General features: G+C 46.0%; 4 protein-coding genes across 5 annotated transcripts; 3 read left to right on the top strand and 1 right to left on the bottom strand.

Annotated features, from left to right (window-relative positions):
- The first annotated feature begins 21,511 nt into the window (after nucleotides 1-21,511).
- Nucleotides 21,512-30,876, top strand: LOC118580114 (gastrokine-3-like). The gene is made up of 6 exons (XM_036181912.1): nucleotides 21,512-21,730; nucleotides 27,054-27,107; nucleotides 27,284-27,418; nucleotides 28,668-28,775; nucleotides 29,828-29,969; nucleotides 30,782-30,876. Exons 1-6 carry the CDS (start codon nucleotides 21,512-21,514, stop codon nucleotides 30,874-30,876), a joined length of 753 nt encoding a protein of 250 aa, XP_036037805.1.
- A 3,631-nt stretch (nucleotides 30,877-34,507) lies between these two features.
- Nucleotides 34,508-45,373, bottom strand: Gkn2 (gastrokine 2). Of its 2 annotated transcripts, none has more exons than XM_036180447.1 (6): nucleotides 40,489-40,525; nucleotides 38,635-38,688; nucleotides 38,077-38,214; nucleotides 36,377-36,487; nucleotides 35,577-35,733; nucleotides 34,508-34,720 (listed from the first exon to the last, which is right to left on the bottom strand). In XM_036180447.1, the coding sequence occupies exons 1-6, from the start codon at nucleotides 40,498-40,500 to the stop codon at nucleotides 34,638-34,640; spliced, it is 555 nt and encodes a 184-aa protein (XP_036036340.1). In that variant the 5' UTR covers nucleotides 40,501-40,525; the 3' UTR covers nucleotides 34,508-34,637. The 2 variants fall into 2 exon arrangements, with proteins under 2 accessions (XP_036036340.1, XP_036036339.1); XM_036180446.1 differs by lacking the exon at nucleotides 40,489-40,525 and adding an exon at nucleotides 45,362-45,373 and having other exon boundaries at nucleotides 34,638-34,720.
- A 16,612-nt stretch (nucleotides 45,374-61,985) lies between these two features.
- Nucleotides 61,986-66,354, top strand: Gkn1 (gastrokine 1). The gene is made up of 6 exons (XM_036181911.1): nucleotides 61,986-61,997; nucleotides 63,406-63,456; nucleotides 63,545-63,682; nucleotides 64,391-64,507; nucleotides 65,408-65,549; nucleotides 66,257-66,354. The coding sequence occupies exons 1-6, from the start codon at nucleotides 61,986-61,988 to the stop codon at nucleotides 66,352-66,354; spliced, it is 558 nt and encodes a 185-aa protein (XP_036037804.1).
- Nucleotides 66,355-78,373: 12,019 nt separating this feature from the next.
- Nucleotides 78,374-272,409, top strand: Antxr1 (ANTXR cell adhesion molecule 1). Its single transcript, XM_036182094.1, has 18 exons — nucleotides 78,374-78,703; nucleotides 106,258-106,329; nucleotides 110,643-110,714; nucleotides 130,278-130,359; nucleotides 131,068-131,101; nucleotides 132,389-132,468; nucleotides 135,313-135,381; nucleotides 136,938-137,018; nucleotides 148,494-148,554; nucleotides 156,739-156,837; nucleotides 170,155-170,224; nucleotides 171,671-171,749; nucleotides 194,025-194,120; nucleotides 205,748-205,789; nucleotides 215,539-215,634; nucleotides 216,079-216,246; nucleotides 224,288-224,368; nucleotides 268,860-272,409. The coding sequence occupies exons 1-18, from the start codon at nucleotides 78,558-78,560 to the stop codon at nucleotides 269,118-269,120; spliced, it is 1,689 nt and encodes a 562-aa protein (XP_036037987.1). The 5' UTR covers nucleotides 78,374-78,557; the 3' UTR covers nucleotides 269,121-272,409.
- The last annotated feature ends 15,949 nt before the right edge of the window (nucleotides 272,410-288,358 follow it).

The following is a 288,358-nucleotide window of genomic DNA, read 5'->3' as shown; positions in this document are numbered from 1 at the left end:
TGAGTGTTGCAGCTAGTGTGGGCAGGGGCAGCTCTCCCACCTGCCTCAGGCATTGATGGGGGGGAATACCCCCATGCCACCACGAGACAGATGAGTAGTGGGGGCAGCAAGGGTCACCCACACCTCCAACAACAGCACCAGCTCTGCTGTGCTGCCTAGGCAAGGAGCAGGGCCCATTTTCCGAGTAGCACGTACCTTTGAAACTCAGAGACGCTGGCTCAGGAACTAGGATTTGACCCTCCCACATCAGAACTAGGCATATTTATCCCCAAGTGTTTTCAAAACCCCTCCGTCCTGGGTCAGGGAGGCCCCTGACTCTCTAACAGGAAAAAGAGAACAACAAAGTAGCACAAAGTAAAAGCACTGTCCCTTCGAGAGCCACCAAAAGGTAAAACATCTCCAGCAGAGGTCACTTTTGATTGGCCTGTGGTCTAAAGTCGGGCGCTAGCAGGAAGCCTCTGCTTCGGTCATAACCCTAGCATCACCGTGTTTAGGGCTTCTGTAGTCAGTTCTGCTGGATGTTGTAAACATCAGTTTGATGTTTTGCTGCTTGTCAGCGGCTTTCTCTCCATCTGCTACGTGTACGCGTTCAAAACCCATCTGATTTACAGATGTGGTAAATTGTTCTATGGATCATACAGAACACAAAGTTTTTTCGGTATGTTATGTTTTCGGTGGGGTTTTTCTGAGAACCTACAAAGACCCATGGTTTAACAGTTTACGGGTAATATTAATTGATCGCATTATGCTCTGTTTGGATTCAGTACTCTTTTAATTAGATGATACATTTCTTTCCTGCTGTTACTATGTCTCACGGTATCGAGCAAGGAAACCAAATGAAAAGGAACCAGTACTAGGAGAAAGTGCTGAAGGTGTGTAAGCATGAAGATATTTCTAGGAAAGGACCTCTGTGTGATGGGACTTTACTCTAAAATGGCTGTGTGCCTTTCCAGGGTGGGAAAGAAACCTGCAAAGCCCTAACTAAGCAAGCAACAGGGGCTTTCTTAAGGTCAAAGTTCAACTCAGCCTCTATTTAAATTAATTGAGATATCGTAAGCTCTTGATCTGCTTTTAGTGGCACTTGCAAGAACAGAATCACAGTTCTCACCAGGGTTTATTCACAAGTGTTTTGTTTCTGTCAAGCTTTATCTAGATAGTACACAGGACTTCAAATTACCAGACTGGTGTAGCTGATGCCGTGGGCCTGTACTGATGTGGAGAGAGGGGTTAAATGTTTTGCCCTGCCCTCCGTGGGCCTGTGAGGCATGGCCTGTTAAGCCACTTGTCCTCTTGTTCAAGGAGGCCATGAAGACCCCCCTGGGTGCACACTAGTCAGTGTCCATTCTACAGACATGAAGGTCAACACAGCGGAAACATCCTTCCATTCTTTCCAGCGAAGCCAAACAAGGCTTTTGCCTTGTCCTCGCTTAGAACTACTGGGAAAAAAGGAGGAAGAGGAGGAGGAAGAAGACAAGGAGGAGGAAGAGGAAGAGGAAGAGAAACCGCAGCAGCTAAAGGATCCAGGGGGTCCTTCCCTGAGGACCAGACCCTTACCTGGCCTTAATTGGTTTTTTTGAGATATGATTAATTTTGGCTACCTACATGGTCTTAAATACCCAGCAAGAATGTATAATCAAAGTTAAACTAATTTATAATAATATAAAGCAGACAGTTGACCAGGCTTTACAAGCCTATGACCAGGCTACTGACATGATAGATGAAGTAATCATGGCCATTCCAGCTTTAATCAAATCAAGGAATTTCCAGTGTCCATGCCTTTCATAACTACAAACATACTGTTATTTGGATATTTCTGCTAATTCTGCTGGTGTCTTATTTGCTTTACAAACTCTCCAAAATCAGACTAAACAGCATCATACCATTGGTGGACAGCTTTAAATGGGGATCTCTGGACCTTCATGGTGAAATGGGTCAGGTCTAGTATAATCTTAGTAGTGACACGCCATTCCTCTCTGGACCTTGTATACTCAACAGCTACCTTGATAGGTAACTTGATTGTTTCCACAGTCTCCTCTTTTTACAGGCAATCACACTTGGATGGTTCTGTAGCAATCTAACTCTGCCCATCTGGGTCACTTTGCCCTCCAATGCCTGGATGTCACAAGAGTACATCCCTCTACATCCCTAACACCAGCCAGAAGCAGTCAGACTCATTCAATGTCCATCTCCTAAACAGATTTTAGGGTCTCAGCTCTTGAGTGGAGAATGTTAGACAGATAATAGCAGGCTGAGGGGCCAAAGAGGAAGGGCCCCTGCAAAGCATCCCCCTCCTCCAACATTTCAAATGCCAGAGATTGTCCCAAGACCAACCCACCGCTCCCCCACAGGGGATGCCTCTCTTGTTCTGCAGAAAAGAACTGTTCTAGTTTGTCTCTGTACTGCTATAACAAACACAGCAAACAAATGCAACTTGGGGGAGGGAAGAGTTTGTTCTGAGATGTGCTGCTTGCCATCCGTCCACTGCTGAGGAAAGTCAGGACAGAGGCTCCAGCAAGAACTGAAAGAGAAACCGCAGAGGAGCTCCGCTGACTGGCTTGCTCCCCTGCATCAAGTTAGCAATCAAGAAAACGTCTCCCAGGCCTGCCTCAGACAAATCTGATTTGGGAAATGCAGCTGAGCTTCCCTCTCTCCCCTCTGGGCTGTGTCCAGTTGACAGTAAGTCCTGGCAGGCTCAAAAGGTAACAAGCCTACTCCCCTTTCCTCGTGTAAAAGCCAGGAATGTTAGCCATCTTACTTTGAAAAGCGCCATGTTGAAATGTTCCAGCAGTTTCCCCAACATCACAGTAATTACCATTCTGTGATTATTACCAGGAATTAGCCTAGATTCCTGCCACACACCTGCCCTAGTCCCCTGATAATGGCTGTAGATAATGCTGTAGATAATGCTGTAGATAATGGCTGGCCTAGAATCCTCCCACACCCACCCCTGCAGGTTCCTGGGAACAGCTGGCCAGAAGATATGTTTTGAATCACCTGACATTCTTCTCCTCCTCACTCACCATTCTTTGTTCATCCCCAGCAAAGGACAATCTCTGGCGGGGGAAAAAAAAACTCAATCTTTTCAACCTCCTTCTCCACCTGCCACTTCTCTCCTGTAACTGCCCCGGGCAGCCTCTGGTTCTTACACCCAACCCTGCAGATGTTACCCCACGTAAAAGAGTCCACTGACTTAAGACACTTGCTCTTTCTATCCTTCCCACTGACCTTTCAGTTCATGGTGAGGTCCCTGAGGAAGAAACTGACCTCGCCCAGCGGGAAAGGGCTGACAAGAAATGCACCCTCTTCTCTCCTAGCTCACAAAACCCAAGTCAGAAATGTTATTATATTATTCATGGCCAGGCCATTCTGAAAAGGGCTGGCAGTTTCCCCCGAGCCACAGTAATTAGTATTCCAGAACTAAAGCCACATTCCCAACACACCACCCCTGAAGACCCCTGGTAATGGCTGGCCACAGATGTGTTTATGAATCATCTAGCATTCCTCTACTCACTATAATTTTTGTTCACTCCCAGCAAAGGACAATCTCAGAAAGAAAAAAAAACAAACTCTTCAATCTCCTGCCCCCTCCCTCTGCCCTGTAACTGACTACCCCAGCATGTAATTCTTACAGAGATGCCCCACCACAGACTCCCCCCATTAAAATCCAACACTATCTAAAAACAAACAGCAAAAATAAGTATGAATTCAAAACATAAATCAGGAGGGGCTTTAAAAACCTCAAGAGACAGAAAGCAGGTCAGCAGGGGGTGGGCAGAGGTGTGGGCAGAGGCCTGCTGAAGGCCTGTGAGATTTCTTCCCCAGGCGATGGGGTAAGTTCTGTAAGTAACTGTGATGACATACATGCTGTGTGGTGAGGGGTTTTTGTTTTTTGGTTTTTTTCATTTATTTTACATACTGACCACACTTTTCCCTCCCTCGTCTCCTCCATTTCCTCCCCCTACCTTCCATCTACTGCCCCCTGCCACCACCCTCCATTCCACATCCATTCAGAAAGGGATAGGCCTCCCCTGGGAGTCAACAAAGCATGGCACATCAAGTTGAGGCAGGACCAAGCTCCTCCCCCTGCATCAAGGCTGAATGAGAGAACACAGCACAGGGAATGATTCCCAAAAGCCAGGTCAAGTGCCAGGAACAGGTCCTGTTCCACTACTGGGCGCCCCATAAACAGGTCAAGCTACACAACTGTCACACACATGCAGAGGGCCTAGGTCAGTCCCGTGCAGGCTCCCTAGCTGTCGGTTCAGAGTCTGTGAGCTCCTATGAGCTCAGGTCAGCTGTCTCTGTGGGTTCCCCCATCATGACCTTGAACCCCTGGCTCTTACAATCCCTCCCCCCTTTCTTCAGCAGTACGCCAGGAGCTCAGCCCAGCGCTTGGCTGTGGATCTCTGAATCAGCTTCCATCAGTGACTGGATGAAGGCTCTATGATGACAATTAGGGTAGTGATCAATCTGATCACAGGGGAAGGCCAGCTCAGGCACCCTCTCCACTGTTGCCAGGAGTCTTAGCTGGGGTCGTCCTTGTGGTAAATGGTGAGTTTTATTTGTCAACTTGCACATCCGTCCATCTTCTAAGAACAAAAGGAAAAAGAAATTTATTTCCCAACCTTTAATCCTGAAGTGACAGCACACAGCCTCTGTCAGATGTTAGTGACTTTTCTATGCTGTGGAGGGTGATCAGTAAACCACTTCATCACATGACCTGAATATACTTTACATCAATATACATTTGTACAGTTTTAAGTGATTGAAGAATCCTCCATATATATACACACACACACACACACACTCATGCACTCACATCTATACTCACTTAGCCAGACTCTTATTTGGGGGTGGGGCAACTGTTTGAGACCAGTAGCCCTGGCTGTCTTGGAGCTCACTATGTAGACCAGGCTGGCCTGAAACTCACAGAGATCCATCTGCCTTTCTTTGCTCCCAAATGCTGGGATCAAAGGCATAAGCCCCTACACCTGGCCACTTAGCCAGATTCTTATTATTAAACAGCTAAGTTGTTTCTTAAAAGACCTAAAGAAGAAAAACTAGCAGAGAAACTCTCTGGTAAACAAAATGACTAACAACACACTACCGGTGGTTCCAGGAAGAGTCAACATCAAAGACGTAGCCAGGTGGTACGTAGCCAGGTGGTGGGGGCGGCACACTTTTAATCCCAGCGCTCAGTGGCAGAGGCAGTCGGCTCTCTGAATTCGAGGCCAGCCTGGTCTACAGAGTGAGTTCCAGGACAGCCAGGGATACACAGAGAAACCCTGTCTTGAAAACAAAACAATAGTCAATTCTGTCACCTCTGCAGGTGACACGGTCTCCAATGAAGGTTGAACCCAGCTCTGTGAGGCTGGAGCGTCTCTGCCCTGATGCTCACAGCTGCCTTCCTGACAGCTAACCAGTGTGAGTGAACCTGTCTTCCTCCAACTTGTGTTTGAGGGTGTCCTAAAACCAAGTTCTGATTTCTCCCCTAATTGTTCAAAATAGGAGGAAGCTAGTGCAGTTAACACTAGGGAGTGAATATTATTTTATTTTATTATGTGTTTGGGTGTTTTGCTTGCATGTGTATCTGAGCACCATATGCATGCCTGCTGCCCCAGAGGCCAGAAGAGGGTGTTGGATCCCCTAGAACTGAAGCTACAGGTGATTATGAGACATCATGTAGGTGCTGGGAATTGAACCCGGGTCCTCTGGAAGAAGAGCCAGTGATCTTAACCACTGAGCCATCTCTCCAGCCCTAAGCCTCGGCTTTAAGGAAGTGGCTGCTAATAACACTTCTTGCTTGCCACTTCCTCTTTTGCAGTCTCTGACTCCTGCACAGACAGTGGCCTCCTGCTGGATATTTGTTGAGTGATAGAGACACCGAACCTCAGGGGAGAGGTCTCTTTCTCTAGACAGGAGCAGTAAGTGGTAACATTTAGGCCATGCCCCCTGACCTTGAGCTATGTGGTCTAGTGCTCTTTTACTAACACGTGATCCAAAGGGATGGACTGCATGCCGGTCAGGGTATTTTCACTTATTATTATAAACTTTCCCTTCTTCTCCAAGGGTAGGAGACAACCCCAGCTCTTTACTTCTGGGAATTTGCTCTTCCAGCCCGTCTCTGCTAAGCTGAAGCCTGTAGGTTCCTGGCCTGGCATCTCAAAGGTTTTCCGCGTCTCCAAAGGAATGACACTCTGTTAAAGCTTTACCTCTGTTTGTTTTGTTTTCATGGGGGGAGCTGTGGAAGTTTATGGGGAATCAGACAGGAAAAGTGAAGAGGGGAAAAACGGGTTTTATAATTCCTTTGAGAACCGAGAACCAGTAAAGTGCGTCCCCCCCCCCCACCCCTCGGGCCCTCTCCACATTCTTGCCCTGGGCCACCCCTTGTAGTCCACGGAGACGCAGACCCTTTCATCACTGAGAATCAGCTGCCCTGACACTTCCTGGGGTCTGCTTCTCTTTCCAGCCTTTCAGCACCAGGTGCTGGACATGCATTCCTTACAGCCCGCCGCAGCCTCCCTCGCACATCGCCAGCACACACACCCGGGTCCTTCCAGAGCAGTTAGGATTCCGGGGGCAAGCCACTTCCTCGGCTTATCGCTGCGGCTTTTTTTTTAATGAGGGCTGGGACGGAAGCCCTTCCAGGGCCCCGGCTACACGAATATACACGGCTCTGGGACATAGCACTCTGGGGGTTCTCCAAAGAGGGGGGCCCTATGAGGGTCGGGCCATTCGGAACTGCATTTATTCATCCACAAAGACCCCTGGGCAGTACCCAGCCTGTGTGTCCAGACTGAATGTACTCTAAAAAGACACTTGTCTTCCCCTCTCTGGTGTCAGACTGTTTGAAAGAGGGGACTCCAAGAAACAAAATTTCCTCTACAGTCTCCTGCTGCTGGGAGAGGAAATGGAGTCTGCAGACCCGAGGTGAAGCTTGTCTCCTGGGGAGAGATTTATAAAATCAGGCTGGGGGTGAGCTGCTGGGTCTCTTGGTTCCTCTTCCCGGAGTGGATACATTAAATATCCTTTCCCTGCTTTGTCACTATTAATTTGGCTCCTTTAGTTGGCTTATGGAGGGTGGGTGACCAAACCCGGTTTGATGTGGCACAAGCTATGAACTCCAAGTCCTGAAACAGACCTGTGTAGGGGAAACACAGAGAAGGCCAGCCCTTGCCATCAAGAAGGGGTAGCGTGGACAGTGTTACGGGGGTTCTAAAGCTGTCAGATTGTAAGAGGACCAGTGATAATCAGGTCACACTCTGGATGAAGAATTTGTCTCAAGGCTAGGGAGACAGCTGTTGTCGAAGAGCCTTCCAAACAAACATGAGGACCTGAGTTCTCATCCCTGGCACTTATCCAAGGACCAGACAATCATAGAGCTGGTGGACCCGGGGTGGAATCGAGGATCCCTGCAGCTCACTGGCCTGCCAGCCTGGTCAAATTGGTGGATTTCGGGTTCAGTGACATGTCCTGTCTCTAAAATGAATGTGGAAAGTGATGGAGGAAGATGCCTGACACCCACAGCTGGCCTCCACATGCATGCATACCTGCAAGTGCATGTTCAGACACCTGCACACACATACACTGCACACCCCACCTACACACACACACACACACACACACACACACACACACACACACGGCCATGTAACAAACAAACAAAATGTCCTCATGCCCCTGCAGATATGAGTTAAGCAGTCAAGATTAGAATCCAGAGCGACCAGGAGCCTGGCTGTCCCCAGAGTCCTCTATGTGTGCTCGAAAGGTGGGGACAGCCTCAGAGGTTTTCCCAGAGTCCACTGAGCCTCAGCACTGAAGCTTGTTGAAACTGTTCTTGAACAAGGAATGCCTTCTTGGGAAGGGGGGCTTAATTTTTAAACCAAGTTTCTTCAACTCCTAGCTGCTTGAAAAAGTTGTCATAGAGAACATTCCCGCAATACAATGCTGTGATGTGAGAGCTCACCTCCCAACTAGGGCTGGTGGGTTTTCAAGTCTCTTCCTGAGAAACTTGGTAACAATTTCCCCAGACCTATTATATGAAACACAGTAAATTCTCATGGCGGGGGAGGGGGTGTAACACAGTAAATTCTCATGGTGGGGGCGGCATATGAGAGTAGCTGCCCTGGTGATCCAGGCGGACATCAGACAGTGGGGAGGGGACAATGGCCTGGAATGTCTTGTTAGGACAGTGAGGTATGATGCAGGGATGTTGAATACTAGAGTTCATTTCCCAGCACCTGCGTTAAGCAACTCACACTCACCTGTAACTCCAGCTCCAGGAGATCTAACAACCCTCTGGTCTCCATGGCACATGCTCAGGCACACACACTTACACACAGATAGATAATAAATCTTTATTTTATTTTTTTATTAACAAGGATACTTTGTTCTGGAATGGTGCCCAGCTGTGTAAGAAATGACTTCCGAGGCATGCATCATAAGGCCAGGTCCTCTGAATCCCTGTGAGCTGTGAAGTGTGTCCAACACAACTCACTGGGTACTGTTCCCTGGAGGATGGGAGTAAACACCTCCCCGGCTCCCCACCACTATCATACTAACAGAGAACCCACACTCTATATGGCCTATTTGACAGTGCCAGGGATCGAACCCAGGCCCTCAAGCATACCAGACAAGTGCTCTGTCACTGTGCTTCTTCCTATCCCCTGTTCTGTGGTTGAAAGACAAAAAGTGTTACATGAATCTTAACAGATCTTATTAATAAAAACAAACCTGGAGCTAGGTATTGGAGTGAATGCTGGAGGATCAGAGAAGCAGAACAAGCCACATCCACCTCACCTCACCAGTTCCTCAGCTGATCCTGTTTCCTCAGACTGGAAGCCTCTGAGTCCTCATCCAAATGGATCTCAGCTGAACTGCTGCTCAAAAGCCTAAAAGCTTAACCAGGCTCTAGTTTCTGGTCCTCACGCCTTTCTGCCTCCTGGCATCACTTCCTGGGATTAAAGGCTCTTGTTACCACGCCTGGCTCTTTTCAGTGTGGCCTTGAACTCACAGAGATCCAGACAGAACTCTGCCTCTGGAATGCTAGGATTAAACATGTGTGTGCCACCATTTTCTGGCCTCTATATCTAGTGGCTGTTCTGTTCTCTGACCCCAGAGAAGTTTATTAGGGTGCACAATATTTTGGGGAACACAATATCACCACAAAAAAGACTGCTGAAGGTATGTGTGAGAGATGGTTGAAGGAACCCTGTCCCTGATCCTGAACACACATGTGTATGCACAGTCAGTTGTGTGTAAGCTTCTGGTCTATATCCTGGCACGTCTCCCTCCCCTCTGTAGACCTCCTGAGACAGTGCTTCCTTCCCAAAGTCTTGCCTTGATTGGCCTTATTAGGCATCACTGGAGCCACTAACACCAGGATGCTAAGCCACATGCCCAAGGGTCTAATTTCCTCAGCCACTTAGCAAGATTCCTCAAGGCTCATTCTTTAACAGCCTTCCGGTGCTGGTAGGGGAGAGACAGTGGCTGTCCTGAGCTGCTGCAGACACTTGGAGCTCATTCCAATACTTGTTTGCTGGTGGGGGAGAGACAGTGGCTGTCCTGAGCTGCTGTAGACACTTGGAGCTCATTCCAATACTTGTTTCTAACACAAGCCTTCTGTCCCCCGGGATCAACAGATGCTAATGCTCTGGTCCTTTGATGCCCTTCAGGGGCTCCTTATGAGTAACCCAGAAGGAACCAAGATAAGTGCTATGTCATGTCCTTGATGTCATCAACTTCCTGCCTAGCTTTTGATGTCCCAGATTCTCTCTCAGCCCCAGTGACCCCATCTCGAAACACTAAGTTACTTTGTGCTCATTTCCCTCCTGAACTATAGAAAAGCACACCCTGGTTAAGGAATGAGTTGGACAGGAAGCTGAGGCTCATGGTTAGCACCCAGAAGGCGGATGAGGATGGCAGCATGGGAAGACAGGCACAGGTGTGCGGTACACCCTGAAGGACACATGCTCAGTGACCCCTGCCTGGTGAGTGGAGAAGAGAGCAGCGTGGAGAAGGGGGCACTAACAATGATTTTCCTCCTGTTGGCTTTGAATTTCAGTTTCCAGTTAGCTTTTGCTCCTTTTGGATACTAAAGCTGACACAGGCTCTGCATCTTCTCCAGATCCTCAGAAAGCACCTGCCTGGGTTTGCCTGTTAATGTATAAAATGAAGGAAAATTCTGGGTTTGCCTGTTCATCTATAAAATGAAGGAAAATCACCTTTTTCTTCTACCCCAGGAGAGACCTATGCACCAAATGTTGTGAGCTACTAAGGAAAGGGTAAGATGGAATCTGTTGGTACACCTTCCCTCTTTACATCCCTTGCTGGGTTTCTCAAGGGGGCCTAAGGAGCGGCTCGCTCCTTCCGCGCCCCCTGGTGGTCACTTGGAGAATGGCGTACTACTGTTACGGGCTGGAGAGCAGAACCAGGAAAGGACTTCAAATTTCCAAGTAGAAAATGATTTATTAATTCTCCCCCAAGTTAATTAATAAGTTCAATGTATTGTCAACCAAAGGTCCTGGATAAGATTATTTAAAATTCATGTAAGAAAAAAAGTGAGCAAGAAGAGAGATGAGACAAATTTAAAAATAGGAAAAATCAAGGAGAAAAAAGAGTATTTGAAAACTATGGTTACAAAAACACTGCTATTCTGAGAGCAGGAAAAACTCAGAAATAACACAGTGAGAAGTGTGCATCAGTGTGTATGTAGGAATTACACACGCAATGGAGGTATTTAAATGAGCTGAAAAATAATTATATTAATAAATAGCATTGAAATAAGGCTGCCCATTAAAATCTAAGCCATACATTTACAAAAGTAAATCATAAATAAATTATATTTAAACCCTAAAATGCAGCTATATAGTATTAAAAAAATATTTCATAAATATAAAAGGCTTTTACAGGGCTGGAGCGATGGCTTAGTGGTTTAGATCACCTGTTGCTTTTGCAGAGGACCTGAGTTCAGTTCCCAGCACCTACAGTGGGTAGCTCACAATTGCCTTTCATGCTGTAATAAGGGGCATTTTCTGTGCAATTAGAAATCTGTTTAAAGACAAACATTTGCTGCCATGAGTGGCATTTTTCAAAGACAGACACGATAGCTCTAACATCATCTGCTCTTGACAATATGACCTCACCATCTCCTATCAACTTTCAAATTCCAGAGCCATCCTCCAAAGCCCACGTTACAGCACCCAAGATAGGCCTGTGCTTGTGAGCCAATCAATTTCCAGACAATCCCACTCAGGTGGTCCTGCAGAACCCCACTGTCCACAGGACTCGGCAGCAAATGTACAAGATAAGCAAAAAGAGAGGAAGGAATGGGAGTGGGATGGAGGAAGGGATAAAAGTAGGAGGAAAGTGGGAGGGAGGCAGAGAAGATTTATAGACATATCTGGTCTCATCAGTAACTTCGTTAGTTTCTCCCCAGTTGGAGAATGACTTGAGGCAAAGCAGTGTTAATGGAGGTTAGTCCACACACGGCTTCAGCAGTTATTGCTGGGCCTTGGAGAGAGGAGAGAGAGAGAGAGAGAGAGAGAGAGAGAGAGAGAGAGAGAGAGAAATGGACAGAAGGGGAAGCTCGAGTGAGAAGAATCTGACCCAGGACAGGACACAGCTCCAAAGGAATGACAGGCTTCCCGGGGACCTGCTGCCTCCAGGTGGGCCTCCACCTCCTGAGGCTTCCAGCTGCTTCCACCCGCTACAGACGAAGCCCCCAACTCTTGAGCCTTTTGAGGGGACATTTCATATCAAAGCATAACAATAATCAAAGAAGTAAACCTGGAACAAAGATATGATGTCCCACCTTCTAAATAAAAAAGAATGAGAAATAAAGTGGATTTTAGATAAAGGTTTTGCACCAATCAGCCATGAGTGAAATCAAAGATCACTACCTTCAAAATCAGTTGTTGGTATGTGGTACACACATGCCGCCCTGTATGTGTTCTGACTTGGATACTTCCGGAAGTTCATCTTAACAGGGACTGTGCCCCATAGCTCTGTTTTCACACAGAGATGTTCATTGTAATGTCACACTCATAGCTCTACTATCAGATGAAACAAGTCAAGGAAACACAAAGGAAGATTACGTAAGAATAATCGCAGCATTGTTGTAGCCTCAGGATACTTAGCAATGTCATCATTTTGACAAACTTGATGTGTTTTTACTTATCTGTGTGTGTGCATGCACGTGTGTACATGTATGTACACAACATTTGTGGAGATTAGGAGATATGGGGGTCAGTGCTCTCTCCACCATGTCGGTTCTAGGTATTGAACTCAGATCTTCAGGCTTGGTGGCAAGTACCCTTCACCCCTCAGCCTTCCCCCCAGCCTCAAACTTTTATTTTTACTTTATTTATCACTGTTTTTTTGTTTGTTTGTTTGTTTGCTTGCTTTTTGAGGCTGGATTTTCTATGGAGCCCTGGCTGACCTGGAATTCACAATGTAGACCAGGCTGGCTTCAAACTCACAGAGTTTTGTTTTGTTTTGTTTTTTGTTTTGCTTTGCTTTGCTTTTTAAGGGAAAAATGTGCTTAGGATGCTTATTGGCCTGCTCATCTTTGCTTAGGTCACAGGATTGTTCTGGTTTTTGCTTGCTTATTTGTTTTTTGCCTGAAACAGTCAAAGTCAGGAACAACGCTGATTTCTTGCCACTCTTACAGGGTGTGATGGCTGCGGAGCTGGGCATGAAATACTCAGAGCCTCATGGTCCCTCCTGCTCTTGCCGGGGGAGGAGCCAGTCCTGGACTTCCGGTCCCTCCTCCACGATTCTGCCTTTCCTCAGCAGCAGGGCATGCCTGACCGTGGTGACTGCAGTGGAGCTCAGTGCCAAGCACTGTTATCTAGATAGAGGTTTAACACCTCTATTAGTTTGATGGAGAAAATGGCTCAGAAATCCCCTCAGGCAAGCCCCTGCTTTATCAAAACCCACTTCAATCTCACCCACTCTGCCGTCCACAGCACTGCCTGTCTTCACAGAATCATTTCCACACAGCCTGGGCAGTATTACCTCAACCTCCATACCCATTTCCAAGGCCCAGCCTGGGTTGGATAGAATCAGAACCCAGACCCAGATCATCACACTCATCCACTGAAGACAGACCGTGCTGTCCACTATTCTCACTGTGGGAGCATGCTCCAGGAAGGAACTGCTGTGCACTTCACTTGGGCTCAAGGTTTGGGGTGCTGACCTATCACAACAGGGAAGACAGAGCGGAGGTAGCTGCTCTGTGGTGTGGGTGGCAGTGTGGCTCACATGGTTCTGGATGGGGCTGGGTGTGGGTGGCACTGTGGATGGGGCTGTGGTGTGGGTGGCACTGTGGCTCATGTGGTTCTGGATGGGGCTGGGTGTGGGTGGCAGTGTGGCTCTATGGCTCTCATGGTTCTGCATGGGGCTTGCTCAGATCTCATCAGACCATAAAACAGAAAAAGAGGAATGCCCTCTAAGGCTGCTCCCTCCCTCACTCCTCCCCTTTTATTCAGTCCTGGTTAAGCAAGCAGCAGTTCTATTGGCTGAGGTTTTATCTTTGGACATACTGGGTAAGTTTCAAGGGAGTTGCAGAAACCATCCTTGAGACATTGGGGGGCTGATGCAGTTGAAATGGACTAACGAAGTTGACAGATGTCATTTACCTGCTCCAACACAGAATTTAAAAAACATCTTTAGCTGACTTGTGCACCCTGCACATTCCATACTTGTGTTAGTACAGATACAGACATTATTTTTAAAAGTTTTTGTGTTTTTTTTTTTTAAAAAAAGGACCAGACATCAATGAAAACAAGTAGCTCTGGTGATCCAGTCTCTCAGAATGTTTCTGTTGTAGTTTCCTCAAAATTCTCACCCAAGAACAGTTTCAAAGTTGCTAGCTGAGATGGTCCAGCCTCACAGACTACTCCAGCCAAGACTTAAGATAAGCCCTGCTCTTTCCCATTACACAGAGACTAAACAAAAAAATAATAGAGCTAGCTCTTCCAGGATTTGACTATTATCTCAATTTTCTCAGGGTCTTTTAAAGATGCCATGGCTCCAGACAATAGAAAGCGGTCTAGAAAACATGATGCCCAGGAAGTGGGGTGGGTGGTTTTTGGTCATTAAGTGAATTATGGATGTTTACTGTAGTTTAGGGGGATTGGTTGCAAGTTGTTACTAGTCACAGTCAGGGAGGAAATCAAGCAAGGAGGTCAGATTCAGGGATCTCATTCTGGAAAGAAAAGGGGGATATAGAAATGATAAGGTGGGAGAGTAGATTTTTGAGTTTACTGTTAAACTAAAAAGCAGCCACTAGTCTCAAATATTCTACATTGGTATAGATTTTTGTATATTGATACAAATTTAAGGCTATTTTTTAAGAACATACTCTATATATGTTTCTACTCTTAAGATATTTTTGTGTATTGATACAAATATAAGGTAATTTTGTTATACTCTATATATGTTTCTATTCTTATTTAAGGTATTGTACCTATGCAGCTCATTTAATAATGTAATGGATAATTAAGAATACAGGTTAGTAGTTAGTCATCTATAATAACCAAACTTGTAGTCATGTTAGGTATATTTTCAAGGTTAAAAAGAGATATATTTTAAATATATAAGTGGTCTTCAAACACTTCAGAGAGCTACAGAATATGGAATTTAAGATGTTTTAATAACATAAAGCTTCTCATGATAGTGAGACATGTCTGCTCCTGGCAACACCAATTTGCTTCAAAAATGGATGATGGGCATCAAAGAACCTCCATATGAAGTTTGCTTTTATTGTGGCAAAGTTAGCCACTGGACAAGAAACTGCTCTTGCCTCGACTGCTGATAATATGCTGTTCAAATTGGACAAGCAGGACACAAAAGAAGGAGAATGCCAAACTTTGTCAAGACAAGGTAGGACAGTCCTTCAAAATTCTGGCTTCACAAAAAAGTCTGTCAGATATTCCAGGCCTGTAAGCTGAAAATGGATGCCCCAAAGTTACAGAGTTACCTTGGGTGACTGTCCAGGAAGCCAGCTCACTCTGTCATTTCTATATTTTTGGAATTTGTTTTCTCTGCACTTCCTATTTAATCAGGTAGTATTATATCCTTCTCAAGTCTTTGATGGGTTTGAAGGCTAGATAGTTATAGTTACAGTTTTCCTTGTTACCAAATTCAGAAAAGAACCTCACAAAAGAGATGTAAAGTATGTAAGGTTGAGAGACATCAAAGCTTAAGTTGTTTATCTAAGAAAATGTTTTAGGCATAAAAAGATACTTTTAAATTGGTAGTACAAGTTATGACAGAAAGTGGTTTAGGTATAAAACTCTGGACTCACCATAATAGGATAGATAATGGAGTAATTTCTCTGAATTTGCCACATACAATGGACTGGACATTGTAAATGTAATTCCTACCTGATAATTGTTCTTATTGCATATAGTTTTACTATGTTAGAGTTAAAACCTTTCCTTTTTATTTAGACAAAAGGGAGAAATATTGTGGAATATTTGTTTATACTGTGATGTGTTTTTGCCAAGGTGCCTGCTTATTGGTTTAATAAAGATATGAATGGCCAATAGCTAGGCAGGAAGAGGTTAGGCAGGACTTCTCAGGAGAGAGAGAACTCTGGGAAGAAGAGAGGCAGGGAAATGCCCGTGAGATGGGAAATAAGTCAGACATACGGGATAGGGGAGAGGTAACCGAGCTACATGATAGACTGTAGATTAATAGAAACTGATTAATTTGCCTCTCAACACGATGTTGAACTGTGCAAAAATGCCTTAAATATAAGGCTGGTCTACAGAGCGAGTTCCAGGACAGGCTCCAAAGCTACACAGAGAAACCGTCTTGAAACACCAGAATAAAAAGAGAGAGAAACAGATTAATTTAAGTTGTAAGAGCTAGTTAGAAAAAAAGCCTAAGCTAAAGCCAAGCTTTCATAATTAATAATAAGTCTCCATGTAATTATTTGTGGGCCCCAGTCCCAAGAAGCAAGGACTGCTACAGTACACTGTCAGGAGAGGTTTTCTTTTGTTTTATTTCTATCATGACTACCATTTTTCTTTCTTTGACTGTAGGGAATGTAGCAGTGTAGTCTTGCGCACAGGAACAATGCAGAAAAGATGTGAAAATAGAGTGGAGACAGAGCTGTGTGTGAGAGGAAGGAGAGGAATGGGGATGAGAACCAAGCAGGTCCTCAGCTCACCATCAGATGTGGGAGAGCCTCACACTCAGAGGCTGGCTGTGTGTGAACACAGAGGGAAATTTATCAGATAATTGCCCCATTCTCAATGGAGTAGGAGCAAGATCTACCAATGTTTGGGTAACAGGCAACATTTTCAAGCAGAGAAGAGATGAATGGAAGGAGCCACTTGCAAAGAAGTCAGTAGAAAGTGCCGCGTTACCTGTAAGGGGATCACAGAATTGCTGATGGTGCCCTGTGAACACTGGGCAGTAACTACCACTCTGTGAATGACAGAGATATTGTTGGGGTTGGAGCCTGTGACTATCCAAAGGTAGCTGCCATCACTAGCACCACAGTCAGAGTGACATCTCCTCCTCCTGCTTCCTGGCCTGTACCTGGTCCTGCTCCTGACCTGAAAACATTCTAGATGTAAGGATGGTTGTTTGAATAATGAAGTGTTATTCTGAAGCTTTATCTGCTCAAGGCTCTGTCCCCAATATAGGCCCTGGATAGAAGAAACAGTCATGGTGGGGTGTGCCTTGAATGGGTATCATATATCTATCATCTATCCCTGCTTCCTGGTTACTATGACATGAACATTTCTACCCACCATATCCTCTGTCACAATGTTCTGCCTCACACAGGCCCAGAAACAATGGAGCCATCTGCCGATGAAAGAACCAAAATAAATCTTTTCCTCCTTTTAAGTTATTAATGTCATCTATTTCATCGTATCAGTGAATATCTAGCAGCCAGTGGTTTTGAAACTCCACGTCCACGGAAATACAGCAAGCTCTTAGAAGGTCAGGAATAGGCAGACAGCAAAAGCCAGGTGAGATAAGCTTATGTTTGGACACTTGCTTCCTGGAAGGTGGTGCTATTTTAGGCAACTGTGGAACTTTTAGGAAGTAGGGTTTAGCTGACAGAAATATGCCGTCTGAGCCAGAACTTTGAAGGCTATCCCCCTGCCTCATTCTAGTTACCTTCTGCCCTGGTTCTGGCCCCCCACGACACAAACAATTTCTACCATGTTCACTGCCATGGACTGAGCTGCTCCACCTGCCTTCTCTTCCATACTGGGTTGAACTCTGAAACCTTAAGTCAGAATAAATCTACCCTTCCTTAAGCTGCTTCTGCCAGGTCTGGGGTGGGGGGGCATCATGGGGAACTAATGCAGGAAACCGGTTCCAAGAGTGGGGTTATTGGGACAGCTAAACCTGATCATGTGGTCTTGGCCCTTTAGCACTGGCTTGTGGGAGAAATTGAGAACAGTTTGGAAATACAGAATATAGACGCTCTAGAGTGTTGTAACCAGAGCTTACTGTGTGATTCTGGTGGTGAAGGGTTTGAATTTTCCCACTTTTACAACTGAATTTAGGTTTCAGTTCTCTGAGAGAGGCCAAGGGGTGTCTCTCCCAACGAAGGGCCAATGACATTCAGGGACTGGGGAGAGAGCATGAACAAGGTCTGTGTCGGCTCCACAATGTCTCAAGGACAGTTTCTGCAACTCCCTTGAGACTCACCCAGTATGTCCAAAGATAAAAACCTCAGCCAATTGAAAGTGCACTAATGGAACTGTTGCTTGCTTAACCAATTATGTTTAAGATGACCTAACCATCACTGAAACTCCCCTAGCTGTGCTTAAAAGGGGCCTGCATGCTCCTCTCGGGGTTGACTCCATTTTGTACAGGTGAACAACCCCGCATATGCTGGTAAATAAACTCTCATTGCTCTTGCATACTGTTTGAGTCTGGGGTCTTCCTTCAGCATTCTCTTGTTCCCCTACAGTGGGAGTTTAGAAGATGCTAAGACCAAGAGAAATGTGGACAGTGAAGGCCAAGCTCATGAGGTTTCAGATAGGAACAGGACTCTATTAAGAACTGAGCCAGAAACCATGAGAGTTATTTTATGACAAAGCTTTTGACTATATTTCTCCTGGGTCCTGAGCTGTGAACGAAGTTGAATTCAAACATGAGTTGATAAACCTGGCTGAGGAGATTTTGAGGCAGCATAGAACGCAGGTGTGTTATTGTCAGTTGCTTTAAACAGGGCTACAATGAGAAGTGGGGCAAAAAAACAGAGCAGAGAGTTGTGGAAAATGTATAATTTTTTTTCAGAAAAAAAAATGTATGCATATTTAAAGTGGCAAAGGGGCTGTCATTGCTAAGAAGAGATTCTCATTGCTAAGGAAAAGCTAAGCAGTTGTGACTGGGAAGGTAGAAAATATACCTCAAAGGCATTTCAGGTAATGATGAGATCTGGTGGTATAAAACTAAAAACTTATTGAAAGACTTCCCTTTAAAAAGAGGGTCCCAGGGTGTTTTATCAACATGGAGCCGTATAAGGTGTTCTGAGTTCAGCCACCACCTGGGCACTCAGAGGCTGCAGCTGTAGTCCATGGGGACCAGACAACTGCTTGAGCAGATGCCAGAACTTAGCAGCACACACGCAGTACTGGTTACGTAGGTATGTGGAATGCAAGAGCTATGAAGTCATGTAAGTTTGTGTCTAGACTTGTAAAGAAAGCTTGGGAACCAGGCAAAAATCAGCTTGCCAGATCCCTGCAGGGGGCCCCTGCAGAGGCATTCCTGAAGTCTTCAGGGTCAAGTCTAAACTGCAGCGGGAGCCTCAGGATGTTGGAGATGCCAGGGACGTGGCGTATCCACGGAGGAAAACTGCAGAGAGAGGTCAATGTATACTTCAAACACAGGTGTGGCTGCTCTAACCTGGACGTGGAGGGTCGGGGTTTAATGTTTGCTCTGCTGGGTTCGGGTCTTGCTTGGGTCCTGTCCTTCCTTTCTGTGCCTTCTTTTCTCCTTTACAGAATGGGAATGTTTACTCTGTGCCCTGGTGCACTGAAGTATGTAACTTTCTTTTTTTATTTTACAGGGGCTCCCAGTTAGGGGTTGGCCTTGAGTCTCAGAAAAGATTTGGATGTTTGCGTTCTTGAAAAGTGCTGAGACTGCTCCAACTTTGGGGACTCTTGAAGTTGGACTGTATAGATTTGTGTTATGAAATGGCCGTGAGTCTTTGGAGGCAATATGGAATGTTGTGGGTAGAATCAGAAGCCTCTACAGTTCACACTTTGAATGCTTATTTCCTGGTTGGCAGAGCTATTTTAGACTGTGGAAACTTTGGAAAGTCAGGCTTATGTGAGTAGGTCACTAAGAACATGAAACCTAGCCCTTGGTTGGTGTCACTCTCTCTGCTTCCTGGTCCACTGTGACATGGACAGCCCCTAACACATGTCTCCTAGCACCACGAACCGAGACATCCCACCAAGTCTTCCCTGCTGTGAGGGAATGAACCCCAGAAAAGAGCCTTTCTCCATTAGGTTGTCTCTGTCAGTCACTGTGGTCTCAGCAAAGCAAGAACAATGTAGCCATCATCTGAAAATAAGCATGAGGGAGAGACAGAGGTCACACAGGAGCCACACAGTTGCACATTTGCCCAGGACATCTAAGGTCACGCCGGAAGTAAGTGGATGTGAATTTAATGTTGGATCACTGAGCTTAGCTGTATGATCTCTCTCCAGATGATGGGCAGGCAATGATATAGCTCAAGAAAGTTCTCTAAAAGAAGGATAGTGATTGAGTTAGGGGTGTACTCAAGAATGTGATGATAAGAACTGGCCACAGACCCTATGGGGGGCTCAGAGAATGGAGAACACTAGGGTGCTATAATCCCAGCAGGTTCTGGAGGGAGTGACCTGAGGGAGGAGTAGATGTCATGTTTATATGCTAAGTTCCTGTCTGCCCCACCAGCTCCAAAGCAGATCTGGCCATCTCATCACCAACATCTGGACTCCTGTCTAGCAGCCAGTAGCAGCCCAATAAATGTTTGTTGCATAAATGACCAGCTGAATGAGTGAAAGAATGTTTTCTATGCTGGATCTCACACTAGGCCGCCAGCCCCCATCAGGTCAGTTACCATGTGAGGTTGCTCATTTGTGTCTCTTTAGGGCTAACATCTTGCCAAACACGTTGCAGATCCTCCAATATATCTGTTAGGGTGCCAGGAGTTGAACTGATTGGAAGAACAAGAAATGCAAACCCAACAAACAAAAGCAGGTTATCATTAAAACTTCCGAGTCAGCCATGTATAATTCCATGAGAAAGGAGAGGGAAGAAATTAAGGTCTGTGGGTAATTAATTAAGAAGTTCAGTTAGAGCATCTGTTTATTATCCCCAATCCTACATCAAGGAATAAACAGAACTGGTCATCATAGGCAGGTGGGGGCCCTTGATGCAGGTAAGAAGTGTGCCGGGCCAGTGAGGAAAGCCCCACTGGGTACAACCCGAGAGTTGATGGGGAAGAGCTCCCCCAACTCCAAACCTACACCAAGGACCAAATAGGTGTGCCGTCATCTAGACTGCCCTCCGAGACGTGGAAAGCAGGTCAGCCCTCAGAGGAGCGTGTGCTCTTTGGTTGAACCTATCGTGGACAAAATCATAAAGTTGAAAGCATCATTTCAGGAACTCTCAGAACCTTGGCTCCTGGATTCTACCCAATCTTATATCCTCCTTAGTGTGAACCTAAGCCCTCTAACACATCATGCCTCGTGCCCCTGCTTATGATAGAATAGACCTCGAATTCGTGCTGAGTGAAACGTCTCGTTGCCCTAAGCTGGCAAGATGCTTTTAGTGAATAGCTTCATCTCACATCCTGTGTGGGACCCAGGGCCTATGCCGGAGAAGATGCTCAGAGAACGTTTGTTCAATGAATGAGCAAATCCATGCCTGGACACATCAGTGTATCAGTGCTTGTAAAGAACAAGTTCACACTTCAACAGGCAATGTTTAAAATATATTCCTTCATCAATAAAATGCAAATCAAAGATACCATCTCATCATGTGTGTTAGAAAGGCTATAAACTAAACATAACAAATGTTGGTGAGGATGTGGGGACTCTAAAGCCCTTATGTGTTACTGGTGGTAACATAAAGGTGTTCAACATCATGGAAACAGTTTGTCAGATGAATAACCTGTGACGTATGCATATAGAGGAATATTAACTGCAGAATGAATGAAGTACTGGCAGATGTTAGCATGGATGAATTGAAAACATACTAAGGAGAAATACTCTAGACACAAAAGTTACAGAGTGCAGGGTCCCAGTTGTATGGAATCTCCCGAAGAAGTAAGCCCTTAGAGACAGAAAGCATACTAGCTACCAGAGGCATCTGGATGGAGAGAGGAGGAGCTTCATGGTGACTATTTCTTTCTTAGAGCGTAGAAATGGGCATACAAAATAAGCGGCATGTGCATGAAGACAAGACACACGGTGTACCACTCTCAGTGGGGAAAAGAACCATTCAAACAGAAACAGCTAAGCAGTGTGCAGGTGGCCACATGACAGGGCAGCTTGGAGATTTACAGCCCATCCTTGATGAGGAACTGGGGAACTGGGAACACATGAATAGCATGGGAAAGCCTCACTGGGGAGGACCAGTTTGCATCGGCACTGCTGCAGAGGCCAGTGTCGAAGTCAGCATCCAGGCTGAGTCTGGAAAGGACCGAGGAAGGTTCTGGGTTGCAGCAGGCAGTGTGGGCATCAGGGAGAAGACCAAAGTGTGCTGGGCAAACACCAAGCAGGACCAGGGATCCGGCAAAGGAGTCTGGCTCCTGCCAAGGCTCCAGGATGCAAGATAAAAGGCAAACAGCTTTGCAGATCCCTGGCGTTCCTGTCCTTCCCTTTCACCTCCTGCCCACAAGGCCACGGACAAAAATCCTAATGATGTCGCTCAGATAGCCTTAACTGAACTGTAGCTGGAGGTTACAAAGAGGGCTGTTATATTCAGATTTTAATTGCCTTCTTTGTTCACACTGCCATTAAATAATTAATTCCATTATTTGCTGTTGACTTAAACAAATATTTGCTCCGTTCTATTTATCAGACACTGCTAAGAACTCCAGGAGACACAAAGATGGCGCCTTAGAGTTTCTATTGCTGCGATAAAGCACTGTGACCAAAAGCAACTTGGGAGAGGAGTTCATTTCGCTTACTCTTCCACATCACAATCCACCACTGAAAGAAGTCAGGGCAGGAACTCAAACAGGGCCAGAACCTGGAGGCAGGAGCTGATGCCGAGGCCGTGGAGAAGGATGGAGGAGTTCCGCCTACTGACTTGCTGTCCAGCACGCTTTCTTATTCCATCCAGCCTACCCCAGAGTGGCACTGCCCACAAAGGGCTGGACCCTGCCACAGTCTCTAAGGAAGTGCTGCATGACTTTGCCCCCAGGCCAGTCTCATGGGGCATTTTCTCAGTTGAGGTTCCTCTTCCCAAATAGTTCTAGTGTATGCCACATTAAAAAAAAAAAAAAAAAAAGCATCTTACACAAAATCTATTTATTCAACCATTAGCATATGGATTTCCAAATATCTCCTCTGGGGTAGATATTGCTCTAAATATTTGATGCTGCATTTATACCAGAAAATAAAACAAAATTCTTAAATTTATAGAGTTGGCAGTTGAGTGACATAGGTGTGCAGTTTAATGACCTGGTTACACAAACTATACAAACAAATAAAACTCAAGAGTTGTAGGCAGAGAACTATGTTTACAAAGAAGATATTTGCTGGGAATGAGGGAAGGCTAGGAAAAGGATACTATTCAAATTTGGCTTGAAGAAGGCAGAGGAGGAAGAAATCTGTCTCCGTCACAAACAAGGGTTAGCCATGAAAGCCAGGGGTGAACAAGGGGAAGGCAGAGGGCCAGGTGTGCTTAGAGTATGCAATCGACTAGAAGGAGGTTGGAGACAACATGTAAATGTAGTGGCTTTCTTTTGAACTACCAACCAGCTCCCAAATCACGACACACAGACTTATTATTAGTTATGAATGCTCGGCCTTATGCTTGTCTCGTTAACTCTTTTAAAACTTAATTTAACTTGTTTCTATTAGTCTAAGTTTGCCTTGGGGCTTTTCACCTTTCTTTCATTCTGTGTGTTCTACTATCCTGGCTGGCTGGCGGCCCTGGGGTGTCTCCCTCTCATTCTCCCCCATTCTCTCCATTTTCTTTCATTCTCTTGAGCCTAGATTCCTCCCACTACTTATTCCCTCTGTTTGCCAGCCCCACCTGTCCCTCTACTTCCTAGCTACTGGCCATTCAGCTTTTTATTAGACCAATCAGGTGCCTTAGGCAGGCAAAGCAACACATCTTTACATCGTTAAGTAAATGCAGCATGAACAAATGTAACACGTTTTGCATAATTAAACAGATGCAGCATGAACAAATCTTTGAGTAGTTAAACAAATATTCCACAGCAGGAAAAGGCTAGCAGCAACCAGATCATTCTGAGGACTAGAGGAGCTTGAGGCAAGTCGGAGATGGTTTGCAAGTTCAAAAAGAGATGCTTTCTCAACTTTATCTTGGCGAACATCATTTGCTCAGTAAGAGCCCATGGTTGAAAGGATTGGCCACTCCTCCTGACATGCGGCTACTGGCTTTTGTAGGACTGAATGCAGCTGGAGCACTATTTAGTCACCAGCTGAAATGCCAATATTGAACTAGCGGTCAAACACTCCAATGTTAACTCTGTTTGCGTGAAGTATTTTATTGTGAAGACATCTTGTTCCATCAGTCAACAGTGACTCCAATCAGTTAAGGAGTGAAACCCCAGAAGGTGGTCTCACTGGACATTTGAAGAGAAAAATGAATGACTACCAGACCCCTGCCTCCCCATAACTAGAGCCCCTCTCCTGATGAATGCTGGAGGAGGTCAGGAGTTGCCGCCTCTGCATGGTGTTCTGATGCCCCGAGGCCCTTTCTCCACATCTCTTTATGGACTAGGGTCTCTTTTCGTCTGCAGCCCTGTCTAGGTGTGCTCTAATGGATCTTTCCGGAATGGAACCTCATTTGGGACCATCTGCTGGGCCTCCCTTTAGGACACAGCTGCCTGTAGTTTGGTTTTTTTGCTCCTTGTAGACTTAGCATAATGGCAGGGGAGGTAACTAGCTACCTGTTGAGTGGCTTCTGGTCCCCATTTTCAGGAAGAGAGACTCCAACAAAATTTGTTGTTCACATAGTAATCCTAAAAGCAGGAAACCTTGGGTAGCAACACAGAAGTGGAACCGTTGCCCACCCCCACTTCTTTGGTTATTCCAGACATGGTTTCTCTGTGTAGCCTCTGGCTATTCTGGAACTCACTCTGTAGACCAGTCTGGCCTCAAACTCACAGAGATCCGCCTCCTTCTGCTGCCTGTCTCCATTGCCCTTTTTCAATCTGCAGCTTGATATTAATGAACTCCAAAGGGCAATGCAGTTGGAAAGAAATGCATGTAGTATGAGCCTTTGAAGTCCAGAGACTTGAGCTCACGTTTTAGCTATGCATTCAGAGATCTGGCTAGTGCAGAGGCAGGAGTTGAACTTGGTTGGTACAGTTTATCTGTCTTCATTTGCAAACAGGAAACTGAAATCATGACTGGGACAGTGATTTCTAAGTTCTATGGCACTTATAAACACATGGGATTGCATTCCCTTTTACTCTCCTTTAATCTATTTTAGTGACTCGGTGGTGGCTGAGTGTGCGGCCTATGTTGTGTTTTAAAGTACTGAGAACACTAGAGTTAGGATTATGGCGTTATCTCAGCACTGAGCCCAGCCCGGACTGCACTGCCTGCCCCTCTGATCATTATGGTGCCAAGGGTCATCTGTGTAATTCTTCTCTCAGAAGAAATAAATGTCTGACTCGCTCTGGCCTTATGGAATTTGAATTTCATCCAGATGTCTGGGCCACCACCTGTCAGAGCTTGAGAGAACATGATGCATGAAAACCCCTGATTGGTGTGATTGTGGGAAAGTCAGAGTGCCTCATGTCTCACTAGTTCTGGGGCTGGTCAACGGGGTTTTGCTTTTTGTTTTTATGGAGAAAAGAACCCTGAAATGAAGGCAAAAGACGTAAAAGCCACGCAGAGGAACTGAACATCAGAGAGTTCTTTGGGGCCTGAGCTAAATCTGCCAGAGGGGCTGTTGAAGCAATGAACAGAGGTCAGCTTGGTGGAGAGAGAGCAGTGCAGAACAAACAGTGTAGTCTAGGTTTGGATGAAGGGATCAGACTGCTTGTCAATCAACCCAACCCTGTAGTTCAGTTTGTCTTTGGGGGTTTTATGAGGTTTCTTCTAAACTGCCCTCACCGTTAAGAAAAATTACTTTTCAGAAATCAAGAAGTAAAAGTGGTGAGTGTCTTGGTTTGGTATCAGGAGCATTTTGTGGGGCCTGTGGCTGACAACGTCTTGCATAGTGGCTTAAGGTCACCAGTACGGCAGCCACAAAGACTTGTTCTTATCTGGTGTTTGCCTTGGAACCTGCAGGGCTATTGGGAGAAAGAAAAACATTCAGCTGCAGTAAAGGAAAATGATAACTCTAATCACATAACTTGCTTTCCCCCTAATGGTTTCTGGGTCATGGATAACTACTCCCAAAGTCCCTTATCATAGTGAGACCTGGGAGATCAAGAGCTATATAAACCAGACTTAGGAAGTCAACGGGGCATAGGAAAGCGTATTATGCATGCCGTTGCATAAAGCCCAAAAGAGACAACATGATATGCCTCGTGAGTACATTTTTAATTTTGCATGTGTCAAAACAGCCAACGAGGACTTCTCCCCTCTCCAGGAACTCTTCAAATTCAACCCAAAGACGATCTTCAAACTCTGATTTGGCATGCAATCTTCTGCTGGAAATTGTCTATGCTGCAGAATCTGAGTGAATGGTGTTTTCTACCAGAATCAACAGCTAATTTCTTAAAAAGTCAGGACTCTTTCAGGGCTAGAGTCGTGTTTCTTTTTTACAAATTGCTGGTGGAGAGAAAATGACAGAGAAACGTGATACCAACTGGAATGGTGTGTTTTTGTTCCTTTAGGTTTTTTTGAGACAAGGTCTCATTCTGTAGTCCAGGCTACCTTGCAGTCCTTGTGACTAGCCTCACACTTTTGAGTGCTGGCATTAAAGGCAGGCATGATGCTCTAGTTTTCAATTGTCCAGTGAGGCAGTCTTGCCCTCTGCAGCTCCCATGTCTGTGGCAGACCTCATTGCTCTGCGGTGATAACGATATTGTAGAAGAGCCATTTCCTTGGTCTCTGAGGTGTTGCCTGCCTTTTATTTTTGAACTTGAATGCAGACTTTACACAGGTGCACAGAGAAGGGAAGAACTGTCGGTTCTACTCAACACGGTGGGTGCACTTGAGCTGGGTGAGCTCAAGTACATGATAAACTATGGCCAGCTTATCCTAGCCCCCAATTCTTTCATTCATGTCTGATACAGAGAGTTCCCTCAATGGGCAGGCCAGGGCACACAGAGGAAATGAGCTACTCACATATTTTAAGGCCTAGACACATTCTAACATTATTTTTCCCCAAAATAGCATGGGAAAGGTGTTCTCTTTTCTTCTTATACAAGGTAAGAGAATCCAGAGGAATGGAAATGTGGAAGGAGTCAGTCTCCAGAGAGGTGGAGGGTAGGCAGCGGGTGGAGCAGGGCCAACTGTGAGCTTTGGGGTTTGGGTGAAGAGCCAGAGCAGAGGGTGTGCCCAGCCACAGAAGTAGAGAGGACGGTGCTGGAAGAAAGAGTGGGCACCCGAGCTATTGTGGCCCAGGCTGGTCGTGCCCTGTGTGCCGGCCAGAGTCTGTAAGGTTGGCTAAATCTATCCTAGTGGAAGCCACACAGGAGGAATCCTTGAGTGACTGACAAAGCTTTGCCTCCTGAGCAGTGGGCACACCCTGTTCGAGCATGGTCCACTGTGGTCTCCTGACACACTCAGGGCCCTGTAGGGATCAGCAAAGGTGAGAGCTGTGGACCCTCATTAGAAAGGTCTGTCCTGCAAGGCAGATTCTGGAGTCTGAAGTCAGTTTGAGGCTAAGGACAAAGCACATTGACCTTTGTTCCATTTCAGATTGCACCTTCCATTCTTGTGAGCATCTTTCTAGTTCCCTCTCTGGCCCTGAGGGTGAGTATGGTGGAGAGGGTCCAGTCTGCAGGACTCTCTTTTAGTACAAGTATCTCAAAGCTAACAGCCAAGGTTGTTCCCATAATCTCTCATGGATTCCCCTTAACCCTACAGGGGATAGACAGGTAGACACTTGGGGCTGCTGACTTTTTCCACTGTTGATTGGTCTTTTCTAGAACACCAATGACAGTATTCCTCTCGATGGCTCTGTGGGGACCCAGACCATCCATGTTGATGCCCTCCGATGTATGGTCAGCATCCAAGACACCAATGTTTTGAGTGAATGGAATGGAATCATGAACTACAAGAATGTAAGCTGTGAAAAACACTTATTACAATGCCAAAGGACCTCTTGTGTGGTCCAAATGGACCAGAGTGCTATTCCATCTTCAGTGTCCTCCTCTGAGACTGGGTTTCTATAGAAGTTTCTTGGTCTGAACTCCGTATTTAATGTGACTTCTAAAGGAATATTGCTGTGAACTACCCTCTCCTTCAGGAGTAAGACCAATTAGGATGATGCATGATCAGGAAGAGAACCTCAGTGCCTTGGCGGAACTCTAATAATGTTCTGTGACCACAGAGATATTTTTCTGCCTGGCAAACCTCAGTTACCATATCTGAAAACAGCTCCAACAGTGCCTCTTCTACCTTGTGGGACCCTGAGTCAACAGCCACACTTTCACTCTGCCCTTTGCGACCCAGGCCCTCCTCACCCGGATGTAACATCCTTGCCACATTCTCTTCCTCAAACACCTCTCTCCTCACCTCCCCACTCTTACTTCCCCAGGGAGATTCCCATAATCCTCCCAGTCTACAGATGGATTACCTCTAAACCCTCCTAAAATTTTCCTCAAAGCAATATTCCACTGTAGGCCACTAGATGGCGCAAGGGAGGCAGAACTATTGTTAGAGGCTTAGCTTCTCGCAGCTGTGCCTGGGGCTCAGCCAGACCCAGCAGCATCTAGCTGCAGCTCCGATCTAAACCAGGAAAGAACAAACAATAGGCCGCAAGGAAGGGGCATCCAGGACAGACCTGGCTCTAGAATCCAAGTGTCGTGACACAGGCCTCCTGACTGCCCTGGGTTTTCAGAGAGCCTTTTTCAACTTACACAACATTCTCCCAGGCAGTGGGGATCTCAGCTCTCCCCTCATCTCTATAACAACTCCATGGAAGAAAGGCCATCCCTCCTTCCTGCCTTACAGATAAAGAAACTGAGTCTCGGGGAGGCCACTGAGGATCCCGAGAGCCGTTGAATAGCAGGCCAGGCCCTTAAGATCAACTGTATTGTATTACCATCTGCCCAGTCAGCACACACACCTTTATGTTAGCGCTGCAGAACATCCTAGGAGAGAAAGCCTTCACCATCAGGAGCAGATGGTAGCAGAGGGTCTAGTACCACACCACTCCTGATGCTGCCCTGTGCTCCGGCATCCAGGGTGCAGCACTGCTGATATGTTCTGCATTGCAGTCAGACTAGCAGGGTGTGAACAACTGAGGGGAGCAGGTATGTGAGTTCTGAGACTGACTGAAATGCCATGTTTCTGCCCTGTTGCTTTAAGGCCCTCCTGGCAGTTAAACTGTTTAGTAAGATGGCCTGTGTCCTGGCCAAGATGGACCTAGCAGTCTTCCCAAGTTTGGATGATATTACCCAGGCCCTGGGCAAACAGGTGAGTGAGTCCAGTTCTCTCTGATAGGCATCTGCTACAGGTTTTCCAACTTATAGCCAGTCTCCTGGACAATACATCACTCACAGGAACTTCATTCATATCTATTCTTCATGCCATGAAATCACACCCACTAAAGTGTGGCCCACTAAAGACAAGTCACAATTGAAACAATGACCTCATTTAGATGCATTGCATTCCCAATGGGTTCAAGCTTTGCTAGAGAAGACAAGTGTTGGATACAAACATTCCAGTGTTTTCATATCCCCTGCTTCCTATCTTTCCTGATCCACCACACACACACACACACACACACACACACACACACACACACACACACATGCCCATACACACCATTATCTTTAATTGCAATTAATCCCAAGGCTGCTGAAACTCTTGCCTGCCCTCTCAAGTGAGGTGGGAACTGTGAACAGGATAAGTTAAAAACTGTGAAGAAATCCTTGGCAACTCATGGAATCTGTTCAAACTTTGCTTAAATATCAACACATTTGGACAGCACTCAGGACTGAGGGTAGCCAGACTAACTCCTGGAAAGAAATAAAAGTGTGCTAGAGCAATGCTATTTTTAAAAGAAGTTGGGGTGAAGAAATGGCTCAGAGGTTACCAGCATTTGCTACTCTCACAGAGAAACCCAGTTTGGTTCCCAGTCCCCACAAGGTGGCTCACATCATTCTATAACTTTAATTAAACACTCATACACATAAAATTAAAATATATAAATCTTTAAAAGAGAAGTTGAAAGTTTCCCGTTCATCTAATTTGACAAAATACAAATGCAACAAATGTTTTAAACTACTCTGTGTTGTTCTGGTTCAGAAAGCACCTAAGGCTGATAGGAAATGCCACTGGGATACATAGATTTTGCCAGAGTCGCTTCCGCCCTCTTGTGGCTTGATAAAATATTGCATCTAGAGACACCTGGAAAGCAAGTCTGGGTTTGCAGAGGGCACTGTTAACTGAATCCCACACACCGTCACAACTTGCCAGTGGACCCCTTCTTGGATATGTTATATCTGAGACATCCCCTCTTCCAGGCTTCCGGTCACTACCCACCCACCCGCGGACTGACCTACACAGTTTTACCCAGTCGAGTCAAAAACTTGGCCCAATATGGAGTGCCTGTCAAGGACCTGTGCAGAGCAGTCCCCACCTACTTTGCCCAACAGCAAAAAGAAGGTGTGTTCAAAAGGCAAAAAGAAGGAGGTGCATACATCGAGAGATGCAGGAGGACTTTCAGGACCTATCAGCAAGCTGTAATGACAGCTGATCCCATTACTTCTCCAGTGAAAGAAAGTCGGTTTGGTCTGGGATGCATTTCCCCTGGGGCAACAGGGAATTCCTTATGGGGCTGGTGGGGAAGGGAAACAGTCGTAGCTTCATCAGAAGGCCAAAGCCAGTCACCTCCTCAGGGACTTGGTGGCTGATGGGCATCCTGCCCTGACCCACGCCCACCGTAGGGGAAGACCTATGACTTTGGAGTCTTTGGCCCTACTCTTTTTCAAGGTGTCTGTAACCTAATGGTTAGAGATGACACTGAATAGGATGGGATGGGATAGGATGGGATAGGGTAGGGTAGGGTAGGGGGTAGGGTAGGATAGAAGAAGCTGATGGCTGGCAGTCCTGCTGGGGGTGTGAAGGGGATCAGTGACCTGAAGAGCCTAGCTAGCAGGGCTAAAACTCCAAGATCTGCCCATGAGTCCCTATGAAGTCAGAAACATGGCTGTTGCCACTCTCTTAGACTTTGGTCTAAGCTTCCCACAAGCCATAGTTCTCTAAAACACGAGGATCCAGGAGAGAAATGGAAATGCCGGCCTAGAGGGTTAAAACTAATAATAAAGGAAGAGTAAAAAAGAAAGAGGTGATTATTGCAGGGCCTGGAGAGAGGCCCGGGGCGGGCTTGCACTGACCTGAGCGTCCATCCAGTGCAGGTGCCTGGTGTACCTGTTGACTCTGACCGTATCTCTAAGTGCAGTTCCTTCCTCTTGAAGGTACTGCCCTGGCGATGGACCCAGACTCCTGTTCTGAGCTCCAGTTTATGTCCTTCATGGGGCTGTCCATCTGTGGTGAGATCCCTGGCCTCTGAACCTCTACATCAGCCCGTGAAGACTGAATATGCCTGTTCCAGCCTCTGCCTGTGGAAAGCAGCTCTTTCCAGTCCTCTGCCTTCTGGCTTGCCATTCAACACTAGCCCTGTAGTCTGGGGTGGGGGTGGGGTGGGTACATTTCCTACCTTCTAGGGAGAAATAATAAAGTTTCCATGTCACTGGTCTAGCAGACAGATTCCCTCATCCTCTGCAGGCTCCCTCATCCTCTGAGGGTTCCCTCACACTCTGCAGACTTCCTCATCCTCTGCAGACTTCCTCATCCTCTTCAGGCTCCCTCATCCCCTCTGCGGGCTCCCTCATCCCCTCTGCGGGCTCCCTCATCCTCTGCGGGCTCCCTCATCCCCTCTGCAGGCTCCCTCATCCCCTCTGCGGGCTCCCTCATCCTCTGCGGGCTCCCTCATCCCCTCTGCAGGCTCCCTCATCCTCTGCGGGCTCCTCTGCGGGCTCCCTCATCCTCTGCGGGCTCCTCTGCGGGCTCCCTCATCCTCTGCGGGCTCCTCTGCGGGCTCCCTCATCCTCTGCGGGCTCCCTCATCCTCTGCGGGCTCCCTCATCCTCTGCGGGCTCCCTCATCCCCTCTGCGGGCTCCCTCATCCCCTCTGCGGGCTCCCTCATCCCCTCTGCGGGCTCCCTCATCCTCTGTGCACTGCCAGCCATGTCCTACAGCATGGAGGTGACTCCACCAGAACCTTTCATTTTTGAGTCTTTTTAGACTATCTCTTGAGAAGTTTTGGTAATAGATAAACAAACCACCAATGACACCCAGTCTGGATGGTCAGACCTGAGGCTGCACTTGTCTCCTGAAAACTGGGACTGGGGCTCCTGAGATGCCTCTTTCTTGTACTGGCCCCACTACACAGTGACAACCCAGAGTGGTCCTGAGCCTCCTTCTAAAACTCTAAGCCAGGAGCAATGCCCCTTAGATAAGTGTGCCCATCTCTATTGCAAATCGATAAAGACGCAGATATCCAGTCCTCATTCTGTAACTGTCCCCTTGCAAGGACAGCCCTATCCCTGTCACTAAAACCTCCCCCCATGTGGTGTCACCTTGCTCTCCCCATCCCTCCTGTTCCTTGGAACCTTGGGCACAAGGTTTTCAAGTTCTTTCTAAAGCAGACCTCTGTTGTCCCCAGCAAGGGACCCCCCCCCCACTTGTCCATGGCCACTGCCTCCTCAGCTTCATGGAAGGACCAGAGCCTGAGGCCTCAGGTCCTGACTCCAATCCAGGAGCCAGAGCACAAGTTGCTCAGGGCCGTCGGGGTAACATCCATGGCAGCTCGTTTCCTGAGACTGCTGCAGGCCAGATGGCTTCCTTTTCATTTAGCCCAATGATAAATGTTGAAAGTAGATCACGATTTGTACTGAGGCCTAAGGTGAGGGACAGTCCTTCCTTTCCTGACCTGGCCTCCCTGAGAATGTTACCTCATGACCCCAACATGGCAGACACAGCTCTGAGCATCAGTATCACATCCCCATTACAGGAAGGGGAATGAGAAAGAGCAAAGAACCGAATTCGCAGCCATATGAATCTATCTTTCTTTCTCTGGAAAGAATATGGATCCTGGAAGCATCATTTAGCAGACTTCTGCCTACGTGTTATTGGTCAGAGCCTTGGTCACCTGACCATCTTAGGCCAATCAGCCCCTTGCTTTCTTAAGAGAAAATATGATCTTGTTTTCTTAGGAGAAACAGGACTGATTTAGCTGGGGCTTTCTCCAAATTTAACTATTAACACATTGAACCAGAAAATCTTCACTGTGGGGTCATACTGTTCATTGAAGAGTGTTGAACACCATCTGTCTTTATATTGCTGGAGGCCAGAAGAACCTTCTCTGGCTGTGACAGTGACAATGGCCCATCTCCTGGGGACAGGAGAGAAGTCATATATAGTTGAAAAGTATCTTGACATATCATGGTTAGTCCCCTACAACTGAAGGACATGCAAAAGAAATGCTTAGCCTCTGCTTTCACAGCCTGGAGTTGTGCTGGCTGGAAAGAAAGGGCTGGAGAAAAGACTGGGCTGTCAGTGAGCTTGAAGAAGAATATAAGACAGCTGTAATCAGCAGCAGATAAGTGACCCTTTCTCTAGATTTCCTCTGCACGGGTCCCCCCATGCCTTTAGGAGTCATTTTTCACATTTTGTTCAGACATAACGGTAGTGGTAGGAAAGCTGGACTGATCTAAGCTATTTCACCGTTATCAGAAACCAAAAGGCTCAATATTGATTTTTAGCTCAACATACATTCATTAAGTTTGCCCAAATAAGGCATTATTAAACCCCCACCTCCAGGATGCCCCCCCTCCTCTGTGACTAGCTACATAAGACTCTCAGCTTACTCTCAACTGCAACAAGTCTGGTTTGGGTTCTATTGCTCTCAGACTCCTAAAACACTCTGTCCTCTACTTGGCAGTCTAGAATACACTTGATACTACTGTCATCAACTTTTTATAGAAATGTGCACGCCTTTGATGCCAGCATTCGGGAGACCGAGGTAGGCGGATCTTTGTGAGCTTGAGGCTAACCTGGTCTACAGAGTGAATTCCAAGACAGGCTCCAAGGCTACACAGAGAAACCCTGTCTTGAAGAGAAAAAAAGAAAGAAAAGAAAAGAAAGAGAGAGAGAAAAAAGGGAGGGAGGGAGGGAAGGAGGGAGGGAGGCAGAGAAAGAGAAAGAGAAAGAAAGAAAGAAAGAAAGAAAGAAAGAAAGAAAGAAAGAAAGAAAGGCAGGAAGGAAGGAAAGAAGAGAGAGAAAGGAAGGAAGGAAGGAAGGAAGGAAGGAAGAAAGGAAGGAAGGAAGGAAGAAAGAAAGGAAGAAAGAAAGAAAAGAAAAGTCCCATTTCCCCACCAAGAAAATAGCATCCTTGACTATGGTAGCTTGAGCATCTTATCCTGTCATCCCCAGCGCCGAGTACACAGAAGGCACTTCTGATGTGTCTGTCCATGGACCAGTGTGAGAACTAGGAAGACACAGTGATAGAGAGGGATTCCTGAAGTCTCTCTTGGTTCTGAACTTGCATCTAGTTGCCCAGACTACATGAGACCTGGCTAACTGGTCTGGGAATTGGTCCACACAGTGTCATTCATTTTATGCCTTGGACACCTTTCCTGCAGAGCTTAGATTCCCAGCTTCACTGTTTCTGTTCCTGGTGTTACTGCCTCTGTCTCCCTGCTCACTCTGGATTGGCACATAAGAGAATATTATTCTCTGTGACCAAGACTGGGGCTTCAGCAAATTAAAAGGTCCCCAAATGGCCCTCAAAGCTGAGTCATTGGTCAGAAGAGGAAACTTCCTTCATTAGAGCAGTGAGGTTGTTGGAGTAGAGTATGCTGCATCCCACCCTCTTCCCATTCAAAGCCATGGGCACCGAGTCCCTGCTCAATCCTGCTGTCTGAGCCTTGAGGCCACAGGTGGGCAGCTGGTCTGCAGGCAGCTGCAGAGGGAGAGGGAGAGGGAGGTGTATACCCCACTAGTTAGACTGCATATGCCTTGGCCCCATCATCTGGACATTTCCTACATTATATACCTCATTTGGAGTCCTTCTATATATTAAGGTCAACATCTCTTGGCTCCCCACTGTGTCCGTGAAAGGAACAAGCACACACATATCTGTAAATATATCATTTCTGTGTTATTATTGAATCTCATAAGTAGATGGAATGTTGGAACGAATCTAGTTTGGCTGCTGAATGGAAACAACGGTGGACTTCTTCAGAAAGATGAAGGCAGCTGATGGACCATCTCAGATGTGAATTCCTGCGCAGATAGAGACTCCCAGGATACCCAGGAGGCCAACCTTTGCACAGGCTCCAGTGGACACCTCTTCTGGAAATGGGAAAAATGTAACAAAGTGGTATTAAAAATGTGTTTCAATGCAGCAAGCCATTAGTTTCAAAGGGGACAGAAGGGGAGGGCCTTGTCATTTCATAGCACCAAGATTTTAGCCATAGCCATATTACTGCTGCTGCTGCTGCTGCTACTACTAAATTAACTTACTTAAGAATAGCAGCTCTGGAGTTTGCTCTGCTGCATCTTGGTGGATGCTGTGAGGCTCTGCACTGACAGCATGCTCTCCTGCCTCTCTAAGCACTTGTGAATGCTGTCTTTCTGGGCAAATGCGCAGCACATGCTGACACCTTCTTCTTCACCTCCCACTACTCTGACAAATGTCTCTTGTGAAGTTCATTGTCCACTGGTTCTGGTCACTTTGCCACAGTCAGTGCAAAATTCAGCGATGATCACAGTGCCCTGTAACACCCAGCTGCCATCCCCTGCCTGTGTGCTCACTCCATCCTCTCTTCCCGGACCACTATGCCAGATCCCAGCAGCATTCCTAAACATCTCCAGGGAATACTGTCTGGAAGGTGCTCTGGGAACGCTTTTCTACATGGAGCACTTACATGTGAAAAATGGGGATCTCAGGGTGGAACCCTTCCCGACCCCATTCACCGCTTTCACTCATTCCTTTCCCCACTGCACTGAACCCTCAGAGGCAGAGTTTTTGCCTGTTTCCGTGCTCCTGACTCCTCTAAAAGTTCATTTACATCATAGGAATTCAATTCCTAAAGAAACTGAGCTGAGTCATGTTTTCACTTGTGCATATTTCACACAGCCCGTCCCCACCCCCAATTGTGTGGCTCACCACAGCTTCTAGAACTTGATTGGCTTCTTTGGTACTCACTTGGCTTTGTAACCACCTCCGCCTCATACAGGGGGACGTGCTTGCACAGCTGCTCAATTGGCGACCCAAACAGGAACCAATCCACCTTCATGATCAGAGACTTCAAAGGGTTATACTTGACCCAAGTGTACTCTTTGGAGTCCATGGTGCTCATTGCCTAGGTGACAGAACAAAGAACAGTGGTGGAGAAGCTGGTGAGCCTGGTGGACCTGACTTTAAATCGTGAGTGGCTTTCTCTTTGCAGTGATTAATTAAAGGGCATTCAGACATTTCAAGTCATGGTTTCCGCTGACTACTCTGCATGGAAGAAAAGCCCGTTTTTACCCACAGTACTTTACTGCAATAAACCCACAGAAGGTAAATCTCCTGAAAAGGGAGAGGCAGATGGAGCGGTGTAGACAGGGCCAAAACTAGGTGTCTAGCCTCAGCGCACTGTGTGGAGAGTCTCGCACTTCGGTATTATCTGTCTGTGTGTTTGTATTCTTGAATATCACGAATGTACTCATTTTCAACCAAACATTGTATCTTAGATCTCACCTCCAAGAAGAAAGGTTTACCAGCCCCATCTCCAAAGATAGTTCATTTAAGTTCTTATAAATTCATGTTTTCAGGCTTCTATGATGAAAACTGAGCTGAGATGAATTTCTGCTCCTCCCTCCCCCAAATGTGAAAACACATTAATAAGTTGAGCATCACATGCATGGAAACATAAATTATGGTCTACTGTCTCATCTACATCTCTCTGTGGGCAGCCACATGGGCTGGCTCAGGAGCAGAAGTTTCAAGGAATCCCAAGCTACCTGCTTCTCGTAGATGTACCGTTGGAGTTTGTCCAGAGCAGGGATGGCTTTGTGGTCCATCTTGAGGATGTAGCAGGCTCTTCGGGAGAGCACCCGGGATGCGATGTAACCCTGAGGGAGAGACAGCAGTTACTGACTCTGAAGTTTCCGGGATTCTGATTTGGTGAGGTTGACCTTGAGTCTCAGAAGAAAAGATTGAGTACCACTGTGAGTTAACGTCACCTGTCAGTCTGAGATTCTGTCCACTCATCTTTGATATGGAGATTTTGTTTCTCCACTTGTCTCCTGTACACCTGTGAAACTGGCACTTCCTCTTTGTGTTCTGGAATTGAAGCCTACAACATAGGGTTTAAAGACTGAGGAGCATGGCTCTCTGCCTCTCTCCTTTGGGTTTTATCCAGCCTGTTCTCAGTTATGACTATCTATAATATCCTTTAGAACTGTATCATTCAATACCACAATGGCTGCACATGTGGCTATTTAAATTCAAATCCAATGAAATTTACAACTTATTTCACAGTGCACTCTTAGTAGCCACAATAACTAGAAGCTCCCCTTCTGGAAAATTCAAACATAGAACATCTCAACCTGGCTTGACGTTCTCCCAGGCCATTCTGTTCTAGAAGTCTCCTGAGCATGCTTACATCTACCCTCATCTCAATGCTTTACCTGTTCTCCCTCCTTTTCCCTTTTCTCTACCTCAGACTCTACCCACCACATGGAGGGAGTAAACTGAGGAAGCCACATTAGAAGAACACAGGTGAGTGGGGGTCTAACATGAGGAAGGATCACAGGCCATCACATTTTGACCTTGAGTGGAAATTTTCCATGATGCTTCAAATACATAAAAAACATTCTACTTCCTGTTTTTCAATCCTCAAAAGTTCTTAGTACCGAAATTTAACAAGAGACCAAGGCACTAAGGCTGATGAGAGAGGAAGAGCTTAAACAAATCTCCACAATTCGATTTTTTTAAAGCCACTTTTGGGATTTCCATGAAATCTATTTAAAGATAATTTTAGTTGCACTTCTGTTGAAGACTTCAAAGACTCCATACTCAAAAAGTGGCATGGAATTCCCAGCAGCACCGAGAGGATGCAAGGGAGTAGTTTTGAGAAGAAAAAGGGAAAAAACAAAACAAAACAAAAAACCAACAACTTCAGACATCCATTGTTGGTGTTCATGCCGGGTATCTGGCGTAAGGCAGCCCATAAAAAGTGTTGGAGAAAGAAATCAGTGAATTAATCCAAATCAGTAAATGGATGGAGGACAATAAGCTTTTGGAACAAGTTTCTAAGACTTGTTGCCCTGGTAACCACCACTGGGAAGGCCTTGTAGCAAGTACCATGTTGTCTGGTCTACAGAAATAGTTAAGTGTGTGCATTGCTCTGGGTTTCTGCCTGTCCTCTGGTTGTTTTGTATCAGAAGTTCTCATTTATTCATCCAACAGGCAGTTTCCTGTTTATGTTCTGGCATTGCTTTGATTATTCTTCAGTCCGTTTCTGGACCAGCAGGGGGACAACATCACCACTGTTGAGTAATAGTTTTATTTACTTGCTTGATTATTTAAAGGGAAAGGAAGAAGTGAGGAAACTTTTAAGGACATGTAAAGATAGATAGTATAATTTAAATATACACACAATGGCTGACCCACCCCGCCATTTAAAAGCCAATCTTCTATGGACCCCCTTGCTGCTTACATGCTTATAGTCAAAAATGGTGGTTGAAGAGCACGTCCCTGCGTGGATGTTGACGGTGGCAGTGTTCTTCTCATTGTCAATGGTCACTGTCTCCTGGACATTGCCACCATTGGCGCTTGGAGTGAAGATGTTAAAAACCTAGACAGACAACAAAGACAAAGTATGTTCACTATAAACAGCGTGCATTGAAAAGGTAGTGCATTCACCAGAATAAAGGCTCCACTGGACAGCTGGAAAGCCATTGGAAGCTCGTGCTGAGTCAGAGGGAAAAGCTTTGCCCACTGGTTTATTATGTAATGTGTGAGAGAACAAAAGTGATGTCATCGCAAGGAAAACAGGACTCACCACGTTTTTGTGTGGTGGGTTACACCGTGTGGTGGGTTACACTGTGTGGTGGGTTACACTGGGAAGGCATTGAAGGCAGAAATAGAGAACCACTTCATCTTTCCCATTACTGGGATTCCATCCCAGCGAAGACATGTGGACTACCCAGTCCTTGGGATTGCCTAGTCTCTCATAGCTCTTACCTTCTCCCACAGCTCCAAAAAGCCAACTCACCTCATCTGCCTGAGATTGTATTCCAAAGATGGACAGCACCACCAGAAATGCCACCTGAAAAACACACCAACTCTCTGTAGGGTCGTCACTCAGTGAGGGGTCAGGAGGAGACAGTGGGCACCTAGGGACAGCAGCCAGCCCTGATAGTGGCCAGCAGTCTGGTTTTTCTACTTTAAAAAGTAGAAAACACACATTTTCCCACTCAGCAGGGCACTTGTGGAGTCATGTTATTTGTTAGACACATGGTGGGCAGGTGAGCAGAGAAGGACTGAATTACCAAGGGGAAGCCTGGCCTGAGTCACAACCGCTTTGGGATTAGAGGGTAAGTTAAGTCCTCTAATCTAAGGGGGAAATGTCAGTTTCTTGAGACTGAGGTAAGGAACCATTTGAAAGGAATCCGTGAGTGACATGGCCACAGTGGGTTGTTGAGAACAGCTATGGAAGGAGAATACTGGAAACACAGTTCACCTTTGACCTCAAAGAAAGCAGTCATCTGCTGCCACAGCCCACATCTCAGGGGTGCTGCGGGCTCAGCAGGGCCAGGGAGCCTTTGGGCCTACCCAGAAGCAGCACTGATGCTGTGCTGGGCTCGTTCCCAGGTCTGTGCTGACATTGTCAGCAGGGGTCTTCTCTCTTCTGAGAGTGAACTCTACTGCCAGTTAAGTTACTGGTGAGTAGGAGGGAAACCGTGGGAAGAACAGGCGCTTCCAAGACCTGCCTGTGGGGCTGCTGCCCTCCTGTGCAACCCTTTCCTCGTATCTATCTTCTGGGGCCCAGGTTGGAAGCTCAACCAACAACATCCTTGCAGACACTCTGCAGTCTACTTACACGGGGCTCCCCTGCCCCACCTCAGGTAGTTCTAGAGCCTCAGACACTCCTGTATGTTCTATTTAGTGGGTCTAGACTAGAAGTTTGGACAAATGAATCAACTAACCATCTCAGTGGATGCCGAGAGAGAGCACAGGGAGTGTCCTCGGCCCCCAGATCCTTCCTATCTACACCAAGGTTGGTACAGCTTGGCTGTAAATTTGTACTTCAGGCTTAGATCTACTTCTGGGAAATCAAGAGACATTGGGAGAGGACACAGTTCATCTGACAGTATTGTCATGCTAGGGCTGACATTTAATGTACAGCTTTCTCTGTTAGTAGCTGAGTGAAAACAGGAGGCAGAGGCTGGGGGAGGGCTTCCATTCTGTATCTGAGCACACAGGGTGGAGCCATGGAATCTGGTATCAGACAGGAAAAGGGAGTCATTTTCCCTAATAAAGAGTTTAGACATGAGAGCACTCTGGTGGCTGTAATTCACCTAGTGACTACAGTGCACAGGGCCCAAGACACGGAAACCACGTCCTGAATCCTGTGTTTACAGATTTGGAGAATTCAGTCTCCTCTGCCTCTGTCTCCTCAACTTCACAATAAGGGCAACAGTAGTACTGGTGTGCACTGTGGGCACAACAAGAAGAGGTGATTGTCTGTGGGAAAAGTTGGGGTTCCACACAGTTTAGGGGGTAGCTGCTAACATTCTTACTATAGACATTGCTTCTAAAGTATCGCTTCTCTTTCAGATGATAAACACATTGCTCTCAAATGCCTACACCCCTCAATGTGAAGAGAAGGGAGTATTAGTAAACATCCTCCAAACAAAATCTCTACATGTTTCTATTTTTTTCTTTGTACATTTAAATAAACCCAATAGGCAATGGACACACAAAAATTCAACATTATTCCACCCTCAAACACTGTTAATTCAATCCCAGAAGCATAGACCTGCACAGTGTTTGTCTAAGATCCTTGAAACCCACAGCACATTGGCTACAAGCGGTAAGGGTTCAGAGAACATGCATGCATACTCACAGGGGTTTTCATTTTGCCAGAAGAAAGGAGCCGGAGTGAGTGTGGACACCTGTGCAGCATCCAGCCTTTATACCGGTTTCAAGAACTGGAAATCTCTTTTCTGAGTGGTCATGTCAGGAAAGATCAAGTCTATATCTCTGACACACCCCAGCAAACTCTCTTATCAGGACGGAGACCTAACCACATCCCAGGTATCAGTGAAGTTTGTTAGTCAGCACTGACAACTCCCCATTGGTCACTCTGCAAACACTTCTAGCTTATCTGTCCAGGCTCCCGCCCTGTAACAATACTGCAGACACTTGCTCTTCACACATAGACACTGGAGGAGCATGCTAGCTCCCTTCCCGAATGTAGAGTCCTTAAGACTTATGCTCCCCACTCAGGGTCTCTTCAACACTGCCCAACTTGCTGAATTTGTCTGCTGCAGCATCATACATGAAAACAGAGGTGAGGACAGCTTAGAATATGAACAGCTCCATGGCTGTCTTTCCTTCCTTTAGAGCCGGTGGCAGTCTGTAGAGATTCATGAGGACCAAGATTTGGGAGTCTAGCAGCACTAACCAAATGTTTCAGATGGCCCTTGTCCAGGGCACCATGAACAGTGGGTGACACATCTCCATTTACCTTAAGAAATTTTCAGATTTTAAAAAAATTGAGAGAGCAAAGCAGAGCTTAGTTTGAGAAATTTTTACTGCCACAGTTAGAAATTACTAGTTAGATTGGGGGGGGGGGGATGATGAACTTATAAGGGAAGGGAGGTTTTGTTTTTAACACAATTTAACTTATGAAAGATTGAGCAAGGAGCTAAAATGCACAGTCAATGTTTTGTTTTGTTTTGTTTTGGTTTGGTTTGGTTTTTGGTTTTCGGGTTTTGGTTTTTGGTTCTTTTTTGGTCTTTTGAGACAGAGTTTCTCTGTAGCTTTGGAGCCTGTCCTGGACTAGCTCTGTAGACCAGGCTGGCCTCGAAATCACAGAGATCCACCTGCCTCTGCCTCCCGAGTGCTGGGATTATAGGCGTGCGCCAGCACAGTCCATGTTTTAAAGAAGAGAGTTTTTAGTAGTGGACATTTAGGGGTTCCCTGGTCCTGTAGAACTCTGCTGCCTTGGCTGCCCAGCTGGGATGAGGCAAAGGGTGTGTCTCTTTTTTTGAGCTCACTGTGGTGGGAATGATACAATTTTCTAGTACATCTGCCAATGCTCTCCCATCCCTGACTCAGTGACACAGAGAAGGAAGAAGGCCAGGGCTCTAGACAGGATTGCTTTCAAATGTGTGGGTACCCTCTGCCTCGTTTTCCCCGTCCCCAGGAGCTCCAAGTTCATAGGTCTAATGATGACACTGTTAGCACTTATGGGTCATGTCCCAGTGCTTTCTAAACACTTTGAATGTATTAATTCAGTAGTCCTTCTGGTTCCGGTACCATTTCCCGGGAGGAATGCCAAGGTTCAGGGAAGCTAAGGACTAACTAACTTCTTGGGACCACACAACCTCCCAAAGGCAGGAGCTAAGGCTTCAATGTGGTCTGATGCCAGAGTCCACCCTCTTAACCACAAGCCCTCTCAGACTGTGTGAGACAAGCACAAGTCCTCACCTTGCTGGGGTAGGGCATGAGCAGGCTTCAGAGTCTAGCTTGCTCCTGGCTCAAAGACAGCCTTGGAAATTGTGAGGCTTGGCCACAACTCAAGCGAAAACTTCACTGGGGTAGTGTGAAGCTACTGCATTGATAAACATTGCTAAGAACGACACCCCTGCCCATGCCTCCCAGGTTCAGAGGGAGTAAAGTCACAGACACAGAGGGACCTATGCCGAGCACATCCACACCTCAAATCTGCTGCAGCAGAACAGGCCTGTGAGGCCGCGTTGGTGTAGACCTCCAAAGCACTCACTTATAGAGCTATTTAAATTCCCACAGGTATTGTTCTTTATAATTTTTGCTTTTAGTCTTGCTTTCAAAATGTTTCCAATGTCCTTAGTGCATTTTCCCACATTTTCTTAAAGTCCTGCTTTTCACATTTAAATTTACTATTACTTCTGAGTGTAGCGTGAGGTTTTAATACATTCTTTTTCCACTTGGACATCCAGTAGTTCCTACATCTGTTAGTAAATAGTGGAGCTCTTTGCCACTAACTTCTAAAGCCATGCAGTTTTCATGGAAACAGCCTCCTGCTTGCTGCCTCCATGCCTCATTAGTTCATTTATTATCCAACAATGATGACTCCCAGATCCACAGACGGGTGCTGAAACCCAGCACGGCAAATCCCCCAGTGCTGCTCTTTCTGTCTGTGAGTTTCCTCAAACGCCCACTTGCTTTCCTTTCTGATGATTTCTACCTTAGTTCTTACAGAATTACTGTGTTCTTTGTCTCACGTCTTGAGTTGAACATTGTTTTGCTACATTGAGTCTCTCTTGCTATTTAAAATGGAAGCATTGAGAAATATTATACTTACCACCAAGTATATTTTATTTTCATCATATAACTATTTTACCTTTTAAAAAATTTCTTAATTCCTACTGTGGGTTTTTTCTTTAACTCAGTTATTAAGGTGTTTTTCAATTTCTAATATAAGGTTGTGTTCTCTCTCTCTCTCTCTCTCTCTCTCTCTCTCTCTCTCTCTCTCTCTCTCTCTCTCCCAAAGCAAGGAGCCCAGTAGCCATGACTGGAAACCCATGAAACAGTGAGCTAAAATGACCCTTTCTTCCTTTGAAGTTATTATCTCAGGCAATATGTCATAGTGACAAGAAACTGAATAACACAGAAGGAAATATTCTAAATAAAGGAAAGAAAGGAGCCTGTAGGAGCAGAAAGAGGTTCATGCACCAAGCAGAGTTGCTGTAAAAGCCACTCACCCTGCACACTCTCGCGCCCTCTCCCAGCGTGCCATAGACTCCTAAAACCCTTTTATTGTTCTCCTGTTTCTATGCCCCATTTATCCCTGTCTTTCCTCTTCGTCTCTCCCTCCTGAACCTATTTCTTCTCTTTCTCCTACTCCTGACCACTGTCTGCCTAGTGATAATCACTGGAGAAATAGTCTTAACCAAGGATCTCTGAGAATTTGCTGCCTACCAGAAAACATAAATAACTATTAAAAACAGCAAATGTGAATGTATGGAATTAGAATTACACAAGAATCCACTGCGTAAAGTGTACTGGCCAGATATATCAACTAGAAACAAGAAAGATCACATTTATAGTGTCCATTGTTTTCCATGAAAATAATAACTGACGTCTTGAGCTGAACGTTGTTTGCTACATTGGTATCCTATGATGACCATAAAGTTTCTCTCAGGACTATCAGGTGGAGAGAAAGAGCAGAGAGCTGATCACCTCACCTTCAGACACTGACAGGGTGGCCAACAAAATGCACTAAGAGCAGCAGCCAACACAGTAAGCTCAGAATGGGGCCTCCCTAAAATCATTGTTATTACTATAGATACAGTAACCTCAGAAATCATTAGAAAATTGGGGCCTGGGCAGAATTATTAACTTAAAATAAAAGCAATATATCTGGAAAAATCTCCAAGCATATTAAGTTTAGAAGTCACTTTTAAATAAGCCATAGGTTAAAGAGGAAGCTATATAGAAATTAAAGAATGTTTTATTTAAATGGACTTAAAATATGATGTCAAATGATTATGTTAGGATATTTGCCTTAAGAAATTTGAAAAAAAAAAAAAAAGGAGCCAGAAAGAGTGCTCAGTGGTTAAGAGCACTGTCTGCTTTTCCAGAGGACCCAGGTTTGATTCCCAGCACCCACATGGTGGCTCACAACTGTCTAAAACTCCAGTTCCAGGGGATCCAGTGCTGTCTTCTGGGTAAATAGGGTGCAAAGTCAAGGTCAGGCACAGCTAGATGCTTCTTTCTCTGGGAGGTTTTGCTGGTTTCCTAGGAGACTCACAACTGTGAATCCTGGTGTCTTCTCCCAGTTTTCAGACTCTCACGAACAGAGTGCTAAACAGGGTACTGGTTCTCTGATACCTAGCTCTCTTTACTTCTGGGATAGCATTTTTCTCAGGAGACTTAAAGCTGGCTACAGTCATGTAATGTGTTGGGTTAATAGATTCCAGGAATGAAAAATGAAAAAAAAAAAAAACACAGAAGAACCTCAAGCAGAAAAGTAAGGGGGAAATAATAAAGAGGAGAGTGGAAGCCAGTATGGCTAAAACGGAAGGAAGAGGATGGAACTCTGGTGTCTTGTTGAAATTGTCAGTGAGGCTGAGGCCCTGGAGCCAACAGTCCAAGAGAACAGAAGGGGAAGGTATTGACTCTTCCTACCAGAATGAAAGTGGTAAGGGGTCGTTGTTACACACCTTACACCCACTGACACACAGTCACGAAACTGTGTCAGCATCTCTGCATCCACAAACCCAACCACCCAGAGGAAATGGCCTAAGTTCCCACTAAACAACTACCAAACTGAGCCAAGAAGAAACAAATCGCCTCAGTGGTTCTAAATATCCTTTTCTTTTTACATTGAATTCTTAGCTAGAAACCTTGCAAGAGAAGCTCTGAGTTCAGATGGCACGCCCACACGGGTTCCATCAGACATACACAGAGGAAATAGTACTGATTCTATGTAAACTCTTCCGCAAAATAAGAAAGGAGAGAACAAGTCCCAAGTCATTGTTGAGCCCAATGTTATGCTTGTAGGAAAATAGACAAAGATGCTAGAAAACAACAAAACCATTGGACCTAGAGCCTACCTGAGGACAGACAGACAGAATCTTCAAGAATGCTGGCCTTACTGAAAGGAGAAGTATTGGAAAACAATACACTGTGGCCAAGTGAAGCTATTTTCTTGGATGGAAGATCTGTTCAACGTTTGAAAATCAGTCAGCAGTACACTCAAACACACGAAATACACAAAAATGGTAAACAATGATTCTCATGAATACAGAAAGCAATCTGTAAATTTACCATCCATTGACAACTCTCACAAAACTAGGAACAAGAAGGGTTTCCTCATCCTGACAAAGGCCACCTATAGAGAGGCCCTGGGTAATAGCCTGCATTAAAATTCACAAATTATAATTAACTCAATAATTAATTATAATTAATTTAAAATTTTCAATAAATTTAAAAGGTTTTGCTTTTCTAAAGATGATGATGAGACTATGAAAATAAAAGAGAGATTGAAAGAAAATTTTGTAAACATATATCTGATAAGGAGCAGATTTCCAGAATATGTAAAGTAATCTCAAACAAACAAGAGATTTGAAAATTACTTACAAAAAATGTACACAGATGTGAGGCACACATTTAAGGAAGATTCGTTGGAGGTTTGTGAAATATAAATTAAAACTATGATGTGTGTCAGAGTAATCTTAGTTGTCAATTTAAAATCACTGTGGAAACAAATCTCAGATCAAGTCTGAGGGGTTTGACTATCCAGATTAGGAGAATTAAGGTGTGAAGACTCACTAAATGTGGGTGGGGCCATTTCACCTACTGAGATCCCAGACTGAATAAAGAGAAAGTGAAGTAGGTAAGGGCCTTTATCACTCTCTGCTTCTGCTCTGTGGATGTGATGCAACCAGCTACCTCATACTGCTGTCCTCCCCTCCCTGCTGATGGCCCATATAACCTGGAACCACAGGTCCAAATGAACCCTGCCTCCCTTAGGCTTTTCCTGTCAGGTGTCTTGTCTCAGTGAAGAGACAAGTAACTAACACAATATGGCACCATTACACAGCCCCTGGTGTGACAGAAAACAAGCAAGCAAATGTTTTAAGAATCAAAAAGTCTTTCTGAGTCTGGGTTACCTCACTCAGGATGATTTTTTTCTAGTTCCATCCATTTGCCTGCAAATCTCATGATGTCATTGTTTTTCTCAAATGAGAAGTACTCCATTGTGTATATGTACCACATTTTCTTTATCCATTCTTCAGTTGAAGGACATCTAAGTTGTTTCCAGGTTGTTTCTGGCTATTACAAATAATGCTGCTATTAACATAGTTGAGCATGTGTCCTTGTAGTATGATTGAGCATTCCTTGGGAATATGCCCAAGAGTGGTATAGCTAGGTCTTGAGGAAGACTTATTCCCAATTTTCTAAGAAAATGCCATATTGATTTCCAAAGTGTCTGTACACATTTACATTCCCACCAGCAGTGGAAGAGTATTCCCCTTGCTCCATATCCTCTCCAACATAAGCTGTCTTCAGTGTTTTTGATCTTAGCTATTCTGATGGGTATAAGATGGTATCTCAGAGCCATTTTGATTTTCATTTCCCTGATGATTAAGATGTTGAACAAATCCTTAAATGTCTTTCAGCCATTTGAGCTTCCTCTGTTGAGAATTCTCTATTTAGCTTTATAGCCCATTTTTTAATTGGACTATTGGGTATTTTGATGTCTAATTTCTTGAGTTCTTTATATATTCTGGATATCAGCCCTCTGTCAGATGTGGGGGTTGGTGAAGATCTTTTCCCATTCTGTAGGCTGAACACCCTGGCTGTCATGATAGAACTCTCATCCAGTGTCTGATGGAAGCAGATGCAGAGATCCATGGCTGAGCCCCAGGTAGAGCTCTGGGAGCTCAATCAGCAAGAGAGGAGGGATTGTATGAGCGAGAGTTATTGGATTCCATGATTGAAAAAAGCACAGGACAAATAGCCAAACTAGTGGAAATGCATGAACTGTGAACCAAGGGCTAAGGTGCCCCCATGGACTGGGCCCTCTGGATAAGTGGGACAGTTGATTAGCTTGAACTGTTTGGGAGGCCCCCAGGCAGTGGAGCTGGGATCTGTTCTTGGTATGTGAGCTGGCTTTTGGAGCCTGGGGCCTATGCTGAGACTCTTTGCTCAGCCTTGGTGTAGGGAGAAGGGGACTGGACCTGCCTCTGCTGAGTCTACCAGGCTGGGCTGACTCCCCAGGAGAGACATTGCCTTAGAGGAGGTGGGAATGGGGGTGGATTGGGAGGGAGGGCAGAGGGTGGGAGGAGGGAGGATGGGGGAATCCGTGGCTGATATGTGAAATTAAGTTAATATATATTTTAAAAAGAATTGAAAAGTCCGTTAATTTGCCTGCAAAGTTCATGATTTTGTTTTTATTTACAGCTGAATTATATTCTGTTGTGCATGTGTACATTTTCATTACCCATTTGCCAACTGAAGAGCATTTAGGTTGTTTCCATTTTCCAGCTATATGAACATTGCTGAGCAAGTGTCTGTGGCGTGAGAAGATGAGTTCTTTGAGCATATGTTGAGGACTGAACTAGCAAAGCTCACACTGAAAGAGGGGACCTAGACCCAGAACGACAAACATCACATACTCTCTCTCACACATCTGTGGTTTCTGACTCCAAGTCTTCAGTAGTTTGCCTGGAGTAGCTGCAGAAACCAGCAAAGTAAAAAGGGACCATGAGTGGTGTGGGGTTGGTCAGTAGAAAGGGGAGTAGCAGGGTCGAGGGATTTGGAGGGGAAAATGAGAAAGTAGGGGAGGGAGCTTTAATCATGGAAAGGGGAGGTAAGTACAGAAGATAAAACAACAATAAGGATGCAAAAGAGTTATAAGCAAGCATATTATTATCTACCTTAAAATTACATTTGTCTGTATATACATATACAGTTTAAATGAAAAATTTCTATCTGAATTATCAGTGTTTTCCCCAAGAGCCATAGACAATCTAATAAAAACCCCAACACCAGGCACGAGAAACTCCCTGTTGAGTGTTGGTCAGAGTTGCCCAAGAGACTCTCAAACACTATAGGCTTTTCTGTTGTCCTTGGTTTCCTGCCTTCCAGAAGTTGCTGAAAACGCCATGTACTTGAGACACAAGACTCAGAGCATCCAAGCTGGATCTGACCTGAAAGCCTCCTCTCTGAGGACTAGTTTTCATGGCACCAGAACACACCATGCAAGCTTCCAAAGGAGGGAAGCCACCAATAGTTCTGCCCAGCTGTGATGTCTATGAACAACAACAAGAACCAATAGCAGCACACATACTTTGGCAGTGGTAACCAACAACACGCTAACTGGATTTAATGCCTTAACAAGCAGGAAGTCATGTTCAGTACTGGAAATGTAGCAAGTTACCTGGAGCTACTGAAGTCCTGGATCCCAGAGAAGAACCTACAACCACCACTTTGCTAAACCAGGGCAATTTCTTACTACGTTCTAAGTATTTATCCTTAGATCCATAGATAAGCATAGATCTCACCCCTCATCAAAGAAATGTCTGCTTGCAACAGGCAGAGACCATTATAGAAAACCACAACCATTAAAATGCAGAAAAAAGTGACTATGTGGTGCCTGGCCCCAAATAATATGTCTACAACACAACAACCTAATGTTCAGGTGTCATAGTGGAAAGGGAGGCAGAAAGATTATAAAAGTTAGGGGAACAGGAAGTTTTCTATGACATTTCATCTCCTAGAAATGTCAGAGAAGCTACATCCATGAAGTCCAGTCAACATAGTTGCCTAAATGAGACCAGAACAAGCATCAACAGACAAGTTGACATGGAAGGAGGAAATCTCATGGGGCTTCAACGCTAGATAAAGAACTACAGGTAACTAAAAACAAAGTTGAGACTGGGAGAAATAGTCTTTCCCAGGGAAGAGTCCCTACGTTGGCTATCCAATAGCAAGTTCTCAACTCTGAAGATATATATATATATATATATATATATATATATATATATATATATAGAGAGAGAGAGAGAGAGAGAGAGAGAGAGAGAGAGAGAGACTAAGCAGGTTATATTTATACATTTAGGAATATATAATATATGTTTATTATGTACATGTTTGTGGTGGTTTGAATAAGAATGGCCCCCATAGGCTCATATATTTGCTTAGCCACTAGGGAGTGGAACTCTGAAAGGATTAGAAGGATTAGGAGGCGTGGCCTTGTTGAAGGAAGTGTACCACTGGGGATGGGCTTTAAGGTTTCAAAAGTCCATGCCAGAACCTCTCTCTCTCTCTCTCTCTCTCTCTCTCTCTCTCTCTCTCTCTCCCTCCCTCCCTCAGTGTGTTTGGCCTCAGCCACTGTTCCAGCACCACACATGCCACCATGCTTCTTACCAGGATGATAATGGACTAAGCCTCTGGAACTGTAAACAAGCTCCCAATTAAATGCTTTCTTTCAAAGTGGTTGTCTTGGTCATGATGTCTTTTCACAGCAATAAAACAGTGACTAAGACAATGTTTATGTAACAACAATTAAAGAAGTAGAGGCCAAGTATTTAAAAGTGGATGATGGGAGAGAACATAGGAAAGGTTAGAGGAAGGAAACATGAGGGAAATTATGTAATTATATTATAATTTCAAAAATTAAAAAAAATATTTGAGAAGTTCAAGTGTCATCCAAGAGTGGAAGAACTGAAACAATCATGAATTGATGGTGGAGACCAGAGGACAACCTCAGATGTTGTTCCCCAAGAACCATTCATCCACCATTTTTTGAGGCAGAATCCTTTACCAGCCTGAAGTTTCCCAAATAGGCTAAGCTGTCTGACTACTGAGCTCCAGGAAATCCACCTGTCTTTGCCTCCCCAGGATTATGAGCATATACCACCATGCCTAGACTAATGTGCGTTCTGGGGATTGACTTGGGTTGTCCTGCTTGCAAGATAAACGCTCTACCAACTAAACCATCTCTCAGTCCTTTCAGTTGCTGAATGAGTAGATGAACTAAGGACCATTATATAACATAAAAGGAAAAGGAACAACATTGTAAGAAAGAATTCACCGTGGCACATAAGTGTCCCAAATTAGGGGAGGGGACCTGGAGAGGCAGCTCAGCAGTTAAGAGCAATGGCTGCTCTTACAGAGGACCAGGTTTGGGTTCTCAGCACCCACACATTGGCTCACAATCATCTGTAATTCCAGTTCCAAGATATCTGTTACCCTCTCTGATCTCCAAGCATACTGCACGTATATAATGCACTTATATGCAGGCGAAACACTCGTATACATAAAATATAAATAAATAATAAAAAGACATTTTTTAAAAAAAGAATCCCAACTAGAATCATGCCAAGTAAAACATCTGGTGACTGCAAAAACAGTAAACACAATCCTACTCCTGATAGGATTGACAAAATATATATATATATATGGAAGATCTATCTTAATTCCTGTAAATATATTAGTCTAGCTATATCATGTATAGCTTTAATGAAAGACCAGGAGACATGCTGCCTAGAGATTGTTCTTGTGATATTTTGGTAAAGAACATGGCTACCCTTTGTCCTTGTCTGAAAAGTCTGCCTATGGCTAAATTAAAGAGTTTTAGGTTAATTCTATCGGCAGAGGAAATCTCAAAACAGCCTAGTATAGACTCTGTCATGTGGTTGTTAATAATAATTCTAATGAAGATTTATAATGAAAAGGAGCAAGCTGAATAAGTAAAAATACAAAATGTACAATTTGAGGAGAAAAGGAGCATAAGGAAGTGGAATGGAGCTAAGTCCTGTGTTCAAAGAGATAAATAGATTAAGAAATGGAATAAAGGGAATGGTGACCCTAGGACAAGGTCCCACCTAGCTGTTTCCAACTTATGAAAAGGAATTAAAGAAAATCTTAGAGCCAGGTATGGTGGTACATGCCTTTAATCTTAGCACTTGGAAGGCAGAGGCTAGTGCCTCTGAGTTTGAGGCCAGCCTGATCTACAGAGCAAGTTCCAAAACAGCAAAGTTTAAGCAGTGAAGGAAACCATGGAAAGCAGAAAGCTGGTGAAGATGTAATTGAACAAGGAGGCCATGTTCCAGCCCTAGCAAGCAGCAGAACTTGACAGCTTTAGCCATGTGGTTCTAGCTTTAGAGTCAAGGAGTAACTAAGAAAAAACCACTGAGGCCAGTCATGTGTCAGAGGTGTCCCTGAACAGAAGCCTAGAGAGGCCATTGTGTGAAGCTGTAAAGGTGTAGCCTGGATTGCCTTGGAGACCCCAAGATGTTGGAGATGCCAGAGCTGTAGGATACAGCTGAGAAGAGCTACTAACAGGGAGTGGGACCAGAGAGAGAAGTATGTTACAGTTAACAAAGCTGAAAGAAGTTGGAGATCTGAAGAGTATTTTCACATCAGACATAAAGATGCAGAGTATGAAGTTTGCCCAACTGGTTTTTGATCTTGCTTTGGTTCAGTATTTCCTCACTATGTTCCCTTTCCTATGTTTTGGAACAGTAATATATATCCTGTGTCATTATATTGAGGAACCCAGGCCTCTGCCTGGACCCCTAACTTGACTATTCTGCAGCCATGACAGGCTGTGAAAAGACTCAACAGGATGCAGACCCATGGCACAGCATGATGTGTCCTTGAGCCCCCAACCTTGAGCCTAGCTCTGTGTACAGGAAAACCCTACCAGATGGCCCCATACTGTAAAAGAAGTCAATTAAAAGTTATAGCTAACAGGTTCATGATAAAGAAAACATGTAGTAGCCACAACAACCACTGAAAGAGATAATAGCTTTCTTGCAGCTGCAAACTAACCAAGGATAGTACCTCTAGATGGGAGATACATCAATCCTGAGTCTACTCCTATGTAGTCTGTAGATCCCAAACCCCCTTGCTTCACCTCCCTTGCTTTACTCCCTATAAACACCCTGCCCCTTTGCTACTTGGGGTCTCTCCTGCTCTGCTGCTATATCAGACAGATGGAGAGGCCCAGGTTAATTCACAATAGTAAAAAGACTCTGCTTTTGCATTGGATTTGGTCTCTTGGTGGTCTTTGGGGGACTCTGGGTACAACAATATATTGGAAATATGTGATCTTCTTTTTATTTTGATTTTACAGGAGATTACAGTTAAGGTATTACATGAATATCAGAAGAGTCTTTGAACTTTAGATTTTAAATAAGTTTGAGACTGTTATAGATTATGAGGACTTTTGAAGTTGAATTGAATGCATTTCTTTTGTATTATGATATTACTACAAGCCTATTGGGGCCAGGGAATAGAATTTTGTGGTTTGAAAGAAAAAGCCCCCATAGAGAGTGGCACTATTAAGAGGTGTGGCTTTGTGTGTGGGGGCATATGCCTTTAATTCCAGCACTCAGGAGGCAGAGCCAGGCAGATCTCTGTGAGTTCAAGGATAGCCTGGGCTATAGAGCGAGATCTAGGACAGGCACCAAAACTACACAGAGAAACCCTGTCTCGAGAAAAAAAAAGAGGTGTGGCTTTGTTGGAAGAAGTGTGTCACTATGGGGGTAGCCTTTGAGGTCTTCTATGCTCAAGCTAAACCCAGTGACACAGTTTACTTGAGCCTATGGATCAAGATAGAAAACTCTTAGCTTCTTCTCCAGCACCATGTCTGCCTCCATGCCACCATGTCCCACCATGATGATAATGGACTAAGCCTCTGAAACTGTAAGCCACCCAATTAAATGTTTTCCTTCATAAGAGTTGCTGTGGTCATGGTGTCTCTTCACAGCAACAGAAACCCCCTAACAAAGCACTTGGGGAACTTCCAAATATCCTTCTACATAACACATAGATTAAAGAAGCCTTAAGAGAAATTATAAAGAAATAAACTCAGGAGTTACTATAAATATTTCTGTGTAGTAGAATACTACATATCAAATTTTCTCATGTTTTCTACAACTTTCTATGATTTCATTTTTTGGCCAGAAAACAAGCATTATTATATTGCTCTTTACAAGAGATATTTAAAAGGTAGAACTGAAAGCTATGGAGAGGAACTATGCTTGAGTTGGATGTGAAGACTTAGAGTTTGGGGTTGCCTGAAGTATCTTTTGTGATTGATTCATAGTTTAAAATCAATAAAAACTGCAGAAAATTCAGCATGTTTGAGAGTTAATGAGGATGTTTTGGTCTGAAGCCTGAAGAGTGGTGGTGGAATCTGTTTCTTTATTGTGTTGGGACGGCTTGAGTGTGTTGGGACTGCTTGAGTGTGTTGGGACTGCTTGAGTGTGTTGGGACTGCTTGAGTGTGTTGGGATGGCTTGGGTGTGTTGGGATGGCTTGGGTGTGTTGGGATGGCTTGGGTGTGTTGGGACGGCTTGAGTGTGTTGGGACGGCTTTAGTGTGGCTCACCCAGGGAGAAGGCAACACGTGAAAAGAAAGACCAATGACAGAACCCAGTGGTAGCACTGAAGAGACCAACAGAAGAAAAGAGGTAAGTGGTTGATGGGGAGTAGAAGCAGCAGCTGAAGGGAAGAGACCTCAAAAGTCAAAGGAGTTACAAGGTAAGAAGATAGTGAGGAGGGGACAGAGACATCATCACCCTATCAGAGATTCAAGGGCTGAGTCCCCACCACAGCTTCTCCACTCACCCTGATGCCACACTTCAATAGATGAAGCGATGAAGAGGGGGAATCAAAGAGCATGATTCTTTCTAAAGTTGTAGAGTGTATGTGCGTGTGTGCTGGGTGTGGGGAGGTTATCCATTTATGAGGAAGGCAGAGTTAAGGGATGGTTTCTCTGTTCATTTCATTTTCTTAGAGTTAGAGTACTTTGACCACATACCCACAGGATGAGATGGATGTTTGACATCAAGGGAAGTTATTGGATGGAGAAAGTCAAGCCAAAGATGGAGATACTGGTCCAGCAATAATGTAAGAATACATCTCCTGGAGGAGTTGTCATGGAGACCAGCTGAATGGGGAAGTTGGAGAGGTGGCAGCTCAAGCTTGATGTCTTCTATTACCTGAGACAGTGGTGACTGGGCTGGGGTGGGGAACAGACGGACTGAGAAGCCCCACCAGTCGTGAAAGGAAGAGAGGAGACCCGGCTACCGGTGGGGAAGGATGCATTCTGGTACAGCCGCCAGTCTTACGTTTCCTTTTTCTTCGTATTTTAACTCCCATCCAAGAAAAGGAAAGGGATTTCTGGGAAATTATTTGGCCTACTGTAGATGTGGGTAGAGAGACTAATGCTATGGGCATTATTTCTGAATTTTTGGTGAGGTAATCCTTTATTGAGCTCTAATCATGCAGCAACAGGTGTAGGCTACAAGTCAAGCAACAGGGACCCTCAGCCCACAGGTACTGCAGACAGCATCTACATGTGCGTTCCTCACTAAGGTAGAGGTGAGGAACAGACTTCCCTTTATTCGATCCTGACAGCCCCTTCTGACATTTAAGGGTGTGTCAGTTGTGAAAAGGTTAAGCAAGATTGCTTCTTTTAGAGGGAACTCCCATGGCCATGAACTAAATAAAATATTAATTTAGTGGGAGGAGCTGCAGCCTGTCGGAACATGGGTGTGGAGAAGAGGAAGGACAGAGGGACACATGGGGTGGTGCTGGTCTGACAGAAAGGGCAGGATGCTGGCAAAACTTAAATTCTATAATGTCTCTGGTTTACTGTGTAGGGAACTGTAGGTTCTTGGTAAGTTGTATAGTTCTGACTCCGTCTCTCTCTCTCTCTCTCTCTCTCTCTCTCTCTCTCTCTCTCTCTCACTCACACACACACACACACACACACACACACACACACACACAATTGAGTGAAATGGTTAAAGGTTATTAAGTGGAGTCTGAGACTGTCAGATGTGATGTTACGGGGTCTCTGTGGGGCCATTGAGCCCAGTTCACACCACTGGCTCTGCTGTTACTCCATGGAGCTGTTCCACGGGCCTCAACCACAGGTTTGTCTGCTGGCTGGAGCTCTCTAACCACACAGCACAGGGAGGCTACAACCCTGTCAGCATTTGCTGTACAGCTCATGTGAAGGAGCTCAGAAGCATGAAGGGAAAGCATGGGCTCCAGGGTTTTGTGAAAGGTTCATTCCGCTACCACCTGACGTGTGTCTTGTGTAAGGCAGAAGTGCTCTTGGGACCTCTCCTTGTTCTTACTCTTCAGTATCCACCCTATGCAAAGCCTGGCCTCTCATCAGGGCCAATCCGTGGAGCCCAGGACTTGATGGGAGTACAGGATGCTTTGTTCAAGGGGGTAGCTTTTTCTTCTATCCCCCTTTTTTCTTGTGAGTGTGCATGTGTGTGCAAGCCCATGTGTGTGTGCATATCTGTGCCTGGAGGCCAGAGGTCAATGTCAAGTGTCTTCCTCAATTGCTCTCCATTTTGTTTTTGTGAGACAGGGTTTCTTATTGAGCCTGAGCTCACTGATTGGTTAGAGCGTTTCCTGTTTGTGCTTCTCTGGTGTTGGAGTTGTAGGTATGTATTGCCACTTCCTGCACTAGAACATGGGCCCTGGAGGAGCACCCTGGTCCTATAACACTACCACAGCAGACTTCCAGGCACATCTCAGTGCCTTGTGATGTGAGCTTGGGTTGCTTTACAACTTGAAATCTCTTACAGTATTTGGGCTTACACAGGTCTTTACCCCACTAGAGCACAGTGAATCACTATTTAGTGACTTCCAACACAGCATGAAGTTACCAAGCCAGCAGCTCACTGTGGGGGCGATAAGTGGGATTGTTTCCTTGAACTAGATGAAGGGAGTAGCTTTTTATCCAAATCCAGTGGAAACTGTGAGGGAGAAACACCCCGGAATATGAACCTGTTTCACTAAGCACTTTCAGGAACTGGAGACTATGGGGTGGGGGTAGAGGTAGGAGGAGAACATTGGTGAATAACTGTAAATGTCAAGATTCCCTGAGGCTCTGAGCATAGGATTGAGTCCTCCAGAAGTGAAGAAGGTACATATAGCTATGCATGATCTAGTGGAGATGAAAAGAAGGGAAGCAATGCCAACCAGCTATCATGCAGAAAACTGACCTACAGAGTCATGCCTCACTGTTCATGAAGGGCTGTCCTTGACTTACAGACATGCCTCACTGTTCATGAAGGGCTGTCCTTGACTTACAGTCATGCCTCACTGTTCATGAAGGGCTGTCCTTGACTTACAGTCATGTCTCACTGTTCATGAAGGGCTGTCCTTGACTTACAGACATGCCTCACTGTTCATGAAGGGCTGCCCTTGACTTACAGACATGCCTCACTGTTCATGAAAGGCTGTCCTTGACTTACAGTCAGGTATCACTGTTCATGAAGGGCTGTCCTTGACTTACAGACATGCCTCACTGTTCATGAAGGGTTGTCCTTGACTTACAGTCATGACTCACCATTCATGAAGGGCTGTCCTTGACTTACAGACATACCTCACTGTTCATGAAGGGCTGTCCTTGACTTACAGTCATGACTCACTGTTCATGAAGGGTTGTCCTTGACTTACAGTCATGCCTCACTGTTCATGAAGGGCTGTCCTTGACTTACAGTCATGCCTCACTGTTCATGAAGGGCTATCCTTGACTTACAGTCATGCCTCACTGTTCATGAAGGGCTGTCCTTGACTTACAGTCAGGTATCACTGTTCATGAAGGGCTGTCCTTGACTTACAGTCATGCCTCACTGTTCATGAAAGGCTGTCCTTGACTTACAGTCATGACTCACCATTCATGAAGGGCTGTCCTTGACTTACAGACATACCTCACTGTTCATGAAGGGCTGTCCTTGACTTACAGTCATGACTCACTGTTCATGAAGGGTTGTCCTTGACTTACAGTCATGCCTCACTGTTCATGAAGGGCTGTCCTTGACTTACAGTCATGCCTCACTGTTCATGAAGGGCTGTCCTTGACTTACAGTCATGCCTCACTGTTCATGAAGGGCTGTCCTTGACTTACAGACATGCCTCACTGTTCATGAAGGGCTGACCTTGACTTACAGACATGCCTCACTGTTCATGAAGGGCTGACCTTGACTTACACAGTCAGGTCTCACTGTTCATGAAAGGCTATGGTTCTTTACTTTGTGCTCTCCACTAGAGAACAGTAGAAGGTGAATTGCTGGGGGCACCTGGCTCTGGATGTGTCTCTGCTAGCTCTGGTTCTCTAGACCTAATGGACACTCACCTTTCAATGAGAAGCTCATTCCTCTAGGCCTGATGGCTAAGACTGAATGAACACACTTTATTCATGAGTTCTTTCACATGTCATCATTAAACTGTTTCAATATGAATGATTAGGGAGCCATATGATATTGTTTCTAAATGTCCAAGAGGTAGTTACAAACAACACCCTCATCACTGCAGTATCTGTTCTTCACATGGGCATCTCGTGTTTTCTAGAAACTTCTTTTCAGAATCATTAAGTCCATGGCCAGCTTTGGATGTTTTTCACAATGGTGAAAAACAAGGCTATTGACCAACATTCTCTTTATTTTTATACAGATGATGAAATTACTCAGAAGATCTTTCTTTAGCATTCCCTCCCCCCAAATCCTGTGTACAGCATCATTCCAACACTCCAGGTAACAACTAATTTGAGGCATGCTTCAAGGTTTCCAGGGAAGCAGACAGTTTGGCAAATGCATCTGGATAGACTTAAACATGTGGCAGTTGAGAGGCAGAACTGTGTGTATTTGGAAGGTGACAGTCCCAAGAGAAACAGCTCTAGATGCCTCAAGAAAGACTGCCCCAATGCTGCTGTAATTTGGAAAGAATTTCCCTCCTGTACAAAAACAACTATGTCATAAGTTTGGATCTTCTGGAATTAGAAGCTTTCTAGCAATAATTATTCAAACGTTATTTTATACTTCCCTGTTGCTGTTTTCTGGGTGTATTATTCTTGGTCAGAAGTACAAATGGGGTGAGCAATGAGTGTAGACCATCCTACAACACAAAGGCAGTTGGCACTGGAACTTGTGTTACAGTCTTAGCAACAAGAGGGTAAACAAAGGCACAGTATAGCTCTTTTTGCAGGAAAGAAATGTGCTCAGATTTCACATAACAGTTAACTTGGGACTATAACAGGATCCATCAGACTGATAGCCAGCTTCACAGAGAAACAATCAGGACAAGGAGACAGAGATAGAATTTCTACATGAGGGCCGTTCCTCACCCAGTTAATACATTACAGGATTGTCATTTTGGCCAACAAGTCCTAAGTACCAGAAAATAAGAACATGACAGCTACAGGCTTCAGAGCTTCTAGTAACACTAGCTGGTTCACACAGCAAGGGGAGACTTGAATATTCCACTCGAAGAGAAGGAAAAAGTACATGCAATAAGTCTGATTCTGTGTGAAACTCCAACTCTTCCTCCATGTGTGAGCATGCTGGACACAGAATGCATCTGGATTGTTCCAGACAAAGAGAGTTTTCACTCAGTCTCACATGGCAGGGTGTGGGCTGAAATGAAGCCATGGGTGTGTGCACTGGATGATAAGTGAGGACAGCGCCTTGCTGGGGGAAAGCCCAGCATTAACCTCCATAGGCAGGGCAGACTCTATTTACCCATGACCTGACTTGCTCCACATTAACCTCAGGGTACTGGGGTCACACTATCACCCAAGACTCCCTCGCTGTGTCCATGGCCAGCACATGGCAGCCATTCTCCAGATTACTTCCCAAACCAGAAATGGATGGATGTGATGTACACTGTAGTCTCTAGCTTGGCCATCTCCGGCTACTCAAAGAATTTAAAGGCACTTAGTAAGTCAGTCTAAGTCCCATGGAGGTGACAAAAAGCATTGCCATGCCTTTCTCCCTTGAGGACATGTAAGCCACAGAAAGCGTAGCTTTCAGGCTGAGAAGAAACAAGAGCCTTGCTCCTGCAGGTTTAGGTCTTAAAGGAGACCAGAAATGAGGGAAGCACATGCACACATGTACTCATGTTCACACACACACACACACACACACACACACACACACACACACACGTGCACACACAAAAAGAAAAAAAATTAGTGAGACCAGTTCTCCAAATCCTAGCCAAAGGAATGCCATCATGCAGCAAACTACCATTTACGTGTTCTACATGCTGGACTGCAACAAGACAAACTATCTTTACCACAGTGGGACAGTGTTTTCTGAGACCACGAGAATCCCCAGTGAGGGCTATACTAGAGAACCCTTAAACACACAACTTTCCCAGAGTCTGGCTTTGTCCACGGCTTGTGTTGTCTGAGTCTGCTGTCACCTCTAGTGTCCCAACATAGGGTAGCACTCCAAGACCAGACTTACGCTGATTCTGACACAGACATAAAGTAGGAACATGGTTGCAGAGGTGACTTATGGAGATTGTGCTTGGGCATTGCCGTCCACTGCCCATAAGTAACTCCCAATAAATCCATGTTGCTCATTGGGATGAACTTGTATGAGTTGCTAAGTTGCTGGTGCCATTCTGGTTGGGAGGTAGATATCAATTTTACATCTCCCTGGGTAGCCTTACACTCACACCACAGGAAGAACATTTCCTGGCTTTAAAGCTAGTTGAGTAACAAGACTGTATGTGAGAGGAATTCCTTCTCTTCTACCCATGGGGAGGTGAAAGCCGGGGTGGGGGGGTGGGGGAGTGGAGCAGATCTGAGTCTCCTGGCTTTTGGCTCTAACCAGTAGCTCTCCACACAGATTTTCAAATCCAAGGTACAACCTAGCGGCAGCATTTCCCTCAAGAAATGAATCCTTGCAGAGGCTAAAGTATGTCTGGAAAATAAGGAATAATAATGAATGCAATGAGATTCCATTCCCATTTGTATCTAGGATGTCATGATGTAGTGCAAAATGTATGCACAGAGGTCTTTTAGCTCACTTGTCATGTGACTATAAATTGTTCTTACCCAAAAGAGAGACCCTGAACATCTTCGTCTGTTTGTCTGTCTGTCTGTCTATCTATCAACTATCAATTTATTACCTATAATGAGCATCTACCACACCAGCACTTCACTGATCCACATTTCACCTTGAGGTTTTAGTAAATCATGACACACAAAATGTGTGCTGGGAATTGAACAAGTACCCCCAAATCACTATCAGAGGCCAAATCTACAAGCAGGGCCAACACTGCCTTCACACACCTCCACAGAGCTGTGGTGGTCTCTGAAGCAGAGGAAGACCTCTCCACAGCTCCCCACATCCATTCCCAGGCTTCTTGACCTTGTACAGTTAAAGAATGAACTTGAAATCTTTTGAGGATGAATTAAAACAGCAGGCTCTCTTTCGCTCCGATTGTCCTAATCTAGCCATTCCAGCATTCTGGAAGACATATTGACAGTAAGCCAAGATTTGGAACCACACAGCCCATGTAGGAGAGGAAGGCTGTGGGCACAAGGTTTTCAGAGTAGAAATCTGTGGATCTGTACTAATGAAACACACTCTTCCCCTTTATCAAGTTTGAACCACCAGCTTCAGTTGTAGAAGAGAACAGGGGGAAATAATCAAGTGTTAATTCCCCTTCAAATCTACTTTAGCATTTCTTCAATTTCCCAGCTGACAGTCTCTGACCCCTCTCCTAAGAAATCTTCCCTTATTTTAATATAATGTTTGAAAATGTCATTGTCTAGCAGCAAATAAGGAGGCAGAGTTCTCTGACAGCACCCAGAGACAATGAAAGAAGTTTCCAGGCAGAAAATGAGGAAGGTCTGGTAGAAGCAGCAGTGTGGAGCTTGAAAAAACAAAAGTGTTTGCAAAATGACAATCCAGGAGAGGAAGCAGGGTGTGAAAAGGCTGAGTGCCCATGGGATGCCTTGAATGGTATGAGAGTGTGGGAACCGTGGTGTGTGCCAGGCACCCAGGACACAGGCAGCTGAAGGAACCGGGAACCCTTTAGGAATCGCCATGGATGCCATTCCAACAAACTTGAACTTTTTCTTAAGATCTGCCAGTGAAAGTTTCTAAGCTCTGGAGATTAATGTCTATTTACTTCCCATGCTCTGGGAAAATAACCCTGGGAAAAATGAAGGGCATACATTGTAATATCAGAGGCCAGCTGGTCCTACAGCTCTGATAAAAGTCCGTTAAGGAGTGCCCTGGCCAAGGCCGGAGTGGAGAGGCCTTGGAGAGAGGTCACAGCAAGGGTTAGCTACTGCATGTGAAGATGGAAAGAAAGTGCTGCCAGCAACCCCCAGAGCTCTAACCCAGTGGCTGGCGTAACCATTGAGAACCCCTGTGAGTGATGCCAGATGGCTTTGGTGCAAGCCACTCATGACATGGGTGGAAAGCTGCACTGGTCAGACAATTTCTCAAAGAAATACCAGGGCACAAGGACTGGTTTTCTTACTTGGAGGTCCAGCCAAGAACACCATCTCTCACCCATGGGTTTTGATAATAAGCTTCCAATGTAACTTGAGAATGCTCAGGGGTCCTTAGAAAGGGGAGGTGGGGAAGGAAAGATCTGGGGAAAGCTCACAATAGGATCGGGTCAAGGGAAGGAAGAGGAACTATTCACACATACCCATAGGAGCCAGTGTCTGAAAGGGCACATATGCAGAAAGATCTCATCTGTGGTGGTGTTTGGTTTTAGGGATTACTCTTTTCTTGAATCCGAACAGTGGCAATTCATAGAATACCCACACCCATGGCTTTGATTGCAGCAGAATTTATCATGGATCACATTGAGTTTACTGAGGTATCTCCAGTGGGTGATGAGTCAGATTGCCTCCGGTCCAAGCATCGTGCTGACTGGGCAGCTAAAGGCTTCCGGGGACTGGGCTGCTGTGCAGATACAGGAAGGGGCAGGAGATAAGCTGTGGGCTCCACCTGAGCACACCTAGCTTGAGCAAAGCTGGTCAGGTACAAATACCAGAAGGCTGCATGTCTGCAGGTATGCCTGCCTGTTCTCCACTCCACCACACGGCTGACAACATGAAGTTCACAGTAAGTCAGATCTTCCTCTAAAACTCAGTACAACTGGAAACAATTAATAGGGGCGAGAGAAGGGTCTGATTCTTATGGCGCTGTTACCCTAGTGGAAATCATTCTTTCCTTCTTGTGGAATCACGGCTTTTAACAAGTATGTCCCTAGAGAAGAATAATTGCACTGGTTGGGTCCAGCACAAGCTAATTGCAATAGAATTGCCTTCCACAGTACCTGTTCTGGTGTTCTACTCAGAACAAGCAGTCTCTGGGCTCTAGAAGGTCTCTGATCTTTGATCCTGCTTTATCAAGAGTCCTGGGCCTGTTCTGGTCAGACCGGAAGGTCCCTGTTGTCCAAACCAGTCTTCAACAGTTGGCTGTCAACTGGCCCTACAAGAAATAAGCATCCTCAGACCCTGTCCAGGCATTTCTTTTTTTGAGAAAAGTGTCTGAGGATGGCAAGCTCAGTTTTTCCTCTGAAGTCCTAGGATGCAGAGGGGCTGAAATCAAATGGACACTTCCTTTTGCAGCACACTCCATAGGCTCCGCCTTATGATGGGATCATAAATGTAAACTACAAAATGTCCTCCCCAGAACAGGTTGGATAGAAGCAGGGAGAGCGCCAGACACAGGCTAGAGGGTTGGACCTCTCTTCTAGCTCTGCCCTGCCTAGGGGTGTGCCTTTGACTAGGGTAGCATTTCTCAACTTTCCTGATGCTTTGGCCCTTAAATACAGTTCCTCATGGTGTGCTGAACCCCGACCATAAATTCCTTTCATTGCTACTTTGTAACTGCAATTTTGCTACTGTTATGAACCGTAATGTAAATATCTGTGTTTTCTGTTGGTCTCAGGTGACCCCTATGGAAGGGTTGTTCGACCCCCAAAGGGGTCACACCCCACAGGATGAGAACCACTGATCTAGGGCCCTGTACTCTTCAGTAGCTGCCTGGCTTACAAGAGATAACTTTGTGCTCAGACACTTCTTCTACATCTACTTTTTTAAGAGACAAATTTTAACTCTTTCTTAAGCTGAAAACAAAAATAATAGAAATGCTTAACCTACTAAGAAAATGGTAAGAGATTTTCTTCTGTTAGGGTGAAAGCATCCCAGATCAAACAATAGTTGAAAACCATCTGAAAGATGTGGTATTCAGAGCTTTCATTACACTGTGTATGCATCAATTTTATGCTCTATTCATCAGTTTTCAGTGTCTAGTTCAAAATTCTAAAACTATATATTAATATAATTATAATAAATCAACAATTGTATATTATTAAATTTTTCTGTAGTTAAAAATACAAGGTGGAAGAAGAAAACATGGATGGTTTGGCACATTGGTAAAATGAGTAAATATTTCTGATGAGCTTGAGGGAGGGAGCAGATGCTGTAAACAGTGCGACCACCGGCCCTGTTCTCTGTGTTTTCAGATGGTTTTCGTCGGCCTGCTGGGTCTCCTCATGGCACCTGGATTTGCTTATGTAAGTCTCATTTTCTGAAATCAGTCACCAAAGTGCATTTACAAAGAAATGTGATCTTAAATCAGTTTCCATTTCTTATCCACTTTAGAATATCAATGTCAACGATAATGGCAACGTAGATGGAAGTGGTCAGCAGTCAGTGAGCATCAACAACCAGCACAATGTGGCCAATGTCGACAACAATAATGGCTGGGACTCCTGGAATTCCATCTGGGATTATGACAGTGTAGGTATTAGACACACAGGACGTACTCACCAGCCATTAAAACCTTTAATGTAAATTCTAGCTGTCCATGAGCATTATAAGCACCAGTAACAACACCCATGTTGCTCAGCCAGTTTTACTTCTTATACCTAACTATTGGTGATAAGTGTTACACAATAGGTTAAAACTCAAACTAATGAGCAATAAGGACACAACTATGTTCAAAGACAAATACGAGGATCCATTGACCTTCCCTGCAGAGAGCCTCCATGATGGGAAAGGCCCCCTATTTCACCCTTAACTCAGAGACCGAGTGAAATCTGAATGACAATGTTAGTTGTGAAAGAAGGGAAAACACCACTTGACCCCACCCAGTAACTGCTACTTTTGTGTTTCAATTTGTACCTTTGGAAAACAAACTCTATCTTCCTTGCCTCCTAAAAAACATCAAGGATGGAAGTAAACTAAGACACACACACACACACACACACACACACACACACACACACACACACACACACACGCTGCCTCCTACCATGCTAGAACTGAAGCCAAGGTGGTGAGTTAGATCCCTATTTCCGCCCTCTAAGAGCTTGCGGGCCATCTCTGTATGTTAACCACAGGCACAAGTGCAGGACAGCCAGGTCCAGAGCACTCATCCCAGCTCCTTAGGATCTTCGAGTTCCATTTCCCTGCACCTCACTCACTGCCTTCTTTCTTCTTTAACAGAGTTTTGCTGCAACCAGACTCTTTGCCAAAAAATCATGCATTGTGCACAAAATGAACAAGGACGTCATGCCCTCCCTTCAAGACCTCGACGCACTGGTCAAGGAACAAAAGGTAAAGGTGAGCTTTTTCATTTGGAGTGAGAGGTCTTACAGTCTCCAGTAAATAGTGAAGTCATACCCATTCCTTCTTTGCACAGCAAGCCAGAATGTTTGTCGTGGTAACTGGCACAGTGTAAAGAATGCTAGGTGACTGACTGCCTGAGTCGGGGTAGCTTCCACGCTGTCAGATTCTGTGGCTCACAACTGCCTCTGTGGAGATGAGCAAAATACTGCCCACCCTGAGTGTCAGAGATCCAAAGGTCTGCACACCTCTGTGCAAGCCCTCAGGACCTCAAAGGCACACTCTTTTGATAGTTAAGGTTATCAAAACTAGCAAACATAGAGACTGCCTAGTTAAGCTGGATTTTCAGATAATAAGAAATCATTTTTAAAGTCTATGTATGTCCTAGACAAGGTTTGAGATACTTTTAACATTAAAAGGATTTGTTGCTTGCTTGAAAATCAAATGTAATCAATTGTCCTATATCCTGTCAACCATAGCTGTAGTAGATGTAAAGAGGGAATCCATGGTTTTCACAGTCAGATGCCTGAGTTAGTCTTCTAAGTGATAAATTGGTATCTATAACCAACAAGATAGAGAATGCAAATAAGCTCCATTCTCAGAGGATATCACTAGCCCTACTCTAGAATCTAAGAGAGCAATTGTGCTTCAGATTTCAGGATAAATTTTGCCTCAGACTTCTGTTTCTATAAGCAACTGAGATTTCAAACCATCTAAGTCCCTTGGGACACTTAGAAATACCAAGACATTCAAAGCTAGAATTGTCTCTTCACTTTGATTAGAAAAAAAATTGCAGCCAAGAAATGCCCCTACTGCCCTTCTGCTCCTTTAGATCAGCAAGCCCCTGGACTTAGGACTCATTCATTTTCTTCCTTCCCTTTTCACACTCGACTTTAGGGTAAAGGCCCTGAAGGAGCATCTCCCAAGGAATTGATGTTCTCTATCAACCCTACCAGAGTGGAGGACCTGAGTACATTTGGGACAAAGATTGCTGGCATGTGCCAGGGCATCCCGACCTATGTAGCTGAGGAGATTCCAGGTGTGTACCCCTTGATGCGGTTTATCCCCAGTCAGTGCTGAGGAGTCTGCCAGGCTCTCTAAAGTGTGACCACAGATGGTACCAGTCATGGCGGGTTGATCATCACAGCGGACACTTGATAGGAGTCCTTCAGATGCATTAGCTCATAAATTCCTGGAAACAATCTTAGTAGAATCTCCGGGCTCTATTATGAGTCCTATTTTATGGAAACTGAGACACAGACAAAGGTCCCAAAGCCTTTGTCAAGGTTAATCCAAGCATTTGGCTCAGGTTCTATGTTTAAATATAGAATCCTGTCTTTCTTGGGTGGCTTGGGTGTAGAATAAACTCCACATGTTCAAAAGAAAACACAAAACGCATGGACGGGTAAGTGAAAGGAGACTGCCAATAACACCTATTGATTCCCTGTCACTCCAGTACTTACTTATTAGCATTCAAAGAACAGTATCCACAAGGTAAGAACCTAATGTAACCATAAGTTTCCAGATCTCTGAAGTAAAGAGAGAGAGAGAGAGAGACAGAGAGAGACAGAGAGAGAGAGAGACAGAGACAGAGACAGACAGGCACAGACAAAGAAACAGTAAGAGGAGGGAGGAGAAAAAGAGAGATTGTGAAGTTCGTATATACCTTAGAAATTATGTGACACTCCCCCATAGTCCCCAAAGAGTCCCAGGATAGCCACTGATCCAGACTTCTGTTTTCACCAGGACCAAACCAGCCTTTCTACTCCCAGAAGTGCTACACAGCTAACATACTCTGGATTCTGCGGATGTCCTTCTGTGGAACATCAGTGGAATCATATTAAAAGTCACTGTGGATTTGATCATCAGATAAATAAAATGTGGGCTCTAACAATTGCTATACCTGTTCTCTGAGAGTTAATTAGCTTCCTGAAGGCTCAATAAACCCATACAACACCCCATATAATTTGTACTGACATTCCTCATGATTTCTATGGGAGTACAACATGGTATATGTTAGACCCACCTGTCATCCTGAATGTAAGGCCTCTCCCCTAGAAAGGACCCCTTCAAAGGCTTTAAATACTACAAACCACAGCCTGGGAATGGGCCCAGACTATGCCACTGCTTTCTTGCTGATGTATGAAATGGCATTTTAGACCAGCAAGGACAAAAACCTACTCAACGTGACCATAATCAGAAAAGGGAGTCTCCTTCAAGGACCCGAGAGTATCTGTAATAACCCAAGGAGACACTGGGAATGGCAGACCAGAGCATATTCCTGCCAATACTGAGAACCTCAGATCGCCTCTCTCCCCAGAATGGCACCTCTGTAAACTCTGCCCCCTTCTTTCATCTGAAAATGGCCCTTGATTTTCTCATAGACCAGGATAGCTAGACCAGAAAGTCAGCCTCATTCTTCATTTGCCTTCCCAGTTCAAGAAACACTACCTAATGTTGAATCCCACTTCCATATTCCCTTGACCATATCTGGTTCAATGGTCTGCAACCTCCATTACTTGACAGGCCAGAAGTGAGATCACATGGTACCTAAGCACTAGGGTCTCCATCAAATAAGAAAGATCTGGAAGAAAATAACCTCCCAGCATTGTGTATCATAATAGGAACCTGCACTTCATTTTAAAAGTTTCTCCCATATATTTTGTTTAGTTCCTGGAAGTCATTAGAGAATTCTTACTCTATTCCTTTATCTTTGCATGAGCTATCCCTATGTAAACCTAACAAAACTAAGCAAGACATTAGAAACTATCTATGTTGGTCAGTGCTTACCAGGAGAAAGTTATAGTAATTATCTTCATTAGGCTACAATTTCATCACTTTTTGCAAATCACTGTTACTTCTAAAATACGCTGAAGCCCATGAAGGCACACACACACACACACACACACACACACACACACACACACAAAATGGTCAAAGACCATCAACTATCACAACTGTAGCGAGCAGGCTGGAGGGATGGCTCAGTGGTTAAGAACACTTGCTGCTCTTGCAGAGAACCCAGGCTCAATTCTCAGCACCCACATGGCAGCTCACAATCAGCTGTAACTCAGGCTCCTGGGGATCCAATGCCCTCTTACGACTTCTGTGTGCACCAGGCACATATATGGTATGCAAACATACATGCAGGCAAAAATACATGAACATAAAGTAAATAAAATAAATCTGATATTTTTGAAAGACCACAGTTGTAAATGTTGCCTTGATGAAGCCAACAAAGAGAGAAAATGAAGTCCCAGAAAGTGTGTTCAGTGTCATATACCTGACTTTGGGAAGTGGTGAAGTCAATGTTATATAGGAGAATTACTAGTATCTATTTTAGGATTAAAAACATCACACCACCTTTACCTGATGCTGCATGTTGAGTTACATCCAATGCACAGTGGGTTTTTCCCATTATATTTATTCATAAAAATCATCAAAGAGCTTCCTTTGCTAAGTCTAATGAAGACCTTACAGTGTTCTGCCTCTGTGCTCCAGCTGGCACACATGACTGTTTTCTCCTAGGTATTCCTTCTCTTCCTGTGCCAAGCTCTTTAAAAACATTGGTGTTCTCCTGGGTCCCTCCCCCAGCCCCTCATTTCCTACCCCTCTTCATCACCCAGGGTAGTATTTAAGCACACACATGGCTCCAGCTCCCATAAGTCATAAATTCCAAAGCTTTTCCACACTCCTGAACGTAAAATGCACAGAGCTACTTCCTGGGTTATAATTTTGTAACTAAATATAAAGCTGTGGTACTAATTAAGAAGGATAGAGAACGTGTTGGAATCTTTGGAAAGAAGATATATGGAGGGACAGCTCAGAGCAAGGCCAAGTCAATCCATCAAGGGAGGCATAGCTATACAGCAGATCATGTAACTAAATTCAAGAGCAATGAAGAATAGAAAATGTAATTGTAACAGTTCTACAATAGGAAACATGATTTATAGGGAACTATCAACATGTGGGTGGGAAAAGCACTCAAAAAACATCTACTGCGTGTGCCTAAAGCGCTGCTCCCTCACTGAATTCGATGGTATTCCTTCCCTCCTCTTTCCCACAGTTCCTCAGCTGAATGCATGATCAAGAATTGTGTTTTAAACTGACCCCATTACTTAGGAAGTATGTAATGAATTCCCGTGATGTTTCTGCTTTGTAAGTTTCTGTTCCAACATTAAATCATGACTCCTCCTTATCTACCACCCAAGGTTTTCCTTCTGCCTCTGGGCAGACCTGACTGCTAAGGGACAGTTTTCTGACTATGGGTCTTTATTTCTTCCTTCTTGGCTCTCAGATTTGTAATAATTCCATTGAGTGTTTTGTCTATTTCAACCCAAAGATAATAACTCCCCTTGGCCTTCTTTATATGTTTATTCATTGACTCTAATGTTTTCTTTGGGTTTAAGGCACAAGTTAACAGGCCTAAATTTATAAAACGATCAAGATTGCACAGCAATCACCCATGATGAGAAATAAAACAGAGAAGAATACAGAGGCTGGAATCACAGCATCCTCCATACCTTGAGTTCTCAATTTTGACATGTGCTCTGGCTTCAAAATTGGTCCCTACTCTGGAAACTTGCTGCCCCTCATGCATAATAGGTGACATGTGATTTCTTGGTTTTTACTTTGGCCACGGGAAAGAGCAGATGCTTTCAAATATGAGGATCCAGGATGAGCCAACCTCTTAGATACCCACCTTGTTTGGACACACATTTACTTACCTCTGAAAATCTGCCCCAGTTCTTACAGCTCTCAAGAAATTTGCAAGGGGCTCAACACTCAGAGCAAACACATCAGATAAATGTATGGTCCATTAGCTACATCTCTGTTTGCACACCCCTGTGCCCTGGTGAGTTCTGATGGGTTAGGAGTGAACATGAGCATCCTGGATCTCTCACATAAGCTGAAGGCAGTTTTGTAGCCCAGAGTTAAGTCTTAATGCCATGGGCTCCTCCATGATCATTCTTAAGTCTGTTTGTTAAAGGGAGCTCATTAGAATAGAGACATTTGTGTTCTCTTAGTTCATTCACCTCTAGAACAAGTCATCCTCCTGAATATATCACCGGGGATGCTATTATTCTCTTGGGCTTGTCATGGTGGGGTGGAAGGGACATGTTGAGTTTCCTCTCAAAGAGAGAGTAAAAATCATTTGTGCCAATACATTTCTACCAATCCGATAATCTCTGTGAAAGTCCAAGCTATCGTAATGTATTCCCCATTCAAAGCACAGGGACTCACACATAAATATATTACTTTTTCTCATTTCTCATAACAAAAAATACTGAGAACGCAACCTGAGAAAGGAAAGTATCTCTTGTGGCTCACAGTTTGAGGATACAAGTCATCATGGTAGAGAAAGGATGAAGGCACAAATGTGAGGCTGCTGGTTACAACGCACCCAATCATGAATGCTTAATGGGAGAAGCCCATGGAGTCCATTTAATGAGCAAAGGAACTTATTTGGGGGTTAACTCACTACCATGGGAGATTTATTGTAGGGTCCAGGAAAGCTGAGCTATGTCCCATGCTGATTTGCCTGGTCCAAGATCTCAGTATTCAATACCACAAGAAAGAGAAAAGAGAGATGCACGTATGTACATCACAGGTCTTAAGGGTCCCAAGCAGCCACCCCCTAGGGGCGTGCACTTCAAGGTCATAGGCAGTTATAACAGTTACCTGCTACCTCACTAGGGGCAGTGCTTCAAGGTCATAGCTAGAACAGCTACCCACTGCAAACGCTGGTACTTATCAGGCTTTCCAGCTCCTTTCTCCCTGTTTTATTCAGTCTTGGCACCCAGCCCATGTTTAGGGTTGGTCTTCTCAGTTAACTCTCTAGAAACCCTCATAGTCACCTCCAAATGTACCTCCCGGGGGGTTTCAAATCTAGTCAAGCTGGCCATGAAGATGAGCCATCACAGTAGATATCTGCAAAGTATTTGAATCAACAAGCAAGTTAATAAGAATGAGTAGTAAGTGTACTTATTAGTAGTATGTTTTATTTAGTATTTGGGAATTTCATATATCCATACAATATATTGTGATCATAGTCACCTTCCACTCCTCCCCCAACTCCACCCAGATCCACCCCCAATATGTGCTTTTTAAATGGATCTGTACATGTCAAAAACCAGAACAAGGGCCAGGATGACTCAGTGGATAAAGGCACTCGCCAAGCAGGCCTAAAGACCTGAACAGGATCCCAGAACTCTCAAAAAGGTGAAAGGAGAGAACAGACTCTACAAGACTGTCCTCTGACCTTCAATGTACATGTTATAGCATGCATGTCCCCCACCCCTGCATACACACACCACACCACACACCACACACCACACACACACACACACCACACCACACCACACATACACACATCACACTACACACCACACACCACACACACACACACACACACACACACACACCCTACACCATACACACACACACATCACACCACACACACACCACACACACCACACCACACATACATGCCACACATACACACCATACATACATACCACACACCCCACACCACACATACACACCTCACACCATACACACACACATCACACCACACACACACCACACCACACACACCACACATACATACCACACTACACACACCACACCACACACACACATCACACACCATACCACATATACACCACACCACACACACACCACACACATACCATATATACACACATGTGCACACACCACACAATACACTATTCACACACACACACACCCACAATCCCCACTACCATATACACACAACACATATATCACACACAAACACACCACACATACACACCATACATACTCACTTCACACATACACACACATACACATACACATACCACACCACACACACACACACACACACACACACACCACAAACACCCCGCACCCTCACTTCCACATACACCCCACACACACCACACATACCACACACATTTCACACATACACACACATACACATACACATACCACACCACACACACACACACACACACACACACACACACACACCACAAACACCCCGCACCCTCACTTCCACATACACCCCACACACACCACACATACCACACACATTTCACACATACACACATCACACCACACACACATACACACACACACACACACACACACACACACACACACACACTCGCATGCACCCCACACACAGTAATAATAAAAAAGTGGCAGAAAGGAACATCACTGGTTGTTGATTGCACTCAGACATCTCACTGGAGCTTAGCTATTGAACATTCTTGGCTGGTGGAAATGGGACTTTAGCCAATTGATAGCCTAAGTCTGTTTTCCATTTGTTTCTTACATGTATCCTAGGAAACCACTAATTCCCAGTTGTTGCTAGATGAGCTAAAGTCTTCAGCTTTGCATTCTCACAAGTTGATAATATGAATAGCCTACGTACAAAGTGAGCTTTGATTCATTGTTAGAAAAATCACATGATCTGTAAGTGGTTCCAGGAGAAGGTCAAGTGCAATATTTCAGAGTCTCCCAATAGCAATAAAACTCAAAATCTGTTGAGTTCTTCCTGAAGCTATGGATGATATATTGTCTTGTTGAACTGCTGAACAACCCAGCGAGGTAGGCAATATTATTCTTTAGTATGCAGTTGGGAATTGAGCAGAGGGTAGGCCAAGGAACTTGCACAGCCAGCATGCGCAGAATTGCTTCTCCTGAACAGCTTAGTTTGAGACTCTGCTATTCACTTGCAGGTCATCCCGACTAGTTCTGGAGAATGGATATTAATTCGGCATGTTTTGATTGCTTTCATCAGGGGAGAAGGGGATATCAGACAAGGAAGGAAACAAAACGGGCCACCACTATTTGTATTCCTCAAACCACTAAACCCATTTCTACGGATATTTGTACCTTGACGGGCTGCATGGGATTGTTCCACAATGAGCAAGCCTCCATCACAGCACCCATCCACACATGCCATCCACACATGGACCATGTGACCATGCACTCTGAGGGCCACATGCATGCAATTTAGAAGGTAGTATAACAAGCCCTGTAGACCTTAGCACAACTGATGCCGTGATGGAAGTACCATTCAGGCCTTAAAACCCAGCACATAGGCAGCAACACCTGCCAAAGCAAGAGCAAAGACCTAATCGATCCAAGTCCACAGTTCTGGAAATGTCTCTAAAGGTACCACCCTTGTTCTCTGGTTTCTGTAATTCTAATTCTGGCTAACTGTTCTTGCTAACTGAGGTGTGTCAACTCAGAATGTGGCTTCTGTGCTTAAAAGCTCACCCCGAGAAAGGCTCCGTGTAGCAGGAATCTTAAAGGTACTTATTAATAAAATCAAACTTGAAGCCAGGTATTGGGGTGAATGCTGGAAGATCAGAGAAGCAGAACAAGCCACAGCTACCTCACCTCACCAGTTCCTCAGCTGATCCTGTTTCCTCAGACTGGAAGCCTCTGTGTCCTCATCCAAATGGGTCTCAGCTGAACTGCTGCTCAAAAGCCTAAAAGCTTAACCAGCTCTAGTTCCTCATCCTCACACCTTATATACTTTTCTGCTTCCTACCATCACTCCCTGGGATTAAAGGCATGAGTCACCATGCCTGGCTGTTTCCAATATGGCCCCAAACTCACAGAGATCCAGAGGGATTTCTGCCTCTGGAATGCTAGGATTAAAGGCATGAATGCTGCCATTTTCTAGCCTCTGTATCTAGTGGCTGTTCTGTTCTCTGACCCCAGATAAGTTTATTGGGGTGCACAATATATCAACCACAGCTCTAGGCTACACTGGGGTCCTGAGCACCCAGTGTAGTCACTGGCTGGCTAATAAAGACTTTCTATTGACTTGAACACATGTCCAAGTTGTCTTCTCTGGTGGAGACCTCACAACAATGGCCGTTAGAAGGATCAAAATGATTATGGGCTTGACAGGCCTTGAGAGATTTTTTTCCCTGCTCTCTCATCAGTGTGAATTGGTCTGGAATCTGCCAGTAAGACCCTTAAAAATGACCGAGTTGAGCAGAATTGGCACTGAACTGACCTTGTTTGTGATTAGCTTTGTGTTGGCTTCAGCTTATCTAAGATAGCTTTCCATCATTCCAGGCTTATCAGGACCCTGGACTGTACTGACCCACTTCAGCTTTTGAGTTTTGAGTTTAGCTGGCCTAGTCTCTGCTCTACATGAAATGAACTGTTTGTTCAGCAAGGGTAGGAGAATGAGTTCTTCAGAAGGCTGGGTTAGTAATGACTGTCAGAATTACAGAATTACCTGGTAGCTAAACCTTCCAGCACATCTGTAAGGGAGTTTTTGTATTAGGTCATTTGAAGTAGGAAGACACACCCGGACTGTGGGTAGGTCCGTTCCACAGGCCGGGCCCCCAGCTGAGCCTTGGCATTCACTGTCTTCTGCTTCCAGACCTTAGATGCAATGTGACCAGCCGCCTCAAGTTCTTGCCCCTATCAGAAACTGTATCCCTTCCTATTTAAAGTCTCCCTTGTTGCTTTTTGTCCCAATGGTGAGAAACGTGCCTCATATAGATGGTGTGTGGCCCTAGAAGAGCTGGCTTGTGAACAAGATTAAATAGGATCTGTCTAGGCTGATAATTGACTCATCTGCAATAGGTGCGAATATTTTGGAGGGCTCTGGATCAGTCATTGTTGGGTTACATTCCATCTTGAGTGGGTTTCATCTCTTCATGGCAAGGGCTATTAGTGGAGCTTTGGGCTGGTGCTTTGGAACAAGTCAAGGCTTTTGTGCTGAGCCTACTTGAAGCTAGACGCAGTTTGGCTTTGGTGGGAGTGTTGATGTTGCTGAGTTGAACAGCTCTGGCCACTTCTGGTCTGAAGTTGTGGATGGCCTGGCCTCTGGGATACCCTCATGGCATCTTCCTGCAGACTGGGCTTTGCTTGATTACTGGCACTTTTGTTTATCCCATCACCAAAGTCAATATGGCTCAGATTCTTCAGAAATTCTATTGTTCAAGATAAACTGCTTCTGGTAAATACTCCCCTGAACTTTTTACACATGGTGTGTGGTCCCAGCAACCAGTGAGACATCCAAGAGCCTACAAATAGTGTGTTTACCCGATTGACACAAAATGTACTAGAATGCACCAGATGTGTCCATATCGGTGGCAACTATTTATTAGGGAAACCACTTAAATGTTATTCATTCTGCATTGTCTGGAGCCTTTTCCTAAGCCTTTGTCAATAGCCCAAGGAGCACTTTGGTGCCCAATGAGATTCTGGAAGATTAGGTGGTGGTGTGACAGATAGTGTGATACAGCACCTATCAAGTGTCTGAAGCTTGACTGAAGGACCTGGATCATGGGAGGGAGGTGTCAACAAGTGAGTGAGTCAGTAAGAAGCTGACAGGTACGCATGTCATATTTAATAACTACTGTCTCAATGGAGGAAACTCAGCCCCCTCCAGTATGGCAAGTGCTGTGCCAGACTGAAGCCATGGCACCCCAGTCTGGCAGCAAATTCTCTATTCTCATCAAAGACAAAGGGTTTGAGGTTTATGGAATCCTTAAATATCTTGGTGCTTTTCCTATTGCCAATAAAACATCTGAATTGTCACAAACTGACTCCTTATTCTTTTGTCTCCTGGAAAGGAAGATGTTCCCTTCCTAGTGACAGAGCCCAGGATCACATCCCTCTGCTCTTCTCCACTGGAACTCCTTAGTGAAACTGACACATGTCCAGTTGGTGGGGGTTTCCCAGGGCTTATTCTCCTGACTTCCGTAGCATGTGGTGCTGGCTAGACTCCTTCACACCCTGGCTTCTACCTGCATAGCTGGGGGAGGAGGAGGAAGAAGGGGAGGAGGAAGGGGAGCAGTTGCAGTGGCTGAGGTGGCAGCAAGCTAGAGCTGGTCTGCTTGAATCAAAGGGCCTTGTTGCAAATCCTGGAAGAAAGGCAGGGGCAGCTGGTACACTCCAATGCCTGGGTTCTTCCAGCTACTACCCTGCGCTCTTGAGGGCCAAATTTATCCTGGGGATGGGATAAATCTACTTTCTACCCTCTGTGCCCCTCTCTAAGTATATTTTGAATAGTCTCTCCTCCTGCCCTGGTTCTATGCCTCTGCCTGCCCTCTGTAATGGTGTTGTTGGCTTTAGGGGGCTCCATCAGTGACCTAGTGCTCTCTCCCAGGCTGACTTTCTGAACCACTCTCCCTATAATATTCTCAAGGCTTTCCTCTGCCACCCGAATGCTTAAATAGCTCAGAGGATCCTGAGTGCATGCAGATGAGAGATGTTCCTAAAACCTCCCTGGCTCTTCATGTCCCCCAGTTCCCTGCAGGGACATTCAAGCTCTTTCCCTGACAATCTCACAAACATGTTCTTTATTACTCTGTCCTTAAAGTCCTTCTCTTCCTGGACCAGTGCTCCCTGATTTCCAGCCTGCAATGGTCCAGCTGGTTTCTGTAGACTTCTCATCTCTTATCACAGAGCTTGATGGGGCCAAGATGGGTTTTCCTCTTTTGAGGCAGGAGAAAGTATAGAAAAAAGCAAACTTGGACCAATTGGAGTATTTTTACTTTCCCTAATTTTTTTTTTCTTGCAAACAGTAATTCCCAAAATGTGGGTGCCGGTAGGTGTTACCTGAAAATAGCTTCATAGATAAGCAAGGCTGGGAAACTGTCAAATCACTTTGGTCCTACAGAAATTCTCCAAGGGTTAAAGTGATGACAGGCATGTGTTAGTTACCTGTTATTGTATAACAAGCTGCCCCCAAAGTTAGCAGCTGAGAATGCAGCCCACACTGTCTCCTGCTCCCATGGGTCAGGGGTCAGGGGAGGGCCGGTTTAGGGGCTTGCTTGGGTCTCAGAGGCTGCAGTCACCCGCAAGCTTGGCAGGCCCTGGAGAATCAGCTCCCAAGTCACCAGCTCGGTGACTGATATTGGTTGTCAGTGGGGATGGCAGTGTCCAACCATGTTGGGTAGAGGTACTAGGGGCTGGGGTTTCTCATAAAACACCACTGAATTAGTCAGGGTTCTCTAGAGTCACAGAGAACTTGTGGAATATAATTATGGGGAAAGAGAGAGATTTATTCACTCATCTATATGTATATACATATGTGTATATATGGGACTTATTGGAATGACTTACAGGCTGCATGCAGTCTGACTAATCCAACAATGGCTAGCTGTAAATGGAAAGTCCAAGAATCTAGTAGCTGCTCAGTCCCATGAGGCTGGGTGTCTCAGCTGGTCTTCTGTATGTGCTGGATCCCGAAGAAGTAGGTTCCAATGCCAGTGAAGGAATGGATATGCTGACAAGGTGCAGGCAAGGACAAACATTTCCTCCTTCCATTGTCCTTATCTAGGCTTCCAGCAGAAGAGGTGGCCCAGATTGAAGGCATCACACAGCCTCAAGGTCTAGAATTAAGGCTTGTTGTTTCCTGCCTCAAGATCTGGATCACAGGTGTGTCCTCCATTTCTGCATTGTAATGTGCTCCAGCCAAGAGTAGCCATCACAGCCACTGAGCCTCCTGGGGTAAGTGGACCAAGAAGAGGGGAGGCCACAATATCTCATACATGTGCCTTAAAAATCAGACACCATCAAATCTGCACTATCAAATAAGTCACACACATTCCTCTATGTGTGAACTGAGGCTGGGCCACTCTGGAGATCACCTCAGAGGGGAGCTAGTGTGATTCGCTAATAATGTGCTTATTTGAAAAAACAATCAGTGACTACTAAAGCATTCCAAGATGCTGGAATATGCTTTGGAGGAAAACTACCAGGATGGCCGTGGTGGGAGTAAAAGTCTCAGAGGCTCTGGAGTGGAGGGCAAGAAGTGTGCTTACGAAACTGGGACAAGAGTGTGCATTGACTGGTGACTTCCAGAGTGGTGGGGAAGCTAGACCATGTGTCCTGTGGGAACTGGGACTCAAACTAAGGAAGACCCACCAGTCTAGAGAGACAAGCACAAGCCTTGCTGAACAGTGTGCCTAATGGCTTGCACTGTTGACAGCCTTGAAAGCTGTGTATTTCCCCTGTGGGTTGTCAACGATGGGGAGGGATAACAGAGCTCACAGGCAGAAAGGAAGACCTGTTACCACAGACTCCCTGAAACGTGGAGGCAGAGATGATCCAGAAACCTTGCCCATCCCAAGCCCACAACAGCCTCGAGGCAAGCCTCACATTTGGTGGCTTTGTGTGCGCCAAGTTCACCCAGAGCCCTTCATGATCTGAAATAAAACTATGTGAGGTCGCTCAATGGCTCAGATCACAAAGGCCTTGTTCTTCCCTGCTTCATTTGCACAAAGGCTCGTGTTTGAAAAATCCTGGCCTGGGGTTGGAGCCACCCTGCTGGAAGGAAATGAGTTTTCATCAAATGTTTACAATGACTGTCTCCGCAGATGCAGGAGAGGAAAAAAATAAAGCAAGCTTGGAAAGGCTAGAGAGAACGGAGAGGTGGCTGTGGAAAAGGCAAGAAGCAAGACAAAAAGGAAGGATTAATTAAAGGCTTACAGATCACCTGAAAACTCTGAGGTTTATCATCCCCTGCCACCAAAAGGCCCAATCCATTCCTGCCCAGAGAGGGTCAGCGGGCCCCAACAACACTTTTGCCGCCCTTGGCCACAAGGTGGCACTCTTTGGACTTTCTTTCCCCACCAAAAAGGAAAAAAAAAAAAAAAGAAAGAAAGAAAACCACTAAGAAGGAGGGGAGAAGGGAGGGAGCAAAGACACCGCACTGCCCCAACCAAGAACAATTTGAAAACCCACCCCATCATACTTAAAATCTAGGACAAAGAGCCGTCGGGACGGAACTGCTTCGACTGCAAAGCTTCAAGCTTAGCCTGGGAGCGGCCTGAACGCCCGAACCCAGCAGCTCCACTGAGCAGAGCACCCCGGGGTCCCTGAAACCCGAAACCCCGGCGCAGAACCGGCGGAAACCGGAGCGAAACCCTTGAACTTTTCTGGACAATTGCTTCCGGGCGTTTCCAAGGAGCCAAGGGACCCGACGGGAGCCCGGGCCCTGTATGGCGAGCCCCTGAGGTCCCGCGGACGCAAAAGAAGCCAGCGCTCCAGCTGTAGCATGGACCGCGCGGGGCGCCTGGGCGCGGGCCTGAGGGGACTCTGCGTGGCTGCGCTCGTGCTCGTGTGCGCCGGACACGGGGGACGCCGCGAGGACGGGGGACCAGCTTGCTATGGGGGATTCGACCTCTACTTCATCCTGGACAAGTAAGTGCCTGGAGGATGCTGCTCTCAGGCGGGTGGTCCCCAGGGCTCTGGTCCCCAACTGCGGGCTGTCCAGGCTGCTTTGCCTACTTTCCTTGCTGTCCCTGGCCCCAAGAAGAATGCAGTTGGCTCTGTTGTCTGGCGTCTCACCTTGGTGATAAGTGATTGCAACCAGAAGTAGAACTTGCAGATACTCCCAAAGTAAGAGGCAAGGGTGCTTTTCAAAGCAAGCCATCTCTTTTTATAAATGTCCGGCCACAAAATACAGTTTTTGTCCTAGTGGCCTGATGACCACTAGGTACTCAGTGGAAGTCCCAGTCACGTATTCTCTACCTCTGGGATTCCAACTGGTCCTTTGTGGGGACCTCAGCCTTGTAGGGGGCTGAGTACCATCCCTGCCCTCTACCCTATAGACAGATGCCAGGCACTCTGCCACCCTTCCGCCTGAGTGGTGTCAACCTAAAATGCTTTCAGATCCAGGCAAATGTCCTCAGCGCCCTTTGCCTTCCCAGCTGAGATGTAGGTAAATTTGGGCTGTTGACTTTTTGACTGATGGGCTGCCAGGGAAGCCAGCATGATTGGCCTCCTGACTAAAATGGACTTTGCTTAAGGGAGAACTGAGTTACGACCAGTTCAACACTTTCCAGATCCCCAGGGTTGCCAAGCCGCAGTCACTCAAGTCTGCCTCTTGCGCACTGCTGAAAAGCAGCTACAACAATAAAAGGTCCCTCAAGATCCGGGCTCCTCAGATCTGCGCCGGTGCCAGGAGAGGCGCTTGCAGTACAGTGGTGGGAGATGAGTTTCACAGACTGGAAAGTATTTAGGAGTTGGAACAAGAGTTCTGAAAAATAAGCTGGCCGCTGGACACCAAATGTGCTTCGCAGTTGCTGGGGTTTGGTTTTTCTGTAGAGGCTGTTTTCAACTCCAGATTCCTTGGATAAAAAGTGAGATCTCTTCCTTACAGATTTACAAGAAGGTGGATACTTAAAATTCAGGCCCAGGCTAAGAAATGAAAAATCTTTTGTTGCTTTTAGCAGGTGGGAGCCGGAGCTCCTGGGTCAGAGAAACTTTGGGACTCTGTCTGAAACCAAAAATGCTCGCATTTGTGCTCCTTTAAGAGGATTTCGGGGCTGGGGATGCATTTCAGTAGGATGCTTGCCTAGAATGCCCAAGCCCTGGGTTTGGTCCCCAACACCACAGAAACCAATCAACTCAAGGTGGTGGTGGTGGTGGTGGCGTTGGTGGTGGCGGTGGCGTTGGTGGTGGCGGTGGCGGCGGCGGCGGCGGCGGCAGTTGCGCATGCCTGTAATACTTGTAGTAGGGAGGCGGAGACAAGAGGGACCAGGCGTTCACAGTGATCCTGGACTCCTGAGCTACACAGTGAGTTTGAGGCCAGTCCAGGTTAACTAAGACTCTGTCTCAAAAGACAAACAAGCAAACAGTAACACTAAACACCATAGCATCACAGGTTCCAAGGAACTCATGGGGAAACTTGAAACTTGAATAACAACATCCACAACAAAATCACTATTTCCACAGAGAACTGCCTGGATGCTGTGAACATAACCAGGTGTTCCTAAGTCTATAATTTGAACTGAGCTTTTGATCCAATTTATAAATTATTTTATTGAGATAATGAAAAAAAATTAGCAGAATCATTTTAAAATTATTTCTAAGAGGGGACAAACAAGTCAAAAGGTATAAAACATTTTTAGAAAACAATAATGAAGACATAATTTCTCAGCAAACACTGGAAATGTATTAGCAGGAAAATTAATGAAAACAGTTTGGTAAAGTTCAAAGCATATGTGGACAAAAATAGAAAAATACATAAGTACCTATGAATTCTTAGTGGAATTTCAAATAAGTGGGGAATGAGTTCATTATTTTTAAAAAGTATTCTTTGGCAAATGGTGACGAATATCTGTGTAACCTCAGGTTTACATCTTCTGGAGAATGACAGGAACATAGAAGCCATGAAGAAGACTAGGAGATTGGAATGTATAAGCGCTGTGCTCTTGGGGGTGAAAATAACATGAGTGAAGCATAGCGAGCGGAAAAGGGTCTGCAATCTAATTTACTCTCTGAAGTCTTATCGTAGTGTGGAAAAGCTAATTAGGAAACAGCCTTATGTCATAATTTCTCAAGAAAGATGTGGAAGTTAATACATGAACAAAAACATTCTGTGTCCCTAGTAACTAAAGAAATGAAAAGGATCAGACAAGATTCCGTGCTTATTAGGTTGGCAGAGGTTTCTAAAGCATTATAGTGTCCAGTATTGGCCACCTGTGTCTTGTCTTGCTAGGGACAGTGTAAACTGATGGTCTTTGTGGACTTGAACTGAGTGATAGAATTTTCTAGAAGGACAGGAGTGTTCTGTGTTCCTGCTGTCCAAAGCAGTAGCTACTTGCCATATGTGGCCCCCATGCAAATGAGGACGTGAACTTTTAATTTTGTTTAAATTAGATAGTCACATGTGGCTGCCATGTGAGTGGTGCGGGTGAGATGATACTTTGGCAGGAAGTAGTGCATGCTGTTAACACAGCTAAAGGTCTTCTTTTCCATCCAAGTCCTTATCTTTAAAAAAAAAAAAAAAAGAAAGAAAGAAAGAAAGAAAAGAAAAGAAACATTGCCAAAAAGGAGCCCTTGCTGTGTGTCTATGGTAATGTGGTTTCTAGTAAAAAGCTGAGAATTACCTAAATGTCTAACAATGAGATTTAAGTAAGATATGAAATATGCAGAGTACTGTATATCCATTGCAGATTGTGCGTGTTTGCAAGATATTTTAGGAGAAATATGTAATACTTATCCTATTATGTTTCCCAACATTCTGTGCATTCCACCTTTGTAAGAAGTGAGCCCAGGCTTGATGCCAACACTTGGGAGACAAAGGCCAACCTAGACTAAGTAACTAGATTCCCACCTCAGAACAGAGCAAAATAAAGTTACCCCTGCATGTGCATGTCTGGACTTACCGTTACGATAGAGTTCCTCTCTAGAAGATAAGAGTTTTAACTTCTGAATTTTCAAATTTCTCTATAATAAATATACCATTTTTATATTAAACAAAATATGATTTTGAATCCTTTTTCTGTTTGTTTCTTTTTGTTTTTCAAGATAGGGTTTTTCTGTGTAGCCTTGGTTGTCCTGGAACTTTCTTTGTAGACCAGGCTGGCCTGGAACTCACAGAGATCTGCCTGCCTTTGCTTCCTGAGTGCTGGGATTAAAGGTGTGTGCCACCACACCTGGCAACTGTGAATTCTTAAGGAATGTATGGAGAGAGGCTCTGGCCAGTGAACTGAGTTCCCAGCCCCTCACTATTAAGAAGGAAGCCATCCCTTTCACATTTAATTCTAGGCCTCTGACTTCCCATCATTATCTTTCTGGGGTAATTTTGTGCTGAATGAAAAGCTTGCTAGAACTTCTACATTGTATATACACCTCCAGCTTGTCACCTACAACCAGAAAAATCGAGGCGATTTTTAAGTCCAGAGCTGGAAGATGGGCCATCAGGCAGGCATGGCAGACAGGCCACAGCGTAGTTCCTGCAGACCAAGTCCTATGTCCTGGAAAGGAACTCCCCAGACACTTCTGTGCATCACCAGACCGCAGCAGAGTGGGAAGGGAAAGAATGCTGACTGGGTTTGTGCTCGGGCTCCTGAGCCCCTTGGCTGCTGGGGTGCTAGCTACAGGCAGAACCGTGGGTCCTAGGGGATGGAGTCTGCGGCCACTCTCCCCACCCCTGCAATTCCCTTGGCTCCTGCAGCCAGTTCACTGTTCTGGGGCGTTACAGCTCCGCTCATTTCAGCTTTTAGCAGGATGCATCTCTGGCCTGGAGGGAGCCCAGATTATATAGTTAATGGAACGTCATGTTTTCGCAACCAGGAGCAAAGACGGTATAATGATAACCCAGAACACCACAGTAACACAATAGGGCGTTATTAGGGGCTCTGGCAACGGGGCTGCACAGGGTTTTACACTGGTGGAATTTCATGTTTATATAAACAAGCTTTTCTGGTTAGAGTTGGGAAGAGTAATTTGCTGGGAATTCAATCAGGGATTTGAAAAGTCAGATTTGGAAGGCCACTGCTCAGAGACCAACAGAGCTTCTTTGAAGTCTTTGGGACCCACCGTGGACATGGATGGACTTTTCCTTCTGGCAGGGGGCCTTTGTCACTGCGATGTGCATTTCTATGCCACGTAGTCATCTTCTTCATGTAGAGGGAGAAGGCAGATTTTTCCATCTCCAGTCTCAGGGAAGTGCTGGCTATGATATGTGTGCCATAAAGACTTCAAAAATAGAACACTCGAGAAGAGAGCAGGGGTGAGGGGTGGGCCTACAGGGGGAGACTTACTTTTTGCTCCACCAATGTTTCTATCTCCTTTCCCCAAACAAAGAAAGCCCATCTTGTCACTTTCTCAGACTTCCATTGGGTGTTCTGAGGTGTGCTGATCTGCAGGGCTGTGAGGGAGCGTGGCACCTCAGGGACATGGACATGCAAGTAATGGATATGGACAGATATTTGTCATCCTAGACTGGAACCTCCCTAGGTAGAGTATTGTTTTTCTGGGAAACGACCTGGGTTCCCAATTATTAACTTATAAAGGAAATTTTGAAAGTCCAAAATCAGGTGAGCCTCCCAGCCTTCTCATGTGCTCTCACCGGGGTCCGAGGCATCCTTGTCTGGGAGGTAGATGGGAGGATCTTTATATGGTAGATGGAAGAGACTTCAGTTCACCACCTCCCAGGACTAGATCTTGACAGAGCAGCAGAGCAGGATCTTGTCTGCTCTGGCCTCCCAGCCTGGCCCTTTCTGCTCGTCTCTACTCTGTGCCCTTGGGATGAGAAGAACATGGCAGTACAACCAGCAAGATCCAGTAGGCTCCAGAAACTGAAAATCCCTGCACCATGATTCAGTAAATCATGGAGCCCAAGCAGTCAAGACTGCTTAATTACGGAGCCGCTGCTGGACCACTGAGCATCAGCTGCCACTAGTGGGGAATTTACATGCTCCTGCCTCCACTCCCTCCCACCTCCCAGAGATCTGGGGCTAGTGATTCACACTCTGGGGTGTGATCAGTGCCTCGGAGTGTTCTGCACTTAAAGGTCCACTAAGTCAGTGGTTTGTTCAGATTGAATCTGATGGAAAGGGAGAATTCAGGCGCGAAGATGTGTCAAGGCGCAGGGATGTAGCCTGTTTTCTACAATGCCTTGGAAAGTCATTTAGGGTAAGGAGGATGCAAAGCTGGCTCCGAGCGAGGGAAGCAGAGACTGTTAGAGCATGCCTCCAACAAGCTGCAATAGTAACCTTAAAAGACACCAGGACAAACACTTCTCCGAGGCCAGGACTTTGTTTTGTTCAAGTGTTCCAGCAGTTTGCTTCCAGGTGTGAAGAGGGCCTGTCGGGCCAGGCAGTAGTTGGTGGGGCTGCCCACAAACAGAAGGACTTGTGTGTAGTAGGACAGGAGCTAAGAAAGATGCAAGCGTTTGTTGTGTGTTTCTCTCTGGGCGAGTAATCTGCCTCTACCTTTACCAAGTAAATGACCTCTGCTTTTCTTAACTCATGAGACCTGGGAAAACTCAATGTTTCCCTGAGAATAGAGTCGGCAGGGGTTTGCTGGAAGAAGGCATCTGTCCTATAATTATAACCTGTAATTATCTCTCAGTGTCTGGGGACAAACTCCGGCAGCCCTTGGACAGACAGACAGAGCTGACACCTAAATGCAAATTAGACCCACTTTATGCTAATTTAAATGGGTGTCTGTTTTGGGTGTCAGACCAAGAGACCAGACCTAGCACTTGTGCTAATTTAACTATTCCCTAATTCAAGACAAAGGATTTTGGACATTTTGACCTGTTTTTCAGACGTGCCAAGTTCTCATTGAAGAAGTCATTCAGTTTCCCCCCATTACACTTGGCTTATTCTTTCCATGTACTTGGCGTAGATATGTTCTCAGTAGCGATTGAAGTGGTGGAGGCACTTGGGCCCACAATGAAAACCCGGACAGCACAGGGCCTACAGCAAGCCATGTCCTGTCCCCAGAGGTGCAAAGAAGGCTGAAGCCGGAAGCAGTCTGGACTGGTGGCCTTTTAGGCAGAGGACATTAGAAGGCCTATGGAAAGCCAAAGCGGAAGGCTCCAGTAAGGATTCGGGGCAGGGCAGGCAAAGTCAAGTTTAGATCAGCAGGAAAAATAACAAGTGACTGTCACAGCCCTGGCTCCCTGCCAGGCACGATGGTATAAATGGTGCCTGTCCAAGCCTGTTTAGCCTTTGCAGTCCCCGTAACATCTGTACAGTCACCATCACCGCTTCACGAGTAGGGAAACTGAGGTGGAGAGAGGCTGGCCGAGACCACTTTAAGCAGTAAAGCCAACCTCAAACCCACAATTTACTTGAAAGGTGCAAGACTGAGCAGTCATTGTGCTGTGATAATAACAACCTTCAAGTCTCAGTACCAGGCTCCACTCACAGCTGTCCGGTGAGCTAGGGCTTTTGGAGAATCCCTTCTCTGTCACAGCTACCGAGGAAGCAAATGCTGGAGAAGGGAACTGACACAGATCCTTCCACTCACAGCCCACTGGCCCATACTGGTCATGTGCCCTCACCTTGTGGAAAGGGACTGAAGAAATGTATGCCAGAGGAAAGAAATACCAGATATGAGTGGGTTCTTGCTACCTCTACTGCAGACATAATTCTACGCTCCACTGGCCTGCGTAAGCAAAAATAGCAGCTAAGTAGGATAAGAAGCCAACACGTCTGGAAGGGGTCAGTTTGGAGCTGATCTGGGGCATGTTAATCAATCAGAAATTACTACGAGGCATAGCATTTCAGATCAACCTGGGAGGTGGGGTTACATCTCCTTTCTTTCCTTCCCCATTCCCTCCATACTTCAGGGGAAACCTTCAATGCCATGGGTAGGAATAAATTTGATAGTGTGGGAAGAGGAGCAAGACATCAGACATGGTTCTCTGCCACCAAAGTGTTACATGAATATATTTGAAAGACAAGAATTGTCTTTGTGTAGTTGGTGTGATCAAAGGGAATCAAAGGGATCAAAGGCAGGACAGCAAATACAGCCCTAGTACACTGAGGCAGCTGAGTTAGGAGTTCCCACACAGAGGTGGATTCAGAGTGTGACTTTGGGGTTTGATGGAGATGAGACTGTCATATCCAGTGAGACAGTTTTTAATTATGAAGGAGTAAGGGGTACTTAGCATTCCTAACTCTTGATATCTAAATACCATGATTCTTCCTGATCATTGTGATAACCAAAAATTAATAGGCGCCCTTGCATCTATTTTTAAGAGTCACCTAGGGTTGGTTCCACTTTGTTGAGAATCCCTGATAAAGGTGGTGGGGTAGAGCAGCACATGCTAAGCTTGTTCCTTCCGGGGCTGGAGAGATAGCCCAGTGGTTAAGAGCATTTGCTGCTCTTCCAGGGGAGCTGGGCTTCACTCTCAGCACCCACATGGTGGCTCACAGTCATCTCCAACTCAAATCCCAGAGCTTCTGATGCCCTCTTCTGGCTTCTGCAGGCACTACACATGAGGCACAGACATCCAAGCAGAAGCACACTCCCAACAAAACAAATTCATTAAACATTTTTAAAAGGTTTGCTTATTCCTAGCACCCAAGGGTTCATCCTAGCAGAAGTGGTCATGGGTGGGTAGGGTGGGGGAGTGATAGAGAGCCAGTGAAAAGTGCTGACCTTGGAAGTGACCATGTCTGCCCAGGCTGGGCCCAGGCTTCACTGGGACAGGCACTTACGTTTTACAAACGCTCCTCAGATTATTGTGGTGTAGGTCCCCCACTCTCACAGTAAGTTCTGAGGCCGAGCAGAAAGACAAGGACAGCTGCCACTCCAAAGCAATGGCCTTCCCCCTCCCTGGAGAACAAACAGTAGCTGAGGCAGCATGCTCCTGAAAAATGGAACTCCAGGGAGAGCCCCTGTTTGGTGATGAGGAAGCCAACATGCTGTGGAGGATGGAGAGCTGGCAGAGCAGGCAGGCCACTGCTTGTCTATTGAGAGCTGCTGGTAGCAAAAGGCCATGGGAGTATACAGCAGGTGACAACTAGTGTCCAAAAGGTCAACCCACCAGAGTCAAAGATTCTGATGGAGGTTTAAACCAAAATGTAGGGCATTTTGGAATTATTGCCTTTTGAATGAATTGGCTGTTTCTTGTAGATTTCTTGTGCAATTACAGCTATGATATCTCCCCATGACCATGCACTTTCATAAAATGTGTATATGTAATCTCATGATTACATCTCAATCTTATGGGCACATATATCTATGCGTGGTCAGGAAGATGGCTTTTCATTTGGCTGTATCATTCTGATATATAGAAAATGTACTAGGATATGCTTCATAGCCAGATCCGTTGTCCCACAAGAATGCAGACACTTAAAGCTTTCTTTGTTCCTTTTGCTCAGACTGACACAGAAAATAATAATCTCTTCTCAGTCTAACACAAACTGCACACATTCAGCTCATATTTACTTCAGAGCAAGTTCAAACTAGACTAAAGGCCTTTGTAAATAGATCATAAGTTTAAAACTTTTCAGTTATGCACCAGTTCAGAGTCGCAGGTGTCTACCAAGGCTACTAACACAAAACATCCTAAGAAAAGCCCGCCAACTCTTTGCTCACCAAGTCTGCTGATAAAAAGCTGTGTCTCAGAGTTTGTCTCACTGGGCACTGTGCCCCTTCCCTCTGGTCCCAAGACCTTGGAACCTTTCGTTACTATGGTAATGGCTCTCTGCTCCTTATCGTTTATTCTAGGAATGTGCTATGACCTTGAGGGTTTTGAAACTTTTCTCAGGATTGCAGTGAGTCTCCTGTTAGAAATGTATGGATAATCAGGCATGAGAGGTGCTAAGAATGCGAGCTGAAAAGAAGCGATAGATTTAGAGAAGCTAACTTAGAACAGTAAAGAGACATGGGCTGAAAGAGCACTAAGCATAGACACATTCCTTATCCCTCAGATTAGATCCATAGCTGGTTGTAGAGTCTTCTTCAAATTCTTGGAGAAAGCTTTTGAGGCTGGCTCCTTAAGGCTTCCGTTACTTGTCCACCAGTGTTGACAAATCCTATTTTGTACACACACATATACAAGCCATGATGCTCACTAACTATAACAGACCTTGGCTCCATTTCCATCAAGACTCCAGAATGAACTGCACTTCAGAGGCTTGGATGAACCAAGCCTCAATCACAGGAGCTATGAATGCCAACTTTGGGCTTACGCAGCTCCAGTTTGAAACCTCAGCTCAATCTTTGACCAAGCACTATGAACTTGGGGAAATGATTTTCAAATCGGTTAACCTCTCTCTGGTGCTTGGTTCCTTCTTGTTAACAAAATAGGCAATAAAATTTATGCTCACAGAAATGTTCTAAAGATTAAAATCTTTAACCAACATTTGGCAGATGCATACCAGACAATGAGTGGTGGTAGTGTTAAAGATGGTGGTGCTGATACTGATGACGATAATAAGGATGATGGTGGTGATATAGTGAGAGTGACAGGGATGATGGTGATAGAGATGATTATGGTAATGATAATGACAAGGATGATGGGGATAGTGGTCGTGATAGAGAGAGTTCATGACAGAGGGATGGTTATAGAGATGGTGATAATGATAACAGGGATAATTGTCATGGTGCTTGGTGGCAGGGATGATCATAATAGTGGTGATGGTGAAAGAGATGATGATGGTCCTGATGCTGACAGTGATGGGTGATGATAATAGTGATGATGGTAACAAAGATGATGGTCATGGTAGACATAGCAGTGATGATAACATCAGTGGTCATGGTGCTGCTGGTGATAACCACCCCTGGAAAAATGCTGTGGCCCTTTAACAAATGATGCCTTCCTGTCTTCAAAGCAATGATCTGGCCAGGGTAAGGTTCATATCATATCTGTTTATTTCTTCTCCTCCCCCTCATCTCCCCCCCCCCCCGTGTGTGTGTGTGTGTGTGTGTGTGTGTGTGTGTGTGTGTGTTGACAGGATCTCGTGTAACCCAAGCTGGCCTTCAACTCCTCCTTGCATGCCTACTTCTGTTCCTCAAGTACTGGGATTGCAGGCTTGTGCCATCATGCCTGGCTCAGCTCAATATTTATGAAGCTGGTCTAAGATTTAAGAATTATAAAGATCATGTTCACTTCCCAATGAACTCAAGATTCAGTGGATGAGACAAAACAAGAGAAATGCTAGTGAAATAGTTTGGGTTAATAGGAGAGGGATTTTTGCAGGCTTTGAAGAGGAGGTGACTTTGGACCAGGAACTTGGAAATTGAGCCAGATTTTGTCAAATGATAAAGAAGCAATGTACAGGAAAGCCGAGTGACATTATCTGCCATGTGACAAGGAAAGACCTTAGGAAGAATTTGAATTTTATCCCTCCAATAGGTTTGTAGATCAGTAATTTCTTATGTTTTTAGGATTAGGAATTTCTGAGAGCAGTGGTAGTGAGCTTATGTCTAGTGGCTGGATATTGATCACCTGTTCTTGCGGTGGAGATGGAGACGAAAGTGTAATTGAGCACAAGAATTGTGCAGTAGGCTGAGTGTGTGGGAGGGAAGCTGCCTCAGGAGGAAGCAGGTTTCTGAACGCTAGAGAACCTTGTCAGGGATGGGGAGAGACTGAGTGAGCATGCTGGGCATTTGGGTGGAAACACTGAGTAGGCGGCTTCATTGGAGCCTTGGAACTGAAAATAAAGCCTTGAATATTGTTAGCCCCAGGGCAGCAGTTGAGAATGAAGGTTTGGCTAATAGTGAATATAAAGATAATGATATAAGGATTTTAAAATGTCAAGAAGAGGTGGGGTTTGAAGAGGAAGATGGCCAAGGTCCAACCCAGAGGAATTGCCGATAGGAGTTGTTGGCAAAAGAAGAAGCTGCGCTCAGCGGAGCCAAGCAGGGCGGTGGGGAGAGGGGCAGTGCAGGACTGTAGCACTGGGGAAGGAGGGGGATCGAGCCAGGGGAAGGATGATTATCTGGAAATTTACCTCTAAAGTCATCTCCTCCTGTGGTTCTGATCTCAAAGGTGATGCTTCTGTAAGCTGGGCACTTCAGCTAAAGACCCGGTAGCAACCCTTCCTCACACTGCAACGCCTGTGTATATGCACCCACATCTGTGATGGATCTGCCCCTTTCTCCTGGCCATCACTTTAGCTCGGGTCTCCACCATGTTTACCAGTTCAGTGAACTCACCAAACTGATCTCTTTTTATACCTCATCCATCTTGTCTTCTGGAACTCTAGTACCAAATCAATGAAAAACACAACAACAACAACAAAACCCACAAATCTAATCTTGCCACCAACTTCCACCTTTCATACATACTCTAACCACAGGTAAAGCTATTTCAGGACCAAGTGTGAACGCCTTGGTAAAATACTCAGGATTTTTATTGCTGTGCTCACCATGTAGTTCCCAAGTTTCATCTTTTACCACATCCCACATGGCTTAAACTTACAGTGAAGCTACTGTGTGGATGCTGTAACTAAGCCACACCTTTAGCTGCAGCGCAATCCTCCACACCCCATCTCCACCTAAGTCATGCCCACTTGTCTTTAAGACGCATGAACTGTGGGCTTCTTATGGCCCCCAAATAATTAAGAACAATCACCCCTCTGCACTGCATCTTCACTTAAAATCCTTCTCTTGTCCAGAATATCCCAACCCCGAACAACCCATACCCTCTGATAGCAGTGAGGTGGTCCAATACTGAGGAGAGGAAAAATGCTTAATGTTTGTCATGCAACAACTTATCCAGACCTTATCTTTCCCATTGTCTTCGGTCCGTTGATGTAGAACCCCATTAGTGTACAGAGGACTTCTGGGGATGGCAAAAATGTATAAGCAGCATCCTGATCAGCTTGCTGTCACCCTGCCCATAAAAAACAAGTGCAAGGCTGCAGAAGCTGTAAAGTACGTGAGAAAAGAGTAAGGCATCCCACTTAGAGCTCTAACACTCCAACAGCCCAATAACCAGCAGGGCAGAGTGAGATACGAGGACATCATTGAGTACATCTGAGATGTGAAGAATCCATGTTACCTAGGTGACCAAACATCCTGACTTGCCCAGGAGAGGTCTGGTGTGTTTTTGTTGACCTGGTGTAATTAATAGCTTCCACTTTGTCTCTCAAAACTGGCTCCATTTGGGTTTTCAATTATAAGGTGATTGGTCATCAAAGAGGGAGCAGATTGAAGGCAAACCTGTAATTAGTCTTCCAGCTTTGTTCTGTTAATGTGGGCAACAGTCAGCAATTTAAAGGCCCCAGTTTTAAGCCTTTCCCCCACAGTTTTAAACCCCACGCCCACAGTACCATATCAATGTATGGAAATTCTCTATCTTCACAGTGAACTGCAATTGCACATTTCCTAACCCCACCATGGGGAGGCAGTATTGCATAGTGGTCATGAGCACGGGGTTAAATGCTGAAGACTTAGGGTTTGAAGCAAAATTATGGACTGTTAGACTAATTTGATCAAATCCCAAGTCTACCACTTACTGGCTGTGCATCCTTGAAGAAGTTACTTGGCTTCTCTGTGAACCCAGATGCCTGACCTGTAATCGGGAAAATGTATGGATCATGGAGTAGGGCAGAGAGCAGAGTTGGCCACACTCAAAGTGCCATTACTAAATGACAATGAATGCCAAGCGCTTAGGACAGTGCCTACTGTTTGTAAGTACTCAGAACACAAGGACTCTTGTTATTTACCTCTGTTGATTCCAAAGAGCATATTAGGCATGTGTGGCTCGCTGAATGAATGAATGTATTCTGTAAAGAGCCTCAAGAAGATGAAGACAGAGAAGATGTCTTAGCAGGAATCAAGGCATTGGGACCAGGAGAAGATTCAGTGGTGCTCACTGTCAGGCCTGACAACCTGAGTCTGAGTTCATTCCTTGGGACTCACAACAGGATAGAACTGACTCCAGCAAGTTGTCCACTGACCTCCACTCCTGCACTATGGCATGCATGTCCTCCCACAAATAAGTAAATGTAACAAACTTTTAAAAATGAAGACATTAACGGCTCTTAGAAGTGTTATTTGGGAACATCATAAGTGCAAATGAAACGTGCTGATCTGAGGCATTTGATGAAAGGGAGAAAGGGAAGAACGTTTGTGATTTCAGGACAGGAAGCTACACATAGACAGCTTCACCCCTCTCTTGCCATCACCTAGACATGGCCCATTCCCTCGACAAAGGTCTTGGGAGGTGACTAGGGGAGCCTACATCACATCCGGGGCATGGTGGCACACAAGGCTTGTAGGATTAATGTGAGAAACAAAGAAGATGAGCTGAGTTTGAAAGAGGTCAGCCAAGATCTCCTTCCAACCCTATGGCCAAGTTTTAAAGAAATAGAAATACTTCCAAGGAGTTTCTTGAACAGTACCAAAGCTGGAAATAAATGTGGAGTAAGAATAGTACAGAATGGACCTGACAGCATGGATGTTTGTATGATGAGTTTTGTCCTAGAATATAAACATTATAAATAACAAATAATACAGGTTTAATAAATAGAATATATTTGGTAAGTATGGTCTATAAATTCCTAAATTCTACTCAGGTTAGCTTAACTGACTTAAGGATATATCTCTAGACTGTCTTTGCTAACTTTGTTATGCTGTAGCTATGTGGATAAACTGAGCCATACAAAATAAAACTGCAATATGCTAAGAAGTTGCTCTATAAAAGAATTGAGAAAATAATGTTCCCAGTCTTTCTTTGGCTATATTTATTGTTTTGCAAGGTTCCTAGTCCACCTATGGACTGCATTTATGGTCTAAAGTTTTATTTTTATACTAGAGGACTTTGAATTAAATTTTCAACTCAAATTTAAAAAAAAAAATGGGACCTTGAGTGGGGCAAGCTATGCCCAGAGTCCAGATGCCACCGTGTGCTGTCACTGCACAGAGCAGCGGGGGAGCCGAGGGGCCCTCCTGCACACAGGAAACAGCCTGAGTATCTTTGAGACAGTGATTCTATCCAGCGTGGGTTCCAGGGAAACGGGAGACTTCTGTCTTTGATTATGAGCCTGCAATAGGATCCAGAATGAGGCCAGGTCCAGAGTGAGAGAACCTCTGGTAGAGAGCAAGAAGACAAGAGAAAAGGTCTCCCACGGCTGTAAATGTGTCCAGAACCAACCAACAGACCCCACAAGGACCATGTCTCCTTGTGTCAGTGGCCAAGGTCAAGGGTCAAGTCCATCCCCACTCTCCCTCTCCTGATGAAGGCTGCTCACTTCAGCCCTTCCAGCTGCATCACCTAGGTGAAGTGCTCAGAGGAGCTGCCCATTGTAGAAGGACACAAACAGCAGAACTCATGTACGGTCATTGGTTGTATTTTGGAGTTCATTATGCAAAGGATAAAGATGCATCCTTCACATGCAAGGATGAAGATGGAGCTTAAAGATTTTAACACCTTAAAATAAGTGATTAAATGCACTCGTTGAGGTGAAAGTAGTTCTGAGAAAGCCGGTTAGCACCATTTGGCTTTGGTGAAGTCAATAAAACAAGAATTTGTGAAGCAGAAGATAAACTATGAAGTGGGAAGCAAGGGACCTAGGACAATTAATAAAGTATGGAACAATGAAGACATAGTTGAAGGCACCCAAGAAGTAATGTGGAGCTGAAGCATGAATCTTAAAAGTTCTTATTAATAAAATCAAACCTGAGGCCAATTATTGGGGTGAATGCTGGAAGATCAGAGCAGAACAAGCCACAGCTACCTCACCTTGCCAGTTCCTCAGCTGATCCTGTTTCCTCAGACTGGAAGCCTCTGAGTCCTTATCCAAATGGATCTCAGCTGAACTGTTGTTTGAAAGCCTGAATGCTTAACCAGCCAAAAGCTTCTAGTTTCTGGTCTTCACACTTTATATATCTTTCTCTTTCTGATGTCACTCCCTGGGATTAAATGCTTGCTTCCTGGGATTAAAGGCATTAGTCACCAAACTTGGTTGTATCCTTGAACAGATGGATTTCTGCCTCTGGAATGCTAGGATTAAAGGCATGTGCTACCACTGCCTATCCTCATGTTTAATATTGTGGCTGTTCTGTCTCTGACCCCAGATAAGTTTATTAGGGTGCACAGTATTTCAGGGAACACAATACCACCACATGGAGCAGAACTGGCCATGCAGAAAGTGAAGTTGCAAAGGCATGCTTGAGGAGGCATGACTGAGGAGGAAATAAATGTCATCAGATGAAAGCAATGAGGGGAGATGATAACAAGTGACAGGCATCGACATCCAGAGCCAGATATTTCTCATTGCTGAAGTACATTCTGGAAAAACAGTTTGAAGACTTAGAGGAAGACGATGTTCTGACTTAAGGAAAGCCTGAAAATACAGGTCGGATAGGTCCCTCAACTAAGAATCAAATTTAGTCACTTATTGGAAGAGACTAATATGTAGACATTTTCTGGTTAGAAATTAATTTTCAAGACAAAAGAAGAAAGAAAAGAAGACACAGGCTACCCACAGGGGCTCTTGACACTAAACGCAAAGAATTGTGATTGCTAAACTTCATCTCTTATAATGGATACAATTATTTTTTGGTGTCATTTGAAAGTGAACAAAACATGAAAATATTTTTCAGATATATGTAGATTGTTCTAGAAAGGGGGGTTGTTTTTGTTCTGTTTTGTTTTATTTTCAAGAAACATTTAAACTGTAATGTTGTTACATTTTAAAAAAAGATGCTATATGTGGGGGTGTGTGCCTGTGATTGCAGCTCTCAGAAGGCTGTGCCAGGAGGATTGAGAATTCAAGGCTGGTCTGGGCTGGACAGCTAGACCTAACTATTGAGCTAAATAATAAATGAATAGCCATGACCGTGAAAGCTTTTAAAGGAAACGAGTCTCACAGATATGTTCAATGCTGAGTTGATAACCGCATCAACTAACAAGAGAAGTCTATCATGAGAAAGAAAATGTGAGTTTTTTGGGGAAAAGCTGACACCACATCTAACGATTAAAAATACTTGGAAATAATGACCACCTTGCTGAAAAGTGCCCAAAGTAGGGTCAGTTCATCTAAAAAGACAGTTTGAGAAACTTTCCCAAGAACGTAAGTAGAAAGCATTCCCAGACTAAAATTGTGAGAAAGGAGTTTAGAATACTAATGGTGGTGAAGTATTGTGTGTGTGTGTGTGTGTGTGTGTGTGTGTGTGTGTGTGAGAGAGAGAGAGAGAGAGAGAGAGAGAGAGAGAGAGAGAGAGAGAGAGAGAGAACATGTATATCTGACATTAATTCCTAGGAAGAGTACATATTTATGAATAGTACAACAAATAACTAAATAAACATAATAGAGAACAATTTTCCTGAGAGAGAGATTGGTTTCTTCTGTCTATTACTCACCAAGCACTCTGCCAAATTAATTTTTAAATGGTCCTCAGATCACTTGAACTTAGACAAATTCTTAAGGCATATAAATAAATAGAAAAAGTCTACAACTTATGAAAAGAGAAGACAACAGATTTCCCTACTCCTCCAAAAAAGTAACACTTTTTTGACATGTTTTTTGTACTCTACAACATCAGTTGCTCTAAAAATCTCAGTAATTATAGCTCTCGAGTGAATGTAGTTTTTAAATTCCTCAGCTAGCCTTCTCAGACATGTAGTTTTCAAAATATATGCTATGCATGGGTCCCTATAGAAAAGATTACTTGAAGAAATTGGTATCAAAATGAAAATATATTTTTTCATATTTAAAATAAGATGTAAAAAAGACATAATCCAAGTAACAGAAGTATATAACAGCCCTAACAATGTTACCACTGAGATTATGAAGCAAAATGCAAGACTTGGTTGATTTTCAAAGGAGAAAATACACATTTTTATATAAAATTACCAAAATTCCTCTTACCGCATTTACATAAGCTAAGAAGTGTTGTTGGCTTCTTGTTCCCATCCTCCGCCATCTGCTTGGATCAGAGAGAGCTAGAACACCCTACATTTTGATGATAATTACCCCATGCTATAGGTTGTTTTCCCCCCAAGACCCTTTCAAGTGAGATGCTCTACCTTTCATACATGCATTTCCTCAAGGGAGACCAGGCGAGTGGGGTCCTTTGGTTTTGGACACATTGGCTCATATGAAGTTTGTCATGTCCTCAAGGACTAAGAGATTTCTGTGCTGAACTCTCACAGATGACACAGGTGAGGATGGGTATCTTTTCAGTTTGTTTAGGAAGCTGGCATCTACTGAAGATAGTGTGATCAGGGACAACACTTCCTACCAATTTTGAATAAAAACCTTGAATCCTAAATTTAAAATATCAATGAGATAACAGTGTAGTCTAACAATAGGATCCTGAACCCTGATGAAATCACAGGTTGCACAGTGCATTGACTTTTACAGAATGTGCCAAGATGGCTCCCGCTTGTGTGAAGATGGAAACCATGGCATCTTCTTATCTGAATCTGAAAGACGTCTCTGAATACTTACACATTCTGAAGACAGGATATGAATAATAATTAATGAGGTTGACTTAATAAATGTATTCTAAACCCTATACCCCACAGAGAATACACTTTCCTTTCAAATGCCCATGAAATATTTATTAGGTCACAGAAATTGCCTCATGGATCCCAAGGCACAAGTTTTCCCATCCACATTCTCAGCAACAAAGAACAGGAAATGAGCAGCAAAGCACCTCAGAACTACTTCAGCTACTCCTCCTGATATTTATGTTTTTTATATTTTTATATCATAATGTCGTGAGGAAGACAAGACAATAAGTAAAAAAAAAAAAAAAAAAAAAAACAGCAAAGAAGAGAAAGATCCAGAATGGAAGAAAATGACTATCTAGAATAGAGGTTGGCAAATTATGGCCCAGTCCCTGTTTTTCTAAATAAAATTTTGTTGTAGCACAATCACATTTGTTAGGACTCAATGGTTACTTTTATGCTAAAAAAATAAAAAGATAAAAAAATAAGTTGTTGACATGGAGACCATATGTCACCCCCTAGAGGGCCTAAAATAGTTACTGTCTGGCTCTTCACAGAAGAGGTTAACTGACCCCTTGAACTAAGAAACATTTGAAACCCAGTAGGAATGCACAAAGAATATCATAACTGAGGTGGCTTTCTGGGTGTTTGCCTGTGTCGTTGGGACCCATGCCCTCGGGGAGAGGGGCTGGCATTTGACCACATGCTCTGTCTGCTATTACCATCTTGAAATTCTTAATAACTTTCCCACAAGGGCCCTGAGTTTTCGTTCTGCACTAGTCCTAACTGCTAACAAAGGAAATCAAAGGAACAATAAGTATTTCTGAGTTCTGGGGTTTATTGCTAAATATATAAAACTGCAATGAAATCTTTGGTACTCCCATGTCCCACTGTCTGCCTGACATAGTTCTGTGAGGTGGGTGCCCGGTAAGGGGTGGGGCACTTGCCCCCTTTAGGCCCGATATGACCCCTCCTTCTTAGCATCTGCTCTCCTTTATTTGGAGGTTCTCAAGGAGCAAGGGGGAGGCTCCATCAAACTGCCTCTCTCAGGTGCCCATTTCTTAAGCAAGTGGTGCAGAGAGGACCACTTTCTGTACAATTGCCAGGAAGAACTGCACTGCGGAAATTCACAACTTCTTCTCTGTTATGTGTAAAAGACACTGTACAAAAGTGCTCGACTTATCAGTGATATAAAAATAAAAAGGAATGGAACCAGCTGGTGTGCAAATCGAAGACAACCTACTACTGTCTGATGCTTCTGGGGCATAGAGAAGAAGCAGATGTGACAGATGGTGTGGGCAATGTTATTTAAGGAAATGAAAATGTGGTCATAAGAGAAGAGAGCAGGATCCTTGGCCTTAGTATTCATGCCTGGAAGCAGTTTGCTGCGGGGTGGGCAGTGCCCATGTCTGACTGTGAGGGAGATGTATGGTAGCATTACCTATGTCTGACTATAGGAATAAGATGTACGGTGGGCAGTGCCCATGTTTGACTGTGGGGGGAGATGTATGGTGGGCAGTGCCCGTGTCTGGCTGTTGGGGGAGGTGAGCCTCATGACGATCTACCTTTTGCTTATCTTCCACACTGCGTTTCTGGCAGTGAACAAGTTGCTTTTATGATGCTGTATTTTAAAATACTGTCTTGTGGACCCTCTGTGTATGCCACTTCCCCCCAAGTGACAAGGGTCCATCCCTTTTTAGCCTTCTAGGGAATGCATTGCAGCTCTCATGGAATCATCTCTGAACCTGGAGAGCATGAGAAATGGATCCAAGGCTGTGAAGTTCAGCCAATGAAGCACCTTTTAACACAATTTAATACTTTCTGTCTTAACAAGAATGCGACTTTTGTGTTGAATTTGTGCCCAAACTACCAGTAGTTCATATAAAAAACAGTGTGTAAGCTTTTTTTGGTTGTGTGCATGTGTGTGTACATTCATGTGTTGGTGCGTGTGATGTGGTATGCTCATGTGTGTCAGAGTGTGTGTGCATACATGTGTGAGTGTGTGTACATGCACTTAGTGTAGCTAGTTTTCCTATGTCCTACCTGGCCTGTGGTCAGGAAACATCTCTCTCACCCGTCAGCCCCACAGCTGCTCAGACGCAAGTAAATACATAGAGGCTTATATTATTTTTAAACTATGGCCATGGCAGGCTTCTTGTTATCTAGTTTTTATATCTTAAATTAACCCATTTTTATAAATCTATACTTTGCCACATGGCTTACTGGTACCTTTACATCTTGCTTCTTTTGGTGGTTGCTGACAGTCCCTCCTCTCCTGTCTCTCCAGTTAGAATGCCCTGCCTAACCTTATTCTGCCTCACCATTGGCCAAACAGCTTTATTTATCAACCAATCAGAGCAACTCATTTTTCACAGCATACAGAATGATATCACCCATCATTTCCCCTTTTCTTTCTATTTAAAAGGAAGGTTTTAACTTTAATATAGCAAAATTATGTACACCAAAACAGTTATCAAGCAAAAATTATGGTTATAATATCTAGTCTATTTGTATTTGGCAAAATTAAAGAAGATATCACATCTATCCTATATTTGTGAGTCTAAGGTTTCATATCTACCTTATCTCTTATCATAACCAAGGTAAAACCATAATTATATCTAGTCTTCAACTACATCAAAGACCCCAAAAGGGTATATTATCTAAGTAAACAGGAAGAGCATTGTAAGCAAATTCCCAAAACAAAAAAAAAAATCTAGAATGACAGAGACAGCTGTCTGCCTGAACAGTTATCCAAAGTTCCTCTGCAACGTTGGAACATCCATATTCAGCCCATAGGCCTAAAGTATCTTAGTCACTTTTCTCTGTGTCTTGTAGAATGTCTGGCAGTTTTTTTCTGTGAAGCAGGAACCTGAAAGACCATTTTGCCTTGTAAAGTTCAGTGGTCACCTTCCTATGGATCTTGTATGTCCAGTTTATACAACATTTTATCAAACAGTCCAAGCAAGAACAGTTTCTTGCCCAAATGGCTAACTTTTGTCATGAAGAAGATAAACTCCATATGGAGTGTCTTTGATGCCCATCTTCCTCTCTGAAGTAAATTGGTGCTGCCAGGAGCAGACATATTTCAATGTCCAGGAAAGTCTAAGTTTTTAAAACATTTTAAGTGTCATATTTTGCTGATCTTTGAAGTGTTTGAAGATTATCTACCTAATTGAATTATATCTATGTATACCTAGAAAACTTAACATGACTATAAGTTTGACTATCATAGAAGACTAATTATTAATCTGTATTTTAAAATTATCCATTATAATTTAAATGCATTACATAAACATAATACCTTAAACAAGAGTAGAAATATATGTACAACATAACAAAATTAACTTTAAATTTGTATCAATAAACTAAAATCTATACCAATGTAAAACATTTTAAGCAAGTTGCTCTTTAAAAGTAGGTTCAACAATCCACCCTTTTATCCTATCCTATCTATATCTTATATTTCCATATCTTATCCCCCTTTCTTCTTTTAGAAAGATATTCACTATGGAAAATAACAATTTGTAACCAACAACCTAAACAAAGACAAACATCCATAATCCATTTTTTTTTGGTGGGGGGGAATGTGGGTATAGTTTTCTAGGCTACTTCCTGCTGAGTTGAGGCACTGTTAATCTTATAGGGACACAAAGAAAATTTTAGGATTATGGTCAAGTCCTGACTGGAGTAGTCTGTAAGGCTGTATTTTTTGAGTCAGTTTCCTTGAAGTTGATTTTGGATGTTGGATGATCTGAGCCATGGTGTCACTGGAGACCTTTCAGGGGGTCTTGGCTGGTCAAACCATATTCGCCTGGAAGCAATCCATAGGTTCTCATCTTCTGTAGAAACAAAAGCAGAACCTCTTTTCCAAAGCAACATATCCTTAGACATAGATTTTGAAATCAAGATATCTTTAAAATATTACATATTTGATTTAACTCAGCAGTTTTTAAAATCAAATGTCTCTCTGCAGTTAAAAATCCCAAAGACAACATAATCCAGATTCTCTGTGTAATGTCCATCTTTATGTGGTTTACTTTGTTTGTTTCCAAGACAGGGTTTCTCTGAGTAGTTTTGGAGCCTGTCCTGGATCTTGCTCTGTAGACCAGGCTGGCCTCAAACTCACAGAGATCTACCTGGCTCTGCCTCCCTTTATTGTCTTTTTAAAGACTTTATTTTTTTAAACTATTTCTTTATATAACTGTTTATGTTTCTTTTCCTCTCTCTTCCAAGCCTACATACATTTTTGCATACACCGTAAACCATTTAGAGGTTTATTTAGTCTGAATCTGACTTATTGTGACTCTATTGCTTTAAACTGTAGAATGACTAGGACTGAAATGGCAGCTTTGGCTGCTGGCTCCGCCCACCTCAGCTTCCCAACATGGAGGAACTATGTTTACAGCCAGGTCTGGGAACCATGATCATTTGGGACTCTGGGAAGCAGTGGGCCTATGCTTCCATCCAGCAGCATATAGTCCAGAAACCTTTTTTTTTTTTTTTTAAGTAGCAAAAGCTATGTCCATCATGTACCATGTTGCATGGCTTGCAGAAACCTCTGTGTAACTCATTGGGAATCCACCATGCTGTAGCTCTAACCTACATGCCATGAACCCACCACAGCCAAGGGACACATCATTGTACCAAGGCCCACTATGAGCAACATGAGCTAAGAAGGTGCTCTTAGCTACATTTATAATCTCTTCTTAAGCTCTCTCAGGTTTTAGGTGGAAACTCCTGTGCCACGTTGGGTGCCATTTGTAGTCAGAAGTCTTCCTGTGTCCTGCCTGGCCTGTGGTCAGGACAAATATCCCTCACCCACTGGTCCTGCAGATGCTCGGACCTAAATAAACACACACAGGCTAATATTATTTTAAACTATGGCCATGACCATAGTTCTTATATCTTAAATTAAGCCATTTCTATAACTCTGTACTCTGCCACATGGTTCGTGGCTTACCAATATCCTTACATCTTGCTTCTTCTGGCGGTGGCTAGCAGCGTCTCCCCTGCTCTGTCTTCTTCCTTCCTCTCTCCTCTTTAGAATGTTCTGACTAACCTTATTCTGCCTCACCATTGGCCAAACAGCTTTATTTATCAACCAATCAGAGCAACACATTTTCACAGCATACAGAATGACATCACCCATCACTTTAGTGTGTGTGTTGTGTGTGTATGTATTTGTATGTTGTGTGTACATGTATTTGTGAGGAGTGTGTGAGTGTGTGTCATGTGTGTATGTGGTCTGTGTGAGTGTGTGGTTTATGTGTGTGGTCTGTGTGAGTGTGTGGTGTGTCTCTGTGTGGTGTCTGTTAGTGTGTGGTGTGTGTATGCATGCATGTGTAAGTGTTATGTATGTGAGTGTGCTTATGTGTGCATGCATATGTGAGTATGTGTGTGATGTGAGTGTTCACGTGTGATGTGTGTATATGTGTGTGTGCCTATGAATGTGCATGTGTGTGTATGTTGGAAAAGCAGAGTGGAGGAAAAGGAAGTACCTCTCTAGTTAAGATGTCTTCTCAATCATGATCCGCAGAAAAATCCTCATATCCTGACACAGTGCCTGTATGGTACTTATTGTTGACCATGAGTTCCCTACAGCACTGCTTTCGGTTGCTTTCAACAGCACACTCTGGTTTTTTAATCTATTTTGTTTCATTTCTTTGAGGGAAAAAAAAAACGGTAGGCAGTATCCCAATAGCTGATTTCCCAACACCCTAACTGCATTCAGCAGTGTTAGCGTCACTGTTTTCAAAGCCAGCTGGACTGAGGGGAAGTCACGTGGCAGTAGGGAGAAGTTGAGCATCATGGCTGGTAGAGGCTTCACACCACCAGATGGAGCAGGTTGGGCGTCCCGAGGACAAAGGACAAAGGCAGGTGCTCAGTGGCGTGGTTTGGATCTGAACTGGTGTCTGCAGACTTTGGAGTAGAAGTGAGATTCAGCAAGGTCCAGGAGGGAGACTTGGCTGTGGCCTCAGAAAACAGCTGATAAAGCCTGGGCCACAATGGGCTCCAGTGTCCTAGGGTTTAAAAAGAGGAGAAAGAAGAGGGTGGAGAGATGTTGGGAGAGAGTACACAGTGGCAAGTGGGCTTTGGCACTAATTTTGGGTCCACCCAATATCCCTGAAGCTACTGAACATATCCATACCCACCCAGGACTGTCTGGGGACCCAAGAGGGTCACTGGCATCAATGACTCAAGCCAGATGGGGCTAAGAATGGATGAAGCCTGACCATCTTGTAATCTCTATCTCAGCTACTTTGCCCTTCCAGAGTAGGAGGTCACTGGTGATGGATCCAGCCACATGCTTGCCTGCTTTTTTCATTATACTCTGGTTGCTTGTATAGCAAATGTGTTTTCTAAGACATTTAACTGCAAGGGGGTTAGACACACTCTGAAACAGAAAAGAATGCAGTTGTTCAGAAAACAAGTGGATAAAATTTGGGACTCTGCTTTTGCCCCTACCCTCTGCATATTAAGCCTTGGAAGTGACTGGACTGTCACCGAGGGCAGTGCCAGGTTGTTCTATACAGAATCCCTCAAGGAGTGATATCAAATATTTCTTGACTTCTGATCATATTTCAAATGCTGGAGACAAACTAGAAACAAAAATAAGTAAGGAGCCTTGGAACTGCCCTCAGCAGTGATCACTCAGAGACTTAGAGAGGACACCAGGGGCTCTCCCTCCCTGAGAAACCCACCCCAGTAGATACCAGAAGAGGGCACTGATCTTAGCTCTGATTGGATCCCAAGTGTACCAAGTCAATCTTCAAACAGAGAATGCTGTAATTCTGACTCTAAGCAAAATTCCTGGGCTGTTATTTTAATTCCAAATTTTGATGAAATTTGTACTTGTAGAATAAAAAGACATAAAATACCCAGAAGAGACCCTTCACTAGTCCCAATACCACTCAAGCCCACCAAGTCTGGAGGAAAAGCATCTTTGGTACTGTTTACATTTGGATTTAGGAGGAAGTTTTTGTTTCTACCTTGTAGCATGGGTAGCAATAACTAGGTTAGTCCAGCTCAGTTGGGGTTTAGGTATTAACTCCTATACAGACAAATGTGACCTAAGAGATCATATAAGATTAACAACACCCAGTTGGGTGGAGAAAAGCCAAACTTGAATACATGCTGCCATTTTCCCAGCAAACACCTGCCTTCTCCTTGTTGGGATCAGGAATCTGCTTCTGAGCTCAGAGTGAGAGTGGCCATGTCTGACCTACTAGGGGTCAGTTATGTTGGGAGTAGCCAGCCTCTGTCACAGTTTCAAACTGGAAAGTCGGTCAAAAGGCTAAGGGCAGATGTACAGCAGGCAGCCTGTAAGGTCAAAGAATCTGCATTTTCCACTACTGGAGAGGCAGGAGTCCATGTGGTCATCACCCCACCCCCATCCCACCTCCCTCCCACTCCTGGGTCCTCTTGGGTATTTTCCAGAAGAATGCTAAGCTCTGAGCACTTGGGTGGGTGGTGAGGTAGGGAGGCTGTGGCACCAGGCAGGCCAACCTCCTGAATGGGAGTTTGGGTTGTTAGATGTGAAACCCGGTTGTTACACAATGCGTTGAAGGGCTTCTCTCTCTGAAGCCTGAATCTCTGCTCTCACCTTTGCCAAGTTCCTCACAGAGGTTTATTGTTAAGGTGACACACTGAAAAGACTTCTTGGGGTTCATGGTTTAGTGGTCATTCCTGTCAGGAGGCTTGAGAACTAGTGGAGAAACTGTTTTGTCTAGTAGACCAGTTCAGTGGGAGGGGGATAGAAGAGGGTAGTTGGTGTAAAAAATGAACAAAAATACATTATGTGTGTGTGTGTGTGTGTGTGTGTGTGTGTGTATGAAATTTTCAAATAATTAAGGAACTAAATTTAAAAAAAAAAAAGGCCTAGGACAGTACCCACCAAAACCAAGAAAAAGAAAGGGAAAGAAAACCCTCCACTTCATAGCATAGGGTTGGTACACAGCTCAAGGACGAGACCAGCATCCCAAGGTCCCTTTTAAAGTCCTGTCCTCAGTGATGAAGCCTGTTGACAGGATCCATTCCTCCCACAGTGCCTAGCTGAGCACAGCTTTTAACACCTAACTGTGGGGACATCCCAGTCCCTAAGAATAGTGGTACCCCTTTTTTCTGCTTTTGTGTCTTGTGTACAGTATTCACCTATGTCCTTTGGGAGACCTTGTTACCGGTATGAGGTCTTTAAGTTCAGATCTGTGGTGTACTGTATCACTTACATTTAAGTGGGACAAACTGATCGTTTCTGAGTGCAAGGAAATGAAACAGAAAAACAAATTCTCTTTAAAGAGATGGAACACACCAACTGAAATGAGAATTCTTAGTTAAGGGAACTGGCTGCTCTTGTAGAGGACCAGGGCTCAGTTCCCAGCACCCACATGATGGCTCACAATTCCAGCTCCAGGGGATCTGCTGCCCTCTTCTGGCTTCCATAGGTATAGCATACATATGGTGAACTTACATACATGCAGGCAAACACTTACACACATAAAATAAAAACAAATAATTCCTTTTTAAAAAGAATATTCTGTAATGAGTGGGCTGGAGAGATGGCTCAGCTCAGGGGTTAAAGGTGCTCAACATTCTTCTAGAGGACAATGGGTCAGCTCCCAGCACCCACTTCAGTGAACTCACCACCTCCTGTAAGTTCAGCTCAGCTCCAGGGGATCTGATGCTCTCTCTTGGTCTGAGATTGCCTTGCATGCACATGTATACAACACACACACACACACACACACACACACACACACACACACACGTGTATGTGGACAAATATGTACACACATGTCTGCACACACATGTACCCACATGATACACAGGAATGAATAAATATGTGTAATCAGACACCGATGGAAAATGTTTGCAATACAAAGTGTCAGAACAGAAAGCAAACTGCAGCCTCATCTATCAGAAGGGCGGGCAGGCCTGGGCTCTGCTGGGCAGATCCGTGTGTGAAAGGGAAAGGCATAACAGATTTGAGTAGACAAGGACTAAGATAGTCCCACTGTGAGAAGCCTACGCACAAGCACTGTGGGGGAAACAGGCCGAATCCAGAATGTGATGGGAATAAGATCATAAAACAATATCAGATTCAGGAGATTAAAAAAATTTTTTTCCAAGTCTAAAATCCCACAATTGCATATTTTCAGAGAACTGATTTCTCTCTCTTCTGTAAGCTCGTTCCCTTTTGATAGAGTGAGAGGTAGGGCCACTTTCTTCTCTTGTTCGTTAATCTGAATAACCACACTAGATTCAAGAGGTTTTCCTGCATGTCTAACTCTCAGTGCTTTCTTAAATTAAATTCCACCAACTGATCAATTATCATTTAGGAAACCTGCTGAATTCATTTCTCTAATAATTTACTTGAAAATTCTGCAGATATCTGTATTTATAAATCTAAAGCTTAGTGTATCATTTGTCTAGCCAATGTCGTAGTTAGGGTTTCTATTGTTGTGAAGAGACACCGTGACCACGGCCACTCTTGTAGAAGAAAACATCTAATGGGGCTGGCTTACAGTTCAGAGGGTCAGTCATTATTGTCTTGGCAGGAAGCATGGCAGCACACAGGCAGACATGGTGCTGGAGAAGGAGCTGAGAGTTCTACATCTGGATCCAAAGGCATCAGGAAGAGAGAGCGACACTGGGTCTGGCTTGAGCATCTGAAACCTCAAAGCCCGCCCCCAGTGACACACTTCCTCCAACAAGGCCACAGCTCCTAATGGGGCCACTTTCATTTAAACTACCACAGTCAGTTTGCTGATTTTATTAGACAGAGTTGGAATAGAGTCTCTTACAGGAGCGCATAAATAGCAGTGCCATCGAGATCTGGAGCCAGCTTGTGATCTGACCCCTGGGTTTTTTGTTTGTCTGCTTACTTCCTTGTAAGAATTTGGAGTGGGGGGTGGGGTGGCAAGGGGAAATGGAATTGGAGGAATTCTTCAAAAATCTGAAAACAACCTTATAGATAATTTCCAAATTTACACCAATTTCAGGTAATGAATGAACCCAGTTAAAGGGCTGGATCTGCATAGAATAGTAGACTGAGAAAACGGCACAAAGCGCTAACAGCATGTCGCTCTGTCCGCAGGTCAGGAAGCGTGCTGCACCACTGGAATGAAATCTACTACTTCGTGGAGCAGCTGGCTCATAGATTCATCAGGTGAGTGTCACTCCATATTTACATCTTTCGTGGCTGATGGCAAGTGCAGCCCACTTACTGTTCCAGTAGCTCCCAGACATTGTGGGAGTGCACACTGAGTGGACTTGTGGGTAAGGAGTCACAAAGTGCTAGGTGACCAGCTCATGTCAGTTTACTTACAACCCTTCTGGTTTTAATAGGAACACACCACAGCCCCAAGCAAGTCATGACTGGTCCCATGACCCCTGCATCCTCTCTCTGTGGGCTTGACCTCGTCTTCCCAGACAGGTTTGAGCACAGTCACTATGAACTGTGGAGATGCTACTTAAGGACACCCACTACTAAAGGAGGGGACATCACCCTCTGTAGGCTCACACAGCTTTCAAGGATGTGACTGCATCACATTGTCAAGGTCTTTGGTGCAGCTGATGTGACCATCGTGAACGATGATGTGATGATGGTGGTAGATGGTCTCCATGGAGACCGAAGTGAGTGAGCACAAAACTCTTCAGTCCATTTCTACAGCACAGGATCCTCTGAGGTCAGGGTGATGGCGCACTCTCCTCCCATACCTGGTTACCAAGCAACATGCTCTTACCTCCCTAACAGGAAAGGAAGGGGGGCAGGTGGCCTTGACTCTGCAGCAGGAATCACCTAAACCCAGGTGACCTAGGAAAGTAGGTGCTGAGAGGACAGCATGGAGAAGAAGTACAGACCGGGAGAGGGACGGGGTGTGTGTGTGTGTGATGTTAAAACGCATTTAGACAATCATTGGACTTCAGATTGATAGAAGAGACTTCCCAGTCTAGCCTGAGAGCCGTTGGGGAGCCTCATGTTGAAAAGCTTTGGTGAGAAACTTCTGCCTCTTGGGTCACTTCCGTTTAAAGTGATTTTTGTTATGGAGCCAAGCATCCTCTCCTGCACTCTCACCCAGTGACCCTTTCAAGTGACGTAAAGCACATCTACGTCCAAGTCCTTGACAGCTTCTGCTCTGTCTCCACTTGCTGTCCTCGTCTCTCCCTCTGAGCACAGGAGCCCAGCGGAAAAGGATCCAGCTGGGCTCAATGAGTTTTGAATCCAAGCTCCCCGCGCAACACTAGCAATTAGCTTAACCTTGGCTGAACCTGAGGTCCATAAAAGGAACATACAAAGAGAATGTGTGTGTGTGTGTGTGTGTGTGTGTGTGTGTGTGTGTGTGTGTGCTGATCACCCACCCAGCATCTGTGTAGAAGTGGGCCTCCAGCACTGTCTGCCAGGCACGTCAGCACTTCTATACTCTTCACGATATTTCGACTCAAAGACACAGGTGGGGCTGCTGAGCAAACACTTATCCCAGTCTCCTGCCTCCCAGACAAAGAAAGAAAACAACCACAGAGCCATCTCCTTGGCTTACCCTTAGACCTCAAGGTGCTTTCCTATGGCCTTCTTCCTCTGGATTTTTTCCTTTGGACTCTGTCACACTTCTTGTCTCTGTGACAAACCCCTTGGAGAACAACCTAGGAAGGAAGTTACTCGGGCTCACAGCTGCAGAGGTCTCGTGCTGTGCTACCCCCACTGTCCCCAGACTACGGTGACATGGTGATACATTGTGTATCACATAAAGCTTGCCTGAGGGAACACCACCTTTAATCCCAGCACTTGAGATCTCATGCCTTTGCTGCCAGTATTTGGGAAGCACACAGGCCCTTAAATTTAGCACTAGGAAGGAAGTGAAATGATTGAGTGGAGAAAGGCATATAAGGCGTGAGAAGACAGGAGCAAGAGCCTTTCACCTGAAGACTCAGAAGTTTTCATGGAGATAAGATCTCACCTTCCACTCAGCTTGAGGATTCGGTAGTGGTGAGTTTTTCTAGTGGCTTGTTCCTTTGTCTCTCCGATCTTTCAGCATTTACCCCAATATCTGGCTCCAGATTTTTATTGTAAGGCCAATTAGGATTCATACAACATGGTGAGGTAGAGCTTCCTGGCCCAAGCATGTGGTGTAGCAACAGTGCTTGCCTTATCATGGACAGGAAGCAGAGACAGCATCAGGCAAGGACCTAATATAACTTCAAGGAAACACCCCCAGTTACCCTCTTCCTCTACCTAGGTTCCACCTTCCACAGTTTCCTTATCTCTCAACAGACTGTCCAAATATTGAATCTATCACTGGATTAAGCCATGAATGAAGGTAGGGTCTCATGATCCAATCTAATCACTTCTCTGAAGCCCCACCTCAGAACTTTGCTTGCATCAGCTTCAAAACATAAGCTTTTCAGGAAGATGCTTCATATCCAGACCATAGCAGACCCCTCGTGTGCAGGGGCCAAAGCTGTCACTGAGTTTTGTTCCTGCAACAGCCCAAGGGCTGTTGGCAGTGCCAGGTACACTCTTGAATAAGTGGAGGAAAAAATAGTCAACAAATGGTGCTGGGAAAACTGGATAGCTACGCCTTGAAGAATGAAACTAGATCCATATCTCTCACCCTGAATTAAAAATAAACTCCAAATGGATCAGGGACCTCAAGTGAAGACTTGAAACTCTGAAACCACTACAAGATACGGGCATGGGCAAGGACTTTCTGCACAAGATTCTAATTACTCGGGAGATAAGACAGATAATTAACCAACGGGGCCTTATGAAATTTAAAAGCTTTTGAACAGCAAAGGAAGCTCTCAATCAAGAGTAATCATAGAATCAGGTAAAGCCTTTGCCAGCTACAGGTCTGAAGGAGGAGTAACATCCAAAGCCTAGAAATAACTCAAAAATTAATCATCAAGAAAAAGAGTTCTCAAAAAAAAAAAAATGACTTCAGGGAAATACAAATCAAAACTACTTTGAAACTCCATCTCCTTCTAGTTGGAGTGGCCATTACCAAGAAAACAAATGCTGGTGAGGATGTGTGGAAGGGAGAATCCTTATATGCCATTGTGGGGTGTAAACTGATGCAGCTAGTGTGGATATCAGTGGAGGTTTCTCAAAAAGCTGAACCGATGATTTTATTTTTTCCTTAAATAGAATACTGTGGGATAGAGGGAACCCATGCAACAATGGTGGTTGATACTAGCATAAATAAGTCACTGCTGACTGGAGAGGATCCTTCTGAGTTGAAACCCTTTCATCTCCCTTTATTCTGATTCCCACAGTTCGTACTCTTCATCGGTTTTTTGAACTCCAGACCTACATTTCTTATCTATCACTCTCAGAAAATAGCCCCATTTCCCGGTCACTGACAGCCTTGAGGGAAGCAGGCAGATGTTCCTTCAGCTCCTAAGAGTTGCATGCATGTCCTTCTGCCATCCACAAGGGCCAGCTGCCCCCTTTAAGGCCACTCTCCCACTTTGCCCATCCCATGCCGTTGACTCTGGTCTCTTGGGTGTCTTTGTTCTTCCTCTAACTTCTGCTTTCTTGCTGACTTGTTCATCCCTGTCCAATCTCCACCCTGCTAAAATAGTCACAGCCAAAACCCCAATCAAAGATATGTCAGGCACATAGAAATAATGGGAGGTTCATCCTAGGAGTAGCCAAAGCTTTTGTAGCAGGTAAATGACAAGGCCTGATTTCTATTTCATGATAAATAGTCTGGGGAGCAACATGGAGAATGCAGCAGAGTCAGGGATGCTAGGAGATAGCAGTGATGCTCAGGCGATTGTGGCTCAGGCCCAAAGCTGAGCAATGAAAAGAGGTCTGTGTATGCAGGGATCAGAGCCAGCTCAGCTCTATGAAGTCAGTGCCTTGTGAAGACACGGGTTGGTGCTCCACTGGTTGACCAGTTGGCCTTCCCATGAGGGCACTGCAGGACAGCAGCTAGTTGCCAAGCCCTGTGTAGATTGCCAGTGCTTCTTGCCATTCCTCATGTGAGACTGCCGTTACCCAAAGAGTGAATTTTACACTGAAAACTTTTGACTACTGAATAAGTCATGTAGCCACTGAGCAGAAGAGACTCTCTGTGGCCCAACAGGCCCTCCTCCCTCAGCGGCAGCCAAGAAAGAAGTAAGTGAACAGTGATCTTTCTGAGATGTTGTCAGACTTGTCACAGGAGTCCCCATTTCATGGACACCCTGTAGACAAGCCCTCTTTTGGGTAGTCCTGGATTGGGATGGAGTTCATTTTTCTTACTGTAATATATCCACCTGTGACAGTGTCCTGTCAGAAGGGAGACACAGCTGGCACCTTCAGATCAGAGCTTCAAGTTGGCCATTGGCTAAACTCTTGCTGCATCCTCTGGAACCCCCATTTAGGTGATTCCTCAGCTCTAGGAACTATGAGACAAAGATAAAAACAGGAAGGAAGCTGAGAAGGGACCAGCATGCACTGGGGGTTCTGTCTGACCTAACAGAGTTTCTCCTTTCCAGCCCGCAGCTAAGGATGTCCTTCATCGTCTTCTCCACTCGAGGGACAACCTTAATGAAGCTAACTGAGGACAGGTACGGAGACTTCACTTACGTCGTTTCAAAGTCTATTTTCCCCGAATAGCCCTGAGACTTGTGCCACCTGTATCTCAACAGTCCATCATTCTAACAGTGCTCTCTTAATTCGACCCTTGACCTTTGCATCTGGGCGTTCTGTGGGCTCACTCTGCAGTGACTTCTGATGACATTTCCTGACACTGGTGAAATGTTTTAAATGACTACACCATGTTGAGATGAACCTTGCATTTGAATGATAACCATCTGCTGAGTTGGAATAGAATGTTGGCAAATGAGTTTCTATGGAGATTGTGTTTTTCCCCATTTGAATTGGATTTATTTTGTAAAACTAGAGTTTCAGAAATGCAGTAAATACTCCACCTGGGAGGTAAGAGCCTGAAATATCCCTTTGTGATTATCATTGATGGGAATAGTAAAGGAAATTTGTGGCACCAAATAAATAGAAGGGAATGTTAATCAAGTATGGGAAAGTGTCAGTTTTTACAAATATTCTCTGGAATTTAACGATATTCCACTCCACACATGAAGACCATTGGTGACTGACACATGCCATTTATTCATAGTTATCATGAGGCATGGGGAGGGCAAAGGATAGTCTTCTTGCATTCGCATTACTGAGTACTTTTTCCAAAAACTGTGGCGTGGTCCACAGGAGGGAAGTGTAGATATATCCGGCTTGTTAAATAAGAAACACAGAACCGATTGCAGAGTCAAAAACCACGAGGTCAGAGCAAAAGAGGAAAACCTTACCCTTCACTGCTTCTGCGGTTCTTCCTCTCCACAGGAGACCTACTTCTCTGCGTCCTGTCTATTTAAAAACTTTCTGTTCTCCTCTTTCATTGGTTGTAAACCCAGCCACATGACCTCCTCGTCACTGCCTGTTTGTACAGACCTCCAGGTCTTCTATGGTTGGTATTGAGATTAAAGGCGTGTGTCTGCCATGCTGGCTGTGTCCTTGAACACACAGAGATCCGCCTAGCTCTGCCTCCCAAGTGCTGGGATTAAAGGCGTGCCCCACTACTGCTCGGCTTCTGCTCTGGCTTGCTCTGACCTCAAGGCGACTTTATTGACATACAAATAAAATCACATTTCAATACAAATAAAATATCACTATAGGGAAGCACTGTAGGGACATTCCTGATGACTTAATATAGGTATATTGGGTAAAAAAATGGAGGAAGGACAAGGGTTGAGCCATCTTTGTGTTGCTCTAACAAAATACCACAGACTTGGTACTTTATAAAGAGAAGAGGTTATTTGGCTCACATTTCTGGAGAGTCAGGAGTATATGCCAGCATCTGGACATCAGATGTGACACATAGCATCACAGGAGCAGAGACCACATGGTGAGATGGGACCCAGAGAGTTAATGGCTAGGCCCTCTCTTCATACAGTTCAGTTAATAAAGTCTGGGCCCTGCAACAGCTACTTTAATCTCAAGGGCCATCCTGCAGTAACACAGCTAATTCCCCCAGGCCCTACCTCCTAGCAGCTGGCTCTCAGTGGCATCACACTGAGGACCATGTGTCCAGTTCACAGCCCTCAAGCCAGACCATAGCAAGTGCAGGAAGGGCTAGAAGATTTCAGCTGGTAACACACTTTTATAGAGATTAGAATTAACAAGCTTTCTAGCTCAAACCAGCAAGTCTAAGCCAGTGCCCATGACTCTCCATACCCGTGTGACCCATCTATAAATCCACTTTCAAGTCTTCCTCTCTCAGCATGCATGCTGCTGAGATGCCCAGAAGCCCCATTTTAAAAGTGGGTGTCGGGGCTGGAGAGAGGGCTCAGAGGTTAAGAGCACTGACTGCTCTTCAAAAGGCCCTGAGTTCAATTCCCAGCAACCACATGGTGGCTCACAACCATCTGTAATGAGATCTGGCGCCCTCTTCTGTATACATAATAAACAAATAAATAAACAAACAAATAAATAAAAGTGGGTGTCATTCCTTCTTCACAGAAGAAGGAAGACCACGCCTCCTTCCCGTGGACACCAAACATAACCCAGACTAGGCCCAGGCACCGTTGTTCCCCTTCTCCTTGCACATTCTCTATAAAGAGAGAACCCCAAGTCCAAGAAGCCTCCTTCAGGGTTGACCAGGCACTTTGAGAAGCTTGTGTGAGAGTCGTGACCCTGCTTCGTCTTTACATGCCATCCTTCAGCAGGTCTAGCTTCTGCTGGGAGAAGGGGCAATGAACAAAAAGTCTAGCTGATCCTGCCACACCCTTGTCTCCAATACTAGGCCAGGTGCATGGAGGCACACGGCTAGGACAATGCTGTGCCTCACAGAGTCAACCATGGTTTCTTTGGTCACTGTCTTGGCTCTTACATGGATAAGAAGAAAGTCTTGAGCTAATCCAAGACTGTGGGTGCTAAGCATCCTTGTAGGGGGTGCCTGTATCATCAGTCCCAAATGAGAACCTGGTCTCACCTGTCCTTCACATCCTGTGGGAACTATGGCATCCTGGTGTCGATTCACTCCAATTATCCTTTGGATGTGTCAGTGTGACCACAAGGTCAAGTGCATGCAGCTCCTATGCTGTAAGCTATTGCCATGGCCGCTGGGCAGCTGGCCAGGGCAGGTGAGAGACGGATAAACACCATCAGAGTGCTGAGCTGACAGTGTTCCTCCCAGTCTATTTGGATTCTAATTGCGCCTTAACTCTTCATTACCACTGGTTTCTTTAACACCCCTACTTTGCTCCAATCAGCCTTTGAGTCTCCTGTGGTGACTGCATTGCCTGGCTAAGCATGGGTCCAGTGCTCACCCAATCTTATCGTGTGCAGAGGAGACAAGGGTGTGGCAGGATAGACTAGACTTTTTGTTCACTGCCCCTTCTCTGAGCAGAAGCCAGACCTGCTGAAGGATGGCATGTAAAGACCAAAGCATTGCATCCTTTACTGTCTCAGAGGGATGCTGTAAAGAGCAAATGCTCTTCTTAGAAGGGAAAGATGGAGATTCTCGTACCCAAAAAATCCCATTTACAGTCAGCCTCCCTAGGGTATCTGAGAATGATCACTGTCTTCTCTGTGCATGGTAAGACTGGATGATTTCTGCTGTTCCTGGGCCAGTATCCCTCCCTCCATCATCCTCCTTCGGCCATTGCGCTTTCCTGCTTAATTCTTAATTACAGATGCTTACTTTCTCTGTCCTAAAATGTCCATTGGTTCCCCTTGAAACTTGCATGTCTCTGTCAAGTATTGTTTCACCTTCATCCCAGTGTCTGGGCGACCTCACAGGGTGGTCACTGTGACTGCTGTCTGGTCTGTCACGGTTCTAGACTCTCAGGATTGGCATCACACCAATCACAGCTCCCCATGAGAGCTGAGCACACATTTTTTGGTGCATTTACTTGTTAAGGAAGTTTTTAGAGTGTAGCTTTACTTTTATGTTGCTTGAGCCTTGGGGTTTGGGGATTTTTTCTTTTTTTCTTTGCTTCAGTTCGCTGTAACCCAGGTTCAGACCACTCTTGTATCTCCAGTGTGAACAGTGGTTTCGGTGTCCTCTCAGTGAATGAACACTTACCCAGGCTGTTTGGGATCTACCCCTGTGTAGCACAGGAGTGACCTGAGACCTCCAGCTTTGGGCACACAATTGGGAGCCTCCTTCTGCAGCCTCTCCAGAATTACCCCAAGAATCTAGCCAAAAAGGGGGTATCTGTTGGCATTTGGGTCAGATAGACTGCCAAGAGGCAGCCCTCTTCTGAGGCAAAGCCAGAGTAGGAGGGGACCCTCTCCCCAGGATTCCCAGACACTTCAGGCACCACCACACCATGAAACTTGTCCTCAGGTTAAGAGAAAAGAGGAAGTGAAAATATGGAATTCACTTGTGTGGGTCACCTTTGGGGTTTTGACGCCCCACAGCTTTGTTCGCTTTCTAGGCCTTCCCATGTGCTGTTCTGTGGCGGGCCGTGGCAGGCCATGGCAGGGTGTGACGGCCTGCAGAAGGCCTGGGCTTTCCTCCCCTTTCACAAATGAGGACACTGAGGTCCTGGAAGCTCCCTGAGGTCCAGTAACAGGCCAATGGCAGAACTCATTTCTGACCTCTGGCTTCTGAACCTGGTTGAGTCAGAGCCTGTGTCAGATCATGTCCCCTTCCATGGTTTCTTGGCTTCCTCAGTTTAAACAAGCCAGCTCTGCAGGCTGCTTCATTAGCATAGCAGAGTGTGTAATGCCGGCCGAAGTGTTGTTATAATACAGCAGTGCAGTGTGAACGGCTGCAGATGAGTCCCTGGAAACTCCCAATCTAAATCATGACATGACTTGAAACACTTCAAATTTTTCATTGTCTATCTACGAGCTCCTGTCCGAGGGACTCTAACTAGCACTTTAACAGAAATCCAGAGAGCTGATGGGTTTAACCAGGTCTGTTAACATGGTCATATATCTTTTCTTTGTCTTTACATACCATGGAGTAGAAGCCATTAAAAAGATTTTAAAATGCTGGCTGATGTTCATATTTCTGGTTGTATTTGGTTATGGTGTGTTCTTTTCATATAAAAGGGAATTCTGTTTTCTGTATATTATTCAGAAAGTTAGCATTCTTATTCATAATTGTTCTGTTATTACTACTTTTGCTTATGGCAATTTGCTTTTTTTTACTGTAAGTTTTCCATAAGTTATTACTGTGTAAGGTATGGGGCCAACATCTGACATTTCCCCTGTGCTGGGAACCGCTTTTCCAGCGCTGCTGTGGAACAACCTTTTAACCAGCCACATAAAAGTGGCCGAGGTGGACTTGGGCACTGCTTTCTGCTCTGCTATGGTTCCATTTTGTTTTCCTGCAGTTCTACACTCAAACCACATTGTTTTAATTAGTTTCAACATCTGGAGGACCGGTCTTTCCTCATTTCTAATATTGAGCAAAAATCTCCTTAGTCTTTGGTGGATTTTTCCAACCATGTGCTTTTAGATTTTTTTTTCCTAGTGTTCCAAATATCCTTGGGGTTTTCATCTGAGTCGTCTGAAAGGCCTGGCCCTGGCACCGATGATACTGCATTCTTTTTTTTTTTTTTTCAATGGTTTTTTGAGACAGGGTTTCTCTGTGTAGCTTTGCGCCTGTCCTGGAACTCACTGCATTCTTACTCAGCAGCACTCGGTGTTATTTATGGGTGCTTATCACTTCTGTGTTGTGTCCTCTAGGAAGGTTTTGTTCTTTTCCTAAGTTGCATTCAGTGTCTCTTCCCACTCTGAGCAGAACATCTCCTTTTACATCACTTACGTTGTTAGTGTTCACATAAAATGCTTGTAGCGGCATCCATGGGACTTCAACATGGATAATCAGTAGTTCAGCTCATGACTTCAGAAGTAGCTTAAGATATAACGTTTGGGGGAATTACTAGTTTTTATAGAATTTTTCTTCTGTCTTCTTCTCCGTCTCTGTCGTCTCTGCCTCTGCCTCTCTCTGCCCCCTCCCCACTCCCACTCTGTCTTTCTCCTTCCCTTGGATATTGGGGATGGAACCCAGGGTTTGGACATGCTAGTTAACTGTTCTATCACTGAGCCACATGCTCAGCCCTGTACAGTTGTTCACACACACACACACACACACACACACACACACACACACACACACATCATTTTAATAAATATTTTATCAGTTCTAACTTTCCCAGTTACCTAATGGTTTATTTCTTAAATTTATAAACACTCTGTTTTATACGTTTTAAAGAGTTTATGATTCATTATTTTATATTACCATTATGAATTCTCATTCCCTCTCTTTCACCCTTTTCTGTCATCTTGAGATGAAGGGGATTTTTTTTTTTTGTATCTTACCTTTTCTTAATAATGAAAGCTGTTGTTGATGTAACTCGAACTTCAGATCTGTTGAAGCTGATGCTCCTTCTCACTGATGTGTCTCATTCTGAATGCTAACTTCTGCCTCGTTTGTAGGTAGACTTTACTCTTGCTAGGTAATGACTCAGGAAGGTGTTTCCCACATGGTTGTTGTTTACCCTTCCCTCAGTTTTCAGAATCAATTTTTTTCAAAGAAAACAATCAGGATAATTTACTTTGGGGTGTTTGTTAGTATGTAAGAGTTGCTAGGAACACGTCCCGAACACAACAAGACCACGGAAGAGTTTTATTAAAGAGGATAGAGGTGACAGGCCTGCGTGAAACACACGTGGGTGAGGAGATAAGGGGGCTCATGCAAGATGGCACTGGCTTTTTAAAGGTTGGGCCGCGCATGCGTACAGGGACTCCTGTGGGTACTCCACACATGCGTGTAGATTACATGGCTGCGCGCGCACTTTACGCAACCAACCACGTAAGGCCACAGAGTCCCGGTCCCGAGAGACGTCTGACCCTGAGAGGCTATTCTGAACCAGAAATAGTTAGGTGGTCCGCAACTGTGTGGACATGTAATCTCTATCAGTGTTAATTTCTGATTTTATTAGTCTTGCTAATGGACTGCACTGCAATCTGTGTACTAGACCCTCCTCCCGCAAACCCTGGGATGTTCTTCCCCAGAAGTTTTTGGAACATTTTTCTTTATCCCAAATATTTTTAAAAAATTATTAACATGATATATCTGAGTATGAGTCATCTCATTGATTCTGTAAGTGACTTTGTATAGTATCTAAGCCATTCTATCTGAAACTTAAACTTCTCCAACTTAACACCTTTTTCTCCTATTATTTATCATTACACTCCTTTGATTTGCTAATTAGCATTCTGACCTGCTCAAGCTTTCTTTTATGATCTAAGTATGTGTTTAATCTGTCTTTTTTTTTCATTGTGTGTATGTGTGCGTTTGTGTGTGAGCACATGAATGTAAAGATCACAGAGGGACAGTGGGTGTCTTTGTCCATTTTGCTCCAGCACTTTTTATTTAATTTGTTGAGATTCTTTTTGTTTTTATGTGTATGGGTTTGAGACAGGCCCTTTCATGAAACCTGGAGCTAGTCTGACTAGCCGAAGAGCCCCAAGCAACCCTGTCTGTCTCTGCTTTCACAGCACTGGGATTACAGGTACATGGCAACATAGCTTTGTGCTTGCAGGGCTTTGAACTTGGGCTCTGATGCTTATGTGGCGCGAGCACTTCCCCACCTGAGTCACTCCAGTCCCAGTCTCTGTTTTTATTGACGCTCTCTGAGCACAGTTCAGCCCGGTCCTGCAGTCACTGTGTCACTGTTTGATTTTTTTATGGCCGCCTACAGCACTCAGCTTTGTGTGCACTTTTTCCTTTGCATTTTTCATCTCTGTGAATGCTTTTCTATCCCTAAACCTTCCATTTTAGAGACATGGTAACTTCTTCATCAATAGGGACTGGGATATTTCACATATGTACCTCCATTTGTTTCCTGGGAATTTATTTCACGGATCCCTAAAATTGGTTCTTATCTTCCTGGCTGCTGAGATTTCCTCTGAGCCCAGAGAGGGAGAGAAGGGATTGGAATCAACTGAGTTTTCATCACTGAAAATGTTAAGATCACAAGATAAAGAAAATTGTGAAATAGAGAAGTAATGTTTTTAAATCCACACACCCTCCCTGCTGAGTAGAGACTCTGCAGTCATCCCGAAGAAAGGAAGAAGCAGATGCCAGAAGCAGAGGGCCTGGTGCAAGTGGCAGGTCACTGACTTAGGTCCCCTGCCACACACTGCAAGGTGGCTGGGGTAGGGTCCCCTATCCCCACCCACCACTGGGTGACTGAGTTGAATCTATCCTGTGGCCCACCACTGGGTAGTTGGGTTAGGATCCCTCCAGTTGAAGCTCAGGCCATTCTCCTTGTGACCTGGAATGAGAGGGTGTGCCTTCCTCTGTCTCAGCAGCTCTGTTTCCTGCAGGGATTCCAAGATTGGGGCTTGACACCCTGCTCACTTACCTTCAGGCAATGAAGACCATTTGCTCGATCTTGGTAGTTTAGCTGCATCTGTGATGGTTTGGGAAGGGCAGTGAAGGTTAGATGTTCTCCCAAAGGACTGGTTTGTACTGGAAATTTCACCTTTCTTCCAGACTTTGCAAGATTCAAACACAGAGCCACCAAAATAGCCGAGGGTCAAAGGATTATCATATCTTATTCAACCCACTGGCCTTGTTTTACTAATAAGGAAAAGGAATCCCAGAAGGACTTGGTTGTTTGTGCTGATCCGTCCATTTACTTGGCATCAGACTTTATTCACAAATTTAAGATTTGAACTCAGTTATTTTTTTCCCTACTGAACATAGCCTTCTCAGTCTACCTGTATCTACTGTGTGCTGCCTTCTGGTCTGTTGTCTGTGAGACGCTCACATGGAACCACATACGTGTAGGGGGTATCTACATATATTCTCTAATAAGGGCTTGCCATGTACCAGTAAATAGACTTTCTTCAGCTGTTACAGGGAAAATAATGACTACCTGTGGGACTCTCTTTAGAACTGTGTTCTTCATTATGTCACATTATAGATGGGGATACCCAGGCAGAGAGGACTCAAGGCCACTCTGCTGTGTAACTGTGGAAACCTGGATTGGAGCCCAGGAACCATGGCCCTTGTGTCCTGTGTTTGATAGCCATACTTGAGAATGCCCCACAATTTTACTGTTATGTACAGTTTTAAATTCAAGGAAAGAGGCTTGCACAGTTCACCACCCTGACCCCCACCTTCCTCAGGGAAACAGTTCCCTGAAGCCTGTGCACACATTTCCTCGTGGTCCTGAGAGGGAAGAGTCAGTGGAGGTGGGAGGAGGGTAGGCTGAAGGTCTTGATCTTGCTTCAGCAAACAGAGGGATGCCGAGAACATGCAGCGTGCGGTGTGAGTGGAAATCTAGTCCTTTCCTGTGTCCCTCTCTGTTACATCAGCTTGCTGTAGCACCTAACTTGGCTGTGTTCTGGAAACATCTCTTGGTTCTGGAGCAGAATGATTCCATGTTACTATTCCTCAGAGACGGGTCTCTAAATCCCTTTTAAAATTTTAAAAATAAGAGGGGAGGGGAGTCTTGGGAATTTAGTGTTTGGAAGAACTTGAATATGCCCCCTTTTCTCTGTAAAATGCTGGGAGGATTCATGATACAGACATGCCATTGATGCTTACTGAACAGTGGTTACTATCATGAGTGCTCGGTGAACAGTGGTTACTATAAAGAGTGCTCAGTGAACAGTGGTTACTATCATGAGTGCTTGGTGAACAGTGGTTACTATCATGAGTACTCAGTGAACAGTGGTTACTATCATGAGTACTCAGTGAACAGTGGTTACTATCATGAGTTCTCAGTGAACAGTGATTACTATAATGAGTGCTCAGTGAACAGTGGTTACTATAATGAGTGCTCAGTGAACAGTGATTACTATCATGAGTACTCAGTGAACAGTGGTTACTATCATGAGTACTCAGTGAACAGTGGTTACTATAATGAGTGCTCAGTGAACAGTGGTTACTATCATGAGTACTCGGTGAACAGTGGTTACTATAAAGAGTGCTCAGTGAACAGTGGTTACTATCATGAGTGCTTGGTGAACAGTGGTTACTATCATGAGTACTCAGTGAACAGTGGTTACCATCATGAGTACTTGGTGAACAGTGGTTACTATCATGAGTACTCGGTGAACAGTGGTTACTATAATGAATGCTCAGTGAACAGTGATTACTATCATGAGTGCTCAGTGAACAGTGGTTACTATCATGAGTACTTGGTGAACAGTGGTTACTATAATGAATGCTCAGTGAACAGTGATTACTATCATGAGTGCTTGGTGAACAGTGGTTACTATTGTGGTTGTTGCTAGGAGTTTTGATCAACAGCTAAGGGTCATCTCAAATCCTCCCCAGCAAACCCCATCTCATATCATCACAGTGTGTCCGACAGCAAGTTCACAGTGAGTCCCGGATCTCTCTGGCTCATCCTTTTCTGACACAATGTACATTGGCAGGTCTATCCCTGCATAGAGACATATAGGTAGAAAATATATTTTCAGTGTAAGGCAAGATAAACGCCATTGTTTCCTTGCCTAATGGTTTTAGTGAGAGTTCTTCCTGAGAAGTATGCACAGGCCTTGTCTTCACAACACATTTGTCTACAATCTGCCAGCCCGAGTCACAGTAATGCTGAGTGGACAGAGTCTGCCTTGGAGCCAGAGACAGATCCTCAGACATGCCTTTGTGAGTGCTGTGGGCCAGTGTTTCCCGCTCTCCTTCTGGAATCGTGTCAATAGGAGAAAGTAAAACCGCCCTCTTGAACCCCAAGTTGTCACTGATATAGCAAGACAACGCCAAAAGCATTTCGTCCAAGTTTTTCACCTAAAAAATATAATATGCCAGTGTTTGCATTTATATAAAAGTTATAGTGGATGGTTTTTCAAAATTTGGCAAACCATACTTTGGGGCAGGGGGCTGTAGTATGGCCCCCGTGTCTTGGCTGCAATGCTCTGGTGTGTGCCAAGTTTGGGTACTGCAAATGAAATCGGAGAATGACTCTGCCTAGAGCCTCCTCTCTAGGCTCTAGTGTGGACTTGCGGTGTCTGCTTTCTCCTGTGCCCGCCATAGGATGCAGCTATGAAGCTATAAATTGATACGTGAAAAATGCCCATCAGAGATTCTAACACATGGCAGGTACTCAGGAAATGTCATTTGTCTCTCATGCTATAAATGCATAAAGGACAAAAGTGGACAGGAACATTTCTGATGTCTGGCTGAAGTCAGGAAGACAGCGTCCCCATAGTCAGAGGAACCCGCAAATGACTGCATCCCAATCTCCCGTCGTCAGATGCATTAGCCATGTGCTGCTGGCCCCAGCTGTGGCTGTATTCTCATGTCTGGGGACAGGGGCTGAATCAGGGAATTTCTCTGCCCCACCCCAACCCCCCCCCCCACAAAATCCTGGTTACACCAGGCGGTGACACTGTCATCTGAGCTGTCACTCTTGCTGTGGTGGGGACCTCTGACAGGCCCTGAACACAACCCCAGGTTCCTCTTCTGCTGCTCATTCCAGCAAGCGTTTAAATGCGTCAACATTTGGAGTATGAAAATGTACAGAGAAAAGGGTCATAAACACCCATGTCATACCTCTAGGCTTGTAAAATAGAATGTCACAGGGGACAGTTCCTGGGGACACAGTCTCTGTCTCCTTCCACAGAAAGAATTGCTGCCTTGAATTTAGAGTTATCATCTCCATGAATGTGTGTACTTTTATATCCCCACAAATTACACTTTCATATTGAACTACTTATTTAATAGTAAATAAATGTGTATTTGTGTGTGTGTTGCATGCTGTGGGGGTGGCAAGCAGGATACACATGTGTATGTGGGTCCACACCAGAGGTCAACCTTGGGCGGGGGGTGTTCTCACTGCTGTCTGGAACTCTAGCCAGTGCGCCCCAAGGATCCATCTGTTCCCACATCCCCAACATTTGGATTGCACACACATGCTGCCGTGCCTGGCTTTTCCCTTGTGTTCTGGGGATCAAACTCAGGGTCCTTACCAGTGTGGCAAGCACTTAATTAGTTGGCATGCTTTTCTCCTGTGAGGGCTGGACAGAAGCAGGGACTTTTTACTCTCTGTGATGGGGGAGGGAGTGAATGAGTGGGTTGCTCAGCCAGGGCATATCTTTGGCCTTACTAGCTGATCTTCAGAGGCAGTGTGGTGTGAGAGTTTAACGCCCACTGTGATTTGAGTTCTCAATGCCCCACATCCTTCTAATTCTGTCTTCGCAAATCCTTCCTGTCCATACGTGCCTTGTGTGTTGGATTATCCAGTATAGATCTAGCATACTTCTCCCCACACTCCCTCCAGCTCCGTATTGCTACAGAATGTGGACAGAAAGGTACTACGTGTGGTCAAGAACTATAGCCTTCACTGTCGAGGTGAAAATTCTAGAAACAATGTGTAGGTTTTAAGTTGTGCTCATTTCTCAGTACTGTGATGAAGTCTGACAGCCACCCTCTCTCTTGTCCCCGTGAGTCACTGTTTACCCAGTGTGTTTGTGCTGTGTACATTACCCCTCCTTGGCCACCTAGCTAGCAGCTGTCTCTGTCATGAGACGGCTGGAGTGGGACCCTCTCGCTTTTGTTAAGCTACTTCTTGTTTTATTTACTATGGCCCCAATGGACTGGAATGGTGGTACTGGCTATCTCAATATTCCAAAGAGAAGATCAAAGACAAGAACAAATTCATTTGTGAAGACAAAAAGAAAACGTTGCTAGTTTTCTTATGACACCCCAGACTTCAAAAGTTACAGTCCTGCTCACCGTGCACTGACATGGGAGGGCAGTGACTTTGAGGGTGGCCAACTGGAACTGAGAAGATGTTCCAAGCAATAAGGATGTGCTGTGCCAGAAAGCACCAAGCCTCTATGATGACTTCAGCAAGAGATCTCCTGGGGCCAGAGCCACCACACCTCACTGAAAGTAAGGATGACGTCAGAGACAGGACTGCAACTGTAAGCATCACTGGATGGGCTGGGCCTGCACACACAGGAAGCGGCGTGTACAGAGGGCTCGGAGCTGTCTGAGGTTTCAGGCATCTCCTGGGGGTTGTGACATATCTCAACAGAAGTAAGGCATCTGCTGTATTTTGGAGTTTCATAAATATATATGAAATATATTACAATAGTAGCAAAAGGTGAGCGTGAATGATACTGATGTAAAGTATTTCATTATATGGGAAAAGGCATAAGATTAATAAAATAAGGATGTGTATTGAAATCCAATGATCATCAGCTGGGGGGGGGGGGGGATGATGGAGAAAGAGACACAGACAACAGATAGCTGTGTTTTTAAAGGTGAATGGTGTTTGGTGAAGTATCAGGAGGTGCTTGAGCAAACAAAAGAACTGGCCATTGCAGAAAAATAACAAGACAACAGACTTCATCCCAACTGTGCGGTTATTTACTTTAAACAGGAAGTGACCAGCGTATTTCAGCCACAAGCCCGAGAATGCCAGGCTAGAAAAAGCAGCAAGAGCCAGCCTAACAATAACCATGCTGGGTTTCCCTGACTATTCATGCAGCTGCGTTTCTCTAGAGGATGAACTGAGGAATGGCCTCAGTTGCACAGGGTAGTAATCTGTGTTTTAGTTAGGGTTTCCAATGTGGTGGTTAGACACCATGACACAAAAGCACGTTGAGGAGGAAAGGGTTAATTTCCTCTGAGCACTCTCAGGTCTTACAGGATCACTGTGAGGAATCACAGCAGGAACTCAAGGAGGAAGCAGAGGCTATGGAAGAAAGTTTCTGATGACTTGCTCAGCCTCAGGACCACCTGCTCAGGGGTAGCACTGGCCCCAGTGGACTGGGCCTTCTGACATTAATCAAGAAAATGCCCTACATACTTGCCTCCAGGGTGGAGGCATTTTTCTCAATTGAGGCATTGAGGCTACGCTTCCCAAATAACTCTAGGTATAAAAATAAAAAATAAAAAACCAACCAGCATCTGGGACATTCTCTGAAGGCTGAGAGACTCCATGCTGTCCTCCGAGGCTGCAGCATTTGAAGATGGCAAACCCAGAGAGCAGAGTCCTGGGTATTGTTTGCTGATGTCTCCTAGGTAAAGCGAGTCTCAGAGCTAAGTGCTAAGCAGTGTGGTGAGGGACACGAAAGCAGGGGTACCTGGAGGTTGAGGACATTGTTAGAGCAGCCTTCTACACACAAGTCCATATGACTCACAAGAGAGAGATGCATGGAATAAATAATAGCAACACGCTAAGGGAAAGAATAGAAAACGTGCGTGTATAAACATTAATCATAAAACTTGGGATAACAATATTAATATTACACAAAGTAGACTCCCAGATAAAAACTGTTTACTAGGCAAAGTCTGAAGACCATGATGTCAAAGGCAAGCTACCAACAAAGAAGAAAGCAGAGAGGAAGTTAGACAGTGTTGCCAGCTGAACCACAGTGACACCCAGGAATCAGCAGTTGGGAGAGGCAGGTAAGGTCCGTATGTGGGAGGAGATGGGAAAAGCAAAGGTGTCTGTTAGAAGAGAAGTGTAAAGGGATGAACAGCAGTGACTACCCTTTCTGTTATGAAGCTAAAAAGCAAATACTTGCCAAACTCAAAGTAAATAGGAAAAAAAAAAGTAAAAATTCTGAGTTGAGAATTTTGAAAGAATGAACTGATAAATATTTGATGAGACTGGTTTTTGAGAGTGTGGAGAAAATATAACATACAGTTATTATCACTAATGAAAAGAGGATCTTGCTTTGGAAATAAGAGAAAACAGGGGAATACCGTCCTTTCTAGAAACCAGCTCAGTAACAGACTGGAAAAGCCTTTCTCAAGCAAGTTCTTCATCCCTCATCATCTTGACCAACCCTCCATAGATGCCTGAAGAAGCCGTGATCTTGTGCAGTATAAGCCAAGTATTACCATTCACTTTAGAACTCGATGGTGCAGAGTAACTGCAAAGTGTCCTGACCTGTGTGGGTCTGCTTGTCATGCTGCAGCCACAGGCCACCGGAAATGTTGAGAGCATTCCTGGGTAAGTGAGGTCCCAGAGCCAACAGCTATGAAGCATTTGGGAAAAGTCCAATTCTACAGACGCTCCTTCACAGGGAGCCACGACAGTGACAGTGCAGACCTCGTGTTGGGTTGTCTCTGTGTGGTGGAGGTCATTTTCACAGAACAAAACATATGATAGACATCGCATGACTGTTTCCCAGGGGAGACATGGGAAGTGCGTCCTGATGTGCTTGTGCGTGCTGTTCCTTTGATGCTTTCGTCAGCAAACATTATCAAAACGCCGCAGCACGACTATGACCCCAGAAAGTCATGCTCAAGTCCGTGGGGCCCTGTGACTGATTCTTGCCAGCACCACCCTGCAGACCACCATTCTGCTGCATACCTGGATTTGCTAGGCACCAACACATCGATGCATGGATGGGTGATGCACAGAAGTTGGACTCACTCATCTCACAGCTGTCTGTGCTACTCCCATCAGTAAGTGTTGTGTGTTGCAAAAGGAACATGAGACATGTGGTTTGAAAATCCCCGGCTTCTAAGTGGGAACACTGGCCGACAGAGAAACCACCAAGGGAAACAGGACATTTTAATAACAGCCTCTTATGCAGGAGTCCCAGCCTCTCGCTTCCCAGGAAGTTAATGTTGCACTGATAATTGAACTTCCAGAGAGCTCATCATCCTATAAAGGCCTGGCTCCCTACTCCTTAGGTTTCCCAGAAGACATAAGGACTCGGCCCCTCAGTGCCAGCTTTCCCACTGTCGGAACAGGCCCTCCATTCCCAGGCCACTGTCTCTTTTCAGATTTCTAGATGTTGTGGGTACTTAGAGACGGGTACCAGCAGTGAGGTAGGTGACAAAACAGGTGACCAGTTAAAAAGCTGCTAGAGACAAAGGGAAGGGGCGGGGAGAGACAGAGAGAGAGAGACAGAGAGAGAGAGAGGATGAGGATGAGGATGAGGAGATCTTTAGCTCAGGAAAATCGTTGTAAAGGAAATGAAATGGGCTTAGAAGAACAATTCTCCCGTTCCCATACTTTATTTGGCAGAAGAGAAACATGGCAAAGCCAAGGAACCTTCTCCACAGCCCCAACATGCTATTTTTTAAGCTTTCTTTTTAAAGCTCGCTGTTAACATAATATTCCAGTTTTAGTGCTACCAAGAATATTCCAGGCTTTACTAGTCCATGACCAAAGAACAAGATCACGTTTAATTTTAAGTTTAAAGTAACGAGTTTCGTCAGGACATTTTCTTACTTGCATGTAACACACCTTAGCCCTACGTCCCTTCTATTGTGCTCTCTGATCTTCCTACCCCCTTTACCCCTTCCACAGCCCTAACACCCCCACCCCCATGTACTGTGTCCAACTTTTTTCTCCTCCGGCTTCCACATAGTAGTGAACACATGCAATATTCATCTTTCTGAACCTAGCTTATTTCACTTACCATTATAATCTCTGTTTCTGTCCATTTTCTTGGTCATGATAGCTGTTCTTAGCGTATTTGCATACATGTACTGCATCTTCTATGCACATCCATCTCTTGGTGGACATCTGGACTGGTTCTCTTTCCTGGATATCATGAATGGGGTAGCCATATACGTGGCTGTGCATGTGTCCCTGTTGCAGGCTGACTGGATTCCTTCAGGTGTTACCCAGGAGTGGGATAGCTCTGTCATTGGCAGTTCTTTTCAGGTTTGGGGGGAACTTGTACTGATTTCCATGGTGGCTTCAGTAGTTAAAGTCCCACTGCGGTGGAGAATGGCTCCTCTTTCCCCACATCCTCACTGGCATTGGTGATTTTCTTGGGAAATAACCATTCTAGCTGTGGTGAGATGGAATCTCAATATAATGTCATTTGTATTTTCCCAGTGGCTGGGGGTGTTGGACATTTTTTTTTTTTTTTGTATGTCTTGGTCTTCTGTATTTCTTCATTTGTAAAGATCATTTGCCTGTTTGTTGATTGAATTATTTGTTCTTTGGTGTTTTGCTATTGTTGTTCTTTACAGATTCTAGATATTAATCTCTTCTCCACTCAGGCTTTCTCTTTGTTCGGTTGTCTCCTTTGCTGTGAAGATTTTTAGTTTGATACAGCCTCATTAACCAGTTCTCATTATTAGTTCCTGAGATGCTGAAGCCCATTTCAGAAGGTCTCTGTCTTGCTTATGCTGAAGTGTTTCTGCCTCTTCCTTTAGTAATTTCAGAGTTTGGGGTATTACAATTAAGTCAGTGAGTCAATTAAGTCATTTGTGGTTGATTTATGTACCAGGCAAGAGGTAGGAATCAAATGACATCCTTCTGTATGTGAATAACCCATTTTCCAAACATCATTTGTAGAGAGGCTATCTCCTATCTCCAATGTATATTTAAGATTTGTTTTCTTTTTAATTATATATGTGGGAGGTGTGTGCACATGAATGCAGATGTCCTAGAATGGGACATTAGATTCCTGTGAGCTGAAGTTATAGGTTATTGTGAGCTACCTGATGTTAGTGCTAAGAAACCAAACTCTGAACTCTTAACCAGTGAGGCATTTCTCTGCCTTCCATTCTATGGGTTTTGTTGTTGTTGTTATTGTTACTTGTTTATTTATTTTAACACAGTCAAGAATCAGATGGCTGTAGCTGTGAGGGTTTGTTTATGAATCTTCTATTGTTTTCTACTGGTCTCTGTGTCTGTAAGTGTCCCTATGGCTCTATAGTATAGTTAGAGGTCAAGTATTGCTTTTTTTTTTTTTTTTTTTTGGCTCAACTTTGCTTTAGACTCCCAGGATATTTTCTGTTTGTGTATTTTAGGATTGTATATTTAGATTTTATTTAGATTTCAACACCCAATCTAATTTTCAGAGAATAGTCTTCGTCCCCAGGCTGCCCCTCCTCCTAGCTATTTTGAAGGCCCCTGGGGCTGCTATCTCTCAATGCTCAGGAGCAAACTCCGATTCCCATCCCCACCTCTGCTGCTGGGAACTCATGAGCTGCCGATTCACAGGACAGAGTTCTGCCAGGAGTGACTGGTACATGCCCCATCCCTGCACCTCCTTGTGGGGCATACCATTCTTGTCTTTATCTCTTTTACTGAAGTATGTATTATTGACATATTGGAGGTGATGGAAGAACTATAGCACACAGAATGGCTTCCATCCACAAGGGCCCAGACCCGTCCTGGGGCCAGTCACTACTTCAGCCTGGCCTTCCTCCACAAGGCCAAGTGAGGCTCCTGTCTTCCTGGGATGACAGACAGTGGTGGTGCCTGTTCCTCACCCACTTCACAAGAATCTCTTGGAAGTCTGTTCAGTTCCAGTCACAAGACCTAGAAGACATAGCAGACTCAAACAGGCCTGGCCCACGAAAGGGTCGGGCTATTAGGGTTGCTGATGCAGAGGGTCTCTCAAAGCCAGGAGCCCAAGAAGACCAGTGCAGCTAAGGCTGGGGCAGTGGGAGCAGGCAGTGAGAGGTGAGGTTAGACAGGGAGGCAGTGGCCACCCTGAAGCTATCTCAAAGCCACAGGGAGGTCCCTCATGTGCAGTGACTTGTTATGGGAGGGTCTTGAGCAGAGGCAAGAATGGCATGATTTGATCTTCATTTAAGACTCTGGCAGCCTCACTCAGAGTGAGTGGAAGTGGAGGTTGAGGGGCAGGTGCTATCCCAGAGGCCTTTGCAAGGTCAGATGGCAGTGCAGCCCCTGCTGCTGTCTGGGTTGAGTGTGGATCTGTTTCCAGATATTTTGGGAGGTAAACCAGCACAGTTGGCTGAAGAGTCAGGCAGTGACCCAGGTAGGCCTCCAGTTCTTGAGGCCACCATGGACCGTTGGGTTCTGAAGAGACAGCCAGATAAGAGTCTTCGCCTTTCCCAGTGTTTAAGAGACATGGTGCTGAGTAGTCCACTTGAAAGCAGCAACAGCGGGGACCTTTGCCAGGCTCTTTCAGGGTGTCATTATAATGTTCCAACAGCCTGGCAATCCACTGCCCCCAACCCCAACCAGACCTTCTGTCACACCAATTTTCATGCAGGATTAATGTTTGTCATTAGCATTTCGACCCAAACAGCTGCTGGGATAAACAGGTGGTGTTTCATTCATTGGCTCAGCCCTTCAAGAAACTTGTCAGCACAGCTGACAGTAGGACCTCTAGGATCCAGTCTCACCCCTGCCACTGGCTTGTTATGAGACCTTGGACAGGTTCCTGGGGCGTTTGTAGATTCAGTGTCCTTAGCTGTGGAATTGAAGAGCCATCACAAGGCTTGAGTGCCTGGGGACATCATGTCATCGGTACTCAGCAGAGCCTGTCTGTGGAGAGCTCCGAGTTCCAAGTTTTATCTCTTTGATACAGGGACAATAGCACCCACATTGAGAGGTTATCAGGAGGCAAAAATCAGCATCTTTGAAATGGGTTTGGTGTATCACATTCCCCAGGAATGTTAGTCTCTTCCCACTTGGAGGCTCTTTCTCCGGCATAGCACAGTGCTACTGCAGAGCTAGGAACATCAATGTGGGCATCTTACCCTCCAGAGAGAGTAGTCTGCAAGAGTCCACATGGCTCCAGATGACACTCCAGCTCTCCCCCATCCTCTGTCCCACTTCCTCTTCCTGCCCCACACTGTCACCTTGCCCAAACAGAGGAACAGCACAAAGGAACAGCACACAGGCGTCAGCCACCAATCGATCCTGCTTATATGCAAAGTATGGATTCCATGTGCTTTTTCACTTTCGAAGCTGACTGTGCTGTTTCCTTTGGCATCGTTTGCTTGGATTCCTCCCAGCTTCTTCCCTAAGGTGGCCTTTCCCTGCTTTCTCCTGGTTTCTTGGTGCTCATCACTCTCTGGCTCACGTAAGCCATTTGTGTCTTTACCCGTGTGGCTATGTGTCCCATTAGGAGCAGGAACATTTTAAGGTTCATTTCCAGTGTAGAAAGAAAGCTTTGTCCACTTTACCAAAGAGGGAAATTTTAAAAGCAAGTGGAGACCCTTGTGATAGGTTCCTCACATTGTGGAAATCTTAACTCATCCTGCTCTAGCTGTGGCTGACTCCGAGTGGATAATGTAACGCAAAGAGTTGCCCACTGGTGGGTTTGGAGAGCTGGTGGAGCAATACAGCATGCACATGGAAAGCAAACTGGTGCATATGACTGTCACCAGCAGGGCGAAAATACTCTCATGAGGCTAACAAGATACTTTTGTGTTTCAGGGAACAGATCCGACAAGGCCTAGAAGAGCTCCAGAAAGTTCTGCCAGGGGGAGACACGTACATGCATGAAGGATTTGAAAGGGTAATTTCTAGACAGCTTTAAACTCTCCAGTATAAAGCATCACGTTGGCATATCAGCGTAGAGATGGCTGGTGAGATGAAGCGCGTGTGTTAAGGGGACTAATAATGCCCAGTGATAAGAGAACACAGATTCCCCCCATAAGCCCACTGACAACTATCTTCAAATGCACTAAGGGAACGCATTGTCCTCCTTAACTGATACTCACAAAGGGTTTGTTAGCCAGTACTTAGATGTCACTCAGGAACTGTGCCACACACAAGTTCCCTCAGTTCCCAAAATGTCCTTCATGGCTGGCAGCCGCAATGGCGGAGATGGAATTTCAGTACCTTTGGCTTTAAGGGAAATCTCTCCAAGACTCTGAGAAGGTCTCCACCCACGTCAACAGTTAGCTGACTCAAGCGTGAGAATCACTTTACCTGAATCTCAGCACTGGCATTTTGAGTGAGACTCGGGCAAGTGACATGTAGAACAGAGACAGCCCTGGCTGTAGGCGAGCAGCAGGCTCCTCAGACCTTCCTTCTGTGGTTGAATCTGATGTTTAGATCAAGTGTGACTTAAATGTCCCTTCACTTAACTATAAATGCATGAAGAATTCTTAATAGAATCCTCAGAAAGAGAAATTAATAACCATCATATCCTGGTTACTATTTGACTGGCAAGCGGTGCTGTGTGGCTAATGGTCTAATGACTTCTCCGTGTGTTTTTCAGGCCAGTGAGCAGATTTACTATGAAAACAGTCAAGGTAAGATTGTCACGTAAAGCCACGTTATGAAGTGTCTCATCTCTCCGTGTTTGCTTCTGAAAGAAACTTTTTTCACTTCAAAGTGCATGTGTGATATGGTCCATAAACCCTGGACATTCATTCTATCACAAAGAAGGAATATGAAGGAGAGCCTAGAAAGGTCGCTTTATACCAAGTCAAATTCTATCATGCTGTGCCAGGACACATTATATAAAAACAATTAAGATCCCATTATGGCTACAGTCTGTAATTTACATGAATAGTTTTGCATGATGATGTCATTAAATTAATAAATCCTTGGATGGACTAGTAAGGTCTTGGATTTTTGTGTCAGATTTAATTATCTTGTCTCTCTCTGAGCTTCTGTGGTTGAATCTGATATTTAGATCAAGTGTGACTTAAATGTCCCTTCACTTAACTATAAATGCATGAAGTGTGCTTAATAAAGTCCTCAGAAAGAGAAATATAATAACCATCATACTCTGGTTACTATTCATCTCTCTCATGGAGAGCATTCCAGTATGTCACACTTGTCTCTTTGATGAGATTCCCTATAACTGTGGGGACTTTCCTCCTAATAACCACTTCCTGTTTGATTGTAATTAAGCCGCTACAAATATGGTAGGCCCCAACTTGCCGAGCAAAATCAATTATAAGAGCTATTACTGGAAATCTAAATAACACTGGAGGAATTCCAGACCATTTTGCCAGCAGCTGTAACACTTCTGGGCAGCTAGTAAATTCTGATAAACATTATGTTTTGGCAAACTGTCTTCCAAGTGTGGTGTATGTGGTCAGCTATGGCATTCAAGACGGACCAATGCAGTCCAAGTGCGGAATTCGCCCCAGGCTTGATGACCATTGGCCATTGGAGCTGTTTGCCAGGACTGTCTGGTTCAGCAGCCATGGCACTAGGTCGGTCTATACGTTGAGAGGAAGCTGAGAAATCCAGAACTCTGACCCCACAAAACTCATGCTGGAGTCACTTCCACACCCCAAAACAAGATTGGCGGGTCTCACCGAGTTCATTTTCAGTGATTGAACTTAGAAAAAAAATCTCAGGCATGAGTGGGGGTGTCTGGGGTACAGGACATGTGAGGCGGTCTCTGTGGGGGCTTCCTGAGGTACAGGACAAGTGAGGGGATCTCTGTGGGGGTGTCCTGGGGTACAGAACAAGTGAGGGAGTCTCTGTGGGGGTGTCCTGGGGTACAGAACAAGTGAGGGGGTCTCTGTGGGGGTGTCCTGGGGTACAGGACAAGTGAGGGGGTCTCTGCTGTTTTTGAGCAGGATACAGGACAGCGAGCGTCATCATCGCACTGACGGATGGAGAACTGCATGAAGATCTCTTCTTCTACTCAGAGAGGGAGGTGAGTGGCAGCCACTGTGTCTCAGTGTGGAAAGGGAACCGGGCATGCAGCTCAGAGCTAGAGTATGTAGTGTGTACCTGACACGTGCAAGGAGACCAGGGCCTTTCTCTGACCTGACCCCGCTCTGTATTCAGGCAAAACAATTGTTGTTCTTGGTAAAAACCTGAATGGGAGTGGTTCATATGTAAAAATAATCATAATAATTCATTTTAAAGTGAATTTTCATGTCTCACACATGGTAAATGTTTTCCTCCTTTCAAAAAAAATCTACTATGCCTTTGTTAAAGGCACTGTATTACTTTAGCAGCTTAAAGAGTGTCTCACATATCAGTTTTAAACAGAAAGTGTTGGTAGCAGTTTTCTTCCCTTTTCCCTCATATTTCCTACTAAAACAACAGAGAAGAAAGGGCTTCTTGAGGTACATAAGATTCTCAGTCCAACCAGGCGGCGGTGGCGCACGCCTTTAATCCCAGCACTCGGGAAGCAGAGCCAGGCGGTTCTCTGTGAGTTCGAGGCCAGCCTGGTCTACAGAGCGAGATCCTGGACAGCCAGGGCTACGCAAAGAAACCCTGTCTTGAAAAACAAACAAAACGAACAAGCAACAACAACAACAACAAAACCAAAAACCTCTGTGCAGAGGCGGTGGAACGCTCTTTCTGGTCTCCTGCATTTCTCCTTCTCTTCCCTTTTCTAAGGTTTGTCTTTACTGTATCTTTAAAAGGCTTTTAAAGAACATTTATTTTCTGTGTATGAGTATTTTGTCTGCTTGTATGTATATGCACTATGTTTGTGCCTGGTGCCTGTGGAAATCCAAATAGGGTGCCAGATCCCCTGGAACAAGGATGATTGTGAACCACCATGAGTGTGGGTGCCCTCAGAAGCCAAAGACATTGAATGCTCTTGGAGCTGGAGTCCCAGCTGGTTGTGAGCTGTCTGATGTGGGTGTTGGGAATCAGATCGGGGTCCTCTGGAAGAGCATTGCACACTCTCAACTGGTGAGCCATCTTTCCAAACCTCCTTTTCATTCCTTTATGCTTTCAAAAATTATTCCCCAAGAGGAGGGACTCCCAAGGCCTCACCCCCTAGCTGAGGAGCCACTGGCAGTTGATGGCTGTTTGGAGAGGAAGTTACTTTTCTTCAGAGGTACGGTCACTGGAAGGTGGCTTAGGTCCTGGAGGATGAGCCCACAGATATACTGAAGTCTTATTACAGACACAGGCTCGCTCAAGCCGAGACAGAAATTCACGAGGAAGGAAAAAGACACAAAGGGGGTGGGGCAGAAGCTGGAAGACAAAAATGGCAGCATTGCAATTCTCTGGGTCTTTAGACCACTGTTGAGTTTAAATTGAACTCCATCCACAAGTATGAATTAGTGTGTTTGCTCATCCCGAGCTTGGACTTGGCTATGCTCTAGAGACACACAGGAGACGAGGCACAGTTGCTGGGCTCTTGCATGAAATGCTTTCCTTTCTTGCTTCTCCCATGAGCACATGCCTGGCATGGGAAATGCAAGCTAACATGACAAAGGCCCTGAGAATCTGGGGAGTAATACGTTTCTGTATCTAAACTTAACACTATGTGATGGAATGTGAAGCGGCTTATTTAGGCACCAAATAACCGTCAAATAAAGTAAAAAGCCCTAATAAGGAAAGAATTGAAATAAAATGAATGCTGAGTGTGAGGGGCTTAAAGTAGACGTTAGCTGGAAGCAATTTTAGGTATGGCACATGCAGACTTGGAAAGCACTCAGCGCCCTCATGCCAACAGAAGAAAGCGTTCCCAGAGAAGATACAAAGACCGTGAACCCTCCCTTCTCCATGACTCCCCAGAAAGCCCATGTAGAGGAGAGGAGTCCTGGAGTTGATGGAGATGAGGTGATGGCTGTGTCTCTAGGTTCATTGCATTCTGAACGCAGCAGGAAAGAAGAAAAGACCTGTTCTGTCCCTTCTAGAAGTCAGTGTGGGAAACAAGTGGGTTTGACTTCTCATAAAGGGAGAAATTACAGCTCAAATCAATATGCGTATATTGGGCACTTTGTACTTATTGTTCGTTATTTATTGAGCACCTGCTCCATGTGCCAAGGAGTTCCTGTGTTCTATCCTGAAACACAGGAAATGTGGAAAACAAATACCAAAGCAAATCAAAACACCTTTAATAAGTCAAATGTAACATTAAGTTATAACCTGAATATAATAAGTCAAAACCTGGATATTTTTCAATGTGTTGCCTTCTCGGTGTAGAAAAGGTCCTGGCTACCCATTCAAATATGGACTTACCTACCATCAAGCCACTTTGCCCTGTGGCAGTAGAAAGATCTGGTTCATAAAGATGCTGAGTATAGGAGCGTCACAGTACCAGTGAGCTCTGCACAGATGACCACAGTTAATTAATTCCCCAGACACTTTACAGAGTGAAGCCAAGCATCCACCCAGGGATATCTGGTGCCAAAGGCCACATTCTTTTGTCATACTGTGTTGTCATTTCACCCCAAAAGAAAGTATGCCAATAAATCCTACTTAGAGCAAAGGTGGACATTTTTTTCTGGGTGTGTCACTTGGTTTATCTGCCCCTGTCATTCTCCTTCCTCCCACACCCTTCCAGAGATGAAGTCACTGAAGTCTGCTTTGGGGGGGTGCCCCTAAGCTAACCACTGCCCTCTGGTCCACACACTTTACATGAGCCTCTGATGGTCACTAGAGCTTGGGATCTAGACTGCTCCTTCACTGTGTCACCTGCCACAGAGCAGGTGCTCAGGAAACACTCCATGGTTGACAGCAGTCTTGAATCAAGAGGCAGATACTTGCTTCTCCATCTCTGTTTAATCTTCTTTGTCTCCTCACACAGGCTAATAGATCCCGAGACCTTGGTGCAATCGTTTACTGTGTTGGTGTGAAGGATTTCAATGAAACTCAGGTATGCACCTGGATCTCCTCCTGTTTGGAAATGTGCTGAGCTCAGGAGTGGTGGACAAGTTCATTCAGCATGGAGGGGCATCTGTGGAATACATACCCCTCAAAAGAATGTTTCTCTGGGAAGCTAAGCAAGAAGAAACTGAGCTGTATGGAGAATTTGACATTATCTTCTGAGGTTTCAGGGGTCTTAGCACAGACCACCCAAGACACATTTCTTTTGTTTAACTTTCTAGGTAACATTAAGTCACCAAGGTGTCAACACAGGTCTCAATTAATTTAGAAAACTTTCAAAAAATTTTAATTTGACAAGTACAATCTTCTTTTTTAAGTGACAGATGTTTTTTTTTTTTTACTTATTAAAAATGCAATGCATTTTTCAGTACAAAAATGTAGGAATGGTTGGAGAAGTGTGCCCAGAAGTAGAAACCTGCTAACACCCTAAATAAGACCTCATCCATGTGGCTCATTATTGTTTTTGTTACAGTGGCACAGTATTCTCAGTAAGTTACTGAATGAATAAAATAGGATTGCAAAGCAGTGACAACAGTACCTGCCCACTTTTAGAACAAATGCACACGTGTTTGCATTGAAAAAGTACAACAGTCTATACACACCCAACAGTCTATACACACCCAACAGCCTATACACACCCAACAGTCTATACACACCCAACAGCCTATACACACCCAACAGTCTATACACACCCAACAGCCTATACACACCCAACAGTCTATACACACCCAACAGTCTATACACACCCAACAGTCTATACACACCCAACAGTCTATACACACCCAACAGTCTATACATACCCAATGACCACTAAGAACAAACTACAGATACATAGGTGGAGATCTGTTATGAACAGACCTTGTTTTTCTTTCACTTTAACTTTTATATTTTTCCTAAGTTTTTTTTTTTTAACGAGTATGTTACTTTTGCAGTCAGTAAAAACAATGAAAAACTATTTTAATGCTGGCATGGCCTCTGTGGCAGTCCCAGAACTGTGAATGTTGAGGGTTCCTGGTCAGCTGCTCCCTGTCTTCCATCTCCAGCTTCATGAAGCAGAGAGAGCAACAGGCCTGTCCCTCGTGGCATTTGGGGTGAAAGGCCCCTTTCACCAGCCTGCTGCTACAAGAATGCCTGAATTTGGTTCTGAAGTTGCTTTGAGAGGATTCAAGTCTGTTTGATTTAGATAAAATTACCAGTAGATATTTGGATGGGAAACAAGCCAGGGGCCCCCAAATCTACAAATACATCACCCCCCCAAGTCGTGTGTTCATCCATCTGAGCAGTCTTAAATCTGTTCCCAAGAATGAAAATATTCAAACAAAATGCTGGAGCTGCTGCCACCCTCAGCCTGCTGCAGGGGGTCCCTGGTCAGCCAGTTACTGCCGAGGGCCGTCAGTGAGGCCCTGAGCCTGGTAAAGGCTCCGGATTCCTCTGGTTCTGACATAGGTACCCCAACCCCATGCAGTACAATAGTAACTTTCCTGAGTCTCCCACATCCACGCCTGACACGTCTCTGTACATGTTTGTGTGTCTGTCTGTCCTCAGCTGGCTCGGATTGCAGACAGTAAGGACCATGTGTTTCCTGTGAATGATGGGTTCCAGGCTCTTCAAGGCATCATCCACTCAGTGAGTACAGGCTTCTTCTGAAAGGCCAATCTGCAGTTAAGAATGATCTCTCTCTCTCCCCCTGAACCCCCTGCCCTCCCTCCCCTGCCATGCACGCTCTGTTGTTTCTCTCCTTGAGGGAACATTCCTTCACATATCTTTTTGTCTACTATGTCCTAGACCTGCCTGCAGCCTCTCAAATACATTTCTTTTCTTTCTCTTGTGCCAACTCCATCCTACGAGGTGAAGAAGACCCTGCCCTGGTCACAAGCCAAACCACAGGCAGCCTCTGCTCTCAGAGTCTGCACTGGGCTGATTCCCAGCCTACCCAGCCACGACTGAACATAACTGCTCACAGAGACATAACACCTTTAAAAAAAAAAATCTAACTCATAAATTACAGATTAAATACTTACAAAGCAAAAATCAGGTAAGAGTTCTGCTTGAGGTTCCAGTCAGCTCTGAGATCATTCTCAAAATACTCCACTACAGTCAGCCAAGGTGAATCCCAAAACCTGTGCACCAGGAATGCTTTTAGAACATTGATGTCCATAAGCAGAAGTTTGGGGAATTATAAAAAATTATTTAAAAAAAAAAAACAGGCTGGAAATGCCTGTCTTAAATATGTGCAGATTTACTCTACTGAAAAAGTAGAAAAAAAATTAGGAAAATGGAGGGTGTTCGACCCAGTTATTAATCCATAAAGGAGGGCTTTCCTGCATGTCTGGATGGACCAGCAGGATGCCTCAGTAGGTAAAGGTGGTCGCTGCCAAACCTGACTACCTGAGTTCAATCCCCAGAGAACCCACATGGTAGAAGCAGAACCAGTTCTTTCTAACTGTCCTGTCAACTCTGTACACGCGTGTAAACACTTCTGGGGTCACTGTGGCACAGTTGGTATTATAAGACGAGAATTAAAGCACCACATCAAAGAGCAGCCTAATATTATGAGACATTAGCAGCAGGATTCGGGCTGAGCTGGATGCTGTGGGAGCTGTGTGGGAGGGGGTGATTCATGAGAAGGTGGGCTGACCTGCATTGCTGAAAAAACCCTTAAGGAGGTGGGTGACACAGAAGAGAAGCAGCTTGATTTCAACCTCCTTCCCACTGGCTGGAGAAGAGAGGAGATATCCAGGGGGTGTTAATAACAGAGCTGACTGTGGTTGACTTCCAGGGTGATGGACGATACGCCAGCACATTGGCCTGAACCAAATCTGCAAAACCTTCAAAGGGTTTTAACTGCACTTGTAGGCAGTGGGTGGGGTCACTGAAACACTTGTTTTTATTTTAGTTTAAATTAGCATGAAATAATTGTACATTTCTGGGGTCTAAGGTAAGATGGCCCAATCTATTTTCTGAGTTCTAATCAAGTCCTGCTTTGTTTCTGAGATCACAGGAGACCAGGCACACTCAATGTGGGATGGCCACAGACATGTGATGTCACAATACAGACACAACTGTAGACATGTGATGTCTCAGTACAGACACACAACTGTAGGCATGTGATGTCTCAGTACAGACACACAATGTGCACTGATCAAACCCAGTAATTAGCATCTCCATTGCCACATCAGTTCTTCGTGTTGGGGTCTTTGAGCTCTTCTCTGCCCATGCATGTACATAGGAGCACAGATACACCAGAGACAGTGGCCCAGTCAGAGACCCACACAAGGACAGCTTCTGGACAGGGCAGAATTCTTTTCCCTGTTAAAGCTCTCAGGAAGTCCTTGAGAAAGACCCATGCCCAGGGTCCTTCAAGAGTCAATTCTTACACAAATAATTGGTACTTCTGTGTGAATCAGTCATGTCCTTGAATATTTCAGCATTAACAGCTCACCTGAACTCAATGTGAGCCAGGGTGTTTGTAAAACTGCCCCTAGTTCCAGGGTGTGATACAAGTTCTAGCAAGACAGTGACCCCATTGCAGACCTCAGTCTCCAAACTTGAACTGCATGGCGGCATTCTTAGGAGCTTTTATCTGGGGGTTACGTTGGTTTTGATCTTCCCAGGACTGGAAACCCATGTTTATAGCTGTTGTTAACTGGTTTACTTAGACAGAGAAAGAGACAAGTATGGCAGGGCTCATCCTTCTCAAGTCAGACGGAAATAATCATGGCCTAAGAGCTGGCTGGCTGCTTTTAAGAGGTGGGTTCTGGTCCTTTGCCAGTATCAGAAACAAAAGCCATCATTTCCCCACCCAAGGCATCCACTCCTGCTCATTCCCATTGCCAGCCTGCGGCTGGATATCTTCTTATAATAAAATAGGACTGGACTTAATTATCTAAAATAAGATTGCAGAGCAGCTTCTGAAGGCTCAAACAGGTCACAAAGGTTTCCGCATTTTTGAACCCCAAATAAAGGTACAAGGGCTAATACTGATTCATCAATCAAATGCTCACTGAGAGGTCAGAGAGGTGGCTCACAATAGCTAGCCTGGCATTGTGAAGCCCTGGAGCATTGTCCCCTCCCAAAAAAGAAAAGAAAATGCTGATTGGAAACCTGTTATTGTAGATATTGACCATTTAGTTATACATGAAGCAGAAAGTGTCCCTGTCCCAACAAGGCAGGAAACTGATGGGAAAGACCCATAAAAAACTAATAATATATGAAGCTAAATTGTAACAAATGGTATGAAGAATTGCCTCAGGTGAATAGTGAGGTGGGTGGCAGTGATCCAGGCCCCTTTAAGAAGGTAACCGGAAAGGTGAAATGCAGCTGTCCTTGAAGTGCAGGCTTGGAACTGCCAAGCCCCAGCACATGGTCCTGAGATGGTGCCTGGTAGAATGACCGGCGACGTGTAAGGTAAAGGTTTGCAGATGAGATGAAGCAGCAGGCAGCCTTGAAGGCTGTGATGCTTGCTCTAAGATAGCCACGTGCAGAGGCCGAGAGTAGAGCAGCCATTTCCCAAGGCTGGGGAATGGAAGTCATGGTGGCATCTTACCCCAATCCCCTGGGAAACGACTACTCAGATGACAAGGTCTGTGCCTGGATGAGGAAGAAGAGATGTCACTGGCTGTTGAGCTTCCCAGGGGCCCTTTATAACTGCTCTCTGGAGAATCATCTATTATCCTGAGTTACAGTCCAGGCCAGGGACCCACAGGCAGATTGGATAAACTGCCATACCTGATGCTCATATAGTGGGCCAGGGAACTTGAACCCAGCAGTGTCTCCAGAAGCCCCACCTTCCCCATCTAGGGAAGTAGAGTAGACACTGGATGCCCAGGAGCTCTTTGCCCAGGGGACAGTTATCCCCAGGTCCTCTGATGCCTGATTTGGTCATTTCAACACCCTTCAAGCTTCCAAGAAGTACTTACCTGCTAGATTTACAGAATCTGTTTTGTCATCTGTGGGAGAGAGGGGACAGAAGGATGTTAGCAGTTGGAGTAAACATACTTTAACAAATGCCTCTTTTCCCCATTTAATATCACTCCATTTTAAAACCCTATCATTGTCATACAGAACATACTTGGTTGCCATTTGCAGATGAGGAAGCTGATGCCCAGGTAATATTCCCATGGTTACAAAGCTCATGGGCAAGGGGAACACACAGTTCTTCCTCTCTCTGTGACTTTAAGAAAGTAAAAGTAAAAACCACTCTGTGCAGTCACCAAGCTAATCAGGTCATTCAGCCCTCACTGGAACCATTCAATAAATTGGATGTTGTGTGATTGGAAAGGTTTGGTAAATTTACCAAGACCATACATATCAGCAAGTGAGCGGCAGTTCAGGAGATGCTGCTGGTGTCTACTCAGGAGAATGATCCCACAGCTCTGCTGAGCAGTATGAGCCAGAAATAGCGCCATTTCAGAAAGGGAGACTTTGAAGACCAAATACAGGAAATGTCTCAACACAACTCACATGGTTACACAAAGATAACAGAATTCGTGTGTCCCAATCTTAGAGCACACTGCTTGGGTGGAGAGTCCTTTGCCTTCTACCACTGGGCTAGAAGTACCTCCATAATGTCAACTGGTGTTCAGTGGCTCATGAGAAGGGCACAGTTTGACAATTAGACTTTGTGGTCCTTCGGGCAGGCATTCCTCTGAAACTATTATTTCTTCCGTTGAGTTTTAGACAGACACAGCTCTGCGTCAGCTTCTGAGGTCAGGCACATTTGGATGGTACGGCTGAAGACATGAGTTATTATTTCTATTCAATGTGTTTAAAAGTCCCAAAGTAATAACATTCCCATGTCCTGAAGACTGCAGAACGGGGCCATTCAGGTGGAAGGGAAGCCTCACACCTAGGCAAGACTCACCCTCGCAGGACCCTTGCAGTATTCCCACTGACTATTTCAGAATATGACAGTAAGTCATTTTAAAGGAAGAGCCCACTCCTTTGTCTTCTCTCATTGTGGTTCATTGAGGAATTTCCACTGAGCACCACTTGAATTTATCCCTGACTTCCAGTGAAACGGTAATACAATGATCTGACCGTGCTCCTGGGCCTTAGTTTGCCTTTTCAGAAATTCTGTGGGCAGTGACACCAGAAGGTGCGTGGGGGCTGGATTCAGGTAACACTGGAATGGGCTGGCAGCTTTGATTCCTGACACTTGGCCCAATTACCTTGCTGTCTTGTCCCCACTTACTGCAGTCATTGAGGGCAGTGTCTGGTTATGGGAATTGGAGCCCAGCCACTGGTTCCTTGCCATCTGCACCCCAGAGGTTCCCCTCCAATAGATGTTTAAGAGTGTGCCTGATTTCCTATTGCTAGGCACTTGAGTCAGCGTGTACGGCCTGTGTGTGTTTGATTAACAATAAACCAGTGTTGAGTAAAGGTTGGCAGGGGCCTCCTCTTGGGGAATCTGTAGGATCAGCGAACTGGGGACATCTGCCCCGTAAGTATATTTAAATTTATTTTTATTTATGGCAACCAGATCCTGTGCTGATTTCTCCCTTCTGTTCATAGGAAGGCAGAAGAGATGTAGCACCCCCCCCCCAAATCTGGCCTGGAGCCTAGCAAACCATGACAAAAGGCCTTCCAAACCCCCACTGGGAACTGAGGGTTTCTCTCAGTCAGAGTCCACGGTGCAGCCCAGCAGTCCCCATGTCCTGCTTCACGGAGCTAAAACCTCTTTCCAGAGCAAGCATCTCCACAGCAGTAGCCCTTTCCTTAAGCCAGCTCATTTCTCATCTTCAGAACCACCTCCCTTTTGGGGCCCCATCCAGCTCCTGTCTCAACCCCAAGGCACTGTGGAGTCTCTTGCTAGAGACTCCCCGGGTGTCTCCTGCAGCCTGAGCTCTCCCCTCCCGGAACCCCAGTAGCAGCCATTCTGGGAGCCTCTCTTGGATCTCTTCCCTACCATAAGGCAGCCCCTCCCTCCACAGATGCTGAACTGTGGGGCCCCAGAGGCTGCCCATCTGTCCTGTTTCTGGCCTTACATATTTACCCATTACAAAGCTGCCCAGAGGACTGCACGGCATTCGTGACCCATGGAAGACCCACACTGAACCACAGATGGGCATTTTGCAGCTGAGCGGAATACCCTCAGCCCTTCGCCTGCTCTCACTTCCAATACTGCAGCTAGAAGAGACAAGAGACGACATCTTGGCTCTTTTCATACTGGCAGGCTGGAATATGAAGTAAAAATAGAGTCAAACTGTAGTTGCTGGAGTAGAGCAGAAAGTCTTTTAAAAAAAAAAAAAAATCACTTGCCTCAGCAGTCACTAATTACACTGAGGCTCTGCGGACTTTGGGGCCAGGCATTTCTCCTGCTATTGTTCTTATTCTGCTTATTAAAAAGCCCCAACTCACACAGATTCCCACAGCTGCAGAGGCTACCGGAGACTTCTCAGAAAGTTGCAGCTCCCCCCCCCCTGCAACTGCAGTTCCCTCTCTCTAGGCAACAGCAGCTGTGATTTCATAGAAAAGGTGGCCTCTGAGAAGCAAGCTTGTTATACTAGTGTGGTGCTCTAATGGGCGAGGGTGGCAGGCAAAAATGTTCTCCTGCTGAGCAAACCAGAATCCAGTGGTCACAGCTATCTGAGCTTTCCTCCTGAAAACATGGTGGGAACATGGTTTAGTGGGAAAACAAACAGTGTCCTCAGTTTCCCAAGCTTGCCCTGTCTGCCTTCAGACCAGATCCCCATCAGGCCTGCAAATTATAAAGAATGACATACTTATGCAGGCTGGAGCTATGTCCCAAAACTTTCACATGTCTTAAGTTTATGCTTTCTTTATTTGGAATATTGTATCAGAGCACATAAAATCACTGTGTCCCAGAAAAATACATGTGAAATACTCAGCATTTATTTTATTTTATTATTTTATTTATTTATTTTGAGCTGAGGATTGAACCCAGGGCCTTGTGCTTGCTAGGCAAGCACTCTACCACTGAGCTAACTCCCCAGCCCTTCAGCATTTATTTTAAAGACTGATATGGACCTTGGCCAATTTCCGGTTTGGGGGGGTTTTGTTTGTTTGTTTGTTTTTGGTTGTTGTTTTTTTCCTTTTTTGAGACAGGGTTTCTCTGTGTAGCTTTGCGCCTTTCCTGGAACTCACTCTGTAGCCCAGGCTGGCTCGAACTCACAGAGATCCACTTACCTCTGCCTCCTGAGTGCTGGGATTAAAGGCGTGAACCACCACCACCTGCCCCATTTCTATTGTTAACAGATATGTGACCATTGGTTTAAAGTGTGGGGCAGAATTTGACAAAGAAGAGTGTCTGACTTCGTTACTACTTAACTGTAAATTTCAGATTGAATCGTCTGAGCTCACAGGATGATCTAGAAAACAAGAATGAACCAGTTGCATAGCCCAGGCTGTCGGGATCTTTCTAAAAGCAAAGGGTCCCAGGCTTATCCAACATGTCTTCTGCCATCAGCTGTGAAAATTGTATGGCCCTACTGGGGAAGCCCAAGTCCCACCTTCTAAACATAGACCTCTGTGGGTTTTCCCGAGCAAAAACGGCAAGGTCTTTTAAAAGCAAGCTCCCCTAGATCACCTACAACATTATGATTTGAAGATTATCCATTAAAGAGATGGAGATGGCAAAGCAGTCCTCCTGGGCAGGCAGTCCCAGACTGGGAGATGCTCAGTAAGCAGTGGTGTAGACAATGTATTCAGAAGGCCCAGGAATTATACAGACAAAGAAAGGAGAGCACAGGAGTAGGGTGCTGTATTAAGGGCACACAGAAAATGTTCCTTGAATTCACTTTTTCACTCTAATAAATATTTAGTCCCTACTGTGTGCCAGGTTAGTCTTTGTGAATACAAGGGTGGGTAAGAACAGATCCAGTCTTAACCCATGTTGTACGTACAATCTGAAGGGCAGCGGCCTATTAGAAACAAGCATACTTATAAAGTGTGATAGGTCCTTGAAGGAGGGCAGCTGATCTGAATTGTGGGTAGACACAGATTTCTTCATGCTGGGGTCACTTGGACTTGCTGGCAGGGCTTCTACTGTTTCTGGAGAGTAGCCAGGCAAACAGCTTGAGGAAAATTGCTAAGTTTTTGTGTTAGAGAACTGGACAGATTCAGCTAGCCAATGAGAAGTTATCCTGTGGCAGATCCACCAAACTGGACGGCTCCATGGGAGAAAAGAAAGGTTTATTGTAAATATGATAGCTGCATGACTGTCTCTCTGGTGGTAGAGAGAGGGGAGCCAGAAGCTTCTAGAGGAGCCTATAGCTGTCATGGCTGTCTCCCAGGAACAGAGAGAAAAACTAATCAGGGGAAAGCCTTGCAGGTTATAAAGGAAAGCATTTGGGAAGCCCATAAACTGCAACAGCCTGGGAGTGAGCATGGTGGAGGAGTCGGGGAGGAAAGAAGAGCCAGGAGATAGCCCAGATGCCCCATTTGTCCAGGTCAGAAGGGATAAAGGAAGTGGGTCTTCTTGGCACAAACCATTGGACTGGTTTCTGAAGAATGCTGCATATGAGCTTTTATCTATCATCCAACAATCCCCCTGTGTCCAGCCTGAGCTGAGCCCAGACTGTCATAGTTAGCAACACTGCCGTTCTGGGGAATTTCGACCTAACAGTACATCCATACATCCTTCATAGCTAATACTGCCTTGCAGGAGAAGGGCCCTCTAGCCCCTCACCTTCAGAGTCTCCAGTCTCTGAACTGAGCTGCAGTCGGCTTCAGTTCAGGCAGAGTGATGACAATATAGTCTGGGCTACTTGTAATCAAGGGGTCACCCCAGCCCTAAGACCCACCGATACCATTAAGATTTCCCTACCGTTTGAAGCCAGAGATTCCAAGCTAGCAGGAGCTATGATCCTGAACAAACTCTGCCCATCCCCACTGATGAATTTTACTCTGCTGGCTGTTATGCTCCCTTCCAGATGTTTTAAATTAAGGTTGGGAAAGCTGTGTTTTTACTTGATTGAATCACAGCACTTGGCTGACATTTTTTGGCCTTTTATACATACACTCCTCAGTGTTATCAGCTAATTGCAGACACTTTGAGAAAATAATACAGCATGTGTTTATTATGACAGACCCTGTTAGTGTGTCTATCATCAAAGATTCATGGAAATTTCTTTTACCAAATCCTGGTCGTATGTTAGGATGGATTCAGAAATATCAATGGAAATTCAGGAACTTATATGAGCAGACGTGTCATGGTGCTTGTTTTGGGAAATGGAAAAAAGACAGACCTAATAGCTCAGCTTTATTCTTACACTGTTTTGAAATCTTCAGTTGTGAATGATTAAATGATTGATTCCACTTTCTAGAGGAAATCTGAGGAATTTTTGCAAAACATCAAAACACAGCTCTGCTGTTCTGATGCCACTGTTTACCTATGACTTTGTTCCATTTCCTTCAATGTGGTCTGTTTGGAGATCTGTCCCTGAGGACCTGTAAAGTGACCCAGGAGGCAGGAGAGCCAACAAGCAGTCTACAGTGGGGTAGTCAACACATTCAGGTAGGGTGCCACCTGAGGAAGACAGTATTTCGTTCTAGGATACTACTAAAGGCCTAAGACAGAGGGACCATAGGATGGGGAAGCATGGAAAAGCCACATGCCTGTCCCCCAGATGTATCGTTGGGGTTGTCCCTGATGTCAAGTCAGACCGAGGACAAAGGGAAATTAAGAACTCAGCATTGAGACAGAGTGTCCAGAGCCAGTTTTGTAGGGACTTTGAACTCCAACAGAGATGCTCAAGAGAGAGATGTGACATTCAGAACATTCCATGGTCATTGCAATGGGGTCAGGTTAGCAGGAGGGAGGCATGAGGCCACACCAGTGTGGGGTGGGAAAAGTATCTGATTAAGCTAGAGCTGAGGGAACCACCACCCAGGTACAGAATCAAGAGGAAGCTGAAGACAAACAGGGTCCTGGGAAGGCAAATGACAAAAATTCCATGCAGCCGCACTGTAAGAAGAGCCCAGAAATGTGCATTTTAAACCAGGGGCTGGGAGTTGGCTCACTCGGTAAAGGGCTCGCTCGCTCCGCATCCTGAAGACCTACCTGTGTTCCAGCCTGAGAACCCAAGTTTAAAAAAGGAAGTAAATAATCTCAGCCCTAGCGGGGCAGAGACAAGCAGGTCACTGGCTAGCCAGCCTAAGGAGAGACTTTCAAAAGGAAGGGGACAAAGCCCGAGGAACAATCCCCAGTGTTGTCCCATGGCCTTCACAACTCCCGTGTGCACACATGAACACACACACAAGAGAATGAATGAATAATTGAAAATAAAATTGGCAAGAAAGAATGCTGCTTTTCATAACTTTTAGGGCTTCCTAAAAGTCACACTGGTTACTACTAACGGATCAAAGAAACTTTTGCTATTAAAAGTCACACTGGTAACTACTAACGGATCTAAGTAACTTTTACTGTTAAAAGTCACACTGGTAACCACTAACACATCTAAGTAACTTTTGCTGTTAAAAGTCACACTGGTAACTACTAATGGATCAAAGAATCTTTTGCTGTTAAAAGTCACACTGGTGACTGCTAACGGATCTAAGTAACTTATGCTGTTTCATCATCTGCTCTCCAGATACAGATTTTTTCTTAAGCTTATCTGTTCATTTCCTTTCACCCTGCTGCTCTCTGAGGACGCCCAGATTTCTTCCTGGATTGGGTAAATATTGTCTTTCTTGAGAAACTGGTGTTTTCATTCCGTGGATTGAGATGTTCTTCAGTACTTCTGCACTTAACTACTGGAAGGCTTGGAGCTAACTCCAAGGAGATAAGCCCCTCCCTGCCCATCTTTCCTGACTGACTCCTCACGCCATCTTTCTCCCATTTGCCCTTGAATCCATCCTCTGAACTGTAATTTGTTGCCCTTTCCAATTGATCATCTATCAGGGTGGGTGGATTGTCTAAGTGTAAGCTGGAACAAGAAGTTTACCTAAGTAAACATCCATGCAGATGAATGGACATTTCCCAGCTCTAGAATTCTATTCTTTTTCCTATTTCCCAGCTCTAGAAGACACTTCCATCCTTTACAAACTGAATTCTATTCATTACATCATTAGCTGGTTTAACAAATACCCTTTGACAAGTTCAGAAACGATACATTTCGACTCTCCGAACCATCTCAAATTTCATAGTAAGTAAGCCCCAACCACATGTGGTTAGCAGATTAGTGCAGTGCCCCCTACTTGTTTAAAATGCTTGGTTGAAATGTTAGTCAGTACTTGACGAGGGGTAGAATGCATAGGAGGTGGAGAGAAGCATACCTCAGCTAGAGGACACGTTCCTTCCATCTGAACAAGGGCGGGGAGTCCACCTGAAGAGTAAGGCAAGCGTGCAACCTGCGAAGCAGGCCAGGGCAACTTTCCAGACTTTGCCTATGAAAGAACTCTGAGCAGTGTGACCGCCAAGCCTGTGGCGAGCCATACCTGTGCTCGAACCTCCTCTCTGCTGTTCACTCTTCCTGTGCCCTGCAGGTCCACTGTGCCCCCTGCTTTCCCAGCTGTACCCCGGCTGACCCAACTGCTGGTACAGTCCCACTCGAAGCTGCCTCTTCTGGGGAACCCCTAGCATAGCTCCCCACAACTGTCTCCCATAAACCCTCGGGCTTAACCCCCACCATCTGCTCCTTTAGCTCTCCTCCAACCTAGGACTGGCCATGTCACATAAAAGTCACATTTTGTCCTGAGGCACTGTCCTCCAAGCCAAACTGCCTCCATCTTCCCAAGGCCAGCTAGGCTTCCTTTGAGATTTCCTCTTGGGGGGGGGGGGCTACCCACTGCTGACATGTTCACATCTCCCCCAGGGAAGGAATTTTAGAGAGAACATTTGTAATGCCACGTTCAATCTCTTGATTCAAAACAGGACTCCTGTCTAATAGGTTCAATAAAAAACCTAAAATAAATCCTGAAGGGTCAAGTGAATGACGGGGTCTTATGTCTGTCTGGACACTCAGCAGCCCCTGGCACAGCTGGGCTCACCAATGTGTGGCAGTGACAATGGTGTGTCACCCACAGTTTCTCCTGCACTCCAGTGCCCTTGAACTTCTCTTTCTCGTACCTGAGAGCACTGTCTTAATTCTTTTAGTAAAACAAGCCTGTCATTGATTGTTTTATTTCCTCTCCACCTAGATTTTAAAGAAATCCTGCATCGAAATTCTAGCAGCCGAACCGTCTACCATATGCGCAGGAGGTAAATTGAAATTAACTGCTAATCGCTTTCATTGAGTTGGTGGTATTTTGAGCTCCAATCTATATTGGCTTCATGGGTAATGGAGTGGAAGTGCGACAAGCGCAGATGTGTTTAAAACAATCAGAAATTGCCAATTAAATCTGCTGTGTGGGAAGGAAAAGAAAGGAGAAATATGTCAGTTGCTGGAAAGCCTGAGATCAGCTCTCAGAATCCCCTTGTCCTGGCACATGAGCACAAGGAAAGTATAGAAATGCCGGATTCTCACCTTGATGCAAGGCTGATCCCAATGTAGATCATGCCAGAGGGCCGCAGTGAACCCTGGGCCTCCCCTGACATGTTGCTCTTAAGTATTCTGTGGACTTGATGTATTTATTTGTCTTAATTGTTCTATCTACCAGGACTTATAAAATGGTGGTCTAGAACTCCAGGCATCACTGTAAGGTCTGTTACAGTTTATCATCAATGCAGGAAATCTCTAGAGAGCAGCCTTTTCTTTGAGTCACAGTAACTTCTCCCAGTGGACCAGGCACATTGCTGGGTGCTACAGATCCGAGGACAGACTCTTTGGGTCCCTGCCCCCTGAATCTTTTGTCATTCACTACTGTGAGACCCTGTTGATGTTCCATCTCTAGCCTCTCTGAACACCAAATGCTAGTCATTAATTATCAACAGAAAATACATCACCCAACCCAGATGAGACAGTAGATCCTGCAGGAAGGGCTTGCTTGTGGCATATTTTACTGGCATAATTGAGGTGCTTGCTTAAGGATTTCCTTCTCAATTCTTGATTGCATTTTAGAGCAATTGAAAATGGCCAAGGAGGTAGACACTAAATCTGTGTCAACCTTACATTAAATACATACAAACATACATGTTAGGGAGACTCAATGCTTATGTGAATGCATATGTACACACATATGTATGAGCTCCATACATATATGAATGCATATGCACATACATTAATATATACATACACATGTGTTGTTATGTATGTTAGCAAAATACTTGGTGATCTTCAGAGATATGTGTTAATTTTCTGAAGAAAAGCAATTTGAAAAGATTTCCTTCCTATGTTCAAATAAATTGTTGTTTGGCAGCACAAATGGCAGAGGAATGTGTTCACCACAGGGACCACTCCAGGAGAATGTTTCCTAAGAAAGCCTGTTGTGGTGATTTACACATACAATCCCATCACTTGGGAGGCTGAGGCAGGAAGATGACCAGTTCAATGCCAGCCTGAGCTCCACCTTATAAGAAAAAAGTGTGTGGCCTGGAGAGACAACTCAGGACTTAGGAGCACTCGCTGCTCTTGCAGAGGACCCAGACTCGATTCCCAACACCCACATGGTGGTTCACAACCATCTGTAACTCCAGTCTCAGGGGATCTGGTGCCCTCTTCTGATGAAACTCCAAGGATATCAAACACACAGATAGTGCTCATACATGAAGGCAAAACACACACACATAAAATGAATAAATCAAAAACACAGGGGAGAGAAATTTGTCAAAAGATATGACCACATGAACTCAGGCCAGGGCCTTGTAAAGGGCCTGTGAAGGGCAGAGTCTAAACTGGATCAGACTGCATTGACTTCAAGGCCAGTCACTGCTGAGCTTCGAGAGCTTCCCATAAAGGAGTGGGCTATTCAGAGTACTTGAACTCCATGTGAAAACAGTATGTTTTTTATAATTCTGAACTTAAGGTGATTAGGAGACAAGGAAGTCCCTTGATTGCACAAGTATCTCATACATGAGGAAAACTCAGGCTTTGGCTTTGCAATCTTGGATGTGTAACAACCTTGTGATACATCAGATGGCAGTTTCTAATTCTCAAGAATTATTAGCTCCTTCCCCCAAGCACCTTATTTCTCTCCATGTTTCCCTGCCTAGCAAAGTACCTGGCACTAAATAGGCCATCAATAAAATTTGATGAATATCTTCACTTATGTGTTCCTTCAAAACACAATACCATTGACTTTTCTCTATTTGATCCTTTTTAACTCCTTCCATACAGCCATAAGAGGTTCTTTTTAACTGTTTGGTTAGAATGAAATTAAAAGGCAATAGCTATTTATACAATAGAAAAAAGCCCTCCTCAATAATCCTAGACTCCACAAATTACTCCAAGTCTCCCTCACATACTGTCAAAGTGTTTGAGACAATTTTAGAAATTGTATACATAAACTTAATGCATATGACACAGAAGTAGGGCCCACGAGATCTGCCAGGTTCTCCAGGTGGGTTGTCCAGTGTCAGGTACTGTGTGAGGCAGCAGGGGACAGAGAGGAATAAGGTCTTTACAGGATAAGTATTAATGGTAGAATGTGGGCTCAAATAGCCAGCTTCATATACAAGCAAGGTTAGGGAAAACCTGATTTCACTGATGCAGGGGAATAAAAGTACATGTCACTAAAGGATGTGTCACTAGTCAAAGTACCTGGAAGCAGAATGCTTCCAGGCTCAGAGGATGAAAGCTGCCAGTCTGCAGGCTTTGAGTGACAGTCACATGCATTCTTTTTTATCCACACTGCAGTTTTTTAAAATACAGTTATTGTTAATATGCTAAATCACTTAAAGATTCCAATTTTCATATTATCTGAAAAATCACATCTAGTGATGTGGAGCTGTATTTGCTCAGGATAACCGTGGTTGGGAATGAGTGACTTCCATAAGACATGCACACACTCCTTCCCATTCAAAAGTCCTTTTTCATTCTCTGTTATCACCCCCACTCAGACCCATATACGGTGGCCATTCAGCATGCTGCCTTGTCCTGACTCAGACCCTGTTCCAAGGCACACAGTAGTCACCTGCTGGGTGGCAGCTTTGATGCCACCTTCACTTAAATAGCTTTGCTCCCTTCCAACACAGATGTCTTTAAACGTTCTTATTAAACATTCTTGCATGTCAGGTTCTGTGTCATTAGGAAAGTTAGCCTATCCATAGGCTGGCTCCACCTAACTGAACTCCTGTTTAGGAAACACACACTGTGAGCTCAGTGGGCCTCAGGCTCAGAGTTCACTGTATACTCCAGGCAAGAACTTACTGGGATCAAATCTGGTCTGCATTTAAAGTCTTCACAAGCACTTACAAGACTCAGTCCCTCACCCGACATTTCAGAGGCAGTTGGAGTAGCCCACTGTTTACCACTGTTTCTAATGAGTCAGGGAAGGTTCGTACAAAAGCAAATCATTTTCACCTTCACATTCGCTGTTGAAATTCAGGTGCTTGAAATAGACTAGTTCAGGCAAAGTCAGTCGGTGTTTTCATCTTTTGATCTTCTCAGTTGTTTTGCAAAGCACTCATGCCTGATGCTAGACCCTCTTCTGAATGAAATGAATGGTTCATGGTCTTTTAGACACACACACACACACACACACACACACACACACACACACACACACACCTTAATTTAAGATATTTCTGATTGGAAGAAGAATTCTCATATACTGTCGAAGAAAATGCAAAGCAGGAAGCCACAGTGGAAAACAGTTTCTTAAAAAATTAAATGAACACCGACTGAATGACCCAGCTTTGCCATCCCTAGACATTTGCCCAAAACAAAAGGGAAAATGAAATCTATGACCAGACAAAATTAATAGACTGTTGCTCCTACTATCTCTATTTAATAGACCCAGCGCTGTAAACCACTACATATTCATGAGCAAGTGAATGGACAAAAAAATTAATTTTTCTTTATGTTGGAATATTACTCATCCCTGAAACAAACCTTGTGTAAACCTCAAAGCAATCACAGGGGACTCTTAATCACACTGATGGAAGAATCAAGCAAAACAGCCTGTTGTGTGACTCCATTCACATGAATTTCTAGAAAATTCGAACTGCTGCTTTCTTAGAAAGCAGAGCAGTGGTTTCTGAGACAGAAGGAGGAACAGGAAGAAAGTTATGGGCGACAGAGCAGAACGTTGATGGTGGTAAAGAGGTCGACATCCTGTCTGCTCTCAAGTGTGAATCTCACATTCAATCCCACCTTCCCCGTGCATGCTAGTGTACGCCAGTTACATCTGTCTCACAGACCCTGTTACAAAATCAGAACGGTCTGAAGTCTCTTAGATGGACAACAGCATTTATTAGGAAGGAACCCAAACTGATAGCAGAGCAAAGGAAAAACATGGAAATGGCTCTATTTCCAGTCCAATGAAGATAGGAAACCATCCCAAAACTGTGTGTTTTAATTGAGAGAAAGGGAGACAGGGAGGGAGGGAGAGAAGAAGGGAGGGAGGGAGGGAGGGAGGGAGAGTGGGAGGGAGGGAGGGAGGGAGAAGAGGAGGAGGGACGGAGGGAGGGAGGAGGGAGGAAGGAAGGAAGGAAGGAAACTGAAGAAAAGGAGAAAGTAGAGAATAGAGTAGGTTTGCCAAACCCCTTATTTTTTGCTCTTTTTAACTCACAAACTGCAGAATTCGCCCTTGTAAAGCATTCAATGCATTTATTTATATCAGTGTTGTGTGATCACAGCAGCCACCTAATTCCATAGTGCTTCATCATCCAGAAAGAAACACTACCTAGTGAGCAGCCACTCCCATCCCCCACCACAGCAGCCGCTAATCTGCTTCCTGTCTCTGGCTTTGCTAATTGGGCGTTTCACAAGAATGGAATCCTGCCATGTGCATGTGCACCCTTTTGCATCTGACTTCTTTCACTTAGCATAGTGTTTCTAAGGCTCCTGTGGCACAGCATGCATCAGAACTGGGTCTGTTTATGGTTAGGTAATATTCCCTTACGTAGGGAAATCTTATTCATCAGTTAATGGGCTTCAGTTGCTCCTATTGTAGGCTCTTAGAACAGTGCTATTGTGAGTTCTTGTGCAAGTTTTTGTGTGGATAGACAGTATTCATTTCTCTTGGACATATATCTAGGAGCAGAAGGTTTGGCTCATGGATTAATTATATTTAAAATTTCAGGAAGTGCCAGACTATTGCCAAAGAGGTTGTCCCACTAACAATGCACATGGATTTTCATTACTTCACCAGTTCCTTACTGCCTGTCTCTTTCCGTCAGCTGTCATATCAGCTATGAAACGGTATTGCAGTTTTTATTTGCATTTCCATAATGACTAATGATACTGAACCTATTTTCATTCGTTGACCTCAGAAGGTTCCCAGATTAGACTGGCTGGGACCTGAACACATGAGCACCTTGCCTTTCCCCATTTTGTTCTTTCATTTATCCAGTGAGCTTACATGGAGGTAAGCCTACCCTGGTTAGCATAGGCAAGTATCTAGCAGAAATAGAAATGCTAACTCCTGCCATCAAGATTCTCATTAGGGACAAGAATTGCACAAGGATCCTAATGAACTTACTACGTCTTGAGGATACATACCTTTAAAGATAAATATCACAAAAGATTACATCAAAGACCACTGCACATAGACAGTTTTCCCTGAAGGCTCACAGTCCATCCCAAACCTTCCCAAAGGAGCTAGGATCCTACAGAGGATTCTGTGTTCACATTTTCTGTAAGCACTGAACTGTGCAGACTGTGAAGGGTAGATTGCTTGGCTCTGAGGATAAAGAACATTAGAGTGGGGGCCCTGAATGGGGTGTCGCCTGGTTCCTCCTTGCTACAGATTCATTACACAGAACTGTTACATAACTTCTTTGCACAAGGCTCTGGCATTCCAGTGAGGCTGCTGGGTCAGATGTTTGAGCTGTTCTGGAAACCAAATGTGTGTGCTGACATGGAAATTGTGCCAGGCAGGGTGGGAGCCTGCCTCTCACTCCGGCATCTTCTCCCCAGGCCTAAGTGGTTGTATGGTTTGCTTCCCATCATGGGTCCCTGCTGTCTTCCTTCCTCAACTCCCTGAGCCTGGGCCAACCAGACATGTGGGGTGCTGCTTTTATAGAGGGTTCAACAGCTGAACTGCCAGTGCTGAACATGGTGTTAGTGAAGAGAGCTTGGAGTGCAGCCTATTTCCAGCATCTCCTCTCCTTCTGCTGATCCATGAGGAAACAAGAGGGAGGCCAAAGGCAAGGCAGAAAACATGTGGAATCGGCAGCAGCATCAACCAGATGTCTTTATGTCTGGCATTCAAACTAGAAACACAAGATAGGTTTCCCCAAGCTTCATTGAGGAAAGACGGTGCAGTTAGAGTCTCCCATCCTTTGAACCAGCCGGTAATCGGAGATGTGCCAGGGTGGGAAACATCTAAAGTTTTAAATCCACTTTTCTAAACTTAGCAATTGTGTGCAAGTATCAGCATGCATATATAAATCCTCACTGCTCGTGACTGCAGCCCTGAAAAACCACATTGATTAATAAAGTTCCCAACCAAGGTTCTGACTCTGAGGATATGAGTCCAGCTTTGTTGGTTCTGGGCAAATCATCAGAAGGTCAGAATCTTGATTCCCTTTCTCTTCTGGTCCCAGTTCATCTGGAAGCCTGCCTTCTTGTTTGTACTCTCAACCCACAGGGCCGCTGTGGTTTCACAGCTAGTTTTTTGTTTCTTGTGTAGTTCAGCCCAACACGACTGACAAGTGAGCACACCTGCCCAAAATTAGGATACGAAGAGCTTTAAAGAAATCATAGCCCAACTCCTAAATTACTCCAAGGTCCCAACACAGTGAGCGTCCAATTTCTCCTTCAGCCCGATGGTGGTAAGAGGATAGTGGGTGGCAGATTAGCTAGTGGCCCTTGTGCCTGACTTCCCTGGGTTCCAGATCGTGTCTGACGGTTTTTATCAGTGTGATCTTGAGCAATTTCATAACCTCTCTGAGATCACTTTCTCAGCCATACTCCCTGGCCTTCAGAGAGATGGAAATTACATCAGATCCTCACAATGCTCACCACTGGGCTGGCACAGTGAGGGGCCATTAACTATCAGTTATTGCTTTGGCAAGCAAGATCTCTGAATTCCATGGGAATGAAAGTGACCTCAACTCATGACATTTATTTCACTTTGAAAGAGTCCCATATGCTAGCTCCTTAATTCCATTCTTCCTCAAACAAAGTCTCTATTTGGGTAGCAACTTACTCTAGATCAGCTTCCACAAGCTGCCATTTTTCTTCTGGATTGGAGTTCAGTGCCCAGGACACAGGTTAAAGAAAAGAACCTTTCAAGCCGGTATGGTGGCAGATGCTTTTAATTTTAGCCTTAGGAAGGCAAAGGCAGGTGGGGCTCGCTGGCCATCCAGCCTAGCCTACGCAGCAAACCTAAAGTCAGAGGAGATCCTGCTTCGAAAATCAAGGTAGATAGCTCCTGAGGGCCACCAGCTAAGGTTGTCCTCTGGCCTCTACCTGCAGGTGCACAGGCTCGCAGAAATAAGTAAATGAAGAAACAGAATGGATGGCTTGATAGCATCAGACGCATGCAGGTGTTCTTACACACTTCACTAACTGGCTTTTTTCCTTGGTAGGACAATGTTATAAAGAGTTTCCAAGCCTATAACACTGTCAGTCATGCATACTATAACTGGACATACATTCTGCCAGTGTGCAATTGATAGGCAAGCCCATGAGGTCTCTTCTAGTCATAGAGAAATGGCCCTTCACTGGAGGCCCAGGGTCAGTTCAAGCAGGTCATGCTTGACATCTGACCTCCAGAGTTCGTAGCTGAGTACAGTGATGCGTGCGCCACGTTACAGCCGTGCACCCAGGAGAGAGGAAGCTGCGGAAGTGTCACACTGCCACTGAACTGCAGGAATACTTTCCTGGGGGGGGGGGGGGACCAAAAGGACACTTCCACACTCTACACAGCCGCATGCTCAGCAGCGCTTCACCATAGGCTTGGAGTGCCATGGACCAGGGTTCCTAAAGCTTAGGGAGGCATCTTGGCTCTGAAGAAATCTTTCAGGAGATTCCAAAATGTAAATCAAACTCAAGGAGGGATGCAGGGAGGAAATGGAGGACCCTTCCCTAGGTCCCCTCTGGCTGTTTTGGAGACTTGAAAAGTGCATGGGCTTTGAATAGAGGGGGCAGGAAGGCCTTGCAGGCAGGAGCTGAAGTAGGGACTGGCACTTCTGAGCAGGAAGCCGTCTTCCTTGAGAACATGGGAGAGAAGGGGTCAGTGAGTGGAAAGGAGCTCTCCTGTCGCTCTCGTTCCCCTACTTGACCTGGTCCCTGGGGTTCTGAAGCCTGTGGAAATGGCAGCCAGAGGCTCTGTGGTGGACAGAAAGCAAGCTCACGGGAGATGGTCAGGTAATGTGTGGTGTTGTTCCTCATTTCAGAGTCCTTTCAAGTGGTTGTAAGAGGAAATGGCTTCCGACACGCACGCAATGTGGACAGGGTCCTCTGCAGCTTCAAGATCAATGACTCGGTCACACTCAGTAAGTCCTGGTGATGGTGGGGGTGGGGGGGACATTGCCAGCACAGCCACTCTAAGTGGCCTTCAGAGAATTGTTCAGTGCTAATGAGGCCCCCAGTGAGGAACAGTTGGTCCATTTGGTGTGCTCTTGGTTCTGACCAGAGACTAGACCCCACTAGGTAGGAACAGCCCAGGGGTACCCAGCTTGGGAATCAGGACAAAACTTGACAAGAGCTTTCAGTGTCCCCTACAGAAGAGAACCAGCCCTAAGGAGGCAGGGAGGAGTGCCTGTTTCCTTCCTATGGTCTACCAAGTCCCTCACTCCCCTTTGGCCATGCAGGCCTGCTTAGTTAGGGCCTGTGCAACTTAAGGCTTTGCAGCAAAGCACTGGAGATTCTAGAGTAAGAATGAAAACAAGATGGTCCAAATTGATTAATCCTGAATAAAGCAAAAACCAGAATACTGGGCTTGTATGTGAGGATTCAGGGACTTTTTTTGTTCTGGAAGGTTCTTGATCCAAGCAGCCAAGAAACTCTCATTGTGGTGAATACTTTACACGAAATCAGGGCAATGGAAGTAAATCCTCAGTGCCTTTCATGAGGGAAAATGAACTGTCGTAACAGTGGAACCTCCAGGAGACATTTACAGCAGGCAAGATCTGAATTTAAAGACGTGTGACTCAGTGGCTGTCCAGGAGAGATGGGAGGTCTGGTTCTAGAAAGGCAGATGCCGGGAGCCTGGTTATTATTTGCATCTGGCCTCCATCACACAGACAATTACTGGCTCCTTGTCTGCAGTGATAAACAACAGCCACACTGTGCTCCATTTTCCATCATGCTGTGCGATTCCATGCTTCATCCTTTGCTCTGCAGCCCAGAGGGTTAGGAGGAAAGGAAGGCAGACCTCCACCCGCTCACTACTCACTCTGGGTTTTCTCCTTATAGCCCCAGAAGAGAGGAGGTCTGAACCTGTTTTTAAATTAGGAAAACTGAAGAACACACCTCTTTTTCTCTCCTTGACACCTTAAAGCCCTCTTGATAGTTTAAACACAAGTGGTGGCTTCCGTACAGACATCTGGAATTTCTGGCTTGGGATAATATCAAACATTGAAAACATTCAGTTAGTTTTATTAAAAACTTTGGAATGCTCTCGTGGGTCTAAAATGTGTGTGCTGTTAGAAACCATTTTTCAGTGTCCCTGAGCAGGCCCAATGTGGAAGCTGCTTCCCAAGCTGCCATAAATCCCCACTTTTCCTCCGGAGCCCCAATCCCCAAAAGAGTCAAAAGCCCTGAAGATTTGACTTTCAGAGCTTTTGAACTGGACTCTATGGGGGCAAACGGGGGTGGGGGGTTGGCGCACAACACATGGGTCAGACCCAGCCTGTAGCCAACACTTGCCAGTCGATCCCTGAACTCTGGTTTCTCATCCCTTTATTCTCTTCTCTCCCGGTAAGCACTCACCACCTATGTCCTGCCGTCCACTCACGCACAGACAAATACAGGCCACTGGAGTAGGGAAGCAGCTTGAACTGCAGACTCCATCCCACTCCAGCACAGCCTTGGGGAGGTGGGGGCTGCAGAAGACAGAGAATTGATCCCGGAGAGACTTTGCCTGTTACATAGCAACACTGGATGCAGAAGGTGTTGAGTTCACTCTCCGTTCAAATTTTTAAATTTACTTAGAAAGCAAAAAGCTAGATAGGATTTCTTTGACACAATGACACACATCTCCATGACACAGTGACATCATTGTAATACTAAGTCACTATGAAGAGGTATTCATGTTAAAGTTGGAAAGGAAATAGCAAGCCATCCCATCTCGCTCCTCGTAATGGGAATGTTCTAGAGACCTAGCCCATGCAGTTTCCATATGCTATTGGTACTTGAATCCTGGCTAGTAGGGTTGAGAAATTTTAATTTCGATTTTAATTTCACTTGGTTTTGTTTAAGTGTTCATAGCTACACATGGCCAGTCTCTGCCACATTAGACAATGTCATGACATCGTTAAAGACGCAAGAGAACTAATTACAACATCATACTTTGGAATGATCTTGCATTCCTAAGAAACTAGAGTTGTTAGTTCATTGCTAGACAGTATTGCTTGCTAGGCAATAAGGGGGTTATCAAACTGAATGTTTCAGAATAGCACCTCCCTTATTTTTCTAATTTTCAATTCATTTTTGTGAGTTAACATACAAAACAATGAGTTTCTGTGACATGTCATACCTGTTTATCATTGTTCACCGCTTGTGTTCACCCTACCACTGTCCCCAGCTAAAAACACCTCAGCTTTTGCTGATACCTCTGGACAGAGTTCAAGGGCAACCATTAGAAACTATTCCAGGGAGCTGGGGGATGGCTCAGCAGTTAAGAGCACTCACTGTCTGCTCTTCCAGAGGACCTTTGTGTAGTCCCCAGCACCCATACCAGGTGGTTCACAACCATCTGTAACTCCAGCTCCAGGACACCAACCCCCACCCCATTCCACATACACAGGCGCATATACATGTAAAAATAAGTAAATAAAATCTTTTTTGAAATAGAAATATTCAGGGAAAAGTAAAAGACAGAATCTATTGAGAACAATTTGACATCTGAGAGACATGTAAGAAAAAACTTTGTGAGGAATATAAAGGAGAATAGAGATGTGATCTAGACTCCAAGCACAGTGCAGTATCTGGGGACAGACAGACAGACAGACACCAGGGAAGAGTCCTGGCTCAGTCACCTCCAGCTGTTACTGTAACCAGGCGTTCAACATTCTGTGTCTTGGTTTTCTCTGTGAAACACTTGTGACAGTAGCACCTTTGTCACAGGTTGTTAAGAGGCTTGGTGTGGCAGGTGGGACTCATAACAGGCATGGCCGTGGACAGCTGCCCAGCCTCGGCTACTGGCGTTCCTTCATTATTACCAGCGGCCATGTCACAGCTACTAAACAGAGACGCCAATGAGCATTGTAAAGATAGCACTCGGCTTAAATTTAACGTTGACTTTTAGTACAATCCCAGTGAAAATTCCCAAGGAGCTTTTTAAGTTCGCAAGATAATTTTAAACTCTATATGGAAGAATAAACTATAAGACCAGCCAAGTACAATGCAGACACTGCCTGAGCTGACTCTAAGACGAACAGAAACGCCATGGTCACTCACGGTGTGTGACTGGTGTAACCAGCAAACAGCAATGAAATGGAGCCGCACACAGAGCCAGACTCCGGTATGAACTTAGTGTTAAATTAAATGACCACGCAGATCGTGGTGCCGGGACACCTGGCTAACTGCGTAGAGACACGGTTGAGTTTGATTTCTAGCTTGCACTTTACAGTTAAACAAATTCCAGATGACCTGAAAACCTTAATGTGAACATGAAAATATAAAATTTCTGGAAAAGTAAATGTTTGCATAATTACCCAGGGTATAAAGATGTTGAGCAAAAAGGGTCTGAGCTCGAAGGGAAAATTTGATAGTGTAAGCACATGATTTAAATTCTCCTGTTACCAGTGCCAACAAAAATCAAAAGGAAAGGGAAATAAAGAAAAATTATTTATAATACATATAATACAGGGTCAAAAAGCTTAGTATAAAGATATCTACTGAAGTCAGGCATGTAAAAAAAAAATGTAGGAAAATGGGGCCGATGTGATGGCTCAGCAGGTCAAATTGCAAGCCTGATACCCAAGTTCAATCCCTGGATCCCACATGGAGGGACAGAAAACTGTTCCTCAGAGATCTCCTCTGACTTCCACACATGTGCACACAAATAATAAAATTGTTTACAAAAACCAAAGAAAAAAAACAAAAACAGGTGACATCTATGAAAAGCAATGGTCCATAGTCACATGGAGAGTGCTCAGCAGGAGCATGGGTGTGCAAGAGGAGGTTATCTTTGACTTTTCCTTTGGTTTTGTTCTTGACACATGTTCCCATGAAGCTGGCCTTCAGCATACCATGTAGCCAAGGAGTGCCTTGAACTCCTAATCCTTCAGCCTCCCAAGAACTGGGATTACAGGCATGTGCCACCACATCCAGCTTCATTCGCAAACCAGGAAGAGTAACAAAAGCTCAGTGCCCAGAATTGGCCAGCATGCAAATCATGTTCACCCATGGTCAGTGAAACACCAACAGAAATCATAGAAGGCAGTTCTTAAAATGAGAATTTTGACACACTTATTTTTATGAAGCAGAGTTGAGATTTAATAAAAACATCTTCATACACATATAAGCAGGAGGGTTAAGAGAAAGAAAGGTACTAAGAAGCTGCACCCGCAGTGTGGAGGTGGGCTTCTCAAAGGAGAGTCTCAGAAAGTGAGACCCACCCGAGTGTGGGTGTGGATGGGATCCTCCTTATGAGAGAGTTGCCTTCTATACATTCTTGACGCACATGTTCATCTCCAGGTCCTTCAAAGGAAATGGTTGGGGATGTGTGTTGCAGCAGTCCCCAACCGATGAGTCACAACTCTTTTAGGGTCCAACGACCCTTCCACAGGGGTCGCCTAAGACCATTGGAAATCACAGATATTTACATTACTATTCACAACAGTAGCAAAATTACAGTTATGGAGTAGCAATGACAATGAAGCAGCAAAAAAATAACGTTGTTTGTGTGGGGTCACCACACGGTGAGGAACTGTATCAAAGGGTCGAAGCATTAGGAAGGTTGAGAAGCACTGCTCTACAGAGACGTGGGTAACATGGCTATTTGTCATGCTCCTGTTCATGACAGCAAAAGAAGAAAGGAGAGGGAAAAGGGAGCACCTAAATAACAGCCTAAATGTTTCATGGTAGATGAGCCGCAGGTAAGTTACAAATCACCCTTCCTAATTAGCTAATACTGTAGGAGAGTGACTAATGCTGCGGGAATGTTACATCCCGAGTTAAAACAAAGTTACAAGTGATACATAGACGCTAGCTTTGGATCTGTTTTTCTTCACACACATTCACGTGCAAACTTGAAAGATACACCTTGAAATGTTAGCAGCAGCCACTCCTGAATTGGACTACAGTAAATTTATATTTTCTTCTGCCTGTCTGTTTTCTAAATTTACTACACAACCCCACTTCTGCAATTTGAAAAGAACTCATTAGGTTATTTCTGAGCTTAATTTAATTTTTTAATAATTATTTAGGCATAGCATACATATTAAACTTAGCATTTTGTTGGCTTTCCAATCACCTGGCTGAAGTCCCTCCTGGCCAAGAACCTACCTTGGAAATACCACAAATGTTATCAGTTTACCCTGGCTGCACATTCTACTACTTCAGTATTCATATTCAGTGTGCTGTGCCCAGAGAAGTTCTGCTTCCAATTGGAAACCCACTTGCATAGAAATTAAAATGCTGAAATGGAGACACTGGGGAATGAGCTGAGAAATGACCCATTTTATGCATGGTAAATAAAAAATGGACAGATTACTAATGCAATAATAAAATGCCTGCTAGTCTTTCCTTGTGCTGTGTGACAGCTAGAAACAAAGACACTGGCATTTTACAGACTCGCTGCAGTTTACAAGGCTCACTGTATGGTTTCACAGCCATGCTTTATTTTTATATAAAATGTTACTTCTCAGCTTGATATTTTATTTAACGGGCCTAGCCGTGGCTTACTTTTTGTACACTCCCCAAGAACGGGGCTCTGTCCCTTTGAAGATACTTTCTCAAACAGGCAATTTGTAAGTTCCTCTAAAGTCTCAGCTCCCCAAAAGAAAAAGACCCTTATTTGAATGTAGATGCTTTTTAAACTTTGTCTCACTATCCAGAAACTATATTTTATCTCAGAAGACATCTGGGAGCCAGGGCTGTTGCAGACACTCAGAGGCAATCATCAGTGTTTCTGTGACAGCAGATAGAGGGAAAGGCAGAGGAAGAAGAAAACTTAAACTTCCCAACAAAAGCCTTCGCTGTGTGTTAGAGCATTGCATGTGCCCGTCAAGGGCCCTGCATGCAATTTCGGTGAGTTCCTGATGAGCTGATGTCCCATGAGAACGTCCCTCTGTCAGAGACATAAGGACCCTCTGGGGTCTTGATTCTTCCTCCAAGAAGCTTCATCTAAAAAGTAGCAGCTACTGACTGCTGAGTGCTTAGCAGGTCTCTGTGCTGTCCAAGTGCCCTTCCGTGACATCTCTTCCCCATGTCATCTCATTTTCATCACAGCCATGCTGGGAGGAAAGAGTTATCTGGCGCCTCATGTTTGCTGCTGAGGAAACAACCTCAAATAAATGAAGTGCCAGAGGCCATTAGATGGCCAGGCTAATAACTTCAACATAGGCCATCTCACTCCAAGGCTCTGGACCACTTCTCTGCTTTGCCATGAAAGACGGATTCCCCCAAATCCCAAAGCCCCAACTCCAGTGCTCAGGTGCCTCAGAGGGATTAAATTACTTATCTGATATCACACATAGGAGAGCTGAGATTTGAACCTCAGTCCAGGGAAGGCAGATCCCGGGGTGTAGAGCATCATTTTCAGCAGATAACAGTGTGACCACAGCAAGGTCACACTGCTTCCCTGTTGCGTGAGCCTCTCCTTTATGGCTTGTTCATCTCCATCACCCCTGCTTTCAGATGGAGCTTGGCTTTTGTCCTAGGTTTGAACTGGCCCCTGAGAGAATATGTCACTACATGTTCACGTCGTTCAAACCCAGACACACAGCAGACAGGTTGGAATCTACTGTGGGAATGCAGATTTGTGAGGTGTGCCACCACAGAGACTTTCACAGAGGCAGGATGACAGAGATGCCTGCAAAGTGCCTTCCTGCAGTCCGACTAGATGTGGGGCTACCCAGGGCTCAGTGGCCGCAGCAGAAAATGGTAAGCCTCGTGTGGACTCAGGCACAAGACACTCTTTGTAGACATTGTTGAGGCAAACTTTGTTGATGAGTTCCCTTGAAACGCACCTTCGCCCTTACCCTCCTGCTCTATGTGAGAAGTTGGCGTCCTCCTCTACTTCTGCATCAGGTGGCTGAACCTTCATGGACACTGCCCATATGTCACAGTGATGGATGGGGACTTGGTGCAGCCCTGCTCCTGTGTCATGTCTGTGGGATGACCCATGAGAAGATCCCAAGCACAGAAACAGCTAGATCCTGGGAGCCCCAGGCAGGCTGTTAGCCTCTGTTGTTTGTTTATTCAGCATTCATTTGGAGAGGTTGGGTTGGCTCTGCTGAGGAGATGGTGTCAAGTATGCTCGTGGCTCACAGTCCCTGTGCATTTCAGTTTTGGCCACAACTTGCACACCCCGGCAGCACATGCCATGCATATGCCACACCAATCAGGTGTGGACTAGGGCCCTCCTTCTCTCCTCTGCCCTGGGCTTCGGTGAAGATTTCATCCTTTACGATCTTGCTGTGACCAGTGGCCATGGCTTCAGGCTTTTGAGGTGGGCTTACCTCTTAATCTCATCTCCAACGGTAAACATTTTCCAAATCTAATTGTGCACAGCCAGAAGAGTTTGTGTGTCACAGGCACATGCCTTGTGTGTGAATCCTCAGTTGTCCTTTATGGGGGAAAAACAAGGTTTTTAAAGTATATTTATTCTTAGCAAATTATAGCTGTTTGGAGTGTAGCAATGATCCTGACCTCGGGATTACAACATTTTAAAAGGCTGATTCTTTGCTTAGAAGATAATTTGTATGTTTTACAAATGTCAACAGTCAAGAATTTTTTGGTGTGGATTTATAGAGAGGAGAAAATGCTTTGTGAGAACACTGGGTCCATTCCTTCATTTAGTTTTCTTGCAATACCCAAAGCAGCTCTAATAACTTCAGATAGAGGTGTGTGCCAAATCCCAAAAGTTATGTGTAGTATGATCTTAATTCTATAAAAAATACTACACAGAGAATGAAATATGATGCCCAAAGGCCTCCAGGATGTTTATCAGCTGGGTGTGGTGGTCCACAACCTTAATAATCCTACACTCAGGAGGCTTGGGAAGGCCAGCCTAGGCTACATCATGCATTTAAGGGCGGTACTGAGATTTGAAGCTGATAATTCTCGTGGAGATATCCATGCTGTTCCTCATCTTGTCTCAGATGTTGCCAACTGTTCCCTCATGGGGCAATACACACACACACACACACACACACACACACACACACACACACACACATACGAATCACCCTCACCCTGTGCTTCACAGATGGTGGACCTGGCAGCAGTCCACCTTATTACTGCAGATAATATGTTGAGTGTTTATCAAATGCTAAGCTTTAAATAATGATTCTCATTCAGATTTATAAAACAAGAGCTGAGTATTGCTGCCATCTTCTAGATGAGAACTCTAAGTTGTGAGTAGAGTAAAAGACACTGCCCAGGGTTATATCCCCGTGAGTGGCAGAGCTGTGATAGACCTCTGCAACTCAGCTCTTTATGTGCTTATGACTCTATCCTGCTCCAGCCTGGCCCACAGAACAGGATGGGGAGAAAGAGAGCACAGCCATACCCTGGAGACCCGTGGGCCGAAACTACTGGCTTGCTAGTGCACTGAGCCAGGACACTTGCCTCAAACCTGTGGCCAAATTCATCCTCTGGTCTTACAGCTTCTGGCCTTTGACAGCTCCATGAAACCCTCCAGCTCCAGGCCAGGAGGAGTAGATAGCTCTGGGTCATGTGTAAGCACCAGGTTGGCCCCCAGTTTTACCATTTGGAAGGCGTCTTCCCGTTCCTGCTGAGCACAGGACATTGAGACACACATAGCAGGTTCTAAAGTCTTCACCCACATGCGGTTACTGTCTCCTCACATTAGGTTTTGACTCCTCTTCCTCTTCCCCTTGACTTCACCACTACTGCTCAGCCTTTCTTAGTACGAGTCATGGTCTGCTTTCACAGTCTCTGCTTTGTCCCATAGAGCAGGACTGGTGTCTTCTGTTGGAATCCTGAGCTGTTATCCCCCATCTATGAAAACCTTGCAGCATAAGGCCCCCACACTCAGCACTGCCCAGTAGTGGACCTCTCTCTCTTCTCAGTAGTGGGTCCCATTGAGTTCATAAATGAGAACTGAGGTAGCAAGACACTTGGCCACCTCCTTTGAGCCTGTGGCTCCATAAAGCTCCACCCAGATGCTTTGAATTTCACCAACTTAGGGTGCCCTTGACTGTACTTTTCCTCAAAGCTATTAGCTCGTGAAGGTGGAGAGCAAGTGGGGTGTTCAGCCAGATTCTAGCTTCTGCTCTCCCTTCACATGGACAAACCAGCTGATAATTTGGTACTGAACCTTTACATTGGCTCTGAGAAACTGTGAAAATGCACCCTAGACCCAGGGGTCCCTGACAGCCACAGCTGGCAGCCCAGGCCAGCCCTTCAACCCTCCCACCTCATGCAAATAGCACAGCAGGAATGTAAACTCCTTTCAGGGGCTTACATCAATTCTCAGAGAGTTAGATAAGACTGGGGACTATTTTTCTGTTTATTTTTGCCAGAATACATATTTATAGCAAGAAAAGGTTGCCAGGACTTGGAAAATATTTGAATTATTTTATCAACCTTAAAAAGGAACCTACTGATTGGTGTTTGGATTGGCTAATGAATTTTAATCTTGGTTTTATCCCAAATCCAAAGATAGTCACCAAATAGTAGGGAAGAATAGTGAGACCTTCTCCCCCAACCTGAAGAATGTTATATCATTAAATGAGACCCTGGGACTAGGCTCATTTCAGTGTGGATCCAGATGCTTAGTTCACTGCTGTCAAAGAGGGACCTCCAGGGAGGCTCCCCAGGCTCTCTGTGGCCCTGAGACTCCTCATCCTGTGCCCTGAAAGGTGTGCTCACTGCTGGGGGTAGGTTCTGCTTGTTCAAGGTCTTGATCATTCCAACAAAACAGAGATCTGAATTCCAGCTCTGACCCCTCTAGTATTGTAGCACTAACTCAATTAACTAGTCTTTGGGATAGTTAGCATTTGTGAGCCCCAAACTGTAGTACTAGTATCTGCCTTCTGGATGTGTGGAAACTCTATAAGACTTCAGCTGTTCAGTGTTGAGCAAAATCATCATAAATTGGTTCATGTGTATACAAAGGATGGGTGAACCCTTGTGCATATTTATTTAGCTACACACACACACACACACACACACACACACACACACACACACACACAATTTCTCCAAAACTCTAGCATCTAAATGATGTTAGTAAGGTTGGACAATGTGAATGAGCAATTGGGCATTTTGAAAGTTGTGGTCTTCACACTTGCAGTGGATTTTCAAGGCTTGGGTGCCATGTAATAAAGTGGAGGGAAGCTTATTGAATCTCAAGTACTATGCTTTGTGCTTTAATTCATTCTTATTTATTTGCACACAACAGCACAATGATGTCATGGTCACCATCTGTAGATGAACCTGACCCTAGTTACACACCAGCCAATGGAAAACCTGGGCTTTGAACCTGAATCTGTCAGGCCAGCATCTCCTCTGTTCTCACACCTATACCCAGCTTCCAGGATGCACGCCTCCCAGATTGCATTCAGCAGTTCAATCTAATGACACTCATTGATTCTTAAATCCTGATTTAAGTTAAACTTCTGCCTGATTATCAGACTCCTGCAACAAAAGATTTAGGCTCATATGTCTTGGGTGTGTTTAGAATTCTGAAATACCTGTATTTCAATTTCATCAAATAAAACTTCTGGTCTCCAGCTCCCACCCCTCTCTAATTTTCTCCCTGGTTGCAAACAAAACCATGCAGAGTGCCCCAAGCTCCTGGTCTCCATTACCATTTTTTACACAGTGCCAGTGAGCGGTGAAGTGAAATGGCCACCCAGTGTGCAGAGAAGCAGGGCCGGCATTGTCCTCAGAATGGATTATGGCCCCATAAACAGCACAACACACTGGCATTGGCAGAGGCTACAGTGGGGCTGGCATTGCCCCCAAACCAGGCACGGGCCCCTCTGTGGCAGAGGAGGAAGTCTATGCCCTGCTTCCTAAGTGGCCATTCCAGGAAGGAGTCAGATGACTTGAGTTATGGAAACCAAATGGCCCTCCTTTGTTTAGAGAGAGAGGGAAAAAAGCCACTCATTTTTGTGGTAAAGTGAAAACAGCCTCCAAACCAAACAGTTCCTCTCCCAGCAGAAAACGCCAGCTCTACGGAGCTAGCCCACAGCCTCCCAGCCTGGGTTCAACCTCAGGGACATCAGAGCTGTACCTCAAGCAGCCACAGCCCTCAGTCCTCCCGTCTGCTTAGCCCCAGAAATATTTGGTCTCCCAAACAGGAAAGGAAAATGAAAAGAGGAGGGCAGAAACCTGCTGCCAAGGCTACTATCGGCCTCTGGCCCCTCACTAGCTAGGATAGGAGCTCACAGGACCTGTGCATGTAGCCCTTGCAGGGCCTGACTGCCTCACTGCTAGGCACTTCAGACGCCCTCCAGCTCTAACGTGCAGCCTAGAGTCACAAGGCCTTCTGGGGCTACCCTGTGGCTGCCTGTGGCTCTGTGGGTGGGGCTGCACCACAGGTACTGTGTGCAAAAGCTGTAGATAAACCACAGCCACAGGGAAGTAAGGACAAGTTCTAGTCAGCCACGTCTGGCAGTTTGGCTTAGTCCTTCATACAGACTTCCCTGGAGCCAGAAGTCTCTCCGTGAGGACAGGATGCTGCAGAGCTTGGGTCTGAGCTTGACTTTGCTTCTTATCACTGTACAGCCAAGATGTACCCTGTCTTTCTGAATCTCCATTTTTGCATCTGAAAAATAATCCTGGGATGGGGAGGTGTCTCAGTTGGTATGGTGCTCCACAGAATCATGAGGACCTGAGTTTGAATCTCTGAACACCTACATATGAAAAAGAAATAATTAGCCGGGCACAGCAACGTGTGCCTATCATCAATCCCAATCTACTGGGGAGGTAGAGCCAAGAGGATAACCAGGGCTTGCTGACCAGATGGCCTTACTGAATCAGGAAAGACCCAGGTTTGCTGAGAAAACCCATCTCAAAAACTAAGACAGAGAACCATAGAGGAAGAACACACACACACACACACACACACACACACACACACACACACACACTTGAGGTGGGAGAGAAAACCTAAGACCCCCTTCCTGCCTTAGCTCCCAAGGCTGGCACTAGCAGAGTGCTATCAAGGTGGCAAGCTGCTTATTGGCTAGGCATCCAGACCCTGCAGCCATCTGCCCACATGCCATCCAAGAAGGAAGCAGTGATTCAGCTAACCAGGTGAGTCAGCTGGCTCCAGGGATCTGCCTGTCTCTGCCTCCTCAGTGCTGAGATTTCAAGTGCCTGCCACCCTGCCTGGCTTTTATATGGATGCTCAGGATCTGAACTTGGGACCTCATGCACAAAAGTACTTTATCGGCTAACTGTTTCCACAAAGGCTATACTTTGTACCAAAGATGAGTGTATTGAATGACTTTCCCCTACAGGCTCTGCAGTTCACACTGACCTTCTATCTCAGGACAGACTACCCCAGGGCTGAGCCCTAGCTCATGCCAGGCCCCATCTCTTCCCAGTTCCTCAATTAAACACAACTCCTATTTGGGTTTTCCTGAAACCTGACCATAGGGTCATGGAAGCCGCCTGCCTTCTAAAACTCAGGGATACTTTGGTGTACCTGCTTGTGTTTACCAGCACATTTTCTCCATGAAGATGGCCTCCCTCAAATTGGTCAGAGATGTGACTCTCCTTAGAACCCCTCAGCTATCCCTAAGAGAAAAGGAAACTCAAACTATGTTGTAAGAGGGCTATCTCAGCTGGACATGGAGCCAGGAGACCAGCATCAGGAAGGAGGCCTTGAGTTCTCATCTAGTGGATGCTACCACACATGTTGGAGTGCTACTGTGGGGGGTGTCTAGCACATATGTCAGCGTTCTGCTGCTCTGACAAATACCCAAGGAAAACAAGAAGAGAAATCAATTCTTAGACATTTGAGTTCATCGAGTTGGAAGGAGGTGAAGGAAGAAAGTTCCTTACCTCAAGGCATCTATATTCAAGGACTTGAGTAACTTGCTCACGGTTCCACACAGATATATAGAGACAGACAGACAGACAGAGACAGAGATAGAGACAGAGTACACTACCAGAAAGAGGGGAGAGAGAGAGAGAGAGAGAGAGAGAGAGAGAGAGAGAGAGAGAGAGAACGAGAACTACCTGAAGGGCTAGGGCAATATCAAGCCTTAGAGAGAGCTCCTCAGTGATTACTTCCCCCAGCTAGGCCCCACCCCCACCAGCATGGTACTTGGTTTCAACAGTAAGCCCTCTGGGGACATTTTATATTCCAACCATAACTCAGTGCAAGAGCAGTTTTTATTTCACATGGTTCTCTGTTTTCATTGGGTCCCTCTGGGCTTGGTTGGTGACCTCCAAAGATATGAATTGGAAAACATGACCTTGCAATTTCCTTTTTGCAGATGAGAAGCCCTTTGCTGTGGAAGACACTTACCTGCTGTGCCCAGCACCCATCTTAAAAGAAGTTGGCATGTAAGTTTTCATCGACCACAGAGTTCTGCAGCCAGGGAAGAGGAGGCAGAGGGGATAGAGGGACAGCGATCTCTTTTGTCACTGTTATCGTGCAATCTTTCTCTAGATTCTTCCAATGATTATGGTGCCAACACTATGGCAAACCAGCCACCGGGAAGGTGACTGAGTATCTCTTTCATCCTCTGTAGTTCACAACAATGAGACACTCCCATTCAGGCTAGCTAGAAGGGTTTGAATAACTTGCTCAGGGTCCCACAGCAACCCATGAAGAGTCTGGGCTCAAGCCTGGGTCTGCTGACTCAATCCCAACCACATTTCTAGAAAGTTCTCACATGCATTGCCTCACCCTGTCATCATGTGTGTCCTGAAAAGTGGCTGTTCTCTGTCCCCTTGAGACAAGGAAGCTCAGAAAGGCGAAGAAGTGCCCTGGCTGGTTCATGATCACTGCTCTCCATCCGCCACAGAGCCTCTGGTGTTCACCTACACTCCCTGACCTCACATGCACTGAACATCTCATGGTGCCATTAAAACAAGTGCTGGTGAGGTGTCTATAAAAGAGACTCAACACCCTGAGCTAGAACAGGACTGTGGGGTCCAGCAGAGAGCCCAGACGATTTCAGAGACCAGAAAAGAGCCTATCCAGAACCATGCCTACCAGTTTGGAGATGGCTTCCAAGGAAAACATTAAATTCTCCTTTCATCATTTGCTCCAACTGAGACCTCCAACTGAGTGTCTGTAGTCAGCGTATGACACTGGGGCCTGCTACCCAGCTCGCAATCATATAGTGTGACCTGAGTGAGTTCTCATCTCAGTGAGACTTTATGGAGTCTTCTTCTCTGGAGAAGACAAACCAATCTGTCCACAGATGTATTTCCGTGAGTCTTACAGGGACCCACAAAACTGCCCCATGAGACCACTGAATCCACATTAACAAGAGCTGAGCATGCAGCCTACAGTTTTTCCAACTATCCCTATTGATATCCCTTTATCTAACAGGATGTGGTAGCATACAACTTTAATACCAGCACTCAGGAAACAGAGACAAGTGGATCCCTAAGTTCAAGGTTAGCCTGGTCTCCAGTGCTGCGTTCCAGGACAACCAGCGCTTCGTGGAGGAGGAAACTTGTCTCAAAGAAAGAAAGAAAAGAAGGAGGGAAGGAAGGAAGGAAGGAAGGGAGGGAGGAAGGAAGGAAGGAAGGAAAGAAGGAAGGAATGAAGGAAGGGTTGGTTTATCCTGTCATGAACTATAGCAAATAGATTGAATAGACAGGCTTTCCCTGTCCGTTGCAGTCCACTGCAATGCAGTTACCATCCTGTGTTGACACATCAGCTGAGCCCATGCAGCATCTCTTGGATGTCACTGGTGTGTGGCCCTGAGAGACTGTCTGCTGCATGCTACAAGGAAGACACCGTCCTAAGTGCATCTGGTTCTCTTGTCCTTGCAGGAAAGCGGCACTGCAGGTCAGCATGAATGATGGCCTGTCCTTCATCTCCAGTTCCGTCATCATCACCACCACACACTGCGTAAGTCAGAACCTCCCACCTCATGGCCATTATCTTTTTCAAATGCTCTTCCCAAAGCCCAGCCTTCCCCAACAGCAAACATGAAATGGTTTCTGATTCTTGTTCTGTCCACCGAGCCCTGATGCCAGCTGGGTCATGGTACGGTTTACTGTGGACCAGTGATGCAAGTGTCTGGCCCTCGGGTTCTCTGTCTCTGAGACTGAGGAGGAGCCCTGGTTGTACCAGCCTGCACAGGTGATATGATTGGCTGTAGTGAGGGTGGGCCCCTGGCTCAGACACACTTGTGACAAGGGGAGATAGGGAGTTTTGGGCAACACAGAAAATGTATCTTAAAGAGTTTTGGTGTTTTGTTTTGTTTCATTTTAAGAAGCAGGAAATGGGTACCAGCTAAAGAAAGGTATAGAATTTATAGAGGACCTATTATTCAAGGATGGGAAAAATGGAAACTTGTTTATGTGGTTGTGGGAAATAATCTAGGGGGGAATGGAAAAGTGACAAAGCCAGGGAGAGAGACTGAAGGGGCCTTGCATTAGAGACACAAAGTATTCGCCACTGGCTCTACAACACGGATCCCTCCTGTCTGCAGCTTTCATTCTGGCTACCCCTAAAATCACCTGAGGAGCTGTTGTTGTTTTTATAATGTGATACCCAACAAATCAAAAATATAGAGAGGGATTGTTTGTGTGACACCTTCACCTCATGCTACACTGACTGAGCATGCACCCTGGTGTTGGTTGGTGATCCCAAGGCCCTCTGAGGAGGTGATGTGGGGGACGTGGGTGGAGGGAGGGGCACTTGACAGAGAACACTTGGACCTATGAAGTCCCTTCTGACCAGGGTCACTGTCTCCAAGCTCAGCCTGCATGGGCAGTTGGGGCTCAGTTCACTCGTCCTAAGAAGCCATCTCCTAACGGGAGGGTCTCTAGCACCACTTTGATTTCAATATTCGTTCTTGAACTAAGTGCATGCTCGCCATTTGACCTTTCTGGCAATGAAGGAAGTCAGTGAGTATATTTACAAAGGTCAAGCCTGGTTAACCATTGGAAAATATGTTGATAGAACTCTTTAGTAGTTGGTGTTGTGTCCTTAGTAGTGACAATTGAGCCATGAGGCCAAATGAGGCAAAAATGATTTACCTTGTAAATGCACAGGAAGCCGAGTTTCAGGATGGACATGACTGTCCTTCCTAATTCCTGCTTAGACGCATTCTCCACCCTGTGGAGCTAATAATTATTTATTATGTCTGACCACACCACAGACAAATAGTTATTGCCCTTGAGACCACAAGGACAAGGGAAATTGGAAAGCAAACAGTCTTAGGCCTGACCTAGCTTGTGGTATGAAAATACAAGACTGTTAATTTAAATTTGAGCCTCTGAAGAAGAAAGGGTGGCTTTACCAGTGTGTTGCCAAGTTTAAATAACTCCCAGGAAGGCCCACCGCATCTTCTCAATTCACTCCATCTACACCTCAAGTTGCCTTTCTCCATTACATCACCAAGTTTCCTGTTCAATGGACTCTTGATTAAAAAATCACCCTCCAATATGTTCTGCATCATTTCCTTCTCCTTGAGATTGTTCTGTTAGCCTATAAAAAATTATCACCACCCTAATATTTGAGATACAAGTCCATTCGTTGACCTACTCAACAAACAGTCATTGGTCATAAGATGCTCTCTCCTAGGTACTTAGAATAGATTAGTAGACCGAGAGTGGGAAAAACACAATGAACAGTAAAGAGAAAAATGATCCCATGATATTAAAACGTAATATATGTGACAGAGAAAAACTAAATAAACTCAGTCCCCTTCCCTACATTTCCAGCACACCTCAGTTGGGTTGTCTAGCCAGACATCCTTTCCTCCCCAAACTGTAACCTCATTGAGTGGGCTCCAGTGCAAACACTAACGGGGACACACTGAGAAGGTGGCATTTGAGTAGAGCCCCGATAGTGAGAAAGGTAACTGTGAGGTCACAGGAGGGTTGAGGAGGGTGCAAAGCTCCAAACCAAGAGGCCTAATGTTAAGTCCCTGAGGCCGAGACCTCTGGCATCTGCGGCAAAGTGCAAGGGATTAGATGAAGACAGCAACAGTCAGTGAGGTGACCGGGACAGAGGATGGGGGGCCTTGTGAGAACTCGGGCTTTGGAGGAGAGGAGCTGCCAGAAATGACTTGTATTTGAAAGCTCAGAGCGAGCCAGCAGGCAGTCTGGGAATGGTAGGAGCAGTATGGCTGTTGAGAATGGTTCTGTATTGAGTTAGTGGCATGGGAAGGAAGATGATGGGTTTCCTGAAATATTAAATATGGAACTTTAGAAAAGAAGGACCAGGATGTCCCCTTGTATCTAAAAGGATGGCCTGACCACTGGCAGGCACGCAGAAAGCAGAGCAGGAGACCTGTGGGTGAGGGGAATCGGGACATCCATTTTTGCTGGTGTACTTCTGTTTCCTAACCAAGAGAAAGAAGATGGTAAGAGGTTACACATTGACACTGTTGCTAGTGTTATATAAAAGGTCTCTGTAACATGCAGAGGGCTGCCAGCTACTCAGCACTCAATGTTTTGTCATGGAAGCTTAGACAAAACTGAGCTAGCTGGGTGGGGTGGTGCATGCCTGTAACCCCAGCTCTCCAGAGATTTAGGCAGAAGGATCTTGGGTTCAGAGTCAACTGAAGCCACACATACAGTTTGAACTAACTGATTGTCTCTAGAGAAATGGGTCCCCTATCCTGGGTCCCATGGTAACACGGGGACTCTTTGAAGAAAAGACATGTCCGTGGTGGTGTACACACTCGTCACTCAACCACACTAAAGTGATGTAAAGGAGGCAGACAAGATGGCAAAAATCTCCCAGTTCAAACATGGAGCTCCAGTCCCCACCAGGCCCAAGCAGAAGCTCAGAATAGATAGTAAAACTGCCCAAGGTGGAAGACGTGGTCATTCAGGGATGACAAAGTCTCAGGCTAGTGTTTGTCTAGAGGACGTGGTTTTTAGATCAGAATGATCCCTGGGGCCTGAGCAAAGGGTTAGCCCTGCCCATGCCTGTCACAACCTGCCCAGCCCATCACCTGGAAGCAAAACTCATTTTAAAATATGAAGCTAAGATTTGTCTCGCTTTATTTGGTGCCCATTTGGACAAGTGTGTCCCAGCATTTCAAGAGCCACCATGAATAACTAGCGCCCTGGCTAGAAGCAGAAATTCCATGCAGTTTTACAGGCTAGAGATTTTTTTCCACTTAAGCACTAAAAGATTCTCCACTCGGGTAAACTTGGCAGAGTTGCCCAACTATAGAAAGCATCAGCATTCAGTCCTCTTCCCCACATTTCCAGCACACCTCAGTTGGGTTGTCTAGCCAGACACTCTTTCATCCCCAAACTGTAGCCCGAGGCTGAGAAAAAAATCACTGATTTGGTACAGTACAAAGCAAGTTTTAGGACTTCGAGGAGCTTTCCTTGAACATTATCTCCTTTTAAATAAATATTTTACAAGTCCATCATGTCTTACCCAAAGAGGACAGAATGCAGGATGTTATTCAGCCAGCATTTCTTAAATGGCTACTGAGTATCCGGCATCTCGTGAACAGTCCACAAAGTTGCTGTTGGAGGAAGGAGTCTGTGAGGGTTTCTTTGCATTTCTTGCCAGGAGTGTAAAAGTCACAATCCCCAAGGAAAGGTGGGAAACATAAAACTATACCTAAGGCTCTAAGTCTGATTAACCACTAAATAAATGGAGAATACTCTTCATTCTCTCCCTAGTTTATATGAAAAAGAGCCCTAAAAACAGTAATTAATAATTCAGGAAACCACATGTGGTGTCACTGGTCAGATAAATTCTTTTTTTTTTTTTTTTAATGAAGATAAAAATACAATGATCTCCAGCTTCAGACACCAAAGCAAGAAACCCTGGGTGATGTGGATACGGCATGATGTACTGTGGTTATAGAATAAGGAAGGGATTCATTCACACTATTGATCAGAAGCCCCCCCACATCTCCAAAGTCGGGTGTGGTGATACACACCTGTCAGCCCAGCCCTGATAAGACCAAGGTAGGAGGATCAGGAGTTCAAGATCATCCTCAGCTACATAGTACATTCAAGACCATTCTGAGCTATATGAGAACATGTTTAAAGTAAAACAAAACAAACAAAAAACCCAGCCCCACCACTCTGGAGCGTGATCAGGGCAGGCAATCTAACTGTTCTCAGACCCCATGTTGCGTGGCTGTAATTGGGATAATGGTAACATGTTTAAGGGACTGGAAAGAATGATGGCTTCATTAGTTCATTGACACATCTCTCTACCCCCTTGCAAGATCTGCTGCACGTGCTCCACAGCAGCTTTTTCTCTCCCTGATAAAGAGGCACGCTCCCTCTCTTGGGGTATAATGAGCCTGGATTTTAGGATCAGGAGGAAAAACCTTTGAAGATATTATTTACAAAATAACCAGGGTCAGGACACCAATAAATCCAGTTTACTGATAAGTCAAACAAGGCAGGGCTGCAGTCTTCCTTTGCTACTTCGGTCTAAAAATGTTTCCTCGGTGTAGGAATAACGTCAACAGTAGCCTTAGGGCAGCAGTCAAGCCTTTGCTGGAAGCAGGAGAAGCCGTGTTCACTAGGGCAGCCCTGCTTCTGTTACCTCTGAAATTCCTGGCACTCATTCCTTCCTGTGGATTCGCTCCAGCTTCCAGCTTGATCCCTAAGAGAATTATTCATTAATTTTTATTACAGTCACTTATTAATGTGAGGGGCATATGATGATGGCTTTTAAGAGACACTTATCTCCTTCCACCATGTCGGTCCCAAGATCAAACTCATGCATCCAGGTTTGGTGACAAGGGCCTTAACCAGAAGAGGCATTCTGCTGGCACCCCCACCCTCACCCCAATTTTAATCATTTTATCCTGAATCCAGACTGTGAAGATCTTCACAACCAACTCCAGGCCCAGTGAGTAACCCAGTCTCAAAAAAAAAAAAAAAAAAAAAAAAAAAAAAAATTTAAAAATAACATGGCTGGAGCTGGAGAGATGGCTCAGTGGTTAAGAGTACTGATTGCACTGGGCGGTGGTGGCACACGCCTTTAATCCCAGCACTCAGGAGGCAGAAGCAGGCAGATCTCTGTGAGTTCGAGGCCAGCCTGGTCTCCAAAGCGAGTTCCAGAAAAGGCGCAAAGCTACACAGAGAAACCCTGTCTCAAAAATCAAAAAAAAAAAAAGTACTGATTGCTCTTCCAGAGGTCCTGAGTTCAATTCCCAGCACCCACATGGTGGCTTACAACCACCTATAACAGGATCTGATTCTTCACAATGAGTGGTATTTTTTTATAAATATATATCTGAGTGTGTATGTGTACAACAGAGACTGAGAAAGAGATCTTCAGTGCCTCCTCCACTGTAAAGAATCGTCTGGCTCAAAGTGTCCATAGTACAATGGTTGGAAAACTCTAAGAAACAGAACTAGCCCAGGAGTCTACATTTTTAACAAGCCATTCAACTAAACAGACAAGACTCTACCTTCATATCCACCTAATTCTTAATTTGTCATCCAAAGTTTAAAAAAAGAAAAGCCACTAAAATCCACTTAAGAAATAGGAGTTCTTCTCTTGACTCAAGCCTAGTCCATTCATATATGAGTCCCACGGCCTTCCATTCATGTAAGAGTCCCACGGCCTTCCATTCAAAGCCTATTCTGTATGTTCCTTTTAGAGTCCTCTATCTGATATAAACATAGGTATTTGCCCAAGTGGACAATCTGCCTTGCTGAGGCTGATCAGAAAGGGATGTGCCAGACAGAAGCCACCATGGCTGCGGGTGTGACTACAGCAAAGACAGGGACCACCACCCAGCACTGTCTGAAGAGTTCCATCCAACGCAACCAGGCAGGCCCATTTTCTATGTCAATTCAGATCTGTGACCAATAGCTTTAAAAAGACTTGGGCACACACAGATTCAGCTTGGTTTTATGGTCAGCTCTCTAGGTAAACAGATGCCTGGCATGGCCACCATTCCAAAGCTTCTGCAGTTTCACCAGCCGGGTAGGGATCGAGTCCAGTAGCCTGGACTGAGTGGCAAGCTCATCTTCCAACATAATAAAAGAAGACTGTGCACTCTTCAGAGAATAAATGAGAGCAGACATTTTCCCTTCTGTTTTCCAAGGTCAAGTAAACAGTCCATCCATCAAAACATCTGTCAAAGTCTGCCTTTGTGATGGATCATCCACACTGCAGCTAGTAGCACAGGGGCCTCCCAGTGAAGGAACCGAGTCCAGGGAAGAGGCCACCGTGGCAAACAAAAACAGAGATAGCCTATTAGGACCAGTGTGTATAACCAGTACTGTGGACAGAGGGTCGGAGAGTCTGGGAACATCAGCCAGCCCCTGACCTCTAGAAGTTATGACACAAATGCCCTGGTGGGAAGACACCCTAGAGGTAAACATTGTACAGTTTGGGGTGCAGTAAGACATAGGGCCTGAGAAATTCCCCCATTAGTCCTAAAGACTAGACACTTCCACGTCTGTGCATCTTTAGATGAATAATGAATTAGCACAGACACACCACATCTGGGGTTACTTTCCAGCCAGCCACTCAGTGGCCTTCCTGCAAAGCCAAGCCAACAGCTGCTTCCAGAAACACTGGGAGAATGTGTCAGAACACGTATGCAGCTTGCCTTTCACCTCAATAAGAGGCTCCCCCAAATCAATACCTCTGGAGGATGGAGGTCCTTCTAAATGCCAAAGAAAGGTAGAGCCAGGGCTCAAGCTCTGACTTCCCCTATAGGTTTTTTTTAAAGATTTATTTATTTATTATGTATACAGTGTTCTGCCAACATGCATGCTTGCAGGCCAGAAGAGGGCACCAGATCTCATCATGAGCCACCATGTGGTTGCTGGGAATTGAACTCAGGACCTCTGGAAGAACAGCCAGTGCTCTTAACCGCTGAGCCATCTCTCCAGCCTGCCCCCCATTGGTTTTTACAGACCAACAGCATCCCACCTTGTGCCCAGCTCTCTCCTACACCCACCCCTCTCCTTAAACTTCACATCACCTGGGAGAGTAAGGGAATTCTGTCCGGGAGGAAAGGTAGAAAGGGGCCTTGAGAGGGACTCTGTGACAGATGTGGAGTTCAAGAAAAGTGAAGTCACAGAAAGGGAGCCCAAGGGACAGCTGTGGAAGCTTGCCCCAACCCCGCATGCTGCAGATGTACAGACTGTAACCAGGGAGGTGTTAATGTGGAGACCATGGCTTTGTGCATTTGGTCAGCCAAAGAAAGGATAAGCCCTCCTTTACTTTCTGTTATTTAGCCGAAGGAGCTTAGTGCCAAGGGTGACCAGTCTGCAGCCCCGAGGCATGAATGGGTAGAGCTTTATCCTCAGCCTTGACAAAGGATGGCCAGTTACACACTTTGGATCACTGTATTTATTATAGGTGGTGTGAGTTGAGAAAACAGGGGAAAAACTTGCTTGGAGAGGACCACAAAAGCAAGAGCAGCCTTGGACCACATGAATCTGTTGCCATCCTGACACTGGCTGTGCGGTGTTAGACTTGGGGTAATGTGCGCTTGCACGTGGGCCGTGGTCTCTGCGCGACTGGCCTAGTGATGTGGTTTCTGAAGACATTCTGAATTCTGGACACAGTAACCAAGTATGATTCCTAAAGTGAAGGAGGTGATGGGCCTCTGGAACCTAACAAAAGCAAACTCTCCATTTGAGTTTAGTGTTCAGTGTCAAGAGTGCTCTTCAGAATGAGCCCAGAGAAGCTGGATGGGAGAGAAACATCACAGAATCTATTGTATTGTGCAGAATATGGATTGAAGCTCGTTGGCCTGGAAACACATCTGCCACAGAGAGAAAGGGCCATTCTAAAGCAGGTGTGCAGATGTCTGTCTCAGGTGTGAGTGAGTCCTCTGTCATGGTTCTATTCAAGCACAGGTAACTGGCAGCTTGGCAGAGTTCTGTAAAGGCCATTTGGCATCAGATCAGTGACTGGGCTGTCGAAACCGACAGATGCCTGCCACACGGCTGCAAGTCTGCAACTGTGGATCTAAGCGCATGTGAGCCGAGAAGGGTAAACACAGCCCTCCAGAGTGTAACTGATGAGCCTGGCTTTTACATTTAGGAAATAAATTTGAGAGACCTTTGCTGTTGCTGTTGGAGAGGGTTCCCCTGTGAGGTGCAGGTCAGCCAGCCTGCACCCCATACCAGTGAGGTCATGTTTCAGCCACAGTGCTCCAAGCACACCTTCTTGTTTTCAAGGTATTGCCACCCGCAAGGCAGCGCTCCTGTTTTCTCAGCGGTCCCCTGAGAGCCACCCAAAACTCAAAGCTTTGTTTGGTTAAGCGATGTCCTGTTTTCTTAAGCTACTTTAATAATATACCTGTGGTCCGCTGCATCATCATCAAGAGAGGGCAGAGGACCACAGGAATACAAGAGTGCAGCACTCGGGTCTCAAATACTGCTTACAAACTGAAATAGAAGGAGTTTGCCAGCTCCTCTGTTTTGATAACCCTCAGATGCATAAAAATATATTTTAAAATGTTTGGGAGGACTCAAGCTGATTTATTTTTCTTGGACACTTGAGTGATTGACTCTTCAATATTTTATCTCTAAGTATTTTAAAGAATGTTTGCCTTGAATTTGAAATGTCCTTGTTTTGAGAGTTGATGAGAGAGAAAAAAATGTTTTTCTGAAACTGTGCTTTGGAAAACTGAGATACCCACATAGTGAATGGTAGAAATACAAGTTAAATCCAATAGTCTATAAACAAAATGGATGTGGTGGGATAGACTCAGCCATTAGTAAACACAGAATGATGGTTTGTATGGTCAAACCACCCAGCTCTCTGCTGTTTACAATAAGACCACATTCCATAAAACATAAAGATAAACAAAGGTTGAAATGAAAATGTGAGAAAAGTTTTATTAAGCAAAAAGAAAAAGAAAACTAGTGTGGCTATCTAATGATTAAACTGTATAGCAAAAAGAAGAAGGAGAAGACAGTGATGACCTATTACTGTTATGATGACCAAGCATGATGTAATGGTTCAGAAGTTCCCATGATTCTGGTGTTCAGGTAATGACACACCTATACCACAAAGAAAGCAAATCTGAGAAAATGACAAAGAGAAGTTTATGGACCCACCACCTTCTATTCAGAGGAGATTTATATGCATCTGTCTGTAATTAATGGGTCAGCCATCAAAAAATTAATAAAATACAAATGATTTAAATAATGCAGTAAAAAAAAATAGCTGCCGGACAGATTATGGATGCAGAACAAGTCCTAAATAGTAATTAGAATTTTAGGGCTGTATAAAATGAGAAATTAAATTGTTAGAAATGTCTTGCTTGGTTAGAAGATACACACACACTGTTTTCCCTATATTTTAACATCTCTGAAATTAAAATGATGCTGTTAATCAATAAAGCATCATTAATTAATGGATAAATGTTTTCTTTAGTAGCCCATAAAATAATGAGGCATCCTAGAGTGAGTGACTGGAATCAGGTAGAATATTTTTCATTCATCTGTATTGTAAAAGCAAAAGTTAAAAAAATGAAATATACTTTAAAAAATTCTGCTCAGTCACTTCCTCTCTACCACCCACCTGAGAAGTGACATCATACAGAATACATTCATGCTCTGGAATCAAAAAAATTAAATATCAATAGCTAGTGAAGTTACCAACAAATTTTTTAAATCTTGTGTGCTTCAAAATTCAAAACCCACATCTGAGTAATTTATGAGCCAATGTGAGTTAAGAAACTTGGAACCGATCCATTGCAGAGACACCACATACCAAAACTTAGAGTGTAGCCGAAGTGGCTCTCAGAGGGAAAGTCGTAGTCTTAAGAGTTTGTATAAGAAACAAAAAGTAGTTATAGTCATCTCCACATAGAACTTGAGAGATCAAAGAGCAAAATAGTAAAAACCTGGAAATAGTATTTTTTGAAGGGCAGGAGCTGGGGAGATGGCTCAGCTGTTGAGAGCAGGTGCTGCTCTTTCCGAGGCCAGAGTTACTTCCCATCACCCATGTCAGGCAGCTCACAACCTCTTATAACTCCAGCACCAGGAAATCTGCTACCCTCTCTGCCCTCCAAAGACACCCAAAAGTATGTGAGCGCCCGTGTGTGTGTGTGTGTGTGTGTGTGTGTGTGTGTGTGCACGCGCACACGCGCGCGCACACACACACACACACACACACACACACACACATAAATAAGTCTTTAAAACAAGCAAGACAAAAACAAGAAGACAAGAATGGTGGAGAGAACAAGGTCGCTGTTAGCTGAGCATAGCAGATAGGAAAAGAGAAACAGGCATATATCCTCCGAGCTGTGTTCTCACTGCAGAGGTTCGATGAGAAGATGAGCCAAACCTAGCGCTGTCACAGGCTGGGCTAGGATGAGGTCACTAACACAGCGGACTGAGAGAGCAAGGCACACTGGGATCACCCCTGCCCTCTCAGTTTCCTCCTTTCTCACGGAGTATATTATGAAATGTTGTAGTTTACATTTCATCTCCTGTTTTTATTCCCAGCTAAAATTTGTCAAATTGCTCTGAGTCCCTGGAGTGGTGAGGCCGTAGAACCCTAAAGCCATTTCTGGCCACTGTGTTTTGTTAGGATTTGCTTGCCTTAGCGTTGGAGGGTCCCAAGGCAGGGCCTTCTGCATGCTAGGCCTGGGCTCTCGGGCTAAGCCTCAGCCTCTGCGCTATTTTAGCTTCACTTTTCCTAGTGTTTTGTTTCTTGGACTCTTCCCCTTTCTACTTTGACATATAAGCTTTTAGGTGCCCAGATGACCAAGCTTGTTTAAATTGTGTGTTTAATAAGCCCAATCTCTGAGTAAGAGCCTGGGGGGAAATGTGCATGCCGAAAGTATACAGGCCTTAGTGAGTGACCAGTGTGTCCATTCACATCTGCTCCTGGGTGGCCCAGGCTAAGCCAGAGGATTGAGTCTTAGGTTGAGCATGCTGGATTAGTGGCCAGCTGTGAAAGAGAATTGATTACATGGGATGTACAATTTACAGAGGGTTCAAAAGCTGGCTCAGTGGGAAGAAACATTAAAAGAAATCAGGAGGGGAGAGAGGAGAGATTAGCAGTGTGGGAAATGGGATCAAAAGTGGAGGGAGCCTGAGAGCTCCTCCCCAACACTAAGCTAACTGACTAGCATTTGAACCCACAATTGGCAGGCTAGGCCATGACAGAATGGGAGGAGCCAAGCCCAACCCAGACCATACTGACAATTTACAATCACACTGCAGCAAACCGCACATTGTCCTGGGCTCTGAGGTGATTTCTTCACAATGATCTTATTCAGAGGCTGGTGAGGTGACTCAGTGGGTAAAGGTGCTTGCTCCCAAGCCTGATGGCCAGAGTTCCATCCCAAGAGCCATCACGGTAGAAGGAAAGATCCAGCTCCTCAAAGTTGCCCTTGACCTCTATACACATAAACACATGCATGTGTATATGCACACATGCACACCACACTGCACACACACACCACACTACACACATCATACTACACACACACACATCCCACTACACGCATCCCACTACACACACACCACACTACATGCACACCACACACACACACACACACACACACACACACACACACACACACACACGAGTGTAATTTTTTTTAATTGTAAAGAAGATCTTATTTGGGACTGACACTAATCATATCGCCCTATTCCTCCAAAGCAAGCAAATCCCTTCTCCCTACAGAATAGTCAGGTCTCACGAGGGTAAATAAACACCGCTCAAGGAACAATTGTCTCACCATATTTACTATAGCACCAAGGAAACTCAGAAGCTGAGAGTTTATTTCTCCCTAAACCCAGTGCCACAGCGGCAGGACCCCAGCCAGCATTCCTTTGCCTACCCTGTAGCTGCTAAAGCAGATGCTCATTTACTTGGTGCCCAGAGAAGTGAGCTTAATGCTGTGTTCAGTTTCTGCCAAGATTAAAAAGCAGTTGAGTGAGTGACAACCAAAATATTTCCTAGGATTCTTTTAAACACAACCCAACACCGGGAAAGCATTAAAGCAGTGTCGTTTTACTTGTATCGCCCAAACTCATGGACTTAGAAAAGGTCATCACAGAGGTCCAAGCCCAACCTAAGCACACATCAGTGTGTCCTCAGTAGAAGAGCCGGTAGTCCTTAAAACTTCACAGTGAGTGCGATTTCTCACGGATACTGTGTGCAGTCAACTCCTGCATCCCCACTTCCCCACTGCCCTGCCTGGACCTTTGATTATGGTTCATCTTCCTTCTGCAATGCCCTCCTCTCTGTCCACCCACCCAGTTTCACTGTGCCTAGCCAAGGGCTGTCTGGATGTGCCACAGACTGCCCTGGCCTCGGCTAGTGTCTTACCCACACTGTGCTGTGAGCTCCGACTCTGTTGTGTTACCTCATCCTCTAGAACTGAACTGCCTGCAACCTGTGTTTCTCTCTGAGCCGGCCCTTTGCCTCTGACCTGCCTTCCTGGGGGGCTAGGATTCATTTCAGGACCGGAATATCTACACACACACACACACACACACACACACACACACACACACACACACCACAATCTAGGGTTTACACATCTACATGAGTTATGAGTTCTTAGAAAGCCACAGACTTCTCCAAACTATTGTCACTATATATCCAACTGGTTCCTGTGCTTCGCTTAGAAACTGCTAGAATTTAAAGGCACAGTATTTGCATATCCTCAGTAAGGACAGCAGAGATGTCAGCATTGTTCAATTCTTAAAACTCTGTCCGTTGGGGAAGCAGGTGGTGGGCTTTCAAGCTGGAATTGCCTGGTGGAAAGCACAGGAGGAGAGACCTGTGGGTGGGCTTCCAAGACTGCTGTGGCTGTATCCTAGAGGGAATCTTCCAAAGCTGCTAGCTTGCAGGGCATTCAATTCGTCCAGATGTGGGCGTTCTCTTACATTCCCTACAGGAACAGCCTCCTGTTTCCCAGACCTGTTTTTGAAGGAACCCCACAAAGGCTGAGGTGACTCACACCCACTTTTCCAGTTGAGGGCTGTAATGTCTCCGATGCTGTCAGCCTCACAGCCATCATTGCCTCTCAGGTGGCAAGAAGGAATCTCTGTGTTCAGTTATGTCGCCCCCCACTGCTGTTCAGTCAGCCTCGGTGGGAGCCCCTAGGTTTACCATTAGAGATTCCCTTGGGTTGTGTTTTCATGGACACTAGGGTAGCAAGCTGGGGATTTAGGTTTCTCAAAGATGTAACTGAGGACCGCCACACACACACACACACACACACACACACACACACACACACACACACACACACGCACACACACGGGTGCATGCGCATTGTAGTTCCAGTCATAGTTAGCATGAGGTTGTTCACAGGAATCAAACTCATCCTCCTGAGCCAAGCCTGGGCACAGCACCGGAAACCCACTGGGGCGTGGAATCGAGGAGAGAACAGGAAGGCGAGTCAAGGGGCCTAAAGGTCAGCTGTGGGCACTTGCAGACTTGCCTCAGGCCTGGGAAGGATTGGTTGTCTCAGTTTTATGTTTGCAGAGAAGGTAGAAGGGGCTGGATGGCCTGCCAAATCCCCCATACTCATTCGAGGGGATGGTAGGATGGTGGGGCTGGTATAGCTGTTCCCTGCGAGGGTCTGCAGCAGAGAAGAAACTTCAGGAGATGCTATAACAGACGTTAACCTGCTGAGTTCTCATTTTCTCCTAGCTAACCAATAGTTGAGTGACCATCTTGAGTCTTTCCTTTTGACGAGTCCTTCCATTTAAAACACTGTACTAAGCTTCAAAGTAGAAAAGAGACTAAATCAGACGTGTGCTCTGGGAGCTTAAAGTCAGTGGGTGAAGATGGTGAAGAGAATCCCTGTGAGGCACAGGAAATGCTCACACAGAGTTAAGGCAAGCACAGACACCTACAGTTTAGTGTTGACACCCACTGCTCTGTCTTCCCCACCCAGCTAATGGTTTGTGATTGCAGCTATATCCACCTTTGTGTCTTTAGAGTGTCTGGAGAAAGCCAGGCATGGGGTAGGTGCTTTATACATGTTGGGTATAAAAGATTCATGTCTCGGCTAGCACTGAAAATCAGTTGTCCAAACAATGAAGGTTAGAAAAGGTGTTTCAGGAAGAAACTGGGAGAAAAGCAAAGTGGACACAGTACCAAATGCCACTGAGCTTTGTCAAAGCACCAGGTAAAGAGGGAGCTGGGGACAGCAGAGAAATGACGAAGGGCTGGTGACCAGTAGTCAGAACCATGCACCCAGAATGTGCAGGGGTAGTGCGTCCTAAGGATTTAATGGATTCCCTGAGACTTTAATAAGAAATTTGTGAGCTTGTATGTACACATAACTGTCCTTTTCTGAAGAAAGGGGTGTGCCCATTTTCTCTAGATTCTCCAAGGTTAGGAACATTTGTAAGCGTTGGCCAGAGCCTGAAGAGGACAGGTTAGGTGTCAGGGTGCTGAGTAAAGAGTGGAATGGGGTGGATTCTGTGCCTGTGAGGAAGGGCACTTGGAGATTCTAAACCTCACCTGGCGGTGGAAGGAGCAGAGGCAGATTGAATTAGGGTGTGGGGCAGAGAGACAGGATACACTGGCAGAGGCTGTAATCGTGGGAAGAGAAAGGGGTAGAAAAAGAAAATTCACTCAACTTCAGGTTCCCAGCTGGCTTGACCAGAGGAGAGCAAGATGTCAGTGGGCAGGAGAAGAGGGGACCAGTCTCGGCTCAAGATAGACTTGTGTGTCTGTCTATATGTAGGTGAAAGTTTGAACCAAGAAATAAAATGAGCCACTTCTGGGGAGGGCTAGAAAGAAAGCAACAGACCAAGGATGGGTCCATGAGTCACACAACACTATAACCAGACTGCATGTCAACCTAACGCCACCAAATGAAGACGTAAGCTAATAGTTCAGGAAATTAAAGAGTATTTTAATGGTGGGGAGGGTGGGGAAGGATGGCTCCATGGGGCATTCTGACTTTTCCAAAGCAACATGCCAGCAGAAGCCTGTGAAGAAGCTGGGAAGGAATGATCAGAGATGGGAGAAGGGTCGGGGCAGGGCCGACCAACAGGGATGCAGGGGAATAGAGTTTCAGTGAAGTGAGGAGACAGGTGTGGCAGATCAGCCAGAAATGACATGAGAAGACTCAGGCTCTAGGAGAGAGGATTTTGTTTTCCAGCCTTGCCCATCCAGAACTTCTCAGCAGCAATAAAATGACTTAAATTCCATCTTTCAAAATCAAACTTGCCCATGCTCCACTGGTTCTGTCTGGGCAGGAAACAGGCTCTGAGCAGCCAGCTAGAAAGGATCTACATTCCTCAGGGCCCTGGAATGTGACTGCCAGAGCAAGGCCCTAGCCAGAGGGAGAGGAGATCAGGATACAGCCTTCCTGCATCCCTCTACCCTGCGGTCCTCCCTTAAAGCAGGGATAAGCTGACATGCCCATAGTCCATGACTGAGCATGCTCCTCTCGCCAGCAATAGCCCTATTTAGAACAAGCTGTGACAACACAGGTGGGTGGCCAGAGCTGCCCTTGGCTGTGGGGAGGGGGGATCTCTTTCCCTGTCAGTGTGTTTCAGAGACAACCAGCTTAGTAGCAGAGAAAGTGGGTCTGTGGGAAGGAAGAGGGGAGGGAACATTGGAGCCCCATGTCATCAGCCTGTCCTCTGTGGAGAACCCAGAGATCAGCTGGACATCCTTTAATTAGTCAAACACTTGGGGATCAGAACCTTATCGATCGATTGTTAAACGTTAAGTGTCTGCCAGACAGCACAGCCCTCTGAAAACACAAGTGACTTCAATAATTCTGAGCACAAGCCTGCCCATCTTAGAAGAGACTGCCGAGCTGCTGCAAACCTCTGCCCACAAGCACGGGCTTCTGTTACCCCAACTTCGCTAGAGCACACTTCGCTAGAGCACACGCTTCTCCAAACACCTTTGCTGCAGTCACCAGGACTGATGCTAGGGTTAAAGATACTAGGGGCCAGGGGCTAGAGAGATGGCTCAGGAGTTAAAAGCTATGGCTGTTCTTCCAGAGGACCCAAGCAACCCCAGTTCAATCCCCAACACCCACATGGCAGCCCACAACTGCCTGTAACTCCAAAGTCCAGGTGTGCCCTGTGCTCTCCCCCTATTTACTGAGGGAGAGGAGGAAGACCTGGAGTCTTTCCTCACACTTTCCACCCCAACCCAGGAGGAACCATCAAGAGTAGGGAAGAAACAGGTCCCGCCTTAGCTGGCACAGTCCCCAGGCCCTGCAAGAAGATGCTTTTTGGGATGCACCCCAGACCCGGCAGATTCCTGGCACAAGCCCAGCTTTCTTTACATTGAACAAACCCAGCCTCCTGCCAATGCCTCCTCCCTTCACTATGACAACCCCCAAAACAAAACAGTAAAGGGCCGGGGTGTTGGGTTTTGTATCATCCAGAGGCCTCTCTCCTACAGCAAACAAGCCCGGGCATGATCCCACACCCCTCCCCGACGCCATGCTGAGTGTAAGAAATCTGAAAAAATCTAGACTCCATCCACCAAGACAAGGTTTCAGGGTTTTTGTTTTTTGGGGGTTTTTTTGGTTTTTTGTTGTTGTTGTTGTTGTTGTTGTTTTGGTTTTTTTTGTTTTGTTTTGTGTATGTGTGTGTGTGTGTGTGTGTGTGTGTGTAAATCTTTACCTTTGAGTACAAAGCTCCCCATATCTAAAAGAGAGAGGGTGCCCTTATTTTGTCTGTGAGCCTGGAGAAGCCAAGTGAATCTGACGTTCAGAGAATGCCACCTCAGTCACTGAGCTCCTCAGAGAAGGGAGCAGGGTTGAGCACCTCCCCCCTTCCACTTTAATGCCACCTGTCTGCATGTTCAGTAGCAGCTCTGTGTGAGTGTAAGGTGGGGACAGGCTTGAAGTTGCCCATTGGAAAGCCTCAGTACTCCCCAGCTGGAAGGCATACCCCCACGGGCTGGTGCCTTCACACCTGCTGCGCTTTGGCACTGGTGTCCTGAGCACACTGTGCCAAAATCATGGGCAAACAGCTTCGTGTCTTCCCACAATGTCAGCTTTTGTTGAATAACAATAATTCACACACTTTAGCTGTTTCAAAATTTGTCTTCTCATCCGCCTACCCCGGGGGCCTGGCTAAGATAAATGCAGGTTCTATCATGCCAATTTTAATGATTAATATTAACTCTCCTATCACACAGCACACAATCCATTTATCTACATGCATATATGTGGTTTACAGAATAAATACAAGTTAAAGAGCCTGCGCAGAGTTTAGGAGGTGTCAGGAGTGGGCCAAAAGAGAGTCTGTTAAAGAACTGGGTTAGTGCCACCCAGGAAGGGTTTGCTGCTGGCATTGAGGGTGTGAACATAACAGTGTTGTTGTTAGTGAAAGACTGAGCAAGCGTCCAGAGCTGGAAATGGTGGGTTTAGGTCCAGGACCAGATAGATGGCTGAACAGGTGAATGGACAGGCTGTCACGTAGACATGTCAACAACAGGGAACCCAAACAAGCTGATGCTCCAAGGATAGTCAGGGGGTTCTTCACTTGCCAGTCTGTGATGCACTCGACAGGTATTACATAATAGATTGTTGTGGAGCCTTACCATCGAAGCATTATGTTACTTTATGGGGTCCAGATGAAGGAGTTACATCCTTTCCTGGGTCTGATGTACCATCAAAGTATTATGTGTGCATCACTTTATGGGTCCAAATGAAGGAGTTACACCCTTTCCTGGGTCTGATGAATCTAACAACTTCTTGGGCCTTGTTTCTGTGATATGATTTTAATACATCCAAGTGCCCCTACAATTGCAATTCACTCCCAATGAACTTACAGGGTGGCTCCATCCCAGGAAGAGATCATGCACCAGTTTATGCTGGGTGGCGGTGCCTGGCTGATGGTGCAGCTCCTGATCCACACAGGGGGTACATTCCTCCTTTTCCCTCAAAATGGTGTGAGAAGATACCTATAAAGTGGAGTCTTCTAGGGCAGTGCACAGCCTTTTGACAAGTGCAGTTATATGCAATATATGATAACTTACAGTAAGCCATAGCCTGACTTAACACAGCCAGCCAGGATGGGACCTGGCAGACACAGTTACCAAATAAATGGCCCCACTGGACCGCAGGCTTCATCCTCACAGGCCTGGTGGACAGACAGGGAAGAGGCCCCAGAACACGCTGGTCCAGAGTCAGGTTGTGTGTGATTGTAGCCCCTGAGCCTTCTGGATGCTCACCTATGAAGAGGCCTTGCAGAGCAGGTGTCATTTAAAACAGAATGGGCCAAGACTGAGCTGGGAACATTGAGGGCTTATTGGAGGTCAGCTCTAAAGGAAGCAGGGCAATCTGCCCCCAGAGCAAGGCACAAGACAGAGTACCTTCTATAGTGCCAGGCACCAGTCTGGTGTATATTCTGGAACATTCTAGATAGTGCTTGGCCACAGACAGAGGCTGCCCCTTGTCATATGGAGAAGAGTGGAGATGTAAAGATCTTCCTCTAGGAACTCGCTGAAGATTGAGAAGGGATGGCAGGTTTAGAGCAACCAAGCTAGTTCTGAGCCTGAAGCACCCAGCCCCACGCCGAGAAGCTAGGAAGCACAAGGCACTAGCCAGCCACGGCCAGTAAGACCAGCACTGAGCACTTTTATTAAAAGGCGAGCACCTTGGGAGTGACCTGTCCAAAGTCACCAAGAAAGAACCTGACAGATTGGGAGCCATAGTCTGCCCTTTGGTCTCTGATTCCTAACCGTCTCCCCATGCTCTGTAACTCTACCATATAAACAATGTTGACTTCCCAGAAGATAAGCACAGAGCCTGCTGCTTCCACCTGGGAGCCGGGCTGCCCACACGTGAATCCTGACTGCACTAGCACTCCTGAGGCTGAGGTGTGAAGAGTGGATATTGAGGTCAGCATGACCTACAGAGAGACTCTGAGACTCTGTGTAAAAACAAAATAAAACAAACAAAACCTTGACCTTCAAAGTTTCTCTGGATCTCCCTGCCTCAGAATGTTTAACTACAAGGTGGGGGAAATAAAAAATAACGTTTAGAATTCATCAAATTATTGATAAGAATGAAATGTGGTAGCCTAGTACACAGAAACTAAAGATAATCCCTGCACTAAGTGCCCATAAATATTAGCTATGTTAGTAATTGTTTTATCACCATTATCATCTTCATCCTCCCATCAGAATGTAAAAAGAGAAAAAGTGTTTTGTTCAGTGCCGGTGTGCAGGCACCGAGTAGCTGTGTCCTCCTAACTGTGGTTTAGATCTCTCCACATACTGTGACGGGTGTGCAGGCTCCGAGTAGCCATGTCCTCCCGCACCATGGTTTAGATCTCTCCACATACTGTGAGCACTTTGGGCCTGACTAGTTAGCTGGTCCCGTGCCCCTCAGCTCTGCCTACTAAGCATTAAGTAGAGACACAATACACACTTGCTGGGCATGTTAGTTCCTGATGAACTATTAGCTCCACGTCTGTTTCTAGAAAACAAAGTGAGTACTTCCTTATTTGATAGTGACATTTATGAATGTGACATCAATGACTTCAAGAAGTACTTGAGACCTAGGCAGCAGCTTTCTCCAAGGCACAAGAAAATGTTTTAACACTCCACCCTGTGCCTTGGCATGTGGAGAGGGCACCTTGCTCAACCTCCTCTTCCTCCTCCACTACAGCTAGGTATTATGACTCCTAAGGGGCTGCAGCAGAACCAGCCATCAATGTCCACTCGAATGTCTTAGAAGATTCTCCCCCACTATAAGCCAGTCCTTCACCTTTGCTGCCCACAGAAACTGCCCCCATCTTCCAGGGGAATATGGAAGCATGCTTCAGAATCTCAGCCTCTGTTTCAGTTGATCTGAGGCAGAAACAATAACGGGAGGAGGCTGTTGTGTATAATGGGGATAGCTGTAGCCTGCAGTCTTTATGGAAGGCTGCAGTTCTGTAAGCCTCTTGGTGACCAAAGCACTTCTTATTCCAAGTGCAGACAGGTTTACGATCTGAAATGTTCACTGTGTTGGTTACTATGGGGAAACAGAGGAAGGTTCCAGCTCCGAGTTAAAAGGGATCGCTTATATGGGATAGCCTGGCTCTCTCCTCTCCACTCCCATCTCATGTCCTTCTGTTGTCTGTTGACACAGAGGCTTTCTTACTCTCTCTGTCGCCTAGAATCCAGAGACAGACAGGCCACAAGACTCGCCCTTCACTAACACGTGACTTCTCACAGACGCCACTAACTGTATGCTCTATTCCAGACTTCTGTATGCAGGTCCAATGGGCCCTCCTGCCATGGCCTTGTCTGCTGTTGGACCCTTGCTTTCCCCCACCCCCACTCTGGCTGCCCAGCCCTGCACCTGAGCCTGAGGCCTGGCTCCCTTGAGGGCAATCCCACATTCCCAAACCTTGGCTTCTTGGCTGAAACCAAGGGTGTTTAGTTCCCTGGCTTTTTGGTCAAAGACATTCCAGAGAGTTCCAGGGACTGAGAGTTGCCTTTAAACCTCTTCCAGAGCCCTACTGAGCTCTCAAAGTGGGAGTGACTCATACCCTGGCTCTGCCATTAGCTTGTGGGGTCACCCTGGACAGGCCACCCAGCCTCCCTCCTGTGTAGCTGTGGGAGTGGGGACAGCCTTGAGAGCCTGGTAGAGCTGTAAACAGTCTCCCTAAAGATCATGGTGGTGATACAGCTGGGTTGCAAGCCTCCATCCTCCTGAGCCCATCTATGGATCCCACAGATCACTGACTGAATAACCTTCCATGTGCTCACACTCTCATGTCCCAGAGGAGACCCCCACATGGATATTCTAAAGAAGCCTCTTGGGATATTTCTCATTATGAAAAAAATTTTAAAGGGAAGAGAAAATATAGATTTTAAAAAGAAGCAAATTGCCCTACCAGTGAAGGCACTCTACCATTTTAGTACATACCAATAAATTGTCAGTGAAAATGCCCAGTGTGGGACAGACACCTATAACCTTAGCACTCTAGCATTCGGGAGATGGAGATGAAAGGATCAGGAGTTCAAGACCAGCCTCAGCCCAATCCTGAATTCAAAGCCAGCCTGAGCCACATGAGAGCCTGCCTCAAAACAAACAAAAAGCTACTGGTGAAATTGTTAGTGAATAGCAGAGACAATCTTTCTGCTGCTCATTCTTGGCTCAGTGTACAGAACTCTCTCTGTACCAGGAATTGTCTCTCTTGTTTAAATGTTACTTGATAGCACATTCCGGCATTAGTAGCCTATAGCTTGATAACTGTACATTAAGACTTCGTGCAGCTGTCCTTTTTTTTTTTTTTTTTTTTTTCTGAGACAGGGTTTCTCCATGTAGTTTTAGTGCCTGTCCTGGAACTCACTCTGTAGACCAGGCTGGCCTCGAACTCACAGAGATCTGCCTGCCTCTGCCTCCTGAGTGCTGGGATTAAAGACGTGCACCACCATTGCCCGGCTGCTGTCCTTCTTAACTGTATTATTATCTAAGCAAATATCCCAGATGGTTTTCTTAGACCAAAGCTGGGGCTATCTATCACTCAGGCTGCTTCTGATGTGCACAGCAGTGTCCCATGTCCCCAGGAAGCTGTGGTACTGTGTAGCTGGTAGGGAAGGACTTAGATTCATGATCCCAGGTGCTTTCTGAATCAGCGGATCAGAACATGGTAGCTGATGACAAGGGGGGACTTAGGTTTGCAGCCATGCTCATCCGAAGGACTGGTCTGGGAACCTGTTGAAGGGGTTAAACCTGACCTCTGCTGCCTAGCTCTCTCAACACACAGCCCCACGAGCTGACTGCCTGTCTTTCAGCCGCCCTACCCTCACCTGTAGGTTTGCAGAGTGGCCCTGTCCCCTTTCCGATGTGGCCTCTCATCAGTGGTTCTAGACTTTGCCCCCACAGCCTAGGAGGCTGTCACACACACTTCTGTGTAGGATGTGGGGCTGAATCCTAAGTAGGATTGCTCTGAATCATCCCAGGTGGTGACCCGAACCCCGGGCCTTGGGTGCTGAAATCTGTCCCCAAGATGGAGACAGGGCTCAGAGACAAGGGGAAGTCTTTAGCTGCCTTTACACCTGTAAGATGGATCATTCAGAATGATCCCGAAATAAAGATCCCTGAACCATTAAATCCATTTCTCTTGAAAAGCAGCCAAAGAGAATATGATATGGGACCTTGACCCTGAACGATGGGCAGAGTCTGACTCAAGCGTGTATTGCACTGTGATCTTATCTAGGCCTCAAATCTACCATTGTTGGGGGGATGCCCTCAAGCATTCCACCTGTCACTGACCACCCTCTCTTCACCCACAGTCAGACGGCTCCATCCTGGCAATCGCCCTGCTGATCCTGTTCCTGCTGCTGGCCCTGGCCCTGCTCTGGTGGTTCTGGCCCCTCTGCTGCACAGTGGTAAGTGGGCCAGCCTCAGGCCACAAGAGGCAAGGGTCACATGAAGACCCCAGGTACCTCAGTGGGGGGGGGGGGGAGGTACTGTCACGGTAGATGAATCTTGCATTTTTTTTTTTTTTTTTTTTTTTACAAATTATACAAAATCAGCATAAACCAGGCTTGGTCACTTGGATCTAAGAGCATGAGAAGTCAGCTTGAGCTAGGGCAAGACCACCTACGGCAAAGCCTTTGGGTACAGCCATGTAGAAGGCAAAGATTAAAGCATATTATTTGGTATTTGAAAATCACACAGACAGTGCTGGGTGTTGTCATTAGCCAAAAGCACTTTGCTGGAGTTGGGATCTATTGATACATCGTATGATGCTAGGTTTATATTGGTAGGAAATGTTTCCCAAAATAAACTTTTTCATGATAGGAATCAACATCACCCAAGGCAGGATTGTTTTGCAATCTTCAAAATAATTTTAAATGAATTTATCTGGTTTAAGTCCCCGTTGCCCAGGAAGGCAGCCAGTGTGTCGTCATGCGGTCTCGCTTTGTAAGTCTGAGGATTCTTATGTGAGGAAAGGTCCTGGAGACAGACAACATCTCCTGTTTGAGATGCTGTTGGCTGCCTCGCCCCATGTTGCTGAACTTTGACCTGAACGTTCAAATGCCCTCCAAACCCTGTGCTGACCACTCACTTCAGGGATCGTGGCTGGGGCTGGATGAGGTCATGTGTTTCCGGAATGGGAGTGTGGTGTGCAGGAAAAAGGGCCTCCCCACAGAAACCCATTCAGAGGATTCTGGAAAGTTCCTCCACCCTGAGAGTCTGCACCCCAGAGTCCTCTAACTAACAGAAGCTGTCTTTGTGAGCCATGGTCCCCAAACCTCCTTCCATCATTCTCCCTGGCCCTCTCCCAAGTGTGGGAAATGTGACTTGACCCAGTTCCTGAGCTGCGTGTCCATGTGAAGCAAACAGCTAGAGCCACAGAGGACTTACAAAGTGTGGGCACATGAGGCCCCTCTCTCCCCATACAGCACTTTCTCTAGGCGTCAGATTCACAGTGCCTAACAGCCTGCAAGGTCTCCACCTCCAACAGGCCAATCTTAACCTTTTAATCACTACATACCCAAGGGAGGGATACAAGGTGTGACCAACATCAGACCCTTAAATTCTCTTTCTGAAAACACAAATAATGCGCCCATTCATATCTGACCTATCCCTGCTGGCCAGTGTCCGGTGAATCTACTGTCCCAGCCCCTGCCCACAGCCCCCGTGTGTACCTTGCTGAGTCAGTGCTGTGTTCTCGGGTTTCTGTTCACTCCTCCAGTGTCTCACTCTAGCCTGTATCCTGTGTCATTTTCTCCAGGTTACCTCCAACCTTCCTCTCCACATCTTACCCACTATGATGTCACTACAATGTCACTAAATTCAGTGACTGACTACTTCCTGATCACCCATTCCCAGTGTGGCCGCAAAAGACCAGGCCAGGCCCCATTACAGGGAACCACTGAGCATCACATTTACAGGCCTCTCCCTCAGAATGTCCAAACTTAACTCATCCAACACATTATCTTTGGACCTGCTTGTCCCCAGCGGCTGGGCCCATGACCTCCAACTGCCCAAACTGAAGCCTGCATGGGCCCCTCATGTCCCCCATAGGCTCATGTCTCTGAACATTTGGTCTCCAGCTGGTGGCCTTGGTTTTGAAAAGTCGTGGAATCTTTAGGAGGTGGAACCTGCTGGAGGAAGTGGGTACTAGGAACGTGCTTTGAAGTTTGCTAATCTGGCCCATCCCCTTTTCCACTTCCTGCTTCCTGATTGCTGACTGCCAACCCAATGTGAATAGCGGCCCCCACATTCCTACTGCCAAGTCTTCCTCATTATAATGGACTGTATTCCTTCTGTGAGGCAAAATACACACACACACACACACACACACACACACACACACACACACACACGCACGCACACACATACACACGCACACGCGCGCGCACACACACACACACACACACACACACACGCACACACGCACGCACACACATACACACACGTCACCACTTGTCAAGTATTTGGTCACAATAATAAGAAAAGTAACTAATACAGCCTGTCTCCAAAGAGCACCCAGATCATCACCATAACCAGGCCACCCCAGGTTCTCATGGCTATTCCGTCCCCTCCCCAACATGGCTTACATAGGCCTTTCCTAAGCCAGCCCTCCTCCAGCCTCAACTCCCAGCCTCACCTCCCGGGTATGGAAGTAGCACAGCTTTCTCATGGAACTAATAATGCCGCCATTATGATTTTCTTTTTATTTGCCTTTGCCTGTTAAGCTGCAACTATTGAAAGCTGAGCCTGTGGGTCTCCAGAGCATCACACATTACTCAGATAAACCCCAAAATTCCTGGAGCATCCAAGTGGATGGAGGGCCATCTTCAGGCACACCCTATCCTAAGAATGTCTGGATGTATTGTCTACCTCCCATGTTTGTATGAGTACATGTGCGCGTGAGTGTGCAGGTACTTGTGCATGTGTGTGAGGCCAAAGTCAACCTCAGGTGTCCTCATTGTCAGTAACATCATCTCTCTCCTTTGAGACAGGGTCTCTCATTGGCCCAGAACTCCGCGGTTAGGCTGGCTGGCCAGCGAGTCCCTCCTGTCCCTGCCTCCCCAGCACTGGAATCATAAGTAAACACCTCATTTTTCTTTTAAAAACATGGGCTCTAGGGATTGAACTCAAGTCCTTGTGCTCTCAAGGCAGGAGCCTTACAGACTGAGCCATTGTCCAGCTCCTGTGTTTCTCCCAACCACGGCCACTATGACCATCCTGTCGCCTATTGCTGAGATTTTTTTTGGTTTGGTTTTAGATTTTCTTTCTGCTGTCATCAGCTCCTCTGTCTTGGAAACAGAGGTCACTGAGGTTCGCTCCGTCACAAGCACCCATTTCCTGCTGCACCTCAGTTCCTGCAGCGACGTTTCCTCCATTCTTCTCTCATCTCAGGGCTGCACTGTCTGCCCTCCAGTGTTTACTCAACACATCTCTCCCACTGAATCCAATCAGGGCAAAGACAGAAGCAGCCACAGAGAGTAACTCCAAACTGGAGAGTGGTGCCCAGGACATAACTAGTCTATTTTCAAAACTGCACTATGAAAAGCTGACTCATCTTGGGGGAAGGAGCCCACCCACAGTCCAAAGGAACTGTACTGGATTGTGACTTCTTGAGTATTTGTATTATTATAACTTACTCATATGTTATAGGCAATTTATATATGTATACCAAATATCATATAACAAAAGATGCATCCATTTCTTCAAACCTTAGACATAATTTTCATTTTCTAGTAACTTTCCTGATACTGTAACAAAATACCTGATAGGAAGCAGCTTATGGAAGGAAAGGTTTATCAGGTTTGTCTTGGCTCACAGTGTGAGGACTCAGTCCACCACGGCCCTTGGCTGCCTGACATGAGGCAGCTGTCACATGGCGTTCCCTGTCAGGAAGCAGAGAGAGATCAATGCTAGTGCTCAACTCAACTTCTCTCTTTCCCGCTCTACTCAGTCTGAGGCCCCAGCCCATGGGACGGTGTTGCCCACATCCGCGTAGATCTTCCCTCCTAAGCTAAACTCCTTTGGAAACACACCCAGAAGTATGTCCCCTAGGTGATTCTAAATCTACTCAGATTGACAGTGACTATTAACCATCACGGTGGGTCAGTGGTGTATCAGGAATCTAAGTAGAGAGATCTTGCTATAATCTGCAAGATAAACTCTGGTGAGATAGCTCATTTGGAAAAGGTACTTACTACCAAGCCTGACTACCTGGGTTCCACCCCCAGGACCCATGTGGTAAAAGGAAGGAACTGACCCTACAAGTTGTCCTCTGACCTCTACACACACACACACACACACACACACACACACACACACACACACACAGAGTTTTTTAAAAAAGAAATTCTGAAATGAGTTGCACAATGGTGCAAGTATATAAATCACTGAACTGTGCTCATAAAAATAGGGAAACCCAGAATCTTATATCTTGTGGTACCTACCACGTTTAAAGAGACAAGCAATCCCTCTGTACAACTGCAGCTCTTATGCTGTCCCACTAATTACACCAGCATGCCCTTTATCCACAGCAGCAAATCCTTACTTTTGAGTCCAGGTAAGAATAAAGACTGTATGTGGTTTTTTAGAACAGCGTTAGGCATGTTCATTCATCATGTGCTCTGGGAAAAATCTGTTCTCTTTGGTTCCCAAGTGACCCTATGAGCAGTTTTCTAGCAGTTCTGTGAAAGGTCACATTTAATTCATTTTCTTGAATCTCAGGGACAATTTAACAAATTAGCTGGTTGGACATCTCCAGTGACCAATTAGAACTTGATATACATTAAACTGAAACAAGAATAAAGTCTTCAGATACTGCTCTCTGTCCCTCTCATAATACTGAATTGTAGGCCAGACACCCACTCCCAGCAGCACCAAGGACCTCGCAGGTGGTCTGTGTGATTACAACCTAGTGCAAACAGACTGCCCTCCCTCTTGGAGGATGCCTCAGAGTCTCCACAGCTTCATCAACACGCTGACCTCTTCAGCCTTGCTCAGACTCCACTGACCCTGCTGGCAGCTGGAAACAGCTGGCCCATAGCCCAGGCAGAGGCCAGAGACGCTCCTCCTCCAAGCCAGGGCTTCTGAGTTCACCGGGTCACTTTACTGTGTCACTTCCCAGAGTTCTGCAGTGACCCTGACGTCACGCTGTGGCCACTGTGCCCAAACATCCTGCTAAGTCACCACGTCAGTCACTTAGGCCTTATCCACTCATGTTAGCATTCCTACTGTGGCTGTCACCTCAGATATTGATAAATGTGGCCTCTTCAATAGTCCCGGCCTCAGGCAGGTAAGAGGCACAAAACTGCTTCCGGTTGGAGCTCCAAATGGAGAAAGAAACACAGAAGGCCTCATTTCTTATGAAGATCTCATCTCTTTGAAAATGTATTGTACTTCCTCCCAAAGGCTCCAGCACTAGACTTTGCTCAGCTTGTGTGATGTGAAAGTTGTAGGTAGAGGCTGTGCTGTCCCAGCAGTAATCACTCCACAGATGTGAGGTTTGTAGTAAACTCAGCCAGTCTGTATCGTGGGAAGGATCGTTGATCTGTCTGTCTAGGACTTACATATGGCGTTCCCCATCTTCCTATGGTTCCTGACTTTTGTGGGAATACTTATCTTAAGGCTTAGGGATAAAAAATAGAAGCCTAGAATGTAAAAGGCAAGCAAGTATCCCTCCCTTCTGTAGTGTTAAAGTCCTTAGGGGTGCGTTTCTAGTGCCAATTCAAAGAGATCTGACACCCTCTTCTGGTCTCTTCAGGTACTGCACACATGTAATGTACATACAGACAAGCAGGCACACATACATACATATAAATCTTAAAAATTAAACACACAATCTTAGGAAAACAACAGCACTTCTCCCTGGAGCCCCACTGTCCACTCCCTGGAGCCCCACTGTCCTCTCCCTGGAGCCCCACTGTCCACTCCCTGGAGCCCCACTGTCCTCTCCCTGGAGCCCCACTGTCCTCTCCCTGGCAAGGTCTCCCATGAAGCCCCATTGGGCTTCTTTGCACCTGTGGCTCTCCCAGCATCCCACTTCTTTCACCTCTGCCTAAGCTCCTTTCCCACGTGCTGAAGGTTTTCTTCTTCATTCAGTCCCTGTATGGTTCATAGAGTCAGGACACGCCCCCATCCCACGGTGTTGTATACAACTCCCCATAAAGGAAACAGCACACACTCAGGGTCGCTGTCCCTGCTTGGCTGCACATGTGTAAATGGAAGCAAGGAAGCAGATGAGGCATGTGTTCCTGTGTGGATTTTGTGTTGCCTGCCCAGCTCACCATCAGCCAGTCAATCACATCCCTTCTGTGACACTAAAGAGAATTGTCACACATTTCTCCACATCTGATGGTGAACATTCCATAAGTTCCGCCACCACTATTACACACACAACTAAAATAATTGTTCCTTTCTCTTTGGCTTCTGGAAATCATCTCTTTCAAGCTAGTACAATTTCTCAGTTTTGAGATATATGGTTTGTTTTTTTTAAAAAAAAAAAAAAGAACTGTTATGCCTATCATACATGAACAAACACACACGTGATGGATCTGTGTTGTCACAACACAGAGTGTATATGCAATGTTTAGTTTGTCAGATCACTGTCCAGGAAATCAGTTTGAGAATCAAGATACCAACCCACAGGACAGTGAATAGACTTGGAAGCTGGAGTGTAGGAACAGAATGGGTCTCAGTGGTGTCTAGAAAAGGATAAGATAGCCCTCAGTCCACCTCAGATGCTATGAGATTTCCCAGCACACATCAGTGGCCCAGCTGCTCTGGTATAAGGAGAGACTTCAAACATCTTTATCACACACACCCCAAAAAATTACGCCAGAAAATTGAGAGGCCAGAAGCAAGTGGTGCAGCACTAAGTGTCGAGTGTTTACTTGAGAGCAGGGATGTTGAAAGCAAGAGGAAATGCTTCCTGAACCTTCTCCTTTAGGGGAGCACGCTCTCACGCTTTCCAGAAATAGTGGTTGAGCAACATGCTCCAAGCTGTGGGTCAGCGACAAAAGCTGCCCATGTGTGCTTGTATCTCCTAGAGGATCAGAGTCCACCGTGTCAAAAAGAGCCATGAATGCAGCTCAGAGTTCACTGCCAGTAGTGTGGACCACAAACGGTAAGATCTGTACTTGAGTCCCAGGAAGTCACATAACTGGCTTGTCTTAGGCTAAGACGGTTCAATACGCAGACGGCCTGTGGGTTTGTCTCGATGGTTAGTTGACGTGGGAAGGCCCAGCCCACTGCGAATGTCACCAGTCCTTGGACAGGTGATCCTGTGTTGTTTAAGAATGCTCACTAAACCTGGGAGCACAGCCAGCCAGCTAAGCTTGCCCGCGGTTCTGCTCCAAGTTCCTGACTGAGTTTCTGCCCTGACCTCCCTCAGTGATGGACTGGGACTTGACAGTACAGGCCAAATTCACCCTTTCCTCTAAGTTGCTTTTGGTCAGAGTGTTTTATTACAGTACCAGAAAGGAAACAATTGTGGTCGTTTTTGAGTGTAACACATGCTGGCCTCGAACCTGAAATCCCCTTCCCTTGTCTTCCAAGCACTGGAATTACAAACCCGTGCCATGCCACACAGGACTTAGAACTGGTGTTTCTGTTCAGCCATTGAAGTCCACAGCCCAGCTGTGGGAGTGTCTGACCTAAGACAAAACATACCTCTGCACAGAGAGGTTAGAAATCATCTAATTCATGGTTCTCAGAACATGGTCCACAGACCTCCCGGGTCAGTATTATTTGGGAACCTGTTAGAAATGCAAGTGTCTGGCCCCAGTCTGCTGAGGAGACAGTGGACCCAGAGTTCTGTGTAGCAAGAAGCACTCTACATGACTCTAATACTGGAAAATACTGGCAAGTGCTGAGCTCATTAAAATTAGAGGGCAGGTTCATAATTTTAACAAACTCACTAGCTTCAGCCGTTCCCCTGGACCTGTGTAGAGAGGCCCATGTGTGGGCAAAGCATTCCTCAGCTGTGAGAGGCCAGGTGTGTGGTGCAGAGGAGGCAGGCAGAGTGCTGGGAGGGCAGCTCATACACAAACAATGTCAGGATGTAAGCGCAGACTGTGGAGAAAAGGGCCAGAAAATTATTTCTCTTAGTACCATGTCCTGTACCATGGGATAAGCTTCTGGCTCCCAGGAGCTTGTGGGATTTAGCCAGCTTCCAACTCCTGTCATGGAGAGAAGACAGTCAAGGAGGGGGATGTAAAGTCATGAGTCTGGGGAGATGGCTCAGAGGTTAAGAGCACTGTCTGTTCTTGCAGAGGATAGGGATTCCTAGAACTCACAAAAGCTTACAACCTTCTCTAAGCCCAGTTCCAGGGGACCAGACATCCTCTTCTGGCCTCCAAGGATACCAGGCATTTCCGTTACTTAGCATACATGTAGGCAAAACATTTATACACATAAAATATAAAAATAAAGTACAGCTTTAAAAAACAGATGGGAAGTTGTAGTGGAGTGTCTGTAAGCTGGTGAAAGCCAGTCCTGTGACCTCATGCCCTTCATGTGTATGGAGACCTGACTTCCACTTTAAATGCACTGTCCTGTGAGTGGGGACACTCTCAGGTCAGGAAAGGTGGCTCCAGCATTCACATGTGGCCCGAGCACATGTGTCGGTTCCAAAGCACAGGATCACAGCAGCTGGGTCACAAGAGTGCTTCAGCAGAAGAGGAAAGAAACAGAGCAAAGATACCAGCACACCACCTCACTTGACCGTTAGGAAGAGGGCTTTCTGGAGACCTGGCACGCTACTATAGGCCACGATGGCTGAACTGCAGGGGTCAAACCAGCCCAAACTTGTCGTGCACCATGTCTCGTCTGACCGACCTTCACTGTATCTCTAGCAACCACCTTGGGTGCTCACAAGAACCTGAACTTGGCTTGAGCATAAGTCACTGGTAGAGCACCTACCTACGCATGCTGTGCCTGGGTTTGATTCCCCCCGCAGTACAAAGTTGGTTTCCATGGAGTCTCCTCCCTGCGTCTCTCCCATCTCCATCCCACCCTGTGCCCTCCACCCTCAGTGACCTCCTTCTGATTTTATGTCACATGAGCCCTGTTGCCCCTTTCCTTGACCTCTATCTCCTCTAACAGACCCTTTTTAGTTTCATAACCTATACCCACACTCACCCTCACTTACATATGTATGTTAATATGGATATAAAAACATGAAAAGCTACGAGCCACCCTGAGACGGAACATGTGCTACTTGTCTTTCTAAGTCTGGATCACCTCGTATAATATAATTCTTTCAAGATCCATCTACTTTTCTCCAGATTTTATTACTTCATTTTTCTCTAAAGTTAAATAAAATTTCATTGTGCAGTAAGGGTTGTGTTTTCATGAAGGCTGTGAGTAGCAGCTTCTCAGAGAATAGAGGCTCCCACTGTGGGAGTAAAAAGAATGGGCATTTCCCTGTGCTCAGAGCAGGCCTCAGGGTGGCCCACAAGCTGCTCTTAGCATGGGGACAATGGTCTCTGGCTGTCATGTCCCAGGCCAGGCTGGGCTCACCAGCTCAAAGTCACTAGAGGACCTCTTCATTGTCCTGCTAGCCACTCAACAGTCAAGGCCAGGTTAGAGGACCACTTTCTGTTTAACTTAACACAGTAGCTTGATTTTCAGAAACTGAGGTGCCAAATATATTGTGTATTCATGTGGAGTCTGGATGACAGCCTAGTTTCTTGTAACTAATATTGGTAAATCGTGTATGATGGCATTGTCTTTGGGGCTCTGTTCAGACCTGGCCCGCTGTAGGCTGTGGAGTAGATATTCAATAAGTGTGGAGTGAACTAAATCAGAGTCATTCTGAGTGGTAGGCTTCCTGTGCTGTGTGTCCCAGCCATTGTCATGTGTTGAGTGGTGTGTGTGTGTGTGTGTGTGTGTGTGTGTGTGTGTGTGCGTGCGTGCGCGCCCACGCTTGTGAGTATATGTGCATGTGGAAACCAAAGTTACAAGTTGAGTGTCTTCCTCAATGGCTTCCCACTTTATTTTTGAGACAAACCTGAAACTCATAGATTAGTCAGGGTTGACTGGCCAGCAAGCTCCAAGGATTGTCCTCTCTCTGCCTCCCTAGTACTGGGATTACAGCCACGCAACTCCACATCTGGCGTTTACGTGGGTAGTTGAGGTTGAACTCATCCGTCCTCGTGCTTACACAGCAAGTAGCTTACCAACAGAGCCATCTCCTCAGCCTTGTCATGTACTAACTTGTATGAGGCCGCAGACACCCAGAACCCCATGGCCACTGTCCAGACACCAGGCTCCTAGCTCACGTGTGTTGTGGAGCCAGCCATACATCACCTGACTTGTGCAGGGGGGTTATTAAAGATGCAATGAGGAAAAAGCAGACAGGGGAGGGTGCTCCGATCTGTGCACTGCACACACAATTGCTCAGGATGGCTCCTCAACTCCTGCAAGGTTTGTGTTTTCGCTCTACTTACTTGATGAGGCTCCAGGAGACCCAGGGGCTTCTCAAATCCTCTCCGTCGCCACCGCCGTGACAAGGCAGGTCTGGGACTTACATCTGACGACTGTGCTAGGCTTCCATGCAGTCAAGGAGCAGCCTTGAGCCTCTTCAGAGCCGAGGAGGTTGTCCCTTATCCCCTGCATCTGCCATTTTTGCAAACATCCTGCCATCCCCCGAATTCTCTCATTCAGGTTGTTGCCCCCACCGCCTCATCCCTCCCTCCAGCGTCCAGCCGTTTCTTGTTTTAAAATAATTCTCTGTCTCTGGGATGATGGCAAGTCAGCATCAGGCAGTAACAGTCTTCCCAAGAGGTTCCTCTGAGGGGACCTCAGAAGGGAGTTGAGTGGGTGAGCAAAAGTACAGCTTCCCACAGCAACAGGAAGTAGAAGCAGATGAAGCAGTAGTTCTAAACCCCAGGGGGCCTTCATGTCAGCCTCTTCAGTTAATGAATACTGTCCTTGGATGCTTGGAGTCTCCGTGGTGCCCTGGCTCTTGCTGGTAGCCTGTCTGCAGATTATGGTAGGGTGGAGACATAGGTGGGGACCAGAGCCCTAGTTAGTTTGGTACTATTATTAAGTTAGGAGGGACATGCACTTAGTAGGGGGTGAGGGATGCTCAGTGCTCCTGGGGAAATTCCTAGACTAAAGGTTGAAAAATGCCTCAACACCCACCTGCAGCCCTGGTGCTGAGCAGCCCTGGTGCTGAAACAGCAGGGGTTACAGGACAAGCTTTGTATTCGCCAGAAGTCACCTAAAGGAAGTGTTCCATGTGGGGTTTCCAAAATTCTAACAGTAAGCTTGGGTGAGGGTAGCAGGTTCCCAAGGAATGTAAGGGATCACAGTAGTTCACAGCCAAAGTATCATGGAGAGGATCTCAAGTCCAATTAAGTACCAGACTGCTCCTTTATGAGTAGAGTTATTGAGCAATCACTGTGTTGGGGAAGGGACTTCCAGCAACTTACTGGAAGTGTGTCTGTTTGTCTGTCTCCACACAGTGGACAGGGCACAGTTGAGGAATAGTCTTATAAATAATTACTGAAATAGGTTTGCTTCTGAATTGTCTGTACCTGGGAGAGATCCTTGGGCCCTCCTCCTCTGCTGCCTTCTTTCAGGGGCTGCTCAGCCTGACTCACATCCTCTCTCTATGTGGGCCCATTGAGGCCAGTGATAGAGGACCTCCAGCCACATGGGCCTGGTCTGAACCTAGCCGGTATCTGCAGCACCTGTTAACTTGCCTGTATCACCATCCTTTGTTCATGTGTAGAGAGTTGGGTGGAAGGAGGGTCGGCTTCAGTCATGAGCAAGCACATGAACACATGTGATGAGACCAGCTGCCCTGCTGAGACAAAACAGCTGTGGAACACGTTTCTTCACACAGGACTACAACATGAAGATGGGGCCTCACCCCAGTTCCTGCATACTGGGTTACTCTGTCCAGCCAGGTCATGGCACAAACTAAAGTCCCCATGCTTGGGACTGTTCCTATGGTGTTTGTGGCAGACATCTTAGGAAGCTGGAGGCTAGAGATCCCCACTGACTGACCTGTTCTCCTTTTCATTTACAGATCATCAAGGAGGTCCCTCCACCCCCTGTTGAGGAGAGTGAGGTAAGTGGCCAAGGTAGGGTGCATGGGGTGGGAAGGTGGCAGGGTGAGGTGGCATTGGCCGGATAGACAGCCACTGGCTGAGCAGGACTGGGCCCCACTGTATGGGAAGGGGAGCCTTTGGGCCTTTCCTACCCAGGGTGAATGAGAACTGAGCACCACAGGCAGCCAGAAGCCAGCTGGTTTCTTTCCACAAAGACACATTTTAAAGTGCATACATTTGCCTGCTGGTTTTGTTTTCAAGGATTTTGGAAGATTTTTCTGTTGAGGGGTTGTGTTTTGGTGGTTTGGCTTTTTTCTGTGCTTAGATTCAGGATGTCTGTCACACATGCTACCAAGCTCTCCATCTGAGCTACAGCCCTAGCCCCACCCCACCCCCCTTTTTTTGAGACAGGGTCTCACATAGCACAAGTTGGGCTTGAACTCATGTTGTGCCTGCTTCAACCTCCCCAGTGCTGGGATCACAGACATGTCTCACCACACTCAGTATAGATGTTTTCATCAGTATAATGAATAATTTGGAGTTTTAAGAGTCTAATTTTTCCTCTGAAACATACTAGGATCCTGGTCTCACTGCAGATATACACTTCACATGTACAGGTTATGGCAAATTTGCCACGTTCTGCAAATAATCACTGCCTCTAAGACTGGAGCCAAGTATCCCATTTTTCCTTTAATTTAAAACAGTATTACATCAAACCTGCCAGGTGGTCATGAATCCAGGCTGGAGCAGGATACACTAATACCCTGGCCTCACTCTCAAATCCTCACGGTCTACAGACAAACACAGACTCTTCCACTCAATGGGCCAGGAAGCCACTTTGGTTCAGGGAAGGCTCTAATAAACTAGCAGAGGTGTTAACAGCTGCTGGTGGGCAGAGTTCATGGCAAGTGGCTTCCCCACCCTGGGGCAGCCCTGGTCCTTGGGAGTAACACTACCAGTGTAGGAGCCCTAGATCTGAAAACTTAGTGGGACCAAAAGGTACCAAGATGAAGTTTCAAGTTCTTAACTGGGTCCCTGTAGGGTTTGGTTTGGTTTGGTTTGGTTTGGTTTGGTTTGGTTTGGTTTGGTTTGGTTTGGTTTGGTTATGCACCTCAGACACCACCTCTCAGCTGTCCCTGTCCCAGCTCAGCCTCCCTGTCCCAGCTCAGCCTCCCTACACAGAAAAAAAGATGACTAAGTTTAAAATTCCATGTGCCTTCCGTGTGCTGAATGCTGCGTGAACGCCAAGAGAGTTAATAGCTGCCATCAATTAAAGCACATCTTGCAGGAATGTTAACTCTCTGCCCAGAAATCAAGGGAGGAAATTGCATCGCTGTGCAGAGAGGAGGGAGAAGAGAACCCTCCTCTTTCCACGTCAAGTCTGTTCTTAACCCTCCAAGAGCAGGAACCACAGCTTGTCCCTCAGTTCTGTCTGGCTTTGCCTGTGTCGTGTGCATCTGTGTCTGGGAATCCCAGAACAAAGAGAGTGAAGCTCCCTGGTGTATGTCCACTCTGGGGTAAGAATGCTCCCTTCTTCAGTGTTGTTCTAAGTGGCTCTTTCTGGGGCTTGCTCTGGATTGGCCTTTAGAAGGTGAAATGCTGGAGATTTTGGTACTGGGGTACTGTGGGGTCTCATGTACTCTACATGTAGCACCTAGTACAAGGGTCCACAGACACTATGGGTGCACAGACATGGGTTGGATACAAGGCTGGAGCCCAAACAAGAAAGCATAGATAAAAACAAGGGAAAGAAAGAAATTGAGGTTTTCAGCTTCGTTCATATTTTTTGTGGATACCATAGTTTGACTGAAAAAGGCAAACACAGTTCCTGGAACATAATGATGAGCATGGACACTTAGGACCTGAAGGCTTGTGGGGAAGGCTTAAGGCAACTTTCTACTGCCACCAAGATTATTTCAGCATGTGTATTGGCCCTGGGGCCCTACCCCACTTCCTCATGTGCTCTAGCAGGAAGAAAAGAAAGAGAGAAATCCCACAGAAAGAAATAACATAATTTAGACCATATTGAGTATTTTATCCAATGCTCTGAAAAATCACAGTTGGAGTCTATATTGCTTCTCCAGTCTAGCCCCATGTGAAGATCCCACTGAGTCCTCAAGTACAGCTTGAGTGCCCTGTCTTCAGAGAGTTCCCTGAACGTCCTCCTTGGATGCCCTCAAGTGGATGCCTCCTGTCTCCTTCTTGGTGGCCTCTGGATATTCCATTAAACCCTCTCTCTGCATCAAAGCTCAAGACCATTAGATACTCAAAGGTCGGGAACTCTCTAGTTAATCTTAACACAAGCTGGGAGTAAAGGTGCGTGCTTGAGATCCCAGCACTGCGGGGATGAAGCAGGAGGACCTCAAGATTGAGGTCAGCCTGGGTGTGGGAGAAAGAAGGAGCAAGGAGAGAGAGGGTGAGGTGGGGAGGCAACCCCTTGCCTGCTGTATATATGGACAGGCTAAATACTAATGGACCTTCATCAGGTCTATAACCATCAATCCTAAGGCTGTCCTAGTCAAGGTTCCTTGAAACACCATGACCAAAAGCAGCTTTGGATAGAAAGGGTTGATTTCATTCACAGTTCTATTTAACAGTTCACCATCAAAAGCAGTGAGGGCAGGAACCTGGAGGCAGGAGCTGATACAGACTGCTGCTTACTGACTCGCTCCCCATGGCTTGCTCAGCCTGCTTGCTTATAGGACCCAGGACTACCAAGCCAGGGGTGGCACCACCCGCAATGGGCTGGGCCCTCCCCATCAATCACTAATTAAGACAATACCCTCCAGGCTTGCCTGCAGCCCAGTCTTACGGAGACATTTTCTCAGCTGAGGCCCCCTCCTCTCTGATGACTCCAGCTTGTGTTAAGTGGACATAAAAGCATCCAGTACAAGGAGCATCACTGTGTGAAACAACTAAACTTAGAAGGAAGGCAGCTTAATGACTCTGCTAGTGATCTTCTTTGGTGTAGAATCCTCTTTAATGGGAAGCACAAAATGCAGAGGGCAAAGGGTATGCCTTTCTGGGGTTCCCTGTCATTGAAAGGTGAAATCACTAAGCCAGCATAAGGAAAAGTCACCCGAGCTTCTCAGACCTCAGCGAAAGGAAGGAAGCCCGGGGTAACACCTAAGAGGGGAGCCGGGGGTGAGGTCTTCTCCCACTGATACCACAGTGAGACTCGATATTCACTGACTCTGTCCCAAAGAATTGGCAGTTTCTGGGAGAGTGTGTTAGCAGTGCTCTCTGTCTGGAGGCTCATCTGGGTATAATCACCTCCATGATGCTGTGACTACATTTGAGTTAGAGTCGTGCTGTTCACTTGTGGAGACATGGCTTCCTCAAGACCCAATGTTATTCAGCCATGAAGGATTCAGTAACTAATGCTTACCTGGTTCGTATATACATGGCAGAGAGAGGGTTTGACTTCATATCACTATTGACTGTTTAGACAGAGATGGGTGGACCCAGAGAGAGTGTGGTTGGCAAAATACACAAGGCAAGCAGCGCCAGGTATCCACCTCCTTTCTGGCCTCTCTCGCCTTGCATCTAGCTTCTCTCAAGGACTCTACTCCCCTCCCCCCCCCCTCTCTCCTCACTGGCCTCCTTCATGATCTCATAACTCTAGTCTGTTTAGACCCTTTCTGCTTTGACCCCAGCTGATGGCATGGCCTGGGCATTCATTTCAGCTTCTGCCCCCAGTAAATACAACCTCAGTCCTTTGGTCTCTATCTCTCAGCTCTCAGCAGGGAATGGTCTTTAACCTAATGCCTGAATCTCTTGATCATAAATCACAGGTCACAGCCAGCCAATGGCCCGGATGAACTTGGGTCAGATGTCCCTTTCTGGTCCAATCAGCACTGTCTCTCTAAGAAACTAGCACCCTTGAGCATGGAGATAATAATTCCTCTTGAAGAAGTAGATCTGATGGAGATACCTCAGTGTGCTATAATTAGCTATACTTCAGTCTAATTGAGTATCTAAGTATAAGCCAAAGCCAGGAATCCACACCATATTCTTTTCCCACCTGCCTTTCATATAGGTTCCCAAAGACCCTACCACATTTGAAAGGCAGCCCATATCAAGAAAGCCCGTGACTGAGAGGAAAGTTGGATGTGGCTTAGCTGGAAGAAATTGTATCTTAGATCCATTCTGGAAATTCGAGAATTCCTCCCCTGAGATCTGCCCTAGTCAGGAAAAAAGGCAGACTCCTAGTTTATAAATCTCTTGCTCATCACCGAGCACATGAAGTTTTCCTACTTAATGCTGCCTTGACTAGACCCCAGGGTAGAAGTCCATTTCATTTGCCAACAGAAGACCAAGCAATCCCTCCTGAAGCCTGGAGCTCCTCATCCTGTTTAATGGGTAACATCTGGCTTCATCAATCAAATGCCCTATCAGAAATAAACCAAGGAGCTACCCAAACACTTTGACTAATGAAAGGTTAAACATTGCACTTTTTAGCATGCAACTAATTAAAACACTGGGCTCTGGTTTGAGGACATTGTAAAGGTCAAACAGGATAGAGGAAAACTACCTGGGAACAGTCACCATGCTTTCTAGATTCTTAAAACTCTGTCAGGAGCTGGAGAAATGGCTCAGTGGTTAAGAGCACAGGCTGCTCTTGCAGAGGACTTGAGTTCAATTCCCAGTACTAACATGGTGGCTCACAATTACCTGTAACTCTAGTTCCAGGAGATCCAACACACTCTTCTGGCCTCTGTACCAGACATATATGTGGTGCATATGCATGCAAACAAACCCTTAAACACATAAAACAAATTAATTAATTATTAGTTAATTTAAAATCTTAAAAAAAAAAAAAATCTCTGGATCGGGAAGATGGCTAAGCTGGTAAAGACATTCGCCCTGCAAGCCTGGTGACCTGAGTTTACCCCCAGGATCCCATTTAAAGGTTGAAGGAAAGAAATGACTCCACAAAATTGTCCTCTGACCTTTGTTATACCAGCTGGACACACACACACACACACACACACACACACACACACACACACACATAATAATTTCTTCTTACATTTTCACTCATTCAACAACTCCATAATAAGCACTGTGGTGGACTGTGATAGGCAGCCTAAGCTTGGCCCCAGTCAAGAAAAAAGGAAGAGCCTCCGAGTATATAGTGTATCTGAGCCCATTAAAGTTTGTCAGAAGAGTAGTTAGTAGAGAGAATATTTACTAGGGTTTTAGGACTGACTATCCAGGCAACTGTACATAGAAATAACCTTTTCTGTACTGTTTTATTTAATCATTCAACAGCCTGAGAACAAAGCTGCACTGTTATACCCTATTTTATAAGTGAAAAACTGAGGTATATATAATAAGGGGAAGACAGCTATGTCAACCTAATTTCCATCCCTGTAACTAAACACCCGAGACAAGCAATCTAAAAAGAAAAGCTTGTTTAACGCCGGAGGTTTCGGTCCGTGGTTCTGTGGCTCTTCGCTGTGGAGCTAACGGCACACCACACTGGGAGCTCATGGCAAAGGAGGTGGCCAGGAAACAGAGTGATAGGGAAGGATCAGGGTCACTATATTCCTCCATGGATACACCCTAAATGACCTAACTTCCTCCCAGTAGGCCTCACATCTTAAAGATTTGCCTCCACTCAGCCATGCCGTGGGCTGGAAACCACGGGTTTAACACATGGGCCTTTGGGCACTTACCAAATCAAATCATTAGCAATATTTCACCCAAGATAGGACGAAGATCTGAGCTTGAAGCTGATAGGGAAGCATAGTGCAGTCCTTTCTTGACCAATCCTGAGGAGTTTGGCGACCCCTTGGTAACACTGGAGCCTCCAGTCCTTGGGGAGCTCCTGTTCCTGAATGGCTGGGTCACCCCACCCAGACCCAGGAGGCTTCAACAAAGCCCACAACAGCCTCTCTCTCTCTCTTTTTATTAAGAGGGTTTTTTAAATTCATTTTACACACCAAAAACAGACCCCTCTCTCTTCCCTCTTCCCCCCCCCCAGCATTCCCCTCCCCCCCCCCCGCCCTGCAACTCACCCCCCATTCCCTCCTCTGACAAGGTAAGGCCTCCCGTGGGAACTCAGCACAACAGCCTCTCTTAAGACGGGTATGAAGATGGCCACCTAGCTCTGCCCTGTCCTGGGACCCCTTGTACCTCTGTCCTTTGCTGTCTCCAGCCCCATGTCCACTGGCCTCCCTTCTTTCCTACTCCCGCAATATCGCATTCCACCCTGAAACCTTAGAACCTCCTGTCTCATTAGGATGTGTGTGGGAAGCAAGAGCCAGAGAGGACTGAGAATGGAGCTGTCTATGGGCCGGTGGTTCTTATACAAAGGCAGAGAAGCCTGCCAACGGTGTCAGTGGTGGGCGAGCGCTGCTGGACAGCACGTGGCTTTCGACGGGGAGTGTGTTTCCAGGTTTACGACCGTGAAAGAACTTGTTCGATAGGAAAACCAAGCCGTGAAAAGTGGTAGAACTTGTCGGGAGACTGGGCAAGTCAGATGCCCACTGCAGCAGGCAGCATCTCCAGCTGCACCTCACCACATGCAGAGTCAGGGCCAACCTCCCACCAGGAAACTTCTTACTAGTGGCCTCATGCCCCCGTTCACACACATGTGCACCCCAGACGGAAGTTCCAGCACAGACCAGAGTTCAGTACACTACATTTCAATACCGTTTTAAAAAGGAACTCCTGGGAAAATAAACACACTGTTGATTACTGAAGATCACAGAGAATCGTGTTGACTGACCTTCATCAGTGTGTAGACAGAGGTGATCATGCCATGGCATGCTAAATGCAACTCAGAAAAGCAGAGGTTTTAATTCTTTTGTGGGTTTTTGTTTGTTTTGTTTTTTGTATTTACAAATGGAAGTCTTGCTGAACTGTTCGGGCCTATGAATTCACCTCCCAAACAGATGAGAGGGTCCTTGTTGTTTACCCCAAAGGCCACAGGAAACATGGCAGTCTGGTCTGCTTTCCTCAGCCCTCCAGCCTGGGCATTTCTGCTGCATTGGGCTTCCTTCTTGTCAGATTCACAAAGCTTCCTCCTCTATAAATACCAACAGCTGCCTACTTTCTGTCTGCCTCTAACGCCATGCTGGCACGGGGGCTCCTCTATGGTTGCTGGAGGGAATGAAGGAAAGGACGTTCATGGCTCTTGTTCGGGGTCACACAGGGTTTATCATATGGGTTCAAGATGTGTTAGGGTTCCATGATACTTAAAGTTCGTTGGAAAGCATGGGCTGGACTCTGCTTCCACCACGGTTTCCCAGGGGTCCTCACAGTGAGCTAGGAGACAAAGTTCCCTCAGTCCACACTGTTCATCTGGCTCTTCCAGTGCGTGGGTATCAGAAAAGCAAGAACAGCACAGGGCTTTGAGGACCAGCCGCTGCCCAGCCCCAGGGGCATCCTTCACCCTGAACTGGTAGTGGTGTCCTGCATATGTTCAGGATATAGGGAGCCCTAAAATCTGAAACCTCAACCCTTCTACCCACAGTTTTGCTTAATAACTAATAATTAAATATTTGTTGAGTCAACAGAGGTTAGCAGAAGGAGCTTTGAATTCTGTGGGGAACCGGGACTCTACACAGATTAGGTAACTTATGAAATGTCTGGAAGAATGGGTAGGAGACATGGGAGTGCCACACAGACCCCTGCACATTGCATTGTGGGATTGTACACAGACCCCTGCACATTGCATTGTGGGATTGTACCAAGGCCTGGCACAGCAGGGAGAATTAAAACAGCACAGCGTCTCGGGTGTCCTGAGAAAGCTAAGCTTGGTCTTCCTAGAGACAAACACGTCAGAATGGACCTCTGCCATCTGAGGGATGTGCTACCATGATGGTGCCCAGATGTCAGTCTAGTGACGTCTGGAGCCACCACATCCTCTAAGATTTAACCCTGACTTCCCCTGAGGAGAGACCAGACCCCAGCCCCAGCTGCGTACCTCCTCACGCTGCTGACAGCTCTCGATGCTTACTAGTCATCCGTCCCCTGGATTGGCTGGGTGCTCTGTGTCTCCACTCCCACCCCTCTCCCCAACAAGGCTTCCTCCTTGAAGTTCCCGCTTCTGTAAGGGACTGGAGGGCAGCACAGTGCTGCTCTAGGTATAACTGGCTCTCCTCTCCCACCCTGCCATCCATTCTCCCTGCATCTCCTGTGGTACCCTCACAGATCATGGTGGCTCAGGCCATTCTTTTCTAACCACCCCCTACTGATTTCCCACAAGGCCCTGGCTCCTGATACTTGATGCTATGAAACAGTTTGGCTCAGCCAATCCTTACCTCCAGGAACTATGGAGGTCACCAAAATTTATTTACCCCCCCATCCCCCAAAAAAAGCAGTGCTAAATGGTTCTCTCTCCTGGATATATCCCTGAAGGTGACTGGGGGAAGACTCCTTTCAGAAGCCTTTAATCTTTAACTAGATGTAGAACTGCAGCCTCTGCACCCTCCAATGCTGCCAGCTGTCAGAGGGTATGCGCTGAGCCCCGTGAGTTTACTCCATCAATGTTTGGCCAAGTGCAAAGACACATCAAAGGTTCTCCCACTCCCTGGATTGCGCAACTCTGCAGGCTCTGGTGCATAAACAGAGCTGTGCTAACTGCAGGGAAACACTGACTCTTCCTTTGCTCAGAACTTGGGCTCTGTGTTGACTTTCGTGGCTGTTGTTTGAGTTTGGAGGGAAGCTCAGGTCAGGGACTAAAGAGAGTCTTGGTAGAGCTGAGCATATGTCTGAGTACTTCCTGTTGTGAATCTACACATCAGGGGGTGGGGGGAGTGCACCTGTCTCTGGATAACCCGCCCTCCTTTCCCAGGGTCCCCCACATGATGAGTGGAGAAGTCGGGAAAGGGATGCCTGGAGTGTGCCAGGAATCAAGAAAAGGATAGAGATGGATTTTTGTGTTTTCTATACATAAGCATTCAGAGTGTCTCCAAATTGGGGGATTAAAAAAACAAACACAGACGTGAAGCAAGTTCTTTCACTAAGAGGCGGGGCCTCCACTGAGGGGCAGGGCCTCCACTAAGGGGCTGGGCATCCACTGGACAGGGTATCACGACACCAAATCAGAACTTCACCTCCACTGCTCTGGATGTGACAGCCACTTGTGTCTTCACAGAACAGCCGAGGTAGCTGATGTCCAATGTTTACACTTCTGTAATTAACCAATGATGACATTCATAAAACCATCTCCCACTAATGCTGACTTTCTGTAACACAGTGCCCAAGGCTGGATGATTTATCAAGAAAAGAAACTAATTTCTTACAGTTCCAGGAAGTCCAGGGGCAAGGGGCCTGCATCTAATAAGACCTTCTTAGGCATCATCCAGAGCAGAAGTAGAAGAGCAAGAAAGTTTAGCCAAAGAGAGCAGCCAAGCCATGGCTCTGCCATTGCTGCTCACTTACGACAAGGCCAGTCTTCAATAACTCATTTGGTGAAGACATAGCCCTCAGACCTGCTCGGTTCTTGTCAGGCACCATCTCCTAACACTGTTGTATAGGGGATTATCCTCCCACCACATGAAGTTCTGTGGCACATTCAAACAGCACCCTGCTCCTGGGGCTGTCCACAGACTGTTTAACACCCAGTTCGTGGATCCGGACAACGTACTTTGAGAGGCTGCATGACCTCCAGAGTCAGTGAGCATGGGGACTTAACTGTGCTCTGAAACTGTGTGGCTTGACTATACCAGCTTGCTCCTGCCCACTTCACCATAGTAGACACTCACACACACAACCTTAGGGGACTTTGTCTTTATGTATCACAATCTCTTGGCAGGAAGAAGATGATGACGGTCTGCCAAAGAAGAAATGGCCCACAGTAGATGCCTCTTACTACGGTGGACGGGGCGTTGGAGGCATTAAAAGGATGGAGGTAAGAGCTCAGCCATCACGCAACTGTCTGTGTGGCAGCCCCTGGGGATAGAACCCCAGAGCAAATGCTGGTAGTCCGTCCTTAGGATTGGGGAGAGGTGACTTGTGAGACACAGATATGGGGAGATGGAATGGTGCAGCCTTTTAACTGCATGCCTGTGTCTTGCCCATCATGAGTCAGCAGAGGTCACTTGTTTGCCAACCCCCGCCACAGCAGTTTCTGTTTGCCTTGGACTAAAACTCCACTTCTTCTAGCCCATGGCTCCCCACTTTTGCCAACCTTCTGCTCTCCACTTCCCTTTTTTCCACACACCATACTTCTCTGGCTCATGATCCTAAAAGAACAGAGGACCTGGTGGCGTGCACATCACTCTGTCACTCTGGTTCTCGGGGGGCAAACTGTGCAATCCTGTGACTTTGTTTTATGGGATTTCACTTCCGTTAGGTTCGCTGGGGAGAAAAGGGCTCCACAGAAGAAGGTGCTAAGTTGGAAAAGGCAAAGAATGCGAGAGTCAAGATGCCAGAGCAAGAGTATGAGTTCCCGGAGCCCCGAAATCTCAACAACAACATGCGCCGGCCTTCTTCCCCCCGGAAGTGGTACTCCCCCATCAAGGTGTGTCTCTGCCCAGAGTCCCCTCAGCATTCCCTCTTCCCAGCTGTGAGCCAGCCTTCTTTTCTTCTCGATTATCTCTCTCCCTGCCTCCCACCATCGGCTCCAGGCCCTGACTCTGGCTTCTTGAGAAGTTAAGTCCTGGGAGGTGAGGAACGCTTCCAAGGGCCTTTGGTCACCATGGGTACACATGGCTCTAAATCTGTGGGCGGGGTCAGCACTCTTCTCTGTGTCCTTGCCCAGTGCAAACCTGCACTGTGACAGCCATCAGAACCCCAGAAACTTAGAGCTCAGGACTCTGGACTAAATCACCCCAACTCCCACAAAGCCTTTTCCCCATGGTTTGCAACCCAAGGTTCCAGCTGGACCCACTTCTGAGCCTCCAGTAAAAGTGAGAGAACCAGTCTGTCTCTCCTCCCACCCACACACATGCCCACAGCCTTGCCCCTCTTCTGGGAGCTGCATGGACAATTTTTTTTTTTTTGTCCTTCTCTGAGTATTGCTTAGCTTCAGAACAGCCCTTACACAAATCAAAAGAAATGCCAGGGTTGGGGAGATGGCTGAGTCTGTAAGGGGATTGCTGTGTAAACAGTAAACAAAGATCCCTGGAGCTCCCTGGATAGGGAGTCTAGCCAAATCAGTGCACTCTGGGTTCAGAGAGAGACTGCATCTCAAAAAGTAAAGCAGAGGGTGACTGAAACAGACGCACAAGTCAGACAGACTCTGGCCTCCACATGCACATGTGCACGCCTCTGGGTAGAATGTGACTGGACTGGAAGCCGCTGTTTCTCAGCAGAGTGAGCTCAGGCTCCCAGGAACTTCGATGCAGTTTCCATTTGGGCTTGTTTAAAGCCTTCAGATTCTTTTTTTAGGATAACTCCCCGAGGCAAAGGGTTGAACTCTGAGCTGTTGAAGCCCGGCTGGCTAGAGGAGCCGCTGTTGCTGCTCAGTGAGGAACGTGCAGTGGCGTGCAGACATGTGCAGACAGGAAGGAGCCGAGAGGATCCTCAGAGATGAGAAGAAAGGGGATTTTCTGTGCTGCCATTTTCAGGAATCCACCTTGTGACTAACACCGCATCCTTGGTTGTAGCTGAATTTTCATTTCTGGAATCTTCGAGGTTAGAAGGGCATGTTGTTCCTTTCTTAACCGGTGGCCTCGGACTGAGTTTTGCTAAATGAGTCAGGATGTGGACAAATACATTTAGAAATCTGAAAATGTTGCCAGCGCCCTCCTGGAATCCGCATCTGCTCAGTGAGCGCTGTCAAGTCCCTGGGCACAGGTACTGAGTGGAGGGGCTTCTCAGCCCTATTTGATCTGGGTAATGGAGGGCAGAGGAAGCCAGAATGAGAGTCCCGGGCTTGGAGGTCCAGTCTCACAAAAGACCTCCAAGATGCCCTCAAGCCTTGCCTAGTTCAGCTGCTAGCTCGAAACTACTCCACCTGCCAAGCCTTAAGATTCCATAGCCAAACTTCCAGTCTAATACTCTTCTGCTGTCCCAAGGACTTCTGACTGGCTAGTGCCCCCCCTTCCTCTTTGAGAACGAGTCTCCCTAAGTTACACAGGACGCCCCAGAACTCACGGCAGAAGGATCACAGGCATATGTCACCACGCTAGGATCCTGGCTCCTGAGCTTCCTTGGTCGTTATAATAAACCACACATTCTCACAGTGTGGTCCCCAAACCATCAGCCCATGAACTTGTTATAAAACACATTGAGGGGTCCCATTTAAGACTGGTTGCATCAGAAACTCCAACGAAGATCCCAGAATCTGGGTTTTAATGAGCTCAATAGACAAGTTGTCACCAGAGGTCATGGACAGCATTGCCTGAGGCAGGGCTAGGTCTCAGAGGATAGGAACTGGGCACCCAGGTTATTGAAATGAGCAAAAAGCTTGGCCATTTCTCTGTGATATGTCAGGAGCAAGGAAACCCAGGCTACATTTCACATCAGGGCCATTTTAACACCCACCGCATTGATGTTAAGTGACTTGGAATGCAAGTCTTGGAGACACCTCACAGGACAGATGGAGGAAGCCTGGGCACGACTCTGGTCACGGGCAAGCTTACAGGCTCCTCCCGCCTGGAGAAACACCTAATGCCTGCAGTCACACATGCCCTCTGCTAGGCAGGAGATGGGTGGGTCACAGTTAAGGAGATTATCTCGGGTTTTATGAGCCTTCTCACTGACTCTCACCCCCTGCGGGCACCAATTCTGCTTTGAGGCCCCTTAAACAGCAGGGAACCTGACACAGAGCAGGTACTCCATCCACCAGCTCCCACTGAAGAGCTGAAGCATGCGGCATGGCCAAGAAACCACTCCCTAGCATACGGTTCGACTGCACAGTTCCATTGGCATGCTCTGTCCTGGAGGAGGACATTTAATGAAAGATTTGTGAAGGAGAGCACAAGTACAGGAAGGACCCGAGAAGTCCAGAGGGTGAGCAGGTTCTCTACCAGCAGTCCAGACCTATGTTTAACGCACGAACTTCGTGCTGAGCCTTTTCTAGTCAAGATGCCTGTGGGCATCAACAGGACCTCCTAAACTAGAAAGTCCCGTGTGGTGTCCTCTCATGGTGCCTGTCATAGTTCTGCACTGACACAGAAGTCACACCACAAATGGCAGGGCTGAGAGAAGGTGAACTAGGCTCAGAGGCCCCACAGTGAGGCCACCAGGAACAAGAGGAGTCCTTGCACCCCTAGGCCTGGGGGGCCCAGTGAGAGGAGAGCACAGCCATCAGTAGCTGTGGCTGAGGACCAGAGATCAGCAGCCTTCACTACCTACCACTTGTTTCCTTATGGCCCACAAGCAAAAGATGACTTTGACATTTGTTCTATTTTAAAAAGTGTTATAAGATCTATTTTGATTATAATTTTCCCTTCCCTCTACCCAACTTCATTCTCTCTCTCTCTCTCTCTCTCTCTCTCTCTCTCTCTCTCTCTCTCTCTCAATTAAAAACAACAATAAGGAAAAATAGGCACACCAAAAGCATGCAGTGTGTTTTGTGCTGGCCAACTCCTGGACACGGGGCCTGCCCCGGAGTGTTGTTGATAAACCCAATGACATTCTGCTGGAGAAATTTTCTGATTTTCTCTTTCCCAGCAGCTATCAACTGCAAATAGCTTCTTGGCTAGGGATGGGACTTGGTGCCCACTTCCCGTCCTCCATGCTGGAATTTCGTCTAGCTTGAACTTGTGCAGGTCCCCTGTGTGCTGTCACAGTGCGGCCCGCTCATAGGAGCCATAGCCCTGTTGTGTCTGGTGCACATAGGAGCTCCCAGAGACTGCGGCTCTGACGGTTTTAACTGATTATAGAAGTCCTTATGTACCCTCCTCAGTTTTCCTCTTCCTGAAGCCCCCTAGTCTTTGTTCTTTGGCCCCTTCTAGAAGGTGTGTGTAGACCTGTGCCCTATAAGAATACAGTTACCACAGGGAGACAGGGAAGTGGACAGGGACATAAGAAACAAACACCCCCACTCACCCTCAGCTCCCTCTCGCAAGTCCACGAGCCGAAAGAAGCTAGCTGGGGCAGAGGCAGCATGTGAAGATGTGCAGACAGTAGGTGAGGACAGGTGGCTCCTGAAGAATGGCCAGTCCACCTTCCATCCCCGCTGTGAGCAGGGAGAACCCTACGCCCAGCCCCAAACTCTCGTCAGATCCTGGGACCACATCTAGCTGCTCTCCAGCAAAAGTGACTGGAATCATCTGCTGGGTAAAATGGGTCTCAAGGGACCCACCTCCTTCCTTCGTTCCCAGGAGTTGAGAAGCAGGTGGGCATGCTTGCTAAGCAGCCCCGCAGGAGCTGAGGGGAAAGGGTTACAGTGGGCTCCTCCTCTTGTCCCCACATCGTACCCCGAGCTATATTAAGACACTGACCACACCAACCACACTCTCCCCATCCTGGTTCCAGGCTCAGGATGGGGGAATTTCCCCTGGCATTTAACTGCATTTTCCTTTGCTTGGTTTCTGCTTCCTTGGTTTACAGCACCCCATGCTTCTCATTAAACAGAACTGGTCATCTCAGACAAGTTAAGTCATGCCCAGATACATGGCCACCGGCTGGATGAAAACAAGGCCTGACTGCAGACTTCAGAGGGGCTATCCATCTCTTTTTCCAGTAGCTTCTCCACATGTCAGGAAGTGAGAGAAATGATACAAAAGGGCTGAGCCAAAGCCTGCCTTGAAAGACAGATGGGCTGCTCCCCGCAGGACAGGCAAACTGTGAGTGACAGGGTTGTGGATTTAACTATTGTGTATTTCAAAGTATAGACATTTAACTTTCTATTCAGAGCAGCGCTATAAACTGAGCTATGTTCAAGTTTCCATCTCATCCGAATCCACTAGCTAAGATAGCCCTAAAGGACAACAAACTGAAAGAGAAAACAGCAATGCCCCAGGGTGCTTAGATGATGATCTGCTGGGTCTCACCATCATCCAGGCCAAGCTGCATAGGCCTTCGCCTCTCTCCGTGCATTTAAGTTATCCTCTGAGGCACAGTGAGGTGTGGTTGTGGAGCCTGGTACTGGTAACTTTCCCATTTTATAGTCAAGCTGTGTCAGCTTCATATGGAAGAAGCTATTTGAAATGTCAGCTAAACCCTGGCTGGGACTCTGAGGTTTGGGGTGGAGTCTTTGTAATAGTTTCACAGAAGCAGCCGCCATTCTGCCCAGGGAATGAAGACCAGAGTCTAAAGTATACAGTGTGTACAAGCTGAGCCTGATGGACACCCAAATGTGACAGAGAAAGTGCCCACCCCACCCACCTGGGGCCTTAGGGAAGGGATCTTCTGGTCCTCTGGGACACTTGTGGCTTCAAAAGGGAGTCATGAATAAGCCTGACACTGTGGCTTCAAAAGGGAGTCATGAAAGTGGTAGTTTTCTGTGGTGTTCAGAAAATCTGGGCTCCGAAAACCTTTGTCAGAAACTTAGCTGACTTTTAAAGCTTTTTTTTTTTTTTTAAACTTAATTTAAAAAATTTATTATTGTGTGGGAGAGAGTGCATGATGGGAGAGGAGCTTGTGCCACAGCTCACATGTGGAGGTCAGGACAACTTTGTGTGTCAGTCTGCTATCTCCTTCCACCTTTACATGGGTTCTGGGAACCACATTCAAGTGACCAGCTAACCTGGCAAGCACTGTTACCTGCTGGGTTATTTCATTGACCCCTAGAGCTAATTTTTGTTCTTAGTTGGTTGTGACCAGCCCACTCTCTTCCCTAACGCTTCCTTCGACTCCTGCCTTGGCACAGAAAGAGGTGGAGGCTGTTATCTGCCTTCCTTCCTGTGCCACAAATGGAGGGCTTTGGGTTTGCTTGTGGGGCGGTCAGAGTTCAGAACACTGAAGAGACAGTGGAGTGAGATGTCTAAGACAGAGGGAGCAGCTCACCTACTGAGAGTCAATACCTACAGGCTAGACCCATATTGTTCTTGATACACATGACACAGGTCAGTCAGGCTGAGTTCCAAGCACAACTCTCAGAAGTAGAAACACACACTCATGTGTATACACACACACACACACACACACACACACACACACACACACACACACACTTTAAGAAGAGCACACCCCGGGTAGTTGGGACAGCTCTGTGCTGCAGGCTGGGGAAGAGGAAGGTCCAGCTGCAGCTTCCCGGGGTTCTCTGGTACTCTATGCTTAGGCTCTGTGTGGCCACCTGCTCCACCAAGGAGCATAATTTGCTTTTTCTTGGGACTGCATAGCTAAGCTATGTGTGCAACTTTCCATGTCTGCTGAGCTAATTAATTCCTTTCTTCATTAGCCAAATTTTCTTCTTTAAGCCTCATGCCATGGGTCCTCGTTTGTCCAGGGGTTGAGTGACTAGCAGATAAGGGGATATGGGTGGGCTGATTCATGAGCCAAATACTAGGAGCCCCTCCCTCCTAGAAAACAAAGGCATTCACCCACCTAAATACCCTGAGCTGTAAGGACTTGTCCCTAGGAACCTTCAAGGAAACATTTAGCTGACACTTAGCATTGCCTTGTGCAGAAAATTGCTATGCACATAGTCCAGCAGTGACACTAAACCCATTTCAGAATATTTCCAAAGGCTTTTGTAGATTCTTTGCAATAGGAGATGAGAAACTCAATACTCGGCAAGATCACATTGAACCCGCAGGAGCTTAAGCAACAGTTGGCCAGTGTTCAAGAGTTTAGTTTTTCAGGTGTGTGTGTCTAACCCTCCAGGAAGTGACGTCAAAGCCTGGAGTTCTCTGGGATGATCAGTGCTGGCAGCATAAAGCGTTTATTAAAGCTGAGCTCTGCAGATGTCCCCTGCCTTCCTATCATCGTCCCCCAGGACACTATACACACCCATGCAATCAAATGTACCCAACAGCCCTGTATGATGTAACCTTCACGTGGAGGTCTAAGATACATATGCACACAACCAAAACACAGCCATCACAAAATTAACACTCTCCTCATCACATGCTCTTCACCCTAACATTCCCTATTATACTTCTCTAAATTTCTAGTCCTAACACATAAAATGGATCTCATGAGAACCTAAAGGGTTGCAACCCTGCTGTCAGTGCTGTGGGGTAAAGCTCTTCAGCCAGGCCTTCATGAGCAGGTTCTGCAGTGTGTGAGCTTTGGGGTCAGACATACATGGGCTCCAATTGCAACTCCTGGTGACAAGGTGTCTGTGGGAAAGTCATATGATCCCTCGGAGTCTCCACTGTCTCCAGACGGCTCTGAAGGCTACTGAGAGAAATAAATGAGAGGCTGTGGTGTGATTCAGCACCCAGAACAGGCACATAGCGGTGGACAGAACCAAACACGCATTGCGTGGGAAAGCTGGTGTTCCAGGGGGCAGAGGTACACAGCAAGCTGGTGACCACAGAATATGGCACTGGGTGGCCAGGGCTGGCCTGGTTTCCTCTCATACATGATAGACTCCAAGAGGTTAAACAGCACAGATTTCTTATCTCACAGTTCTGAAGGTGAGAAGCCCACAGGTCTTAGCAGGCGGAAAAACCTAAGTCAGGGCCAGGCTGTTCTCCTTTCAGAGGCTCCGGAAGAAAATTTGTTTCCTTGTGCAGATCTAAGGCTGCCTGCACTTAATGGGCTTGAGCTCCTTCCTCCCTAAGGCCAGTACCCCTGGTTAGAGTCCTCTGAGACACCCTGAGACACAGCTCTGAACCCTCCCCCCTGTCTCCCGGGGTGAAGGACCTGTGTGGCCTCCTTGAGCCCGCCATGGGTGGTCCATGCTGGGTTCTCATCCCCATCATTTAGTTGGTCAACAAAGCCCCTTTTGTCCTATAAAGTAACATAGTTGGAAGTTCTAGGGAGTTCTTTTTGAGGTGCACTTTTATCATAAACTGAGCGCTCTGTAGCTACTGAGGGCCTGGCCGTGGACTTCCATGTAGGGGCCTTTGGTGGTTGTGTTTTTCCTTGGGGGGAGGGCAAGGCATTGTCTTCCTGAAAGGACGCTGGTGTGGTGTGAAGATACGGGCCCAAGGATTGAGAGCCATGAGGGCAAAATCCAAGAGACTGAATGAGCCTCACGGGGAAGATTTAGAGCTGAACTGGCATTTTCCCCACCTCAGAGAGAGGTGAGGGAGGGGGTGCCCTGTATGTATGTGTGTTTGTGTGTTTGTGTGTGTGTGTGTGAGAGAGAGAGAGAGAGAGAAAGAGACGTTGACACTGAGTGCCTTCCTCAATCACTCTCCACCACCTTATTTATCAAGGCAGTCCCTTGATGAGCCCAGAACTCACCCATCAGCTAGTCAGGCTAGCCAGCCTGCCCTCCTGTGCTCTTGGATGGCTTACCTGTCAGGGGCAGCTGCACTTCAGCTCTCAGGCTTGCATGGCAGGCACTGTCTCCTCCAAGCTGTCTTCCCAGCCCTGTTCTCAGCTCTTAGAGTGTGTCCTTGCACTCAGAGTGGAGAGTCCCTGACCCCCATTCACAGTGTCACCTGAGCTCTGCTTCTGACTCAATGGGACAACCTCGAGAGTTCTCCGGATCTGCAGCAGCTGTCCACCAGGCTGGTATTGTGTGTAATCTTCTTGCATTTGTTTTGTTTCAGGGAAAACTCGATGCCTTGTGGGTTCTGCTAAGGAAGGGATATGACCGAGTGTCCGTGATGAGGCCACAGCCAGGAGACACGGTAAGATGTGCTGAGGGTCTCTCTCTCTCTCTCTCTCTCTCTCTCTCTCTCTCTCACACACACACACACACACACACACACACACACACACACACTTACTTCTTTCTCTTTCCCTCTGTTTTAGCAGTGCCGGAATAACTGCTCATATACAACATTAGCTGTTGTTTCCTGTGCTGACAAATCAGATGCTAATTTCTTAAATCCTGGTTGTTAGCAGACCTTGTGTTTGGATTTGCTCCTCTGAAAAGGTTTTGACAGCAGTTCACTGGGTTTAGCTTCCTAGAACTTGAGATTTTCAGTCTAGAGTGAAGTGAGTGACAGGTCCAGGGAGGCTCATGCTGCAGGCAGCCTCCAGGGGGAGGTCTGTGGTCCTCATCTGCACAGGCCGCTGGAGAGACACCACCAGTGCTCCAGGAGGGGCATGAAGGCTGCAGAGAGTTCCAGCTATCTGTCCAAGGGCGATGGCCAGCTGTCCAGGACTCTAGGGGGCTTCTACTCTGGGGTTTACCAGGATCTATCAGAGCCCATGAAGACTCTCCCCTAGGGGGGGTTTCACAGGTCAAGCCACCCTAGAAACCAGGCAGCCAGTGGCTTCTCTTTGTAAATGGAGACAAAAGGTGAGTAATACTCCTTCTTAGGAGAGGTTTTCGCATCCAGGCTCAGAGCAAAATTCTCTTAGCTTCCAGCCACCTGCATCTTCCTTGGAAGCTGGCCCATTTACCCAAACACGGAATAAAGATGTTGAGTTAAGGACTTCTTTGAGTCAGGAAGACTTGAGCTTGAAGCTACTTTCTGCCTGGGGAGAAAAACTTCAGGCGAACTCCCAACCTCGGTGTTTCATCTTTGTAAATTTGGTAATGGTAACTGTGCTGTGGTACAGCTGGCAGGTAATGGTAACCCCTTGTCTGAGTTGCGTTTCCTGTTGCTATGATAAAATACCACAAGAAAAGGAACTTAGTGTAGGGGCTGAAGAGAAAGCTCAGCAGTTCGAGCCCTGGCTGCTCTTACAGGGAATCTGCATGGCTGCTCACAGCACCTATAACACACCGAGGCCCTCTTCCAGCCTTTGTGGGCACCAGGCACACATGTGGTGGACATACATACATGCAGGCAAAACACCCACACATACGGAAATAAATGAATAGCAATTTAGGAGGGGAAGGATGTGTTCTAACTCAGTTTGAGGTTAAAGTCCATCATGGCAGAAGAAATCACAGCAGCCTGTCACACAGCTCCCACAGTCCAGAAGCGGGGAGGACTGAATGCTGATGTGCAGCTCACCTCTCCTTCTTGCGCAGGACCCAGGGAACTGGGCTGCCCACCTATAATGTGGGTCTCCAACCTCAGTTAACCTACTCGACAGAGTCTTCACAGTGTCTGAGGCTAAGACACACTCCCCCAGGTGTGCCTGAGGCTGAGACCCCCCCACAGCTGTGCCTGAGGTTAAGAACCCCCCCCAGGTGTGCCTGAGGCTGAGAACCCCCCACAGCTGTGCCTGAGGCTGAGACCCCCCACAGGTGTGCCTGAGGCTGAGACCCCCCACAGGTGTGCCTGAGGCTGAGACACCCCCCACAGGTGTACTTGAGGCTAAGACCCCCCACAGGTGTGCCTGAGGCTAAGAACCCCCACAGGTATGCCTGAGGCTGAGAACCCCCACAGGTGTGCCTGAGGCTGAGAACCCCCCAGAGCTGTGCCTGAGGCTGAGACACCCCCCACAGGTGTACTTGAGGCTAAGACCCCCCACAGGTGTGCCTGAGGTTAAGAACCCCCCACAGGTGTACCTGAGGCTGAGGACCCCCCACAGGTGTGCCTGAGGCTGAGAACCCCCCAGAGCTGTGCCTGAGGCTGAGACCCCCCACAGGTGTGCCTGAGGCTGAGACACACCCCACAGGTGTACTTGAGGCTAAGACCCCCCCACAGGTGTGCCTGAGGCTGAGAACCTCCCCACAGTGTACCTAAGAGAGTTCTAGAACAGAAAAGACCACTGTGGCATGGCCACCCTCCTTCCTCCCTTTGATTTGCATAACCTCAGGACACTCACTACAGACCTGCGGTGATGACTGTAGAGATTTATGGGGCTGACCACATTTTCCATCAACTCGAGGTCACTCTCACCAGCCATGTGCCGGTGAACAAGAGTCACAGGTTCTGAATTTTCCTCTAAAGCAAAACAAAAACAAAAGTCCCAGCCACACTGAGCTGCTTCAGTGTTGAAACCCCCTAAGCCTGGCAGCTCCTCCAGTGGCTCCACCCCGTGGCTCCTGTCTGGTCCTTCTCCAGTCAACACACCTGCAAGGACAGACAGGTGCAGGCCCAGCCCACCACTGCAAGGGTTTCAGACACTTGAGCTCATCACCACAGAGCTGACCACGCCCCACAGGACAGCCGTGGGGGGTTCCCCCCCCTGACACCCTCTTTTAGCCCTAGGGAGGCTTGAATCCCACCAGGGAATCCCTAGGTCAGTGTAAAAGAGAAAGTGACGTGACTGTTTAATAGCCAGTGACCCAAAGGATCCTAACATTTTAAAAAGTTTTACCATGCACGGGTACCTTGCTTGCACCAATCCCTGCTTCCAGTAAACAGGCACTGGGGTGCCCTTTCTAAAGCAAAGCGTTCAGTGTGTCCTTCTTGACTTCTGACTTGTGAGGAAAGAGAGAGAGAGAGAGAGAGGCTCCCGCATCTTGGATTGATCTAGAAAAGCCTCCCTTTCTAATTCATCTGCTGTTCACTCTCATTCCCTGGCCAACTCCAGACTCCAGCCGCATGGCACTCTGAGCCCTGAACATGCTGGGATCTTGCCATGTCTCCGGTGGTCCTGTTTCTCTGCCTGCTGTACCTTCCCTTCCCCTCCACATCTGTTAGCTTGGCATCACTGCTCACCATCTTCATGGTGACCCCGTCAACACAGAAATCTAGACCCATGCTTCCAGCATGGCAGTACCTAAGCAGAACCCATGTGACACATGAGGAAACCAAGTATCCTTTGCACATCTTGTAGATTGTCCCCAAGGTTTCCTACACACATGAGCAGCTCAAACTTCAGGAAATTTCACTCATCTTTCAAGGACAAATGGTTGAAGGAATTCACAAGGTTTAGCCTCTGAAGAAAAACTCAGAAGGCTCGAGAAAGCTTTTCAGTGGCCATTTTCTTAGTCATTGTGTTTTCCTCCCATTTTGTAAACCTGTCTTTATTCCCCTTACTATTATAGCCGAGGAGTGAGCGTTCCATACCATTAAGTGTTTGTCCTAAGATTATCTTAAAGAGACTGTGCCATCTTTCGTGGTGTATTTTTTCTTTGGGAGATATTTATTCCCAGGTATTATTATACTAAAACTGGGAAATGTTCCTCTGGGTAAGTGTCCAGCTCTGGACCAGAGCAGTCGCATGCAGAGAACTAAAGCTGTCATAGGCATTCCCAAGTCACAGCCCCAGAAGTTTCCATGAATGTACTTTCCTGTCAGCATCTTCAGCGAATTCCTGGGACTCGGGAAAATCATCTCTTTGACAGAAGCTCAATTGGTGGGACCCGTTTGCAGATGTTACTTGTCTCTTTCTTCAGTTCTCTGTGCGTGCTTTTGATCCACCATTAAGGTTCATTTTATTTTTTAATTAATGTATGTGTGGGGGATATCTGCAGGTGGGTGGGAGGCCCACAGAGGAGCATCAGATCTCCTGGAGCTGGAGTTACAGAAAGTTGTGAGTTGCCTGACATGGATGCTGGGAACTGAACCCAGGTCCTCAGCAAGCACAAATGTTCTTACCCATTGAGCCATCTCTTCAGCCCTATTGATCCACTTTTCTATTGAGTATTTCAAGGCTGACTTTTCCAAAGATACTTTCTTAACTAAGCTTAGCATACAGGAATAAGGCAAGGTAGGCCCATCAGTAGGCCAAGATCCCACAGAGCTGGGGACTCCTATGGTAGAACTGGGGGTTTCTATAGCCGACCAGTGGTTCTCAAAGCTGGGCTTCAGAATCACTTTGAAAGCTTAACAGGTTGCTGGGCCTCATCGAAGAGATTTCCACTCAGTCCCTGTGGGCAAGACTGGGAATTAGCATTTCTAAGTGACTCCAGATGACACTAATACTGCAAGGCTAAATTCACACTTAGAGCCAGAGAGATAATTGAACTGAGTACCATCAGACACCCCTGGCCCCACAACCCTGAGAGCTTGGATTTTAACAAGATTTCTATACGTACCTGACTGCCAAGTCATTACATCCTGTATTTCCTCTATTGGCTCAGTTGCAAAATACCTTATCTAGCTTAATAAGAAATAGTAAGCTCGCTGGGCAGTTATAAGATCATAGTAGCCAGTTTCTTTTGTGATTCTTCCATGATACCAATTTTTGCACTGTCAGTGGTGGCACATGCCTTTAATCCCAGTACTCAGGAGGCAGAGGCAGGTGGATCTCTGTGAGTTCAAGGCCAGCCTGGTCTTCAGAGGGAGATCCAGGACAGGCACCAAAACTACACAGAGAAACCCTGTCTCGAAAAAAATCAAAAGAAAGGAAGGAAAGAAGGAAGGAAGGAGGGAGGGAGGGAGGAAAGAAAGGAAGGAAGGAAGGAAGGAAGGAAGGAAGGAAGGAGGGAGGGAGGGAGGGAGGGAGGAAAGAAAGGAAGGAAGGAAGGAGGGAGGAAGGAGGGAGGGAGGGAAGGAAGGAAGGAAGGAAGGAAGGAAGGAAGGAAGGAAGGAGGGAGGGAAGAAAGGAAGGAAGGAAGGAAGGAAGGAAAAGAAATGAGGAAAGAAAAAGAAAGAAATGTTAAGCCCTGATCTGCTGAAGTCTCCCTAGCTGGGAGTCCTGTGCCTAGATCACTAATTTCAAACACATTGTTAGGTAAGAAATGTTGGGTGACATGTAGATCAGAGTTTCTGGTTCTGGGAATTTCCAGGCTGGCCCAAGGCACATGGATCCCACTCCAGTGATTCTGTTGATTTGCTCTGGCTGTGGTTTGGGCTCTCTGGGCGGTTCTAACAGGCATCCAGGACTGAGAACAAGTGAACTGGTTCCACATAGGTGTCATCCTTTTCTAAGGCAAGTCTCCATATTCTGAAACTCTAAGAGTGTTGTTGGTATCCAGGAAGTGGACGAGTCACAATCTCCGTCCATCTCACAGCCCCTTTCCTCCCAGGAAGGAATGGCAAGTCTAGATTCTGGCTGCTGACGTTGTAGTTGTTTGGGTAAGGAGGATAACCCCACCTTAAGTCTCTCTGGATGGAAGTAGGTGCATCTTTCCACAGCCTAAGCCCTCCCCTTCTTTCTGCCCCAGCATGAACTGCAATGCCTCACGTGCTCCTGGATGACCCATGGAGTGAGACCTTTGTTTTGTTTTTAGCTCCTTGGTTGCTCTCAGATCTGGCATGGGGATTGGGGGCTGGTACATTCCATCACTCCCTGCACACAACACGCTCTGAGCTTGTTTTGAAGACTGGGAACTCCTTGCAATCAGCATAGATCTGAGAAAACGCACATGTAAATGCATTTGTAAACAGTGTCTGCCGCTCATCCGACACACAGCCAGGCCAGGTTGAGCAATCTGAGCTCCAGCCCCAGGGCTGGCTTCTGCACAGCTGTTTTTGACAAGGGAACAAGGTTGGTCATGTGGGCACTGTGTCTGCGCTGTCACAGGGAATAGAATGAGCTGAGTAGGTTGTCTCCCAGGGTGTCCTCAGCCTGCTACCTTCAAAACAGGCAAGCCTCCGGTATCACGCACGGACACTGGGCAAGCTTACCTGCCTCCATCTTCTTGTTCCTTCTTCTTCATGAGGCCTGCATTCCCTCTTTTTCATCTTCCCATGTTCTTTTTAATATTATTTCTTTAACTTCCACTTTCTAATGCTTCCATGGTTCCTGGCCCTCAATCAAACATCTGCTGTACTCCCACAAAGGATCTACTGCTGGGATGGGCCGTGGTGATGCCCTGTGGAGTAGCACTTCCTTCTGGCATTGGAGTTCGGTGTACCGTCACTGCTCTACCCGTAAATGGTCACAGGAGCACAGAGCCATTCGAGGTGATGTGGAGCACCTGTGACATCCATTCACAGGGCAGACACTAAAGCTCAGGACGGGGGCTCGTCTCTCTGCAGGCACAGCTGGAAAGAGGAGCAGAAGAACGCATTTAGGGCTTCTAGATTTGACCCCCACTCTGTCCTCTGCTCCTCCCCTCACTCAGGCTGTGAGTTGAGCCCTGAGTAGTGCTGGGTGTTCCGTGACAAGCACTGAGTAGGGAGTGGGAACAAACAGGCAGGTCCCCAAGCACAGCCTGGTGTGAATGGCTCTGGGATGTGGGCTGAAACTCCCAGGAAAGCATCTTGGCTGCTGTGGAGTCAAAAGTGGCAGCTTAAAGTGACATCTGAGCTCAGAAGGGCTGTGGGAGAGAGACTTAGGCAAAGCACTTCAAGTAGTACTTCAAGGAGATGCCAGGTGGCATGGGGGACAGTGAGGCATGTGGGGTGATGGTCACAGGACCCCGGCCAGGGACAGTGGCGATTCCCTGCCAATGTAAGCAAGTTATGCTCATAACTGTGTTTGAGGAAGGGCACACTGCTGTAGTATGTACACAGCGGCAGAGAGGGGTGACAGTGAGGAGGGCCGATTCTGGATTAAGGAGACACCAAGGCGGAGTTACTGGTGTGGTACCAACCCTGTGTGGGAAACAGAGGACCAGTGCCAGGACTCCAGGTGCTGGCCCAAGTGGCAGAGCTGCCTCTGCTGCCAGTGACAGGAAGAGTTGGGAGGGCAGAGGTGGGTGATAGTGTCTGGGTAGGGGTGGGGGGGGGGACTGGGTAAACCGGGGGATTCGGGGAGAAACAGGTTAAAGCTGGAATCCCCAGGGTCAGTCACATAGCCTTTAAGTGGGATGGAGAAAGGAAAGAGAAGGGATCGTGGAAACTAACATGGAGAGAGAACCAGAGGAGAAGCGGTGGCATGTAACTCTCTGTCTCTCTGTCTCTGTCTCTGTCTGTCTGTCTGTCTGTCTCTCTTAAATAACTAATTTAAAAGCTTTTCCTGAGCGTTATTTTCCTATTTTCAAATCAATAATGATGAGAAGAATTGTGTTGTCTAAATTAGGTGTGGTGGCGCACACCTTTAATCCCAGCACTCGGGAAGCAGAGACAGGAAGATCTCTGTGAGTCTGAGGCCAGCCTGGTCTTCATAGCGAGTTCCAAGACAGCCAGTGTTATATGGTGACACCCGGTCTCAAAAAACAACAACAACAAAAAGAATCTGTTATCTATGTCAAAGTCAAATTTTTCTTGCACAATAGACAACGTGTGTACACTGGCTTGTGACTAAACAGGCGTCTTGAGACTTGGGTGTCCGAAGATCTGAAACAAAAATCCAATTTGTTGGTGGCTGGCTTTTGACTCTTACAAACTTTTGTGGGAAGTAGGTCATTTAGGAAAAAAGAAAGAAAAATGCAAATTATGGGAACTGTTCCTAGAGGGTGTGATTTACTTTGGCGTGGGATGTCCTCTGGAAGCTGAATTCTCAAGAGGATGGCTCGGGTTCTCACCCTTGGAAATCTTTCCTTCTGTCTCACTGGAGGGGGAGACAAGTACTTGGAATTCTTGGCTTACTTTCTTGAGTTTAGAAAGAACAAGATCAAAACATTCTCTCCCCACAGCAAAAACCAGACTGCACACAAAACCTGCACAGTTAACTTTCTTCAGAGAAGTCAAGCCCAGAGTTGACTGTAACGTCTTCCATCTTCAGATTCTTCTATGCTGACTTCCTTCCACAGTAGCCAGTATCTCCGAATGTCAGGGCTACTGCACGCTGAGGGCTCTCTGCAGCCCCCCTTTTCTTCTTCTCTTCCTGCCCCTTACTGAGACTCCCCTCTCCTGCAAGCATGTACATGAATGCTCACACCCTCTTCCTCCTTGTTCTCCTCCCAGCTCCTCCCAGAACTTAGTCTTCCCAGCAGCTGCAGCCACACAAGGTCAATGTCTAGCTTCAGGTTGTGAATAGCAAACCAGGGAGACTGAGTCAGAAAATGCCTTCAAATTCTCTGACCTCGTGTGTTTTCTGTTTGTTTGTTTGATTTCCCTCCGATCCTGGGAAATGGGCCTTGGCTCTAGGGCATAGTCATTCTGGAAGTTCGATGCTCGGTCCAAACGTACTTACATCTAGCAACTTAGATCTTGTGGTATCCTTTAGCTGATGTCACCGAAAGTCCTGTCTAGGGACATTGGCCTCTGTGACAGGTCTCAGTCAGGAATCACTGTCAGGCTCTGCTCCAGCCTAAAGGTGGGATCATAGATGGCAACCCCTAACTTGGGAGTTGAATTTCCAGAACTCTCTATGGAGCAAGCCAGGCTGCTACCGATGGCTCATACAGCCCATTTTGTCTTGTGTCTCCAAGACCATGTGTCACCCCAACCTGATGATGCTCACTGTCTCCAGGAGGGGCTGCCTGTCAAACCTTGTATCCCCGTCCCTTCATTTTGGAGTGAGGAAGTTGGGAGCTGGAGAGGTGCTGAGAGACGCAGTCACTCGGCACAGCACCTCACACAGTCCCCAGCACTGCCTTACTCTGGCCTCTTGCAGATAAGATGGGGCTTAAGGTCTGTGCGACTGTTCAAATCACTGGGGGCTTCAGTAAAAGTAGCCAAGCAGAACCCAACCATTCTACACTGCCCGGTCTTTCTGGAATCTTTCCTGCAGACTGAGGGAAGGAAAGGGCTTGTTCATATGTGAAGAAGAAAAACCCTGGACCAGCTTGGAAGACAGAGGGAAGTCCTTCCTCTCCTCCTTCCTTCTGGTTCCTTCTTATCTTTATACCCTGTCTAATGGCCCCTTCCTGCTGATGCCCTGGACTTGGACCTGTTCTCATTTGCTGTGCTTCTAGCCTACCCTCCATCTTTTTCTCTCCCGGGTTCCCGCTCCTCCCGGCCTCTCTACTTACCACCAGCACTGTCTAGGTCAGAGCACCCATGCAACAAAGAACTCTCAGGTCCCTCCTCTGGCAGGCATCAGGCCAAGGCCGATACAGTAGCAGGAATCGGCAGAGCCCCTGCCTCATGCAGTTGCAATGGAATACTTGGAGAAGCTTGTAGAATCACATTTCCAAATGGCAAATAGTGTAAGCGGGAGTTTGAGGTTCTCTGAGACCATAGAATACGGAGATTTAACCCAAGCCAGGGGCTCAGGGAAGAGTTTCAAAGAGAAGGGCCTTCTGGCTGGGACATAAAGGATGAACTTACAGTGAGGGAGGGAATGGATGGCCTTCTGTCTAGAGAGGACAGCGAATGGGGGGGGGGGCAAGTTGGAGTAGAGTTGGAGGAGGCAGCACTGGGGGGGACGGGGGGGGGGGACGGGGACGGAGAGTAGCCACACTCTACTCCAGGCTCTGCTGTCGGCCCTTCATCCCCTGAGATCTTCCTGGCACTCCAGAGCATTCCCACCTCTAGGATCCCATCCTGCTCTCTGCTCCTGGATGGCTCTTCTTGCCTCCTGTACTGCCAGCCTAGGCCAGAGGCCTGTTTTCTCAATGTGTCCTTCCCTGAAATAGCTGAACGCCTTTTGAAGGAAGAGAGATCACAACCCATGTTTCCTTTTCCCTTTCCTACACGGCCCTGAGGAAATAGCTCACACTCTTTCCTGTTCTGAGGAAGGCTTTTGTAACACCCCCTTTTATAAGACCCTGCATTTTTGTAGCAAGCCACAGAGAGACTCTCACAAGGTCCCCTGGGGCAGCTAGGTTTGGGTATGAGGTTGTTAAAACACAGAATGTTCATTATAACCACTACTGACGTTTTTTGTCAGTGTCCGTTATTAATATGGCTTATTTAAGTTTGTTCTCACTTTAAATCATAAGAATGAATTTGTAATATCTAGCGTTCTTCCTTTTTTGGCCCATACTTCGAAGAACAAGTCACATCCAGAGCCCACCAGTGATGAGAGCGGGCCTTGGGGGTGCTCAGCCACCCCTCTAGACTTCAGCACTTCATCTGAGTTTTACCCAGCATCTGGGCTGAGCTGCCCCCCCAGCCCCCAGTCCCCCCACACACACACACCCAGGGTGCTGTGACTCTAGCAGCTGCACCAGCCACTGTTTTTAGTCCCTGACTCTGGGCTCCAACCTGTACGCAGCTTGATGACTCTTGTGTGAATGTTGCCATATGCCATAATCCCACTGGGAAATTCTAAATTTCAGTCTGGAAAAACAACCTCAGTGGTGTCCCCAAGCACATGGACCAGACAGCAAGTCCACAGTCCACAGGGGGCTCATTCCTCTGCCAGACGGTGGCTCTCTTTTCTCCTCCCATCTGGGGAGCAGTTGGGGTTCTCAGGTGTGGGAGTGAGGGAAATGGAAAGGAACAGCTGACCCCAGGGCTTAGGGGTCTAACAGCCTAATACCCATCATGCTGTGGACCTTACCCAGCCCAAGGCAACTGCAGAACCAAGGCCACTTTTGATGCTTTCAGACAAAAGCACAACACTCCCAAAACCAGTGCGCGCGCGCACGCGCGCGCACACACAGACACACATACACACAAAGAAAAAAAAAAAAAAAGAAGCCCCCAGAACCCATGGCCCTCTCTGTGCCCTAGGCTGCCTCACCTCATCTGAACCCCACCCTCCGCTGGGGGTGGGGTTGTGTCGCAAATGAGTTTGCTAAGGGCTACAACCTCCTGGCAAAACCAGGGCCTTACATGTGATTGGCATCACACCAGCATCCCATATGGGCCACTAATAAGCTAGACCGGCTGTGTGGTTTCACCAGAAACATGGCCTCCAGGCTCAGATTTCCTAGACACCAGAGGCAAAGCAAATGCTTTGGCCATCAGGGTGCTGCCACCACCAGGCTGAGAGCGCTGTCCTCGTAAAGCTCGCCCAGTCTGTGTCCAGGAGTAGACTGCCAATAGATTTATGAGTCCAAGGAGGACCAGCGTCTTCGGACTTGATTCTGTAACAATTCTGCTCTCTGCAGCCCATGCCTTTGATAGCATGTTCTGTTCCCATCCATTTCCAAGTTTGATTTTGTTTCAGTGGTAACAGTTTGACTGTTAAAATCCTTGAGCTTTGTAGACCATTGGCAAGACAATTGTTTCTCCGCGGAGAAACAACTTCTAATAAATCTCTCCAGAAATACTGAGTCTGCAGGAAGAAAACAGTGTTTGGTTTTGAGTGAATAACCTTTCTAGTCATCACTTCCTGAAGATGGGCACATAGCTAGGTAAGTAGATAGATTCATGTTTGAGCAATTGCTTATGGGGCTAGAGCAAGGGCTGCTCATGCAGAGGACCAGAGTCCAGTTCCCAGAATCCATGGTAGGCTGCTCACAGGCACCTGCACACGTGTACACACACAAACACATACAAACATACACACATATACACATATTCAGAGTTTTTTAAATATGAAAATTGCAAGAGATGGCTGAATACATCAAAAGATCAGTCGAACTTTCCTATCACTTAGGAGCACCTCAACATGGCTGTTGGGTCAGAAGTAACATGTGCTGTGGATGCAAATGTGCTCTGGATCGTCAACGGTAAATATATTAGGCGGGTGTATTAGGTTTGGTGCAATATTGTTTAAACAAATCTTGCCTGTTCTCTGTATGTTTTACAAATGTTACCTACTGCCATACCGGAAGCCAACCCAGTGGCCCACGTTATGTCCCCATTGGATGACGCGGGTCCAGACAGCCTCGGTGACACAACAGGATTTTAATTCCCCACTGTTTATCCTTTGTGGGCACAATGAGAATTCCAGAAGTTCCGTCTTCCCCTCCCAGATTTCTGCTGAGTCAGCTGTGACTTTGCTTTTCTGAGCCAGTTCCTACCTGATCCTCAGTCCCAGCCAGAAGCCCTTCTGCACCGTCGTCGTCACAGAGCAGGAAGCGCCTGTAGCATGCTAAAATTGTTCTTTACCCATCGCACAGCTGCTAGAGCCTGTGCTCTGCTTGTCTTCAGATTTTTTCCTAGAGAGCAAGTATCTCCACTTCACCAAAAGGAAATCCACGCGACTTGAGTAGTCAGGAAAATGGTGTTTGTAGGGGTCCATAGAGTGTGGATCTCCAGGAACTCGGTTCCTCTTTCTCTGTGATGTAGAAATTCTCACTCCCATTTTACAGGGAGGGGAACTCACTCTATAGAAGGTTCCAGAACTTTTGCCTATGGCCAATCAAAGGAAGAATTAGCCAGGAGGTGGTGGCACACGCCCAGCACTCAGGAGGCAGAGGCAGGTGGATCTCTGTGAGTTTGAGGCCAGCCTGGTCTACAGAGTGAGTTCCAGGACAGCTAGGGCTACACAGAGGATCCCTGTCTCTGAAAACAAAAAAGTAAAGTAAAAAGGAGAGCTAGAGTTTACTCATTCACTGTGCATTTATGATAGCGCTCAGCATTAGTGAGCCGTGTGATTCTTCCATGAAGTTCAACCCCAGCACCCATCTGCTAAGTGCTACACTGAGAATTGGAATAGTGTGATGGGAAGGAAGAGAGTGGATGTCTAAGCCATGTGGTCAAAGGAACCTTCACTAAGGAGGGAACATTGAGGATGAACCCTGGGTGACAGAAAGGCACTGACCAGGTCGAGAGCAGGATGGCTGGGCAAAGCTTGTGTGGCTGGAAAGAGCGTGGCTTGCCGGGAATGCAAGAATGGTGGAGCATGGTAGGCAGGGGGCAGAGAGGTGAAGGCAGGGGCCAGGGTGGGCAGGGCAGGGACGGCTGTGTGGCTTTTCCTCTATGGCACATGAAAGCGTTCGGAGTGGAAGGCTGGCAGCAATGTGATTTAACTCTAGTTCTGCAGACTTCCCTGGCTGTTGACAAAGGGAAAAAAATCAATTACGTGGAAACTGGGAGTCAAGAGAAGAGACCATGACAAGTGCAGGAAAGGGCCGTGGTGGCGGGCCAGCAATGCACCCAGGAAAAACAGGCAGGAATAGATGGATTCTGGAAGTGCTGGGGAGAGACTGACTGATGGGCGGCTCACCCTCTTGACACCTGAATGTCTCTTCAGTCCCTTCTTCCCCTGCAGTGTCCTTCCCCAGACATTCAGTCCTGGGACATCTAGTCAGCCCACCATAGTAACACCTGAAAAGCAGGAACCTAGGGCCAGGCTGAAGGTTTGTGTTTTGTTAACTCATTGTCCTGGAGCCACTGACTTCTTAACCGGCCTTGAGAAAGATGTCTGTGATGAACCCTGACACTCTGGTACCCAAAATCATCTCCATAGAGATCAAAAGAAAGGGGTTCTGTTCTGTCTGGGAAGGGGAAGGCAGAGGGGAGAGAGCTGCCATGACAAGCGAGATGTAAGGTACAGGTAAGCCACGAGTCAAGTGGCAAGTTATAGATTAATTGAAATGGGTTAATTTAAGCTTAAAAAAAAAAAGTAGATAACAAGAAGCCTGTCATGGCCATACAGTTTATAAGTAATATAAGCATCTGAGTGATTATTTTATATGTGGGTTGTGGGACCGTGGGGGCTTGGTGGCACCTGGAGAGAAGCTCTCCAACTACATTGTTCTTTGGTCCTCAGTTTTGCTGCAGGAAGCTGGGCTGTTTATATCTAGTTGCCCACCTACCCAGCTCCCATTTGAAAACCAAAACCATGGTGTCACACAGACTGGTTATCAGAGTGCACAGTGGGCCCTGAGGTATGACTCTTGAGCAGAGGACATGGAGAAGAATTGTATTTAGGAAGCAGATGTTGTATCATAAAGTGGTTGCTCAGCCCTGACAGTAAGATGAGAGGGGAGCTGGAGAGATGGCTCAGTGGTTAAAAGCACTTGATGCTCTTGCCTAGGACCCTGATCGGTTCCCAGCACCCACCTGGCAGCTCATAGCCATCTATCTATCACTCCAGTTCGAGGGAATCTGATGCCATCTTCTGGCCTCCATGGGCACCAGACATGGTGCACATACATACACGCAGGCAAACACTCATACACATAAAGTAAGTCATTTTTCAGAAAGATGAGGACAGAAATACCCATGGGTGGAGGAAGAACTAAGGTCAGCCCAAGGCCGAGCTGTAGGAGTTCCTAAAGAGAGGTGTGGCTCAAGCTTGCCCTTGGAGGCATGTGCTCAGGCTTTGGCTGAACAAAGGAAGCAGGGAGGGTCCACGCGCAAGGCTGCAAGGCGTCAGTCAGAGGCTGTGTGTGTGCTGCATATGCATTTGCAGCCCTCCTTGAGCCAGCTCAAACAACTCCTTGGCATGTGCACTAAGCTTCGGTAATACCCACGGGCTGTCGATGTTGTGCTCAGGGTTAAGGAATGAGGACTCACCCTTCTGCATGTAGCCAACACAGCCAGTTCCTTCCCGGAAGAAAGAAAGGGATGAGCCGTGACTGCAGGTGCGAGGCACATCTGCATCCACTCCACACCCTCCTCTCCTGGACCCCGGGGAGTCTCTACTCCTCAAATTAGTGATCTTCATTTACTCCCTCTGAGTCTGTCTCTGGCTCCCATTGTCTGCCCACACAAGGTCTTTTCTTGAACACCCGTTTTACAGTTGCTCACAGGTGTCAAATAAATTTGGGGAATGCTGCACTTAATAGAATAATAGTTTCTCTCTCTCCCCTTCTCCCCTCTTTCCTTCCAAAATACTTTAATAAGCTGATGTGGCATTGGAATCTTCAAGGAAAATCAATTATGCAGTGTTTCCTAAGCAGGAACATCTCTGTTCTCACAGAGCATCACTTGGGACTGATGCTCTGTGGAAGGCACTCTGACAGTCGCTGGGCTCCATAGGTAGTTCATCAGCTTGACTCTGGGGAGAATGTCCCCTGTGGCCCTGCTTCAGCCTACAGACCTGTGTACTCCTGACTCTGCATTGCTTCTGCTACTGCTGAAACTGGCTGGTGTCCCCTCTTCCCTCAAAAGCTTGGCTGGCCTGGTCCAGGAGCTGGAGATATTGGTGCCTCAGAACCATCCTCATGGTGCTGAAGCATGAGGATGGTCACACTTGTTCACGGTGGGATGAGGCTTCTACCCTTCCTGTCTCTGACACCTGGAATATGGTGTCATCCGGGAAGTCCTTGGTGAGGCAGAGAAGCAGGAGGGCCATGAAGAAGGAGGGAGCTGGAGAGGTAGGAAAGGGGGAGAGCAGAAGAAACAAGTGTGACAAGAGGAAAGAGAATCGCCAGGATCTTAGACAGCAGACTTCTGCCGAGTGTAGCTGGGAGGCAGAGCCCAGGGAAAGCAGGCTCCACTGCTTTGTGAGAGAAAGGGCCCATGAGGTTCTCCTCATGAACCAGCCAGTTCCACTGCCCAGGGTGGAGCTGGCCTTGTGCCATGTTCTGCTCATGGGCCAGGCACATTTGCAGGGCACCAGCACTAAGGGCTGGGTATGCTAAGACCATGACCCTCATCACAATCAGAGCTTTTAAATAAATATATGTATATGTATACTATTAGGAAGATAGCCCAAGTATGGATTTCTGTAGGTTTATAAGCAGTATAATAATACAGTTTACAGGGATACTAAATGTGAAAAATAATTACCTAAGGAATACAAAGAAATCAACTAAGAGCTGCTGCTCCGAAAGGCTAAAGCCTGGGTCTGCCTTTCTCAGAGCAGAGGCCCAAAGCAATTTGGGCCAGAGTGCGCCTACGTGGCTGCCTGGATCTCTGCTGCTCAGGGCTGGCTGGGCAGTCCACAGCCTCCTTCTCAGCCAGATGGCTAGCCGCCGGAGATGGAGACACAAGAAGTGTTCCCACACCAGCTTCATGCTTCTAAGGCACACACAAATGGCTATCCCTTTTAACAAACCTGGTTTCCTAAAGGGGCCAGACTTTTATTCCTGTTCATTTATTTTTAAAAATACAAACAAAAAGCATGTTGTCAACAAGACTAAACAGACATCCCTAGAGGAACTCTTCTTTGTAGAGAAGGTCAGTCAACTTCTGTTGACATGGTTACCTTCTGCACAGGCCAGGACCCCTGCCAGGGTTCCACCCTGGCAAAGCTGGTCCTATGGAAGCACACACTGGGCGGGACCCTAACCCCTTTCTCCAACAGTCCCTTAAGTGCCCAGATGTATTTCTTTCATGCATATGCACAAATTCCATTTCAGGGTGTCAGAGCAACACCTAAGTTAGTCTTCCAAATTTGGTTCATGGAAAGAGCTAGGGCCTGGGTGTCGAGGGCTGGTTCCACATCCCTATAACTTTTACAAGCAATAATCCAGTGGCCACAGCTCAGGTGCCAGCAGTGAACAGCAGCACTGAATGCTGGGACAGGGCATGAAGAAAGGCCAACTCAATTCCAACTCTCCTTGCTCATCTCTAGAGTGGCCGGCAATCATGTGCACTTGGCCATCTCTGGAGACATGGCTGGATGGGTAAAGGGCCCGCTGTGTAAGCATGGAGACCTGAGTTTATATCCCCAGCACTCACAGAAGAAGCCACACCAGGTGACATGTGTCTGTAACTGTAGCACTGGAGGGCATGGAGATTGGGGGTTCCCCAGAACCCACTAGCCAGCCAGGGTAGCCAAATTGGTGAAAAACTGTCTCAAAAAATAAGGTGAAAAGCATAGAGGATCTCCTATCTTCACAGGTATGCACATATATGTATATTTACAGCCATATGCACACACATATACACTTATAACCACATACACACATGTACACTTACAACCATATGCATACATATGTACACTTACAACCATATGCACACACATGTACACTTACAGCCATGTGCACACACACACACACACACACACACACACACACACACACACACACACACACACACACACACACACACAATGTTAATTTGTGGGACAGACAAAAAAATAAACTTAGTTTTGTTTTTGCCTTATACACTTAATTCACTGAGACAGACTTTTCTCCCAGTTATAAGCAGGATCAGCTCAGACGAGACTCCACCTGCTTGGAGGGAAGACCACTGTTAAAAACAGTCTGTATTCGGTCGCTGGAAAAACAAAACCTCAACCTTGAGCCAATGTTCAATCTTCACTCCTCTGCTAGCTGGGCCAGACGCCCACATGAAGAAAGGCAGGTTGGTTTTCCTGTCCTGTCTGTGCTGTCCTCAGCCTCAACACTGTCTGATCTGTGAGCCCAGCTCCTCCCGCTTCCAGACAGGCCCTTACCAGCTAGCGGAACTGTGGGCCAGCCACAGTTCACACTGCCTCTTTTCCTGTGCTCTGTGGAGCTTTGAGATCCTTCTGCATGTAGTTCCCTGGGCATGCACAGGCTCCCCCTAGTGTTGCTTGTGACCACTTCCATAGCCTCTGGGTCCAGGGGTTCAGGTGAAGCCATGGAGAGCTCTCCTCTGTACCCCTGAAGGAAGAACCCTTGGAGATGCACAGCCTGGCGTTGCTGCCCTTCCAGGCCTTCCCTGCCCACTTTTCCAGCCTTCACCCAGCCTGGGAGGCCGTGCATTATGGGGCCAGTTGCTCGGTTCAGCATCTCACTAATGCCTCTTACATCAGTCAAAGCGTCCATTTTAACGTTCATGACACCCATCGCAGATTTTAGTTATTCACACTTAGATATAAGCTTCATGGAGGCTTAGCTTCAACCTATTTATTCCACATTCCAGCATACAGTAGGCACTCACAGCATAATCACTGAATTAGTGAATCAACAGTAACTAGAGAAGTCCCCATGTCCTCAACCTACAAGCGTTAGACATGGGAATGGAAATGAACCCAAGCCCCGCCCCTAGAGCTGAGACTACTAGGCTAGCACTCTACCCCTGAGCTGAATCTCCTACCTCCAAAACAATTTTTATTCAACATTTGCTGCACCTCTGGAATGGGGTAGAGTAAGTCCACAGTAAGTCCTTTTCAAAATGATTGTAAATAAAATAATGAGGCTAGGCAAGGGCCAGTGTGTGTGTGTGTGTGTGTGTGTGTGTGTGTGTGTGTGTGTGTGTGTGCGCGCGCTCGTGTGCACGCATAATTTCATGTAACCCAGAATGGCCTCCTGATCCTCTGCCTCAGAGGCACTACATCTGTTTTACGAGAGGCTGGAGAATGAACCCCAGGCTTTGTGCATGCTAAGCAAGCACTCAAACAACCGAGCCATGAGCCACGCCTCCAGCCCAAGCCTAGGCAGGATCCATAACACAGTATTATCTCTCCTGTTCTTCCTCCGAACCTTCAATGGTGATGTTGTTTCAAACTGTCAATCACAGAACCTTTCTGCTAGATGAGTTTTTCTTGACAATGAGTTCTCCCCATTCCATACAAGGCACCATCAGCCACTGCTCTGGACCCAAGAAAGGGACAAGAAAGCTGGCATTAAGGGTCTGCAAGGTCGAAGCAAGGAGACAGTGGGCAGGGAGTGAGCATTCTGAGAGGTTGGCCAGAAGGTATAGGGAAATGCAAGGAAAGGTCAATATGTTTTAAGAGCTTCCGGCTAGCACTTCATCCTCACATATGACCTTGAAGAATCAGTTGATTTTTAGAGCTAGAAGGAATCATAAATATTATCAGATTCTGTGGTTTTCAAACAGATCTGAGCCAAAGAGAAAGATGCTTATTTAGGTGAATCTTTACCAGGCAGCCATTAAGAAAAGCAGATAAATGATGTTGATCTGGTTCTAAGCAGATAATGAACACACACAAACACACATATACATATCATCTATGCAAAGGCATACCTACACACTTAGGCACATATGTATACACAGACACACATACAAACACTCATATATACATATCCACACATACAAATGTACATACCAACAAATACAGACACACAGTTTTCTCACAGGGTCCCTGAGTGCTCAGGAAGTATTCTGTCCAGACACAGTAAGTAGAAGGTCTCGAGTGTCCTCCACGATCCCCATGACCCAGGGATATCGAGAAGTCAGGAGCAAAGAGCAGTAAATGCACCTTCCCCCTTGATCACAGAGTAGATGGCCTTCCCCTGCCCAAAGGTCATCTACTCTATAAGCATTTGCTGAATCAAAGAAAGGGCCCCTTCACAGGGCCACTGAGTACTTCCCTGTAGATTTAATGCCACCAACAACTATTTACGAAGCTCACAGAACAAATGCCTGTTGTCTTCAGCCAGTCTTACATTAGCCGACACTCAGGCAGCGAGTGCTTCTCTTTGGCCTCCTCCTCAGAGCCCTGTAAGTTGTAGCTCATTGTGCAGCCCCCATCCTTTGCGTGCGGTGCAACAGTGTGGAATGATTTGCTGAGGTACAGATAAACTACATCTGTCAGCCAGTCTGGGAATCCAGTAAGATCTGTAGGAAAAAATGAGGTTTGGCACAGTTCATCCTCTGCAAACCTTTGCTTGCAGGGTGACCACTTCTTCCTGTCTTTGGGACTTAGGCGCCATCTGTTTAATAATGTGTCCAGGCTCTTGCCAAGGCCTTCCATCAGCAGTTCCCACCAAAATTGCTTAAGGTTTCAGGACCTCCTGCTCTTGCTGCTGGGCCATGTCCAGGTCTCAGACATGGCTCCTTCATCTCTGTCCCTTTAGATTTTATCAGAGGGATGGGATAGTCCCCCATAGAGAGTTCAGTTCCATGTAGTTATTTCTGGATCGGCAATACCCAATCAGAGCTCAGGATGGCTCAGCCAAGAGTGTAAGAACAGACTTCACAATTAAGCCAACCCCTTCACTGAGTACCATTCCCCAATTCCCTCTCTGATCCTGAAAGATGAGCTCATGGGAGAGCTTCAAGGAGTTGACACAGTTCTGTACAGGAAGCGCTCACGTGGTGGCTAGCGCATATCCGCACAGCTGTTACTGTAGGGAAGTGACCTCATCCATCCACTCCTATAAGCCAGAGCTGGGGAAGGCAGAGCAGGCATGGAGGCCCATGTGTATGGGGGACATTCATGGGTATACAACTGGGTTACTTTTCTAAGTCCTGGGAAACATGCAGAAAAGACTCTTCCTGAGACAGCTTCTGTTCTCATAGAAGATAAATCCTGAGAGGTTATCTGTCTCCTTTAGCCTTCAGGACTGTGAATCTGCAGCCCCAGGTCAGATACAAGTCATAGAGGGAAGCCTCTGCTGGTTCCTAGAGGTGTCTCATGGGCAGAGGCTTCCAGGCTGTCCCTAGCCCTTAGGGAACTCACCAGGAGAGTCTGATATCCTCTGAAGTCTCTTGTCTCAGAGAGACAGGAACAGGCGTGAGGACATTGTGGAAAAGACAGTCCTTGTGTGAGAAATGCAGAAATATTATCCCAGGCATTTCAGCTGCAGTGGGCTTTAAGTATTCTAGGCCAATTTCTAGAACCAATTTGTTTTTAAAGTTCTTGAACTAGGGAATGCCTGGGAGTTCTTTTATTTTTTAGTTCTAATATATATATGGAAGTTGGGAATCCTTCTCATATTCTCATGTTAAAGATTTGTCAGCAGGGAAATGCCACTGTCATCTGGAAGCAACCATCCCAGAGTGCCATGGGTTCAGACCATCAGAGAACTCTGGAGAACTCAGCTCTCCTGGCTGAATGCTGGGCAGTGACCTGGGTGGGTATGACTAGGCTACTTTTTCTTAAAGTACCTTTACCTAAAGTACTTTTCCTAAAGTACCTACTCCTGGCTAGATGACCTGGCCTGACCCAGAAAAGGCACCACTCCCTGCTCTAACCCTGACTGACTTCCAGCAAGAGTCTGGAGTCACACTGAGAATGAAACCCCAACATCCAGGAAGCCAGCTCAGAGGTGAAATCCACCCAACGCATCTGGCCTCTGTAACACACAGTGTTAATAAAGACTTACAGAAAACCACAGCCTGTTAACTCTCCCACCCACTACACTCAGCTTCTAATTGGGGCGGGGCCCTCAAGGCAGGAGCATGAAATAAACCGTGCTGGGGGCTGGAAGGCCCTAGTCCAGTTAAAACAAGCCAGGAGTCTTAATAGCCACTCTGTTTTGACATCAGAAAACTGTTCTTAGGTCTGTTCATGCTATGATACAGAGATTGTACACATAAATACAAATACACTCATATTGCATGCACTCAGAACACAAGCTTTAAAGGGAAGAAACCCAATTCTTAATAGGGCCTGATGATCCTCTCATTGATTCTGTGTTCATTCAGAACATTCATGAATAATGATGGGTCATGGGCTCTTGTCACGACTAGAAGGACTTCTTTGAACATATGTAGCCTCTTAAGAGGGAAAATAGGCCCTGGGACCTAGCTGGCTACCATTGTCTACCAGAAAGACAATGACGAGGGGCTGGAGAGATGGCGCATCAGTTAAGATGCACTCTCCAAGATGGCTCAGCACTTAAAAGCTCTCGCTGTTCTTGCAGAAGACCCAGATTCGGTTCCTGGCACCTACTTGGTGGCTCACAACTGCCTGTAACTTCAGTTCCAGGGGCCAAGGCACTCTCCTGCACTCTGATGGCACTGCACATACACGGTGCACATACAAAACCCAGACACACAGAGATACATTATTTTAAAGAAAATAACACATATCCATACAGGCATATGCACACATCCACATAGTGCATTCACATACTCATTCACAAACACACACACAGGAAAGAAACTAAAACGTCTCATTCTCTTAGCCAACTGGCTGAGAGTAGATCTTTCCTCCGTAGGACTTCCTGTCCCACCCTTCTAGTGTGGTCACTGGCCCTTCACTGTGAGCCCAACGCAGTGACAGCCTCTTGTCCAACAACTTTCCTAATGCTAAGGGTCAGGTTCTCTTGCTCACCGTGACCAAGGTGCTTTGGCACGTGCCTTTAGCAAGCAGTCTGGGTCACTTGTGCTCAGGTCACTGTTCTGAGAGACTTCATAGTCTATGCAAAGCTCTCCTGACTGTGGTACTCACCTTGGGGAGAGGCATTTATCCCCCACCCAGGGTGTCCTGGGAAGGCACTGAGTCTATGTGACATCACACAGCTGCTCTTAGTACAGGCCGTGACGGTGTGGGTTCCCCACGTTGACTCGGGTACTTCTTCAACTGATTCTGTTATATGCCAGACCTGGCTTTTATTCATAACTATGGATGTGTTAATGAAGCCTCTTGTTCCTCCCTGGCCCGTGCTCCCATGTGGCAGGCGCCTCTAGCTAAACGTCATGAGTGTGGGAATTTAAAGCTAGCCCTACAGTCCAGCAGAGGCAGAGCTGCCAAGTCAGGCAGACGCTCAGCACAAACCACCACAGGCTTTTGTGGGTTTACTATCCTGAGACCCTCAACAAGCATCCTGGTGTGTGCGCTATTTATTTGGGGGTAGGGTGTGCACATGCCACAGAGCGAATGTGGAGGCCAGAGGACACCTTGTGGGAGTTGGTTCTCAGCTTCTACCATGGGGATCCAACTCAGGTCACTGTGTTCTGTAGCGAGTGCCCTGACCATCTCACCAGCCCAACCCTGAGTGTTTTGAAAACAAAAGCCAGACACTAGAAGGAAATTTTTATTGATAAGTTGTCTCAAACTATAGAAAGTATCCGTTTGCATTTTATTAAACCTAGAGTTAGAGCTTTGGTTCATAAATGTGTACAGCCCACTAATATGAGATCTCTTGGTTCATGTGTGTGCTATTGCTTTGCCTATTAAACAAGCATCCAAATTTAAAAGATATTCATATAGGAACTCCCAGTAGTGTTACAGCCTTAGAGAAACTGCATGCTGTACCTAAACTATCTCCTTAGTGGCTCAACTCAGATACAGGAGGGTCTTGAGATAAGGCTATGCCGGACCTCAGGTTTCCTAGGAAAAAAGAGCAGTTGTATCATCATCCTATGGAAGTCTTCTCATCAACCAGACACTACCATCAGCAGCTGGAGGAGTGATCAATTAGCAGGGTGTAGACAGACCAAACAGTCTTCCTGTGAATGATGAGTTCAATGAAAACTATTGCTTTGAAATCTCTGGCACTAGCAAAATGACAGGCTGTAAATAGAACATGAAAGGTCGCTTTGTAGTACATGCTAATGACATATTGGGGTCATTGTTCTTTTTCAACACTCATGTATTAGTGTGTGTGTGTTCACTAGCACACATGCAATACATAGCAGCCTGTGGAGGTCAGAGGACAGCTTACAGAAGTTAGTTCTTCCCATCCACTACAGAGATTCCAGGGATGGGGTTCTAGTCACTGGCCTTGGTAGCATGGGCCTTTACCCACTGAGACATCTCAAGGGCTCAGAGTCATTGTTCTTGAAACAAGCACGGATGCTTTATTCTTTACCTCTTTAAAATGATTTTTCAGAATGTGCATTCCATGCCTTGGCTTAAGTTAAATGTACACCTTAGAATGAATGAATGCAACACAGTCACTCTCCTGGTATGTGGTATTGTCAGAGTGCATTCTTCCATTGTCTTCTGAACAGGATTATTGGGAGTGTCCCAGCTAACTTTGAAACTAAAGAAAGAAGCAGTTGACCCCGAGGATTCCTGTGTACCAGTGATTCCTCTCCTGCATCACTGAAACTGCAAATGTAGAGTGTGATTTTATTTGCCGTATGCTAAGCACAGTTCATAAGCACAGCCTTGATAAAAGGAAGGCCTGGTAAATAAAGTGTCATCTAAAGAATTGAAATGAGGCTGTGAGGTGCCTGGTCAGGAAAGTGCCTGCTGCATGGGTGAGGACCTGAACCCCAGAACCCATGTCAAAGCATAGCAGCAGTGTGAACACAGTGCTGTGAAGGCAGCAAGAGAATCTGGGGCTTTGGTGCCAGACAATCTAGCTGCATTGGCAAGCTCCAGATACAGTGAGAGACCCTGCCTCAAAAATTAAGGTGGATAGGAAAAGGGGAAGTTACCTCACATTGATTTCTGGCCCCCACATGCACACATATGCACATGTACTTAACATGTACCCACAAAAAGAGCAGAAATAAATGAATGTTACAGAAAAGACTTGGGCAATATGTAGTCACCAAAAAATGGGAACCTGTGGGAAGACATGCTTTGCAGGAGTATGGGCTCTTAGACCTGCTCATAAAACAGCCTGCAGACCAAGGTCTATTCAGGGTCCCTCTGAGTAGAGGACCAGAGCTAAGTGAAAGTAGTCATTTCTTCTGAGACACACATGTCTTTCAAAAGTAGCTGTGCAGTTTGTGCATCTGAAATATAGTCAATAATATAGTCAAATAATGTCACATAAAGCAAAACCACATATTGATGTGATGATTATATATATATGCATAGGCATTTTGCCTGCATATATGTCTGTGTACCATGTACGTACCTGGTGCCCACAGAGGCCAAAAGAGGGCATTGGATGCCCTGAAAATGAAATTACAGACGGTGGTGAGCAACCACATGGGTGTTGAGAATCAACCTTGTGTCCTCTGGAAGAACAGCCAGTGATCTTAACTGAGCCGTCTCTCCAGCCCCCACAATTCAACTTTTAATGTAAGAGAAAAGAGAATCTACCACTGAAATAAAAGTGAGTCCTTGGTTCTGAGTATGCACCACTTCACCAAAGAGAGACATCCTCAGTCAGTTCTTCCTGGGGGGAAATCCCGATTCCCAGTCCTTCACTGGAAATGAGGGGCCCAGAGAAACATAAGGAAAGATACAAGTTTCTAAGCTTTATCCACGGCTGAGTAGTGAACACGGGGCTTTCTTTTTTTTCTTCCTCTCATAAATGTTTGGTGCCCTTAATTGCTTTTCTTTGAGGAAAGAAGTGGGAATTTAAAGAGACAGAGGGAGAAGATGCAGGCTTAGAGATGTGGCTTTAGATCCATGAGCTGATATCTCAGTTAGACCCTGGTGGATGGAAGAACCCAGACCAAATGAGGGGATGTGGGGCACTGATCACATGGGAACACACAGGGTTCTCTGTAGTTACAACATCTGCCTCTGCCCTTGCTCCTGCAGCTCGGTCTCATAGACACAATCACATCTTCTTTAGGCTCTGGGCCACTCTCCTTGCTGAATGGCTCCCCAGGAATGGGACTCAGAGGTTTGGTGTGATGCTCAATCTTCATTTGGTTTATGATCTGGCACCCACTGACAGAGCGTCATGACGTAATGCTTTCGGCAGACGGCCAGAATTCCGTGTTCACTATTCCTTCAGTGGTCTTGAATAGATGGTGATGTTTTCCCAGATGCTAGCTCCTGGCTGACAGGCCATCACTGTCCTCAAGTGACCCTACTGCAAGGTTTATGGCTTCTTGTTCTCTAAAAGAATGGTGACAGATTTGTAGTTACAAAGAGACAACCCTAGGGCACATTTTTTTCCCCAGAGACTCTTGGATCAAGCAGAATGCCCAAAAGCAGGAGGGGTGACAACTAACCTTGGAGTTAACTGCAGTGAGAAAAGTATAAAGAGAAACAGGCCCTGGGCTCAGAACAGGGTGAGTGCCCTGCACAGACACAGGATCCTTGTTCAGGAGAACAGACTGAGCTCCAGAACAGTGGGACATAGACTGCTTTTGCATGGTCTGGCACCTTCCATAAGGTTGTATTTTGTTTAACTTACAATGTTATAGTCACTTTTTACAACTGGTTCCATTCTCATCCTAAAACATGAGGTGAAAGATGGTCCACTTGTGTATTCTAAGAAAGCCTTTGTGGCTAACCTTTAGAAGGAGCCTGGCTCTGTTGGCGTGCTCCACAGCCTGGAGACCCCGTGGAGAACCGAGGGAAGGGCTCTCTCCATGGGGTGGGACACACTTGGTTGCTAAAGTGTGTGCCTAGTATTCATGAGGTCCTGGTTCCATCTCTAGCCCTGCATAAAGCAAAGTTTGTAGTACACACCTGTGATCTCAGCACTCAAGAGGTAGAGGCAGGAGGTTCTGGGGTTCAAGGTCATCCTCAGCTGCATAATGAGTTCAAGGCCAGCTACAGAAGAGCATGTCTGGGAGGGAGAGGGGCAGGAGAGAGAAGAGGAAAGCTGTCTTCCACTTAGGGTCACTGTGAACTGGCACTTGGTCCCTGCAGAGCTTGAGGAGGATGTGGTCCTGGACTGAGTCACTTCAAGGGTGCAAGTATATCAGGGAAAGATGCTCACAGTATTAGGTGACCAACAATGTGGACATTAACAGACCAGAGGAGACACCATGTCTTCCCCATGTCTTCCTCAGGGCCAGGTCCTCTTATTTAAGTAACATTAGTTTGCTCTGGGGAAGGTGCTGCTCCCCTTTCTGCCCTGCACCCCTCCACACACCCCTACATCTTTCCTCTTTCATCTGGGAAGTTTCCTTCCTACTAATTTACCAACCTAGAGAGACAAAAGATCTGCCTTTTGCCACTTCACCACGACACAGACAGAGACACGAGCAAAGCCACACAGGGAAGACACCAGTCATAACTCAAGAGCATCTCCTGTTAGGCTGCTCCAGAGAGGAGGTCACTGTCCAAGCCACTTTAGACAAGGGTCTTGTGAAACATCACAATGAGCACATGACAAAGAAAAGTAGCCTTAATATTTAAGATTTTCTAAAGTGAAAAATGTTCATTTTCATTTTACATGTTGCATTTTTAAAATAGGAATAGTCAAATTGACATGTTGAGTTAAAACAATCTAGAAAGCAACAACTTTGCCCAAGAAGAAGGAACCGAAGACCACAGATGATTTGTTTGGCCTGGGAGCGCGCAGGTGTGCTCTGACTCAAAGTTGTTAGTAAAGAGTAAACAACCCATGCTCTGTGCACCTGTGAGCTTTAAACCCTGGCACATGAAGACTGAGTGTCGTCACCTCAACCTTGTCACGTCCAGTCACTATGGCTGCTGTCCGCTGTGACAGTATGGCCAAGATCTCTGTCTCCATCTCTACAGTGACAATAAAACCAGGCCACTGTGTCAACAATCTTTCACAGATGACCTGTGTCAATACAGACTGTAGGTTATCTCTGCATTAACAAGCCAAAAATAAATGCAATATACTATGCTCAAATGACTCAGGATCTCCTCAGAAGGTATGTCAATGCCTGCAGACTAGAGATTGCCCATCTACTCGCATAAAAAAATACCATGCGTAGGTTGGGGAGAGGGCTAGGTAAAATACTGGGGATGTGGAAACAGGCAGATGCCTGAGGCTAACTGGCCAGCCAGCCTCACTGAGTCAGCAAACTCCAGGTTCCAGGAGAAGCTGTCTCAAAAAGCCAGATGGAGAACAAGAAAGGAAGTTAGGAGTCTGACCTCTACCCCACCATGTGCATACAGATATTGCCCCCATTAGAAGTCAGGTTGTGTCTGACTACTGAGGAAGCACAGTTGATGACTCTCCTCCCTGACAGCTGGACCCTGAAACTGCAAACCTGGCTTTTTCTGCATCCAGGTGCCCATGACCCCACCATTAGCTCAGGCACACAAGCATGCGGGATTACAGGATGTGCTGGACAGTTACGGGGCAGTGCTTAGACTCATGCAGTACCTAGTTCAGATCCCACACACTGCTTCTTCATCCTCCAAAGCATCTGCCCGGGGCTTCTGGCACCTTTAAAAACATCACTTTTCTGGCTAGCAAGATGGCTCAGCCCCTGTGCTAACCACTGAGCCAGCCTTCAGCTCTCTGTATACTTTGATCTCTTTGCCCATCCCATCCCCATGCCCCTTTTCACAGACCTCTACCATCACTAGATTTGATAGTCCTTAAAGCCCATGGCATGGCCTCAAAGGTGTAGATAATTACTGATAATCCCCTCCCTGGCCGATGCCTATATCTAAGGACTTTCTCTTGCTGACATCCAGCGTCTTAAGAGGCATCTCCATTAGTTGTCCACAAAGGATTCCTCAATGTGTAGTTGTCAAATCTGGGGGTCTTCTTAATGCATCATTCATGTAGGGATGGGAAGGGGGTGTCTCAGGACACACCTGAGTCTGGTCTGCTTTTGTTGTCACAACAACGTACCTGAGGAAAATACCTTCAGGAGGAAGCATTTGTGTTGGCTCACTGTTTCAGAAGTTTCCATCTCAGTTTGCTGGCTCCATTGCCTGGACAGAACACTATGGCCTCTGGGGCATGTGACAAGGGCAGCTGTACAGCTCTTAAACAGGGAGACATGAAGGGACGGGATGGGGTGGGAACCCCTGAGGTCCCTCTGAAGCCTACTAACTGAATACCGAGAGGTGCCTGGTGCTGCTCTTGAGGCTGAACACCAGATATCATGATGAGGTGCCAAGCTTCAAAACTAAAGGCTAGAAAACACAGAGGCACCAAGTGGAAGTGGCGCCCACAAGGAGACAAGGCATCCATTTTGCTATTTCATTCATTCAGAATTCCACTACTTCACAGCAAACGCTTCCAGAGAACCAGTGAGCATTTCAGGACCATCATGCCCTCCCTTCCCACACCATCCCCCAACTGCGTACATTCCTCTGCCTCCTTCCCAGCCACATCTGTGGCTCAGGAACCTCTTTCTTAGTTAGATGGGAGGTGATCAGTGACCACTGCCTCAGCAGGGCCAGTGGGCCAAACCACTCCCACACGCAGTGGGGTCTCCAGAGGCTGAGCAGCCTTGGTCTTACTAAGCATGAGGTCACCTCTCCTCTCCCAGGAGTCTCGGGGTTATTTGGGTTCACTGGCTGAATTCACTCCCGGGCTAGTTTCTGAGAAGGCCTTGTGAGGCCCAGCTCCCTCTCTGTGCTTTGTGAGTCAGAGCCCAGTGAGTGGACAGTCATTTGAAGAAGGCCATGGAGCTGGACATAAAGGCAGGAAGGACACACAGGTGACGCTTGTCCCAAATGTCTCAGCTCATTGGAAGGGGAGAATCGGGGAGCCGAAGCAGTGACCAGAAGATGTTGTAAACTGGGGTAAGAGAGGGAGTGGCCACAACACAGATAGGCACGTGGATTGGCTTCTGCCCAACCCGTAAGGCCTTGTGCAGCCAGGAGAGACCAGGCGATACCACCCTTTTAGGTGTATTCATTTAAATTATCCAACCTCAAAACTGTTTTCAGGCCCCCACTGGGCTCCAAATGTTCTCCCTCATTATGAAGCTATGTAAAGCCAGACCTGCAGTCAGCCTGTACCGTAGTACAGACAACCGTCACTTCTGTGGTACAGGAAACACCAGCAGAGTCCCCTCCTGAGATGAATTAGGACTGGGCACCCAGCTCAGCAACAGAGCCCTGACCTAGCTTGCCTGCAGCCCTAAGCTGCCACCCAGCCACTCAGCCACCACCTCCCAAATTGGTTTTGTTTAGTAATTATCGAGACTGTTTATTTTCAGGTTTAAACTAACTTTACTGTCCTTTACACCCTGCCCCTTTCTAATGGGTTTAAGGCAGGTCTTCCTTTTAACGAGTCTGTGTGCACTCTAACTGGGAGTGTAATGAGTGACTTCTGGAGAACATCGGCTCAGCCTGGTCATCACAGATTCGGAACTGGTGAGGTGTCTCCCAAACCACAGAATGAGGCTGGTCAGTACCAGGGCGCAGGTTCACTCCAGGTCCAGCTTTACATGGTTTCATAATGAGAAGAATATTGGAACCTAACTGAGGCCTGAAAACAATTTTGAGGTTGGATAATTTAAATTAATGCTCCTAGATGAATCCCAGATTCTTGGTGCTATAAATTTTCCATTTCTCTGACCATGCAATTGCAGATGTCATCTGTGAGCCTACAGGGCTCCGGAAAGTTGTGTCTTTGCATTTAGTGTAGGAGGCATGCAGGATCACAGCAAGCTCTCCTGAGAACAGATGAAGCTATGGACTAGTCAAGGGCTCCCGCTGGACAGCCAGCTACCTTGTCAAAATTAGGAAGCACCCCCAAAGCTCTTCCTAGCCCCAGGATGTCACTGTGAGAGACTCCCATTGCCCCCAGACACCTAGTGCTATGGCCTTTCATTTGCAATAGAACATTTTCTTTAGGAGTGTCTTTCTTGAATTATATAATTTTCGATAGAGAGTCAGCTGATTCAGCAAAAGCTCAAAATAACTAATCCAAACAAGATGGTCAATATGGTGTCTCCGTGTGGGCAGGGGCCCAGAGGCCTTCTGCCTTGGTATCCCACCAGCCTCTAGGGGTGGTTCTTATCCCAAGAATGGAAGGAGAGGCTATGCCCTTATTTTTAAGACACAGCCTGGAGTTGTATATATCTCTTCCATCCCCACCAACTAGGTCAGTTCTCTGGCATTACTTACTTCCTCTTAACCACCTTGTACAAGGCAAGCTTGGAAACATGGTCCCATGCCCAGTGCAACTAAGTCTCTACTGTTAAAGAAGGGAAAAGAAACAGTAGACAATTGTGTCCAGCTCTGCCCTTGTAATCTTTTGTGTCCACAGAAAAATTAAACCTTGAAAAAAAAAGATTAAACCTATGAAGAAACCACCACCATCAGTCTCGGGGACCAGTTTAGACAACTTGTCATGATGGAAGAGGGTCGTGAGGGAGAGGCAGAGTGAGGTGCTCAGGGCTCTGCTCCAGGAAAAGTATCTGGAGTGCACTGAAGTTCTTAAGGAAGAACAGTAGCATGCAAAGGGGAGAGAGGGGACTAAGAGGTACTGGGACCAAAAGAAAATCTTGATGGATGGCTGAGGGAGGCTGTGCTGTCCCCTAATTCCAGTCCAAAAGAAAGACAGAGCTGGATTCCTCCCCTCAGTGTGTGGCTCCCTTACACATTATTTAGGCCTTCGGAGACTCTCCTGCCCTTCAAGCCGGGATAACAGTATTTACCAACAGTCAGAGGGACACCATGAGAGACAGGTGCCAAGCAACAAATACCGAGCCTGGTCCAGTGTCAGGATTTAGTGAATGGAGGTTTCAATGAGACTATGACTTTGTATCTCATACCAGGCTACTGGTCCCCATGTGGGACTGGACAATGTACATGTGTGAAGTGCTGAGACCCTAGCCAGTACACAGTCACTGAAGGTGCCCATCTCACCTGCTCAGTCCACAATAACAAAATGTTGTGAGCTGAGTGGCTTAAACAATACATGTTTATCTCTTCCCATTTCCAGAGGCTGGCAATCAGGATGCTGGCATGCTCAGATTCTGGGGACGGCTTCCCTGCAGGTTGTGACATGGTCTTTCCACAGTGTCACATGTGGAGAAATAATAGGCTTCCTGTTGCCTCTGCTTATCAGAGCACTAATCCATCCTGGCACCCCACCATCATGACCTCACGAAACTCTAGTTGACTCCCAGAAACCCTGTCTCCAAATGCCATCTTGTTAGGGATTTCATGGTGCAAATTTGAGGGGAAAAAACATGGTCTATACTGAAGCCATTCACTGGCAACAGTATGGCAACCACAAACACAAAAGTGTTCTTTTTCTTTTTCAATCAGTATTATCTCTGCTTTGGGGGAAGCATTTTAAATACCTACAGGCACAGGGAAAGAAGCTATCCCAAAGATGCCATTGCTCACCCTGTGAGAAGATGGGAAGAGAGAGGAGAAGGAGGAAGAGGAGGAGGAGGAGGAAGAAGAGAAGGAAGAAGAGGAGGAGGAGGAGGAGGAAGAACTCATGATGATGAAGAGGAAGAGGAAGAAGAAAGAGAAAAAGAAAAAGAGGAGGAAGAAGAAGAAGAACTCTGCGCCCTTCAGACGTGAGAGTGGGAATCGATCTGAGCTATGTACCCAATGAATCACAATCTTATAATTTTACATTTTCATATCCAAGCTAAATAATGCTCTTGGCTGAGCAATCTTAGTTTATCTCTGGCACCAACATTTTTAGGCAAATGCCGCAACATAAATAAAATAATACATAGAAATACTCCACCAATGATAGGTCTAAGTAGTTCGAGGCCCTCAACTGGACCATAGAGGAAGAGGAGAGACTTGACAGCAAAGGACAGAAAATGAGAGCAGGAAGACAGAGCAAAGTCCATTCATCCTGGCTCAGATTCCCCTCCAGCTCCTGTGCCACGGTGTTTTCTTAAATCATGGAAAAGTGCTTTAGAGCAATGGCATTGCTGAGAGCCATCCAGGATGACAATTGAAACCAGACTCTTTGGCAAAGTAACCCCTACGCAACTTGGCAGGACCCGTGGAGTGCACACTGAACTTCATGCCCCCAATGAACAGATGATGGTTCAGTGCCAGCCAGTGGGGTTTACAAGAGCAAAATTAAGCAGTGTTTAGGGTGCACCATGCTGGGTCACCATTCATTACAAGTTCCTTCCTCCAACAAATATTTATTTGCCAACCTAACCCTCCTCCAAAATACTGCCCACAAATCTGCCTGAGTCCTTGACTTCTCAGCCTGAAAGGTCTGAATTTTTAGACCTAATCTCTATTTAGTGGGTCTCAATTTGTTCTCTTAGTCATAATCCCTTGATCCCCTCTCTCTGATTGCACACACACACACACACACACACACACTCATGCACACACACTTTTTCAGAACTGAGTTCTATAAATAGGGCTGAAGAGATAGCTCAGTCAATAGAGCATTTGCCTTGCAAGCATGAGACTTGAGCTCAGTTCCCAGAATACACATTTAAAAAACAAGTCTGAGGCTGGAGAGACAACTCATTGGTTAAGAGCACTGGCTGCTCTTCCAGTGGACCTGGATTCGAATCCCAAAACCCACATGCGTGGCTCACAGCTGTCTGTAAGTCCAGTGCCAGGAGATCTAGTTCCCTCTTCTGACCTCTGCAGCCAATCCCACAAGTGGTGCACAGACATCCATGCAGGTAAAATACCCATACACATAAAATTAATAATTTTTAAACAGACATGCTGTGTACACTTGAAGTCCCAGGGATAGGGGGTGTAGAGACAAATAGATCCTTGAGCCTCACTAGTCAGCCAGCCTCACCTACAAGTTGAGTTCTGGGCCAGTTCTCAAATAAATAAATACATAAAAAGGTACATGGCCTGGCTCATGGAAACTCACAGAATCTGAACCCAACAACCAGGGAGCCTGCATGGGACCAACCTAGGCCCTCTGCATATATGTGACAGTGTGCTGCTTGGTCTACATGTGAGATTCCAGGCAATGGGAGCAGGGCTGTCCCTGGTGGTTTGACTGACTCTTGGGAACCTATTCCTCATGCTGGATTGCCTTGCCCGGCCTGAACACAAAGGGAGGTTCTTGGTCTCATGGCAGCTTGATATGCTGTGCTTTGCTGATGACCATGGGAGGCCCACCTGGGCGGATACGGAGAAGGGATGGACTGGGTGGTGGAGGGGACCTCAGGAGTGAGAGAAGAGGGGGGGGCTGCAGTCCAGATGTAAAATAAATGAATTTTTTAAAAAAGGTCCATGGCTCCCAGGAATGACACCCAAGGTCATCCTTTAACCTCCACAACACACACACATACACACACACACACACACACACACACCTGCACACACATGAATACACACATACACACACACACATATACCTACACACACATGAATACACACACACACACACATACCTACACACATGAATATACACACATGAATACACACACCCATACCTACACACACATGAACACACACACACACACACACACACACACACACACACACACACACACAGTGGCAGGGACAGAATACACCAGAACATGTCACAGTTTTGCATATTGATGAGATTTGGAGAGTGTAAAATGACACTGTATGTCACCTGATACATATTCTCTTTCTTATTTACAATGGAATTCTGACTGTCTGTCGAAGTCCTTCTCAGCTTGGGCATATAAAAACTTCTATTTATATGAGAAGTGATTTAGTGTAACTTATGCGTAGGCCAGCTTTTCATAGATCCATGAGACAGCTCACTCACCATCTTTGAGGTGCAGATAACCCTGTCTTACCGCCCTTCCCTTCTGTTATAGTACTTGTTAAACTGTAGCTGAAGACCATTTCAGTCACTTTGAGCGCCTGAGCTCACATGACTAAAGTATTGGGGGAGCCTGCCCCTGAACTGCCGTAATGGAGACACAGAAGTCAGTGGTTGAGTATCACAGGCCCAGGTTAGAAGAGTGACCTTCCACTGGCAGATTTCAACATTACAGCTTCTTCCCCAGCCCTCTCTGGGGTCAGCGTTCTCTGTGCCACAGCAGCCTCAGTTTCCAAATATGTACTACAAGATGGCATCCTTGCCTAGCAAGCGCAAGGCCCTGGGTTCGATCCTCAGCTCAAAAAAAAAAAAAAAAGGTGGTATCAAGGGAGCAGGAGGAATTTAACATGATTACTGTCTGGTTGGGGCTTCCAAGTATGGTCAGGATTGTATCTCTGTTAATCATTGGATTTGCGTCTTCTGGAGACGGTCAGTGTTGCTGTCAGGGTCACACCTTCTGGGTATTGTCAGGGTCCCATCTTCTGTTGCTGTCCAGTTTGCATGCTCTGTTTTCTGTCATGGTGACTTCATGGTCACCACTGGGGTCGTATTTTCTGGTACTGTTGGGATTGTGTTTTCTGGTTATCATTGGAGTTCCTTCTTCTGGTTACCATCAAGGTTGCATCTTTCTGTCATTTGACAACCTTCCTCCCAGGGGTCAGGAGTGTAAGTCCTACCTAGTCAGGCAGTGGTTCCTTGAGAAGTGTTGAGTTCAGACTCCAAAGGAAAGGGGAAGCCAGCCACAGCTCTGACCCCAGCTTCCCTAGCTGTGCCTGCACCTGCTAGGCAAAGATGAGTGTCTGTCATTTCTAAAATGTACTAACTTAACTAAAGCTCACAACTTTTTCTTCAGTTCTCTGGTTTGAGCAGTTCCAGCATTAGATAGCTGTCATCTGAGATTGCTTGGGAAGCTGTGTCCAGACAGTGGCTGGGGCTGAAATCCCCAGAACTACCTGTTCTAGGAATCCCACAGGGTTCCTTCCTTCACCTTTCTGTGCCTTGGTGGGCCTCATTTGGCTCCCTGGAGTGTAATAGCCCAGAGCTAAAGCCCAGGGTGCTGAAACCAGAAAAAGAAACGTCCAGGCCCTTAAAATCAGACTCCAGGCTAGCACACCCCTTCCATCCCATGCCGTTACTCAGGTTTGCCAAGGCCATCAGGATCTGAGGGACAGAGGTGCAGGTGACATCTGGCCTTGAGGGAGTGGCAGGATAGGAAGGGAAAACTAAGGGTAGTGTCTTCTCAGACAAGCTGAAACCACAGAGAACAAAAGAAATTCTCTGCCCAGCTGGCTCTGAGAGGGGTCCCTCCCTGCTGCTCTTGGGTGGCCCAGTGATTGGAACGACAAAGTCAAGTTTGAGCAAGTGTGATTGTGTAAAATATTAGGGGAGAAAGTTACCGAGCCCTCCCCACCCCTGGGCTGCCAAGACCAAGCTGACAGAGTGGAGAGGGCTTCCCAGGGGAGAACCGTTTGCCAGTGCCCCTCATGTAGAGAATCCACAGTATTGTTTAAAATCGGCTATAGCATAAGCCACACCAAAAATCTGAAAAATCGAATTTTTATAAGGCACGTTTTCCCACCGTAACACACACACACACACACACACACACACACACACACACACACACACACACGCATATACACACACACATATACACACACACACACTGAAATTTAGTAGTGATGGAGTAAACTCTACTTCGTAGAAAGCACTTGCAAGTTTAAAACACTCACAGTTTACCGTTGGACCCACAAGAAAGTCAAAGCTGCTGTTAGCAGGCATCTAGAAGGTAGTGACTCCAAAGCGCCACAGGGAAAACCTTCATGGTTTACAAGCTTTGAAGTTCTCCATTGTTGGCTGAGAAAAAAGGTTAACCCAGACAGGTTTACAACTCAGGGAAGAAGATGAGATTAACCCACAGAAAGCAGAAGCCAGGAGCCTGTTAGTGTAAGAACAAGTTAGTGGAAAGCAAAACAAAATCAGAAGAACTGAAAAGGGGTTCTGTAGAAGTTCTCTGGAAATGTGACTATCATTGATTGATCTTTACATCACAAATGGTCAGCGAGTGACCATATTTTATCAAGAGTAACAAAAGGGAGTCTCAACTCAGATATGGAGGCTTTTAGATTTCCTGTGTATAGAATAACACACACACACACACACACACACACACACACACACATACATACACATACAAAATCAAAGGTTAATGATATGGTTCTAGAACTTTCAGTTTACTGCAATATTCAGATAATTTTCACTAGAAAATTATAAAATGTATTAGTAGATCAAAATAAAGAAAAATATGAACTTGAGTCATCACAAAAAATATTTGTTTAAATTTTTAAATATTACTTTGTTGTTTGTGTGTTTCAAGATAGGGTCTCACTATATAGCTCTGGCTATCCTGGAACTCACTCTGTAGACCAGGCTGACCTCGGACTCACAGAGATCTGCCTGCTTCTGCCTCCCAAGTGCTGGGATTAAAGGCATGTGCCAGTATACCAGGCTTACATACTCCTTTTAAAACCATCAATTGAATAGAAAATTACTTAATGTGACTAAAATACCTATAAATATGATTATCTTACTGTATATCAAAAATCTTTATTTTTACACTTTTAGACTCAGCAAACTAGGATTTAAAAGACACTTTTCATAAACTCACAGCAGCTGTGGTTGCCTACATATGATCAGACCAGTCAGTATTCCAGTATGGGCAGAGGGGGCACACAGCCTACACCCCCAGCTTGGCAGTACTGGTGTCCAGGGCTCCTGGGGAGGAGCGTTGTCTTCTTCAACCCCGCTGGGCTGACCAGGCTCCAGCAGGCAACCACACACCTGTGCACATGTGGGCAGCACTGGCTGGATTCAGTGAGATTACGAAACTTTAAGAGAACAGCCCAGTAGAGAAGTGAGCAGGGCTCATGAAAAGGCTTGTTAGTCCCTAAGGATGGATATAAACATAACCTCGCATGTATGAAATAACCACCAGAGAAAGGATTCTGTGCCCTCTGACCATTACACTGAAAACCTTCCCCTCATAAAACTGTAATTGAAATCATCATAAAATAGCATTGAGGCTACAAGTTATTATCCGTTTTTCTAGACGAAAAGTTGACAATAGCATCAAAACCTGTTCTAATGCGCATTAGCTAGCCCAGTGACTCTGCTTTCCTGACTGACGGGTAAATGCAAACACACCTGTCATTTCAGCACAGCATCATGTGTAGTACAGGTTGGATTCCTGCCGCCTCACCTGTTGCTTCTGTGTGAGAGAAGGTGGGAAATGTCGGAGAAGCACAGGACCTGTGAGTGAGAAATCCCAGCGTGGGGGTGGGGACTCCGGAGCCACGCCCACCACTGAGCAGCTATTGGCTGTAGAAGGAGACTCGCTCCCTTTCAGGGGTGACCACTGGCCCCAGTGGATACCCCGTACCCCAGTGGATACCCCACAGCCACATGCATACAGGCAGTAATGATTGGGCTCAATGGATAGGGGGGTACCTAAAGCAAGAAAGGAGAGACATTGGAGAAAGATGAGGGAGAGGAGGCGAGGAGGGGGCAGATATGGTTAAGGTAAGTAAATGGTGGGCATCTATGAACGTTTCCAATAATAAAGCAAGAAAATAGCAGGGAAGTGAAGGCCTTGGCACCTAGTTCAGTGGTGGAGCCCTTGCCAAGCATGCACAAGGCCCTGGGTGCAAAAGACAGAATAAAGGGAGAGAGAACCATGGCATGTTATTTAATTTTTTACACAGCTTGACTCGACTGTCATAAATACATGCACTTTATGGGTGCTGGTGCTTTCTAAAAAAGGAAAAGCACAGAGATGATTTTGAATCTTGTTACCTATGTTTCTTTTCCCTTCCTCTTTTTCCTCTTTCCTGCATGTATTTTCCAAGTTCTCAACAAATATAAGACACACACAGAACCTTGTAGTCAGGTGAAAGGGGGATTCATATGAAATAAATCACATCTCGGTAGTAATTACCGGCAAAGCATATGTGTCTTGCTAAAGATAGGCCATTTTATTTCCACCCTTCCCTTCATTTTTCTAGCTTCCTTGTGTTACCAGATATTTCCTTCATGCTTTCATCTCACCCTTAGTTTTGGCATCAAAAGACCTGATTACAAAGAGCACGCCAGCTCGTGTGTCAGCAGAATGAATCAAATAACCAAGACAGTTGACCTTGGATCCTTTTCCCAAACAGCACATAAAAAGCAGGCTAGGAGAGGAAATGTATCACAGACTAGCCGAGCTTGAGGAGGAGGGGGGGCTGAATGCCTGCTTCCCCCGACAGCCGCTTTCTCTTGCCCGGGGATGACGCAATACCTGTACTGTTTATCTCTGTCATGGAACTGGACCTGTGATGTGAATGTTGTCACAAGAAAAGCCAGAGCATGGTGTCTTCTTTTGAAATGATGGATCAACATTGAAGTGTAGGGTTCAAAGACAGAAAAGAAAGAAGGCCAGAGAGCTTCAGAGGAGCCAGCCATGGCTTGTGCTAAGAGCCTGGGTATCCTGTGGGTAGAAGACACTAAAAGGTTTAAGCAGGAAGAAAACTGAGCGTGTGTGTACACGTGTATGTATATTTCTATATGGAGATTTATGTGGAAACCAGTATATCGAGGGAAAGGTGGGGCTGGGAGACCTGTCAACTACCTGACCCCAGTTTTAGATGTGCAGTACCAGAATGGGGGAGAGTTGGGGGTTTAAAATGTCGTCTTTGATTCTCTGTGAGACGCAGAAGATGGTACCCTCCTTAATCCGGTTCTCACTTCCACTCCCTCTAATCTTGGGGTTGGTTCTATCTAACTGCCTTTCACTACTTGGATATTCTGATTCCCAGGAGAGAGAATCTTACTGACCCAGCCCAGGTTAGGTGCCCACCTCTGGTCCAGTCAAGTGGCAACCTCATAGATCACAGACATGGCTGCAAGGGTCCCCTGTGAGTCATTGACTCTGTTTCCACCTCTAGACTATATCCTCGTGAGGGTCAGATCTTGATGCTTGCTCAGTGCTTTCTGAAGCCCCCTGTGATTGATAGATGATGTGACCACTTGGGAAAGGATGCGATGACAGAGAGTGAAGAAAGGCATACATGGGAAGATGTTGCTCTGATGACATCTCTCCTGAGGCATCACTAGAGCACCAGCTTCAACAGTTATATCAGCGGACATCAGTGAGCCAATGAGCTTTGTGATCTAGCCTGAGAACCAGACTTCCTTTAAAAGATTGGTTTTCCCCAACCCTCATCCCAAACAGCTATTTGTAACTTGAGGAATACCTATGGCCCTCCCAACAAGACAGTGCATGCAAGAACTAGGCCAGAGAAAAGGTATTTGTAGAAACTTGGCTTGTATGTTACACTTTTTCCATGACTACTTTAGTATTCTCTCTGTGAAATCCAATTTCCTTGAATGACCTCTGTTCATAGGAAACTATTTGGTTTAATTTGTGGGAGCTATGGCGTATTTTTAACCATCTCTGAAGGCCAACTCCATCTCTGCTGAGCGTGCCTGATAGCCAGATGTTTCCTAACACTCAGCATATATGAGCTCACCCCTGGCACATTCTTTGCACCCAGTCACCCCAAAGCTCTTCTCCCATCTCCCCAACATCCCACAGCTCAAACTCAGAACTCAGAACTGAACAGCTCGAATCCTCAACAGAGTTGCCTAAGAACAGAAGGTGAAGCCTCCAATGCTGAAATTTCCAATTTCCTAATATTTCAGAAACCTAATAAACAGCTGGAAGATATGCAGTACAAAGGACTGGAGCTAGCCAAACTAAGCAACATGAAAAGATGAGCAAATTGGCTGCCCGAAAGAATTTAGTTACACTGCAGGCAGAGGGTTCTGCAGCCACCCAGATCTGGTGGATCATAGAGCTCAGGGCTAAGGGCCCGTGGACACATCTAGCCAGTACAGAAGACCAAGGAAGTGAGGTGGTAACTTTCCCCAGCTTTCACAGCAAGAGTGTGTTGGGAACAAAATGAAGCCCCTGGAAAACCACAGTCCTACACTGCCAGCTCCCTGTCTCCATACCCTCTACAATTCAAGGGAAAACCTGAATGTGGTCAACAAGACCTTGCATCCCAACTATCCCATAATTGGGCAAAGGGATTTGTTGGGGGAACAATTATCTTTAAAAAAAAAAAATTAAGGCCTGGGTTCCATCCCCAGAATGACATAAAAACTATAGGTGGCTGTCTATGCTTGTAAGCCCAACAGTTGGGAATAGAAACAGAGTCATCCTTGGCAAGATAGCAAGATCGAGGCTAGCCTGAGCTACATGAAACCATGCCAAAAGAAGTTGGGAAAGACCAAAGAGAACACACAGGATCCTCATCCTCATAAGATGTCTCCCCAGGAACTGGGGAGAGCCACAGCAAGATAACTTAAGAATGGCTAGGTAGCCCTGTTATCATACCCTGAACATCTAAAAAGCAAACTTAGGAGGACTATATGAGCTTTTAAGGATCTCCTGCTCAGAGACCCACAGCTATATAAGGATTATTTGTCAAGTGACAACTTGGACCTTGAGATCTTAGTAGGAGCCCGGGCTTCAAGGAGAGACCCTGAGGCTGCCTGGGAGCTATTTGAAAATAGTACCAAGTACTGTGCTGTTCATTTCACTGAAGCATATCCACAGAGCCTAGTACATCACAGGGTGGACGTCCTGCAGATCGAATGAAGCCAGCATCACAGGACCTCACGACATCGGAGGCTGTGGATTCTACTGTAAATAGAGCCATTGAAGAACTGTGCACTAGAGAGTGAACTGAGCAGACAGACTTACATTCTGAAACAACCTCGCACATCTGTGTAGCAAGTTAATGGATTGTATCCAAGTACTACACTGTGTAAAGCTAGCCATTGGTCCTCCGGGAATCTTTTTGCACTTATTATTCGTATTCAGGATAATAGTAAAAAGAATGCATTCCTGAGCCACGCAGAACTAGACTTTATTCCCACCTGGCCTTGCTGCCTGGGTGGTTTTGAACAAATTATTTAAATAGGCCTGAGCCTTCCCTTTCATTTCTCTACAATGGAGATAATAATGCCCAGATCATAGAGTTTTAAAGTGCTCACGGATGCTTCATAGATGAAGATGATGGGGGGGGGGGGGGGTGTATTTCTGATAACTATCCCTCCCATTGTGTTACAAGATAGTTTCTCTTGGACTTTTTTTGTGTGTATGGTACTGAGGATTGAACCCAAGATCTCATGCTAGGCAAGTGCTCTACCACTCAGGTATATTCCCAGGCCTTCTTAAAATTCTACCAAAGGGGCTGGAGAGGTGGCTCAGTGGTTAAGAGCAGTGGGTGCTCTTGCAGAGGACCTCAGTTTAATTCCTAGGACTCATATAGTAGCTCACAACCATCTGTGACTCCAGTTCTAGAGGATCTAACAACTTCTAACTCCAGGCACACACATGGTGCACAGACATGTGTGCAGGCTAAACACCCGTGCACACAAATAAACTTAAAAAATAAAATTCTATCAGAGCATGTGCTACTAGTGTGTAGAAAAAATAATGGCATTCTTCTTGTGTTGATGAAGAAGGCAAGGTAAACTAAGGTCAAAGCCAGCCTTGGCTGTGACTCAAACCACCCAGAAACAGTGCTGCGGAGAATTAAACTGAACTGCAAGGGGCCAGTATCATGAGAGAAAGCTTTGGTCACCATAGCAACCTTTTTAACCAAACACTGGAGATCTGCTGGCACATACAACACTAACGACATCTGGCCTTTCTATTATCCCCTCACAAGCAAAAAAAGAGAGTGAAATGGGAAAGAAAATGCCCTGTGAACTAATCTTCAGGCCAATTATGCACCCGAGTGTCTAATGCTGGTGCTGGCGCCCCTGGCCCAGGTTTTTAGAACTCTCAGGAGCCACGCCACTCTTGGAAGAGCTAGTCTTACTGTAAATTGCCTGAGGGTACGTTTGTGCTGCGTCTGCACATTTGCTCGGTAAGATAAGTACAAATACATCCTCTGTCAGCAGCGTGTGCAAAGCACTGTGGGAGGTCCTGTAAGGAATGACTGACGGCGGTCACGTAGCAAAGGGAAAGCAGGAGCCACGCCGGCTGCTTCTATCACCTCCGGTCCTTCACTTAGTCCGTTTACTAATTATTACAGAAGCCATGTGTGGAGGCAACTCAGCACTAACCCTGGAGTCAGACCTGATGCTACCTCCGGCTGCATATCTAGCACAGGAGAGGCTATCTTGCCTCCAGCATCTATTTTCCCATCAGCAGAGGGCAGGACTAAATTCAGCTGTTTCCCCAATGTGGTAGATACACCGTCACTGTTCTAGACCCTCCCCTGAGGGTGACAAAAGGACTCTCGCAGTGCCTGTAAGTGGCCAGTGTTCTCAAGAGCCCCAGTCCACATCATAGACTTGCACCCCCAGCATGGGCTCTGAGCAGACACTGGTGGAGGGCCAGGAGCTCCTGAGCCTGTGGCCAGGAGAAGCCCTAGGGAAAGCTGTGTGTCGGTTTCATAACTGGCTCAGAGGCAACTCTCAGAGCTGAAGGCAGAGGGACCTCACCTCAGCTCCAGCAGCCCAGAATCTCCACCTTTAAAGGACCAAGGTTCCCGAAGCCGTTAGTGCACATTAGGCATCTAGGGAGGAAGGCAGAGTAGGTAGCTCAGTAGAGCCCAACTCACTGGGAACTTATCCCAGACAGCCATAACATCTTGAAGGAAAGAGCCCTATACAATGTCGTTAGGAAACTGTAACAGTGCTTAGCTCCACTCAACTGGAAAAGAGAGCTACCTGGCCAGTGACGGCTCTGTAATTGTGGTGTCCACCCTTAAAGCTGGGCAGAGCTGGGAGCTCTGGGAGGGAGCGTGAGAAGATGCCAGGTGGTTGTGTGGTTAGTGGAGCCCCAAAAGAAACCCGGTAGAGCTTGGCCTTGGCTTCATCTTGTGACATGCCCACACCAAGGACTCAGGTGCTGGCACCTATGTGGGATGTCACAGTTCCCAAACAGATACAGTCTGGTCAGGTCTGGTCCTTTCTGACCCAGACACTCTGGCAAACATGATGTCTTAGAAAGGAATTTCCAGACCATTGCTAATGCTCCCAAAGCCTCTGCTTCTCCCAAGTGGCTTCAGACAACTCCATCCTGACTGTGACTCTCCTGACCTTCCATGCAAAGCATCCTGGGAGGCTTCTTCTTGTAGAAAAGCAGTGTCTCCTCTTGTCATGAGAGGTTAAGCATTTAATGAGAGAAAACAGCTGCAGTGTGTAGGCTAGGATGTGTGCTAAAGACGGTAACTAGACTATTACCCAAGAAAGCACATAAAGAACGGAGGCCAAAGTCACCTGGGAAGATGGTCGAATGACCTGAAAGATGGGGTACACAGGGAAGGAGGGCTTCTCTCGGCCTCCTCATCTCCCATCCTCCACAAGCTTGCGTCCTGCTGAGTCATCACAGGCCGAGTCTCAGGATTCTAGGATTCTCCCTCTCTGTCTCTCTCTGTCTCTCTGTCTCTGTCTCTCTGTCTCTGTCTGTCTGTCTGTCTCTCTCTCTGTCTCTCTCTCTGTCTCTCTCTCTCTCTCTCTGTCTGTCTGTCTCTCTCTCTGTGTCTCTCTCTGTCTCTGTCTCTGTCTCTCTCTGACTCTGTGTGTGTGTGTGTGTGTGTGTGTGTGTGTGTGTGTGTGTGTGTGTGTGTGTGTGTGTGTGTGTCTGTCTGTCTGTCTCTGGTCTCTGTCTCTGTCTCTGTCTCTCTCACTCTCTCTCTCTCTCTCTCTCTCTCTCTCACACACACACACACACACACACACACACCCCTTGTTCCTTACATTCTACAGCGTGACCCTCTGTATTCCCCTTCCTGGACCTTCCTTGGGTCTGACATGGGGAGCCGGGGCCTCTCTAGATATGCCTCCACCGAGCTAGAATTACAGGCTCTGCCTCAGTGTGGAAAGACGTCTAGGCTGTGCTCTGTACCAGCAGCGGATAAATGAACAGGAGGAGAAAAAGAAGGGCATGCTCAGAGGTGACCCCACTGCAGGTCTTCTTTGGAGGAAAGAAGATTCTGTGACACGTGGTGGACAGCCCCAGATGCTCCATGGGCCTGGGAAGCTACAGGAGGCCAGGAGCACACGGGTAGCCATACCCTGGCCTGGCTGGGCACCTGGGAGGAGCTCATCAGGAACACGAAGGGAGTTCACACAGCTGGTGACATGCATAAGAGACTGCCGCAGGGCAAGTGTGGGGCCTGTCGCCTGGTGAAAGAAGGCAGAGGGCATAACAGAGCTACTTGAGGCTCTTTACTCTCCAGAGTCTGGGGAGAGGACACAGGGGTCTCTCAGCATTGTCCTATGAAGCCCCTAGGAAGCCACACATAAAGTAAATAAGTAAATAAATAAATAGCCAAATTTGAGAGATGTTCCCGCTTAGCAATGAAATATCTCCGTTGAATTCCTTACAAGCACAGGTGTAGAGAGAGTCTTGTGACCAGACCAAAAAACAAACAAACAAAGCAGCCTGGTGTGAAGGGCCCGGGAAAGGGACTTGTTTCTCAGCCTCAACTTCTTTCCAGGGACGGGAATGCTGGTCACACTCTACTGACCAGGCTCAGAGTAAATGTGACGCCCTCCATAATGTTGCGATCCAGCTAGCGTCAGCCATCTCCCCTCTCCCCACCCATGAAGGTGAAATGGATTGTGTAAAGGAAACAGGTTGTGACAATCTGACCCAGCCATCCCAGGAAGGGAAATGGATTCAAAGAGACCCGTGGCTAATGTGGTGTCAGGTCACCAGGTCCTCAGCAGCCTGTCAGTGTGTCTTTCGTCCCTCACAGATTCTTTCAAGGGCCACTGTGCTCAGCACCTGCTGTCTTAAGGCATCCATTCATGGTCCTCCTCTGATTCTCTTCCAGGGGCGCTGCATCAACTTCACCAGAGTGAAGAATACTCAGGCAGCCAAGTACCCCCTTAACAACACCTACCACCCCAGCTCCTCACCTCCTGCTCCTATCTACACGCCCCCCCCCCCTGCTCCCCACTGCCCTCCCCCAGCCCCAAGTGCCCCCACTCCTCCCATCCCCTCCCCACCATCCACTCTTCCGCCTCCTCCTCAGGCCCCACCCCCTAACAGGGCACCACCTCCCTCCCGACCTCCTCCAAGGCCTTCTGTCTAGAACCCAAAGTCTGTGCTCTGGGCTGCCTGAGAAACTCCAGGAGGAGGCTCCTCTGCTCTCGGAAAGATCTTCCCAGCCCAAGGTGGTGAGCCGTGACTGACTTGGCACGATTTAAAAGCGAATCGTGGTGGGCAGAATGAAATGGAAATTTGGACTGCCTGAAAGCAGACAATGAGACAATTGCAGTCACGTTTCTAGCCTGTGACCTCTCACCTCTAGAAGAAGGTTCCAGAGATGGCTGCACTGCCAAGATGCTCTCAACCAGATCATGTCCCATGAAGACCAGGAAGAAAGTAATTTCTGAGAATGGAATGCACATTGGATAAGAAACCTGGCTGAGAATTTTGAATGCCACCTTCCTCCATGACCTGACTCCTGACCCTTGAACTGGGAACCAGGCCATCCTTACGCCTGGGCACTGCTCAGCAACTCTGAAAGTTGTGGTGTCCCTAGGGTACATCAAGCAGGTATCCAGTGGGGATCTGCAGGTTGTCTCATATAAGAACACGTGCTCTATTCTCCTTCCCAAACCTCCCCGTTTCCCAGGAAGGAGGGAAGCAGTGTTTGCAGTGGGAAAGGTGTGTTGCTATGCTGAGAAGTTAGTACTGACCGAGAGCGTCGATGGGAGCATCCAGCTGATACTCTAGAGGTGGCTGCCTTCAGCCAGGCACAGTCCCTAAACCACCAAGCCTTATCATGTCAAAGGCAGCCTAGTAATGATTCACCTTGAACATCAAGGTTTGGCTTTGGAATAGTTCAGAGAAGATCACATGGTCCCTTCCACATGAGATCACAAGGTCCTTCATCGTCAGTACACCAGAGATTTCCAAGTCCAGCTGAGAGACAGTAGTCCCGACTTGATAGGAAGACTCTCCCCAGTTTATTCCCTCTGAAATAGGTCATTGTGTACAGAGGCAGGTATTTCTCCTTGGCCCTTCAATCTACTCACAAATATTACTAGTTGTTAAGCAAGGGGAAATACACCCTGTGTGTAACACAGGAAAGCTCTACCTGAAACTCCCACCCCATCCCTCCACATCATTCTGAAGCTGCCTTTAACAACCTCATGTGAACCCTGGACATTGTCACCCAACCATGCAAACAGAGGTCATTGTCAAAGGCAGTGTACAGCCCATCCAAAATCATGCTTCCACCCTCAGTTTTCCATGGGCCCTGAAATTCCTGTCTCGGACTCCTAAAACTCTAAACTCTTCCCTGGAACAAAAGTTATAGAATAAATACAAGCTTTTGGACTTTGGGCTATGATCTACAAAGATCTCTTTAGAATTCAAGTTAGCCTCATTCTTTCAGCTTGTTTAGTATAGAGGCATCAGGTGTGGTGCGTTCCATAGGCACCAATTCTTGTTCCCAAGGCAGACATTAGTAATCAGTCTCAGCACTACTTCTCAGTTTAGCCCAATGACGTTTTCCCACAATACTTCCAATCACAGCTCTAATGATCTGTCAGTCATCAGTTAGAATTGACAGATATAAACACTATTTGCAATACCTTAAAAGAAAACCCAAAAATAGAGGAGAATGGAGGAGCCACCAGCATAAAAGGTACTGTCTGGAGAAAATCGACCTAGGAGTGCCCAAGTCCATGACCATGATGTCCCGTCTGTGGTGCCATCGCCAAAGTGGCACTTTTCCAATTGTACCCAGACCTCACCCTCCTCCCTGTGGTTGCCATTCCCTGCTTTTCAGGACTTAGGAAAGTGACCGACCTCCCTTCTACTGTACCCTGTGCTGTTCACTTTTAGAACAAAGCTTCTTTAGTGTAGTCCCTCGTTAAACAAGGGCCAGAATGTCTCAGCCACCTGTGCTGACATTGCTGGACCCCAGAAAATCATTCCTAGGAGAATGGGCTCCCGAGGCTCACGCAGACAATGAGCCCCCAAGGCAACTGTTTTGACTGCTGGCGGTGCAAAACAGCCCCCCCACACCACGGCTGCACAATTGTGTGGCCGTAAGAAAGTCCGAACCAAGATGCTGGCGTTGCTGTTCAACAAAAGTGGGCTCCGGGGAAGGCGGCAGGCTCCCAAGAGCAGGCCACCCTGTGCCCTGTGCAGTTTTCCAAGAGGCCATGGTGAAGTGTCTGAGGAACAAGGAATGTTGATACATGGTGATTCTGAGAAGAATTTGCAAGGTTTGACCTTAGAATTGACCCAGTATGTCTTCCCTGGTCATTCAGAACTATGGTTAGAAGTTTCTAGAAACGGAACAAGGTTACTACCTTTAATAGTAGGCTACTCTGGGCAGGAAAAGTCTACCTGGTTTCCAAAGTCCATTGGTTCTGCGTCATTCCCTGTAAGCAACAGGAGATGGTGGTGTAATTAGGAAACTGCATGTGTTATTTGTTTGGCCCCTTGTTAGTGTCCTTATGAAGTTTTTTTTTTTATATAAAAGCCAAATTTTGTTGTATATATTCCTATTCCACGTGACAGATGGAAGCACGTCCTATCGGTGTGAATAAAAAGAACAATTGTAGTAAATTATTAAAGCCAGTGACATTTCCTGGCACGTTACCTACCAAGCTGTGCTTGTTCATTCCCAGTGACCATCCTGCTCTAGTGTACAAATAGTTACCGAACTGACGACGCCCTGCTTACACATCAATGGCAGCCTTGCTGAGAACTGCAGTCAGTCCCTCTGCTGACGCCCGCCTCGCTCACTCGCGGTCCTGCCTGGAGCTTGGCGCACACTTCAGTGAGACAGAAGAGCTGTCTTTCCCCAGCACCAGGGACAACGCTACCCATAAACTAATGGAAAGTCTTGGCTCTCTAGCCATGGGTGGAGGTCTCACTAGAACCCTTAGGGGGAGCAGAAATGAACTGCACTTGCCACCTGCACACAATGCCATGGTGGAAAATCCATCAAAGAATAATTGTAAGATACTGACCGACAGTTCAGGAGCAGAGGAATTAATGCTGTGTAAAATGGGTGGAATTTGTTTGCAAGCCATTAAAGCCTACTCATACTCACCAGGAGGAAGGGAAGGGAGCGTTCTGGTCGGTTGTCATCTTAGTTATCTGAGTCTGGCTACATTATCATGCTTGGAGAACCCATTTAAAAGAATTAGAATATGATTTCTGAATGCACATAACATTAAACTCTTCTCTTTCTCTATGATAATTTAGTTATGGATGTTCAGCGTCTCTGAGTCATTGTTATGAAAGATCTGTCATCGCTGTACCATGCTGTAGGAGACTGGGCTGAACCTGTACAATGGTATACCCTGGAAGTTGCTTTTTTTTTTTTAAATAATGATAATAAATACCTAAAACCAGCTATCATACCTGTTGTTTGTGTGCTTATCATAAAAGAAAGTACACATTTTTCAGGTACTTACCCTGGGGTCATAAGAAAATAGCTAGCAGGCTTGCGAGATGGCTCTGCTGGTAAAGGAGCTTGCTGCCAAGCCTGACAACATGAGTTCAAGTCCCAGAACCGACATGGTAAAAGGAGAGAACCCACTCCTAAAAGTTGTCCTCTGACCTCCACACGCACACTGAAGCACACAGTCACCCACACACATGCCCACACAAAACAAAATAAATGTAAAATACTTTAAACAAAACAGCTATCATTCTGTACACTGAATGCATTTTTCTTCAGATTATTTTCTATCCACTAAAACCTTTACTGCTTTCTTTAGCTCTAAGATTCAAAGTGGTCTTCATTTCTAGTAATAATTTCCAAATTTAAAAATGAATTCTTTGTAAATGAAAAATAAAAAGTGAAGACAGAGAAATGCAGACAAAAAACACATACAGAGACAGGAGGATTGCTGTGAGTTGATGACCAGCCTGGGCTATAGAGTCAGCGCCTGTCTAAAATAAACGAGCAGAAATACTGTGTTGGTGTTGTGAGTTGAGTCTGAAATGATCCCCTTGGGCTTCTGTATTTGAATACCCGGTACTCCAAGGTTTGGGAGGGCTCCCGACCTTCAGGAGGTGGGGCCTAATGGCAGAGATGAGTCAGCCAGCAGGGCTGAGGGGTCAAGCAGTAGCCACCACGTTCCTAGCACTGTGGGTTCACTCGGGCATGCCTCCCTTGCCATGCTGGATTGCTCCTGCTGTGACTGCATCCACTCCCCCTCACCTTGCTCCTGCCAGAGGGAAAGTAAGTAATATAACCAGTGAAGACTGGTTTGCTTGCTGAGGCAGAGAAGAATTGAGTTCTCACAGAGCAGCTGGCCGAGAAACACTGCAATGACTCCATGTCCATCATCACAGAATTCGTCACAGTTGTTACCCTGTCTCTGCTCATGGTCCCAGTTATACGGTCCCGCAGCCCTCCTAATGCAGCTGCTTGCATTGAGGAAGACAGTCCTTCCTAGTTCCTTGGTTTATTTCTTATGACTTCAGTAGGCCTAAGTTCATCTTAATCAGAATAAGAACATCTGTAAGCATAACCAGGCCACCGTTTTTTCCAGGTTTTCATTAATATTCACTTTAAAGTTTGGGTTATGTATGCATTTTTAATTGCATCCTTAATACAAAATCTGAGATAATTAACTAGCAATTTGAAAAGAAAAAAGGAAAAGCTGGAATCCTATCTTACTCCTTACACAAACATTGATTCTAATTGTCTTTTACTGGGAAAATGGGGTGGGAGAGATGGTCAGCAGTTAAGATCTCCTGCTGCTCTTCCAGAGGATCTGAGTTCAGTTCCTAGCACCCATGTCAGGGCATCCACAAGCCCCTATGACTCTAGCTCTAGGGATCTAATGCCCTCTTCTGTCCTCTGAGAGAACTGCACTCACACGTTCATATATACACAGATATATATTTTCCCCCAGAGGCCATAAACATAAAGGCAATAAAGTAAATATTTTTTAAATGGAAAAAATGTCTTCCGTATGGTATAAAGAATTTTAAAATTTTACATTCTGCTTACACGACCTGTCAACTTTCTCCTGAAACCGCTTCTAATTCTCTGAGTGGTGTCACCAAGCATTGAGTTGAACAAGCAAAGAATCAAGACAGGAGTGAGACTGTAGCCCAGCTGCTGGCTGTGAACAGGAGCCTGAGTCCCATGGGTGCTCATCACTAGATCCCATCTCAACCTGCCTTAGTTAAGGTTTCATTTGCTGTGATAAAACACCATGGCCAAAAGCATCTTGGGGAGGAAAGGGTTTATTTCATTTTACCCTTCTTCATCAGAGGCCATCATCAAAGGAAGTCAGAACAGGAACCTGGGATCAGGAACTGAAGCAGAAGCCATGAAGAGTGCTGCTTACTAGCTTGCTGAAGTTGGCTTCCTCAGAGTGCTTGCTTATACCTGCCCAGAGGTGGCACTGCACCCTATATGCTGGGCCCTCCCACATCAATCATTAATCAAGAAAATGCACTATAGACTTGTTACAGACAAATCTATGGAAGCATGTGCTCAGTTGAGATTGCCTCTAGCTTGTGTCAAGTTGACAAAAAAAAAAAAAAAATAGCCAGCACATTGTCTTTTGAAGTATTTGTACTCAGGTGTAAAACAATGAGAATACTATAACATATACATTATAATATAAATAAAATATACACTATACTTTCTGTTGTTGTGATAGAATATACAGATAAAAAAGCAACATAGGAGAGAAAGAATTGATTTGGGTTGTAGTTCCAAAGCCATGCAGTTCACCAAGGTGGGGAAGGCAGCAGAAGCATGGGCTAGCTAGAAGTGAGGAAGCAGAGAGACCACACTTCCTCTGCACACCGGAACAGGAAGTGGGGGCCAGGCTACAAAACCTCAAAGCCCGCCCCCAGTGGTGCACTTCCTCTCGCAAGACTCCACTTCCCAAAGGTTCCAAAACTCCCCCAAACAGCACCACTAGCTGGGGACAAGTGTTCAAACCCCTGAGCCCACGAGGGACATTTCTCCCTCAAATCACCACATGCACTATACAGTCGGGGTTGGCATTCACCAAACACGTGGGTTTTATTTTGACAATTGCACTGTGATCATTGGAACCACCACAGCCATGCCAAGGCTAACCACATCTAAGAAGTCTTGTGCTTCCATCCCATGTGACCTGACTCCTCTCTTGTCCCCTCAACATTCACATGGCCACAGAATTAGAGGTGCTGTCTTCTCTGCTTGGTAGGACATGTTATTTTAATACTTGGAAGTCAAAATTGCAAGACTTTTCAGCATTTTTTCAAGTGCCACTTCATGGCATTCTGGTAGAGTAGTGGCAGCAGTCCACATAGCTTTGCTAGTCAGTGGAGAACGCCAAACAAAGCTCCTTTGAAAGCTGCCCAGTTAACTATGCAGTCAGGACTTCCAACACATCTTTAGTGGGGAATTTTCTGTAAACATTAAAATAGGAGGAACTCATAAAAGGTGTTTTCCCATTTATAACCATTTGCATTTTCACAAAAGATTTTTAAAAGCATGGGAATTGTTAGCTGTGTGTGCCACAAGGGCAGAAAACATGCTCTCTTCTAATAAAGAAAGTCATAAAATGAGGGACCTGTCGATTACTCATGCTTCAGTCCCGGCCAAACTGTTCACCCTGAGAGGACCACAGTCTATTCTGCCCCCTTCACAGTCTTTTAGACGCAAGTATATTGACACCCACGTTAGTGGATGCCATCCCAACACTACAGGACTCAGTTTATGGGCTTTTGCTTAGCTTTATTCTTGATGTTATTTACAGGAAACCAATCAATGCTACAAAAGATTGGAGGCTGGAATGATGGCTTCCTGCTCCTGCAGAGAACAAGAGTTTAGTTCTCAGCATCCATGTCAGGCAGTTCACAATTGCCAGGGGATCTGATGCCCCCTTTTGGCCTCCTTGGGCATGTGCATGCACATGTACATATCACACACACACACACACACACACACACACACACACACACACACACACACCTGCAGGCACATGTCAAACACACAAAGATATACTGGAAATAAAATCCCTTTTTAAAAAAAGATGAACAGGAATTAATGATAGTCTTATGTTTCCAGCCATGCTTTCATGTAGATAAGGATTTCAGGCAAATCCTGAGTGGTCCATCTATAAGACAGAGCTAAACCACTCCATGATCCATCATCTTGGAGACTGGCTTCTGCCTGGGCTCCACTGTGTTCCATTCCCCGGGTTCCCGATGACTGCAAAGCCTACAGACCTCAAACATCCAGGGGACGAATCGCCTTGCAGGGGAGTAGCACAGGCTGCAGTTATTTCTCCAGCAAGAGGTTTTCTTTCTCATTTCAAACTGGCATGTTTGCTGCAAACAATCCTCCTAATGCCAAACCCTGGACCATCTTCTTTCCTCCAGACAAGAGCTGGTACAAGGAACAGTTCTCAGCAAAGTCGAGGGTCTCATCTGGCTCAGTGCTGTGATCACATGGAGATTAGAGATAAGGTCGAACCCCTCTCTCTGCTGCATTGAAAGTTCCAGATGCATTCAAGCTGCTGCAAAAGATTTCTTCTAATTAGCAATAACGGTGTCCATTAGCAAACCATCCTGGGGAGGTGGTCTCATCATCTTGCCTCCCAGGAAGAAGCAAGAAAAGGGTAGAGAAGAGTTGCCTTGTTTGTGCTGAAGTGGGAATTCAGAGGAAGCTGGGGCCTGACGCTGCCATCTGTCACACAGTTGCAGGACATCAGTGCAGCCCAGTCACCAGAAATTCTGCTGTCACAGTTACTGCTCAGTCAATGTCAGTTGAGCAATTAAATATAAATGAGGGCCAGGCATCAGTGGTGCACGCCTTTAATCCCAGCACTCCTGAGGCAGAGCCAGGCGGATCTCTGTAAATTCAAGGCCAGCCTGGTCTACAGAGCGAGCTCCAGGACAGGCACCAAAACTACACAGAGTTTTGGTCTCAAAAAACATATATATATGAGGAATCTCATTTCAAGGAAACTAGCAATCGATATGAAAGCTATGTCTGGGTTAGGATTTCCTTTCAGGAAGTAGGGGCCACCAGGTGTGGTGGCATATGCCTTGAATCTCAGCAGAGGCGGGGGAATCTCTGCCAGTTCCAGACCAGCCTGGTCTACAAGGTAAGTTCTAGGCTAGCCAGGGCAACATAGTGAGACTCTGTCTCAGGAGGAGGGGGGAAAAAAAGGTCAAAACGTACTTCTCATGCAAGTATGGACCTGGGTTTGGATTCCCAGCCCCTACATAAGATCTGGACACAGCGTGTGCCTGTAATCCAGGTACTGGAGAAACAGTTAGGCTCACTGGCCAGCCTACCTAGCTGAATTGGTGAATGCCGAGTTCAATAGGGGACCATGTCTCAAAGAATAACATAGACGAGCCAGTGAGACTGTTCAGTGGATAAAGATACTTGCCACCAAACCAGACAGTCTGGGTTTGATTCCTAGGACCCACAGGGTGGAGGAAAGGAAATGACTCCTGAAAGTTATCTTCCAGTTTTCACACACAGGCTCTGTCAAGCTCACGCACATGCCTATAAAGTTAATAATGTAATTCTAAAAATAAGATGGAGTCATCAAGGGGGACACCTATGTTGACCTCTGGCCTCTCCACATGGGTGCACAATTGTACATACACACACACACACACACACACACACACACACACACACAAGAGGGGGGGAGGGAGGGAGGGAGAGAGAGAGAGTTCCCATTTCCCCATTCCCTTCAAACAAATAACCAAATATTCCAAAGTGTGGGTCCTCCCTGCATGGCACTGAATAGGCCCCTCTGCCAATTCATTGACCCTGTCCTCTCTGGGTCACCTCTCAATGTGTACATACATTCTGTGTCAATTGGGGAGAAGTCCCTTTCTACTTTTGGCTTGGAAGAAAGATGAAAACAGATACCAGGGACTCAGGGTGGATAGTAGCGGAGAAAGCCAGCCCTGGCCTTCACTAGAAGAATCAATTCCATTTTGTCTCATTTGTTTACTGAGCATCCTATCATGGGACCAGATCCCTGTTATCCCATAACAGTGTGGCACAAGCTGCATGTCTGTGTCCGTCATGAGTCAAGCTGTTGCATTAACAAGCATGTCAGTGTGTTCATGTTCTGGTTGTCCACAACTGCCAGAAAGGACCCCTCTCTTCTCCTACTGTCAAGTTCAGGCACATGACTGCTTACAGACATTAATGCCCACTTGCTCTCTGTTTCTCTTTAAATTAACCAAACTTAGTTTTGAATATTTTCTGACATACAGAAAATTAAGACAAAGTAGAGAGAACCTGACATCAATCACCCCAACTGTCCCTGCTGTCAACAGCCTTCATGAGCCTGGTATGTTTACTATCCTTGACTTGGTGTCACTGTCTTATTATATACTAATGTCCACCATTAGAATTTACCCTGCTTTCTACAGTTCTGTGGAACACGTGAGTGCTCTGGGATGCATACACATCCACCAGAAGCCATATGATGGTAGGTAGGATAGTTTCATTGCCCTAAGCAGCACTCATGCTTTGCCTGTTTTTACTTCTTCCCCTCCTCCAAACTTCATCCCTGTGTACAAGAATTCTCCAAAGGGGCAGAATCCATATGCATGCAAATCTGCACCTATATAGAGATCAGACAGGGATAAATTTCAAACAGGCATGTGTAGATGAATTTGTTCAAGCCCCATGTTGGGCGCCAATTGTAGATGAATTTCAAAACAGTTTTATTAAATAAGAAACACACAGCCAAATACAGGGGTGAAAGCTGTAGAGATCAGAGTGATAGCTGCTAACTAACCTTAGTTCACCACGTCACCATAGCTTCCCAAGACAATCAAACCAGCTTTTTACTGTCTAACCTGTGCCTTTATTGCCTTGCTGTTCCGTCTTCTCATTGGCTTTTAGCCCAGCCACCTCATTTCCTCGTCACTGCCTGTCTATACAGACCTCCAGTTGGTACTGGGATTAAAGGCATGTGTCACCATGCTTGAATGTGTCCTTGAAAACACAAAGACTCTGCCTGCCATGTAATTGCATTAAGGGCATGTGCTACCACCACCTGACTTCTGTTTACGGCTGGCTATGACCTCTGATCTCCAGGCAAACTTTATTTATTAACACACAAACAAAATATCACCACATTTCAGCACAGATAAAAATATCACCACAGGCATGTGTTTGCTACAAACAATCCTTCCCAATGCCAAATCCTAGATTGTCTTCTTCCCTCTGGACAAAAGTTTAAGAACTGCATTCATGTGATCTATGATGACTGAGAAATCCATCTGTCTTAGGGTTTCTATTGCTGTGCAGAGACACCATGAGCAGGGAAACTCTTATAAAGGGAACATTTCGTTGTGGTGGCAGCTTGCAGTTTCAGAGGTTCAGTCATTATCATGGTGGGGAGCATGATGGCATGCAGGCAGACCTGGTGCTGGAGAAGGAGCTGCTACATGTTGATAGGCAGGCAATAGGAAATGTACCATGTCACTGGATGGTATCTTGAGCATAGGAAACCTTAAAACTGCCTCACACACTTCCTCCAACAAGGCCATATCTACTCCAACAAAGCCACACCTCCTAATAGTGACACTCCCTATGAGCTTTTGAGGGCCAATTGTATTCAAACAACCACACTGTCAGCATGAAGACTTTGGAGCCTGACACAGTGGAGGCCTCAGAACCAGGGAAGACAAGGGTAGAGCTCTGAGTTCAAGGACAAAAGTCTGAGAACCTGGAGAGGCTGTGGTAAGTCCTGGAGTCCAAACACTGGGGTACCTGTGGGGTACTGTTGCTGAGTAGTGTGGGGTACTCCTGCTGAGTACCAGGGAGAAAGGGAGCACTTTCAACACAGAGAGCCTCATGGCTCCAGGTCTATAGCAAATGGACAAGAAAGGCCACCCTGACTTGAGGAACAAAGCTTAGACCCTACAGGGGTAAGTATCTGAGCACTCCATCAGGCCGTTAGACAAGTCAAGGATGCCAGCTGCAAGTGAGAAGCTAGCTGAAGTGAGGATGACTGAGATCTACATCAGGTTCTGCCTCGGCTACAGCAACAATGGTTGAGCACATTCCACCAATTATTTCTCACATACATTCCCAAGAAATGAGACAAATTAGAACCTAGAAATAGAATACTCAGATTCGAAGGTGTGACACCAAAGGGTGGGTGCTCTGCTCAGGACCCCTGTGCAAGGTCAGCACCTTGTTCCCAAGCTGCTGGGAATATCAGGGCTAATGGCTCCTAACTGAGTCCCTTCTGAGACAACTCCCTCCCCACCACAGAGAATTCTTTAGTTACATTTCCATCCAGGAAGACACAAACACTACAGACTGGCTGGTAGAGTGCCACAAAGACCTCCCCCTTGCCTCAACTTCAGAATGTTCTGAAACATTCCCAGCCCTGGAACTCCCCTGCATCAGCCAAGGCCTCTTGTACCTATATTGTACATCTACTGCCCACTGCTTGTTTATACCAACAACCTAACAAATTACATACCAGCCATATTTTAAAACCTGAAAATATAATAAAATTGTTTATTGGAGTGAATATGCCAAGTCTTTAACATTTCAGTATATACTCAAACAAATTTAAAAGAGACAGTCTAATTATTTTCTATTAAATCCTCACGGCCCACTGGGTATTTTGTATTTACAGTGTTTCAGTGCCTGCTAGATGCATTTCACAGACTCCAGCAGCTACCACATTACACAACACAGTGGTTGGGAATCACAATAAATAGAATTGCTGGGTCATAAGACACACGCTTTTCAACATCAATCAATGTTGACTATTTTTTTCCAGATTTTGTACCAATTTACACTTTGGTGGAAGCCTTTGAAAAGACTGTTATCCACACTCTAGACAAAACATGGCTTCACTCAGAACCTTTGAGCTCTGGGCAGGGGTGGGAGGGAAGCAAAGGCAGAAAGAAAAACATCTAGAAAATACTGCAGAAGCCAAATGACTGAAAAATGGTTGAAAGAGTAAACAACATTGGGACAGCCTGCATTTCAACCAAACTTGTAAGGATTTCTCTCACTATCTTGACTGTGTGGAGTACCTCGTGGGTTGCCCTATTTAGGGTTACTATTGCTATAATGAAACACTGTAACCAAGAAATTTTGGGAGAAAAGGGCTTATTTGGCTTACACTTACACAGCACTGTTTACTATTAAAGGAAGTCAGAACAGGAACTCAAGCAGGGCAGGAACTTGGAGGCAGGAACTGATACAGAGACCACAGAGGAGTGCTGCTTACTGGCTTGCATCTCATGGCTTGTTCAGCCTGCTTTCTTATAGAATCCAGGACCACTTGCCCAAGGATGGCACCACTCACATTGAGTTGAGCACACCACCATCAATCAATAATTTGAAAAATATACTAACAGCCCAATCCTTTGGAGACATTTCTTTTTTGAGATTCCCTCCTCTCAGATGATTTTAGCTTGCGTCAAGTCAACATAAAACTATCCAGTATAACAATTTCTACACTTATGAACATTGTCACCACAGATATGATTGTTTGAGAAAAGTATCTCATGATTTCAAACACTTGGTGAAGATCATAAGAGCTGGGGACTAGAGAGGTGGCTCAGTGGTTAAGAGCACTGACTGCTCTTCCAGAGGACCTGGGTTCAATTCCTAGCACCCACATGGCAGCTCACAACTGTCTGTAACTCCAGTTCCAAGGGATCTGACACCTTCATGCCAATGTACATAAAATAAAATTAAAGGAATTAAAGAAAAAGATCATAGGTGCTATGGAAGATCACAGGTGCTATGGAAGATCACAGGTGCTATGGAAGATCACAGGTGCTATGGTGGGAAAGAGGTAAGACTTTGTGACACTGTAAGGAACATAATGGAGTAATTGGTAGAGCTTAGATGAGGCCTGGAGATTCAATATCCATTCAATGGTCTTTATCACTGTTGTGTAGTTATATGAGAGAATCCACCTGTCTGAGGGTTCCACACACATTCTTAGAGAGAGCTAGAGACATGTATGGATGAAGCTGGGGCTGTAGAGATGCAGGAGGATGCAGGAGGATGCAGATGCTAATGGGATGGGGAAAGAGTGGAGCAGCCACATGTGTAGCTTGCCCAGAGCAGCAGGGTTGAAGAATTAGAACTGCAGGCTTGAGCTGTGAACCAAGCGAACAGAGGTGGGGGTGCTGGGCAACAATGGGGTATAGACAGCTGGGCCAACAATGCCTGGTGCTCAACACCTACCAAGTCACGAAGCTTTGCTGACTGCAGGCAACGACCAGGAGAAGACTGGGAAAACAGTCTTCATGTAACAGTGTCTGGGGCAAGTAGGGACCCAGGTTGTTCAGTTTGCAACATCGGCATTGCACTTGGAACAACAGAGCAGGCCATTAAATGGGAACTCATCTGATGTAAGACTGGAAATTCTGGCAGCAGGTACTTGTATAATACCTTCAGACCCACACTTCACAATGCAACCGCACTGGCTGCATGTGTTTATTCTCATTTAAACGTGTAAAATTTAAAATCAGTCCCTCAGTCCCACCAGTAGCCACACACATAGCAAGTGGCCATCGATGACTGTGCTCACAGTACAGACAGAGAAATTTCTATCACTGCCAAAAATTCCAGACTTTCCACAATTCTACAGAAAACACTGGACGTGTTTGAAAAGGACATTTAACTATCTTAACAATTTACAGATGTAAACCATGTTGTCCTCAGAGGGTCCTTGAAGGCTCAGAGTCATCTAGAAAAATTCCAAAGAAATCAATCAGCCCCACGTGGCTGAGACCTCCATGCAGGTGAAGTCAGGTCCCTGGGTATCTGCGTCAGTGTGGGGCCCCACTGAAGTTTGCTAAGAAGATACTTTAACAGCAACTCAGTAAGGGTTCCAACAGAGGGAGAAGCACTTGGGGGAAGAAGCAAACACATCAGAGTTGAGAGAAGCCGCTCACACAGCTGCCATCATCTCTTCAGTGTTCAGTAGAACTGGCCAGTTGACTAATCAGCTCCTTGGGTTTTCATTGAAGAAAGATGTGTTGTTGTTAGCGATTGAATCTCTTCTTTCACAATCATTGACCTGTTAAGACTTTCTCCTCATTCCATTTTGATAAGTTCCAAGTCAGAAAACCACCCTTGTCTTTGAGGTTATCCAGTTTATTGGGGTATAATTATTCATAATTCATCCATGATAATTGTATTATCCTTTTTTGCTCCTGAGACTTCTATGTTTCTTAGTTGCTCTAACTAAAGGTTTGTTGACCTTGAAAAAAAAAATTTAGCTGGGTGTGGTAGCACCCACCTTGCATCCCAGCACTTGGGAGGCAGAGGCAGAAGGAGCCTTGTGAGTTTAAGGCCAGCCTGGGCTACAGAGTGAGTTCCAAGGTAGCCAGAGCTGATTTAGTGAGACTGTGTCTCAAAAAATAAGACAGAAAAAAAAAAAAAACCTTAAAGAGAAAGGGGGCAGAGGTGTGGAGAGACTGAACATCAATACTGTACCAGAAGCCAAACAACTCATTGCTGATAAAGATGGCTGTAGGTTTTTATTTCATAGTCCTTGATTCGTGGAAAATATCAGGCAAAACATGAGAAACAGCCTTCCACAAAACCCAAACATCCCACTTCCTGTTGGGTTCAATACCAGGAAAGTTCTTTGTGCCAAATGGGAGTGCTTTCATGGAGGAGAAAGCCGGGTGGAGAGAGCCTCGGGAGCAAGGCAAGCTGTGGAGTCCTATGGAGCTTATGGTGGAGCTGCGTGTCCCATCCCCTCCAGCCACCCCACCTCTGCACTATGGAAAATATTGCTCACAGTTTCTCCATTACACAGAATGGTTTGGCGGGAGTGATTCTTGACCAAGACAGCTTCCAATAATACAGCCTGTAATATGATCCACGGAAGTGAGGAAATTGACCTAAACATCCACACTCAGAACTAAAAAGTTGGAGGGCTGACTCATGCAGACAGAAAGAACTGTGAGACACGGAGCCTTCCAGAGCCTGTGACCACCTCCTGTCAGCTGACAAAGGCTGATGGCTCAGTGCAAGCTGAGGGTAACACCACCTACACCACTGGGGTAGAGACCAGAAATACATACAAAGTTCGATGCTATTGATTCAATATTTGGAAACATGGAAAATAACCCATGTGCTGTTTTTCATGTGTAGTCATACAGTCAATAGACATGCAAACACTTGGAGCTGGGAAGGTGGCTTAGTCCTAAAGTGCTTGCCACCTAAGCATGAGGCTCTGCGTTCAGATCCCCAGCAGTGAAGTGAAAAGCAGGATGTGCCAGCACAGGTCTGGCATGCCAGCACTGCAGTGGTGATTAAGCAGGTCCCTGGAACTCACTAGCCAGCCAGTCCACCTGAATCAGTAAGCTCAAGTTCAGTGAGAGACCATCTAGTGGGTAATTCTCAACCTGTGGGTCACGACCCCTTTGGCAAACCTCTATCTCCAAAGACATTTATATTATGATTCATAACAGTAGCAAAATTACAGTTATGAAGTGTAGTTAAGAGTTTTCCTTCCTGGCCCACAGTCAGGACAAATCTCTCTTACCCGCCAGTCCCACAGTCGCTCAGACCCAAGAAAGCACACAGAAACTTATATTGCTTACAAACTGTATGGCCGTGGTAGGCTGCTTGTTATCTACTTCTTTTATCTTAAATTAACCCATTTTTGTTAGTCTATACTTTGCCACATGGCGTGTGGCTTACCAGTGTCTTTACATGTTGCTTCTTCTGGTGTCGGCTGGCGGTGTCTCTCCCCAGCCTTCTACTTCCCTGAAATCTCTTCTCTCTTGTCCCGCCTATACTTCCTGCCTGGCCACTGGCCAATCAGAACTTTATTTACACAGAGCGATATCCACAGCAATGAAGTTTCAATGAAAATAATTTTACAGGTTGGGGATTTAGCTTGCTAGGCAAGCGCAAGGCCCTGGGTTTGATCCTCAACTCAAAAGAAGAAAGAAAGAAAGAAAGAAAGAAAGAAAGAAAGAAAGAAAGAAAGAAAGGAAGGGAGAGAGAGAGAGAGAGAGGGAGGGAGGGAGGGAGGAAGGAAGGAAAGAAAAAGAAAGAAAGAAAAGAAGGAAGGAAGGAAGGAAGGAAGGAAGAAAGAAAGAAAGAAAGAAAGAAAGAAAGAAAGAAAGAAAGAAAGAAAATAATTTTACGGTTGGGGGTCACCACAACATGAGGAACTGTATTAAAGGGTTATGGCACTAGAAGGTTGAGAAACACTGGTCTAGGGCAATCAAGATAGACACCTGACACTGACCTCTGACCTCCATGCATATGGGCACACATACACACACAAACATGTACACACAAATACACAATACACATACACAGATGTTGACACATGCATGGAAAAAATAAATGCCAGCGCTAAATAGTTGCCACTCCTCAAGAAAAGGAGATTCAGAGCCTAAGCTGGATTTTTTATGTCAACTTGACATAAGCAAAAGTTAGCTGAGAGGAGGGACCTCAACCAAGAATAAGCCTCCATAAGACCAGGTTTTAGGCAGGTCTATAAGTCATTTATTAATTGGTGATTGACGGGGGAGGGCCAGCCCATTGTGGGTGGTGCCATCCTTTGGGCAAGTGGTCCAGAGTCCTATAAGAAATCATACTGGCCAGTTGGTGGTGGTGCACGCCTTTAATCCCAGCACTCGGGAGGCCAAGGCCAGCCTGGTCTACAGAGCGAGCTCCAAGACAGGCACCAAAACAACACAGAGAAAACTTGTCTTGAAAAAAAAGAAAGAAAAAAATCAGACTGAGCAAGTCAAGAGAAGCAAGTCAGTCAGCAGCACCCCTCCATGGCCTCTGCATCAGCTCCTGCCTCCAGGTTCCTGCCCTGCTTGAGTTCCTGTCCTGACTTCCTTTGATGGTGAATAGTGCTGCAGAAGTGTAAGCCAAATAAACCCTTTCCTCCCCAGCTTGCTTGGTTACAGTGTTTCATTATAGGGATAGAAACCCTAACTAAGACAGAGACTCCACTATGCATGCTAAACTTTCATTCTCCCTTAAGAAAATCTGATGCAGAAATGGCATCATGTTGGAGTCTTATAGAGCTATTTAGGTAAAGAGGCATCCAGTACCACAGTCATTGAATATTTGATTAAAATACTTCATAACAGGGGCTGGAGAAAAGGCTCAGTGGTTAAGAACACTGTGTACTGCCCTTGCAGAGGACCAGAGTTCCAATCCCAGCACCCATGTCTGGTAACTCACAACCGCTGTAACTCCAGCTCCAGGAGATCTGATGCCCTCTTCTGGCCCCTATGGATACTGCACTCACAGGTACAAACCTACACATAGAAACCCACATATGTACATAATTTACTTTTTTAATCTTTAAAATATTTAAAAGCAAAAGGATCTTGTTTTAGGTTTTATTTGCTTCATTTGTTTTGTAGTCCATGCTGTCCTTGACTCTGTGCAGCCCAGGATGACCTTGAACTTCTTGTTCTTTGGCTTTCACCTCCCCATGCTAGGATTACAGCCTGTATTGCCACACCCAGTACATGTGCTGGGGATTGAACCAAAGGCTTTATGCATGCTAGACAAACACTACCAACTGAGCTAAGTCCCAACTCCCACAAAAGAAAAGTTTTATAAAATAATGCCCACCTCCCCCACTTAGTATCTGTGTGGCCTGAGCTTCCTCTTTTCTCTCGTTTCAAGCCAGAAAAATACACTGCCTACTGGACAAGTTGTCAGAGCATCTTCAGGAAAGGTGTGACACACACAAAAGATGCCTGGAAGCCAGCCAGACACCCTCTCAGACTTACCCACTGAAGTGAGGTCACCAGTGTGGCTGTGGCAGCAGGTGTGTGTGTGGTGGCCTACACAACTGGATACATGGCACAGTCATTATGCGTTGCCCCAAATCAGATCCGGCAGCAGCCCACTTCCCTTGGATCAGAACAGCTGGAGGAGTGGAGCTTGTCCTGGCATTCCAGCAGGAACAGAGGGAAGGGGTATACTGGAGGCTGCTGCTTACCCCACCTTTCAGACCAGGCTTGCTATTTCCACCTCTGTCCACAGGTCAGTAGGGCAAGACACATACATGCTGTGAACAGAAGCACTTCAGGACTCAGGGTCCACCCCGATGAGCTGTGCCTTCCACCATCTGAACAGACTTGTGGCTGGGAACAGCTAAGTTGTCCCCACCTCAGAACTTCTCTGGAATGCTACCATCCTTGGATATCTGATAAAGAGGATTTCAAGCCAAAACAAGTCAGAAGAGGTAAAGAATGGCACTACATCTCAATAAAGAGCCCAGTCCACCAAATATATACATAAAACTATTGTAGGCATATATATATACTGAATCCTGGGGCTCCCCATTTCATAAAACAAACAGTAATGAACAAAACTGTGGGATAATTCCTGATATCACAGCAGTGGAGCCTTCCATACTCTCAGCATAGACAGCTCACCCAAACTGAAAATCAACAAAGAAAGCTGAGCTTTAGGGCTGAGGAGATGCACTGCTGGTCAAGGGCACACACGGCTCTTGCAGAGAAGCCAAGTTCGATTTACTTCCCAGGTCAGGAGGCTCACACCAGCCTCTACCTCAGTGTATGCCCTCTGCTAGCCTCTGAGAGCAACCACACTTAGGTGCACATAACCACAGTGATACCAGCACAATTCACATGATTTAAAATAATGAAACTGAATCTTTAAAAGAGGAAACTTCAGAGTTAAACTGTACATACATCACACAGCCATAGAACATGCCACCTAATAGCTGCAGAACACACGTTCTCCATGGGACTTTCCCTAAATGGGTCATGTTTCAGAACCTAAAGCAAGTCTTAAGAAATGCAAAAGAACTAAAATGCATTCTTGTATCACAGTGGCATAAAACTAGAAAATAAACAGCAAGAGAAACCCAGAAACAGCACAAGCACTACAGACTGAACGGTGCCCTCTGAATGACCAGTGAGTCACTGACAAAATCATGATAGAAAGCACAACCTGTCACAACTTCTAGGATACAGCAAAAGTGCTCAAAAAAAATTACAGCTATGAAGTGTTTACATTAAAAGATCAGAGAGCTCAAAGGACCAACTTAATGATGCATTCCAAAGTCTTAGGAAGCAATAACAATCCCAGAGCAGTTAGTAGAAAGAAATAATTAAAATCAGGGCAGCAAATAATTAAAAGGTACTAAAAGAATGATGAGTCAATGAACAAAGAGATGAACAAACCTTAGCCATGTGTGTGTGTGTGAGAGGGAGAGAGAGAGAGAGAGAGAGAGAGAGAGAGAGAGAACCCAAGTCAGTAAAAAGTAGACCAAGAAAGAGACTGTTACAACAGATACCAGTGAAATGCAGAGACCTGCTAGAGAATAGCTCTAAAAGTTA

The sequence above is a fragment of the Onychomys torridus genome, chromosome 3 (genome assembly GCF_903995425.1).
Source record: "Onychomys torridus chromosome 3, mOncTor1.1, whole genome shotgun sequence".
Lineage (NCBI taxonomy): Eukaryota > Metazoa > Chordata > Mammalia > Rodentia > Cricetidae > Onychomys > Onychomys torridus.
Note: the sequence above shows the minus strand (reverse complement) of the source record. Positions and strands in the feature narration are given on the sequence as shown.

Bases quoted from the DNA above. Each gene is read 5' to 3' on its own strand.
- Gkn1 (XM_036181911.1), top strand. The intron at 63,457-63,544 runs GTAAGTCTCATT...TATCCACTTTAG, and splicing joins TGGCACCTGGATTTGCTTAT to AATATCAATGTCAACGATAA. The intron at 64,508-65,407 runs GTGAGCTTTTTC...ACTCGACTTTAG, and splicing joins TCAAGGAACAAAAGGTAAAG to GGTAAAGGCCCTGAAGGAGC.
- Gkn2 (XM_036180446.1), bottom strand. The intron at 38,215-38,634 runs GTGAGTTGGCTT...TTGTCTGTCTAG, and splicing joins TACAATCTCAGGCAGATGAG to GTTTTTAACATCTTCACTCC. The intron at 35,734-36,376 runs GTAGCTTGGGAT...TCTGTCACCTAG, and splicing joins GGTACATCTACGAGAAGCAG to GCAATGAGCACCATGGACTC.
- Antxr1 (XM_036182094.1), top strand. From the start codon at position 78,558: ATGGACCGCGCGGGGCGCCTGGGCGCGGGCCTGAGGGGACTCTGCGTG. The intron at 137,019-148,493 runs GTGAGTACAGGC...CTCTCCACCTAG, and splicing joins TTCAAGGCATCATCCACTCA to ATTTTAAAGAAATCCTGCAT. The intron at 156,838-170,154 runs GTAAGTCCTGGT...TCCTTTTTGCAG, and splicing joins CAATGACTCGGTCACACTCA to ATGAGAAGCCCTTTGCTGTG.
- LOC118580114 (XM_036181912.1), top strand. From the start codon at position 21,512: ATGACAGGGCAGCTTGGAGATTTACAGCCCATCCTTGATGAGGAACTG. The intron at 28,776-29,827 runs GTGAGTGAGTCC...CCCCTCTTCCAG, and splicing joins CCCAGGCCCTGGGCAAACAG to GCTTCCGGTCACTACCCACC. The intron at 29,970-30,781 runs GTGTGTTCAAAA...TTCCTCTTGAAG, and splicing joins TGCCCAACAGCAAAAAGAAG to GTACTGCCCTGGCGATGGAC.